This window comes from Nomascus leucogenys, chromosome 11 (genome assembly GCF_006542625.1).
Source record: "Nomascus leucogenys isolate Asia chromosome 11, Asia_NLE_v1, whole genome shotgun sequence".
NCBI lineage: Eukaryota > Metazoa > Chordata > Mammalia > Primates > Hylobatidae > Nomascus > Nomascus leucogenys.
Genome location: NC_044391.1, coordinates 65969352 through 66257709, shown reverse-complemented (window position 1 = coordinate 66257709; position 288358 = coordinate 65969352). Strand labels below are relative to the sequence as shown.

The 288358-nt window shown below is 39.8% G+C and overlaps 1 protein-coding gene and 1 pseudogene across 1 annotated transcript; both read right to left on the bottom strand.

Annotated features, from left to right (window-relative positions):
• Positions 1–36303: 36303 nt before the first annotated feature.
• On the bottom strand, positions 36304–36944 carry LOC100599491 (annotated as a pseudogene).
• An 18556-nt stretch (positions 36945–55500) lies between these two features.
• ANO6 (anoctamin 6) lies at positions 55501–269861 on the bottom strand. Its single transcript, XM_003252262.4, has 20 exons — positions 269496–269861; positions 182745–182824; positions 152649–152777; positions 136598–136663; positions 135068–135355; positions 134752–134865; positions 132609–132724; positions 125969–126103; positions 114129–114234; positions 109856–109916; positions 99654–99796; positions 97463–97540; positions 85694–85919; positions 84486–84655; positions 84191–84288; positions 78232–78362; positions 70870–71075; positions 66495–66697; positions 64725–64830; positions 55501–58689 (listed from the first exon to the last, which is right to left on the bottom strand). Exons 1-20 carry the CDS (start codon positions 269563–269565, stop codon positions 58483–58485), a joined length of 2733 nt encoding a protein of 910 aa, XP_003252310.2. The 5' UTR covers positions 269566–269861; the 3' UTR covers positions 55501–58482.
• Between the last annotated feature and the right edge of the window lie 18497 nt (positions 269862–288358).

Here is a 288358-nt window from a genome sequence, read left to right as displayed (position 1 = left end):
TCACCAAAAGGATGACCCAAGCCATTTCCTGAGGGATCCACTCCCATGATCCAAACACCTCCCACCAGGCCCCACCTCCAACATTGGGGATTACATTTCAACATGAGATTTGGGTGGGGACAAATATCCAATCTATATCACATAGCCATGTTCATTGATTTACATACTGTCTGTGGCTGAGAATTGAGTAGCTGCAACAGAGGCTGTAGCATCTACAAAGCCTAAAATATTTACTATCTGGCCCTTTACAGAAAAATTTTGCCATCTTCTGATTAAGAAGAAAAGTTACCACCTCTAGATATAGAAAAGAAATCTAGGCCAGGCGCGGTGGCTCATGCCTGTAATCCCAGCACTTTGGGAGGCGAAGGTGGGCAGATCATGAGGTCAGGAGATCAAGACCATCCTGGCTAACAACATGAAATCCCATCTCTACTAAAAATACCAAAAAAAAAAAAAAAAAAAATTAGCCAGGTGTGGCGGCAGGCACCTGTAGTCCCAGCTACTCGGGAGGCTGAGGCAGGAGAATGGCGTGAACCTGGGAGGTGGAGCTTGCAGTGAGCCGAGATCCCGCCACTGCACTCCAGCCTGGGCAACAGAGTGAGACTCCATCTCAAAAAAAAAAAAAAAAGAAAAGAAATCTATAACTGCATTAATATTCTGCAGTAACAAAACTGGGATTGCATGTCACCTATCAATCTACTAATGTGTAGGGGAATTGACACCATTACACAGCACAGTGGTGATCAAACATTTTTAGCAGTAGTAGCCTTTTTTCAAAGAATTTTACTATTTTATCCATCCAGTATGAATTATATATATATGTAAAATATATGTACACACATATTCTGGACTGGTTTCTAAGGTCCCTTTGGGGATCTCTAAAGTCCTGTGGCTGTGGGATTGTCTCTGCAGTCTCAGTCCCTTACAGTCTATGTTTTTAGTTAGAAGTACTCTGTCATTGCAAGGAGGAGCACTACAGGGCCCAGCAGGTTCATTGTTCCCACTCCATAAATGGCACTGATTATCTCCACAAACCAATAACATCCAGGTCAATCTTGACAACTATTCTTCTCCTTTATCCTCACATTCATTTCGCCACCAAGCTCCATTAGTTTTGTCTCCTAAGTATCCCACCTAAGTGTCCTTATCTTTCTCTTCCCAGTGCTACCTCCCTGCCCAGTGTTCCTAGCACCTGGACTCTTGGAAAAGCCTTTCAGTGATATCATTAGTCACTCTTGATCCTCCTGAAACACTGTTTGTAAAGCAACCAGAGTAGGCCTTTTAAAAAGGTCTGCTGTGAGATTCCCTGATTCCAAACTCTGAGTGTCTTCCCAATGACTGTCTCTTCAGGCCCATCTTTTATGTCTGTCTCTGCCAGCCCCAACCATGCGGGGCTCCTTTCAGTTCTACCTCAGGGACTTTATGCATGCTATTCCTTCCCTTCACACCCTACTTGCCTATTTCCTTTTTATTCTTTAGGTCTTGGTTTCCATTTATGAGATGAAATACTGAGTACATATTGTGTTCCAGGTACGCATTAAGAGCTCAGAATACAGATATGGAGAAGACAGACATAGTCCTGTCCCATGAACCTTATGATCTAATAGGGAATACAGGCATTAAACAAATAATCCTCAACTAAGGAATTAATAAGCATTGTGATAAGTACTAGGAAGCTGAAATACAGGGAGATTTCAGAGAGTGAAACAGGGTAATGACCTAATCTTGGGGGCATAGGGAATCCTCTGTGGAAGCGATGTTTAAGCTGAACTATTAGAATTCCAAGCCAAGGGTAAACTATGCACAAAGGTCCTGAGGATGGAAAAATGGAAAGAAGCCCAGCTCTAGAGTATGAAGAGTGAGAGAGATAATGGTTTATAATAAGCTGAAGACCAAAGGAGGGCCCAGATCACATGCCCTGTTAAACATTTTGGCCATTGAGAATTTAGGCTTAAGTGTCCCTTCCTCCAGGAAGCCTTTCTTTACTGTCCTAACTAGAAGAGGCAAGCAGGCCCATCCCCAGTTCTGCCATCGCACACATATCGTTCCATTGTCTCTCCTCCTCTGCTGGCCTTATTGCCTTGTCTGTTTTCCCCTAGTCCAAGAGCTCCATGAGAGTAAGAACTTGTCTGTCCCCTTCCTTGCTGTTTCCTCCGTGCCTAGCACAGTGCCTGGAATATGATAGGAACTCAATAAATATGTGTTAAATTAATGAATGAACCTTCTTTTCTGTCCAATGATGGACTCTTCTTGTGCTCCGCAGAAGGGGCCTTATTCATGGATTCTTCTTCTCAGTTGTTGCCATAGCCTCCCTGCTACTCTCCTGACTTTCCATTCTCCTGTCTCTCAGTCCATCCTCCTCCCCACTGCCTGAACTACTATCTTAAAGTAAACTTAGAATTATATCTTTTTAAAAAATCTTTGTATCCTCAAATATCATTGCTCTTCAGTGCCCAAAGAATAAAATACAAATTCCTCTGCTGCCAAGCCTGGACTTCTTCCCTAGCATGAATTGGACCTGGCCTATCTTTCTAGCCTCATCTGCTCCTCATTTCACATATCCTGAGCTCCAGTCATAGTAGACTTCCCACAGATCTTCAAATGCACCCCACTCTTGTTATTGTGCCAACTGATAATGCACTTCTTGCTCTTCTCTGCTTGTCAACTTCTGGCTCATTCTGTGTCCCCCATCTGAGTCCCAGAATTCTGTTCTTTATTCTGTTTCCATCACCCTGTGGTTCTCAAAGTGTGAGAGAAAACTTGTTAGATGTGGGGATTCTCACCCCCACAGACTTGCTCAAAAACTCTGGGGCTGGGGTGATCTGTGGTTGAACAAGCCTTCTAGGTGGTTCTAGTGCACATTAAAGTTTGAAAGTCACTGCCATACCTTATTGCTGTATTTTTTGTTTAGGATTTTAGACCACATTAAGTACTAGTGTTACAGGATCTCTAGGGTGTCGATGTTTCTGGCCAGAGACCTCTGTGGCTGTGGCGCCTTTGCCCGAGTTCTTGTCCTGTGTCCAGGAAGAATGAGGTACACAGACAAGTGAAGGGTGAAGAAGAGTTTTATTTAGTGTTAGAGCAGCTCAGAGGAGTGGGTAGCTCCTCTCTATAGGCAGGTCGTCCCCTTGAGTGTTCAGCTCTCAGCAGAGAGGAGACCCTGGAGAGGGTGGCTCCTCTCCGCAGGCAAGTCATTCGGATGTCTCTGCAGGTCTCTGAAGCTCTCCGCTGCAGTTGCTGCTCTCAGTGGAGATGGTACTCCTCTCTGCAGCTGGTCGTCTCCTTGTCTTTCTGTCCCTTGCTCTCTTCATCCTCTCTCTGGCCATCCTCTGTTCTGCTCTGCTTGAGCCCAGGGTTTTGGTGGACCTCAGAGGGGAGGAAGTGCGTGCCAATTGGTCCATGGGCAGCCATGGGCGGGAAAGAAGAGGCATCATGAGTCCTCACTCTGGTCTGCAGGATTGGTAGCCCAGCCCCCTACCTTCAGGCCCTCCCTGGCCCAGAGGTGGGGCCTTACTGTGGACCTTCCCCCTTCCGCCCAGGAATCAATCTGCCTCCCATTGCCATTCATGGCCCCTGGATTTGGTCCCAACACCTACTCGGAGGTTGGAGCAGGTGCCAGGAGCAGAGAAAGGCCAGGCAGTGGGAACAGACACCCCCGAGCATGCACGGATGCAGGGGTCCTTCCTGGGGCCCCCAGGGGTGCAGACTGCAGAGACGCCTGGGTCCTGTGCCTAGGAGGGCAGCCGCAGCCGTACCGGGGAAGGCAGATCCTGCTTGCTCCCGGCCCTCCCCCAAGAGCACAGGAAGGCTCAGACCCACAGCTGTAGTTTGGGCGGCTGTAGCCCCGCTGAGGAAGGCCAGGCTCCTGCCTGCTCCATAGAGCAGGAGGCCTGGGTCTGTAGTCGCAGTTTGGGCAGCTTCAGCGGCACCCAGTGAGCTCCCACTCCAGCTCAGAAGGGGCGGGGCTCCCATAGGCTCCATGGAGTGTGCAGCCGGAGCTGTGCCTCCCTGCTGTAGCCAGCGTGATCCAGCAGCCACTGCAATCACTAGATAGTTGTTTACTTGTCAGTATCTTTTATTTAGAATGTAAGTAGCCTGAAGGCAAGAGCCAGATCTTATCTGTTTTGTTTTGACCACAGTGCAATAAAGTGACACAACGATAGACTGGATTAAGAAAATGTGGCACATATACACCATGGAATACTATGCAGCCATAAAAAATGATGAGTTCGTGTCCTTTGTAGGGACATGGATGAAACTGGAAAACATCATTCTCAGTAAACTATCGCAAGGACAAAAAACCAAACACCGCATGTTCTCACTCATAGGTGGAATTGAACAATGAAATCATGGACACAGGAAGGTGAACATCACACTCGGGACTGTTGTGGGTTGGGGAGGGGGAGGGACAGCATTAGGAGATACACCTAATGCTAAATGACGAGTTAATGGGTGCAGGAAATCAACATGGCACATGGATACATATGTAACAAACCTGCACATTGTGCACATGTACCTAAAACCTAAAGTATAATAAAAAAAAAAAAAAAAAAAAAAAAAAATAAAAAAATAAAAAAAATAAAAAAAAAAATAAAATAAAGTGACACACTAGTCCGAGCTGGGTGGCTGATGCCACCCTTTCTATTTCTAACATAATTTAACGTTCCTTCCTCTCCAGTAAATTTCTTTTCTTTGGAAAAGAAGAGATATGATGTGATATATCAATACAGTAATTAATTCACCTGCAACATGATCGGCAATGAATTCTGGACTCGAATCTTAAGAACCTGAGAAGATGTGTGCTGGGCCAGACTGAATCGTGGAATTGCTTGCCCAGCTGGACTTCGGATTGATGACAGTGCTTTTTGGACTTTAATGTAGATATAAATCACCTGGGGATCTGTTTAAACTAGTTTCCTGGCCCAGCAGGGCTGTGAAGGGGCCTGAGAGTCTGCATTTCTCACAAGCTCCCAAGTGCTGCTCATACTGCTGGTCTGATTGGGCCCAGAGGACGTTTTATAAATGACTTATCTTCTTGCAAACTAATGTTGCAGCTTCTTCTGGCACAGGGAGAGTTAGTGTGTGGTACTACTTCTTTTTTGTATTTGTATTCATGCCTGGATCAGAGGTCCTAGCCAATAGTTCTCAGTCCTGGGCACACATCTGAATCACCTGTAGGTGCTCTAAAGAAACAACACTTGCCTGGGCTTGGCTCTCTGAAAGTTGGGTTTAATGAACCACTGCCGTAGGCAATAAAGTAAAACAGGTGCAGAAATTGCTGTTATATTCTACACAGCCGATCTATGACAAGGGTGAAATTTATCATCTAAATGATAAGATGATGAAATGCATATGAAGAAGGACTTAACATTAAGATGATTAAAAGGAAAAACAAAAAGCAAATCTTGATTTTGATATAAAATATGACGAACTGCCTTCTCAAGATGGAAATCAAAGAGTAGGCTTGCTCTGAATGCACCTTTCTCTGGAAACACTCGTGTGTCTAAGTAAGTTGTTACTCGGAAGGAGAGTAGAAACTCGTGCCTACTTACCTGGATGATTAGGTTGGCTATCTTTATTCCTGCAGTAACAGCACATTTTCCAAAATTAAGCCATAGTTGATTGGATTATTATTCCAATTTTTTATTCTCTCCTGTGTTATAGAATTACAGGACAACCATGTCCTTGCAAAGTGACTTTGCAGTGCCTCCCAGAAGACGGGAAGAGTAGGTTTCCTTATCTGACTGATGTTGGGCTGAGCCAATGGAATATCATAAGCAGAGACTTTAAATGTTCTTGAGGGGTTTTGTTTGGTTTCTAGTACTGTTGCTGTTTCACAATAAAAGTATACCCAGGGTAGCAGAGGTTCTGATTCAGAAGATCTGGGGTGCCGCTCAGGTATCTGCACTTGTTAAATATTTAACACAGGTAATTCACTGACCTCTTCGTTTAAAGGACTAGAAAGTAAAACAGATAACATAGATGCATTTTGTCCAATACTTTTATGTTCTCTTAATCAACTAAACATCTAGAATACATCATCTTATCTGATCATTACTATGATGGAGTTGACACCATTTAATTGTGGAATGACATCGTGCTTAGTTTTTCATAAAGTCAAAGTATTCCATTGAAAGATTTTTTTATTTTGAGAATGTAATATTTTCTTTTGCTTTTTTGTTGTTTGAATTGGTGTTTCTTTCATGGAATGGTGGTGATAGTTGGTTAGCTATTTTTTTTAACTTGGGAAAATTAAAAGTTGGAAATCTTATGTCTGTTTCCAATTTTGGTGGGGTGTAGGAGTTAAGTGCAGAATTTTTATAGTATAAGAACCCAAAAGCTAGGGAACCACCTTTACAATCTATTAACTTCATTCAGTGTGGATCAGTCAAACATAGAAGAAGATTAGCTGATGATTAAACTAACTTGCATGTAAGGATCTTTCCTAGTGTCTGGTAGCATAAGCAAGATATGCCTGAAAGGAAATCCATACTAATTAGGGCCTATATGTTAGGACCATATTTTCCTATCAATTTTTGCTGTGAACTACATCTTAAGTCAGTGAAATTTCTCTGCAGAAAAGAAAGACGGAGAAATAGATTTTAGCTAAGCAAATGTAGCGTTTACATTAGATTCCACCTAATTACATAAAAATGTCAAAAACATTCTTCGTAATAGTGTTATGAGATGTTTGAAAGTAATAAGCTGTTAATTCCTTTTTCTGGGATTTCTAGCTGACTTAAAACAATGATAATATCACTGATATATTTTCGATGTTAAAAAAAGATTGGCAACATCTTCACAAATATGCAGTACTGCAAAATGGAGACAAATTATACCAGTTGGCCATGAATAGGTTGTCCTGTTTATTGTTTGGAGGGGCATTAACTCTCTCAAACCCATGAGGCAGCTGTGGTGTGGCAGAAAGGGCATCACACAGGGCCCAGTCCTGGCTTTGTCTCTGGCCACCTGTGTGACCTTGGACAAGTTGTTTAATGTTTCTGGGCCTCAGTTTATCAATAAAAGGAAGGGTTTAGATTAGGTGGGTTTTCAATATTTTACCAGATCAGAAATTCTGTAATTATTTTTACATTCATATAAAAACATCTTCAGATAAAGAGGGAAAAAAATAAGGTGAGTTTGGCTGAGTTATTGTTCACCACTTCCTCGGTAAGAGAGTGCATTTGGGATGATGGAACATAGCCACAGGAGGGTTAATTTACTTGCCCCAGATCATACATTTATTTAGTGTAAATATATTTATTTAGTGTAAGGACTTATTGAAATTATTTTTACCCTTTTCACATGGATTATGACATGCAGGAGAATTTTTTTGACTTACAATTAAAATGAACTCTATCTAAACACTAAGTGCCCTGACTTTAAAAAGTATTTAAATCCTCCCTTTAAAAGATAAACAAAAACCAATAAGTTGGGAAGCTGCACCCCTTGTGTCTTCTCCATTGCTACTCTACATGCACTTGAGTGTATGTGGGAGTGAGTAGAAAAGGCACATCATCTTTTCTCCCATCACTTTTTACTCACATTCATTATAATATAGGAATTCTCTCAGACCTATACAGCATTGCCCACATGAAACCTTGCTATTCTCAGTTTTCAGATCAGGAGAATGAAGTACAGAAGTGTTAATTAACGTTCTCAAGGACACACAGAAAATTACAATTAAGGCCAGGATTAGACTCTAGGCTTCCTGACTTTCACGCCTTTCTTTCATTAGGCTGTTTTTCTTTCATGGTGTCAGTTTAGATTACCCATTCTTTTGAAGGACTTGGGGACTCTTAGGAAATGCGTCATTAATAATCCCAGTATCTCTGGACGTGGGCACAGGTGGCATTCCCAGGTAACAGATGACGGGTTTTGAGCAGGATGTTGGGGAGGTTAAGGCACAAATTAATAGGACAATAAAGGAAGGTGTGAGGGCAGCCTGGGCTGTTACCAACAATCTGGCCAGCACTTTAGCACTGGGATTCCCTTTTCCCGCTGAGCTGCCTACTCCAGATGACCACCAAGCATTTGTTTTAAATCTAGTGCTGTCCCTGGGACTAATATTCAAGGGCATAAAGAACTTGTGGCTTCTGTTTTGATTTTTTTTTTTTTTTTTTTTTTTTTTTTGCTTAGAAACAGCAGATTTGAGTGTAGTTTGTAAGAGTTTCATTGAACGGTACTGCACAAATAGTATTTAAACGTTTCCCCAACCCTAATTAGAATATTGTTTTATTACACTGCACATTTCCTAAATCTCACACAAATTAAATGTATATTGTACTTCATTATTACCAACAAAAACTATCTGTGCCCAAGATTTATGATTATGTACTGCAGTGGTTGACGACTGTATCAGCATTTCAATTGCAAAGACAGTTCAGAAGTTGAGAGCTTATCTTGAAAATTAATTGCATCTGAAAACCTGGCGCAGCCTGTTCTTACACAGACCAGCCTGGGTCCCCCTTGTGGCTCCCGGCTCCTTTTTCTGGAACAGTTGCCAGGAGAGTGGAGTGAGGAGTGGAAGTAAGTAAAAGGAGGTAAGTAAAAGGAGGGTGGATGGGGGAGAGTGGAATGCCATCCTTTTCTCAGAGCCTTTCCACCAATCATTGGAATCTATCTGAAGATTTCTCTCTGCCTAATGAATACGGTGAGTGGACGGAGGCTTGGTTCCCAGCACTCCCTTAGCAAGCCAGCCAGGTGCTGGCTGCTGTCAAAACTGGCATCCTTTTTCTTTTGTTTTTTATTTTTTAAAGCAAAGATTTTTAGCATTTGGTTTGTTTTTAGTTGATCTCAGCTGTGGAGTCTCAAGATATGCAGGTATTTGTTGGCTTAGAAGTAGATGGATGACCCTTGAAGGTAACTGGACTTTTTCTTGCCAGCTTGTCCGCTCAACTTTCCAAAGGAAAGTCGGGGAACATTAATTGACAACTACTCTGGCTAGCGGCCTGACAACTCAGGTAGGTGACATTTCTGCTTTGTGAGTTTTTATTGAACTCTGCCCAGGAGCATGAAAGAGCAGATTTGAGTGTAGTTTGTAAGAGTTTCATTGAACGGTACTGCACTTTCTTTTCCAAAGATAAAAACCAAGAGAGTTTACCTTTTTTATTTTAATTTTTATTTTACTAGGAAGGTCTTGGTAATAGACTAGGAACCCTTTTGGCTTATTCTGAACATTAAAAAGCAAAGAATATTGAACGAAAAACCTTAGGTTATATGAAACCGCTCAAAAGAATTACTTTGAAAATAGCCCTGTTGAATTCAGGGCTATTTTTGCTTGCAAATAGCAGAAACCAACACACACCTCCTTAAGTAAATGGAACCTAAGAGCTGGTACATAATGTGAGTTTGCGATTGTAAACTGAGAAGTCTTCAGGAACCAAGATTCCTGTTCTTTTCATCTCTGTCATCCACACTTGGCTTCGTCTCTGTCTCTCCACAGCGTATTTCGTTTCTACATCATTTAGGGCACCTGCTTTACCCTCTGCTTTCTCACTGTGGCCTGGTCCTCTCTGCCCGCCCATTCATCCACACAGTCTCCAAACAATCCCAGCCTTGAGAGTCTAAATGGCTTCCCAGTTCCAGTGACCACTACCAACTACTGCAGTTTTATGGTCTCAGTTTGAATTAATAACAGAGACTCTCATTGACTCAGCTTGGGTCATATTTCCAGCCCGTGTCAAATCAGTTTTGATGGCTGTGGTAGCACCAGGACTACTAGATACATTACTCATTTTTGCAGAGTCTGTGACAGTGGCATTGCCAAAGAAGAGAGTGTTGGCTGGGCACCAAGGCATCCATCCCAATTGTGATGCAGTAGGACCCAAGGCTTTACAATATATGTATGTGTATATATGTGTTTATATACATGGAAATGGCTTAATGACAAGCATTATCATTGGTGAAAGACGGCTGATGTAAAATAGTTTAATTCAATGGTTCTTAAGCATTAGAAGATATAAATATCCGTGGAAAGCCTATTAAAAATGCAGACGCCAGGTCTCCCGTCAGGGATCCTGATTGAGTAGTATGGCATACAGGAATCTGTACTTCTTAATAAGCCCTTCAGGTGAATCTGAAGAAAATGGTCTACCTACCGCCTTTTGAGAAGCACAGGTTTCTCAGCTATTCTTAATGTGCATTCAGGTATAATAAGTGACCAGTGGTGAAGAATTTCTTTAATGATACTTATGGTAGCCAACAAGGACTTCTGACTCCCCCAGAGTGCTGGAACAGGTTAGGAAGCAACAACGAACTGCTTCCTACATCTAAGCTTCGACTGGGATTTAGTGATATGCATGTATAAACAGTTCAGGAGCCTATTCAGAGAACCCCCAAGTGTTTTTGTTTCACTAGATCTAGTTCCTGTCTGAAAAATAAAAGGTAAGTTAATTATGAAATAACACGGTCGTACTAATAATGCCATAGCAGTCAGCACTACAGTGAAACATGCCAGAATTGATTACATTAGCTTGCCTGGGAGGAGTGATACTAAACTGTCAGGAGTGACATGAAAGAAGTTTCTGTGCTATTAGTCCCACCTCATAGGAGCATTATTATAGAAGATAATTTAATTTCTTTCATCTTTGTTTCCAGGGTTTCGTACCTTGCTGGAAATGCTAATTTTAAAGAGCACAGATTTGTAGTTTTTCATCTCTAAAGTTAAAAATATATTCCACATTTGCAAGCTTGCTGTTTCATGTGTGTTTCAGAATAGTTTCAGGTTTGCTGTTGGGGCAAACCTGAAACTATTCTGCTGTTCACAGAGCTCAGGGTTCAGCATGTTTTATTGGGTGGAAAAAACAAAGCAGTTGAGGAAGAATGAAATTAAAAAGAAATTAAAGGCCGTGCACCATGGCTTATGCCTGTAATCACAGCCCTTTGGGAGGCTGAGGTGGGCGAATCACTTGAGGTCAGGAGTTCGAGACCAGCCTGGCCAACATGGTGAAACCCAGTCTCTACTAACAATACAAAACTTTGGCCAGGCGTGGTGGCATATGCCTGTAATCCCAGCTACTCAGGAGGCTGAGGCACAAGAATCCCTTGAACCCAGGAGGCAGAGGCTACAGTGAGCCAAGATTGTGCCACTTCAGACTCCATCTCAAAAAAAAAAATTAAGATATGAGGTTTGTACAGCCTGTACATCATCTTCTTTCCACATGAAGCACAGAGGGTGGTTTTCCAGGCACACACAGGCTCATGGCACCTGTGTTCATTTAAATGATTACACATTCAACCAAATTTGAATGTGTGATGTGCAATCATTTGAATCGCTCATTATACATTAAAATAAACTAACACAAACACAACTCGTTCTCTGCTGCTTTTGAGAAACTAAGTAAATTAAATGAAATGAAGGTGATGCTAGGCTGCAAGATTTGACACACAAAAGAATCAGAAAATTATGTCTGACCATGATCAAATAACTTTCAGCCCTGGTGTGCAATTAGAAAAGCAGCAAAAGGAAGGACAGTATCTACTCCCTGCCTTGGACCACCATGCCTGAGACACCCAGACCACTTATTTCACACTGGGCTTTGGGTGCTAGCCAAGGGATCATGTAGTATAAAGGGAAAGAGGAGAGAAAAACAATTAAAAAGGCAAGTGAAAGGAGAGAATGTAGTCCTCAGGGAAGTGCTTACATTTCCCCCAGTTCTCCCATTATGATTGCCTATAGTCACTCTCTGCTCCTTTTAAAAAAAAATTTTATGGCCAATGTTTGAGCCACTTGAGTGGGCTCTGATCACTCAATCCACTACAAGTGTTTTCACAGTTTAATCATCTTGCTAAATCCAAATGTCCTGTCTTTGTTGACCTGTCAGCATTTGAAGTGGTTGACCTCCCCACTCCTTCCGAAAACACCTTCTTCTCTTGGCTTCCAAGATAACACAGTCTTCTAGCTTTCCTCCTTCTTTTCTCATAACCATTCCTTCTGAGCCTCCTCCTCTCCCTCCTCCCCTGGTCAATATCTAATGATTGGCAAATGTTAGAGCTTGGTTTTGGATGGGCTGCTTTTCTTTCAGTGATCACATCTAGGCTTACACGTGCATACAGATGAATCAAAATGTACATGTCTAGGTCTAAAAGCATCCCTGAACTCCACATTTATATATTTAATGCTTACTTAATGTCCTCATCTGGGAGTCCTACAAAGATCTGAAACTTAAATTTTGTTTTTAACTTTTGTGGGTACATAGTAGGTGTATATATTTATGGGGTACATGAGACGTTTTGATACTAGCATTCAATGTGAAATAAGCACATCATGGAGAATGGGGTATCCATCCTCTCAAGCACTTATCTTTTGAGTTAAAAGCAATCCAATTACACTCTTTATGTTATTTAAAAATGTACAGTTATTTACTGCAATGTAACTCTGTTGTGCCGTCAGATGGTAGGTCTTATTTTTTTGTATCCATTAACCATCCCCATCTTCCCTCTTCTCTAATCCCCCACTACCCTTCCCCTAGTAACCATCCTTCTACTCTTTATGTCCGTGAATTCAATTGTCTTTATTTTTAGATCCCACAAATAAATGAGAACCTGCAATGTTTGTCTTCCTGTACCTGGCTTATTTCACTTAACCTAATAATCTTCAGTTCCATCCATGTTGTTGCAAATGACTGGATCTCATTTATTTTTATGGCTGAAGGGTACTCCATGTACCTCCATTCATCTGTTGATGGACACAGGTTGCTTCCAAATCTTAGCTATTGTAAACAGTGCTGCAACAAACATAGGAGTGCAGATATCTCTTCCGTATGCTGATTTCCTTTCTTTTGGGTATAGACCCAGCAGTGGGATTGCTGGATCATATGGTAGCTCAATTTTTAGTTTTCTGAGGAAACTCCAAACTGTTCTCTGTAGTGTTTCTACTAATTTACATTCTCACCAGCAGCATAAAAAGTTCCCTTTTCTTCACATCCTCTCCAGCATTTGTTATTGCCTGCCTTTTGAATATAAGCCATTTTAACTGGGGTTAGATGATGTCTCACTGCAGTTTTGATTTGCATTTCTCTGAAGAGAGATCTGAAATTTAACATGGTGAAAACATAACTCTGAACTCTTAGTTTTTTTTTTTAACACTGACCTCTTCTACTTAATATCATCTCCATCTGACTGGTTGCTCAGGCAAACAAAAAAAAAGTAAGTTATTCTCACTCCCCATCTTTTTCTTGATTCACCCTGCATCCACTTCACTGGCAAGTCCACTCAAGACTGCTATGTCCCAAATGCTTCCTAAATCTATCAGGTACCAACCACCACTATTCCTCTCCTTGATTAGTTTGATAACAGGCTTCTCTGCATTTCAGTAGTCAGAATGTTCTTTTCCCCCCATTTTCTCTTTCCTTACTAATATCACCCCTGTGAATCTACCATCATATTTTTTCTGGCTAGTACAGTTGTCTCTTAACTGATCTCCTAACTCACCAACCTAAGGTGTTCTCTAAGAATACAAATCAGATTTGACACTTCTTGTAGGAAATTCCTATTACATTTAGAATAAAATTCAAAATTATGACCTACAAAGCCTTAAAAAACTTATTCCTAATTTCCATGACTACATTTCTATAGTTCCTAATCTCACAGAATGTTCTTTTAAAAACTTAAATCAGATTTTGTTGTTCCTCAGATTAAAAACTGCCAAAGTCTCGTAATCCTTACCACACTGTACAATGTAATGTCTGTTAGGAAAGTTTTCTGGCTCCAAGTAATGGAAAAACTGACTAATGATGCCTTGAACAAAGAGGGATTTATTTTTCTCACAGAACAAGAAATCCTGAGTAAGCAATTAGTAGTATTGGTGCAGCTGTTTCATGATTCCATGAAGTACTCAGATCCTTTCTTTTTTCTCTCAGCACATTTGCATTTCACCTTACGTTTGTTGCCTCATGGGCCCAGGATGGTTCTTAAAGCTCCAGACATCACATCTACATCATCTGTGTTTAAGATAAGAAAAAGGTGGAGGAGATAAGAGCTGTACCAGCAAACTCATTTCTGTTCTAGGCCTTTTTCATTTATCATTTCTTTCAGCTGGAATGTGTTTTCCCCAGATTTTCTTATGATTTTCTTCTTGTAACTATTTTGGTCATAGCACAAATGTCATCTCAAAGAAATGAGTTACTAATCCAAAGTAGCACCTCCTTGTTCCACGTCACTATCTGTTTTCTGTTTTGGGTTGTTTTTCTTACAGAAATCTATATATTAGTTTGCTAGGGCAGTTGTAACAAAGTATCACAGACTGAGTGGCTGAAACAATTGAAATTTTATTGTTTCACAGTTCTGGAGCCTAGAAGTCTGAGATCAAGATGTTGGCAGGGTTGGTACCTTATGAGGGCTGTGAAGGAAATATCTGTTCCAGGCCTCTCTCTTTGGCTTGTAGATGGCTGTTTCCTTCTTCTGTAAGTTTATCTTCCCTTTGTTGAGTTTCTGTGTCCGAATTCCTTCCTCTTATAATAATACCAGTCTTATTAGACTCCACCTAGTGACCTCATTTTAACTCGATGTCCTCTCTGAAGACCCTACATCCAAATAAGCTCCCAATCTGAGGTATTGTGGTTAGCATTTCCAAAAGTGAACTTAGGGGGACGGTACAATTCAACTTGTAACAAATACAGCAAATATGTGCTGAATGAATGCATGAATTTTAATCATAGCCACCATTTACTGAGTATCTCCTTTAATTCTCACAATGACCTAATGAAGTAGGTACTGTATTTCCTTTTACAAATGAAGAAACCTTAGCCAGAGATAACAGTGAGTAGTATAGAGAGAGAGCAGGGGGGTAGCATACTGCAGGCTTGAAGATTGTAAACGTGGGATGTCTCCAGCAAAATGGTGAAGAAAATGTCCTTTTAGACATCTTCATTATCTTTGATTGGTCATACTGAATCATGACGAGACAGGAAGACTAAAATAGAGAGTTTTGACAGGGGTTGGCAAACTCTTTTCTGTAAAGGGCCAGATGGTACATATTTTAGGCATCGAAGTCATGTGGTCTGCCATGGCTACTCAACTCTGCCACTGTAGTGTAGCAGTAGCCATAGATAATAATGACTGGCTGTGTTCCAATAAAACTTAAAGCCATACCTCAGATATATTGCAGGTTTGGTTTCAGACAGCCACAATAAACAAATATTGCAAACAAGCAAGTTACACACACTTTTGGGTTCCCAGTGCATATAAAGTTATGTTTATACTATACTATAATCTACTAATTGTGCAATAGCATTATGTCTAAAAATTGTACAAACCTTAAATAAAAAATACTTTACTGCTAAATATTGCTAACAATCATCTGTGTCTTCAACAAGTCATAATCTTTTTGCTGGCGGAGGGTCTCGCCTCAATATAGAGGGCTGCTGAGTGACCAGGGTGGTAGTTGCTGAAGGTTGGGGTAGTTGTGGCAAGTTCTTAGAATGAGACAACAATGAACTTTGTTGCCATCAATGGATTCTTTCTTTCATGAAAGATTTCTCTGTAGCATGCAATACTGTTTTATAGCATTTTACCCACAGTAGAACTTCTTTGCAAATTGGGGTCAATCCTCTCAAATGCTGCTGCTGCTTTATTAACTAACTTGTGTAATAGTCTATATTATTTGTTGTCATTTCAACAATGCTCACAGCATCTTCATCAGGAGTAGATTCCATCCCAAGAAACACTTTCTTTGCAGATCCATAAGAAGCAACTTCTCATTCCTTCAAGTTTGATCGTGAGACTAGAGCAATTCAGTCACATCTTTAGGCTCCAATTCAAATTCTAGTTCCTTTGCTATTTCTACCATGTCTACGATTACCTCCTTCACTGAGATCTTGAATCCCTCAAAGTCATCCATAAGAGTTGGAATCAACTTCTTCCAAACTTCTTTACTTCTCTCACTCTTCACAGAATTGAAGAGATTTAGGGCCTTGCTCTGGATTAGGCTTTGTCTTAAGGAAATGTTGTAACTAGTTTGGTCTTCTTTTGACACCATTAAGATTTCTCCGTATCAGCAATAAGACTGTTTAGCTTTCTTATTATTCATGTGTTTGCTGGAGTAGCACTTTTAATCTCCTTCCAGAACTTTTTCTTTGCATCTACAACTTGGCTGTTTGGCACAAGAGGCCTAGCTTTTGTCGTATCTTGGCTCTTGATATGCCTTCTTCACTAAGCTCATTTGTAACTTTTGATTTTAAGTGTGAGATGTGTGACTATCATTCATTTGAATATGTAGAGGCCACTGTAGGGTTGTTAATTGGCCTAACTTTAATATTTTTGTAATTCAGGAAATGGGCCCAAAAAGAGGGAGAGAGATGGGGGAACAGCCAGTCAGTGGAGCAATCACAAGACACACTTATGATGAAGATTGCCGTCTTCTATGGGTGTGGCATGTAGTGACCCCAAAATAATAACATCAAATTATCAAATAGTAGCATCAGCAATCACTGATCTTTGATCACTGAATGAAAAAGTTTGAAATATTGTGAAGATTACCAAAATGTGACACACACAAAGTAAACACATGCTTTTGGAAAAATGGAAAAATGGCTCCAACAAGACTTGCTCAATGCAGGCTTGCCATAAATTTGTAAAAAATGCAATGTCTGTAAAGTGCAATAAAGTGTGTCCTGTATTTCCAAAAGTTGGTGGCTAGCTGGATTTGGTTTATGGGATGCAGTTTTCTGAAGCCTGAAAAGTCCTATGGACATTTTCACTTTGATATTCTTTCCTTTTGTTTTCCTAAAAGTAAATTTATTTTGTTGATTTAGAAAAGTCGTGCTGACCTGCTGTCTTTTTGATGGGCAGTGTTTGCTTCTCTGTTTTGGATAAGGCTGTGCTAAACTCAAAGATTAATAGAGATGGTTAGGATATCCACAGATATCCTCCAGAATGTTCTGTCCTCTGGGAAATTCTGCTTTGTCACCCAGTGTTAAAGGGGGAGCTCATTTCTTCAGTGACAAAGGGAGAAGAGCCGCAGGGGTAGAGGAGAGATCAATGGGACAGGAGTGCACAACCTGTCAATCCTGAATTTCTTTCCCGGCTCAGGGATGGACAGACATGTGGCTTTGGTGCCAGTTATTCCAATTCTCTGTGACTTGTTTTCTTCCTGATGATGTAGAAAAACACATTTTATTTAAGGACATAATCCACCTTATAGGTAATCTAGATAAAAATACTTGCTAAATAAGCCAGGAAAAAGTGGCCTAATTTAGGAGTGCTAAAGAATTCACTCTTGTTGCCTGAACATTTATATTTTCAACTTGTGGGTCCCTTTGCTCTTAGCCTTTGATGAGTTTCTTGTATTTCTTCCTGATTACAGCCCTTAAGGACTCATTCTGATTTTTTTTCCCTTCTCACTATTTTCCTGCCCCACTGTAGTCTGGGGGTTCTTCTTTCTTCAAGTCTGGACTCAGAATGAGATGGAGCTTCCCATCAGCCCCACCCTCACCCCTTAGGCAGTGTCCTAATGAGCCCACATTCGACTCTTCTTAGGTAGTTTACTACCAGAGCAACCTGGGAACAAAGAAGGGATAACAGAAGTGAACATGGGAGTTTTATGACTGATAAAGATTTTATCATAGTGGAAACTGGTTTGATAACTCCTCTGTGTCTTCACTTGCTAAGTAAGAAAACTTTTTTTAATTACAAGAGTAAGAAATGGACCTCCGTTTTTGGTACTATGGTAGACTAGCTATCCTGAAAAGCCACCTAATACAAAACTCCTAGGAATGCTAGGTAAAATACAACAAACATCCTTTAAACACGTAGTTGAAATTGTAGGACTATAAGAAATCTCCAGGGGATCAAAACAAAGAAGGAGCTGGAAACCTGTGTAGCAATTTCATCCTGAAGCACTGGCTTCTGAGCGACGTTGGTCAGTTTTAATAACCAAGTGGGCTCCCTTGCAATGGCTGAACAGAAGGAAAGAGATGGGGCTTTAGATCCACTCAGGGTAGAAGGTTGGTTCTCTAAAGCCAGGACCTCAAGGGATACATCTTAAATAAAAGTATGCAGTAGAAAAAAATGCAGCAGTCTGCAAAGGGAAATAACAAAGACACTTGTCTATCATGGCCCAAGCTCTAGGTTGGGGGGAGGGGGAAAAAGTCTTCTCTGATGTAATCAGGGCCTTCCCATACATGGGTTTGGGATTGGATTTACACTACCTGAATCTCTAGGAAATCCTAGTTGGGGAATAAGACTGGTTCTTTTTTGGAGGACCCCCAGGGTACCAGGCAAAAGCAAATACATATCCTCCATGGAGGCTTGTCCCCACACTCAGTCTTTGCAGCATTCTTATAGGTTAAATCCCAAATATGACTTCCGAGTCCCAAATTTCAAAACACACAGGACATGAACCATTTTGTGTAAAAATGTTAGCAGAAACAAGCAAAATCAAAATTAGATCCCCCAATACCTGATATTGGAGTTATTAGATACAGAATATAACCATCATTAGTGATATAGTGTGTTGTTAGTAATTCATATGATAGAAGATTCAGTTAATTAGGAAGAGGTAATTCTAAACTCATGTACCTAATATGCTAGGTCAAAAGTAAAAAGCGAAATTCTATAAAATTCAGGTAGGAATTGTAAAACCCACCACCAAAGTGAAAGAAGTCTTTCACACAAATCTCTTGTTAGATCCCATACACCCAAAATTAGTAAGATCATGAGTTAAACAGCAAAATAAGTAAGATTGAGCTGTTGCACATATGTAGAAGCCTGTACCCAGCAATTAGGGAAATACATTAATTTTTATTGTGGTAAAATATACACATAAGGCTGGGCGCGGTGGCTCACGCCTGTAATCCCAGCACGTTGGGAGGCCAAGACGGGCTGATCACGAGGTCAGGAGATCGAGACCATCCTGGCTAACACGATGAAACCCCGTCTTTACTAAAAATACAAAAAAATTAGCCGGTCATGGTGGCGGGCACCTGTAGTCCCAGCTACTTGGGAGGCTGAGGCAGGAGAATGGCGTAAACCCGGGAGGCGGAGCTTGCAGTGAGCCGAGATCGCGCCACTGCACTCCAGTCGGGGCTACTGAGCAAGACTCCATCTCAAAAAAAAAAAGTGTCCTTTGGTGTACAGAAGTTTTAAATTTTGATGTAATCCATTTAGTCTTTTTTCTTTTGTTGTCTGTGCCTTTTGGTGTCATATTTAAGAAATCATTGTCAGATTCAATGTCATGAGACTTTTTTCCTATGTTTTCTTCTGAGAGTTTATAGTTTTAGCTCTTACACTTAAGTCTTTGATCCATTGTGAGTTAATTTTTGTGTAGGCTGTTATGTAAGGATCCAACTTCATTCTTTTCTTGTAGGTACTCAGTTTTCAAAATACCGTTTGTTGAAAAGACTGTCTTTTCCCCCCATTGAATCGGGAATTGACACCCTTGCTGAAAATCATTTGACCATACATAAGAAGGTTTATTTCTGGCTCTTTCTATTCCATTGGTCTATATGTCTATTTTGATTAATTACTGTAAGCTTGTGGTATTTTGAAATCAGGAAGTGTGAGACCTCCAACTTTGTTCTTTTTCAAGGCTGTCTTGGTTATTTGTGGTCCACTGAAGTTTTATATGAATTTTAGGATGGATTTTTCTATGTCTGCAAAAATTGTTGGGATTTTAATAGAAGTTGCATTGAATTTGTAGGTTTCTTTAGGTGATATTGACATCTTTACAAAATTAAGTCTTCCACTCCATGAGCGTGAGATGTCTTTCCACTTATTGGTGTCTTTTTTAGTTCAGCAACATTTTATAGTTTTTCAGTGTACAGTATTTTGCCTGCTTCATTAAATTTATTCCTAGGTATTTTATTCTTTTTAATGTTAATGTAAGTGGAACTGTTTTCTTAATTCTGTTTTAGATTTTTCTTTGTTCGTGTGTAGAAATACAACTGATTTTTGTGTTTTGATTTTGCATCTGCAACTTTGCTGAATTCATTTATTGGTTCTAACAGCTTTTGGGGGTGTATGTGGAATCCTTAGGGTTTTTTACATATAAGATCATATTGTCTGTGAACAGAGATAATTTGACTTCCTCATTTCCAACTTGGATGCCCTTTCTTTTTTTTTCCTAATTGCTTTCCCTAGGACTTCTAGTATTACCTTGACTACATGGCAAAGTGAGCGTCCTTCTCTTGTTCCTGAACTTTGAGGAAAAGCTTTTAATCTTTTACCATAGACTATGATGCAGCTGTAGGCTTTCAATATATGACCTTAATTATGCTGAGGTAGCTTCCTTCTATTCCTAGTTTGTTGAGTATTTACATAATGAAACAGTATTGAATTTTGTCAAATGCTTTTTCTATATCAATTGAGATGATCATGTGGTTGGTCTGTTTTTCTCACCTTTGTTCTCTTAATGTGTTGCATTATATTCATGGATTTTCATACGGTAAGATATCCTTTGCATTCCAGGAACAAATCCCACTTGATCATGATGTACAGTCCTTGTAATGTGCTGCTGAATTCTGTTTGTTAGTATTTTGAGGATTTTTGCATCAATATTAATTAATTAATTAGCTCTCTTGTCGTGCCTTTGGATTTTGTATTAGGTTGATATTGGGCTCATAGAATGAGTTTGGAAGTGTTCCCTCCTCTTTAATTTTTGGAAGAGTTTGAGGAAGATTGGCATTAGTTTTTCTTTCGATGTATTGTAGAATTAACCAGTAAAATTTCCTGGTCCTGGGCTTTTCCTTTTTTTTTTTTTTTTATTATTATCCTTTAGGTTTTAGGGTACATGTGCACAATGTGCAGGTTTGTTACATATGTATCCATGTGCCATGTTGATTTCCTGCACCCATTAACTCGTCATTTAGCATTAGGTATATCTCCTAATGCTGTCCCTCCCACCTCCCCCAACCCCACAACAGTCCCCGGAGTGTGATGTTCCCCTTCCTGTGTCTATGTGTTCTCATTGTTCAATTCCCACCTATGAGTGAGAACATGTGGTGTTTGGTTTTTTGTCCTTGTGATAGTTTACTGAGAATGATGTTTTCCAGTTTCATCCATGTCTCTACAAAGAACATGAACTCATCATTTTTTATGGCTGCATAGTATTCCATGGTGTATGTGTGCCACATTTTCTTAATCCAGTCTATCGTTGTTGGACATTTGGGTTGGTTCCAAGTCTTTCCTATTGTGAATAGTGCCGCAATAAACATACGTGTGCATGTGTCTTTATAGCAGCATGATTTATAGTCCTTTGGGTATATACCCAGTAATGGGATGGCTGGGTCAAATGGTATTTCTACTTCAAGATCCCTGAGGAATCGCCACACTGAATTCCACAATGGTTGAACTAGTTTACAGTCCCACCAACAGTGTAAAAGTGTTCCTATTTCTCCGCATCCTCTCCAGCACCTGTTGTTTCCTGATTTTTTAATGATGGCCATTCTAACTGGTGTGAGATGGTATCTCACTGTGGTTTTGATTTGCATTTCTCTGATGGCCAGTGATGGTGAGCATTTCTTCATGTGTTTTTTGGCTGCATAAATATCTTCTTTTGAGAAGTGTCTGTTCATATCCTTTGCCCACTTTTTGATGGGATTGTTTGTTTTTTTCTTGTAAATTTGTTTGAGTTCATGGTAGATTCTGGATATTAGCCCTTTGTCAGATGAGTAGGTTGCAAAAATTTTCTCCCATTCTGTAGGTTGCCTGTTCACTCTGATGGTAGTTTCTTTTGCTGTGCAGAAGCTCTTTAGTTTCATTAGATCCCATTTGTCAATTTTGGCTTTTGTTGCCATTGCTTTTGGTGTTTTAGACATGAAGTCCTTGCCCACGCCTATGTCCTGAATGGTATTGCCTAGGTTTTCTTGTAGGATTTTAATGGTTTTAGGTCTAACATTTAAGTCTTTAATCCATCTTGAATTAATTTTTGTATAAGGTGTAAGGAAGGGATCCAGTTTCAGCTTTCTACATATGGCTAGCCAGTTTTCCCAGCACCATTTATTAAATAGGGAATCCTTTCCCCATTTCTTGTTTTTGTCAGGTTTGTCAAAGATCAGATAGTTGTAGATATGCGGCATCATTTCTGAGGGCTCTGTTGTGTTCCATTGATCTATGTCTCTGTTGTGGTACCAGTACCATGCTGTTTTGGTTACTGTAGCCTTGTAGTATAGTTTGAAGTCAGGTAGCATGATGCCTCCAGCTTTGTTCTTTTGGCTTAGGATTGACTTGGCGATGCGGGCTCTTTTTTGGTTCCATATGAACTTTAAAGTAGTTTTTTCCAATTCTGTGAAGAAAGTCATTGGTAGCTTGATGGGAATGGCATTGAATCTATAAATTACCTTGGGCAGTATGGCCATTTTCATGATATTGATTCTTCCAACCCATGAGCATGGAATGTTCTTCCATTTGTTTGTATCCTCTTTTATTTCATTGAGCAGTGGTTTGTAGTTCTCCTTGAAGAGGTCCTTCACATCCCTTGTAAGTTGGATTCCTAGGTATTTTATTCTCTTTGAAGCAATTGTGAATGGGAGTTCACTCATGATTTGGCTCTCTGTTTGTCTGTGATTGGTGTGCAAGAATGCTTGTGATTTTTGTACATTGATTTTGTATCCTGAGACTTTGCTGAAGTTGCTAATCAGCTTAAGGAGATTTTGGTCTGAGACAATGGGGTTTTCTAGATATACAATCATGTCATCTGCAAACAGGGACAATTTGACTTCCTCTTTTCCTAATTGAATACCCTTTATTTCCTTCTCCTGCCTGATTGCTCTGGCCAGAACTTCCAGCACTATGTTGAATAGGAGTGGTGAGAGAGGGCATCCCTGTCTTGTGCCAGTTTTCAGAGGGAATGCTTCCAGTTTTTGCCCATTCAATATGATATTGGCTGTGGGTTTGTCGTAGATAGCTCTTATTATTTTGAGATACGTCCCATCAATACCTAATTTATTGAGAGTTTTTAGCATGAAGGGTTGTTGAATTTTGTCAAAGGCCTTTTCTGCATCTATTGAGATAATCATGTGGTTTTTGTCTTTGGTTCTGTTTATATGCTGGATTACATTTATTGATTTGGGTATGTTGAACCAGCCTTGCATCCCAGGGATGAAGCCCACTTGATTATGGTGGATAAGCTTTTTGATGTGCTGCTGGATTCGGTTTGCCAGTATTTTATTGAGGATTTTTGCATCAATGTTCATCAAGGATATTGGTCTGAAATTCTCTTTTTTGGTTGTGTCTCTGCCAGGCTTTGGTATCAGGACGATGCTGGCTTCATAAAATGTGTTAGGGAGGATTCCCTCTTTTTCTATTGATTGGAATAGTTTCAGAAGGAATGGTACCAGTTCCTCCTTGTACCTCTGGTAGAATTCAGCTGTGAATCCATCAGGTCCTGAACTCTTTTTGGTTGGTAAGCTATTGATTATTGCCACAATTTCAGAACCTGTTATTGGTCTATTCAGAGATTCAACTTCTTCCTGATTTAGTCTTGGGAGGGTGTATTTGTTGAGGAATTTATCCATTTCTTCTAGATTTTCTAGTTTATTTGCATAGAGGTGTTTGTAGTATTCTCTGATGGTAGATTGTATTTCTGTGGGATCAGTGGTGATATCCCCTTTTTCATTTTTTATTGCGTCTATTTGATTCTTCTCTCTTTTCTTCTTTATTAGTCTTGCTAGCGGTCTATCAATTTTGTTGATCTTTTCAAAAAGACAGCTCCTGGATTCATTAATTTTTTGAAGGGTTTTTTGTGTCTCTATTTCCTTCAGTTCTGTTCGGATTTTAGTTATTTCTAGCCTTCTGCTAGCTTTTGAATGTGTTTGCTCTTGCTTTTCTAGTTCTTTTAATTGTGATGTTAGGGTGTCAATTTTGGATCTTTCCTGCTTTCTCTTGTGGGCATTTAGTGCTATAAATTTCCCTCTACACACTGCTTTGAACGTGTCCCAGAGATTCTGATATGTTGTGTCTTTGTTCTCGTTGGTTTCAAAGAACATCTTTATTTCTGCCTTCATTTCATTATGTACCCAATAGTCATTCAGGAGCAGGTTGTTCAGTTTCCATGTAGTTGAGGGGTTTTGAGTGAGTTTCTTAATCCTGAGTTCTAGTTTGATTGCATTGTGGTCTGAGAGACAGTTTGTTATAATTTCTGTTGTTTTACATTTGCTGAGGAGCGCTTTACTTCCAACGATGTGGTCAATTTTGGAATAGGTGTGGTGTGGTGCTGAAAAAAATGTATATTCTGTTGATTTGGGGTGGAGAGTTCTGTAGATGTCTATTAGGTCCACTTTGTGTAGAGTTGAGTTCAATTCCTGGATATCCTTGTTAACTTTCTGTCTCGTTGATCTGTCTAATGTTGACAGTGGGGTGTTAAAATCTCCCATTACTATTGTGTGGGAGTTTAAGTCCCTTTGTAGGTCACTCAGGACTTGCTTTATGAATCTGGGTGCTCCTGTGTTGGGTGCATATATATTTAGGATAGTTAGCTCTTCTTGTTGAATTGATCCCTTTACCATTATGAAATGGCCTTCTTTGTCTCTTTTGATCTTTGTTGGTTTAAAGTCTATTTTGTCAGAGAGTAGGATTGCAACCCCTGCCTTTTTTTGTTTTCCATTTGCTTGGTAGATCTTCCTCCATCCCTTTATTTTGAGTCTATGTGTGTCTTTGCACGTGAGATGGGTTTCCTGAATACAGCACACTGATGGGTCCTGACTCCTTATCCAGTTTGCCAGTCTGTGTCTTTTAATTGGAGCATTTAGCCCATTTACATTTAACGTTAATATTGTTATGTGTGAATCTGATCCTGTCATTATGATGTTAGTTGGTTATTTTGCTCGTTAGTTGATGCAGTTTCTTCCTAGCCTTGATGGTCTTTACAATTTGGCATGTTTTTGCAGGGGCTGGTACCGGTTGTTCCTTTCCATGTTTAGTACTTCCTTCAGGAGCTCTTTTAGGGCAGGCCTGGTGGTGACAAAATCACTCAGCGTTTGCTTTTCTGTGAAGTATTTTATTTCTCCTTCACTTATGAAGCTTAGTTTGGCTGGATATGAAATTCTGGGTTGAAAATTCTTTTCTTTAAGAATGTTGAATCTCGGCCCCCACTCTCTTCTGGCTTGTAGAGTTTCTGCCGAGAGATCAGCTGTTAGTCTGATGGGCTTCCCTTTGTGGGTAAACTGACCTTTCTCTCTGGCTGCCTTTAACATTTTTTCCTTCATTTCAACTTTGGTGAATCTGACAATTATGTGTCTTGGAGTTGCTCTTCTCGAGGAGTATCTTTGTGGCGTTCTCTGTATTTCCTGAATCTGAATGTTGGCCTGCCTTGCTAGATTGGGGAAGTTCTCCTGGATAATATCTTGCAGAGTGTTTTCCAACTTGGTTCCATTCTCCCCGTCATTTTCAGGTACACCAATCAGACGTAGGTTTGGTCTTTTCACATAGTCCCAAATTTCTTGGAGGCTTTGTTCATTTCTTTTTATTCTTTTTTCTCTAAACTTCCCTTCTCGCTTCATTTCATTCATTTCATCTTCCATCAGCGATACCCTTTCTTCCAGTTGATCGCATCTGCTACTGAGGCTTCTGCAATCTTCTAGTAGTTCTCAAAACTTGGCTTTCAGCTCCATCAGCTCCTTTAAGCCCTTCTCTCCATTGGTTATTCTAGTTATCCATTCTTCTAATTTTTTTCCAAAGTTTTTAAGTTCTTTGCTATTGTTTTGAATTTCCTCCCGTACCTCAGAGTAGTTTGATCGTCTGAAGCCTTCTTCTCTCAACTTGTCAAAGTCATTCTCCATCCAGCTTTGTTCCGTTGCTGGTGAGGAACTGCGTTCCTTTGGAGGAGGAGAGGTGCTCTGCTTTTTAGAGTTTCCAGTTTTTCTGCTCTGTTTTTTCCCCATCTTTGTGGTTTTATCTACTTTTGGTCTTTGATGATGGTGATGTACAGATGGGTTTTTGGTGTGGATGTCCTTTCTGTTTGTTAGTTTTCCTTCTACCAGACAGGACCCTCAGCTGCAGGTCTGTTGGAGTTTACTAGAGGTCCACTGCAGACCCTGTTTGGCTGGGTGTCAGCAGCAGTGGCTGCAGAACAGCGGATTTTCGTGAGACCACAAATTCAGCTGTCTGATAGTTCCTCTGGAAGTTTTGTCTCAGAGGAGTACCCGGCCGAGTGAGGCGTCTGTCTGTCCCTACTGGGGGGGTGCCTCCCAGTTAGGCTGCTCAGGGGTGAGGGACCCACTTTAGGAGGCAGTCTGTCTGTTCTCAGATGTCCAGCTGCGTGCTGGGAGAACCACTACTCTCTTCAAAGCTGTGGGTCAGACAGGGACATTTAATTCTGAGGAGGTTCCTTTTGACTTTTTGTTTGTCTGTGCCCTGCCCCCAGAGGTGGAGCCTACAGAGGCAGGCAGGCCTCCTTGAGCTGTGGTGGGCTCCACCCAGTTTGAGCTTCCTGGCTGCTTTGTTCACCTAAGCAAGCCTGGGCAATGGCGGGCGCCCCTCCCCCAGCCTCACTGCGGCCTTGCAGCTTGATCTCAGACTGCTGTGCTAGCAATCAGCGAGACTCCCTGGGCATAGGACCCTCCGAGCCAGGTGCGGGACACAATCTCCTAGTGTGCCGTTTTCCAGGCCCGTTGGAAAAGCGCAGTATTAGGGTGGGACTGACCTGATATTCCAGGTGCCGTCTGTTACCCCTTTCTTTGACTAGGAAAGGGAACTCCCTGACCCCTTGCACTTCCCAAGTGAGGCAATGCCTCACCCTGCTTCGGCTCGCATACAGTGCACTTCACCAACTGTCCTGCACCCACTGTTTGGCACTCCCTAGTGAGATGAAACTGGTACCTCTAGCAGAAATGCAGAAATCACCCGTCTTCTGTGTCGCTCAGGCTGGGAGCTGGAGACCGGAGCTGTTCCTATTCGGCCATCTTGGCTCCACCCCGGTCCTGGGCTTTTCTTAGACGAGAGGTTTTTCATTACTGAGTCAGTCTCCTTATTAATTATGGATATGTTAATATTTTCTATTTCTTCACAATTCAGTCTTGTTAGGTTGTGTGTTTCTAAAATTTGTCCAATTCATCTATGATATTCAATCTGTTGTTCATAGTACTCATAATCTTTTTATTCTGTCTGTAAAAATTGGTAGGAATGTCCTCCTTTTCATTTCTGATTTTACTTATTTGAGTCTTTATTATTTCTTCTGCTAGCTTTGGGTTTAGTTTGGTCTTTTTTCTGGTTCCTCATTAAGGCATAAATTTAGGTTGTTCATTTAAATCTTTTTTTCCTATGTGAGATGATTTGATAGTAAACATGAATTTGTCAGAGTTCAATATAATTAGAAAATCTTTGTCTTCTTATTTGAAACCTTTTTTATTTAAAAAAATTTTAGTTAACACAATAATTGTACAATTTATGAGATACAAAGTGATATTTTGATACATGTATACAGTGTGTAATCAAATCAGGGTAATTAGCATATCCATTACTTCAAACATTTATGTTTACTGTTTTATACTTTCTAATTCTCTGTCACAATTCTCTATCTTGTTATTTTTTAAAACATTAATTGCAGTTGTTTCAGGGTCTATATCTGTTAATTTCATTATTTAGGTCTCCTCTAAGTCTGTTTCTATTGTCTTTTTTGGTTGGAATTTGGTCAATTCTTATCTTTTTTTTAATTTAACTCTTATGTTTAAAAAGTTATTTCAGTAGTTTTGGGGGAACAGGTGGTATTTGGATACCTGGATAAATTCTTTATTGGTGATTTCCGAGGTTTTGATGCACCAATCACCCAAGCAGTGTGCATTGTACCCAATGTGTAGTCTTTGCATCCTCATAGCTTAGCTCCTGCTTATAAGTGAGAATATACAATATTTGGTTTTCCATTCCTGAGTTAATCAACTTAGAATAATGGGCTCCAACTCCATGCAGGTTGCTGTAAATGCCATTATTTTGTCCTTTTATGGCTGAGTATTACTCTGTGGTGTATATATACCATGTTTTCTTTATCCACTCACTGATCGATGGGCACTTAGGCTGGTTCCATGTTTTGGAAATTGCAAATAGTATTGCTCTAAACATGCGTGTGCAAGTGTCTTTTTCATATGACTCCTTTTCCTCTGGGGTATACCCAGTGGTGGGATTGCCAGATCAAATGGTTCTTCTACTTTTAGTTCTTTAAGGGGTCTCCATACTATGTTCCATAGTGGTTGTACTAGTTTATGTTTCCACCAGCAGTTTAAAAGTGTTCGCTTTTCACCAAATCTCTGCCAAAATCTATTATTTTTTAATTTTTAAATTATGGCCGTTCTTGCAGGAGTAAGGTGGTACTGCATCGTGGTTTAGGTTTGCATTTCACTGATAATTAGTGATGCTGAGCATTTTTTCTTATGTTTGTTGACCACTTTTATATCTTCTTTTGAGAATTGTCTATTCATCTCTTCATCCCACTTTTTGATGGGATTTTTTTTTTTTCTGATTTGAGTTCCTCGTAGATTCTGGATATTGGTCCTTTGTTGGATGCACAGTTTGTGAATATTTTCTCCTACTCAGCAGGTTGTCTGTTTGCTGCTTATTTCTTTTGCTGTGCAGAATCTTTTTAGTTTAATTAAGTCCCATCTGTTTGTCTTTGTTTTTGTTCCATTTGCTTTTGGGTTCTTGGTCATGAAGTCTTTGTCCAAGCCAATGTCTAGAAGAGTTTTTCTGATGTTATCTTCTAGAATTTTTATGATTGCAGGTCTTAGATTTAAGTCTTTGATCCGTCTTGAGTTGATTTTTGTATAAGGTGAGAGATGGGATCCAGTTTCATTTTTCTATATGTGGCTTCCTAATTATCCCAGCACCATTTGTTGAATAGTATGTCCTTTCCCCCACTTTATGTTTTTGTTTGGTTTGTTGAAGATCAGCTGATTGTAAGTATTTGACTTTGTTTCTGGGTTCTCTATTCTGTTCCATTGGTTTATGTGCCTATTCTTATACCAGTACCATACTGTTTTGGTGTTTTCCATTTCATTTCTAATTGAACTTATTTGGTTTTTCTCACTTAGTTTGTTGGTTAATCTCACTAATGGCCTATCAATTTTATTTATCTTTTCAAAGAACCAGCTTCTTGTTTCATCTATCTTTTGTATTTTTCTGTTTGTTTCAATTTCATTTAATTCTGCTCTGATCTTGGTTATTTCTTTTCTTCTCTTGGTTTGGGTTTCATTTGTGCTTGTTTCTCTAGTTCTTTGAGGTGTGACCTTAGATTGTGCTCGCTCTTTCAGACTTTTTGATGTAGGCATTTAAGGCTGTGAACTTTCCTCTTAGCGCCACTTTGGCTGTACCTCAGAGGTTTTGATAGGTCACTATTATTGCTCAGTTCAAAGAATGTTTTAATTTCCATCTTGACTGTATTGTTGACCCAAAGATCATTCAGGAGCACATTATTTAATTTCCATATATTTGTATAGTTTTGAGGGTACCTTTGGAGTTAATTTGAAATTTTATTTCATTGTGGTCTGAGAAAGTACTTGATGTAATTTTTTTTCACTTTAACTTTTTATTTATTTTATTTTATTATTATTATACTTTAGGTTTTAGGGTACATGTGCACAATGTGCAGGTTTGTTACATATGTATACGTGTGCCATGTTGGTGTGCTGCACCCATTAACTCGTCATTTAGCATTACGTATATCTCCTAATGCTGTCCCTCCCTGCTCCCCCAGACCCCACAACAGTCTCCAGAGTGTGATGTTCCCCTTCCTGTGTCCATGTGTTCTCATTGTTCAATTCCCACCTATGAGTGAGAACATGTGGTGTTTGGTTTTTTGTCCTTGTGATAGTTTACTGAGAATGATGATTTCCAGTTTCATCCATGTCCCTACAAAGGACATGAACTCATCATTTTTTATGGCTGCATAGTATCCCATGGTGTATATGTGCCACATTTTCTTAATCCAGTCTATCATTGTTGGACATTTGGGTTGGTTCCAAGTCTTTCCTATTGTGAATAGTGCCGCAATAAACATACGTGTTCATGTGTCTTTATAGCAGCATGATTTATAGTCCTTTGGGTATATACCCAGTAATGGGATGGCTGGGTCAAATGGTATTTCTAGTTCTAGATCCCTGAGGAATCGTCACACTGACTTCCACAATGGTTGAACTAGTTTACAGTCCCACCAACAGTGTAAAAGTGTTCCTATTTCTCCACATCCTCTCCAGCACCTGTTGTTTCCTGACTTTTTAATGATTGCCATTCTAACTGGTGTGAGATGTTATCTCAGTGTGGTTTTGATTTACATTTCTCTGATGGCCAATGATGATGAGCATTTTTTCATGTGTTTTTTGGATGCATAAATGTCTTCTTTTGAGAAGTGTCTGTTCATATCCTTCACCCACTTTTTGATGGGGTTGTTTGTTTTTTTCTTGTAAATTTGTTTGAGTTCATTGTAGAGTCTGGATATTAGCCCTTTGTCAGATGAGTAGGTTGCGAAAGTTTTCTCCCATTTTGTAGGTTGCCTGTTCACTATGGTGGTAGTTTCTTTTGCTGTGCAGAAGCTCTCTAGTTTAATTAGATCCCATTTGTCAATTTTAGCTTTTGTTGGCATTGCTTTTGGTGTTTCAGACATGAAGTCCTTGCCCATGCCTATGTCCTGAATGGTAATGCCTAGGTTTTCTTCTAGGGTTTTTATGGTTTTAGGTCTAACATTTAAGTCTTTAATCCATCTTGAATTAATTTTTGTATAAGGTGTAAGGAAGGGATCCAGTTTCAGCTTTCTACATATGCCTAGCCAGTTTTCCCAGCACCATTTATTAAATAGGGAATCCTTTTCCCATTGCTTGTTTTTGTCAGGTTTGTCAAAGATCAGACAGTTGTAGATATGCGGCATTATTTCTGAGGGCTCTGTTCTGTTCAATTGATCTATATCTCTGTTTTGGTACCAGTACCATGCTATTTTGGTTACTGTAGCCTTGTAGTATAGTTTGAAGTCAGGTAGCATGATGCCTCCAGCTTTGTTCTTTTGGCTTAGGATTGACTTGGCGATGCGGGCTCTTTTTTGGTTCCATATGAACTTTAAAGTAGTTTTTTCCAATTCTGTGAGAAAAGTCATTGGTAGCTTGATGGGGATGGCATTGAATCTATAAATTACCTTGGACAGTATAGCCATTTTCACGATATTGATTCTTCCAACCCATGAGCATGGAATGTTCTTCCATTTGTTTGTATCCTCTTTTATTTCATTGAGCAGTGGTTTGTAGTTCTCCTTGAAGAGGCCCTTCACGTCCCTTGTAAGTTGGATTCCTAGGTATTTTATTCTCTTTGAAGCAATTGTGAATGGGAGTTCACTCATGATTTGGCTTTCTGTTTGTCTGTGATTGGTGTGCAAGAATGCTTGTGATTTTTGTACATTGATTTTGTATCCTGAGACCTTGCTGAAGTTGCTAATCAGCTTAAGGAGATTTTGGGCTGAGACAATGGGGTTTTCTAGATATATAATCATGTCATCTGCAAACAGGGACAATTTGACTTCCTCTTTTCCTAATTGAATATCCTTTGTTTCCTTCTCCTGCCTAATTGCCCTGGCTAGAAGTTCCAACACTGTGTTGAATAGGAGTGGTGAGAGAGGGCATCCCTGTCTTGTGCCAGTTTTCAAAGGGAATGCTTCTAGTTTTTGCCCATTCAGTATGATATTGGCTGTGGGTTTGTCATAGATAGCTCTTATTATTTTGAGATGCGTCCCATGAATACCTAATTTATTGAGAGTTTTTAGCATGAAGGGTTGTTGAATTTTGTCAAAGGCCTTTTCTGCATCTATTGAGATAATCATGTGGTTTTTGTTTTTGGTTCTGTTTATATGCTGGATTACATTTATTGATTTGAGTATGTTGAACCAGCCTTGCATCCCAGGGATGAAGCCCACTTGATCATGGTGGATAAGCTTTTTGATGTGCTGTTGGATTTGGTTTGCCAGTATTTTATTGAGGATTTTTGCATCAATGTTCATCAAGGATATTGGTCTAAAATTCTCTTTTTTGGTTGTGTCTCTGCCCAGCTTTGGTATGAGGATGATGCTGGCCTCATAAAATGAGTTAGGGAGGATTCCCTCTTTTTCTATTGATTGGAATAGTTTCAGAAGGAATGGTACCAGCTCCTCCTTGTACCTCTGGTAGAATTCGGCTGTGAAACCATCAGGTCCTGGACTCTTTTTGGTTGGTAAGCTATTGATTATTGCCACAATTTCAGAGCCTGTTATTAGTCTGTTCAGAGATTCAACTTCTTCCTGATTTAGTCTTGGGAGGTTGTATGTATCGAGGAATTTATCCATTTCTTCTAGATTTTCTAGTTTATTTGCGTAGACGTGTTTGTAGTATTCTCTGATGGTAGTTTGTATTTCTGTGGGATCGGTGGTGGTATCCCCTTTATCATTTTTTATTGCGTCTATTTGATTCTTCTCTCTTTTCTTCTTTATTAGTCTTGCTAGCGGTCTATCAATTTTGTTGATCTTTTCAAAAAACCAGCTCCTGGATTCATTCATTTTCTGAAGGGTTTTTTGGGTCTCTATTTCCTTCAGTTCTGCTCTGATTTTAGTTATTTCTAGCCTTCTGCTAGCTTTTGAATGTGTTTGCTCTTGCTTTTCTAGTTCTTTTAATTGTGAGGTTAGGGTGTCAATTTTGGATCTTTCCTGCTTTCTCTTGTGGGCATTTAGTGCTATAAATTTCCCTCTACACACTGCTTTGAACGTGTCCCAGAGATTCTGGTATGTTGTGTCTTTTTTCTCGTTGGTTTCAAAGAACATCTTTATTTCTGCCTTCGTTTTGTTATGTACCCAGTAGTCATTCAGGAGCAGGTTGTTCAGTTTCCATGTAGTTGAGAGGTTTTGAGTGAGTTTCTTAATCCTGAGTTCTAGTTTGATTGCATTGTGGTCTGAGAGACAGTTTGTTATAATTTCTGTTGTTTTACATTTGCTGAGGAGAGCTTTACTTCCAACTATGTGGTCAATTTTGGAATAGGTGTGGTGTGGTGCTGAAAAAAATGTGTATTCTGTTGATTTGGGGGGAGAGTTCTGTAGATGTCTATTAGGTCCACTTGGTGCAGAGCTGAGTTCCATTCCTGGATATCCTTGTTAACTTTCTGTCTCGTTGATCTGTCTAACGTTGACAGTGGGGTGTTAAAGTCTCCTATTATTATTGTGTGGGAGTTTAAGTCTCTTTGTAGGTCACTCAGGACTTGCTTTATGAATCTGGGTGCTCCTGTATTGGGTGCATATATATTTAGGATAGTTATCTCTTCTTGTTGAATTGATCCCTTTACCATTATGTAATGGCCTTCTTTGTCTCTTTTGATCTTGTTGGTTTAAAGTCTATTTTATCAGCGACTAGGATTGCAACCCCTGCCTTTTTTTGTTTTCCATTTGCTTGGTAGATCTTCCTCCATAAATTTATTGAGATTTGTTTTGAGATGTAAGAATAACGACTCCTGCATACTTTTGGTTTCCATTTGCATGGAATATCTTTTTCCACTCATTTACTTTAAGTTTATTTGAGTCCTTACATGTTAGATGAGTCTACTGAAGACAGCAGATACTTGGTTGGTGGATTTTTACCCATTCTGCCATTCTGTAATTTTTAAGTGGAGCATTTAAGCCATTTACATCATGCCAATTGTTGCCTGAAAACCTTGTGTTTTTTTTATTGTGTTATTGTTTTATAGGCTCTGTGAGATTTATGCTTTAAAGAGGTTGTATATTGGTGTATTTCAAGGTTTTGTTTCAAGATTTGTATCTCCTTTTAGTATTTCTTGTAGTGCTCACTTGGTAGCAGTGAATTCTGTCAGCATTTGTTTGTCTGAAAAAGACTTTATCTCCCCTTCATTGATGAAGCTTAGTTTTGCTGGATATAAAATTTTGGGCTGATAATTATTTTGTTTAAAGAGGCTAAAGGTAGGACTCTTTGAAGTTGTTGGGTTTCTGCTGAGAAATCTGCTGTTTATCTGATAGGTTTTCCTGTATATGTTACCTGGTTGCTTTTGCCTCACAGCTCTTAAGATCCTTTCCTTTTTATTGACTTTAGGTAATCTGATGACTATGTGCCTAGGTGATGATCTTTTCACAATGAATTTCCCGGGTGTTCATTGAACCTCTTGTATTTAGATGTCTAGATCTGTAGCAAGGCCAGAGAAGTTTTCCTCGATTATTACCTTAAATAATTTTTCCAAACTTTTAGATTTCTCTCCTTCCTCACAAACAGCAATTAATCTTATGTTTAGTTGTTTAACGTAATCCCAAATTTCTTGGAGGCTTTGTTCATTAAAAAAATTTTTTTTCTTTCTTTTTGTCAGATTGGGTCAATTCAAAAGCCTTGTCTTCAAGTTCTGGAGTTCTTTCTTCCACTTGTTCTAGTCTATTGTTGAAATTTTCCAGTGTATTTTGTATTTCTCTGTGTGTCTTTCATTTCCAGAAATTGTGATTGTTTTTTCTTTATGACATCTATTTCTCTGGAGACTGTTTTATTCATATCCTGTATTTGTTTAAAAAAAATTGTTTAAGTTGGTTTTCACAATTCTCTGGTACCTCCTTGAGTAGCTTAGTAATCAACCTTTTGAATTCTTTATCTGGCAATTAAGATTTATTCTTGGTTTGGATTCATTGCTGGAGAACTAGTGTGATCTTTTGGGGGTGTTCTAGAAACTTGTTTTGTCATACTACCAGAATTACTTTTATGGTTCCTTGTCATTTGGGTAGACTGTGTCAGTGGAAATATCTAGAACTCAAGGGCTGCTGTTCAGATTCTTTTGTCCCATGGGGTGATCCCTTGATGTGGTGCTCTCTGCCTTCCCCTAGGGATGGGCTTCCTGAGAGCCAGACTGCAGTGATTGTTATTGCTCTTCTGAGTCTAGCAACCCAGTGGGGCTACTGGGCTCTGGGTTGGGGCTGGGGCATGTCTGCAGAGAATCTTGTGATGTGATCTGTCTTCAGGTCTCTTAGCCATGGATACTAGCACCTGTTCTGGTGGAGGTGGCAGGGGAGTGAAGTGTGAAGTGGATTATGTGAGTCCTTGTTTGTAGTTTTGTTTTGTGCACTGGTTTTCTTACATGCTGGTTATGCTGGCAGTGACATAATTACATGGACAGACTCAGGTCCTCTGGCTAGCCAAGATGTTGCAGGCAGTGGAATTAGCTGTTGTTTTCTCCTTCTTTGGAGCATCATTGTTCTGTTACGAGTTGCTGTAATGGCTTGAGTTGGTTGGCCTCCAGTCAGGAGGTGGTGCTTTCAAGAGAGTACCCACTGCAGTAGTAGAAGCTGGATATAAGTTTGCCCTCAGTTGTCCAGGATAAGTATTCAGGTTTGTCAGGCAATGGGAGGGGCCATAGAGCTCCCAAGAGTTTGTCTTTTGTCTTTGGCTACCAGGGCAAAGAGAAAAACCATCAGGTGGAAGCAGGGTTAGGTGATTCTGAGCTCAGACTCTCCTTGGGCGGGGGTTGCTGCAGTCATTGTGTGGGATGGAAGGGTAGTTCTCGGCCAATGGAGTTATGTTCCAAGGGGGATTACAGCTGCCCTTCCTGCATCATGCAGGTTGCCAGGGAAGTGAGGGAAAGCCGGCAGGGACAGGCCTGACCCAGCTCCCACACAGCCAGCAAGGCCACTCTTACTCCCACTGTGCCCTGCCAACAGTGCTGAGTTTATATCCAGGCAGCTGGTGGATAGGGCTGAGATCTTGCCCCAGGCTACAAGCCTCTCAACTGAGAAAGCAAGCAGGCCATTCAGACCATGACCCTCCCTGCCTGCCTGCACCATCAGCTGCAGCTTCTGTGCTTGTACCTGCACTTGATTCATCCCCTGGATTCTGCTCAGGAAAATTAGTGCTCAGTTGAAATTATTATGAAGTCCAGCTAGAAGCTTCTTTCACCATGTAGCCTCTCCCTAATTTTGCTGGCTACCTTCCCCGAGGATCCCCGTGATGTAAAGTCAGGGATGGCTTCCTTGGGCTCAAGCTGGGGACTGGGAGTGCCTATAGAGCTCTTCCCACTGCTTCTTGTACCTTTATATTTCACTGGGTTCCCTAAATCTATTTCAGCCCTAGGTAGGTTAAATCCTTTTCCGTTGATCTGGATTTTCTGGTTCCCCAGTGGGGATGTGTGTTTGGAGGCAGACTTATCCCCTCTCACACTTTGAGAACTCAGTTTTTCAGCTGTCACAGTGGCATGCCACTTTTTTCAATGGGTCTATTTGAAGCCTTTTAAACAATAATTCTTACACTGACCACAAAACTTGTCATGTGGCAGACTCTTTCTAGAAGAAACTAGAATGTCATCCTGTGTGCAGTTTCCTGCACTAGTCCCAACCACATGAGCCCAGCTAGGAGCTCTGTGTGTCCATCTACTTTTCTGCAGACCACTGTGGCTGCCCTGTTACAGGTCTTCTCTGCTATTTCCAGCTTGTCTTCATTGAAAGCCCGAGATTTTGGGTCTCTTTTCTTTTTCCTTTCAATGTTGTCCTTATTTTTCTCTTTGCTTCCTTCTCCTTTGCCAAGGAACTCCTGTCCCTCCAGAGTTGCATCAGCACACTTGTCTTGACTGACAAAAGAGTTCTTGATCTCCCAGGCATATTTTCCATCATGAAGCATGAAGATAGTATGGTCTGATCCCACAATGAACCTCTGGACATTTCATTAGCATTGAAAAGACTGCCCTGACAGAGGCTCATGATTTCCTCTCTTTCTCAGTGGGGCTTCCTGATACAGTGACAAACATATAAGAATCTTCCCTTTTTTCATCATTTTCAATGTGCTTTCAGGCTCGCCCAGGTCGATATATAAGAAGTTGACAGGTATTGAGGGTCTCTTGTGCTCCGGAAGATCTTTTTTTATGTCATCATCCTTCTCCCACTCTACCAGAAGACATGCCATATCTATATCATTGTAATCATGAATATCTTCCTTCTTCTGAGGAAGTGAGAGAACCTTACTGGGTGTTCTGGCTGGGCCCTTGGCTGCACAAGCCCCAGGTAGCTGCTGCTGCAGCAGCAGGCCAGAGGCATGAATCAGGACCATTTCCATGCACACCTAGCTGAAGGTTGCCATTTTCTCTTTCTTCATTTTGAGTATACATGTTTGTTTGCATCTACAAATTTCCCTATTAACACTGCTTTTGCTGCATCCCACAGATTTTGGTATGTTTTCATTTTCATTTGTCTCAGGATATTTTCTAATTTCTCCTTTATTTTTTGACCCAATGGTTGTATAAGAAAGTATTGTTTAGTTTCTACATATTTGTAAATTTTCCCATTTTTTTTCTGCTATTGATTTCTGGTTTCATTCCATAGTGGTTGGAAGAGATAACTTGTATGATTTCAGTCTTTTTAAATTATTTCATGCCCTAACATGTAGTTTTTTCTGGATAATGTTCCAAATATACTTGAGAAAAAATGTGGTTTTTTTGCTTTGTTGGATGAAATATTCTATGTATGTCTGATAGGTCCAATTGGTCTTTAATGTTGTTCAAGACCTCTGTGTCCTTATATTCTGTCTTATATGCTGTCTATCATTAATAGCTGTTCTATCATTAATAAAAGCTGGGGTATTAAAGTGTCTTACTATAATTATAGATCTTTTTCTCCTTTTTAATTCTGTCAATGTTTGCTTAATATATTTAAGACCTCTGAAGTTTGCTATATATGTTTATAATTGTTATATCTTCTAGATGAATCAACCCTTTTATCATTACATAATATCAACATTTGTGTCTTGTAACAGTTTTTGACTTAAAGCCTATTTTGTCTCATATTAGTTTAGCCATCCTTGCTTTCTTTGGTTATTATTTTTATAGTATACCTTTTTCCATCTTTCACTTTCAACCGAAGCATGTCCTTAGATCTAAAGTGAGTCTCTTGTAGACAGCATATAGTAGCATCATGTTTTAAAAAATTTAATTGGCCAATTTATGTCTTTTGGTTGGGAAGTTTAACCTATTTACATTTAAAGTTATTACTGATAGGGCAAGACTCACTATTGGTATTTTGTTATTTTCTTTCTGTGAGTATTATAGTTTTTGTCCCTCATTCCTTCCTTTTTGCCTTCCTTTATGTTTAATTATTTTTGTAGTGACATGTTTTTGATTACCTTCTCATTTTCCTTTGCATATATTCTATAGATATTTTCTTTCTGGTAACAATGGGGATTTCCTAAAATATTGTAAAATTATAACAATGTGTTTTAAACTGATACCAACTTAAGTTTCATATAAAAATATTACTCTTCTAGAGCTATGCCCCCTTTCTATTATTAACATAACACATTACATTTTAATATATTGTGCAACTTTTTTTTTTTTTTTTTTTGAGATAGAGTCTCTCTCTCCTGCCCAGGCTGGATTGGAGGGGTGAGATCTTGGCTCAGTGCAACCTCCACCTCCCAGGCTCAAGCAATCCTCCCACCTCAGCCTCTGCATCTAGCTGAGGATGATGATGATGATGATGATTATTATTATTATTATTATTATTATTATTTTATTTAGAGACAGGGTTTCACCGCGTTGCCCAGGCTGGTCTCAAACTCCTGGATGCAAGTGATCCACCTGCCTTGGCTTCCCACAGTGCTGGGATTACAGGTGTGAGCCACTGTGCCCAGACCTAATGTGTAGCATTAATATTGATTTATTTTTTATGCTTTTGCTTTTATATCCTGTAAAGGAAGAAAAAGTGAAATTATAAACCAAAATTATAATAGTGGTTTTGGTATTTGTTCATGTGTTTACCAAGGAACTTTATATTTGTATGCAGTTTTGATTACTGTCTAGTATGCCTCTATTTAAACTTGAATAAATCACTGTAGCATTTCTTGTAGGGCAGGTCTGGTGGAAATAAATTTCTTTATTTGCTTTTCTGGAAATTTCTTAATTTCTCTCATATTTTTGGAAGAATAGTTTTGTCAGATATAGAATTATTGGTGAAGTTCTGTTCTCTTTCAACACTTTATCATCCTACTGTCTTTTGGCTTGCATGGTTTCTGCTGAGAAATCTGATAATCTTAATGAGGATCCCTTGTATGTGACAATTTGCTTTTTTCTTGCTACTTTCAAGAATCTCTTTAAAAAATTTTCTTTTAAAATTTTTGTGGGTACATAGTAGGTGTGTATATATATATAATATATATATGGGATATATGGGATATTTTGGGACATTTTGATACAGGTATACAGTGTATGATAATCACATCAGGGCAAAAGGGGAATCTGTAACTTCAAGCATTTATCCTTTGTGTTACAGTCAAATTATACTCTTTTAGTTATTTTTAAATGTACAATTATTGACTATAGCCACCCTATTGTGCTATCAAATACTAGGTCTTATTCATTCTAAGTACTTTTTGTACCCATTAACCATCCCCACTTCTGCCCCAATTCCCTACCTCCCTTCCCAGCTTCTGGTAGTCATCCTTCAAGAATCTGTCTTTGTCTTTTGATAGCTTGATTGTAATGTGTCTCCGTGTTGTTTTCTTTGGCCTTATTCTACTTGGAGCTTGTTCAGCTTCTTGTATTTGTATATCTATGTATTTCCTCAAATTTGGGAAGCTTTTGGCCATTATTTCTTCAAATAAACTCTCTACCCCTTTCTTTCTATTCTCCTGAGATTCCTTCAATGTATATTTTGGTTGGCTTGATGGTATCCCATAGTCCCTTAGGTTCCATTCACTTTCTTCTTTTTTCTTTTGCTACCCAGGCTTGATAATTTCCAATAACCTGTCTTCAGGTTTGCTGATTCTTTCTTCTTCCTGTTTTTATCTGCTGATGAAGACTTCTAATATATTTTCTCAATTCAGTGTTGGTTTTGCAGTTCCAGAATTTGGTTATTAAAAAAATTTCTATTTGAACTTATTTGTGACAGTTGATTTAAAGTCTTTGTCTAGTAAGTCCAAAGCCTGTATTTGTTTTTTTTATTTTTTATTTTTTAATTTTTTTTATTATTATACTTTAGGTTTTGGGGTACATGTGCACAATGTGCAGGTTTCTTCCATATGTATCCATGTGCCAAGTTGTTTTACTGCACCCATTAACTCGTCATTTAGCATTAGGTATATCTCCTAATGCTGTCCCTTCCCCCTCCCGCCACCCCACAACAGTCCCCAGAGTGTGATGTTCCCCTTCCTGTGTCCATGAGTTCTCATTGTTCAATTCCCACCTATGAGTGAGAACATGCGGTGTTTGGTTTTTTGTCCTTGCAATAGTTTACTGAGAATGATGTTTCCCAGTTTCATCCATGTCCCTACAAAGGACATGAACTCATCAATTTTTATGGCTGCATACTATTCCATGGTGTATATGTGCTACATTTTCTTAATCTAGTCTATCATTGTTGGACATTTGGGTTGGTTCCAAGTCTTTGCTATTGTGAATAGTGCCGCAATAGACATATGTGTGCATGTGTCTTTATAGCAGCATGATTTATAGTCCTTTGGGTATATACCCAGTAATGGGATGGCTGGGTCAAATGGTATTTCTAGTTCGAGATCCCTGAGGAATCGCCACACTGAATTCCACAATGGTTGAACTAGTTTACACTCCCACCAACAGTGTAAAAGTGTTCCTATTTCTCCACATCCTCTCCAGCACCTGTTGTTTCCTGTTTTTTTAATGATGGCCATTCTAACTGGTGTGAGATGGTATCTCATCATGGTTTTGATTTGCATTTCTCTGATGGCCAGTGATGATGAGCATTTTTTCATGTGTCTGTTGGCTGCATAAATGTCTTCTTTTCAGAAGTGTCTGTTCATGTCCTTTGCCCACTTTTTGATGGGCTTGTTTGTTTTGTTCTTGTAAATTTGTTTGAGTTCATTGTAGATTCTGGATATTAGCCCTTTGTCAGATGAGTAGGTTGCAAAAATTTTCTCCCATTCTGTAGGTTGCCTGTTCACTCTGATGGTAGTTTGTTTTGCTGTGCAGAAGCTCTTTAGTTTCATTAGATCCCATTTGTCAATCTTGGCTTTTGTTGCCATTGCTTTTGGTGTTTTAGACATGAAGTCCTTGCCCACGCCTATGTCCTGAATGGTATTGCCTAGGTTTTCTTGTAGGGTTTTAATGGTTTTAGGTCTAACATTTAACTCTTTAATCCATCTTGAATTAATTTTTGTATAAGGTGTAAGGAAGGGATCCAGTTTCAGCTTTCTACATATGGCTAGCCAGTTTTCCCAGCACCATTTATTAAACAGGAAATCCTTTCCCTATTTCTTGTTTTTGTCAGGTTTGTCAAAGATCAGATAGTTGTAGATATGTGGCATTATTTCTGAGGGCTCTGTTCTGTTCCATTGATCTATGTCTCTGTTTTGGTACCAGTACCATGCTCTTTTGGTTACTGTAGCCTTGTAGTATAGTTTGAAGTCAGGTAGTGTGATGCCTCCAGCTTTGTTCTTTTGGCTTAGGATTGACTCAGCGATGCGGGCTCTTTTTTGGTTCCATATGAACTTTAAAGTACTTTCTTCTAATTCTGTGAAGAAAGTCATTGGTAGCTTGATGGGGATGGCATTGAATCTATAAATTACCTTGGGCAGTATGGCCGTTTTCACGATATTGATTCTTCCAACCCATGAGCATGGAATGTTCTTCCATTTGTTTGTATCCTCTTTTATTTCATTGAGCAGTGGTTTGTAGTTCTCCTTGAAGAGGTCCTTCACATCCCTTATAAGTTGGATTCCTAGGTATTTTATTCTCTTTGAAGCAATTGTGAATGGGAGTTCACTCATGATATGGCTTTCTGTTTGTCTGTGATTGGTGTACAAGAATGCTTGTGATTTTTGTACATTGATTTTGTATCCTGAGACTTTGCTGAAGTTGCTAATCAGCTTAAGGAGATTTTGGGCTGAGACAGTGGGGTTTTCTAGATATACAATCATGTCATCTGCAAACAGGGAAAATTTGACTTCCTCTTTTCCTAATTGAATACCCTTTATTTCCTTCTCCTGCCTGATTGCCCTAGTCAGAACTCCCAGCACTATGTTGAACAGGAGTGGTGAGAGAGGGCATCCCTGTCTTGTGCCAGTTTCCAAAGGGAATGCTTCTAGTTTTTGCCCATTCAATATGATATTGGCTGTGGGTTTGTCATAGATAGCTCTTATTATTTTGAGATGCATCCCATGAATACCTAATTTATTGAGAGTTTTTAGCATGAAGGGTTGTTGAATTTTGTCAAAGGCCTTTTCTGCATCTATTGAGATAATCATGTGGATTTTGTCTTTGGTTCTGTTTATATGCTGGATTGCATTTATTGATTTGCATATGTTGAACCAGCCTTGCATCCCAGGGATGAAGCCCACTCGATCATGGTGTATAAGCTTTTTGATGTGCTGCTGGATTCAGTTTGCCAGTATTTTATTGAGGATTTTTGCATCAATGTTCATCAAGGATATTGGTCTGAAATTCTCTTTTTTGGTTATGTCTCTGCCAGGCTTTGGTATCAGGACGATGCTGGCCTCATAAAATGTGTTAGGGAGGATTCCCTCTTTTTCTATCAATTGGAATCATTTCAGAAGGAATGGTACCAGTTCCCCTTATACCTCTGGTAGAATTCGGCTGTGAATCCATCAGGTCCTGGACTCTTTTTGGTTGGTAGGCTATTGATTATTGCCACAATTTCACAGCCTGTTATTGGTCTATTCAGAGATTCAACTTCTTCCTGGTTTAGTCTTGGGAGGGTGTATGTGTCGAGGAATTTATCCATTTCTTCTAGATTTTCTAGTTTATTTGCATAGAGGTGTTTGTATTATTCTCTGATGGTAGATTGTATTTCTGTAGGATCGGTAGTGATATCCCCTTTTTCATTTTTATTGCATCTATTTGATTCTTCTCTCTTTTCTTCTTTATTAGTCTTGCTAGCGGTCTATCAATTTTGTTGATCTTTTCAAAAAACCAGCTCCTGGATTCATTAAGTTTTTGAAGGGTTTTTTGTGTCTCTATTTCCTTCAGTTCTGCTCTGATTTTAGTTATTTCTAGCCTTCTGCTAGCTTTTGAATGTGTTTGCTCTTGCTTTACTAGTTCTTTTAATTGTGAGGTTAGGGTGTCAATTTTGGATCTTTCCTGCTTTCTCTTGTGAGCATTTAGTGCTATAAATTTCCCTCTACACACTGCTTTGAACGTGTCCCAGAGATTCTGGTATGTTGTGTCTTTTTTCTCGTTGGTTTCAAAGAACATCTTTATTTCTGCCTTCATTTCATTATGTACCCAGTAGTCATTCAGGAGCAGGTTGTTCAGTTTCCATGTAGTTGAGAGGTTTTGAGTGAGTTTCTTAATCCTGAGTTCTAGTTTGATTGCATTGTGGTCTGAGAGACAGTTTGTTATAATTTCTGTTGTTTTACATTTGCTGAGGAGAGCTTTACTTCCAACGATGTGGTCAATTTTGGAATAGGTGTGGTGTGGTGCTGAAAAAAATGTATATTCTGTTGATTTGGGGTGGAGAGTTCTGTAGATGTCTCTTAGGTCCACTTTGTGCAGAGCTGAGTTCAATTCCTGGATATCCTTGTTAACTTTCTGTCTCGTTGATCTGTCTAATGTTGACAGTGGGGTGTTAAAGTCTCCCATTATTATTGTGTGGGAGTTTAAGTCTCTTTGTAGGTCACTCAGGACTTGCTTTATGAATCTGGGTGCTCCTGTATTGGGTGCATATATATTTAGGATAGTTATCTCTTCTTGTTGAATTGATCCCTTTACCATTATGTAATGGCCATCTTTGTGTCTTTTGATCTTTGTTGGTTTAAAGTCTATTTTATCAGAGACTAGGATTGCAACTCCTGCCTTTTTTTGTTTTCCATTTGCTTGATAGATCTTTCTCCATCCCTTTATTTTGAGTCTATGTGTGTTTCTGCACATAAGATGGGTTTCCTGAATACAGCACACTGATGGGTCTTGATTTGCCAGTCTGTGTCTTTTAATTGGAGGATTTATCCCATTTACATTTAAAGTTAATATTGTTATGTGTAATTTGATCTTGTCATTATGATGTTAGTTGGTTATTTTGCTCATTAGTTGATGCAGTTTCTTCCTCGCCTCGAGGGTCTTTACAATTTGGCATGTTTTTGCAGGGGCTGGTACCGGTTGTTCCTTTCTATGTTTAGTGCTTCCTTCAGGAGCTCTTTTAGGGCAGGCCTGGTGGTGACAAAATCACTCAGCATTTGCTTGTCTGTAAAGGATTTTATTTCTCCTTCACTTATGAAGCTTAGTGTGGCTGGATATGAAATTCTGGGTTGAAAATTCTTTTCTTTAAGAATGTTGAATCTCGGCCCCCACTCTCTTCTGGCTTGTAGATTTTCTGCCGAGAGATCAGCTGTTAGTCTGATGGGCTTCCCTTTGTGGGTAAACCGACCTTTCTCTCTGGCTGCCCTTAACATTTTTTCCTTCATTTCAACTTTGGTGAATCAGACAATTATGTGTCTTGGAGTTGCTCTTCTCGAGGAGTATCTTTGTGGCATTCTCTGTATTTCCTGAATCTGAATGTTGGCCTGCCTTGCTAGATTGGGGAAGTTCTCCTGGATAATATCTTGCAGAGTGTTTTCCAACTTGGTTCCATTCTCCCCGTCATTTTCAGGTACACCAATCAGACGTAGGTTTGGTCTTTTCACATAGTCCCAAATTTCTTGGAGGCTTTGTTCGTTTCTTTTTATTCTTTTTTCTCTAAACCTCCCTTCTTGCTTCATTTCATTCATTTCATCTTCCATCACTGATACCCTTTCTTCCAGTTGATCACATCGGCTACTGAGGCTTCTGCAATCTTCAAGTAGTTCTTGATACTTGGCTTTCAGCTCCATCAGCTCCTTTAAGCCCTTCTCTCCATTCGTTATTCTAGTTATCCATTCATCTAATTCTTTTTCAAAGTTTTTAACTTCTTTGCTATTGTTTTGAATTTCTTCCCATAGCTCAGAGTAGTTTGATCGTCTGAAGCCTTCTTCTCTCAACTCATCAAAGTCATTCTCCGCCCAGCTTTGTTCCATTGCTGGTGAGGAACTGCGTTCCTTTGGAAGAGGAGATGTGCTCTGCTTTTTAGAGTTTCCAGTTTTTCTGCTCTGTTTTTTCCCCATCTTTGTGGTTTTATCTACTTTTGGTCTTTGATGATGGTGATGTACAGATGGGTTTTTGGTGTGGATGTCCTTTCTGTTTGTTAGTTTTCCTTCTACCAGACAGGACCCTCAGCTGCAGGTCTGTTGGAGTTTGCTAGAGGTCCACTGCAGACCCTGTTTGGCTGGGTGTCAGCAGCAGTGGCTGTAGAACAGCGGATTTTCGTGAGACCACAAATTCAGCTGTCTGATAGTTCCTCTGGAAGTTTTGTCTCAGAGGAGTACCCGGCCGAGTGAGGTGTCAGTCTGTCCCTACTGGGGGATGCCTCCCAGTTTGGCTGCTCAGGGGTGGGGACCCACTTTAGGAGGCAGTCTGTCCGTTCTCAGATCTCCAGATGCGTGCTGGGAGAACCACTACTCTCTTCAAAGCTGTCAGTCAGACAGGGACATTTAAGTCTGCAGAAGTTCCTGCTGAATTTTTGTTTGTCTGTGCCCTGCCCCCAGAGGTGGAGCCTACAGAGGCAGGCAGGCCTCCTTGAGCTGTGGTGGGCTCCAGCCAGTTCGCGCTTCCTGGCTGCTTTGTTTACCTCAGCAAGCCTGGGCAATGGCAGGCGCCTCTCCCCCAGCCTCGCTGCTGCATTGGAGTTTGATCTTAGACTGCTGTGCTAGCAATCAGCGAGACTCCGTGGGCATAGGACCCTCCGAGCCAGGTGCGGGACACAATCTCCTGGTGTGCCGTTTTCCAAGGCCGTTGGAAAAGCGCAGTATCAGGGTGGGACTGACCCGATTTTCCAGGTGCCGCCTGTTACCCCTTTCTTTGACTAGGAAAGGGAACTCCCTGACCCCTTGGGCTTCCCGAGTGAGGCAATGCCTTGCCCTGCTTCGGCTCATGCACAGTGTGCTGCACTGACTGTCCTGCACCCACTGTTTGGCACTCCCTAGTGAGATGAACCCAGTACCTCAAATGGAAATGCAGAAATCACCCGTCTTCTGTGTCGCTCAGGCTGGGAGCTGTAGACCGGAGCCGTTCCCATTTGGCCATCTTGGCTGCACCCCCCAAAGCCTGTATTTCTTTAGGGTTGGTTTTGGAAATTTCTTTTCCTTTGAATGAGTCATATTTCTGTTTCTCTGTATGACTTGTGATTTTGCTTTGGTTGAAAATTGGGCATTTGAAAAACGGCCACCTTTCCTAGTCTTTGCTGACTGCCTCTGTGAGGGAGATGGTATACCTTCTCATAAGGCCAGTGTGAAGGCTTAAGTTGTTCTCAGGTCTTTTGTCAGCAAACATATTCTCTGGGTCTTTTTGTATGCTTCCCTCCCACCCCAACCTCATTCTCCTATATATACAGCTGCTTTTAAATGTCTTAATTTCCTTAAAAATCTCATCCCTGCTTCTTCTCAGGGCCTGGAACTCTTGCATTATTCTTTCGGCAATCTCTTATCTCCAGATGTTCAGGAGTCAGAAGTCCCCCTGCAGTCTTCACATGCTGTGGTACCCACCACTGCCATCAATGTTTTCCAACCTGATATCCAAATGATGCTGGCATTTCTATCTGAACTCTGGGTTAGATTATACAGAAATCATTTCCATGATCAGCCCACAGACAAGTCAGAATATTGCAAACAAGTTTCACACTTTTCCTTTCATCCTGCAAGAGGGAACCAGAAAATGGGCCACTTCCTCCTAACAATGCCATGCCAGATAGAGGGTAGGGCAAGGTTGAGCCAAAATGCCACAATATTACTGCCATTTTGAGTATGGCTTTTTTTTTTTTTTTTTTGATTGGGCATTTACTTGTTTGCTGCAGATCTTTGGTCTCCAGGGCTCCTATAAAGCTATTTTAGTCATTAGTTGTTTACTAGATATTTCCTTGGAAGAATGAGAGTCTGACCATGTACAGTGGCTGACGCCTGCAATACCAGCACTTTGGGAGGCCGAGGCAGTCAGATCATCTGAGGTCAGGAGTTGGAGAACAGCCTGGCCAACATGGTCAACAGCCTGGCCCTATCTCTACTAAAAATACAAAAAAAAAAAATTACCCAGGCATGGTGGCACATGCCTGTAATCCCAGATACTCAGGAGGCTGAGACAGGAGAATTGCTTGAACCTGGGAGGTGGAGGTTCAGTGAGCTGAGATTGTGCCACTGCACTGCAGCCTGGGAGTGAGACTATGTCTCAAAAAATAAATAAATAAATGAGAGCCTGGGACTTCCTATTCTATCATCTTGCTGATGTCCTCAAGAAATATATTCTTAAGCACATATGAAATCTTCACAAAAACAGATTATATGCCAGTTCAAAACTCAAGTCTCAATAAATGTCAAAAAATCAGTGTTACAGTATACAGAAACTTTTATTGCTTTAATGCATTTAAGGTTAGACTTGATAACATAAGGGCAGTCTTACAGATTTCAAATCATACAACAAAGCAACTTAGGTGAAAAACAAATGAGGCTCAATTCAGGAAATCAAAATCATCCTGGCTAACATGGTGAAACCCCATCTCTGCTAAAAATACAAAAAAATTAGCCGGGTGTGGTGGTGGGTGCCTGTAGTCCCAGCTACTTGGGAGGCTGAGGCAGGAGAATGGCGTGAACCCGGGAGGCGGAGCTTGCATTGAGCCGAGATCATGCCACTGCACTCCAGCCTGGGCGACAGAGTGAGACTCCGTCTCAAAAAAAAAAAAAAAAAAAAGGAAAAAGAAATTAGGCTCAATTAAATTACCTTTTAAAAATTAAAATGGCATGAAGGCACTTCAGATTGAAAAGCAAAACAAGGGAAAATCTAAAATACTTTTAATAATAGCAACAACAAAAAACTATACATATAAAAGCTTGTGGGTTGCAGCTAAAATACGATTTAGAGGAAAATTAATGGTCTTAAATGCCAATATTGGAATATTAATGAGCCAAAAAATACTACTCTATCTTGAGCACATGAAACAATGCTGGCCACATAATAGACACGCAAATATTTGTTGAATGAATTATTGAATAAATCTAACTTAAGAAATTCAATAAAGAAAAACACGGAGTTGGCCCCAAAGAAAGTAGAAGGAAAAAGAAAGCAACAGAAAAGAAAATAGATATTATTGAAATAGAAAATATATAATAGAGGGAGTCAATAAAGTCAGAAGTTAGTTGTTCCAAAAGTCTAATTTCATTGACAAACCTATAACACATACAGCAGTCAACTGGGAGGCAGAGGTTGCAGTGAGCCAAGATCATGGCACTGTCTCCCAGCCTGGGCAACAGAGCAAGATACTGTCTCAAAAAAAAAAAAAAAAAAAAAGAAGCAATTAAATCATATCTTGAATACTCTGGTAATTATTATCTTCAGGTAAGCTGAATGAAAATGAGTGTTAGTATTTACCTTTGAGAATTTGTTTAAAGGTCCAAATTCAAATGCCCTTATGTCCAGACAGACTGCCTTTTACCATTCTCCCATGGACGAGGAGTAACAGGGCATCAATATCATGATAGCCTTGTTTGATTTGCCTCCTGCTTAGGTTTGTCTCCAACTGGGCAAACCAGATGGGAATTAGTTCATGAGAACCACACCGCAGATGAGTTTGGGAGTTCGCTTGATGCAGTGTTTTGATATGGGGATTGAGAAATTCAGAGTCCCAGATCCATTTCACTGGCCTTTTGCATTGGCCTCTGTGTGACCTGTGATTAAGCACTGGCATCAGCCCACTCTAGTAGGCTATTGTAACTGCATCCTGCACTGTGACTCACTTCAGTGGTGGGCTGGTGGCTGGAGAAGTAGCAGCATCTATACTCAAGACACACAGGTGGCACTTCCTCACAGTCCTCTCAGCTCTCCATCAGGACTTCTGACCAGCCATTGTACCAAACCAAGCTTTACTCTTGATTTGGTGTCTTGAGCAAGCAACTGTCATTCTTAACATTATGCTACTTTCCTGGGTATACTTCCTACATCTTTTGATTAGAAAATCTATTATCAGGGCAGATGAGGCATTTATTCATTAATTCAACAAGTATTTATTGAACATCTCTCTTCCAGGTGTGCTATAAATACTGAATTAATACACAATCTTCCCTGTTTGAGAGGAATATCTTTAATGGAATTACTCCCTGCATATGGCTTACAGGATCAATGTGGGTCATGTTTTTGCAGTGGGCCTCTAGATGACACCAGGATTTATAGTTCTGATCACTTTTGGCACACTAGTCACACTACTACACGTTGAATATCCCTTATTTGATATCCTTGGGACCAGAAGTTTTAAAAATTACAGATTTTTTTGAATTTTGAAATATTTACATATACATGATGGGATATCTTGGGGATGGGGCCCAGGTCTAAACACAAAATTTGTATTTCACATACAACTGATACACATAGCCTGAAGGTAATTTTATTTTCTCTTGGGGATGCTGAACAAAGTGTGTATTGGGTGTCTGCATTTTGACTGTGACCTGTCACATCAAGTCAGATGTGGAATTTTCCACTCATGGCATCACATTGGCACTCAAAAAGTTTCTGATTTTGGAGCATTTCAGATTTCAGAGTTTTGGATTTGGGATGCTCAGTCTGTATTGCTGATCACATTTCCTTTTCTGGGACTCCAGGATTTCCAGGAAAAACAGCTTGGAATGAACTATATATGTGTATATATATCTTACACACACATACATACACACACACACACACACACACACACACACACACACGCAAATAGGTGCTGAATGTGGCAGGATACATAAAAGAAGCCACAGCAGGCCTTATCACACTATGTAGCCCAGGATGGACAACTAGGAAATGAGGAAGACCAAGAGCACAGTGGGCATTGGGCAGGATGAGGCAGCTTGCCTGAGCGAAAGCACCAGCGCAGACCTTGCATTAGAGACAGAGCTTTACTAGAGGTTGGCATTGACCAGAAAATGGATTTCACATGCATAGAGAGTGGAAAGACTGTGTTGGTCTTTTTTGCTACCCTCATGCTTGAAGTTTTACTAGCCAACTTAAATGTAAATGCCATGATTGGCTTTTGTCCAAATTTTTATAAAGCAGTGGTTCTCAGAATAATTTTACACTCTTAAAAGTTTTGAGGTCGGGTGTGGTGGCTCACGCCTGTAATCCTAACACTTTGGGAGGCAAGGTGGGTGGATTGCCTGAGCTCAGAAATTTGAGACCAGCCTGGGCAACACGGTAAAACCCTGTCTCTACTAAAAATACAAAAAATTAGCTGGGCATGGGGCAGTGTGCACCTGTAATCCCAGCTACTAGGGAGGCTGAGGCAGGAGAATTGCTAGAACCTGGGAGGCACAGGTTGCAGTGAGCCGAGATTGCACCACTGCACTCCAGCCTGGGCAACAGAGCAAGATGCCATCTCTTAAAAAAAAGTTTTGAGAGCCCACGAAAACCTTTGTGTGAATCATACGTATGAATATTTACTGTATTAGAAATGAAAACAGAACATTAAAAAAATTTTTAAAATAAGAATAAGCCCACTGCATGTAAAACATAAAATGCCATAATGAAAAAGAATGTACTTTTCAAAATAATCTAGTGAGAAGAGTGGCATTGTTTTTTATTTTTAATGTCTGGCTTAATAGCAAGCGGCTAGATGCTCATACCTGCTCCTGCATTCAATCTATGCCCATGTTCCACGTCATGTAGCCTCTGGAAACTCCACTCTATGCTCGTGAGAGAATGACCGTGAAAAAGGCAAATCATGTCTTTGTGTTATTAGGAAAATAGTTTTGCGTTTATGGACCTCCTGAAAAGGCCTTAGACCCTCCCAGGGGAATCTAGACCACACTTTGAGAACACTGTTCTAGAATTTCATGACTGACAAGGTGCTTTCAACATATGTCAACCCTTGTCAGTCTTTTCCACACAAGTTTCACTGAGGACAGAGGAAGGTAAAGGTATAACCCTGAGGCTTAGATGAAGCAGCTTACTGTAAGTGTGGAATTTTTTTTTTTTGGACAGAGTTTCACTCTTGTTGCCCAGGTTGGAGTGCAGTGGCGCAATCTCAGCTCACTGCAACCTCTGCCTCCCAGGTTCAAGCAATTCTGCCTCAGCCTCCCTAGTAGCTGAGATTACAGGTGCCTGCCACCACACATGGCTAATTTTTTGTATTTTTAGTAGAGACAGGGTTTCACCATGTTGGCCAGGCTGGTCGTTAGCTCCTGACCTCAGATGATCGACCAGCCTTGGCCTCCCAAAGTGCTGGGATTAGAGACATGAGCCACCATGCTCAGCTGCAATTTATTTAAAGATTGTTATTTTATATTAAACGTTCATTTGAATTTTGAACGCAATTTCAAAATATATCTGTGTTTGTTTTAATACGACCATTTCTCCTTTAATCATTGAAACATTCACCTCCACGGGGATTGCTCATGTTGATCCTGTGGTTTCTTATACACCCTGAATCCAGGGTGAGAAGCATAGACATTAGGGACTTCATAATGACGCCAAGTAGTGGAAACAAGCCCCATTGTTATGGATTAGGAAGTTAGAGCCTAGAGAGGTTCCATGCCTTTGTGGAAATAAAGATCAGCCAAAGGAGAACAAGCAAAGCCTATTTATTCAGAGCTTCCTATAGCAAGGGAGTCAGCCATTGTCACTTGTGTTTTGACAGAGACTCAAAGGCAGGTAGAGGAGTAGGAAGGCTTCAGCTATGCCCTGATTGGTGGCTGCTGGCATGGGGAAGCTGTAGGCAGCTAAGCAGAAGTGGGCATTCTATGTTGTAGTTTGGGGGCATATTTGGCTTTCTCTGGTTGGTCCTAGGGTACAAGCAGGAACTGGAATTAGGGAAGCTGTTATTCATCAAGTCCTGGTCATATTGGGCCAATTGTTACAGAGGTGTTGTTTAGCTTCCTGGTTTATCACTAGACATAGCATTCTGACCTCCTACAAGTCTGACTTGTAGGCTGGCTTCCTGGGCTGATTGTAGATAAAGGGGTTAGTTTCCTGGGCAGGTTGCTGCAGGCTGAGGGTCAGTTTTCTATTTTTATATAAGCTCTGGCCATTGTCCATTTGTATATTCAGTTTCTTAACTTGCTAAAATTTATGAAGCTGGCCAGTGGCAGATCCAGGACTTGAATCAGGGTCCTCTATTTCTAAATCTCATGTCTTTTCCCGTATCACAGGCAGGCTGCCTTGAACCCAGATAAAACAACCATCGATGCTGTCTTTGCCCCAGACCTTGCCTTCATTTTTTTTTTTTCAGTGAGTTTGTGTTGTACTCTAAATGTACTTGTCCACCCTAATTAAAACATGGTATGTTTTTGATGACACTAACTGTATTCTTAAGATACTTACATCAAAGATTAAAACCTTCAGTTTTTACCCCAAAGTTTCCTTTCCTTCTCATCATTTACAATACGCAGGGTAGGTGGGAAGGAAGGGGAGTACATTTGCCCCAGGCTCTGGTTCACAGATGACAAAGATGTGGTTTAGTTTGGGTAGCATGGCTTGGGCAAAGAGTTCCTAAGAAAATGTTTGGAGGACTGACACAAAGACGTGTTTGTAACAGACTGGCCATCCTGGCAGAAACTGGGCTGCACTGAGGGGTGGTTTGTGAGCAGGACACTGGTATGCTTTCTCTTTTACTGTTAGGTGCAGCAGCTAAAGTGGGGGAATTTATAGTAAGCAATTAGTTGCCCATGACTGGATATGTTAAGAAAGACAAGCTTTGGAAGACAATAATTTGTGGAATTATCCAAGCTGACAAACTGCCAAGGGTTGGAGCCCTGCATACAATAGGAAATCCCAAGGAAAAAGCTCTGAAGAGACATCCAGGGATCCATTCATTTTATAATAGGGAGTGCCGTAATCAAGTATTAGGAATTACACTGTTCCCGTTGAACAGGTAATAGAGCTTCAAGAGATGATGTGGAAGAATATTGTCTGGGAAAAGTTCTATTCTAGGCTTTCAGTGCAATTTCCTAGATTAAAACAAGGAAGGCAATGCAATGATTTATCCTTATGAAGGAGACTGAAGAAGAGGTCTCAAGAACGCATTAACCTGCCTCATTATTGATGAAGGGTGAGTGTTAATGTGCTGGTTCTCTCTGGGGTCCCATGAGAGCTCCTGGGGTTGTATTTGCCCCACCACCACCAATGAAAAGAGCATTTAAACAATTTCCTGGGAGCTGCTCCTTGCATATGTTTGCTTTTCAGTCTTTTGGGGAGCAATCGAAATGGAGTGTTTTTTCTTAGTTATACCCAGAGGTTTTCCACAGAGTAGAAATGAGGGACAGGGAGCCTTCTGTTAATTGTTGGAGTCTCCAGAGAGATTTCCCTTTGTTTAATTGTCTTTTACTTCCCTGGATTCTTTGCACTGCCTCCCTCCTTCCTCTTCTATCCCAGTCCTGGGAAAAAGGTTGCTGTAAGATTTTGATCTTGAAGCTAGAGCCCTGCAATGGTGAATATTGATTGTCCCAAAGGAACCAAAATACTTGAGGGTAAAATTTGATTTGATTTAAAGACAAAGTAGGGGAGAAAAAGCCCAGCGGTGGGGTCAGCCCGTGAATTTTGTTGGCGGCCAGTGCTGTCGCTTGTTCCCAGGGCTGTAGCTTGTTGTGTACCACAGAGCAGGCCTCTTACCTGCAGCTTCCTCTTAGGTGACTGACAGCGATTTATCACTCTGACTCACCTCAAGCGACAATGACAAGAGAGAAAGTAATGGCAGGGTATTTTGTAACATAAATGTGCTTATCCACCCTGAACGGTATTAGGAATCACAGTCTACTTGCTTGAGTTCCTGTGCGAAGTTCCTAGTTCTAATTAGAACTAGGTTTGATTATGGCCAAGAACAGGTGAAATTATGAGAAATGAAGGGCAGGACCGATCTCAGGGGTATCTTCCAGTTGGTAAAGTGACAAAAATCAAATCATTCCAGCATTGTAAAGGATCCCACGTGCTGAACTGTTTTCGGGAATGAGGCAAGGGGTTTAAAGGGCCACCAGCCTTATCTATGTTTTCTGCTGGGAAATGGAAATGCTGTCAAGAGCATTTCTAAAATCTTCTGTTTCATAACCAAAGGAAAACATCTCCCCAAATAAAATGAAATTGTCACAGCCACAGCAGGTTATTCTAGGATTTCCCCTTCGTTTATGCTTGAATGCTCCATGGAACCCGAAGGCTCTGGGTGGGGTCAGTTCTCCTTCTCCCCTCAGGAATGCTGCAAGGCAGTCTCCCTATTGTGAGAACTGCTATCAAACTCCTTGAATCTTACGGTGACGAGGCTCAAAGAGCACATCAGAAGAGAGAGCTTAGGAGAGAAGGCAGATGAGTCCTTACCAGGGACAAAGATCACATTCTTGCCTACAACATTCCGTTCTGAAGTTCTCCACAGTTTCCCCATTGCTTATCGATGGCAAAACTCATCGTGTTAGGTTCACAGCTTCATTCCCAGTGATCCAATCTACATTTCCCCAGGATTTATCTGTCATCATGACCAACCTCCCTCCTGACCAACCCCAGTATGATCCAAGGGCAGGAGTTTGCCAAAGTAACACACTCAAGTATTTGTTCTACTGCCCAGCAAACATCCACTGCCCTTGTATCGATAATAATGTGGAAATAAGCAAAGACCATCCACATGAGAAGGAAAGGCTATTTATTCAGAGCATGCTACAGCAAAGGGAGTCAGCCACTGTCACTCGTGTTTTGACAAAGACTCAAAGGCAGGCAGAAGAGTAGGAAGGCTTCCGCTATGGCTGATTGGAGGCCGCTGATGTGGGAAGCTATAGGTAGCTAACTAGAAGCGGGTATCCTATGTGATGATTAGCAGGGCATATTTGGCTTTCTCTGGTTGGTCCGAAGGTATAAGCAGGGGCCAAAATTAGGGAAGCTGTCAGTTATTCATCAAGTCCTGGTCATGTTGGGCCAATTGTTACAGAAGTTATTCTTTAGTTCCCTGGATTGTAACTGGAGAGAGCACGCTGACTTTCTGTTAGTATAACCTACTGCAGGCTGGCTCCCTAGGCTGACTATTGTAGATAGCAGGGGCAGGGTGTGGATAGAGTTCTGCTTTTACATATGGTCTGGCCATTGTCCATTTACATATTGCCTCTCAGTAATGAAGGGGTGACAGGGAACACAACCTAAGTGGTTCTGGGAAAGGTGTCCTATAGAGAGAAGGCAGCAAGAGAAAGACGTTTCTAGTTTTGCCAGTTACATCCTCTCGGTCACTACTGGTCATATAATGAGTATTTTAAAAAGGAAATTAATGGAATATGCTACATTGGTAAGTGCTATTGCAGATATTTTAACACATTTCATTAAACTAGTAGGTGAAACCAAACATTATTCAAAAGTCTGGTAAAAAGTGGTAAAATTTGCTAGATTGATGAAAAGGATAGGATTTAGGCTGAGTTTAATAACTAGCTTTTCCGATCTGTAACCTTAATAAATACACTGAATATAATTTTTAAAAACCAAAGCAAATCTCTGAAGTGAAGGCTGTGAAAAATCTACACAAAAGCACACATTTATCTAAGTGATACACAACCGGCCACTAGTAAATAGCAGATATATATTTGTTCTCTTCCTTAAAAACATTAAGACAATATAGAATAGACCATACTATTGTTTGTAAAAATGAATTTATTTAAATGCTCATAATTATAAAATATTAAAATGCACAGAAATGAACATTAATTACAAACTTTACATCTTATGCCACAATGTATGAAAAGCATCATGAACAGTTCTACTTCAGTTAAGCTGCTCATACATTTTTACCCTCTCAAACATAATATGAACATAAAATGGTACAAGAAGTGTTTCAACAACAGAGTACATTCTGACCCCCATTGTGAATTAATGTTTTATGAAATTCAAGACACACATGCAATAAAAAAGGGAAGACTTCGGTGACAGTTTATAAAATGGCCTTGTTTAGTTTTAAAATAAAAATGATAGCTTTCCCTTTCTAATGATATATAGCTAAATTATCTGAGGGATGTTTAATGAAAAATCCCCTGAGTATTTGGTCTAATGTTTCAATATGCTAAAATTCACAGGCATTACAGAAGGATATATAAAGCTCAGTTTCTCTAGTGGTTAACACTGGACAGGCTGAGGGCTAGATTCTCCCTCTTCACAGGTCCACTGCAACACCCATCAGTTTCCCCAGGGCTGCTGCCTCTGAAGCCACTTACAGATGCAGCCACCATTGTCTGCAGACACAGCTCCATGCTTTTCTTCATCACTGCAAGTCAGCCCTGGACTCATTAACACTGTGGATGGCATGGGGAAATGACCCTGCATCTCCACCACAACTTTGCTCTTTTGGGCATCTTAACAGTGTCAGATATTACATTTGGTGCCTTTAAATATGTAGAGGGCTTTTTTTTTTTCCCTCCTGTCCTCAGCAGCACATTTAATCTATGAAGAGGATTTTCTCTGCTGGGGCTATGAAAACAAATGCACATTTCTTTTAAGTTCTATCATACATAGAGGAGATAAGGTAAAAACATTTCCTTTTCTATGCTGACATACATGGTGAGTAATTGCCAAATTTAAACACTAGGAGATAGTCACACACTTCAGAGAAGAGGTAATAGAGAGGAAGTGACACTCGCTTCCAGAAGCAGTATCTCAGGAGTGAAGAGAGGAAAAGTGGCACTCCCATCTTGGCTGCGAATGAGAGAGTTTCCTTCAGTGGGAAGAAATTCATTTCTCCATCCCAGTGCAGTCAGACCTCATGTGGCCTGTCTTGAACTCTGACTGCATCATTAACATGATCAAGAGAGACAGTGAAATGGGGTCCCCGATCCACTGGGACAATTCAAAAGCCTAGAATACTGCTTTGATGGATCCTACATAAATACGTGAAAATCACTCATGGCAGGCATTTGAAATCATGACCTAGAGTTAAGCTACTTTATTGTAAAAAGCCTCTAAAATCTGAGCTTTCCTTGGCTGCTGGGATTCTGATAGGCTGGCTCCTCTGGCATTTAACAGCATCCCAGTGAGGCCCATGCAGCATGAGCATGATGCAAATCACCTCCCTCTCATGCACCCAGCACTGATCTGTTACCAGTAGGGGTGAGAGGGCCTAGCTCCCTGTCTTTTCCAGAGCGCCCAGGAGGCCTGACACTTACAAGGCAATAAAGTGAAGTAGACTGCTAGGCTGAGCAAAAGTGAGAGGGCAAGACGTGCGTGGCAGGACAGGAGTGCAGCAGGAAGTAATCTCCAGATAATGGTAGGGTTTGTGACCAAACCCTTTTCCTTTATTACTCTTAACTGCCTGATTGCTCTAGAGGAGGCTAAAAAATCAAATCTAATCTAGAGTCTCTTTACTTGATTATGAATAAGCTGGGTATACTCCTGTCTCTAGTACAATCGGACAGTTACATCAAATTACTGGGCCCAGAGTAACAGGATGGAGGATGCAAGGAAGCCACATTCTTTATGGCAGAGACTTTGGTGTGTTGATCACTTTGGCATACAGAAATAAGCCAAGTCCTGCAGACTCCTTGACAAAAGGCACTCCCTACCCAATGACCACAATGAGGGCACTTGCTGTTTCCGCCCATGCACACAGTCGTGCCCCAGTGGCTGTGTAGTGAGCCATTCACAAAGGCAGCTGGTGATGTGTAATACTGCACCTTCTGTATCTAATGAATAAAAGTCAACTGGTAGAAAATTGAGGGGCTTATCTTTTCCAGACAATTATGTTGATAAAAATGTAATTTTAATCATGTGATATCACTGTTTTCCAAGAAACTGCACATCTTTAGAAAAGATAAATTAATTATCCAGATCAACATGAGTTAAAATGCTGTTTGAAGCTGTAACTTTCCCTACTTTTGTCATTTTATTCCCTTGAGATCTGCAAAGCAGTCAACATTGATTAGGCACGGAACATCCTAGGAGTGCTCCTGGAAGATAAAAAGTGTCACTGTGGATTAGGACAAATATGCTTCAAAACCTTGCTATCTTCATTCCAACCTACTAAGAGTATTTTTTTGAGATGGAAAGACATGCTCAAATGAAGACTGAAACTATTTCCTCTGGTTAACTGAGGTTTCCTTTCTGGAGGTATTGAAAATACACCTAAATATTGTGAATCCTTGAGTCTAGTTAGCTATTTTTAATCACATGAAAGCTATTAAATCTATAATGATGGTACTGTAAGGAAAAGATGACCCTGGAACAGATCTAGCAAAGTGAAGAAATAAAACATGGCTTAAAAATAAAGAGATCATTCGCCTGAGAATAGACAGAAATGAAAGTAATCAAACAGAAAAAGAGAATCCATTCTACTTTAGAAGGGGTGGTTTTTCAGCACACTGAGGGACTTTTTCTGTACAATTCCAATTTATCAGAAAAAGGTAACATTTAGGTTTTCCGGGTGATAAGTTTTATGCCCTTCATGATCTAAGTTTTACATTTTCCAGTTTCTGCATCGCTAGCTGAAACCGAAAAATAATACATGTGGAAATGGCAATAGTTAAGACTCATATTTGCCAAAGTGATTTAACTTACACATTCTCATTAGTGATTCCTAATATATTTTGACAGAGCTAAATTCCTTAAAGTGCTTCTCAGAACATAAAGCTCTTATTCTGATTTTGGTCGTAAATTGTTATCTACTGCTTCTATCATCCGCTCAGCTATCACCCCCATATTTTTCGTCATATCTTTGAGGTGATTCTCATGAAGCAGCTTTTGGGTTAGGTATTTTTCTCTCTGGATCTTGCTCTTCGTGCGTTTTGATACATCGGGAATTGCATATGAAATGAAAAATTTCACAGAGTAGATGACGTGCTGGGGAAGAGAAGAAGAAAAATGTCACTCACAAAGAAATGGAGAAGGACACCGAGTTCCTTTCATTCTTGCTTGTCATTATGGCAGTTTATCTGGACAAGGCAGTGGACATTTTACACACATATCCAACCGCTAATGCCATTGTGTCTAATCAACAGTGTGGCTCTGTCTAGCAGTTACTGTTACTTTATACATTTAAATAATACTATGTGATATGTAGAAAAGTATATATACACACATATAATGGTTATAAAGGATAAAGAAAAAATGAATACCTCAAAAAACCTGCATTAAACTTAAAAACTAGGCTGCTGACAATGCTGTTGTATTTTGTGTCTCTTTTTCTAATGGCCCTACACTTCTCCTAAAGTCAGTGCTATCATATCTGTACAAGTGTATGTGTATCATTCTCACTTATTTTTTAAAGTTTGACAAAATATGTATATATACCCCAAAAATATAGTCTTGCTTGACTTCACCTTTATGATACTGCATGCAGTCTTTTGAAATTGCTCTCTTTGTTCTGGATCAGGTTCTCACTCTGTCACGCAGGCTGGAGTGCAGTGGCATGATCATAGCTCACTGAAGCCTCCTACTCCTGGGCTCAAGTGATCCAGAAGCATGCCACCATGCCTGGCTACTTTTAAAATTTCTTTGTAGAAACGGTCTCGCTATGTTGCCCAGGCTGGTCCCAAACTCCTGTCCTCAAGCAACCCTCCCAACTTGGCCTTCCAAAGCGCTAGGATTATAGGTGTGAGCCACCACGCCAGGCCGCCTTTTGTTCAAAACTATTTCCTAAGATTCATCAATGTTATTCTATAAAACTAGTCCACTAATTTTCACTGCTGTTTAATATTCTTCTGTGTGACTACACTATAATTTATTTGTTCCCCTATGAACAGGCATTGAGGTTGTTTCCAGTTTTTGTTTTAGGAAAAATGCTGTTGTGAACATTATTGTGCTTGAATCCTAGAGCATCATCTGCAAGTTTTTCAAGAGTGTGGACCTAGGAGTGGGACTGCTGAGACTCTATGTCATATGAATGTTCCATTTTATAAGATGATACCAAAACATTTTCCAAAGCAGGTATACCAACTTACACTCCCACAGCAGCGATAGTTTCAGTTGCTCTACATCCTTGTCAGCACTTGGTGTCATCAAACTTTTTTTTTTTTTTTTTTGAGACAGAGTCTTGAATGCAGTGGTGCGATCTTGGCCCACTGCAACCTCCGTCTCCCGGGTTCAAGCGATTCTCCTGCCTCAGCCACCTGAGTAGCTAGATTACAGGTACCTGCCACCACACCCAGCTAATTTTGGGTTTTGCCATGTTGCCCAGGCTGGATCAGGCTTTTTTCTTTTTTTTTAAACCAACTTAGTGATTATGAAATGGACTTTCCCTTTGGTCTTACTCTGCATTTTCCTGATTACCAATGAGGTTAAACACCTTTTCATTTTTTAATTTATCAATCAAAAATCTCTGACCTAGCAAGGGGAGAGAGATAATATAAGCATAATTAAAAACAAATTATTCATGGTGTTAAAAAGTGATGAGTACTTTGAAGAGATTCTTCTGTAGATTAGTCTGGATATGCCTAAGTGAGCAAACACTTTAAGGAGGTGAGGGAACAAGCCCTGCAGATATCAGAAGGAAAGACATTCTAGGTAAAGGGAATAGCCAGCGCAGAGCTGGTTTCAGAGTGCATTCAAGAAAAGGCGAGGATGGTGCGGAGCAGGTGACGAGAAGAGAAGTGATGTCTGAGGGGCACTGGGGTGTGGCTGGATCCATGAGGCCTTGTGTGCCACTGTGAGGACTCTGGCTCTGCCTCTGAGGGAGGGAGGAAGAGCATGCCCAGCTAGCAGACTCTGGCCCTAATCCAGGCAAAAAATGATAGTGGCTCTGACCTGGTGGTAGCAGCACAATTGGTCTGAAGTGCTCATTGATATATTTTCAAAGGAAAAGCCAACCAGATTGGATATGGCATTAGGGTTCCAAGGACTCTGGCCTGAGCAGTGTTGAGACGGAGTTGCCATAATCAAGAGGGAAATACCGTGGATGGGAGAGATTTGGGGCTGGGTTGGGAGGAGAACATTTGGAGTGAATGGAGGAAAATATAGGCATGTGTGGCAGCAGATGTGAGACATCTGTTAGGGATCCAAGCAGAAAGGTCAGGTAGGCCGCTGGATTCATGGGTGGAGTTCAGGAGAGGGGTGCTCTGCAAACAGCCATTTTAAGGTCCTTGTAGTATACAAGATGGTATTTAGAGCCAAAAGACTCCAGGAGATCATCAAGAGACCAAGGAGAGAGAAAAGATGACAACCAAGGGATGAGTCCCAGGATCACTAAGAGAATAAGGGACTGGCATATAACCTGAGGTGGAATGGCCAGGGGCGCAGGAGGAAAGCGTACTTTCCTAGGAGCCCAGTGAAGAGGAGTTTCCAGGGGCAAGTGATGAGGAAAATCTGATGTCAGATTTTCAGCAAAAATTTGACTCAGATTTTTGCTGAGTCAACTGTTGCTAAGTCAGGTGAGGGGAGGGTGGGGGAAGTGATGGCTGCTGCAAACTTTGGCAAGAGCAGCTTCAGTGAAGTGGAGGGGGTGAAAGCAGGATAGAAAGATGGAGGAATCGAGGACAGCATGTACTGGCAACTCATTCAACGGTGCTGGCCACAAACAGGAAAAGAGACATGAAGCAGGACTGGTGAGGTAAGGATGGAGAGAATTTTGAGATGCGAGAGATATTAGTGTGTTTAGTGATAATGGAAATTATATAGTAAAGCGACAAAGGTTGATGCTATAAAAGAGTTCTTTCATCTGTTTCTGAGGTAGGGAATATTTATAGATATGTGGAATTTCTGTGTTATGCCACCCTTGCATTTCCAGGTTAAAGCCTGGTGGCGTGATGTTATCTTTTTAAAATCTATTGCTAGATTCAGATTTGTACATTTTCTAAAATTTTGTGTAAAGATACACAACATGATGTTGTAAGACACATGTATGTAGTGAGCCCTCAATATCATTGACAGGTTCTTGGAAACTGCAACTCCAGGTCCTTGGATAACGTCATTTCCTTCAATGTTGTTTCGTTACAGCATTGATTAGAAAAAACACTGGTTTTGTTAGATGTTGTTATCTTAAAGTCATGGTTTCCAAGAGCCTAATGAGGATGTTAAGTGAGGACTTACTCTATAGTGGAACAAATTAACATGTCCACCATCTCACTTTACACATCTTAGAAAGATCTTTGCATCTAGGTAATGAATAGGGTTAGCTTTATTTTCCTTTCTCTCTTCTTGTCTGATTTTAGGATTTAGGCTACTCTTAGCCTCGCCAAATGAATTGGAGAGTATTTCCTCTTTCTGATCTCTGAAGGCATTTGTATAGGATTGAAATGATCTGTTTTACAAAGCTTGGTATCACTCTCCAATAAAAACTACATGGTCTGGTGTTTTCATTGTAGAAAGATTTCAAACTTCTGCTGTAATTTAAGGTTTATAGCTACCTTCTTTAGCATTCTAGAGATAGACTACTCTCTTCTGGCTTCTGTTGTTACTGTTAAAAAGCCTACTCCCATTCTCGCTTTAGTTTTCTGTTAGTCATCAGTTTTTTTCCTCTGGTTACTTTCAAGGTCTTATTTTTGGTGTGCTGCGTTTTCCTTGCAATATGTGTGAGTGGATTTCTTTATTCTGCTTGATACATGTCATGCTTTCTGATCTGTGAATTCTTTCATCTCTTTTATCCATTTTCAGCTTCTTTCATTTAAGTATTTCTCATTCTTCCATATCACTTAACATCTTTTTCGTATTTTCTATTTTCTTATCTCCCTGTGATACATCAGGAGTAATTTTTTCACACCTATCTTCCAATTCACAAATTCTCTCTTCAGATTTGCCTAAACTTCTGTTTAATCCATGTTTTTTTTTTCATTTCACCAATGATTTTATTTTAATTTCTAGAAGTTCCATTTAGTTTTTTCAAAATTGCCTTATAATTTTTAGCTTCTTGCTTTTCAAATTCTACCCAAAATTCTTTAAATATTTTCACATACAGTTAATTTATATTCCTTATCTGACAGTTCAAACAAACCCTTGAGGTTACTGAGGGTCCAAATCAGTTGTTTCCTGCTGAATCTCACACATTTTTTTTTAAATCACCTCTTGTTATTGACCATCTTTGATTGTGTGCTCATATTTGATTAGCTTGATCTGAGAAAAACCTGGGGACACTTTTCTCCAGAGAAGATACACACTTCTTTCTACTGAGACAAATGCAGCCCTGTTTTAGGTCTCTGGCTTATCCAGGTATCTCAAGCTCAGTTTTTCCACCTCCCTTCTGACCCAAGGCGTGGTCTCCTTGAGCTCCGAGATGGAGGCACTGATGGGTACCAGCTTGCTCTCCGAGCCCTCCAGCACTACAGGGGTACTTATTGCTCACTGCCCTATTAAAGCCCATCACCTAGCCCGGGCTCAGTGGCTCATGCCTATAATCCCAGCACTTTGGGAGGCTGAGGAGGGCGGATCACTTGAGGTCAGGAGTTCGAGACCAGCCTGGCCAATATGGTGAAAACCCATCTCTACTAAAAATATAAAATTAGCCAGGTGTGGTAGCATGCACCTGTAGTCCCAGGTACTTGGGAGGCTGAGGCAGGAGAATCGGCTGAACCCGGAGCGCAGAGGTTGCAGTGAGCTAAGACCATGCCACCGCACTCCAGCCTGGGCAACAGAGTGAGACTCCGTCTCTAAAAACAAAACAAAAAAAAACAAAAAAACCCGTCACCTAGTTTTCCCTCTCTCTGTAGATTCTCTTCCCTTCCAGTGGGCTCAGAAATGCAAAGGAATTATCAAGCTGGCTCTAGAAGTTTTGCAGTGGGGATGGTCCACTGCATATGTAAGGACAACATATAGTCTACCACAATATCAAAAGCAGAAGGCCAATCACTTCATCAACTACATGTTTGAATAGAAACTTGTGACTCTTGCTGATCTATCAGATACTGTACTTCAGAAAGTCACCTACGATGAACCAAACATGAGTTACTTGTCTTCCCTGTTTAATGTTTGGTAGCTAAATTAAAAAAAAAAAAAAAAAAAAAAAACTAGTTAAGTACCAAAACTCCAGGTAGTCTACCCCACTTCTTCTCCTCTGCTGATTGGTTTTATTCAGAGCAAATGAAATCCACCTGCCTTAGCCCCTCTTGCTGCTAGGAAAACCACATGCTATAGTTCTGGTCAATGAGATGTAGGTGGAAGTCCACTGTAGGGGCTTCTGGCAAAGCATTCTTTCCTGACAAAAAGGACTGGATGTGGTTAGCATCGCCCTTCTTCCTGCTTTGCATGTAATTTTTTATCTGGAATTTCAGCAGCCATAAGCGGACACATATATGAGAGCAAACCCAAGAATTGGATATACTGCTTCCATCAGTGAACTGGTATTGACTGATTCAGGAGCAACCACGTACTTCTGTGAACTCTATTATGTGGGTTGTGGGGAGGTAAGCCACCATAGACTGCGTTTTGTGTTTCTTGCAACTTAATACAATCCTATCTACCATACCAATTAAGCGACCTCTGATACTTTGTAATTTGACAGTAGTTAACTCATTCTGCATAGGAAGCATAGTTGGCTAGATCAATTACAAATTTATAGTTGCCTTAGTCATTTTGCAGAGATGGTCAATTTCAAACTCTCCCAGCAATAACAGTTTCTCGCAGGCAGAGATCACATCATCGTACTCATCTTGCATAAGCCCTTTCATAGCCCAACATGCTGCCTAGTGCCCTAAATTTTTAAAAGTTAGTAATGAATGAAATTGAATCCCCTTTGCGCATAACATGCTTTTAAACTTTAAAAGCAGATAATGCTCTCGTTAATGAAGTTGTTTGAGTATTTTCAGGTCAAAACTGATTAACATTTCCTAAAATATTAGCAAGTGATAAGAAGAAGGTATCATACATGTTAAGTATGGAGTTGGCAACACTTAATGGAAGGTCTGCAAATACACATCCTTATAAACTGTTTGAAAGCATACTTTTCCTACCTCCATGACAATGATAAAAGCCAGCTTGGCTGCAATCACGTGCCAATAGTAGATGTTGTGTTTATACTCCTGGGGGTGTCCAGGTGGGTATCGGAAATCACGATACCTGAAAACAAAATGGAGACATATTGGGAGACAAATCTTTTTGACTGAATACTGTAAACAAAGGCCCCACTTAAAAAGAGGTCATGGCCGGGTGCAGTGGCTCATGCCTGTAATCCTATCACTTTGGGAGGCCGAGGCATGTGGATCACTTGAGGACAGGAGTGCGAGACCAGCCTGGCCAATATGGCAAAACCCAGTCTCTACTAAAAATACAAAAATTAGCCAGGCGTGGTAGCACGTGCTTGTAATCCCAGCTATTCGGGTGGCTGAGGCATGAGAATTGCTTGAACCCAAGAGGTGGAGGTTGCAGGGAGCTGATATGGTATCACTGCACTCCTGTCTGGGCAACAGAGCAGGACTCTGTCTCAAAAAATAATAAAAAAATAGAAGTCATATTTGATTCAATGCTCTCTTAAACTGGACATCACATACATTTTCTCTTAAAGCTCAATTTGGTAACAAAGCCCCAAAATAACTATAGTAGTACCTCATTTAATATTTAATCAGAGAATGATGGTAATAACACGGTCCATCTTTGTAGAAAAGAATCCATCTTTATAAAAGAACTAAAGTTTTAAATTTGTTCTCCCAACATTTATCCCTGTTTTCTCAAAACAATCCCTGTTTTGGGGATCATGTTTATAAATTTATATAATGGTATCATCAGGGTTCACTCAGCTATGGGACTCTCTCTCCTCATAGAGTACTATCTGCTTGTTATAATTTTTTACCTAATTCTTTGTTGTCAGATATCAAGTGTTAACTGCTGTTAGTGTATCTTCCTCAGGTAGGACATCTCTAATTTTATGCCTTTAAGCTATTAAACCTAGAAGAGTTTAATTTCTGATTAGAATTGTGGAAAGTAAGAATAAGCAGATTTGATATAGAATTATAAAGAGGCTCCACTAGGTGTAACACAAACATTTATTTTGGGCTTATTTCTGGTTTCCTGGTTGCATTATTGAGAATTTGAGTTAGTGATGGCTTTGAGGAGTTGGACTAAATAAACTTTAAAGCCTCCTGTTTTAGGTTAAACTCTATGGTCCAGGAAAAAAGGTCGATGACCGACAGTTCACAAACTTTATCAATTGGTAATTTACCTGGTACCTACTGCCCACTGTTGAACTCACCAGCCATTAAAATTGATGCAGAGAACTCTGGAATACTTTTAGATAATACTGTTCAGCTGAGTATTTACATCTGTTATCTTTGTATGTCCCTGTTATGTGAGGTGCTAGTTTGCCATCATTCAATATCTTCAGATTGTGCTTGAAGAATAGTCTTAACAACTGAATTATCTTGGTTCTTGGACCTTTTGAAGTTTCTCTATTTCTATGACTTTTCTTTGGAATCAATCTCTCTGTAATCGTTTGAAACTCTCAACTTAAAATCTTTATGGTTTGGTCTGAAAGTTTTACCCCTAGTCTTCATTAACTTTTTAATAAATATACATATATATACATTTTCTGAGTTTCGCTCAAGAGAAAGCTATGGGGAAAAACTGTCTCTAGCAGCTTGATTTAAATGACACCAAAGCACCTGGCTGATTCTGAAGTTATAAAGAAATAAAAATTAAATAATTAAAAAAATGACACCAAACGGAATTAAGTCACAAGAAAAACCCTTTTAAAGATGAAGTGCATAAACAAGTAAAGCAGAACTTGCCTGCATGTGGTATGGTTACCCAGGTCAGAGTATGGGTTTCCCTTGCTTTTGTTTTTGAAGTCTGCGACTTTGAAGATGGAGAGAGTGTTGTTGATGTACCCTTCCATGGTGTAAGAAGTGTGGTCCCCGTAGGGAGGGACGGAAAAGGACCAGTAGTACACTAGGCGGGGGATCATGTCCGATGTGAAAGCAATGATCATGGCCTATTTTGGGAGAAAAACAACGAAGCGAAAATGAAGTTATAGTTTTTTGTTTTTGAGACGGAGTCTTGCTCTTGTTGCCCAGGCTGGAGTGCAATGGCACGATCTCGGCTCACTGCAACCTCCGCCTCCTGGGTTCAAGCAATTCTCCCGCCTCAGCCTCCTGAGTAGCTGGGATTACAGGCACGCGCCACCACGCCTGGCTAATTTTTGTACTTTTAGTAGAGACGGCGTTTTGTCATGTTGGCCAGGCTGGTCTTGAACTCCTAGCCTCAGGTGATCTGCCCACCTCAGCCTCTCAAAGTGCTGGGATTACAGGCGTGAGCCACTGTACCTGGCCGAAGTTATAGTTTTTATAGGTCAGGTTAACAAGTACGCCAGAACTACTATTTTCATCATGTCGATTTTTTTTAAAGATTCAGAAATCTTAATTCTTTCTTAACTGCAAAATATATGCAGATAGTGAGATAGGATCTTGCTCTGTTGCCCAGGCTGGAGTGCACTGGCATGATCACAGCTCACGGTAACCTCGAACTCCCTGGTTCAAGTGATCCTCCTGAGTAGCTAGAATTACAGGTGCACTCCACCGTGCCTGGCTAATCTTTAAACATTTTTTGTAGAGATAGGGTCTTCTTACTATGTTGTCTGGCTTAGTCTGGAACTCCTGGCCTCAAGCAATCCTCTCAGCCTCTCCAAGTGCTGGGATTATAGGTATGAACCACTGACCTCAGCCTAGAAGACTTGCACATGTAATCAGAGTCAACATTATGAAAATAATTCAGTTTTATATAATTGATTTAGCACTTCTCATAAACACAGAATGTAAACTGCATGTTTTCCTTGATCTAAATTTAAATAATGACCTCTAAGTTCACTTTTTTCCTGTATAGTATTTTCCTGTATAGTATTATGACTTGTTTACACAAGTCAAACCATGACCTGATTTGTTTTAAACTCTCAGTACATGGTTATGTTTGTTGCTTCATTAGAGTGCGAGCATTTATTAATTTTAACAAAATTTGGGTAGGAGAATTATATTGGGGTTGTCCCATTCATAGTCAAACAATCATGTCTGTTTAGTTTGATCTAGTATCTAAGTAAGTCTCTAAACTTCAAAAAGATTAAGTGGATGAAGTTATGAAAATTATAAATTAAACAACAACATACAGAAAATTTAGTATGTTCCTAGATAAAAGGAGTAAATATGGGCCAATCATAAACCTGTGTGTCAGAGAGATAGATACCTATTAGGAGGTAAAGCTATTATGAATTACATGAATTTTCTCTAAAAGTCTTTAATTTGGGCTTTAAACTCTCTCCAGTGTGTAAAACTGGTTGGAAGGAAGGAGAAAGGATTTTTACTTTAAACCAAATTCTATGTGAATAAAACAGCTAAATGGTTGTCATTGAGGAAGCAGAAAAGCAGACATGTTTTTGGCTTAACATGATTTTTAATAGTATTCATGTGAACATATGGTTTAGACACAGTGAGACCACAAACCAAATCTCAGGCAAAGCAAGAAAAAACAATTAAGGGGCTTTTCTATTACAAAATTTCCCTCACTAGAACTAGCTTTGTCATTTCCTCTGATGTGAAAAATGTATATATATATATGAGTGTGTTTCTGCCTGTCAGTACTGGGGAGCCACTTTCCCTCAGATTTCAATAGATTAAATTTTGCTATTATCATTTAATTCAGCTATATCTTTTTATAGAATCACTGGCAGATGTGTGCATCAGGAAGCTACAAAAAATTCCAACAAGGAAGATAATTCTATTGTCTTCTGACAAGATACTTTTCTTCCTGAATTGAGCTGCTCTGAGAGACATGCTGCAAGAGTACAAATAAATGTAGTGTGCTTCATTTCCCATGCTGTTCTGCACAGTTTTCCATTTATATAAAAATAAATTAAAATTGGTCTTCAATAACAGATGCTCTGGCAAGATACAACAATGTCATTTCGGCTTATTTATTGAACCAGCAGCTTTAAAATGAATGATTTTATACCAAATTCCTGCTTGATGCCCACTCTCATCCTGGTGGTTATTCTCTTTTTGTAGACAGTAGGTTGTGAGATACACACTGGGTGTTTGAGGGAATAAGACACACATTTAATGCTTGCACAAGCACACATATAAACATAGATGCCTATGTATGTGGATGTATAACTGCCATCTTGGAAGTATAACAAATCCTAATATGGAAAAAGGGATTGCCCATAGTTTAATCAATGTCACAAATCTCATAAGCAGTTTTCCTAGGTTAAGTGATAAGGAAAAGCCATTCTTGGATAAGAACCAATAGCACCAATTAGCCGGCGTGAATGTCTGTACACATACACACACTGAGTCGCCTTGGAAACAGCCAATCCTCCATCTGTGCTCATGGAGTAGAGCCATGGCATGGATGCTGGGAAAAGGTACCTAATACAATCAACCCAGAATGCTTGAGGAAGAGGGGGAGTTTGAGTCAAATGAATTTTCTGGTTAGTTAAAGGTCAAATAAAAACCCTTTTAGTTTCAAACTTTGTTGCTGAAAATTTTCTTAAAGCACACAAGTCAAGTCCCCGTTCTTGCCCAGCTTACTGTACTAGAGCATATTGACAGACAGATTGACAGATTCATTGTTTTATGACTGAGGAACTTGAAAGGCCTCACTGCCATTCTTCTACACAGCAGTCTTCGTTTTGCAGCACAGTAGATGTTGAAGGTGTGGGGTACCTGGGTGAAAGGAAACTGACATACCCTAGTAGTTGGTTTTTGTGTGTGATTTGCAACTTTCTCCAAATAGTACAGATAGCATACAATTCAGATAAATGTAAGGTTCTGGGGTAGGGATGACAGCTAGGTTCCAGATAACTTGTTTTATTGTATAAAACTGTAACCATCGTCCAGACAGTAGCTGCTTTTGGAATTCCTGTGCCTCCAATTGGGGTACCTGTCAGAGTCCTCACAGAGTCACTGTTAATAACAATGATGAGTAATGAAGATGATAAAATAACAGCAGCTAACATTCAATAGAAATGAGGCTTCATGCATTAACTCAATGAATTCTCTAACATTGTGGTTGGTATGTACTGTTCTTATGATATGTGGTAGGGAATTAATAATTTTACAAATAGTAAAATGGGGCTCTGGAGTGGTAAGGCCTGGCTCAAGATCATGCAGCTCAGAGCTACAGTGCTGGGAACTGGAGCTTGGGTCTACCTGACTCTAGAGCCTACAGTGCTCAGTAACTTCCCTCATCCAGAGCCTAACCTACAGGCACTGCCAACTTCTGTTGTTTTGGCTGGGGACTCAGGGAAGATGTGGCTTAAGAGGACAAAACTGGGGAATCACTTTGTTAGGGAGGTTCACCTGGGAGTGCGACTGTCAGTGAAATATGGGAGGAAATGGCCCTAGTTTTGGGATACTTCTTGGGAAGGTGGTCCTCTAATGGGCTGGCATGAAAATTGCATTGCCTGAGAACTTCCTGTGTACCTGTACATAAAAATGACACTGTTCAGATGGTGCATAATCAAGGAATACAGGCTGTAAACAACTGAGTTCTGTCCCCTCACAGCTGGGATACATACAGGGCATGAGGCTGCTTCAGCCAATGATCACAGCATGGTGAGCAAAGACCTAAGGGTGGGGTGGGAAGGGTGATGAAACCCATTCACCTTCCTCCTTTAAGAACTGCTGCTCTGGAGTCAAGGAAGGTAATTAGGAGTGCACAAAGTGTTTATACTTCACCATCAGAGTTAATATTTTAGGTTGATGCTTTGGAATGTGTAGTAAAACACGGTAGAATGATCTTATTTTAGGGCCCTCAAACTCGAAATGAACAGATTTCTATCCACATTATAAAAAAGCATTTTCTGATACTCCTTTTATAGTTATATGAAGATCAAAAGTGTTAGTACTTCTTATCATTACCATATTTCATACTGAATAAAAACTTTAGCAAATGAGCAATAACAGTACCTGTGTAGGAGGTCTTGACAGTTAAAAATAATTATATACAAAATGAAAATACATTTAACAAGTGCTTATATATAGCAACTATATTGTTTATATGGATGAGACTTAGCATCTTCCTCTCATTTAAAAAAACACTAAACATTTGATTCCTTAGGTAGAAAATCTAACGCATCTTCAAGGTCTTTACCCTGTAAAGCTTAGGTCTACTCACATTGGTCACCACAGCCAGAATTGCTATTCCTTGCATGATGGGCTGCCATGCTCCAATGTCTTGGGCTTTCTCTGGTACCAGGCGTCTAAACTGGGTGGTCAGTTTCCATGCGTCCACTCTTATTTCCAATATATTGTTCACGAGAGCCAACAGAGGGGCCAGTGGAAAAGAGGCCACAAATAAGGTGACGAACCCAAACTGAATAACTGTCAATGGAATGGACACACATCATGGAGTGGTGGTGGATGGAAGGACAACATATTTTCCTTTACTCTTGAAAGGGAAAGGCAAACAAACTAAATCCCAGAGAGAAAACACATCTGTGGTAAATAATAATTTAGTGTTCAACAGTGAAAGGATTCAAACAAAACACAAAGATAAAATCTCTGGAAAGAAGATTAATTATAGCCTGTTTCCTTCACATGTATATACTTAATAGGAACAATATATTTAGACATCTTTAGTCAACCAGAATTATTCACTGGCAATAAACTTGAGACATCATAAGCATATTATTCATTCTCAGTGTTGAAATACAATGTTGGAAGATGATTTGTGGTTTAGGATTTTTTTTTTTAAGAAAAAAGAAATATTGTGGCATTATCTAACAAGTTAAAGAGAAAAAGAAATGGACCCATGGGAAGGCTATGCTTAGAGAACGTTGGAAGAAATATGCTGAGAACAAGCAAATGAGTGAGCTCCCCTGAGTCTGCAAATGCAACTGCAGTGCATTCAGAGAACCTGACAGTATTAGAAATCACAGAAATATATGTGACAAAAGTGTCTTAATAAGTTATAATATCCTTCCTTAAGAATCTTGAAGTTAGTTGCAGTCCTTGTGTTCATAATAAGTCAAAATTTGGTGGCTTAGAAGGTCTTTTCTCCTTGTTTGTAATTGACATGGCCTTATTTAAAAAGGCGGCAGCGGAGATTTTGGGGTAAGTGATACCATGGAGAGGAAGAAGAAAGAAAATATCCTCAAGCTTTAGACCCTGCCCTCCTAACTGGCAGACCTTCAGAGGAAACATATACAGATGTGTAACTAAGACTGTGGATGGGAGGAAAACATAGAGTCCCATTAGGCCTTGTGCTCAGACAAGGGGCAGAGACGACTCTGTCAGGAAGGTCGACCTTCCTGTGGAGGGTGTGGCAGGGCAAGCAGAGCTGGCATTTGCTTCTGGTCAGAGAGGCAAAGGACATGTTGCAGAAGAGCAGACAGGGCTAGAAGGATCCAGTAAGTCCCACAGGCCAGGCAGGAGCACTCATGCAGAGAAGTAAGCCAGGCAAGGACCAGAGTTGGTGATGCTATAGAGTCATGAGCAGCAGCAATAAGCAGTGATAAACATCCCTGTCTATGACTCACCCAACCCTAAATAACTCATCAGCCCCCAGGGCATGCAAGTAATAGCCATGTGTGGAGTCAGCCAGTCAACTGTGGTAAACTAGCAAGTGTGTGTGTCCTACGGAAAGGGACAGCTCATAGTTGCCATGTTGGAATGAGGGCTCCACATTGTCAGATCTCCTGATTGTTCAAGAGAAGCCAGAGATTAGGATTATGTTATCAGTAAACCTAGTTTAAAAATCCAAAAGAGAAAAGGTACCATTTATAATGACAACAAAAACATAGACTGTTTAGAAATAAATTAATGACAAAAGTAAGACTACTATGATAATTAAGAAAAAACAAAAATGATGAATGAATGAGTGGTAGGATGTGCCAAACTCTTGCTTGGGCAAACTTGAATTCTGGAACATATTAAATTTTTTTCCACAAAATAATTTAGAATAATAATGTAAATTCTGTTAATAATCCCAAATGGATTTAAGAAAAAAAGCTGACAGGTCAGCCAGGCATGGCAGCTAATCTCTGTAATCCCAGCACTTTGGGAGGCTGAGGTGGGAGGATTATTTGAGCCCAGGAGTTTGAGACCAGCCTAGGCAACATACCCTGTCTCTACAAAAAATACAAAAATTAGCTGGGCATGGTGGTACGAGCCTGTAGTCTCAGCTACCCAGGAGGCTGAGGTGGGAGGATTACTTTAGATGAGGCGGCAGAGGTTGCAGTGAGCTGGGATTGTGCCACTGCACTCCAGCCTGGCCAACAGGGCGAGACCCTGTCTTTCAAAGAAAGAAAAGAAAAAAAGCTGAAAAGTGATACTAAAGTTCTTCAAGAAATATAAACAGGTAAAATGATGAACAGGGATGTTTGCATAGACAGTATTGGGAACATTCTGAAGAAATAAAATGGGATAGCTCTGGGAGATATTAAAGTGTATTATAATGCTATGGTAATTGAAACAGTTTAGAACTAGTACATGAATAGATAGTATGAATTTGCAAATATTCATGGGTTTGTATATATTATAAAGTGATACTTTGAAGCAGTGGATGCAAGTATTGGCACAGCTAGCTAAGTCATTGGAAAAATTGGTATGGGGCCATCGCTTTTGACACCAAAATAAATTCCAGATGGATTAAAAATATTAAAAATGAAACACCAGAAAAAGCCCATATAATGTGTTCTGATATTCAAGTGAGAAAACCTTTATAAGCAACTTTTGAAACCAAGAATAACAACAACAAAAAGTCAACGCAAAACACCCACTGTGAAAAAAAAAAACCCTTGCCTGCAACTTTTTCATAATCCTATACTGCTCTCTAATGCTTTCTCTGCTTGCTTCTACATGTTACAGTTGAGTTTTCACAAGTGGTAGAGTAACTAGTCCCTAAGCCCCGCATCCTGCTGAGACCCTCAAACTGCACTGGACCTACTCTTGCTAACTTTGCCGGTGGCTGCATGTTCATAAGCTGATGTTCCTTTTCAGTCCTGATTTTTGTGATTTCTTGTGACATGGCCATAAGAAATGTATGGCCAAGATTTATGTGACATGGCCAAACAGTCCCCCTGCTGTGGAATATTTGTTTCCCCTTGATTTTTTACTTAATTTTAAAAAGTCAAAATATATACTGAAAAACAAAAAAAAACTAAAAAAGCCCTACCTAGCTATAGCACTGCTTCCACTTCCCACCCCAGGTCTAGCAATTAGGACTGTGTAGGTGCTGGCTCTTCCTTTCTTCCCCCTCTGTATTTTCCATCATGCCCCTTTTCCATCATGTCCAAATTCCTCTGAAGCAACGTTATCATCTGTCAAGCCTTCCCTGTGTTGACACAACTCTGCTAGATTTCTTCCCACTGTTCTGCTCTTCTTTTTCTTTGTGAGCCTCCCCTCTTCACTCTTCAAATGTCCCTTTCCCCCAGGGCCTCATCATCAATTCTCTGTCCATCTCTCTTGATATTCCTGCTAGGCATGCCTGATTCACCCTCATTGCCTCACCGATGGCTCCTCTGAGTTCCTGACTGTTGTGTCCAACTTTCTAATGGACATTGCCTTTCAGATGTTTTCATGCTAAAAATATCCAACGCTGAGCCATTTCCTAGAGAACAGCTCCTCTCCTTATGTTCTGCCCTGCATATACGGTCTCCTGGGTTATCTTAATTTTATTCCTCATCTGCTACGCAATTCACCCCTTTAACACTTACCAAATCCATCTCCCTCTCTCTACTCCTATGCCCACTATTTAGGCACCTGTCACTTGTTGTCTGGGTTACCTGCTGTAGCCTCCTAAATCATCTCCCTCCCACCACGAGTCTCATCCAAAATATTATCTTCCATTCTGCTGCGTGATTGATCTTATTCCACATAAATGTTATGCAGTTATCTTGTTTACAAATATTCCAGTGGATCCTAATTTCTTTAAGAATAAAGTTCAAGTCCCCTGGCTAAGCACACTAGACCCATCATGATATGGCCCCTGCCTACCTGATATTCCCACCTGTGAATCCCTTGTTCACTTGCCATTCTTTGACCAAGCTGTTGTACTTTTAAATATGTCCACCTCTCCACACAAAATGTCCATTCTCTTCACCATACTTTAGATAACTAACTTCCATTCACCCTTCAAAATCCAGTTCAAATATCACCTGCTCAAGGAAGTCTGATTAGCATTCTCCTTAACCATGCACCAAGCGCTGAGCTCCATGAGGGGAGGGACCAAGTGCCCTGGTACCTTCAGCAACTGAGAGTGTTTGGCACAGCAAGTGCTTAATAAATGTTTAATGGATGAATGAGTGAATGAATGAATGAACAAATGAAGAGAATGGAGGCCTGCAAATCCTCCCAATTACCTAGTTGCCCTTTTGGAAAGCTCATCCTGCAAAGGTCAGGAGACTTCATGGCAGGTGATGGGCTCGAACCAAGTAGAGATGAGAGCATGAAGGGAAGAAGGCCTGAGTCCTGGAGAGTGCAGCGGAGGCATCGGTGGGTTCAGCATAGGAGGAAGAAAAAGAAAGGGGTACAAGGAGCTGCTGAAGAACAGCTGATATTCATTACATGGAGAAAATCATATATGAAGGTCATTGTTTTAGCAGATTTTTAAAAATTAACTTGGAGACAGATGAAAGTGAGATCAAGGAACCATGGCAAGGGTGGAAGAGGCAGTGCCAGAGACAAACAGGGCCCACTCATCACTTCAGTGCACTCCGTTTATGGCACCTGCCCACCAGGAAGGCCTCATCAAATTCTCAGGACACCTGTGTCTGCAGTACATTACTGAGTACAAAACAGTACTTATGGCTTCCAGGTTTGAATACAGACAACTACATTTATGTTCTGTGTCTGCGTACTTGGAGTCAGGAACACTCTTAGAGAAGCAATTTGGGTTAACAGCTCAGAGTTACTCCAATAATCTCAAAGGATGGTGGGAAATTCACTAAATAAAAAACGTTTCACTCAAACAGGTCATACAGAACTTGGTGAGAAGTGGGTGAGGGATGTTAATGTGAAATCAACTAACAGTTATATATGTGTGTTGGAGCTCCAAGTTCAAGTTGCTTAAATGTTTATGAGTACAAGGTTCCAGGCACTGGCGCTCTAGCAGAGGACGTGGTAGCTGCCTCCATCAGGCTCGGTGCAATGGGGAGAGAGGCAGGCACAAAGCGTATACCACCACGGCAGGTAGCAGGTGCTGCTAACGCCTAGAAGAAAAGAGCAGCAAAGCTGTCTGAAAAGTTCAGGGGCCCAGCTGAGGCTCAGCAGGACTTGTCAGGTAGGAAAGAAGGAAAGAGAGTTGAGGCTGGGTGCAAGGCCAAGCAAGGGTGGAGGCTCCAGGCTTGCTTTCTGGAAGATGTTTCCCTTAAGCAGTAAGAGCCACAACTTAAAAGGTAGATGGTGGTGTTGTTAAGGAATATGGGGAAATGGGAAGGAGGGGACTGTGTGGTGGTGAGACCAATACCAAAGGCACTCAATGTTTATTTTTAGGGAAATGAAAACAATTCAAAAGGCACTTGGAAATTATGTCTCTCACAGACTAGAAGGACAAAACACAGATTTCACTCTCCTGTTGCCCACACAGTGACAGACTGCCCACTCCCAGAAATTCAGAAATCAAGTTTTCTAAGTCATTAGATACCATTTAGATAACAGGAAAACAACCTAATAAACCTAAAAATCTGTCTATAACAGCTGTTATTCTATACTTTCTTGTAGGGCAGGATGAGGCAGAATTATTTGGTTGACAACTATTTTAAAGAGCCTATGAAACTCTAAAAGTTCTATCAACTTCTCCCCAAAGCACAAGACCATATAACCTTCCCTTCTGATGTCATTTATTTGACTAATCAACTACAGAAAAAGAACTTTTTAAAAATAATAAATGACATTCTGCCCCAGGATTTTTTTAAATGCTGCTAATAGTTCCAATAAGAAATATTTACAATTATGACTCATTTTTGAACAACAGGTAATTGTCTTACAGTCCTTCTGAAAATCAGCAGAATAATAACTAAGGACAGCTTCTATACATGTACTGCAGCTACACCCTTAATAAAACCTGGTCACAAAACATAACAAAGCAAAAATGAAATTCAAATCAGGCTCCGGGCTGCTGCAAAGTACTGTTGACTAAAGAAGCCACAAGATGAACCTTTTACTCACTGAAGGAAGCAAATGTGTTTCTATGTATAATGTATATTTTTAAAAGCAATTATTTTATATATAGAATGTGATTTAATAAAAACCACCTTCTAATGCAGACTTGTAAACAGGAACCACAAAGGGGTGTCTTTGCCAACATGCAAAGCCCTATGTATAAACGCAAAGCCTGTCAACAAAAATGATGTGTTTCTTTTTCTGTTCTCCTAAGCTTAAAAAACTGTAATTCAATGCAATGGTTAGCTGAAAGGGCACAGATCAAAAACATGTAAATTGTTAGCCATCTATTAGATACAAGCGTGTCATGCATAATACAAAAGGTGGTGTTTCCTATGGAAATCTATTTTAAGATGCTTCCGTTTAAAGGCAACCGAGAGGTCAAAATCAAGTTCTACTGAAAAGAATTAAGAGTCCAAGCAAATAATATAAAAATGGACCAAGGCATTTAGGAAAGAGAGGAGGACCTGTGCTAAACCTTAATTCCAGACCAGCACAATGGTTCCAAATTCAGGCCAGTTATGAGCCATGAAGTCACTCAAGGAACCAGGCAGAAACAACTGGCCAAAAGAAATACATAGGCTGTCAAAGGCAGGCATGAGATGTGAAAGTGGGCATCCTGGGACCATTCCTGCCACGAAGCTGCATGCTCCTGCAGGCTTGCTTAACTGACTCAGTTCAGAAGTGTATCGGTCAACAGCTGTGCCTGCATGGACTCCAGGCCAAGCTGAATCACATCTAATTATAGTTGCTGAGTTCATTCTCAGACAACATGATTAGAATGCTTTAAGAATTCGTGGTAAAGATGGCCGGGCCCAGTGGCTCATGCGTGTAATCCCAGCACTTTGGAAGGCTGAGGTGGGTGGATCATTTGAGCCCAGGAGTTTGAGACTAGCCTGGCCAACATGGTGAAACCCCGTCGGTACTAGAAGTCCAAAAATTAGCTGGGTGTGGTGGTGCATGCCTGTAATCCCGGCTACTCAGGAGGCTGAGGCAGGAGAACTGCTTGAACCTGGGTGGTGGAGGTTGCAGTGAGCCATGATTGTACCACCGCACTCCAGCCTGGGCTATAGAGAGAGACTCTGCCTCAAAAGAAACAAACAAAAAGAATTAATGGTAAAGATGTACCTCAGTGAATATTCCATTTCATTGCTCAGTAATAAATTTCTAGCTTTTTACAACATAAATATTGACAAAGACACACGTGACCACCTTATCTGAAAGCCGGATTGCATAATTTTATCTAGTGGAGAAAAACATACTCTTCTTCATTTCAATATGCTAAATGTTAATATGGCTCAATAACAGATGCTTTTGGGATCCACAACATACTCTAACATGTTTTATATCACTAAAAACTTCACTAACAACTTACTCATTTCAAGATATTCGTAAAATAATCCCAGTTTGCCCATAGGCTGCAGATGGTAGTCCTGTTCCCATCGTGGGGTTATCTTTTCTGATCCAGAAACTCTGTGAAATCGCCCAATTAGATTCATGATCCAGCTGCCAAGAAGAACAATTTATAAATTAGAACGAATATTATCAGGCCAAGGTCATAAAAATATTTTGCTGCTATCTCAAAGCTGCACAAGTAATCTTCCCAATAAACGATTTTTTTGTTTGTATGCTGAATTTGTTTTTATTTCTGCCTCCTTATTCCAAAATATTTTGAAAAATAGGACTACATACCAGGGTTTATCAAAGCTGCAGCTGCTACTATTCTTTTCTCCTTTTTTCCTATGGGCGGCTTAATTTTTAAAAGGCAGGTTCCTTTATTTAACTTCAGCTGTTTGTTTTTTCATTTCCCCCTTATCATTCAAAATAGTCTTGCCAGTATGAAAATCAACAGAGAAAACAAGATACAGTATGTGAGCTGGTGGTAAGTGCTGTGGAGAAAACTAAGTAGGGCAGGGAGTGCTTGCATTTGTGTCTAGGGAGTGGCCAGTGAAGGCCTCCTTCAGAATGATGTTGAATAAGGATGTGAAGGAGACAAAGGAGCGGGAAGCCTGGGGGAAGAAGTCCCAGGCAGAGGGAACGGTGATGACAGAGACCCTGAGGCAGGAGCAGGCCTCCATGGTTCACAGACAGCACGCAGGATAGGGGATAAGAGACACTGTCAGGATCTGGGCGTTTTTTTCCTCTGAGGGAAGTGAGGAGCCATTGGAGGGCACCGAGTAGGAAAGTGACATAATCTGACTTTGGATAAAATAGGTCCAATTCCTATTTTAAGCTGAATCATTTAAGGACCAGAGGAGTGAAACGCCTCCTCCAGGTCATAGTGCAGAGCAAGGAGAAAGCAGCCTGGACTGCATCCCAGCGCTCTGTCCACCCCTGGATACTGCCCCGCTGAGCTACCCACTGTCTCTTTTTTATGTCATGTTTTTTTCCCTCTCTCAAAAGCCTTGTGGCTAAGTGCTTCCCCCCTTTTTATGGCAATCTGTCTGGAAAAGAAATCTGAGTTGGCAGTAAAATGAGGTGTGCACCTGTGGCATAGAGAACTGTTGTCCCCTCAAGCAACTGCCAGCTTGTGGTTTACCTGTGGTGTCATCAGAAGAGGCATAACAACAACTCCAAATACAGATCTAACATCTGGATACACTGGCTGATTAAACATGTGGGTGTGGACTTCAAATTCTGACAATGAGAAGGCACCGCATGATGGTTGAGGACAGTTACTGCAAGAAAACCAGGCAGACCCTCATCCTCTCCATCACATGTGCACACGTGCACACCCAGCCAGCATAAGACAGGCAGTACAAACGGCTCACTCTGCTGGGTTTCCCACTGCTATTGATCTCAGGGCTCACTTTTCACTGACTGCTACTGAAGCTTTACTCAGGGGAAATTATCTCTACTACAGGAGATGTCTCTGACCTCACAATCTTTCTCCACTTCTTTCTTTTCGATGATGTTAGAGAGGCAGCAGGAGGCTGTAGAAAGTGGACGGGATATGAGTTCAGACACCCCTGAATCTGAATCCACACTCTATTTCTTAGATGGTTAACTTTGGTAAAAAAAAAAATAAAACGGGGTGATAAAACCTACATTGCCCAGGGCTGCTGTCAGGATTAAATGATTCAAAATAGGTAACAGATGTAGTACGTTTCCTAACACATCAAAACCTGCTGTATGGGATTTTCTGTCGAGCAATACAGGCTGCACTGGCTGAGGCCAAGTGTAAATATGGCCTATATTACGTAGACTCTTGGCTCAGTTATCCAGGCCACCTGGATCAGTGGTTCCCACTTCAGCACATACCAGCACGACGTGGAATGCTTGTGAGTAGTGCAGCTTCCTATGCTCCCAACCAAAAGGTCTGAGATAAGCTCCAGAATCTGCAGTTTTGCAGTCATTCCAGGGGGGGATGTGACTCAGGTAGCACCAAGGACCACACACCTCCATCACCCTTCATGACACCTAACTCTAAGGTCACTGGGTGTGGTTTCTATTGGTTTATCCTTTGCTCTGCCTCCCACACTTCTAGCCTCGGCCTCTTGCTGAATCCTTTCCATGCTCTCAAAGAAGCAGGTCTTTTTCTATCTGGGCTCTAAATCACATCAAAATTCAGATTCAGGACGAAACTTCTGTCCTGGCAACTACTTGTGTCATCTGGCACTTCCTTCTCATATCAAGTCATCTTAGAAGTCTTTCTTACTAGCTTTCATTTCTGAGTTACAGATGCTGAGCCTCTTGTTTGGTTTTCCTGAGTTGAACCACTCATGTTTGGGGTTTTCCATTGGTCTGTGTTTCTAGTGCAGGGACCTCAATCTTGACTTCACATGAGAATCACCCACAAAACTTTTAGAAAAATATACACACCAGATAGGTTTTCCCTGGCCAAGGCTAGAAGCAGGGGTTACAAAATAATTTCCATAGGAATTTATCATGTGTATTGTCATAGCCACATCATAAAGTTAGGCTTTACTACGTCCTTATTTTGTACAAAACATGGTGAGAAGCACTTTACATCTCACTTCCTCTTCACCTCCATTATCACATTTAATCCACATACTGGAGATGATCACCATTTCTGTTTAGGACATTCTACAGTATTCCCACTTGCTAATTTTGAAATACAAGCATCCTTCACTATCTGAATCTATTTTATGTATCAGTTTACTGTTTCTGAACCTAGAGAGTAAGTGTGGATAGTGAGGGATACCTATATTTAGGACTCTGATTGCCTATAGCTCATCTTCTCTCCAAATCCTATCCTGAGAAGGGACATTTTCTCCTAAAACAGTTCTTTTTTCTTATTATATAAATAAGTATACTTATTTATATAAGAAGAGGCATTTATGTTACAATATACATGTATAAATGTACATAAAGGAAAATTATAGCTATCTACTATTTAAATACCAAACAAATGATGCTACAGGCATTTTGGATCCTTAATTCTATTATCTCTGACATTTTATTATAAAAATTTCTCCAGAGTGAGTTATTTAACACAGGAATTATACTAGCCTTTTATGAAGAACAGAATAAAATCCCCAGGAATACCTTAAATATCAAAACACTAAGGTAGAGCTGGGAAGGCCAGAGGGCTCTGAGCTTGCTCTCTGGGTCTCACTGACAACTCCGTAATTTACTGATGTGATGTATCTGATGCATATAAGGCACTTATTCATTCACTCAGCTGCTTCATACTGAGTCCCTGTCATATGCCAGGTACTGGGGAGGCCCCAAAAGGAACCTAGATCCCTGAGCCAGATATGCTCCTTTCCTTGTTGCAAGAATCCTAGTCAAGGGGTATGGGCCCAAACGCAGGAGAGGAAGGAAGGAAGAGGAGGGTACATGTGTGGTGAAATACATTTCTCCATGTTTCTCTTGACATACTTACACGATGTGAAAACAATTGCTGACTTATAAGGCTTTTCTCTATGTATTTTTGGGGGGTGGGTATAGTTTTGGATAGAAAGGATAACTGATATATCTTTTTTTTTTTTCGAGACGGAGTTTTGCTCTTGTTGCCTAGGCTGGAGTGCAACGGTGTGATCTCGGCTCACTGCAACCTCTGCCTCCAGGTTCAAGAGATTCTCCTGCCTCAGCCTCCTGAGTAGCTGGGATTATAGGCATGCACCAAATGTCTGGCTAATTTTGTATTTTCAGTAGAGACGGGGTTTCTCCATGTTGGTGTCAGGCTGGTCTCGAACTCCTGACCTCAGGTGATCCAACCACCTTGGCCTCCCAAAGTGCTGGGATTACAGGTGTGAACCATGGCACCTGGCTGATATATCTTTGATAAATTAGGACTTTGTATAAAAAAGGTAAGAAAACTGGCACCTATACAAAGAGAAGCAGCACCAGGCACTCTCTAATTTGGCTAACACTCAGCATTCCAGTTTTCAAACAGGAAAACATAGGGGGAGAAATTTGAAGGCAAAGTTCATATCACTGTAATTTTCAACAATGAGCTTACTTGAAGTGAAAGTATAAACCACGGATAGTATAATTCATCCTTTAAAATATTTCATGTGAACAAATCTCATTTCATATGAATTTCTCAATTCCAGTTTAGGAAATAGCTGCTAAAAACCAATGTTACCGAAACATAGTGTTAAATAATTAACCTACTTTTTTCAGAAAACCCTTTTTAATCTCAGAATGGATTAAGACTTTCATCAATTTTATATATTTGTTTTCATTTAGAAACACAGTACTATTTATGCATGACCTACTTTTACTTATCTGGAAAAATCTGAATATGAGCTCAATGAAAGTGAGGGTTGTTTTCTGCAGAGTAGGATAAAAAAAAAAAAAAGAATTTCACAGCTAAAGCCAGAATTCCTTCCTGGGTGGGGGGAAGAGGAAGGAGAGAGATCTTTGTTTAGAGAAAGACCCTGACAGTTTCCATTGAAGATGGAGAATAAGACCTGTTAAAGAAATCTGGAAGGAGGCACTGAAACCCAGGGTGAGTTAACTGCTCAATAAAGAGAATGAACAGAAACTTGGTGACTGGGGAGAAAAAAGCCAAGAGTAGAAGAAAGGAGAAAGAAGTTGTATGAGATGGAGGGAAGAGGGCAACATGGCAGGAGGCGAGAGCCTGTAAAGAAGGGTGATAAATTTTAAAAAATTCCCAGCTATATAGTGAGATAAAAGACTTTTTATAAAGGTGGAAGTTTTTCATTTCTAAACAAAAGAAGGGAAGACATGGTGGGGGAGATGAGAGGAGGGGGACAGGGGGAAGAAGACAGAAGGCAGGAGAGGTGACTAGAGAAGATAGTCAAAAACATGAAACTTTGCTGGCTTTAAGATGGAGAAGAGGTTACAAGGCAGGGAGCATAGATGGTGGCCTCCAGAAGCTAGGAAAGGCAAAGAGATTCACCCCAGAGCCCTTGGAAAGGAACACAGCCCCATTAACACCTTGATTTTAGTCCAGTGAGACTTCTGACCCCCGGGACCATAAAATATTACATGTTGTTTTTATCCCATTAATATTGGGGTAATTTGTTATAGCAGCAATAGAAAACCAAAACAAAAAGCTCCCTGAAATTTGCAGAAATTGCAGATGGTGTTGGACTTTACACTTTGGTAGGGGAGGGGGCCTAAGTGAAAACTGCAAAGGGCAATGAAATCTTAGTTAACATTTAAAGTACAACTATTCTGTTGTTCTCATTTTTTAGGAAAACAACAGTAAGTCAAAACCTTTGTGGTTATTATTTTAGACAATTATTTCTTAAAACATTATATATCCTAGTGCCTTAGGATCATGAAAGAAACTCTATTCTTAAAAGTTTGTACTCATGGGATCCTGGATTTGAATCCTACAGTAGCCTCTTAATGCTAATGTGAAACTGGGTAAATCATTTAACCTCTTTAAACCACAGATCTTCATTAGTAAAAAGGAGATAAAAATAAGGATAGTTTGGTAGATTAAATGATATATATATATATATATATCACTTAATATAGTGACTGGAATTCATACTGACTTTTAAATGCATAATATATAGGAAGGAGAGGGGAAGGATATGAGGATATGAGAAATTGTGGAAATACACAGTTCACAGCTCTAACCAGTGCTATCACTCAAAGGGCTGTGATTAGTCAGTCACCAACAATAGCCCAGGAGGTATAAACTCTAGCAGATGGGGATTTACATTAAATATAATGAAGGTTTTAAAATACAATTATTAGATCCTGGATACATTTCCATTGTTGGTTGGACTATGTTGTCTGGAGACCTCTAATGACAATAGATTCTGATCCACTTAGAGGTGGACATGCAGCTATGTGGCTACGTGGCTATGTAGGCAAATGATTTGCGTGGGTGGGCTGTTCTATTCCTTGTCCTTTTACCCATGGCTATACAATTTAACACTCACGGCAATAATACTTCTTGTATGTTATTCCAGATTGCTTTTCCTCCCATGATTATTGTCAGTTGAGTTGTCAGTTCAAGAAGACAGCCACCTGGGTCACACTAGAAGGTTAAAAAGAAAATACTATTTAAATATTCAATGGATCTAACTTGAAATATAGGCATTCTATTTTTCTGATATTTGTTCTGTTTAGGCTAAAAAGTAAATCTAAGGAATTTACAATAAAGAACTATTCATTTTGGCAACTGAGAGAAAACTCAGCTTAAATTGGCAAGATAATACAATTATATATTCATACCTCTTCATTTCTGTATTTTCCCAACCAATAAACTGGGTCTCCTGGATAGCCTACAAATTTGCCCTTAAAGAATGCTATGTAGAAGCATGAAGAGTAGTAGTTGACAAATTGGAATAAGAACATCTTCATGGTGAGGCTGTTCTCATAATCAGTCTGGGTCCTTGGGAGTTCTGTAGTTAAAAGAAGGGGAAATAGGATTTTAAAATTGTGAACAGCTTTGAGACTCTAATAAAAAATACTGATACATGAGTTAACACGTAAAAAAAATACAATTCACACTGTTTCCATTTAAGCTGTTTTGAATTCCTTAATATAGCCACTGTGTTAATTCCAAGTTTGCATACTGTTATGAGTTCTCCCTCACCGTAGGAATACAATAGCCCACATGTTCCCCCTGCCCCACAAAAAAATCAACTGTTCCTTAAAATTTACAAGTCCAGTGTTATCAGATAAGAACTGCCATGGGTATAAGTGACAGAAAATTATTTTTGAACTGCCTGCTAAATGATATGCTCTTGTTTTCCTGAATTGCAATAAGGTGGGTCTGTTGAAGAAAACAAGCAAACCAAGGTACAACTTGCTAGACGCATTTGGGAAAGACAAAACAGGTCATCCTCCTAGTGTGGAGTTTGAATCAGTTTGATCATTTTAGATGACCACTGGGCAGGCCATTCAGAGAATGACTCAGACGTATGCAGTGTAGGAAGCACTTAACTTGGCCACTAAGCAGCTGCCTGGGATACAAGCCAGAGAGAAGAAACACATTAAAAAATCAAGGGCTGATGAGAATTATATTAATATGAACAGCACAGCACAGGGAAGACACGTAGCAGTGTGATAGCTTGTCCTCTCAGCAACGGAGGAACATATTTGCCACCGGAACCATGACCCTATTCCACTTATTTGCAATAAAGAGACTATTGACTTTCAACAATAGAGTACATGATCTAATGTAATTGAAAACATTATTCAGCACTGATCTGTTTACAGAGAGCTTGGACATTATGATTGTCTTTGCTTTGTTCCTTTTACTAATGCAAAGCTGTAGATAATTTATTTCCATACATGCTAGAGAAAATATGTTTACACTTGAAAATTTCTAAAAATTGTAACCTACTGGAGTTGAAAAGCCTAAACGATAACAGTCTCTATTTTTGGCAGGTTCTAAAAATATGTCAGAAGTTACTTAAGCTATAGTAGGACCTTACCGAAGTTAGTAATCATAATTGCCACTTTTTCATATATGGTGTTCAGAATCATGATAATTATAAAGCTGATGATGGAGGCCGTGATGGACGTGGCTGTCTGTGGAGTCAGGTACTTCTGGATTGGGTCTGTTCCATTAATGTTCTTGGGAAGTTTTGCAGAAAATACAATGAACACCGAGAGCCTATAGACAATGATCCCAATAACTGAAGCAATGATCAATAGGATCTGAAAGCACAATAAACACAGTAGCATGAGACTCACCAATAACTGCACTTGTACTATTAAAAACTGAACTCACACTTAAGAAGGTTTGTGTGTAAGTGATGTAAATCTCACATAAGTGATACCGGGGCCGGGGGGGTGGTGTGGTAGAAAGTCTGGCATGTTAAATTTTTTAAAAAGAAAAAGGAATGATGGAAGTGAAAAGAAGGCACATCCACATATGTAAAACGTTAACAACAGGAGAAACTGGGTGCAGGGGGTGGTGGGAGGGAACTGGAAACTATTTTATGTGCAATTTTTTTGTAAAACTAAAATTGCTCTAAAAAAAGTCTGTTTAAAAAAGAGTATCTTCAGACAGCATAAAAATGGAACAACTAGTAGCATACTCTGGTAGAAGGAAAAAAATGAGTGTAGAACCAAAGAAAACATCCCTTCTACAATTACTAAATTATGTAAGTTGTGAGTTAATGCTTTTTGCTCACTCATACTCCATTAGGGAGCTACATTTCCTTGCAACAGAAAAGCTATCACCAATTGAAGTGTCAGCAGCTGCTAGCTTTTGTCTTAATCACTGTAGCAGGGGAGAGTCTGAGAACTGCCAGTGAAACTGGCACAGAGGTGCCCTGAGCTAACTGTTGGTACTGGCAGCAGGTCTCTGCTGATAAAAGCTTCACACACTTTTCACACTCAGATCTTATGACCTTAAACTGGCAGTCATTTGTACTTGTATTTCCACAAGATTCACGCCACTAGTCCACTGTATTTTTGACTGCATAATCCCCAGTAAGAGAGATTTTCACTTTCTCAGTAAGCAGATTTCTCACCACTCAATGACGCACATTAAAGGCCCCATGAATTTTCCTTACTTGATACACAGTACTAGACACTGTTGGAGAGGCATCTTTAAACTGTTTCCCCTACATCTACTTTCTCCAGAACCATGCACTCAAGATGTGTGACTACTTGTGATGACAGAAAAGTTTCAGAGAAGGGAAACTGAGGACCAAGCAAACCATATCTCGTTGTTGATAGTAACAGAGGCCAGTTGTCACCTGTGGAGAGCAGTACAGGGAGTGATTACAGGATGGTCCTGGGGCTAGATTCCTCTATTTCAGTACTAGCTCCACTGGGGCTTCAATATCTTCTCCTGTGTATTAGGAATACTATGGCACCTAACCTATGGAATTGTTGAGGATTCAATGAGTTACTTCAGGTAAAAACAATATTAAGCTCAGGTACATGAAAAGCACTACGTAAGTATTAGCTACGATTATAGCAACCAAAGTTAAGTGTTAAAAAAGATATTTTTCTTGCTCTTTAAGAAATCTGCTTGTAGAGAAGGCATTACATTTCTCCTGTGATCTATTTCCTTTCACAGTTAAGTCTCAGCACTTGTGAGATGAGTAAGATTTGCGTGTGTGTATATGTAAAAATTAGATAAGGCTGAGAAAAATTAAAAAGATGAATCAAGTCATCCTCTCTTAGCACAATACATACAGGGTGTTTATTATGTATTTTTAAAAATTATCTCCATAATATTTATTATTAATGATAAAGATAACATTAAGTGCTTTCTGTTCACGTTAGCACATGTATATTTGTTTAATCTCATACCAGGCTTGTGAGGAAGGTAGTATAATATTATCTCTCTTTTACTGATGAGAAAAGAGAGGCTCAAAGACATTAAGCAATATGTCCAAGATTAGATAACTAGTAAATAAAAGAATTGGAGGCTGGGCGCGGTGGCTCACGCTTGTAATCCCAGCACTTTGGGAGGCCGAGGTGGGCGGATCACGAGGTCAGGAGATCGAGACCACGGCGAAACCCCGTCTCTTCTAAAAATACAAAAAAATTAGCCGGGCGTGGTGGCGGGCGCCTGTAGTCCCAGCTACTCGGAGAGGCTGAGGCAGGAGAATGGTGTGAACCCGGGAGGCAGAGCTTGCAGTGAGCCGAGATTGCGCCACTGCACTCCAGCCTGGGCAACAGAGCGAGACTCCGTCTCAAAAAAAAAAAAAAGAATTGGGATCTCTTAAGATTCTGAAGACACACTCACCTCTCCATGGCACTGCCTCCCACGTGGTTTATGAAATGAATTCTAATTCATCCCAGAGCTTTTACAAACTTGTCAAGTTCCCATATTTCTTTGGGGTGCTTCCCATACTTCAATATTTCTTCATAGGGGCAGGAAGCTTTTCATTCTTTTTCCTCAAGTTTATAACTTATTTCTGATTCTAACATTAATACCTTTCTGATCATAACTTTAGTATATGGTCACTGTGGACAATCTGAAAGTACCTTGTAGAACACTGATTGCTTTTGCTAGCCTGGGTCTGTTCTCCATCCTAGAAGAGAACCCAGATTTTGCTTCAGGGGAAATAACTCCTCTGTTTTTAGCCCTGGGGTTTAGGTGGGATTGCCCTAATGTGCTCCAGAGGTACAACCTGATTGGTTTGAGACAAACATGTAACATCCTACTGGACTCAGCAACTGATCCAGGGATTGACACATAACTCAGTAACAGCCACTGAGAAGTGAGGAGACATCTGTTAGTGCCCATGGGAAACAGAAGCTTCACCTATCAATAGAGAAAGCCACTAAAAAAAAGACCTCGGCTGGGCGCGGTGGCTCACACCTGTAATCCCAGCACTTTGAGGGGCTGCGGCAGGCAGATCACAAGGTCAGGAGTTCCAGACCAGCCTGGCCAACATGGTGAAACCCCGACTGTACTAAAAATACAAAAATTAGCTGGGCGTGGTGGCAGGTGCCTGTAATCCCAGCTACTCGGGAGGCTGAGGCAGGAGAATCGCTTGAATGCGGGAGGTGGAGGTTGCAGTGAGCTGAGACCACGGCATTGCACTCCAGCCTGGGCGACAGAACGAGAACCCGTCTCCAAAAAACAAACAAACAAACAAACACCAAAAAATCTCTCTTTGCTTGGAAGATGTGACATCTGAAATGCTGCAGCCATTCTGCTACCACAAGGAAGTGTCCAGACCCACCATGCCCAGGAGGCCAGCTGACACAGGATGAAGGGAACAAAACACAGCCCTTGATAATATCTGGTCTGCAGTATCTAGCTTTGACTGGAGCCATACCTCAGGCCTGGAATTTTCAGTTTTAGAGAATAGGTGGAAAGAATAAATCCCACCTCCCCCTCTTTTGCTGTTGTTTAAACCAACTGAAGACTGATTTTCTGCCAACCATAAATCAAAGATTTCTAACAAAAATAACATTAAATAGGAAAAAATTTATCTACTATCTACATGTGGGCACAATTCCTTCAGGATTATGTATGCATTGTATGCATATTTAAAACCACTTTACATATTTTATCCTTCCCTTAAGCCTATCTATAAACCATAAGCATTTTTTTTATGCCTTAAAAAATTTTCATGACCATACTTTCTCATGGCCGCACAACATTCCACTGTTTGAAGGGTGAGAAGTAGAATATTTTGGTTGATATGTTTATGTATATATGTGTGTATATAAATATATACATAAATGTTGTGATAAATATGTGAAAAAATCTTACTTTTACTGACCATTTTCAAATATGTCCTGATTGAAAGTCCTAAGAGCTAAATTAGTGGATTAAAAAGCATATGAATATTTTTGAGACTTGAAACACAATTGATAAGCTGTCTTCTAGGAAGCTGGAGCAGTGCAGAATTACAATAGTCTTGTATCGGAGTAGTTGACTGTTGTACTTCATCCTCACAGACACTGAGTCTTATCATTCAAGAGGTGAAAAATCGTATCTCATTTTAATGTGAATGGATTTAATCACTATTGAGATTTGGCATTTTGTAATGCTTATTGGTCATATTTTTTTCCTTTGTAATTGCACATTTATGTTCTGTCTCTTTAGCCACTGAGATCTTTGGTGTTATCTTCTAGATGATCTGGACTCTACGTACTAAAGGTATTGACCTCTTGTTTGCCCTATTGTTAACAAATATACCTTCTGGTATTTTGTTTACATTTAGGATAATTTTGATGTATGGAAATATTTAAATGTTTTCCTCTGAAACGTTTTCTATTGCCAGTAAGTTTAGAAAATCTTTTTACATCTAAAGATCATATATTCATCAAATTTATTTGTAGTTTTTTTTTTTGTACTTTAAGTTCTGGGGTACATGTGCACAACGTGCAGGTTTGACACATAGGTATACATGTGCCATGTTGGTTTGCTGCACCCATCAACTCATCATTCACATTAGGTATTTCTCCTAATGCTATGCATCCCCTAGCCCCCCACCACCCAACAGGCCCCAGTGTGTGATGTTCCCCACGGTGTCCAAGTGATCTCATTGTTCAATTCCCACCTATGAGTGAGAACATGCGGTGTTTGGTTTTCTGTTCCTGTGTTAGTTTGCTGTTAATGATGGTTTCCTGCTTCATCCATGTCCCTGCAACGGACATGAACTCATCCTTTTTTATGGCTGCATAGTATTCCATGGTGTATATGTGCCATGTTTTCTTAATCCAGTCTATCATTGATGGACATTTGGGTTGGTTCCAAGTCTTTGCTATTGTGAATAGTGCTGCAATAAACATATGTGTGCATGTTTCTTTATAGTAGCATGATTTATAATCCTTTGGATATATACCCAGTAATGGGATTGCTGGGTCAAATGGTATTTCTAGTTCTACATCCTTGAGGAATCTCCACACAGTCTTCCACAATGGTTGAACCAATTTACACTCCCAACAGTGTAAAAGCATTCCTATTTCTCCACATCCTATCCAGCACCTGTTGTTTCCTGACTTTTTAATGACCACCATTCTAACTGGTGTGAGATGGTATCTCATTGTGGTTTTGATTTGCATTTCTCTGATGACCAATGATGATGAGCATTTTTTCATGTGTCTGTTGGCTGCATAGATGTCTTCTTTTGAAAAGTGTCTGTTCATATGCTTTGCCCACTTTTTGATGGGGTTGTTTTCTTGTAAATTTGTTTGAGTTCTTTGTAGATTCTGGATATTAGCCCTTTGTCAGATGGGTAGATTGCAAAAATTCTCTCCCATTCTGTAGGTTGCCTGTTCACTCTGATGGTAGTTTCTTTTGCTGTGCAGAAGCTCTTTAGTTTAATTAGATCCCATTTGTCTATTTTGGCTTTTGTTGCTATTGCTTTTGGTGTTTTAGTCAGGAAGTCCTTGCCCATGCCTATGTCCTGAATGGTATTGCCTAGGTTTTCTATGGCTTTAGGTCTAACATTTAAGTCTTTAATCCATCTTGAATTAATTTTTGTACAAGGTGTAAGGAAGGGTCCAGTTTCAGCTTTCTACATATGGCTAGCCAGTTTTCCCAGCACCATTTATTAAATAGTGAATCCTTTCCCCATTTCTTGTTTTTGTCAGGTTTGTCAAAGATCAAATGGTTGTAGATGTGTGGTGTTATTTCAGAGGCCTCTGTTCTGTTCCATTGGTCTATGTATCTGTTTTGGTACCAGTACCATGCTGTTTTGGTTACTGTAGCCTTGTAGTATAGTTTGAAGTCAGGTAGCGTGATGCTTCCAGCTTTGTTCTTTTTGCTTAGGATTGTCTTGGCAATGCAGGCTTTTTGGTTCCATATGAACTTTAGTTTTTTCCAATTCTGTGAAGAAAGTCATTGGTAGTTTGATGGGGATGGCATTGAATCTATAAATTACTTTGGGCAGTATGGCCATTTTCACGATATTGATTCTTCCCATCCATGAGCATGGAATATTCTTCCATTTGTTTGTGTTCTCTTTTATTTCATTGAGCAGTGGTTTGTAGTTCTCCTTGAAGAAGTCTTTCACATCCCTTTTAATTTGGATTCCTGGGTATTTTATTCTGTTTGTAGCAATTGTGAATGGGAGTTCACTCATGATTTGGCTCTTCGTTTGTCTCTTAATGGTGTATAGGAATGCTTGTGATTTTTGCACATTGATTTTGTATCCTGATACTTTGTTGAAGTTGCTTATTAGCTTAAGGAGATTTGGGGCTGAGACGATGGGGTTTTCTAAATATACAATCATGTTGTCTGCAAACAGGGACAAGTTGACTTCCTCATTTTCTAATTGAATACCCTTTATTTCTTTCTCTTGCCTGACTGCCCTGGCCAGAACTTCCAACACTATGTTGAATGGGAGTGGAGAGAGAGGGCATCCTTGTCTTGTGCCAGTTTTCAAAGGGAATGCTTCCAGTTTTTGCGCATTCACTATTATATTGGCTGTGGGTTTGTCATAAATAGCTATTATTTTGAAATATGTTCCATCAATACCTAGTTTATTGAGAGTTTTTAGCAGGAAGGGCTATTGAATTTTGTCAAAGGCCATTTCTGCATCTATTGAGATAATCATGTGGTTTTTGTCACTGGTTCTGTTTATGTGATGGATTATGTTTATTGCTTTGCATATGCTGAACCAGCCTTGCATCCCAGGGATGAAGCCCACTTGATCATGTTGGATAAGCTTTTTGATGTGCTGCTGGATTTGGTTTGACAGTATTTTATCGAGGATTTTCACATTGATGTTCATTAGGGATACTGGCCTAAAATTCTTTTTTTGTTGTGTCTCTGCCAGGCTTTGGTATCAGGATGATGTTGGCCTCATAAAATGAGTTGGGGGGGGTTCCTCTTTTTCTATTGATTGGAATAGTGTCAGAAGGAATGGTAGCAGCTCCTCTTTGTACCTCTGGTAGAATTTGGCTGTGAATCCTTCTGGTCCTGGACTTTTTTTGGTTGGTGGGCTATTAATTATTGCCTCAATTTCAGAGCCTGTTATTGATCTATTCAGAGATTCAACTTCTTCCTGGTTTAGTCATGACAGAGTGTATGTGTCCAGGAATTTATCCATTTCTTCTAGATTTTCCAGTTTATTTGCATAAAGGTATTGTCTGATGGTAGTTTGTATTTCTATGGGATTGGTGGTGATATCCCCTTTATCATTTTTTATTGCATCTACTTGATTCTTCTCTCTTTTCTTCTTTATTAGTCTTGCTAGCCGTCTACTAGTTTTGTTGATCTTTTCAAAAAACCAGCTCCTGGATTCACTGATTTTTTGAAGGGTTTTTTGTGTCTCTATCTCTTTCAATTATGCTCTTAGTTATTTCTTGCCTTCTGCTAGCTTTTGAATGTGTTTGCTCTTGCTTCTCTAGTTTTTAATTGTGATGTTAGGCTGTCGATTTTAGATTGTTCCTGCTTTCCTTTGTGGGCATTTAGTGCTATAAATTTCCCTCTACACACTGCTTTAAATGTGTCTCAGAGATTCTGGTATGTTGCGTCTTTGTTCTCATTGGTTTCAAAGAACATCTTTATTTCTGCCTTCATTTCGTTATGTACCTAGTAGTCATTCAGGAGCAGGTTGTTCAGTTTCCATGTAGTTGTGCGGTTTTGAATGAGTTTCTTAATCCTGAGTTCTAGTTTGATTGCACTGTGGTCTGAGAGACAGTTTGTTGTGATTTCTGTTCTTTTACATTTGCTGAGGAGTGCTTTACTTCCAATTATGTGGTCAATTTTAGAGTAAGTGTGATGTGGTGCTGAGAAGAATGTATATTCTGTTGATTTGGGGTGGAGAGTTCTGTAGATGTCTATTAGGTCTGCTTATTGCAGATTAGAGTTCAGGTCCTGGATATCCTTGTTAACCTTCTGTCTCGTTGATCTAATATTGACAGTGGGGTGTTAAAGTCTCCCATTATTATTGTGTGGGAGTCTAAGTCTCTTTGCAGGTCTCTAAGGACTTGCTTTATGAATCTGGGTGCTCCTGTATTGGGTGCATGTGTATTTAGGATTCTTAGCTCTTCTTGTTGAATTGATCCCTTTACCATTATATAATGGCCTATTTTGTCTCTCTTTTGATCTTTGTTGGTTTAAAGTCTGCTTTATGAGAGACTAGGATTGCAACCCCTGATTTTTTTTGCTTTCCATTTGCTTGGTAGATCTTCCTCCATCCCTTTATTTTGAGCCTCTATGTGTCTCTGCATGTGAGATGGGTCTCCTGAATTCAGCACACTGATGGGTCCTGACTCTTTATCCAATTTGCCAGTCTGTGTCTTTTAATTGGGGCATTCAGCCCATTTACATTTAAGGTTAATATTGTTATGTGTGAATTTGATCCTGTCATTATGATGTTCGCTGCTTATTCTGCCCGTTAATTAAGGCAGTTTCTTCATAGCATCGACAGTCTTTACAATTTGGCATGTTTTTGCTGGGGCTGGTATCAGTTGTTCCTTTCCATGTTTAGTGCTTGTTTCAGGAGCTCTTGTAAGGCAGGCCTGGTGGTGACAAAATCTCTCAGCATTTGCTTGTCTATAAGGGATTTTATTTCTCCTTCACTTATGAAGCTTAGTTTGGCTGTATATGAAATTCTGAGTTGAAAATTCTTTTCTTTAAGAATGTTGAATATTGGCCTCCATTCTTTTCTGGCTTGTAGGGTTTCTGCCAAGAGATGCGCTGTTAGTCTGATGGTCTTCCCTTTGTGGGTAACTCGGCCTTTCTCTCTGGCTGCCCTTAACACTTTTTCCTTCGTTTCAACCTTGGTGAATCTGACAATTATGTGTCTTGGGGCTGCTCTTCTCAAGGAGTGTCTTTGTGGTGTTCTCTGTATTTCCTGAATTTGAATGTTGGCCTGCCTTGCTAGGTTGGGGAAGTTCTCCTGGATAATATCCTGCAGAGTGTTTTCCAACTTGGTTCCATTCTCCCTGTCACTGTCAGATACACCAATCAAACATAGATTTGGTCTTTTCACATAATCCCATATTTCTTGGACGCTTTGTTCGTTTCTTTTTACTTTTTTCTCTAACCTTGTCTTCTCTCTTTATTTCATTAATTTGATCTTCAATCACTGATACCCTTTCTTCCACTTGATCGAATCGGCGATTGAAGCTTGTGCATGCATCACAAAGTTCCCGTGCCACGGTTTTCAGCTCCATCAGGTCATTTAAGATCTTCTCTACACTGTTTATTCTAGTTAGCCATTCATTTAACCTTTTTTCAAGGTTTTTAGCTTCCTTGTGATGGGTTACAACATTATCTTTTAGCTCAGAGAAGTTTGTTATTACCGACCTTCTGAAGCCTACTTCCGTCAACTCGTCATTCTCTGTCCAGCTTTGTTCCGTTGCTGGCGAGGAGCTGTGATCCTCTGGAGGGGAAGAGACGCTCTGATTTTTAGAATTTTCAGCTTTTCTGCTGGTTTCTCCCCATCTTTGTGGTTTTATCTACCTTTGGTCTTTGATGTTGGTGACCTACAGATGGGGTTTTGGTGTAGATGACCTTTTTGTTGATGTTGATGCTATTCCTTTCTGTCTGTTTGTTTTCCTTCTAACAGTCAAGTCCCTCAGCTGCAGGTCTGTTGGAGTTCCACTCCAGACCTTGTTTGCCTGGGTATCACCAGCGGAGGCTGAAGAACAGCAAATATTGCTGCTTGATCCTTCCTCTGGAAGCTTCGTCCCAGAGAGGCAACACCCTATATGAGGTGTCTGTTGGCCCCCACTGGTAGGTGTCTCCCAGTTAGGCTACATGGGGGTCAGGGACCCATTTGAGAAGGCAGTCTGTCCGTTCTCAGAGCTCAAACGCTGTGCTGGGAGAACCACTGCTCTCTTAAGAGTTGTCAGACAGGGACATTTAAGTCTGCAGAAGTTTCTGCTGCCTTTTGTTCAGCTATGCCCTGCCCACAGAGGTGGAGTCTAGATGCATTAGGCCTTGTTGAGCTGCGGTGGGCTCTGCCCAGTTTGAGCTTCCTGACTGCTTTGTTTACCTATTCAAGCCTCAGCAATGGTGGACGCCCTTCCCATAGCCAGGCTGCCACCTTACAGATCGATCCCAGACTGCTGCACTAGCAGTGAGCAAGGCTCCTTGGGCATTGGACCCATTGAGCCAGGCATGGTAGAGAATCACTTTGTCTGCTGGTTGCTAAGACCTTGGGAAAAGTGCAGTATTTGGGCAGGGGGTGTCCCGTTCTTCCAGATAGTCTGTCACGGCTTCCCTTGGCTAGGAAAGGGAAATCCCCCGACCCCTTGTGCTTCCCGGGTGAGGCAGTTCCCTGCCCTGCTTCAGCTCGCCCTCTGTGGGCTGCACCCACTGTCCAGCCAATCCCAATGAGATGAACCAGGTACCTCAGTTGGAAATGCAGAAGTCACTTGTCTTCTGTGTCGATCATGCTAGGAGCTGCAGACCAGAGCTGTTCCTATTCGGCCATCTTGGCAACTCCCTTTTTAACATTTTTTTTTGAGATGGAGTCTCACTCTGTCACCCAGGCTGGAGTGCAGTGGTGCAATCTTGGCTCCCTGCAACCTCTACCTCCTGGACTCAAGCAATTCGCCTGCCTCAGTCTCCCAAGTAGCTGAGATCACAGGTGCACACCTGGATAATTTTTGTATTTTTAGTAAAGACAGGGTTTCGCCATGATAGCCAGGCTGATCTTGAACTCCTAACCTCAGGTGATCTGCTGCCTTGGCCTCCCAAAGTGCTGGGATTACAGGCGTGAGCCACCATGCCTGGCCTTTATTTTTTTTTAATTTGAAATTTATTATAGTATATGGTTTAAAGTAAGACTTCAACGTTTATTGTCCCCCCAAATAGCTAACAAGTATTCCATTACTATTTATTGAATAATCTCCACTTGTCTGATGGATTTATAATGCCTCTTTTCTGACATATTACATTTTTATTGCTATCAGGGGCTATTTCTAGGCTTCATGTGCTATTCTTGAATCTGGCTGTTCTTGAGCCATTAAAACTCACACTAAATTATTACATCACTAATATGATTCCATCAATAAGCCCAAAATTAACTTAGTAAGTACTGATATTTTACAGAAAATGTGTTTCTATCTACAATCATTCATTTAATCATTCATTCAGATCCTTTACAACTTTGAATAGTTTTTATGTTTTCTTTGATAGTTCCTATTATCTTTTTGTTAAGGGTATTCCTAGACATTTTATTTATTTATTTTTTGAGATGGAGTCTTGCTCTGTCACCCAGTCGAGTGCAGTGGTGTGATTTTCACTCACTGCAACCTCCGTCTCCTGGGTTCAAGTGATTCTCGTGCCTCAGCCTCCCGAGTAGCTGGGACTACAGGTGTGTGACACCATGCCTGGCTAATTTTTGTATTTTCAGTAGTGACGGGGTTTCATCATGTTGGCCAGGCTGGTCTTGACTCCTGACCTCAGGTGAGTCGCTCACCTCAGCCTCCCAAGCTGCTTGGATTATAGGCATGAGCCACCGCCCCCGGCCAACATTTTATTTTGATTGTTGCTGCTGGAAAATTTTAGAATTCTTAATGCCTTCCATTTGGTCTTCACCAGAAACTGGAAAATCCTGAATCACTGATTTAAACAGATGAGGTGAAAAGAACTAGAAGAACCACTGTGAACAGATAAGGTATCTTGAACCTTGGGAGTTGCTCTATGTGGTGGCTAAAATAGTTCTCTGGAAATATCTGTCTGTCTCTCTGAGACCATATAGTTTCCAGGCTCAGCATTTAGTTTCCTCAACATTTAAAATTAGATATTAAAAAAATCTGTTACATAATAGAAACATTTTTAATCATTCAAAACATTTTTGTGATAGAATTACCCAGAAAAAGACAGCACTGGCACAGAGGGTTATCCGTATACATTTTCCCCAGGCAGTAAAGGGAATGCGTTCTTCTTCCTAATTACAAAAACAAAAAAGTTTAGTCAATCAAGGGATTACTGTAATAAAATTATTTTTCTCCTGACTGGCCAATAAATCTTAGACTTAATTTTAAAAAATTAGTTTGCAAGCATAGTCTCCTTACTCATAATTGCAATTTTTTGTTAACAATTTCAAAGTCACACATCACAAAACACGTGCAGTATTCATTTTAATAAGTTTTTGGAAAATGCAAGCATGAATAAACTGTTTATCGGCCACGACCCGAGCTCAGGAATCTGGGTGTCTGATGGTGCCAAGCTGCAAAGCTATAGTTCTGGGCTTGTCTTAGGTTTTAGAAATCACTGTGATGATAGCGCAGAGCCCAGGCAGGACAAAAAGTTTCCTAGATGTCTGCAAATACTAGGTATCCACTATATGTTTCTTTGTTGGGCTTTATATATTAACTTTGAATAAATTTCTAAAGGATTTCCATTTTATAGTTCATAAAAATATATTTAAATTCTTAAGAGTAGAAATCAACCCTCTACATGATTTACCTGTATTGTAAGAGCAGCCTAATAACAGCTGCAAATACTTACAGAGTATTTAACTCTGTGCCAGGCACCATTCTAAGTAGCTTCTATACATTAACTCAATCCTTAGCTGCAATCATGAGGAAACAACTGTATTATTTCCATTTTATAGATGAGGTCACTGAGGCACTGGGAAGTTAACTAATTTGTCCAAGATCATCCAACTAGTAAGTTGCCGTGTTCAGACATGAACTCTGGCATCAGAGACCACCATCCCACTATAGGCCTCTCTAAACAAAGGGAGGGTATGTGGGCAACAAAAGTGAAACGAGGAATCACCATAAACAAAAAGGAAGCTTCACTTGCAATGTTTTAACAAGCAACATTTCAAGGGAAATTTAACTTATAAGCTGGCAATTTTAACTATAAAATTGGCAGGTTTAAATGACCAAATTGTCTTTTTTTTCAGTATTTTTCCCATGTTGCTGGTATTATAAGATTTTTTAGTGCTCAACGACTTCATAAACATCTAATTTTGTTTAAGTTTCGGCTTTCATTTCTGGATATACAATCTTTCAACATATGCTTTGACCCTGTCCTCTCTAGTAAACAGCAGGAACTATTCATAATGGGGATTATTTGAAGCTTTTACATTGTGAAAGACAGATGTCACTTTCTACTGGTAATTGAACCTCGTTTTTTCCCATTTGTAAAAGGAAGAGGTTGAACTGTTCCCTCTGGTTCCTTTTAGTGCCAACATTTTGTAAATCTGTGATTCAATTTATAAAACCTATAGTTGGGAACATTTTCAGACATTCTTGGTAAAAGCATTTTCTTTCCAAGAGCTATTCGTATTCAGAACCTACTGTTCTTATGCTGATGACTGCAAGTACAATCAGCTCAAAGTTTTCTGTGTTGATGGAAAGATGCAAGAATGCAGATGATTTAAAAATCATCTTTCAGGGACTTTGGAATATTTATACAGACAGAATATAGTTTTTTATTTTTGGAGCAGTGGTAGCAAGCAGCAAATCTACCTTTCCAATGACATAAAATACCTAGCACAGTACCTAACAGAGTTGGACCTCAAAAAATACTTTCCTTCTTCCTGCATCCTTTCTCCAACTTTAGGATAAAGGCCACACCACTTTCTGCACATCCCGACCAGAGAGTGGGGCAGTGACTGAGGCTTACTGCAAGATAAAGGGGCAGCTGGTCTAGGAAGAATAAGGGGCTGGAATAATGAAAGTATATGTGAAAAATTGAGAATCAACTATAACAACCAGTGCCTCTTTCCTTATATCTCTATGTCACAGTAAAAATTATTTTTTTTTGTATTTTTACTGTTTTTATGAAAGAAGGGACCCCATTTATCTCCTGAGTCTACTGTTCTAAGCAATGCTTCTTCACTTTGGCTGCACATCAGAATCACCAAAGGAGCTTTAAAAAACCCCTGTGCTCAGAATACCCCCAGGTTACTAAGTACCAGAGTATGTAGTGATGGAACTCAGGTATCAATATTTTTTAAGCTCCCCCAAGTGATTCTAATGTGCAGCCAAGGAGGAGAACCACAGCAGTAAGTAGATTAAACTGCACCTAAATACGACCCTGCTTACCTGAGTAATCTCATTTATCACTATGTGAGTACATCGTGCTTCATATTCTGGTCGGGCTTGTTCTTCCTGCTGTAACTCAACAGTATCCCATTCATACTCAAGTTCTGCCTGGCGTCGCTTCCAAAACTCCAAAAACAAGGTAACTAACAGAGAGACAGAACAGCTTGTGTGGATTTTCAATGATGACTGATGTTTCAGAAATCCATACTGAATAATATTAATTATCCATTGTACTGGCCTGTTTTCACACTGCTATAAAGAACTACCTGGACTGGGTAATTTATAAAGGAAAGAGGTTTAATTGACTCACAGTTCTGCATGGCTGGGGAGGCCTCAGGAAACTTAAAATCATGGTGTAAGGCGAAGGGAAAGCAAAACATGTCTTACATGGCAATAGGAGAGAGAGAGCAAGGAGGAAAGTGCCACAGCTTTAAACCATCAGATCTCATGAGAACTCACTCACTATCATGAGAACAGGATGGGGGAAATCCACCCCCATGATCCAATCACCTCCCACCAGGCCCCTCCCCTGACACGTGGGGATTATAGTTCGACATGAGATTTGGGTGGGGACACAGAGCCAAACCATATCATCCATAATACTTTTGTATATGGCAAATCAAATCTAAATTATAGGAGATACTACTATTTAAAAGGGAAAAACATGATTTTAAAGAAAATGTTGGTAATTTACAACATTATGAAACAGACTATAGATTCTGGGAAAGGCAATGTGATGGTCAGAAGACATGTGAGTATGTCTGACACTGAAGCGTATGTTCCAGCACCTTATTGCCAACTAAAACACAAATAATAATCACAGTTCCAAAGGAGCTCATGGTCCACCCTTCATCTGCTTTTCCACGCACCCTCATTCTTGTACTCTCCTTTCCTTCCTAAGGGCCTACAGGAGAAGAGGAATACTTTAGGATGTCCCAAATAAATTAATATTCATTCATACGGAAAACTGGTATTTTTCTCAATCTTATATAAAGTATGACTAAAATAATTTTTTAGGAATCATTTTTCAGAATTTTTAACTTTAAATACTAAATAAAAACATTAAATGTTAATTGAAAATATGCAGTTTCAGGGTAAATACCCTATGCCCTTCTTCTAATCAGACTGCGAACCCTAAGTCCTTCCTATAAAGAAATTCTGTAATCACCACTCTTCTATTTACAAACATTCTTTCAGTGTCTACTATCAGCCGGGAATAAAGAGAAAACAAGACACAGTCCCTGCTTCAAGGAGCTCCTAGGCATATGGGAATTATACTGTCCTTGAAGTGACAGGTATAGTTGATTATTAAGAGGGCTATGATAAAGGTAAGCACAGGTTGCTCTGGGCACATAGAACCAGAACATTTAACTGGGTGTTTCGGGGAAGGCCATCCCAGAGGAGGGGACCACTGTGATGAGTCTTGAGATGCCTTGGAGCTGATCAGGTGAAGGTGGTGGTGGGTGGAACACTAAGGCCACCTGCTCCCAGGGAGCTGCACATGCAAAGGCACGGAGGCCAGAGGGCCAGGTACTTTCCCAAAACTGCAAATAATCTGGTAGTAAGCGAAAGGTGTGATGGAGGTGGGGCAGCCAGGTAAGAGCTCTGCAGGGGCACATCACAAAGGGTTTTCTGTGCTTTGAAAGGAGTTTAGAGAGTTTAACGTACAGATGGAGGAGACTTTGAAGGTAGTCTAGAGTGAGACTAGGGGCAGGGAGACCTGCTGGCAGGTACATGATGCAGCAGGATCCTTGAGGGACGTTGAGCAGGCAGACGGATGGATGCAGGTATGACAGATGGATGTAGGTATGACAGAAGGATGCTAGACAGGTTTCTGGCTCAGGCAATATCCTAACTTCTAGTGGCATGCCTTGGAAATAGGAAGTGTGTTAAGAAGGTCAAGTGTGCAAGAGGAGACAACTGGTTTGGTTATGATCAGATGAAATGTATGTGGACTACTCAAGAAGAAATGTCCAGTAGAGAGGCAAAAGTCTACAACGTAGGAGGAAGATCTGGATTGAGCTGGATTTTCATTGTTTTAAGTGGCAACTGGGGCCATGAGAGAATAAGATCATTAAATGAGGCAGGGTAGTAATCACACTCTGGCTGCACGTAAGAAGGACCAGGGAGCTTTTACAAAATACTGAGCCCAGGTACCACCCTGTAAATTATGATTTTTGGTCTGGAATGGGGCCTGAGCATAGTTGTTTTGTTTTTGTTGTGTTGTGTTTTTAAGGTTTAATACGCAGTCAGGGTGGTGGAGACTCACTGAAGTAGAGAGTGAAGAGAGCCAGAATGAAATCCTGCAGACCCTGCAGCAGGCAGCCTGAAATGCAGGAGGCAGTCTTGGGATGCACCTGTAAGGAGCAAGAATCCAACACTCCCCAGTGGCAAAGACAACTGAACATGTTTAAAAGCACTCACTTCCTACCAGTGTTTTGACTACTACTTTTCCAGTAAGTTAGAGTAGAAATAACCTGGATGTTGGAATCAGGATCAAATTGTTGAGTGTTTTATACAGAGGGTGATGGCTACTGAGAAACAACCCAGACATTTGTGCTTCTGTACCTGCCCAAGGGGAAATGAAATGAGTATTGGCTTCTTTGTCAATGGGATGGAAATCTAGAGGGCACCATGTCCTTTTGTGGACTGACATGTGACTGGCTGGTCTTGCTGCCCAGCTGAGCCATGCTGGTCTCAGGTGGCAGATACTCCCCAAAGAGACCCTGTTGGGAGGAATGAGCCACTCATGAGCCAACCCTCCCTAGGCTGCATATGAAGCAGCATAACATACACCACCCACTTACCAAAGCCCCCTAAGGTTCTGCATCTCCTTGATAAACTCCCATACATCTCCATCAACAGAGGACCCTACATTTTAATCTACGAAGAATCCTACTGCCAGTATTACATATGCCCCTGAAGCTTCCTCAGCTCTGTCTCCCACTCTATAATTATGAAATCATTCCAGCGGTCATGTGCATTCTCTCAGAAAGGGCCCATTTTATTCCCTTTGTCAACCCTTCTTCTGCCCTTCAAAATATTAATACATAGCACTCATGCATCCCGACCTATATCTGCTTCAAGGTCTACTGTCCATCATAACCACTGGAATGTCACCTTCACATGCGCAGGGATTTGGTTTTGTTCATAGCACAGAAGCACTAGGACATAGTAGGCACATAACAAATGAATGCACTGAATGAACAAACTGAAGGAAACCACCCAGAAACTGAAGGATTCCCCACCACCTGGGGAATAATCCACTCAGAGGTCCCAGCTGACTCCAACTGCTCACCTCTACACATAACCACCCACTCTCCTTACTTCCTGCTATGCTAGTCTACTTGGGCCTTCAGTACCTCCTGTACAGATGTACCTTGATTTATCGTGCTTTACAGATAGTGTTTTTATCTTCTTACAAATTGATGGTTTGTGGCAACCCCACGTTGAGCCTCTATCAATGCCATTTTTCCAACAACATGTACCTACTTTGTGTCACATTTTAGTAATTCTCACATTTCAAATTTTTCATTATTATCGTATCTTTTATAGTGGTCTGTGATAAGTGATCTTTGATGTTACTATTGTAATTGTTTTGGGGCAACATGAAGTGCACCTATATAAGATAGCAAAATTAACAAATGTGTGTGTTCTGACCATTCCACTGACTGGCTGCTCCCCCATCTCTCTGCCTCTCTTCTGGCCTCTCTATTCTTTGAGATGCAACAGTAGTGAAATTAGGCCAACTAATAACCCTACAATGGCTTCAAGGTGTTCAAGTGAAAGCAAGACTCACACATCTCTCACTTTAAATGAAAACTAGAAATTATTAAGTTTAGTGAGGAAGGCATATCGAAAGCTAGGCCTCTTGTGCCAGTTTGCCAAGCTGTGACTGCAAAGGAAAAGTTCTTGAAGGATATGAAAAGTACTACTCCAGTGAACACACAAATGATAAAAAAGTGAAACAACCTTATTGCTGATACGGAGAAAGTTTTAATGATCTGGACAGAAGACCAAACCAGCCACAATATTCCCTTAGACCAAAGCCTAATTCAGAGCCAGGCCGGAACCCTCTTTCATTCTATGAAGGCTGAGAGAGGTGAGGAAGCTGCAGAAGAAAAGTTTAAGCTAGCAGAGGTTGGTTCATGAGATTTAAGGAAAGAAATCATCTCCATAGCATAGAAGTGCAAGGTGAAGTAGCAAGTGCTTACTGGCAGCAAGTTATCCAGAAGATCTAGCTAAGATCATTGATGAAGGTAGCTACACAACAGACTTTCAAGGTAGATGAAATGCCTCCCATTGGAAGAAGATGTCATCTGGGACTTTCACAGCTAGAGAGGAGAAGTCAACACCTGGCTTCAGAACTTCTAAGGACAGGCTCACTCTCTTTTTAGGGGCTAATGCAGCTGGTGACCACACATTGAAGCCAGTGCTCATAGATCATTCCAAAAACCCTAGCGCCTTTAAGAATTATGTGAAATCTACTCTGCCTGTACTCTAAATGGAACAATAGAGCCTAGATGACAAGCACATCTGTTTATAACATGGTGTGTTGAATTATTTTAAGCCCATTGTTCATAAAAAATTACTCTTTTAAAAAAATTACGGCTCATTGGCAATGCGTCCATTCACCCAAGAACTCTGATGGAGATGTACAGAGATTAATATTTTCATGGCTATGAACACAACATCCATTGTGTAGCCCACAGATCAAGGAGTCATTTCAACTCTTACATTTTATTACTTAAGAAATACATTTAGTAAGGCTACAGCTGCCATAGACAGTAATTATTTGGCTAGATATTGGCAAAATAAACAGAAATCTTCTGGAAAAGATTCACCATTCTAGATGCCATTAAGAGCATTAACAATTCATGGGAGGAGGTGAAGATCTCAACATTAACAGGAGTTTAGAAGAAGTTGATTCTAACCCTCATGGATGACTTTGAGAAGTTCAAGACTTCAGTGGAGGAAGTCACTGCAGATGTGGTAGAAAGGGCAAGAGGAACTAGAAGTGGAGCCTGAAGATGTGACTGAACTGCTGTAGTCTCATGATCAAACTTGAAGGAATGAGAAGTTGCTTTCTATGGATCTGTAAAGAAAGTGGTTTCTTGAGATGGAATCTACTCCTGGTGAAGATGCTGTCATTATTGAAATAACAACAAAGGATTTAGAATATTACACAAACTTAGCTGATAAAGCTGTAGCAGGGTTTGAGAGGATTGACTCCAATTTTCAAAGAAGTTCTACTATGGGTAAAATGCTACCACACAGTATCACATGCTAGAGCACTCTTTTGTGAAAAAAGAGTCCACTGATGTGGCAAACTTCATTGTTGTCTTATTTTAAGAAATGTGCATAACTACCTAAACCTTCAGCAACCATCCTCCTACCTAATCAGTCAGCAGCCATCAACACCGAGGCAAGACCCTCTCCCAGCAAAAAGATGAACACTCTCCAAAGGCTCAGGTGATTGGCAGCATTTGTCGTAATAAAGTATTTTTTAATTAAGGTATGTACATTTTTTGACAATGCTATGCACACTCACTAGACTATAGTATAGTATAACCATAACTTTTATATGCACTGAGAAACCAAAAATTTGTGTGGCTCCCTTTACTGTGATATTCGCTTTCTTGTGGTGGTCTGGAACCTTACCCACAGTATCTCTGAGGTATTCCTGTACCTAGCAAGAGGCCAGGGTAACCCCAGACGGAGAATATACCATGAAGCATTGACAGTTTACTGGTGAGATCAAGCTTTAGCACCTTGACTGTGGGGAGGAGTCCAGGGTCAACATGCTGAAGGAATTATCACGTGTACTCTTCTACCTCACAGACTGCAAACATACTCTAACAGCATAACCATTTTTTAAAGGATGTTGTGACTAAGCACATTAAAATCTTGTTGCACTTTGACACCGGCATAAATGAAAAAACTGGTACTTATAAGCCTGTTAAAATTAGGCTGGAAGACTGGTGGTTTCTTATTTTTGCGATAGAAAGAAGGGTCTGCACCTGCGTCACATGAGGTGGAACCAAGGAGACAAAACTGACATTTTCTAACCCATTCTCATTTTTTTTCACAGCACCAAACAAAATAATGCAATTATGTCAGTAAAAACCAAATTATTTCTGCATCTTTCTCAAAGCTTGCTGCAACTTCATTAATATACACTGTATTTTGTCATCAATCTAAAGACTGATAATAGCCAAATTATTGGCAGAACTCTTATTCTCTGCTTGTCACTTTCTGTCTATGGGGCTTTAGGTAATTGGCTTAATCTCCCTGAGTGTCATCTTCTTCATCTTTAAAATCGGAGTGTGATAGCCACTCATTTACTCAGTACCTATCTAGTATCTATCTCAGTATCTATAAAGTATCAACAGGAGATAATTCATGATAATATTCTTAACTTTTCTCACAAAGAGCAACATAAGCAGCTCTAGTCGGTGCTATAAGGGAAGAACGGTGGATGTCCTCTTCCCTCCTCCCTGAATTTGAACATACTGGGTAAAATGCTTCTGTTTACGAAATTCTGAACTATAGGAAGCAGTTCTGCCTGGGAAATGATAGGATTGCAATGCAAGCAAGACATAGCCTGGTGTTAGCAAATCCTCAGCCTTGAAGGAAAACCCCTGGGAGCTGCAGCAACGGGTGAGTGTTTTAGTTCCTTATTTCACTCAGCCACAGATTCCGCAGGGTCTATGGAAGGCACTGCTAACCTAGTAGTCACCCAGTGTTTCAGAGTACTCCTGGGCCACGTCAGTGCTGACTCACAATGCTGTGTGTCCCAGATTGAGGGCACCAGGTCCTGGGGTGACAGTGCATGATCACAGACAGGAATTTCTGTTCTGTATCTTTTGCTCTCTCCCCCTGCAATAAGACAACTGATAGCACTCCAGCAGGGAGAAACACACTTCTGTTCTCTGGCAATCCAGAGGTGCTAGCTGATTAGACACAGTTAAAACTCTTACATCAACATATAATAAGAAAAGAGAAAGGTTGTCTGGAACTTGGGGATCAATAACAGCTCTTCCTCTTAATCAGGATATTATTATATCTAAACAAAATATGCATCAGATGAAGAAGATGCCCATATACATACAAAGGTTTCATAGCAGTAAAGTGTTAATGGTGTTATATCCTGCATTGTCTAAGGACAAGACACACTCTGAGAGATGGGAATGTTCTGGTTGCTGTAAGAGTTTGCTGCTGAAGGTCTAGGATGTTTTAACAGGCCTTGAAACCATTTAGGCCTCGTAACCCACAGAGGCAGAGAAGTTAGATGAACTTCCTCAGCCTTTATTGCAACTTTTTTTTTTTTTTTTTTTTTTTTTTAAGATGGAGTCTTACTCTGTTGCTCAGGCTGGAGTGCAGTAGTGTGATCTCGGCTCACTGCAAACTCTCCCTCCTGGATTCAAGCAATTCTTGTGCCTCAGTCTCCAGCTGGGATTACAGGTGTGCACCATCACACCTGGCTAATTTTTGTATTTTAGTAGAGGCGAGGTTTCCCCATGTTGGCCAGGCTGGTCTCAAACTCCTGACCTCAGAGATCCACCTGCCTCAGCCTCCCACAGTGCTGGGATTGCAGGCGTGAGCCACCACACCCAGCCGTTTATTCCAACTTTCTAATTCAAGGGCTAGAAACTCTCTTGCAGCTAGGGTTCCAGATCTGATTTTTTAAAATGCCTGTCAGAAGCATCTGTATGTCACTTAAGTCAGAAACTGGGCTGAATGGAGTCAGGGTGGTGGTAGCAGGAGCTGCATTATTTTGCTGGTGTGGACCCAGCAGAAGCAGCACAGGTCTGAAAGTAACAGTCACAGCAGCTGTTTTCTGATCCCCAAGTGCAGCTAGTTAGGCTTCCTGATTCCCCAGGTCCTTAGCCAGATGACTGGTGGTTTTCTGGAAATAAGTAGGCCTAGTTTAGAAGTCACCCCTCCAAGGTGAAAATTAAACATTGCAGTCATGCAGCCAAGAGTCTGATCCAGGGAGAATCAGGTGTAAGTAGGAAAGATGCAACAAGGAAGGGAGTGGGCAGAATGTGTTTAGAACCTTTACTTCAACCATGAGTTGGTGTTCAGGACTCTATGAATCAGTATGAGCAGGTGGGCTGCCTTGTCCTAAAAGGATGGACATTTTTAAGTTAAATATATGATTTATATTATATTCATTACAAAAGGTTTTCTACTCTCAACTTTCATAATTTCTAGGGAGCAGAAAAGTAAGTGCCATATGCATCTGGGCACAAAAAAGATGCTGCAGGAACATAATGGTGGTGATATGAATAACTTCACATAAGGCTGTAGCCTGTTTGGTTCTGCAATTTCAGACTTTCTGTAAAGTGGTTTACAGCAGTAGTTCTCAAAGCAGAAGTAACAAGGAAAGCCACACAAAGCACTTAAAGTTTATCATACATATCCTTAAAAATATACATACGATGCTATAGGCAGTGCTGAAATACTTTCTGCATTCTAAAATCATATAAAATAAAATCAGCAGCTAATGTGTAAGTCAGTTCTATAACCATGGTGTAGTTAATGATCAGAGAAGGGAAGGTTAGCTAGGAAATTTGAGGCTTGTCTTTCTAGTGTCAAAATTAACATTTTTTGCTTCATTTCAAATGTCTTCTTTAATTGGGGCTATCAGCATCCATTAGTTTATGCAGTTTAGTAGATGTGTTAGAATGTTATACATTATGATTCAACGCTGAGAGTACAGTTAATAGTTAAAATGCTGACCCATATGTTCAGCACCTAAGCTCTTACTGGACAGAAGTGGGGGAGGGGGGGACAGAGAAAGGTGTATTACAACGGAGGAGCACAGAGGATCTTAATACATATATTCAATCTTTATTCTTCTATGTGTCAAATATTAGCCAGAGTTTGGTCTCCAGCCAAAACATGCTAAATGGCTGAATGCCAATGTAACTGGGATGTTTGGCCACCTTACAGTGCACTTTATCCGTGGAGCGGCAACAAATATCTCTAAAAAGTGAGCAAAATAATTGGATTGTCTGTTCTGTGATCCATTTGGTAATTCTTCATAGGCACAATCACTACCAAACAGAAATACTGCTGAGGACACTGTAAATAACTGATTCTGTGAGTTACATATGTTGACGTGTTGTCCTTTAAAGAATAAGAAACTTGGTTCAGTTTTTTCCTCTGCCTTCCTATAACCTGAATTCTGTTGTTCCTCATACTTACATAATGAAATTGCAAATGCATCTAATTTTGAAAATGTAAATTTTTCTTCTATGTTAGAACATTCAGATCAATTAAACATTTAAAGTTGCATTTAAAGAAAATGATAATTGCCTCATTGTATTAATGATTCTATCCCAAAGTAAATAATATACAGTGTTAAAGTTCCCATATGGGAATTAGATCCTGTAGAATTATATCTGTTCTAGTTAGTAAGTCGAGTTTGTTGTTATTATACGAGTAGCAGATACTCATTAAATATCCGCTCACAAAGAAGTGTATGAGGAAGAAAGCTCACCCATAATCACCGTGTTGCTGCTTCCTCCTGACCTCCACCCCCATAAAAGTTAGGTTGTATCACACTGTGGGGGCTGTTGCAATAATGGCTTCCAACAAATCATGCCTCCTACATTCAAGCCACTGGGTAGTACACTCCCACCACCCCACATTGATGCTGGTTTGGCCATATGACTTACTTTGGCTGATGGGACATTAGCTAACTTGATGTAACAATAGGCTTAAAAATGCATATGCACCGAAGCTTGTCCTCTCTTCTCTTTGGAACCCCGAAACCAAGAATCCTGGGCTAGCCTACTTGAAGATGAGACACCATGTGGAGCAGAGAAGCCTTCCCAGCCGAGCCCCACAGACCAAACCAGATTTCTAGTTGCAAGATCATCTATCCCCAGTGGAGCTGCCAGCTTACTAGAGAGTCAGCTGAGCCAATCCATGCCTGAAGAACCTCTCAGCTGACCCAGAGAATGATGAGAAATAATAAATATGAGAAATAAAGTTTGTTGTTTTAAGCCACTATATTTTGATGCAGATTTTAATATAGTAAAAGCTAACTGATACAATGTCCTCAGTTATAAATGGAATTCTAGGAGAGTTGAAGCCTGGGCAACACAAGATCCTAGAAGTGGGTTATTTTGATAGCCTACATAAAGCTGTATAATACTATCAAATTGAGTGCATTAAAAAAAAAAACTTACCCCATACTCCCATAAATACTGCAAAGACCAGGGTTCCAAAACTGTCAAAGATGCACAATTTCTGGAAAATATAGATGACATATAAATGAGTCATATCCTCCACTTATTAGGATTCAGTAAATATGAAATGCTTTGTCTATTCTACAGTCTTGAAGTTCTTTTCAAAGGTGATGCCTAGTTTAACAATCATCTATGATCATACACCATTCAATGTATCTACTACATACTTATAGATAAAATTTGATTCTTTTAAAAACAGTCTTTGCTGTATTAACCAGTGTATTTTCCAGTGAAACTTTGCATATCCCAATAAGGAAATAGGTATAGTTCCTAGAATTCCACTGAGTTTAAAGCCTCCATTGGGCTTGAATAACAGCCTCTTATGAGCTGTCATAATGGATTTGAGGAAGCAGTATGGCTCTACGAATACAATGATCCCTAAGCAACTTTTAGATTTATGATTCACATTTTATCATCATCCCACCCTGGTCAGAGGGTAAGTTTCAGAATTCCTGTTTTTCCTGTTAAGAGACGTACAAAGCTGAGGTTTATCTTGAAGTGGCTCTCCTCCAGGAGAGCTCTGTTTTCTTAAACCCAATGATGGCTTTTCTACCATCACTGACAGATGCTTCTATTGGAATAAAGGATGCACAGGTGCTTTTGCCAACATTACAATGAATACAATGATCATGAATGATAAATAACATATCTGGCCAAATAAGGCTTTATTCACTAGTTCTGCGAACTTTTATCCCTTTGCTAGTATATAAGCAGCCTATCTCCCTCTATGAGTTCCTGGAAAATATTTTAATTCGTTACTAATTTTTCATTAGTGAGCATTTTTACATTTCCTAAAAAAATACTATAAAGATAATGGAAAAAGTGACAAGCATATCTACTTTATGACAGATAATATAAAAGGACAGGGACTGGGTAGAAAAGCTATAGGTAAAAAAAAAAAAAACCTTTTCAAATGTTAAAAGAAAATTCAAAGCTGCTTCGAAGTAGAAAAGTCTACTTTGCTTTAGGTGATTTTTTGGGTTGCTCTTTATACTCATGTAAAGTGGATAAACCTTCATCTATGTAAAAACATTAGTTATTTTCATAAAAGAATAGCGACATTCTCATCCATCTGATTTTCAAGGCCCCCTCAATCATCCACATTGATTGTGATGAGAAAGCAAGCATAATCCTAAATTGTCTGTCATCCAATTATTCTTCTAAAACACCTCAAGGAAGACAGAATAAATGCATGCCTGCTCTGGGGAACAATCCTTTCCACCTACTCCTCTTATCCAGGGATTCCATAAGACCACATATTTCAAATCTTTTACCTTTGACTCTTATGGAACCGTCTTCTCCAAATTAACTTTTAATATTATGCCTTATCCTTTATTGTAAAATTATACGAAAGGTCCCATAAAAACAGTTCTGCATGCTGTAATACTATTATTGAAGATTCTGTCCAATGCCACTTCCATTTTAGGAATCAATGCAATCTTCTAAGTATTTGACAACACTCTACTTGCCTTGACGCTTCTGCCCACCTCTCCAAAAAGAAAATCCCACCTGTGAATTCTTAGCTCTACTCTTTTGAGAAAACGTCAATGGAAACACATCTGTCAGCACTAGAGGGAAAAATGGGAGCATTACGAAAGAGCAAGTGTACTGCCAATGTCAAGATCACTCCAGCTGCCTTGCTCAAGGTGACGGACAGGCCTAGCACTCTTATGAGAGGGAGTTAGGCCTGGATGAAGTTCGTATTCTTGCCACATGTGTGAGAATCCTGGACCCTTGAGAAAGAAATAGATGGCTGACTTCTTTGCTCTGTGTTCCATGAACTATGTGGAAGCAGGAAGTAAGGGGAAAAGGAAGCAAGGAGCTTACTTGGTAAGAAGCCTAGCTTAGCTTGCTAGGCAGGATAGCATAGAGAGGGCAAGACAGCTGTGTTAAGAGCGGTTTGAATCAGCATACTGCTTTAGTCACATAGAGCAGGAAAGAAAACAAAGAGCTGCATATGTAGGCATGATGATTTTAAGCAGAGAAACCAACTAGAATTTTGGGGGAAAAAATGACAATTTGTTATGCTTTCTTCCTGGAAAGAAGCAAAGTCAAAATTTTATAACTAAATACGTTTTTATGAACAAAATATTAGAACTTACCATGCTTCCCTTTTATCCTGCCAGCTAGAAAGCTAAGAATCTTATTCAATAATCACAGAAACAGTATGAATCCCTGTTATTTGCATAATTGTCTCCTAATTTCATATTTCTATTTTTAATTTGCTAAAAGGTAAGCATATCTGTAAATTAGTACTCTTTCCAAAAGAAAGATGTATAAATGAATACATAAATAAATGTACGAAGGAAAAAATAATTCACAAACAGAAAAGCCAGAAAAAGTGCTTTTTCTTTTTCAAACTTTTTTTTTTTCCATTTAGTCCTCTTACGCATACTCTTTTATGTTTCCTTCTTTTTGAAAATCATCCCAACAAGACTCAAGGGATTCTTCAGGAAACTGGAATAGAATTAAAGATTCAATTTTTTACTTTTTCAAAACAAAAAAATGCACACAGGGGTATATTTGAAAGTCATGGGCTTAAGGAGGGTAGGTGGAGCAGAAGAAAGAAGAAGAGGTGGGTGTGAGGAGTGTGAAGGAGAGAACTTCTTAAGGAAAATGAAACTTCCACTTGCATCTTTGTAGATGACAATCTGCCTCTGGTGTTACTGTTGGCATCTGCCTTAAAGCCAGTGCTTCAGGATACAGCTAACTAGTGCCCTTTAGCCTCTGAGTCAGCATCACTGGAAGCAGCTTCCCTCTTACTAGCTTCAAGTCTTTTACTCTATGTGATCTACAACAGATATTTATAGTCTAGAGTTTGTGTTGGTTTGGGAGAGGGGGCTTAATTTCTAAATTAAGTGTAAAAATCCATCTGTTGACAACACCCTGCAATCAGCTTAACTAAGTAGTGAAACAATTTCTCAAACAGAGCTGGATCTGAGTAAAGTGCCTGCAATGTCAGCTGGCAAAGAATATGGTAATGACGAGAAATGCAGATTTCTTATAAATTTCTGACTTTGCCAGTTACTAGGTGGGTGACTTTGGGCAGGTTATTTGATCTCCCAGATCGCCAGTATTTTACGCTGTAAAAATGGAGATAATACCTGTTCTGCCTATCTCATAGGGTTGTTGTATATGTCAAAAGTGGTAAGTATAAGAACTATGCAAAGTATGATATAGAAAGCGGCATCAGTATAACAGCAATACATTCCATTAAAATCTGACTTACATGGAGTAGGCCACAATGTTCTAGGGACACTAATGATTCCTAAACTCTCATGGTGGAACAAGGGGATAGAGAGAAGATCATCGGAGGAAAGCGTGGGTCAGGATTGTAAGGAAAATGCTCTGAAGTAAGCTGACCATCTTTCTATCTGTCCAGAGTTTCCAGCCTGCTTTCAGTAAGCTCCCTCCATTCTTCATGCTCGTCCTAAACCTCCCAAATTTTAAGAAGTCATAAAGCTCAGGACCATTTGCATGTATAAGGAGAGCTAGATGTGTTTTCTGGCAATGTTTTAAGACAAATACCTTTTTCATCACATATGAAACCCTTCTCATGCATAGTTACACAGACAGTCTAAATCTGACCATCAGGGTCTTTACAATCTAAGCATAGTTTTGGCACATGTTGAAAGGGGGAAAACAGAAGTACAGATTTCAGGTTTCCACTTACTTGAATTAAGGAAAATACTTACACAGGTTGAGTATCCCAAATCCAAAGTTTTTTGAGTACTGACATAATGTTCAGAGGAAATGCTCAAGGCAGCATTTCAGATTTTGGATTTTTGGATTAGGGATGCTCAACCCGTAAGTCTAAGGCAAATATTCCAAAATCCAAAATTCAAAATACCTTGGATCTCAAGCATTTCAGATAATGAATACTCAACCTGTAGTGAATCTATTAAAAAGTATGTATAAGATAAAATGGGTTTGAGATTTCTGCTTTGGTTACTTGAAATACTCAAATAGTTTAGATTCCACTATTATCTCACTGACACTCTATGAGATTTTATCTAAGGTCTTAAATCACAATTTTATTATTTGTAAAAGAGGAATAAAGCATTGTATATTAATGTCCAGAATGTTTGAAAGGTTAGTTGAAAAATATCTGAATTCCTCAGAGGAAAAAAGATACAATACTATGTTTTATCTAAATCAGCATTAGAAAAAAAATCTTTCATTAGGTATAAATATTGGGAATAGCAAAAATTACCTTTGAGGACTCGCAAGTAATATTGAGTTTCCAGAATGGACAAAGCCTATCACACTGAGGACACATTATGATCTTGCCACCAATATCAGGACGACAAACTTCTTTGCTAAAAAGAGAGAAATAAAACTTAATTTTAAAAAATTTAATCAATTTAAAGCAGCATGGTAAAATCTAATATCTATTCACAATAAGAAACAAAACTAAACCGATCTTGTAAAACTAGAAACAGACGTGAACTTCATTAACCTGATAAAGGTTTGTTACATAAAACTCATTAAAAATCATACTGAAAGTATTTCCTTTAGGTCAGGAATAAAGCAAAAGATTCTGCTATCACTGTTTCTTTTCAGCTGGAGGTCTCTGCCAGCATTGTATGTCAAGTAAAACAGGCCACAAGGATAGGCCAGGAAGAAAGAGAACTGTTATTACTAACAGATTACATGATTATCTATATAAATGACCTAATAGACCCTAAAGATAAATTATTAGAATTAATAAGTTGAGTAAAGGCCAGGTGCAGTGGCTCATGCCTGTAATCCCAGCACTTTGGGAGGCCGAGGTGGGTGAATCACCTGAGGTCATGAGTTCACCTGGCCAACATGGCAAAACCCTGTCTCTACTAAAAATACAAAAATTAGCAGAGCATGGTGGTGCATGCCTGTAATCCCACTTACTCAAGAGGCTGAGGCAGGAGAATTGCTTGAACCCAGGAGGTTGAGGTTGCAGTGAACTGAGATCATGCCACTGCACTCCAGCCTGGGTGACAGAGTGAGACTCTGTCTTAAAAAACAAAACAAACCAAAAATAAGTTGAGTAAAGTTTGCTGGATGCAAAATCAATAGCAAAATACACTCAGGGACACAAAAAGGAATTATGTCCCCATACACCTGTAATCATTAGGAAATAATTCTTTAAACATTTCAATAGTGTAAAAAATATAAAGTGTTCAGGAATAAATCTAATTCAAAATATGTTAAGATTTATAGGGAGAAAATAGAATTTTTCTGAAATGCAGTAAAGAAGGCCTACGCTATCATATTCACAATTTGTAATAATCAATATTTAAAGATATTAGTTATCTCCCATTTAAGCTATAAATTTAGTGGAAAAGCAAAGGCTCAGAACAGTCAAAATACTTCTGAAGACAAAGGCATTATGGGAGAGGTTAAGAAAAACTGACCAACAGAAGAAAATAAAGAGGTCAGAAACAGACCTCTTGCCTATATAAAAACTGATTTATACCAGAGCTGGCCAAGCAAATTAGTAAAGTGAGAACTGACATTTCAGTAAAACAGATCTGGTACAACAGGATATCCATATGAACAAACATAAAATTGAACCCGTAATCATATTCTATATACATCAATTCCAGGTAGAAAATGAGAATGCCAACGTACCAACTTACTAGAAAAAAAAATGCAGATAACCTCAGAGTAAGGAGATGTATAAACAAGAAACCCAAAAGCATAAACCACAAAGAAAAATATTGATACATTCAAGATATTTTAAAAGAATGTCATTAAAAAATAACATTAAAGGGAGAAAAATATAAGCCACAAATTGGTAAAAGTTTTGCAGACATAAAAATGACAGGATTATTTGTCAGAGTATTTAAAGGACTCCTACAAATTAAAACAAAAAAAAAAAACCTCCAAGTAACATTGCATGCTGCTCCCTCTAGGAGAAGCCATTCAGATAGGCTAGGCTTGTATGTAACTAGGACTGGAGCTGTGCAGTTAGGTGGTCTTACAAATAACTAAGGAAAAACAAATAGGAATGGGAAGCTTTCCTAGAATAGCTGAGTAAAGATCTTGGAAAACCCTCTCCCTCCATAAAAGCAATGAGAACACTGGCAAAAATTGTCAAAATCAGCCTTTGCAGAATTCTGGAAATTAACCAAGTGCTTGATGTCATCTGAGGAGCATTTATTTGAAGAAAACTGGCTAAATCTCTATAAGAATGATGACGCCTGTTAACCTGACTGATTCCCGACCCCATCTCCCTAGCTTCGTGGTAGCCTTAAAAACCAACAGCCTTGTAACTATAGAAGCTGTGAAAAATAGCAGCCTAGCAGCCACTGAAGGGGAAGAAGTAGTCTAAAGCTACCCCAAAAACCCCATCCTCAGAGAACTCTTACTATTTGACCTGACTACCAGCTCCCCCAAAAAGCTCCATGTGCAGGATTTGTCATTCTTTTTAAACCTCATACTCAGAGCTCATACTGTGAACAGCACTATCACCAAAGTGTCTGTTGAAAGCAATTGGCAAGAATTATTTTACATTGTAGCTGCTTGAGGCAGTGATACCAGTAGAGGTTAACAAGAGGTCAACCAAAGAACTTAAAAGGAAAAATTAGGAAATGAAATGTGCACAGGGGGCTCTAAAAACCTCCAACATATTCCTGAGATTGCAGAAGGCCATGCACATGTGTAGGACAGTGCACAGGGCCAAGAAAGACATGAGAAAACCTTAATCCCTTACCTCTGGCTGACTTTGAGGTTCTGCACTGGCAGGAAGGAAAAGCTAAGGAAGAGCTGAAAACTACCTGCTGGAGCGTTGAACACATTTCTTCAATACCCACTCACACACAGCCATGAGATGAGGCAAAGGCAGAGAAATGAAAATTACTGGTACTTGGCATTTAATGCAGTCACCAGCTAATCCAATCATTAGCTAACAACAAAACTTATTGAACATAGACTTCAGTGGTCACACATGACAAAGACAAGTAGTTCAGGAAAGTAAACAAAGGGAAGCAGCAGTAGCAGTGATAATAATAAACAGAAGCAACAACAAACCCTGAAGAGGGAAAATATCTGATTTCCAGATTTGCTACATTATAATACTTAAAATGCCCAGTTCTCAATGTAAAATTACAAGATACACCAAGAAATGGAAAAGTACGGTCCTAACACAGAGAGGAAAAAGCAGTTGGTAAAACTGTCCCTGAGGACACCCAGATATTGCATTTATTAGACGAAGACTTTTTATATTTAGCAGTTATACATATTTGGAGAACTAAAGGAAATCTTGCCTAAAGAATTAAAGGAAGCACGACAAAGAGAATATCAATAGAGATAGGAATTATTAAAAAGAACTAATTAGCAAAGTACAATAACTAAAATAAAAAAATCATTAGAAGGGCTCCTCAGCAGACATGAAATAGCAGAAGAATCAGCAAACTGAAAGCTAGGTCTATTAAAATTATCCAGTCTGAGAAATGGAACAAAAAAGGAATGAGGACAAAGGAACACAGTCTCAGAAATTAGTGGGATACCATCAAATATACCAATACATACATTATAGAAGTCCCAGAGGAAAAAGGAGAGAAACAGAAATAATATTTGAAGAATCAATACCTGAAAACTTCCTACATTTAATGAAAACACTATTGTGCACATCCAGGAAACTCAACAAATTCCATGTAGGATAAACTCAAAGAGATCTAAACCTAGGAGTATCATATTCAAAGTGTCTAAAGACAAAGCCAAAGGAATCATGGCAAAGAATGACGACAGCAGGAAGAGAAAAGTGATTCATCACATATAAAGGGTCCTCAGTAAGATTAGCAGCTAACTTTTCATAAAAACCATGGAGGCCAGAGGCAGTGGGATGATATTTCAAAGTGCTGAAAGAAAGACTGTCAACCAAGTATTCTATATCCAGCAAACCCATCCTTCAAAAATGGAGAAATTAAGACATTCCCAGATAAATAAAATCTGAAAGAATCTGTTGTTGGCAGAGACCTGCTGTATTAGTCTGTTTTCACACTGCTGATAAAGACATATCTGAGACTAGTTCATTTATAAAGAAAAAGAGGTTTAACGGACTCACAGTTCCACGTGGCTGGGAAGGCCTCACAATCATGGCAGAAGGCAAAAGGCATGTCTTATATGGAGGCAGGCAAGAAAGAATGAGAGTCAAGTGAAACACGTTTCCCCTTATAAAACCATCAGATCTTGTGAGACTTATTCACTACCATGAGAACAATATGGGGAAAACCACCTGCATGATTCAATTATTTCCCACCAGGTACCTCCTACAACATGTGGTAATTACGGGAGCTACAATTCGAGATGAGATTTGGGTGAGGACGCAGCCAAATCATATCACCTGCCCTACCAGAAACACAGACTGAACATTTTTTTTTTGAGACAGAGTCTCGCTCTGTTGTCCAGGCTGGAGTGCAGTGGCATGACTTCGACTCACTGCAACCTCCGCCTCCCGGGTTCAAGCGATTCTCCTGCCTCAGCCTCCCAAGTAGCTGGGACCACAGGTGCATGTCACCACGCCTGGCTAAGTTTTTGTATTTTTAGTAGAGATGGGGTTTCACTGTGTTAGGATGGTCTCAAACTCCTGACCTCGTGATCTGCCAGCCTCAACCTCCCAAAGTTGTGGGATTACAGGCATGAGCCACCGCACTCAGCCCAGATTGAACACCTTTAATTCAAAAATCTGAATCTGAAATGCTCCAAAATCTAAAACTTTTCAAGTGCTGACATAATATTCAAGGAAAATGCTCAGTGGAGCATTTTGGATTTGGGATACTCAAACGGTAAGCATAATGCAAATTTTCCAAAATCTGAAAAAAAATCTGAAATCTGAAACGCTTCTGGTCCCAAGCATTGTGGACAAGAAACACTTAACCTATACTAAGAGAGTCCTTCAGGCTTAAATAGACACATGACAGTAACTCAAATCCACCTACAGAAGTAAAAAGCAGTAATAAATCTAACTACATATATAAATATGAAAAGTAGTATATTTTTGTATGTCACTATTTTCTTCTATCTTATTTAAAAGACACAAAGCAACAATTATGAAACCGTTGGTGAGCTTATAATGCCTTAAGTTGTAATTTACATGATGATAATACCACAAAGGAGTAGAGAAGGAATAGGTCTGTACCAAAGTAAAGTTTTTGTGTACTATTTGAAATTAAAATTGCCATTAATTCAAACTATATTATTTTAAATTAAGTTGTTAATTATAATCCCCAGGGAAGCCACTAAAAAAAGATAAAGAAACAATAATGGAATTAAAATAGCATACTAGAAATAACACACAAAAAAAGTAGTAATGAAGGAACAGAAAAACAAGAGACAAAAAGACACATGGAAAACAAATAGCAAAATGGCAGGTGTAACTCCTACTTCATGAGTAATTACATTAACTATAAATGAACTAAATATTAAAATCAAAAGGCAACAAGTGGAAATAAATGAAATACAGGACAGAAAAGTAACAAAAAAAATCAACTAAACAAAGTTGGTTCTTTGAAAAGATAACAAAATTGGCAAACTTAGCTAGGCTGATCAAGAAAAAAAGAAAGAAGACTCAAAGGGTTAAAATCAGAAATGAAAGGGGAAACATTATCGTTACTCTTACAAAAATAAAAAGGATTATAAGGGGATATGATGCATAATTATAAGCCAACTAATTAGACAACTTAGATAAAATGGATGAATTCCGAGAAAAATATGAACTACTTAAAGTAACTCAAGCAAAAATAGAAAACTTGAATAGACCTATTTTTAACAAATAAAGAAACGGGACTAACAGAAAAAAAAAATTCCTGCAAAGAAAAGCCCAGTCTCAGATGGCTTCACTGATGAATTCCACCTACCATTTAAAGAAGAATTAACACCAATGTTTCATAAACTCTTTTAAAAACAAAGAAGAGGGAACACTTCTCAACTCATTCTATGTGACTGGTATTATGCTGATACCAAAACCAAAGACAACATAAGAAAACTAGAGACCTAGTATCTCTTGCAAACACAGATGGAAAAATCTTCAATAAAATACTAGAAAACCAAATCCTGCCATATAAAATAAGTACCACATACTATGACCAAGTGGGATCTATCCAGGAATGCAAGGATGATTCAAAGTACAAAAGTCATCAATTCTTGTAATATACCATATTAATATAATAATGAACAAAAACTACACACAAGATAATGTCAATAGACACAGAAAGAGCATCTGGCAAAATCCAACACCACTCCATGATTAAAAACACTCATAAACTAGGAATAGAACTTTCCCAATCTGATAAAGAGTATCAATGAAAAAACCCACAGCTAGTATCATACTTAATGGTGAAAGACTGAATGCTTTCCCCCTAAGATCATTATATTGGAGGTTCTAGTCAGGACAACTAGGTAAGAAAAAATAAAGGCCTCCAAATTGGAAAGGAAGAAGTAAAACTACTTCTGTTCACAGACAGCATGACATCGTATATAAAAATCCTAAGGAATCCACCCAAAATACTATTAGAGCAAATAAGCCAGTTTAGCAAGGTTGCAGCACACACACAAAAATCAATATACAAAAAAGCAATTACATTTCTATACACTACAATAGGTAATCCAAAAATTAAATTAAGGAAACAATTTATAATAGCATCAAAAGAACAATGTACTTAGAATAAATTTAAGAGAAAAAACAAGCATGAGACTTTTACACTGAAACTGTAAAATATTGTTAATAGAAATGAAAGACCTAAATAAATGAAAAGACATCCTGTGTTCAGGGATTAAAAGACTTAATATTGTTAAGATGGCAATACTCTCCAAACTGACCTATGGAATCAACATTATTCTTATCAAAATCCTAGAAACAGATAAGCTGATCCTAAAATTCACATGGAAATGCAAAAGACCCAGAATAGCCAAAACAATCTTGAAAAAGAAAAACGAAAATTTGAAGTTTCCAATTTCAAAACTGACTATAAAGTTACAGTGATCAACAAAGTGTGGTACTTGCATAAAATGCAGACATGTAGATCAATGGAAAACAACTGAGTCTATAAAAAAACTCTTAAATTTTTGGCCAACTGCTTTTCAACAACGGTGCCAAGATAATTAAACAGAGAACAGTCTTTTCAAAAACGGTGCTGGTATACCCGGATATACACGTGGAAAATGATAGAGTAGGACCCTTTCTCATGCCATTTACAAAAATTAACTCAAAATAAATCATAGACCTACATCCATAAAAGTCTTAGAAGATAAATGTTAAAAAAAACTTCATGACTTTGGATTACGAATGGTTTCTAAGAAATGACACCAAAAGCACAAATAACAGAATAAAAGGTAAACTGGAGATCATCAAAATTAAAAATAATTTTGTTTCAAAGGATACTATTAAGAAAGTGAAAACATAATCCATAGAATGGGAGAAAATATTTTCAATGTATCAGCTATAGTTTGAATGTGTCTCTTCCAATTTAGGTATTGCCAGCGTGGTAATATTAAGAGGTGGAGACTTTAACAAGTGATTAGGCCATGAGGGCTCATCCTTCATGAATGGGATTAGGTGCCCTTATAAAAGGAGCTGATGAAGGGAGTTCTCCCCACTTGCCCTTATGCCTTCTGTTATGTGAAGACGCAGCATTCCTCTCCTTCAGAGGATGCAGCCCTCACCAGACACCAAATGCCAGCAAATTGATCTTGGAATTTCCAGCCTCTGTAACTATGAAAAGTAAATTTCTATTCTTTACAAATTACCTGGTCTGTGGTACTGTGTTATAGCGGCACAAACAGACTAAGACAATATCCAATAAGAGACTTCTATCCCAAATATATAAAAAATGCCTACAACTCAACAATAAAAAGACAACACAACTAAAACAGGCAAAGAATTTGAACAAATTTTTCTCCAAAGAAGCTATACAAATGACAAACACGTGAGAAGATGCTCACCATCAGTAGACACTAGAGAAAACAAAGTCAAAACTGCAATGACATTCCACTTCATACCAACTAGAATGGCAATTTTTTTTTAAGTGCTGATGAGGATGTGAAGACATTATTGTCCTCATACATTGCAGGTGGAATATGCAGTCACTTTGGAAAATATTATGGCAGTTCCTCAAAATGTTAAACCTACAGTTACTGTATATCCCAGCAATTCCATTCTTTGTTGTATTCTCCAGAGATGTGAAACCATGTGTCCACACAAACACTTGTTCATGAATGTTCATAGAAGAATTATTCGTAACAGCCAAAAAGTAGAAACAACTCAAATGTCCATCAATTAATGAATAAACAATGCAGTTTATACACACATAATGGAATATTATTTGGCCACAAAAGTGAATCAAGTACTGATACATGCTACAACATGGATGAACCTTGAAAATAGTAGGTGAAATGAAAGAAGACAGTCACAAAAGGCTTTATAATGTATAGTTCCACTTTTATGAAATGTCCAGAACAGGCAAATCCATAGAAACAGGAAGTAGATTGTTGGTTGCCAGGGGCCAAGGGAAAGGGGGATTACGGAGTGAGTGCTAATGGGCACTGGTTTCTTTTGAGGGCAATAAAAATGTTCTAGAATTAGATGGTGGTGATCACAACTTGGTGAATGCACTTAAAACACCTGAATTGTTTACACATTTTTAGTATTTTCAATTTTATTACATACTGAGTAGATTCACAAGAATAGAAAACATTTAAAATATTTAAATACTTTTATGAAATGTCCAGAATAGGTAAATCCCTAGAAACAGAAAGCAAATAGATTAGTGGTTGCCAGGGGCTAAGAGAAAGGGGTACACCTAAATTGTGCACTTTAAAAAAGGTCATTTTATGGTATATAAATAATGTCTCTATATAACTGTTATTTTTAAAAGGGGGCATAAGGGCCGGGCACAGTGGCTCACGCCTGTAATCCCAGTACTTTGGGAGGCCGAGGCGGGTGGATCATCTGAGGTCAGGAGTTTGAGAACAGCCTGGCCAACATGGTGAAACCCCGTCTCTACTAAAAATACAAAAATTAGCCAGGTGTGGTGGCGCAGCCTGTAATCCCAGCTACTTAGGAGGCTGAGGCAGGAGACTCGCTTGGACCCGGGAGGCGGAAGTTGCAGTGAGCTGAGATGACGCCACTGCACGCCAGCCTGGGCGACAGAGCAAGACTGCTTGCCCGCAACCAAGAAAAAGGAGGGACATAAGCTTTAAACAGGTATTTGATAGAAACTATAAAAGTAACTGAAAATATTTATAATTTAGATATTTTAAAGATATCTCATAATTAAATAATTAAAGCCAAATAGTTTTGAGCACAGGCAGTATATCCCCAAGAACTTCCCTCCATTTTCTGCAAATTAATCTATGTGAAATACTAGGAAATATGTGGTGTAACTATCATGGTGATTTTGTAAAATAAGTTATAACAAGAACAACCCATGAGGACCTTATAAAAATGCAACTTTAGCACTTTGAAATGTATTTTTGAGATTTTTTTTTTTTTAACTAGAACAATGTACAAACCAACAGAGAAGCTGAAGACAAATTTAGAGAAAAGGTAACAACATTCAGCCTTTGGCCCAAAACTCTTTTTCAGTGAGGAGGGAAGAGCACTTCAAAAGCCATCTGCAGCTCTCAAGCTAAGAAGCCATAATGGGTACAACATGCTCAGAATCCTCTGTTAAATCGAAGGGTAATTATATCTATCCATCAGGGCTGCCATGTAAGCAACTACCTCAGGAGCAGGCTGACATGCTTCAGCCTTAAAAAATTTGGTTATCAGCTCATTGCTGGTGCCCAGAAATTTTGATCTGGCTGGCACACCTGGATAGCGGCCAGATATCAAGAGAAAATGCCTGGTTCCGTGCTACATCCCTGCTGGAAGTTGAGACCACCAAAAGCAGAGGTCTAATAATACCATTCAAAATAGTGATGGTGAAATTTAGAGTGCTTTGGCACCCACATATGTCCCTTTAGACAGTGCAGCTGGTTTTTGAATTTCAACCTCAGCACAAACTAATTTTTCATTACATTTTTTTTAAACATTTGTATCAACTATTTTTTAATGTAAAAACTATTGAGTTTTTAAACAAGCACTTTTAGTAGTAAGAAATCATTTCTAAAAAGAGCCCGCATCGCCAAGTCAATCCTAAGCCAAAAGAACAAAGCTGGAGGCATCACGCTACCTGACTTTAAACTATACTACAAGGCTACAGTAACCAAAACAGCATGGTACTGGTACCACAACAGAGACATAGATCAATGGAACAGAACAGAGCCCTCAGAAATGATGCCGCATAGCTACAACTATCTGATCTTTGACAAACCTGACAAAAACAAGAAATGGGGAAAGGATTCCCTATTTAATAAATGGTGCTGGGAAAACTGGCTAGCCATATGTAGAAAGCTGAAACTGGATCCCTTCCTTACACCTTATACAAAAATTAATTCAAGATGGATTAAAGACTTATATGTTAGACCTAAAACCATTAAAATCCTACAAGAAAACCTAGGCAATACCATTCAGGACATAGGCGTGGGCAAGGACTTCATGTCTAAAACACCAAAAGCAATGGCAACAAAAGCCAAAATGACAAATGGGATCTCATTAAACTAAAGAGCTTCTGCACAGCAAAAGAAACTATCATCAGAATGAACAGGCAACCTACAGAATGGGAGAAAATTTTTGCAACCTACTCATCTGACAAAGGGCTAATATCCAGAATCTATAATGAACTCAAACAAATTTACAAGAAAAAAACAAACAACCCCATCAAAAAGTGGGCAGAGGACATGAACAGACACTTCTCAAAAGAAGACATTTATGCAGCCAGAAAACACATGAAGAAATGCTCATCATCACTGGCCATCAGAGAAATGCAAATCAAAACCACAGTGAGATACCATCTCACACCAGTTAGAATGGCCATCATTAAAAAAGCAGGAAACAACAGGTGCTGGAGAGGATGTGGAGAAATAGGAACACTTTTACACTGTTGGTGGGACTGTAAACTAGTTCAACCATTGTGGAAGTCAATGTGGCGATTCCTCAGGGATCTAGAACTAGAAATACCATTTGACCCAGCCATCCCATTACTGGGTATATACCCAAAGGACTATAAATCATGCTGCTATAAAGACACATGCACACGTATGTTTATTGCGGCACTATTCACAATAGCAAAGAGTTGGAACCAACCCAAATGTCCAACAACGATAGACTGGATTAAGAAAATGTGGCACATATACACCATGGAATACTATGCAGCCATAAAAAATGATGAGTTCGTGTCCTTTGTAGGGACATGGATGAAACTGGAAAACATCATTCTCAGTAAACTATTGCAAGGACAAAAAACCAAACACCGCATGTTCTCTCTCATAGGTGGGAATTGAACAATGAGAACTCATGGACACAGGAAGGGGAACATCACACTCCGGGGACTGTTGTGGGGTGGGGGGAGGGGGGAGGGACAGCATTAGGAGATACACCTAATGCTAAATGACGAGTTAATGGGTGCAGGAAATCAACATGGCACATGGATACATATGTAACAAACCTGCACATTGTGCACATGTACCCTAAAACCCTAAAGTATAATAAAAAAAATAAAAATAAAAAAAAAGAAAAAGAAAAAAAAAAAAAAAAAGAAATCATTTCTAAAAGTAAAACAAAATAAAACAAAAAACAAAACCCCTCATAATTTTCCCAGTGGAACCCTGAAGAAATCAGAGCTGCTTTTGGCTCACATCTGCAGGGCTGAGTGTACATTCCTCTAGGGGCCAAAAGTTCAAGGGCAATCCTCCCGCCTCCAGTCCTCCTTTCTTTTTCAAACAAAATATTGTCTTAAGATATTGGAGTGTTTCCTAAGGGTAATATTCATGTCAGAAACTGGGTTGGATTATCTAAGAAAAAAATTTTTCCATTTCACTTAGTTATTATGCTCAGAACAAAAGGGATATATCATCCCAAGCAATGAATGTTCTGCAATCAGTCTTGTCTTACCAAAACAGTTTAAGACCATGAAAATAATTTTATGTCTAATAAACTTTTCAGCATGGCAACAAGGAATAAACAGAGGTTACCTCCATGTACAGTTATCTTGATTAAGATATCCATAGAGAAAGCAAGCCACTCCTACAACTGCAGCCAGGAGAAGCATCTGAGTGTAATAGCCCAGCCAAGCAAAGTAGATTCCAATCTTCTCTCCATAATATTTCCTGAAGAAAGACAGAAATTATTTTTAGAAGATGCAAATATTTACTCCATAGCTTCATCCTAATATTAATTTCTGATTTTAAATAAAGGAGGCTTTAAGCTTAAACCTGACTCGATTCACCCTTAAAACATTCATTTTCACAGCAGACCCTGAATTCTACTATGAAACAAAAAGTATATTACACATTATAGAAGAACTGATCACTATCGCTGGTTTGCCTGGTGAAAGTACATTAAAATATGGCAAGGGAGAGAAAAATGCTGATTATGGAATAAATACAGAGTATTACTATCATTCTTTGTAAAGACCAGCACTATTTTACACATTCTCCAAAAGACTGTTCTTTATATGCATGAGACAAATGAACATGAACAATCTGCTCAGTTATTTGCTTTTACTTAACTACAGAAGTTCCTTGGAGAAAATGTAACGTTAAGTCACAAATACAGTTAAGCCTTAACACAGGTTTGAACTGCACAGATCCACTTAAATGTGGATTTTTTTTCAATAAAAGATAAACCTAGTGTGCCTGCCTCTCCTGCCTCCCCTTCCACTTCCTCCACCTCTTCACCCCTGAGACAGCAAGAATAACCCTCCTCTTTTTCCTCCTCCTCAGCCTACTCAATGTGAAGACAAGGATGAAGACCTTTATGATGATCCATTTCCATTTAGTGAATGGTAAATATACTTTCTCATGATTTCTTAATAACATTCTTTTCTCTAGCTTAACTTTATTGTAAGAATATAGTATATAATACATATAACACTCAAAGTATGTGTTAATTGACTGTTCAATGTTATTGGTAAGACTTCCAGTCAACAGCAGACCATTAAAAGTTTAAAGGGAGTCAAAATTTATATGCAGGTTTTCGACTGCATGTGTGTGCGGGTGTCACTGCCCTACCCCTGTGTTGTTCAAGGGGCAACTGTAATAATAAGAAAAAAAATACTAATCTGTAGTGGAATATCTCTCTGACCAAAATTTTTGCAAAACTCATGTGAGAATGAAAGAGGGAAGGATGCATATGATTGAGGAATCCATCACCCTGTATTCCTTATATCTAGCTCTTCTATTTTTTCCCTAAGTTTTAAAAACTGGTTAATGGTATACTCTGGGGTAAAACTGAAGAAGCCAGGTAGGCAAGATTAAAGAGTGCAGGCTGACCAAGAAGCAGTGCCAGAATTGTTCCTGAAAGGAAGGTCAAGTACAGTTAGGCAGAAAGAGAGTTTAGGAATGAAGAGACGGTTCAGGTGACTGCTGCTGTTGCTGATATTCCCCAAGAATGACTCATTTCTGCCTTCATCTTGATCTGTACAACAAGGAGATTTACTTAACTCTGAGGCCTACGTGAGACATCAGGCTCAGTATGGAGCTGGGCTGAACTCCTCGGTCTTAGCCTCGTGGGGACTCAGCTCTGAGCAAAACCTGGAGTCCTGGGAGACTTCAGACAGGAACATCCCTGGGCTGGACAAGCACTCACAGGGAAGGTCTGAGACCAGTTCCATGGGTCACAGGCCTGGGTGTAGGTCACATCCACAGGGAAAAAGGAAGAGCTGACACAGACCTGAGGGTGGAACTGGGAGATGGGAGGAACACAGTGTGCTGATTTTCACGTGACTGGAGCTTTGCTCTCTGGCTCATGGAAGGCAGGCAAATGGCAGGCTCAGGATACAGCCTGGGAGAGAAGTCTGGCCATGGGTTTGAGACGCCTTGGCCTCTTTTTGGTTATGCTTTCTGTAATAAGTTTTCATCAGCCATCCATCCTGGAAATGCCATATTTAAATTGGAAAGAATCTTAGAAGTTGCCTGGTCCAACCTCCCAATAATAAAAAAAATGCTGTAAAGAGCTGGTCAGGCAGTCTCTGCTTGGTTATTTACTGTGACAAGGAGTTCAATACTTTCTAAGGCATCCCTGTTACATTGTAGACAAGGCCAGAAAGATTTTTCAAACCTTAAAAGGAAATCTATCTCTTAGTTCTTGCTGAAAAGCTAGAAATAATGAGGATTCCTTCAAATGCAGTATTTTCTAATCATTGTCCCTCTCTGCCAAACAACTCCCAACTCTTAAAATCAATTTAACAAAATTCAGCTTTGATTTTTTAAATCAAAGTTACAAGTATACAGTCATTAAATAGTCTAATAGCTCTAAAAGGCTGGTTATAAAAAGGAGCAGACCCTACCCCTTCCCCTATTTCCTGCTGTCCAGAAGCAGTCACTTTAAACTTTTATAGTTGATGCTTAGAATATTTACTTCCCTATCTCTAAATAACATGCAAGAAGTGCTGCTTATTGATTTTTCAGTTTTATGCATCACCTATTGACTTTCTATTCTGGAAGATGTGGATTAAACTCTCTTTCAACCCCTTGCCTCATCGAAACATTCAACATCTCTATTCCTGCCATCCTGACATAGTTACATTATAATTTTTGGTTAGATTAATATTCTTGCTTTACATTATTATGATTCTGTAAACACTATTCACAGCTGAATCAAGTCACTGCTATAATTACTTTTTCCTCCCTGCTCAATATCTTGTTCTCCCTAGAGTTAATAATTGTCTTGATGGTTCATTGCTTAGTTTTCTGTGTACTTATCAGCAATTCAACCCCAGACTCTCCCCTAATGTGTAACTTTCTCAGTAGGCTCAAACACACGAGATTGTCTGTCAGTTTCAACTCCTTGAATAAATGCCCTCAGACCTCCTCCAACCTTGACTGATGACTCTTCAAGCCCCACCACAGAACTCTGTCACCTGGGATCTCTCTGTCCCTCTCTCGTGCTGGCATTTCCTGCATTTCCTGTTTACTAACTCTTAGGTCTTCCTTCTTGGTGGAGCACCTCCTCCATTACCTTGCATATCTAAACTGTGAAAATTCCTCATACTTAAGTTTGAGCATACATAGAGTTATATATATATGGTCAAACTTTCCTTAGACATGTGAAGTTACTGCAGTCTTTTAGTGTGTAGTGTCATTGAGAAGCACAATGCTATTGAGTCTTGATCCTTTGTATGATTTTCTTTTCATTTTGCTTTCCAAAGGATAGCAGGATCTTCTCTTTGTCCCCAGCATTCTGAGCTGTCGTGTTGGATTGACTCAGTGGCTCTATTTTCATCCTCTAGGCTGGGTACTCCGCAGGGTCTTTCCACCTAGAGACTCGTGATATTCAGATCTTCAGATACTTCTCTGGAAGCACTTCTCAGATTTCTTCCCTACATTTTTTCTCCTCTGGTTTCTCACACTCCTATTATTTATACATTGTACCGCCTGGACTGATCTAATTTTTTATCTTTTCCCCCTTTTCTATCCCTTTACAAGTTTTGCTCTATGCTCTGCCTAATTTCAACTTCATTTTTCTAATGCCTTCTATTGGCGTTTCTCTGTCTAATCACATTTTCAGTTTCCAAGAGCTAGATTTTATTCTCACAACAATCCTTTTTTATAGGCTCTGCCCTTGTCTTGTGAATACCCTATTTTCTTTTATTACTCTGGGGGTAAAAACAGGATTTTGGAGGGAAACTTTTCTTTTTTACCTGTGCAAAGTCTGGTTCCCCTAGGTTGCTGTTTCCAGTTTGGTTTGCTTTTTGGGAACCAAATGGAATGAGCCCATTTTCCCTTCAGTAATCCCTGGGAACCACAGATGAGGTTTAATAGCCTGAATGCTCAAGGGGTTACTAGTGGGAAGCAATGAAGGGAAAGAACATGTGGACCAGGGACAGGGGAAAGTAAATGCATTTCCCCTAGCAAAATATATTTAAAATAGTTGGGAAATTTTCTTTACTAAAGCAAAAAAAATAAAAAATAAAAAATAGAGCACATAAAAAATGATTAAGAACCCATCACTCTGTTATCAGATGCTACTGGTTTAACATAAAAGGAAATTAATAAAATGGAAACTTCGCATGAATGTCAACCTCAAATATTTACATACGTACAAATATCTTTTAAAATCTTATTTTACAGGGTAAACAGAGTTAATGAAAGTGCCTCTTCATGACTGTAATCTCGGTGATAAAAATGAATGACAAGGGAATCTGAGTATGACCACATAAAATAATGAAATCTCTTATGAAATAATGAATCTAAGCAATGATCGTTGATAGCTGCTATCATCACAAAGAGACAACTGAACATTATATACCTTCTGATATAAGTACTCAACTCCACGTATCACGTATTCTTGTATAAAATCTAACCTCAATCAGATTAAGCTTCTAGATGAGGATCCAATTACTTAGCTAATGCAAATACACAAATTACTTAGTTATAGCAAATACAGAGGAACATGTTCAACACCACCACAGGAGAGAATGAAATTAGCAAAATAGGGAATGGAAGGCATTCTTTCAACAAAGGCAAGGAAAATAAGAAATAAACAGTGAAACTGAGACCAGAAGAAATTTGAGAGATTGTATTAACTGCAACCTCTTGACCATATTTGGATCCTGCTTTGAACTAAAAAACCATTAAGTTTTTTTTTTTTTTGGACAATAAGGGAAATCTGAATCCTGATTATCTGATGATATTAAATAATTTTTTTTTTTTTTTTTTTGGAGACAGGGTCTTACTCTGTTGCCCTAGAGTGCAGTGGCACAATCATAGCTCACTGCAGCCTCAAACTCCTGGACTCGAGCAATTCTCCCGTCTCAGTCTCCTGAGTAGCTGGGACTACAGGTGTGAGAGCCATCATGCCTGGCTTTTTTTTTTTTTTTTTTTTTTTTTAAGACCGGATCTCACTATGTTGCTCAGTCTGGCCTCAAACTCCTGGCCTCAAGCAATCCTCCTGCCTTGGCTTCCTAAAGTGCTGGGATTACAGGAATGAGTCACCTCACCCAGCCTTCCTTTTCAAAAGGGGATATTCTGGTTATGTTTAAAAGACACCTTATTTAGAAACAGAAGCTAATGAAATGACGTGACATTTGGAATTTGCTTCAAAATGATCCAGTGGAGTGGGGAGGGAAAGAAGTGGGAGTAAAAGTAAAACAAGATTAGCTATGAGTTTATAATTTTTGAAGCTGGGTGACAGATGAATGCAGGCTACGATACTCTATTTCTGTATATATTTGAAATTTCCCATGGTAAATGTAAAACAAAACAAATATTCATTTGTTTAAAACTCTCACTTTTAAGGTCTAGTAATTTTCTCAAGTAGGTGGCAAGTGCATGGGGCGTTGAGACACCATAAAAAAACAGGTACGTGGCTCCGGGCAGACAAAGTTAACTCTCCTCTCCTCTTCACTCTCCATATCCAATCCATAAACAAGTCCTGTCGACTTGACTCCCCAAACACATCCCAAATCTGCTCCCACAGTCTCCTGCCTGGCTCAAACAGCCTCCTACCTAGTGGTCTCCCTGCTCCCTGTACCCCTTATAATCTATTCTCCACATTACCTTTGCAAAATGTGAATAGGATACAATCACTTAAACATTTAAAATATTACAACTGCTTCTCACTGCAATTGAAGTCTAAACTCTTTTTGGTGGTTCCGCTACTCCTCTAACTTCATGTCTTATTCTGTTTCTCACTAGCACTGGTCTTTGATGTTTCCTCAAACTTGCCAAATGTGTGTGCATCTCAGGGCCACTGTACAAACTGCCCCTATTCCTAGAAGGACTTCTCCCAAGTCCTCAAAGTACTGGCTCCTCTTCACTATCCGGTCTCAGCTTAAATGTCACCTCCTCAAAGATAACTCCCTCAACTCACTTCCCACTCTGCCCTCCCATCCTATTGCTCTGTTATTTTCTTCACTTCTATTAGAAATTCTGTTTATTTATTTTCATGTTTTATTGGCTTGTTTGGGTGTTCTTGGTCTATCTCCCACAAGCCAGTATCCTCAGCCCTGCCCAAACAATGTAATCTCCTGGAGGAAAACCAACAGGGTACCTTGGGAAGAAAACCTCTTGAGCTAGTCGTTGTATCTTGTGAGATACAACGAAATAGAACCTAGAGGCAGACACAAGAAAAGAGTAAAAATGTATATGTCTTACCATACAATAGAAGCTACATCTAACATTTACTTCTGTGCAATACAGAATTTGGTGGGTCTGCATCCCAGTTCCTGGGCGGGGGGTAACCTCTAAACCCTTGAAACTTCCTGAGAGATAGGAGTGCCTTTTTATTCACAGTGGGACCCTAGGACTATGCCTGATAGTTTATGCCAGTGAAGTGGCTCATGGTGGGCCTCTAGAGAGTTTGTGCTAATGAGATGACTGAGGGTGGAGGCTGGCCATGCCAGAAAGATCAACCATGTGATTGGAGAACTGGAGCTTTGAGCCACATATTACTGGCCATCTTCCAGGGGGAGGATGATACTGGAGATGGGTAATGATTCAATTAATCATGCCCACATAATTAAGCCTCAATAAAAACCCTGGCCAATGAAGCTCAGCACTCTGGGTCAGCTCCCTTCACTGGCAAGAGTTTTGATGAGTACTGTCACATTCAGATGCTGTGGGGGTAACACCCTGAGTGCCTCCCCCTGGAGTACTCCCTACAACCCCTCACCTGATAAGATCCAAGGGCTGCTTTTTGTATATGCTTCGAGGATGAGCCCATTCTCTGTACAGAAGGTACCGTTCATTAGGGCATCTGGGATCCTCTGACTGATGGCGGAATTTGCACTGTGACACAGAAGGGAACATGTAAGCACCATAATCATCATGTTTTCACAAATCTGCTTCTTAAATGTGATACAAATACTTGATAGCCAATTGTGAACAAGGGGTCCTCACCTTCTGGAAGGGGTGGAAATACCATCTAATTTTTAGTGATTCTTAACCAGGCATGGTACTACTCTCCTTGGGGGTCATTTATGAATGTGGGCAGGGATGAACGATTGGGTGTTACAATCCTGGGGAGCACTGCAGGGACTCTGTGAGAGCCCCAGAGATGCTTAAAATGCTTTAAGTGGGGCAGTCCTACACAATGAAAAATTGGGCCACCCAAGTACCCAAATCACCACACCAGAGGAACACGTGATAACCCACCCCTCTCCTTGGACAATGGGGAAACCAGGGCCTTGGCTGGTTAGCAGCAGGGTCAATTCTAAAACCTAGGCTTCTTTGCCCCCAGTTCAGCAGTTATTCTGTGATAACATACAGAAAACAAACAACAAAGCTTGGTATCATGTTATACACTTAGCTAATTCAAGAAACAAAACTTCCTGCTTAAATCCAGTTGCCTTTTTTTCTGACTCATTTTTCTTCTTCTGGCCCTAGAACCAGATTACCACCTAGCCAAATCAGGGCACAGGCCCTGACCTTCACACACCTTCCTCTCAAATACCAAATGGGACCATTTGTTAGCCTGAATACAGGCCCACTGCAATTAGAAGAGGCTTCAGTGGAAAAGACCTGGCCAACAGCAAATGTCAACTGTTAGAGAACCTTGGCATCCCAAATTAACATTCGTGACAGCTATTTGCAAGTGGCCTCAAAATTCATGTCCTGTTATTCGCAATTAGCTAAACTCAGTGGGGCACAAAAGTAAAACACATGGACTGTCAGGCTGGATGGCTACATTGGGTCTCTTAGGATCAGTATTTACTTCACCCAGCTCCTTGTTCTCTACTTTTCCATGTGTATCAAGCTGCTGTTTAGTGTCCTAGTTTTATTATGTTATTTAGTACATTTCAATATTGTCTCTATCCACAAATACATGTACTATACAGTAGAAATTACCAATCTCAGTCTTTGCTTTCTTTGGTCTTACAGAGTCAGATAAATTGATAGTGAATATAACAAAGTAATAATGCAATATAATATAGTATTTAATTTATTTCAATGACAGAGTTTAAACAGCTTTAGTTATAATGTCCCTGCATTTACAGTGGTCACATTTTAAAAATTTCATTTCACGAGAGATGTTCTCGGCTAGAGAAGTACTCTTGAATTTGAGGGGTTGCTGTAGTCTCAGAATGTAGTCCTTAAAAAAATGTCAACCATTTGGGGTACTGCCATTGTCACAACAACCCTGACAGATGCCTTTTTAAAAGCCCAGGGATATTCCAGGGGACAGTTTGAAAATCGTATTCCAAATGAGGAAGAAAAGTCTATGTTACAGAAAATGATAAATGAGAAGGTCTAACATGTATTTTGCTGACAAAGAACTAACCTTTTTTGATTGATAATAACATCTGTTAGTAATTATGAAAATAGCTAACACTTATAATAGTATTTATTATATGCCAGGGACTAACATTTGGATTAATTTAACGGATTAATTTAATCCTCTTAACAACTCTAGGAGGTAGGTAATAATTTATCCCCAGCTTATTGATGAGGAAATGGAGGAAGAAAGGCTAAATGACTTTCACAAGGTCATCCAGGTAGAAAGTGGCAGGGCAGGCATTTTGGTCTCAGAAATGCTAACACAGATTAACTGCTAATCTATACTGCTTTACACATTAACTGTGAGAGAGGTACTGTCCATTCATTCATTCGCCCCTTTAAAACTGAGTATCTTTATACCTGGGATCCATCTGTGAACAAAAGACCTAGTTCTTACCCTAAATGAGCTTGTAATCTTGCAGTATGTTCCCTTCATTTTACTGAGGAAGAAACTTACAATCAGGAAAGTTAGCCCTTTGCTATTGTCAACACCAGAGTATACAGAAGGCCTTTTCATTCATTTTTGCCTTTTAACTTACATCATGGAGTGGGAAAGCTGCCTTGTAGATCCCAGAGTTTACAAGTCTGTTGATCCCAAACTTGCTAACATTGTTCATCACTTGATACTTGACCCGAGAAAGGATGAAGTAAACCTAAAAAGATTCCAAAATAGAGTATGCGGTTTATATAGTGTAACTAACCAATCCAATCATTGTTTACTACTGTAACACGAATCTGCTGGCGTATTTCTTTTCTTTTTGTGCAGTTTTTAAAAATAAAACCAAACCAACCAAACCACAACACAGCAGGTTCCAAATTACCCCAAGACAGCAACTAAATTTGGTTTAGACTTACGATGCGGCTTCTGGTGGCTGGATTGAAGAAAGCATCTCTATCAACAATGTAAAAATCATTCATCCGGTTCTTCTCAAATGGGGCAGTGAAAAACTCTTGCTCTGGCTTGATGATGCTTTCATCTACACTGAGGACTTTGGTAAACCAGTTGAGTGTACCAAAGGCTGAGGACCGGTTTTTCAGATCATTGGGTTTCAGAGGCAATTTGATGTGCATTATCTCAGCATACGTACATAACACCTCCCATGGTGCGTGTACTTTTACAAATACAAGCTTGTCATCCGATACCTATATTAGAAAAATAAAAACACAGAACAAGAAACCAACTCTTTTCACAATTTTAAAACACATAGATTTTTCTTATGTTGTTGGTAGCTTTAAAAAAAAATACAGAGAACACCACTAAAAGTGAAGGTAACAATAAAAACAGATTTGCAAAACATTATAAATTTTTGCCTTAAAGACAATTTCTTGGTTTGAATCATTAAGGAGGTAATTCAAATCATCATAGTTCATAAAACTATGAATTTATAAAATGAAGAAAACCAAACTTATTTGTCTATCACTCTACTCTAATTATTGACTTAAAGTAAAAACACTAGAATACTCATTGCAGTGCTATCATAATGAAAAATTTTTAATTGTCTAAGCCTCAAATGAACTGTTTGTCTATCTGTTCGATATCATATTATGTGGCTGTTAAAAATGTCAAAGAATTATATTTATTAACATAAATCCATTTGCTAGGCTGGGCGCAGTGGCTCACGCTTGTAATCCCAGCACTTTGGGAGGCCGAGGCGAGCGGATCACGAGGTCAGGAGATCGAGACCACGGTGAAACCCCGTCTCTACTAAAAATACAAAAAATTAGCCGGGCGTGGTGGCGGGCACCTGTAGTCCCAGCTACTCAGAGAGGCTGAGGCAGGAGAATGGCGTGAACCCGGAAGGCGGAGCTTGCAGTGAGCCGAGATTGTGCCACTGCACTCCAGCCTGGGCGACAGAGCAAGACTCCATCTCAAAAAAAAAAAAAAAAAAAAAAAAAAATCCATTTGCTATATATTAAAGGGAAAAAGCAAATTATAAAACTGTGAAGTGGTAATTTTCTCCTTTTTGAAAGATAAAAAATGTGTACATATATATTTTTGAGGAAAACAGCTCAGAAGGACTGCAAAATTATTTATGGATAATTAAGATACAGATTATTTTCCTTATTCTTATGTTTTCTAATTTTTTACCATAAACTATTTTTTGTATAACAAAAAACCTTTTAGAAGTTTCTTAAAGGAAGAAAATAATCATTCATACGTGCATTCATTGTAAAATTCGTTGGCTATTAAAAAAGATCTGCTAGTTTTGATCAGAAAAAAAGAATACATTCTACACAATGCAGATTTTGATTGACTCCTCTCCCAGTCTATGACTAAGATGTGGCCAGGGCTGTGTGTTTCCAATGTCACCCAAGTATTCCAAGTGGCACGAAGCTGCCCAAGAACAGTGGTCAGCCAAGGGCTGAAAACGGACCAGTACTTACTGATCTTGTTGCTTCTAACTGCAGGCCATGACAGATAAGGTTAGATTCATATGCTTGTCTTTTCCTCTGTCAAAAGAAATCGGAATATATGTTAGACCTTTAGTTTACCAAAGGCAGAAAAAGGCATTTTTTAAAACAATATTAATAACAAAACGAAGCTAGCGTGGACCTGAAAAAGAAATGCATCAGCTCCAAATGGAATAGAAGAAATGAAGCAGCTCTTGCTGCTGGTGACGTGTAAGTGTTGGATCCCCAAGAGAATGCCGTGGAGGATACTTCGATGCCCTGGCACCCTGGAAGGCCCTTGGCTGTCCTGGTGTGGTTTCAGTCATCTGAGGTAAATAACAATATCCTGCTTTGACACAATCCCACATACTTTTTGGCTCACAAAAGCATACAAATTGAGCTTTCTGAGTCCTATTCACTGATATGAGTTTTCAGAGTTGAGGATCTCAGATTTTAAAAATTTGGTTTCCATACCAGACATTCAAATGGTTCAATTACTGGATGTGAATGCATCATCCCTGCATATCTTGACCAAATTCAATAAAACAACACAGGCAATTTTGGCAAAATTCAGAGAATTTTTTTCTCCTTGCAAGACTGAGATGTTTGTGAAGTTATATATGTCTAAATCCATAAAAACAGTGAACTAAATTGATATCTATATTACATGGCCATTTCAAAAGATACAGAATATGCTACACTTATGGATATTAAATTCTAGATGCCTAGGCTTTTGCCAAGCTGTGCCCAAAGTTGTAAGGGAAGCATGCAAAGATGGAGACTTGTTTGACCTTTTTAAAAGAATGCTTTTCATGACAAAACAGTTTATACTGCTTTGTGAAATGAAGAAAATGAGTAGACACAGAGGTTAAGAACACAAGCTCTGCTATGGTTTAAATATGTCCCCCCAAAATCATGTTAGAAACTGAATCCCCAATGCAACAGTGTTGAGAGGTGGGGCCTACTGAAGGGTGATCAGGCCACAAGGGCAGACTTAACAAATTAATGACATTATCACAGGAGGGAGTTCATTAGCATGGAATGAGCTCCTTATAAAAGTTTGGCCCCCTTTTGTTTCTAACCCCCCGCCCCATTTTTGTTTCTCCCCACCACCTCTCTCTCCCCCACCATGGGGGTGACACAAGAAAGTCCTCACCAGATGCCAGCCCCCTTGATCTCAGACTTCCCAGCCTACAAAACTGTGAGCCAATCAATTTCTGTTCTTTATAAATTAGTCTGTGGAATTCTGTTACAGCAGCACAAAATGGACTAAAATGAGCTCTGTAACCACACTTCCTGGGTTCAAAATCTGAATTTATTATTCATCAACTCTATGACCCATGACAAGAAAATTAAACTCTCCATGCCTCCCTCATTTTCTTCATCTGTAGAACTAAGAAAACCCACCTGTTTCCTTTTTAGGGTCTTGTGAAGATATGATTTAAACTACATAAAGCACATGAAGTAGAATTTTCATTTCCAATACTGACAAAAGGTAACTTGGAGCAAGTCTTACACTGAAGACAGCTGAAAAAGCTGGGTAGAATATTTAGCACAGCAGTTAACAAGATAGAGAGGAACTGCTAGGTCCAGGTCAGGATCATCTAGTAGGTCTGGCAGTCAGGCACTTTACCCAGGGAGCAGTACTCATGATCTGCTCACTCTAAAGGGACAGAGTGGGGATGAGCTGCTGTGCTATGCACAGGGCCTAGAACATAAAAAACATCCCATAAACTAGAAGTAGGTGAAGCTGCAGGAAAAAGACCAAAGGTCAAAAAGTAAAAGAATATACTTGGTATTTGGCTAAATTTGAGTCCAAGTGGAATCCCTGATGTATTATGCTGAAGTATCAGAAAAAGGATACTGCTTATCTTTAATAAATGGTTGTACAGTACTTAAAACATGCCAGACACTGTTCTAAGAGCTGTACAGATATAGTACATTTAACTATTTGCTGCAATTTGAACATACAATAGAGTAGCAGAGGAAACCAGCAAGTGGTATAACTTCCCTAAACACAAGCAAATGGCCTAGAAATGGGAGACCTTTTCGTGGTCTCCCATGAAATTCAGCTACTGGCACTTGAGCTAGGCCCTGCCAACCAGACTACCTGGCTCCAGGCTCCAAATTGAATGCTAGTGATGCAAAGAAGCCAGCCAAGCAGAATACATTCTGGGGTGGCTGAGAGAGCAAATGCCAGTTCCAGAGATGGTAGAGGTTATGGCAGGAGCTGTCCATAGCCACTGCTAGTCAGTGGTGCCAGCGGTGCTGGCAGCAGCCCTGTGCTCAGGACAGCAACTGTGCTTTTTCTCCTGCAGCAGGATTTAAGGTACTGCTTCTGGCTGCCTATCTCTAAGCTTATTTATCTAACCCTTCAGTTAGAAATGCCTAGAAATGCCCCATTCAGATAGGGGTAAGGAGAGTTTGAGGTATAGCTTTCCTACTCTACTTCCCAAAAGTGACTGTTCCCTCTGGGTGTCCCCTTCCCCACCATCTCCGCAATTCATCCTGAGAAATTCTTCAGCACTTTCCACCCCTGACCCACCATATTCCCAACTTGAACTTGAAAGTTGACTCAGATTCATTCTATTTCTTATCTAAGCAGTACTTCTTCCCTCTAAATCCTAATCCTCACATTTTGATTCTTACATAGGAGCCCAGTCCTTATTTCTGATTGATTACCTCTTTATTATTGGGTAAAGCATTTTGATCCCACAGACAGCGTTCATCAGTATATGCCCGACATGGTTTCGATTTGTGTCTTTGCCCAAATGTCATGTCGAACTGTAATCTCCAATGTTAGGGGAGGGGCCTGATGGGGGGGTGATTGAATCATGGGGGCAGATGTCCCCCCTTGCTGTTCCCGTGATAGTGAGTTCTCACGAGATCTGGCTGTTTAAAAGTGTGTAGCATCTCCCCTTTGCTCTTGTCCTTCCGCTCCAGACATGTAAGATGTGCCTTCTTCCTCTGCCACGATTGGAAGTTTCCTGAGGCCTCCTGTACAGCCTGCAGAACTGTGAACCAATTAAACCTCTTTTCTTTATAAATTACCCGGTCTTGGGTAGTTCTTTATAGCAATGTGAAAACTAATACAATGCCTAACACATATTTGTTGAAAGAATATACTCAACAAGCATTAGTTCATTTACAAACATTTCTTGAGTGCCTTTTATTTTGCAGGCATCCTGCAAAGTACTGGAGACTGAAAGAATTTAAAATAGTCTGCTACAGAGGAATTATAGAGAAACTTAGCGTCCACTGACCTAAGACTTTCTCCTGATACAGAATGACTGAAACGTTTATTCATGTGCTTCCTGGCACTGTAATGGACATCTGTCATTCTTTATGGCCACCCATTTTTAACTCCTACCAGAGCCCACATCCACTATAGCAGATAAAAACACAGACACTCCTTTTGGTGGTCTCCCATGAAATTCAGCTACTGGCACTTGAGCTAGGCCCTGCCAACCAGACTACCTGGCTCCAGGCTCCAAATTGAATGCTAGTGATGCAAAGAAGCCAGGCCAAGCAGAATACATTCTGGGGTGGCTGAGAGAGCAAATGCCAGTTCCAGAGATGGTAGAGGTTATGGCAGGAGCTGTCCATAGCCACTGCTAGTCAGTGGTGCCAGCGGTGCTGGCAGCAGCCCTGTGCTCAGGACAGCAACTGTGCTTTTTCTCCTGCAGCAGGATTTAAGGTACTGCTTCTGGCTGCCTATCTCTAAGCTTATTTATCTAACCCTTCAGGAGAATTTGTGAGTTCTCTAACGTTTCTCTGATAAACTCCTGATCTGCTTAAATTACAGCTCATTTCTGATACTGGTAAGTAAGAATCCTGACTAACAGAGTGGTTGCAAACTAGGGAAAACGTGTTAGCCCAAAACCGAAAACATGGTACAGTATAGGGAGGGAGTATTCTGAAAGGACCAGACACTGTGACATTCTTTCCTTCAGGGGAGATGACTCACCCTGAGGCTGTACAAAGGGCAACCCAGATGGTCTCACTAGCAGGTCATAGCAGGATCCATGCCTGTGTCTTTGGTATCCTCTAAAATTCAGTCATGAATTTCAGTTAGCATGTGAAAGCTCAGGCCCAAGAATTTTAGCTCTTGGAGACAAATGTCTTCATTAGAAGAGTAGGAGAATGAGTCAGAAGAGGGTCTTCTCCAGTGGCTTGATGGGTGTTTTAACAATAAGTGCTGGTAGGGAGAAAAATCATGTAACTCTGTTCAATGGCCTTATTACAAATTCATGGTTCCCATCACAGTTGGGCTGTCTCCTTCCTGGCCCCTAGCTATCCACTAGGGAGCTGTTCCAAACTTTTAAGGTGCTCCTTACGCTCATTACCTAACTTCCAGCCCAGCATGCTCTGCAGGTGACCTCACCTCCCTCCTTACAGAGAAAAGGGCAGCCACTCACTGGAAACTCCTGCCAGTCTTTCTTTCTACCTATCAATAGCTAGGCACCACCTCTCTTCTTGGTGTCAGAAGCCCATCCTTTCATCTCTCTTCTTGAGCTTACTTTGGCAATGCCTCTCATTTTTTCTCTTCATTGCTTTTACTCCTCTGCCAAAAAACACCTTAAATGTTTCCCAATCTTAAGAATATTAAATCCTCCCACGGCCCTGCCTACTGTTCAATTACTGCCCTTACTTCAGAGGTGTCTTTTAATCTTGATATCATTAACACTTAAAACAAGCCTATAACAGAGTAAGCATGCAATAAATGTCTGATGAATGAATAAACTGAGTGAATGGTGGATCGATGACTGCCTGTTAAGCCAGAATGAACTAAGGAGTGTAAATGGCTGCAGTGCAGCAACTGGGCTCCTTTGTTCTGAGCCTCCCAAATTTTCCATGTACTTTTACCTATGGGTATTACAGGACATGGTGTAGAAAGAGAGATGCAGTTTAATTCTGAAGTACACCAGCACCAGATAGAGAGCACAGGGGTATCCACAGCATGAAGTGATTCCTGGATGCTTCAGAATTTGAATTACCAGATGACAAAAGGAATGAGGCTTAGACAGACCCCAGAATGAGCCAGCCCCACATGAGGGCAGTTCTGTCAAATATACCAAACAGAAAATATTTCTGTCTTGGTTGTATCAGCTGTATCAGCTATGAATGCAACATGCTGAATAGTGCAAGTCAGACATGTACCTTCTTGATGGAGTTTCTAAACTGAGGCTACAACTCATCACCTTCAAGGGACTCTCTCTTCTCGGATTTTGTTCTAACAAACAGCCCCTGTAGCTCTTGCAGTTTTGGTTTTCCTGTTACTCCTGGGCATAGTGGTTAGATTCAGAGTCAAAATCCTGACTCTGCCATTTACTAGCTCTGTGATGTCTGGGCAAATAATCATCAGCAGTTTCATCTAAAAAATAGTGGGAAAAAACAGCTTCATTTTGGGAAAAAACAGCTTCATTTTGGGATGATTTCAAGGATTAAGCATGATCATGGGCATAAAGCACTCAGCATGATGCTTGGCATACAATAAGCGCTGTAGATATGTCAGCCATCACCATTACCTTCTCTCTGCCTTTCAACATGCTCGACTTCCCTTATTCCTTAAAAAAAAGAAATTATCTCTATTCTGCAGGGCTTAGAGGCTCATCTCTGTTTTAAATACAAAATATCTGACAAAACAGGCAACCCCACTCACTCTGCCTCTACACCATGCACCTAATGACCCTTCGTCCCTGCAGTGGGACACCAGTACACTATTTTACAGGAACTCTATGAGAGTCCCGTAGACTCCCCCTTCTTGACTCTTCTACACCACTTGGCTATCCTGATCTTCAGGCTACCTTCTTTGATATCTGATGGATATCTATCTTTCTCTTCTCTGAAAGATGTGAACATATCTTTTTATCTCTTCTCTTTTGCCTCATGTCTATTATAAGGTAGGTCACTGGTGAGAATGTATAGCACATATGAGTATCACAGATGCAGAAAACTCTAGAAATACTTCTCTTCAATCCTATTTTAAGAGCTTGATAATATTCTCTTAGAGAGACCTACCATTATTTATTTAACCAATTTCAAATGGTTGGATATTTAAGTGGTTTCTACCTTTTTGCTATTATGAAAAATCTTCGTGCATCCATTATTATTTCCTCAGGATAAGGTCCTAAAAGTAAAATTGTTAAAGAGTGTATTCAATTTTAAGTTATTTAATATGTATTGCTGTACTGCTCTCCAGAAAGGTTATGCTAATTTATTCTATTTTAGTTCTTCACAAAGAACTCCTGAGATATTTACCCGATTTCTCTCAGGATAACTGGTAGACCTTGGAGTTGGTTTATAATGCCCTCCATTTTACCACCAACTATAAATACTTAAACAGTTGAATCAAGGATAGGACATTTTTATTTGCTTAAACACATTAATATATCACCTTGGTGTTACTTTAATAAGACAGTTCTTTTTATTTTCCTTTGGCATGGCAATTCACAAATAACTAGTGGAATATTTAAAAAATTTATCAAACCAGTTTTCTTGGTTTTTCAGGTAGCTAAAGTAAATTAGCATATGTGCTATATTTGTCAAACAGGCACATATCAGGAAAGGACTGCTTACTTAAGAAAAGATTGCTTAAGTCTCTTTAATATGAAATCATCTTTACTTCACTGTAGAATTTACACTTGGATAAGTAACAGTGTTCTTGACATTTAAAAAATTAGGGTAGAGCTGTCTTCCATGTTAAAAATGAAAGATAATTAATATTGCATATTGGCTGACATAGCCATTGCTCAATAAATATTTGCTGAATAAATGAATACCTGAGGCCACACAATTTTAAAGTAAAAATTATCTATGTGCCTTACTGGAAACCTTATATATAAGAACCTAAACTGATAGTCTATGATCTTTATTTGGTGGTATAAAATGTTTAAACTAGGCTCACTGACTTAAAAAAGGCTAGTCATAAATTAACCTGTGTTGTAAATGTGTATATCTCTAGGGGAGCAAATTCATTTGCAGTGCAACCACATTTTATATTTTAGCCTACTAGAATTCTAGTAAAGCCAAAGTGACTGTAATCACTGAGGACCTATGTACATCACAAAATGATGCATGTGATTCTGTTACTGATGGTGGAGAATGGTACTGGAGGTTCAAGGTGAAAAAGGACAAAAGCACCTGCCACATTCCAGAAACCAGTATCTTATTCATACCTCTTTTGAGAGGTTAATAAAGCTGTCAGGGAAATAAAGAATAAAGCAATCAAAATCACCAAGGACAGACTGGCATAATTAAGGAAGCTGTCTATCCCTTTGCACCCTAGATTACACATTACACATCTCATTTGGCTTAGTAAAGTCATTGTTGTGAAGGACTTACTTGTTAATTACACAGTAATAGTACTGATTGTAAACACAAATATCTACCATTTTCTTTCTATTACCCACCTTTTTCAGTGTAAAAAGCAGGGACTGCAATGTCTAAGTAGTAAAATTAATGAATATACTATGATAAAGTAGAAATCAGTTGGGATTAATGAAATATATGAATAGATTGATTTCAAATATTCTTATAGCTTTGTTAGGCAAAGTATTGATGGTGCTGTCATTGTATTTTCAACTTGCCAATCTTTTTTTAACCTACAAAAACGCAAGAGAAATCCATCATAGGTACTTAATTTGTGGAAAAAAAAAATTAGTCTAATCACTGTGCTATTTATTAGTTACATGTTATGTTCTCCAGAAGGTTTGGTAAGCAGAATACATTATTTAATCGGAACTTAATTTAAATTCACGTGTTGGTGATAAAAACATTTAATGTTAGTGGACTGATTTGATGAGGAATTTACTCAACTGAGTAATGTATGTTCACTAGGGGACAAAAAACAGATGAGCATTTTAAATGATAAACATAGGATGGAGTGAATATTTAGCTGAAGTTCACTTCCAAATATGACTTTTAAATCAGTATCACAAAAGAAAGAAACACTCATTCTGAGTAACACAGAAAACAAATTTTCAGAGAAGAAAAAATTAACACCCATAATTCACTGCCAAGATAACTATTCTATTAGTTAAGTGTACAATAAAGTTTTTCAGTAAAGTGTTTTCCAAACTTATCTGCTTAAAGGAACAACTTTGGAGAGCTTATTTAAAATGTAGATTCTTGAGCCTCTCTCCTGGAGCTACTGACTCAGCATGTATGGGATGGGGCCTGGACCATCTATTTTTAACAAGCAACCCAGGTGACTTCTCATAGGACAAGTTTAGGAAATCCTATTTTCTAGGACACACCTTTTTCTGTGCATATATGCATGCACAGGTGCACACAAGCAGCTATTCTTTTGTGACGATTTATCCCTGTCAAGCCTGTTTTATGAGAGAATTTGGTATAGCTGATTTTTGCCAATCCTGCTGTACCCCTTTACAGATGATCTTTTGAAAAGGTAACACATTTGCCCTGCTGGTACCAGGTAAATGACAGCCTCTTCATTCAACCTACAGCCAGACCTCAGGAGGAGCAATCAGAAAAAAGGTTTTCTCTTCTCCATGTCTTTGTGAACATGTTGCTAATTCCCTCAGCAGGATAAAATAGAATGATCAGGTCTTACTTTTCAGAATTTCATTGTCCTCTCTGTTTTTAAGGTTTCAGCCCAGAGATACTTCCCATTTTGGAAATAAGAAGCAAGAATTGGATTCATTGCTCTTGGTGATAATACTCAAAAATAAAACCAAATGTGCTTATACCAGCAACACATTTCACAGCTGTAATTTGAAACTGCTGATTCTAATTTAATTTATTCCTTTTCACCTACAATCTTAGTATAAACAAGTAGACTGTAAAGCAAGGGAAAAGATAAAAATATAAAGACCTCCCCGCTTTAGTCTAAAATATTTAGGAGCTAAAGATAGATCTGACTTCACTCCCTAAAACAAAAGACAGAACACCTGCCAAAAGTTAGCTGGGAAGTAAAACCACCCAACACTGGCTGCCATATCTCTTACTGAGCCTATCCTAACATGAGGCTCAAGTTTCCAATTCATGAACTACCTGTTGCAAACGTCATTCCCAGGCAAACTTTCCACACTGTTCTGATTCCTCATAGTGCCTCCCCACCTTCTGCTATCCCTTTATTTCTTCAATTTGAAGAAGATAAGCCAATTTTTAGTCTATGCAATCATGCCTTCCTCTTCATGAGGATTCATGAGACAAATTTTTCTCAGGAGGATCTTTCATACCAGAACACTATGTTGCTTTGGAACAACCAGTTTTGTTTTTATTGTGTTGAAACTTAAATAAATTATGTTATCAATAAAATCCTCTTATATTCTTTGGCAACTAAGAAGTTGAGAGGCAAATTTGCAGCTGATCTCTAACTTCTGAACAAGACCTTATGGTTGATAAGAAATCATTTTATTACTCTGACACATGGCTTCATTTTATTTTTCTGGCTTTTATATTTCTTTTACCCTGATTTAGTCTTTAATTACTTTCATTCTTGATATATTTCCATAGGTGACCTTAAATACTTTTTTTCCCACTTCCCTCCTAACATTTATATTTATTTTAATTGATAAATAAAAATGTTATGTATAACATGTTGTTTTAAAATATGCATATATAATGGAAGCCAAAATCAAGCTGATTAACATATGCATTTACACGTCACAAACTTTTGTGGTAAAAAACACTTAAAATCTACTCCTTAACAGTTTTCAAGAAGATATTATCAAATAGTCAGCTGTACAATAGTTCTCCTAATCTTATCCCTCCTATCTAACTAAAATTTTGTATCCTTTGACCAACACCTCCCCAGCATCCTCTCACCTCCAGCCCCTGCTAATCACTATTCTACTATCTACTTCTATGAATTCAACTTTTTACACTCAATATGTAAGCATCGAATACTATTTAATAAATTATAAATTCATTCATGCATTGCTTAACAACAGGGATACATTCTGAGAATGTGATTTCACCTTTGTGTGAACACCATAGAGTGTACATATGAACATACACAAACCTAGAAGGTGTAGCCTACCATACACCTAGGGTATATGGAATGGCCTGCCACTCTTCGGCTACAATCCTGCACTGCATGCGACTGAGCTGAATACCACAGGCAGCTGTAACACCATGGTAAGCATTAGTGTATCTTAATATAGAAAAGCTACAGTAAAAATACTGTATAAACATTTTAAAGATGGTATACCAGTTTAGGGCACTTATCATGGATGGAGCTTGCAGGCCTGGAAGTTGCTGTGGGTGAGTCAGCAAGTGAGTGGTGACTGAACCTGAAGGCTTAAGACATTATGTGCACTACTGTAGACTTTATAACACTGCTCACTTAGCTTAAAACACAAACACACACTACAGCTGTACAAAAATTCTTTCTTTATATCCTTATTCTATTGCAAATATTTTTCTATCTTTAATTTTTAACTTTTTAAACTTTTTTGTTGAAAACGAAGACACAAATACACACATTAGCCAGGCTTACACAGGGTCAGGATCATCAGTATCACTGTCTTCCACCTCCATATCTTGTCTCACTGGAAGGTCTTCAGGGGCAATAACAGAAATAGAGCTGTCATCTCCTGTGATAACAGTGCCTTCTTTTGGAATACCTCCTGAAGTACCTGCCTGAGGCTGTTTTACAGTTAACTTCCTTTTTTAATTTATTTTTTATAAGTAGGAATATACTCTAAAATAATGATAAAAAGTATACTTTTAAAATACATTACAGTAAACACATAAACCAGTAACATAGTCATTTATTACCATTAACAAGTATTCTGTACTATACATGATTGTATGTGCTATATTTTTATATGACTAGCAGCCCAGTCCAATAGATTTATTTATACCAGCATGACCACAGACATGTGAGTAATGCATTGCACTACCATGTTAAGACAGCTATGATGTCACTAGGCAACAGGAATTTTTCAGCTGTGTTACAATCTTAAGAGACATCATGGTATATGTGGTACACTGTTGACTGAAACATCATTAAGCAACTTGTGACCACACATAAATAATTTAATGTAGTATTCACATAAATAAGTAGGGTGCTAATAACTATAAAAAGTACACACTGCATATTAAAGCTAATAAATGAATGCTTTGAGTTACACTATACTATCAGTTATAATATTATCTCATTAGGCAAAAATAACCAAATACTTAATATGCATAAGACTTAATGAGGAACCGAGCCATATGATCACTTCAATAGATACAAGAAAAAGCATTTGATAAGCTTTAAAACCCAGTTATTATAAAAATGCTTAGCAATCTAGGACTAAAAGGGAACTCCTTTAACTTTTTAAAAGAAATCTATCAAAAATGTATGGCAAGTGTAATATTTAATCGTGAAATTTTAGAAACATTCCCATTAAAATCAGGAACAATAGTGACTACTATGTGTATTGGTTTTGTTCAAGAGGTCATAGCCATTGCACTCAGACAAGAAAAAGAAAGTATAAATATGGCAAAGAAAGAACAAAATTGTCATCATTTGTAGACAATATGGTCTTCATTTGAGAAAATTAGTAGTATTAAAAACTACTAAAACTAAAAAGAGCTTATCAAGGTTCTTAGCGCTTACAGAAATCAATAGACTTCTTTTACACACAGTAAATCATAACTGCATTTAAAATGCCTCTGACAATAGTAACAAAAATTTTCAATAATTGGAAAAAGTTAATAAAAATGTACAAGATCTTCATGGACACTACGGGTTGAATACCTCTTATCCAAAATGCTTGGAACTAGAAGTATTTCTAATTTTGGACTTTTTAAGGAATTAGAATATTTACATTATACTTACCAGCTGAGCATCCCACATGTGAAAATCCAAAATGATCCACTAAGCATTTCTTTTGAACGTCAAGTCAGCACTCAAAAAGTTTTGCGTTTTGGTGCATTTTGGATTTGGGATGCTTAACCTGTATTATAAAGCTTTACTTAAAGGATAGTAGATCTCAATAAAAGGAGTGATACATCATGTTCATCATAGTAAAACTTTTTGGTAAGTTTTTAAACATTTCCCAAGAGATCTCATCCAGACTCTAGGAAAACCGTTCTGGTCTCATGATGATTAATCCCAAACAATGGATAACAGTTTTTAGAAGCTCACAGGCTCTATAACCAGTTAGTTGTCTCACAGTATTTGAAAGTTTGAATTAAATTATAATTAGATAAATTTAACTTTGATCACTAATTAAAAAAAAATTCTCTATCCTACAGTCTCCACTGGCCAGATCCTTTTGCCACACACTAAAGAATTCTTAAGGTCAGATATGAAATACAAATATATACTTCCATATATAAACTTTTCAACTTCAAGGACATACATTTTCCATTAACTTTTACGAATGGATAACTGATTTTTTTAAGGTAAATAAATAAATCATATTCAGGATTGTTCCCACTGTTTTTGTACTACCTAGACCTCTTCCCCGTCTTCACCCTCATCTGAATTGTACCATTACTTGGTCACTAACACATCGGTTTGAAGGCAAGCGTCAGAGAAAACAAAATTCAAAAGATCAGTTCTGCCAATTGTTAGCAGTTCTGGAAGAAAGCAGCAATTACTAACAAAACTGAGCAAGAGGAGTTGGAGAAATATATGGGAATTTGTTTTATGTAAAACATCTTTGCTCTTTACAATATGGATCAAACATATTTAGATATATTTAATCATCTACTGTGCCAGATACTGCTGGCTGCCTACAGAACAGCCATTCTCCCCTCTTTATTACTAGGAAAAGCCTGCTTGTTCTTTAGGTATTCTATGATCAGGTGATTCAAGAGATGAAAGACCAATCTTGTTTAGTCTATGCTAATGACAATAATTCCATTCATGTTGCCAGTAGTTGATTTAGGAAGAGACTTGTAACAGACAATGAACTGTGAAAGGAAATCTGCAAAGAGCCCTTCTAGAGGAGCTTTCTTCCCTCTTAAAAAACAGCCCTGAGAAAGGGCATTCCTTCTCTCTGCCTCTGGCTACCTGGAGTTGCAGCAGCCATCTTAAATCAAGGGAAGACAATTTAAGAGCCAACATACTGAGGATGGCAGAGCAGGAGGATGGAATGACTTCATTAAGCCAATAAACTAATCCAGAAATGGCTGTATCTCCAGACTACTTAAATGAGAAAATAATTATTTCCTTTTAGCATTTAAGCCATTTTGAGTCTGGTTTTCCTGTTATTTGTGATTTAAAACATTCAAACATTCTGTGCCAAGCCCAGTACGGACTAAACAAGTGTTTGTTGCTGAAGCAACTTATAATCATCCTTATGTAAAATCTAAATGTAAATGGTTTATGCTTTTTAAAGCAGGGTGTTGTGTTTCTTAAGTGTTTTTGGTAATATGAATGGCCCAAGTTACATGATATTTGGAGGTTTGGCTAGAAAATTATTTTCTTTTTGCTCAAAGGATGATACATCCTTTGAAATACTCTATGTTTTTGGTGTTTGTAGCCCTGTCACTTCTATCTTTCTCCAGCCCTACAAAGTGTTTAACAATATCCTTTAGATAAACTCTGGTGGAGTCAACCTTGGGGTTGCTTTAGGAAATCAGTATGGTTTACACGTAAGTTTTTTTCTTTCAAAGAAAACAGGATTTTTAATTGCCTTTCCTTGGTATTGTCCTAAATCCTCAATAAGGCCTGACAAGGAGTACAACGGAACTCACAAATGTTTTTCCAAAGAAGAAAAACGTGATTCCAAAGTTAAGCTTTGAATTTCGGTGAAGTATACATAAATTAAGTAATATGTGCAAATACAGTCTGAAAACACTTCAAAGCACAGCTTATAAAAACAAACATCAAGGTATATCAATCCATGAGTTCAAGGATTGCCAAAATTAATGATGATTTTTTTCCTCCTGATTTATGAGAGCTACCTTGGGACCTATGTTTCTGTCTGAAGCAAATGCAGAACTGATTAATAATGTAAGCAGCTCTAGGGCCCTTCACCATGGCAGTAAAGCTCTTGTCTAAAACCAGAACTGTTTCTTTTACACTTTAATGGATTAGATCTGTTTAACTTACTTTATATATTGCTCAATCCAGATCCATTGGCATATGGATGCTTAATGAATATTTGATGATGGTGACTATGACTGCATAGAATGTATCTTAGTGTCTACAGGAAAATGAAAGTACCCTAAGCTGTTTTACTTTAGTGATAAAATTGTATAATAACAGGAAAATCATGCCTTTTCATATCAGGGCATTATTTTAAGAAAATCCCAAATGGGAAGATATAAGAATTAAAATTTATGATCTAATAATGCTAAAAAATTATGTAACATCTATATATGTTATTTTATTTAATCTTAACCATAATTATATAGCCTAAGTATTTAGGATCCAATTTCCCTGAATCTAAGATGCCATTGATTGTATGGTGAGCCAATATTTTATGTATTAATAAGAAAAAATTCAACAATGAAATTATGATACAGCATTTGTAAGATCCAACTGATTTTAGAGATGTCGAATGTAAAAAAGAAAAAAATATTTGATTTGAAAATTTGCCTAAGTCACATAGCTACCCATCCAGAAACGATACTTTCCACTCTTCTGAGTTCTGACCAGTAGCATATGAGCACAACTGATGTAGTTACTTTGAGGCCAAAGTGGTAAAGAAGCATGAGTACTTTCTTCATCTTATCTACCATTTATCTATGTTGGTATTCAGGATGACCCGGGAGTCTACCTGTGGAATATGGCAGAGCTTCTGTCAGGCTTGGGTTTCTTGATAACTGCAAAGGACAGAGGCCCAACCCCAAACTATGTGCCAAACAGGGATGCTACATTTGACCTTGACGTGAACAATAAACACTCTGTTTTTGTGTTAAGTCCCTGTCATCTGGGAGCTTGTTTGTTACAACTAGAATTACTCCAATAGAGTGGCAGAATTAGAACTTGAAGGTCAGTTTCCAAAGTCTGGGCTCATTCTATTCCACCATGCAAATATAAAATGCCAAACTTAACCCCCTCTGAAACAAACAGATGAATAAAACAGTACTGATTACTTCATTTTTTAAAAGGTTTTATCACTTGATTTGAAAGAATGGGCAAAAATCAATAGATTTAAAGTTGGCATATTTCAAGAAGACAGTCTAGACAGGGACAATTAAAGTTTTGTGTGTGTGTGTGTGTGCGTGTGTGTGTGTGTCAGAGAGAGAGAGGGAGAGAGAGCACATATATGTGAAATGGGGAAGAAAAAAAGGATGAGGAATGACTTCTAAAGTAGGTGAAAGTAACACCATATGCACTCTTTTTTGGTCTGTTTTAGTTTAATGCAGTTTGGGTACAGGTAAAAACGTTCCAGGGAGTTGTTTATAACCCTGCCCTACTGTTTTAATATCCTGAGAAAAAGATGGCCCTTTACCTTAAAAAGCTTGGTGCAAAGGAAAGGGAGAAGAGAGCAGCTTGACTGGCAATGCAATGAATGAAAGGGAGGAAAGGGAGGGAAGGGAGGTAACAGAGAAAAATGTGAGGTCAAGAGCACAGTTTCCATATTCAAGACAGTTTGAACCATGGCTTCACCACTTGCCAGACTAGATTCCATGACCTTGTATACTCATCTAACCTAAGGGTCATCTCTATCATCCATAAAATGGTGTGATTATAGAACCCACTTCATGCTGTATGAAAGGAGAACATGTATGCAAATGTATGTACAATACCTGAGTGAGCACACATTGAAAGCTAGTTGTTATTACACTTGTCATTATTAATCATTAGCTTCCTATGCCACCTAATTGAACAGCCAGGCATGCTTAAGGTAAATCTCTTCTGTACAATACAAAGTCCAATTCCTTGAAAGAAAGTCTGCTTTCAGCTGTGAAACCAAATGAGGTTAAGAGCCTGAGGAAGTTTCTGATTCATATTTAAAAAACGTTTTGTTAATGTGCTTTGAGAGAACATGAGCAGAGAAAATATGAAATTGTTTTGTGTATGATATTTCAACACCAGTTTCACTTTATTACTTATACAAAATAGCAGTTTTTTCATGTTACAATATAAGAAATAAAAAGAAAGGAAAATAGCATTAAAACTTACCCTTTGTTTTTCATTTGTACCCTTTTTATTGGTCTCTTTTCTGCTTTCATCCTCATATACTAGAACAAAGTCAATTCTTCGCTGGCCATCATTAAAAAAGAGGGAGTCAGGTTTTCCATTAAATTCTGCCTGTGTAAAACAGAAAAACAAATTGTAATATATAATTTTTTGAAAAAGTGCTGACTTATAAGTGTTAATTTTCAAGCTTTAATAGGTTTATTGTGAAAGAGAAATACATCCACTACTAGTTAGCTTACCAAACAGTCATGGCCACTCTGACTGACATGGCAAACATGGTCTATTCTTGGTGAAAGGAAGTATTTGAATTGAACAGTACAGCATTATCCTATAAACTCATGAGAACATATCAATATTACATATGTAACACAATCATCCCAGAATTATTTCCACCTCAAGCAGCAAAGGCATATCAAGGTTGAAAACGAACATAGTAAACAAAACTGCTTATTTAAGGGAGTGAAGTTTATTTAACAAGAAAAATCTAAGACAAAACACTGTTGATGAAAATCTCTTCCTTCTTATGTCTTATTTTCTAACCTTTTACCATTTTTCATGACTTCTTTTTGGACCTACCTCACCGCTTTATAGCAGATATCATGGGATAACGTCAAACAAATGCCAAAAGATACTCCCATATAAACAAAAGCTGCACTAGTCATCGGTGTTTGTCCCCTAATCTACAAATGATGTCCCTCATTCCCAGCAAACAAATTTTAAAAAACCAAAAGAACCAGCAACAACAAAATATAGAAGCCTTTAGTTTAGAGCTTAAAATCCTTATGGTTTAAAAGGAAATGACGGCAGAACAGAGACCAAATACAAAAATACCTGTTAGCATATGGAGTTGGATAGAATTGTTCTAATTTACGCTGAGGAATGATTTGAATTTGTGTTCTCACACAGCTTGTCAGAATGCTCATGTTAATTTTGTTAAGAATCGACTGCTTTTTAAGTAAGTGATATTGAAAAGTTTTCTATGATTCATTAAAAACTGATAAGGAGATTTCATTTTGCAATCATTTGGTGTATAACTTGTACATTGTGTTCATTAAATGTGATTAATTCTCCTCTTCATTCAGTATCAATTAGCATAGAAGCTACGCAATTTTACCAAACACCACTTTCTCCTTTTCTTCACACTTTTGAGAACATGTATTTTTTGATACTTACATGAAATGTGATATTTATCATTCCTTTCCCCTTTTCCACTGTGGAACACATGAAGGTTTATTACCAGTATTTGAAGTTTCTAATTGGCAGGTTTTTTCACCAGCAGAATGAATGCTGCTGATGTAACCCATCTCAATGCACCTTCATCCAGTGCATTTAACCAGGAATTCTATGCACAAACAGCGTGACTGCCGTGAGACCTTTCCTATCCAGGACAATAAAGGGCTAGGAAAACAAAGACACATCCATGTCTTAGGCTGATACCACTATCCAATCTTATATTTGCAATTGCAGTTATTTCAAATCAATAAACTTTAAGAGTATTTAAAACTATATGAAAATGCTGAGCCATGTCTTTTTTATTTCAGCCACAGAGTCCTTTCGGTCCATTCAATTTCTCTTATTTTCAATGAGGACTATACTATGGGTGACCAGTGCTATTGCTAGAGGAAAATTGTGCATGGAGAAAAATATATATATATAATTTCTCAGAAGAACAAAGGGGAAGTGGGGTCCAGTGGAATATAGTCAGGAAAACCTGGTCATCACTGCAAACATCTGAAAAATGTACAAAAAGCCACTTGTTCTCTGTAGCCCACATTCTGTTGCCTTTGATGGAGTCCAGCAGGAGCTCACTGAAGTTAAGTTCTGAAGAATTAGGCCTGGAATGAGAAACACATCTGTACATGGCTCTAGGCACTCCTCCCTTGCACAGTGGCACAGGTTGGCAGTTAGCTCCCAGATAATCTGGTCTGCATGCAAACCTCCCATGTGTGATGCAAGACCATGGCCCTTTATTTGGAGGAAAACCTCACTGACTTGGCAACATTTGCCTGAGTGTAATAAGTAGGTCAAACTCCAATATGGTACTATTAGAATGCAATACTAGAGAAAAGAGTGCCAGTCTCTACTGCTGTAAAATCCAGGTTTCCTATCTCTTGGCAGAAGACATTCTACCACATAACGGGGAAAAAGGGAGAAACTAATATCACTAGCCTGGAAAGAATATGTAACAAATAAGGGAACTGGTCTAAATAAAAACAGATAGTTAAAATGCTGAAGTTAAATTATTTGTCCAAGATCTGAATAAAGATAAAAATAAAGATAGTTAAAAATGCTGAAGTTAAATTATTTGTCCAAGATCTGAATAAAAGCAGTCAGATTAGGATCTTTGCTCAAATTCTTGTTTATGTGTAAGGGTGTTTGAAACTTGCCTTGGACAGCAAGTGAGATTGACTTACTGTATTGGAATTCCCAAATAGCCTATTCCTCCCCTGATACGGTTGCCATTTACTAAGAGATTGGAGAGTATTCCACGCTCATTTGGGTTAATGGTCTCTCAACCTTTATGCCTAGCAGGATGCAAGAAAGGTTTACTGTCTAACAATAAAGTTGAGGAATTACACTACGAAAAGTAAATATCAAAACATTCACATAATTTGAAGTGTAACTGATGTGCAAATATGGAAAAAACATGTGGCTCTCTACAATTTTTAAGACAAGAAAAAGTAGTTAATTCCAAGAAGAACACAAAGGGAAAAAAACTGTAATAATAGACAACTACTAAAGTAAAAATATGGGATCTTCTATTTTTCAGTAAATTGTGAATCCAGGTACATGGCAAGTTCTAGGGAAACAAAAGATTAGAAGCAAAAGCCTTTATGTGAATATTTAGATTTCACAAAATATGAAACATAACAAAATTTAACTTACATGCCATGCAGTTATGAATGACACATATTCCTATGTGTTTTTTCCTAACTGTAGCAGAGTTCGGGCATCAGAGTCAAGGCATGAGTAATAAGTAGAACGTTTTTTCCCCCCAACAAAATGGTGCAAAAATATTGCAGAGATAGAAGACACTAGGTCAAATTTTTTTCATTTTTATCAAAATGCAAACTACAGAGTTCAGGAAAAACAGTAATAATTGAGCCGAAAAAGTGCCAAGAACTGCAGGTATGGAAGGCTGACTTCCGAAGGTGGAAAGACAAGTACTGTGGAAGCTGGGGTGGGGAGGAAAGGAAGTAACATATTAGTAACTCTGGACACACAGGGGAGCCACACAGGAAGTCAGCTCAGTAAATGGTGTGTGCTGTAGGGAGTAAATGAGCTTGTTTTTGACCAGACCAGGCATTCAGGAATGTGCTGACAGCAAAGAAGCACAGTGGAAAAGGAGCCCATTCAAGGAGGAAAATGCATCCTGAAGCTTGGACTCCAAGTCTGTTTTAGAGTCAAACGTGTCAGGATGTTCCAAGAACATCCCTTGGTTGTGACTCTGTGATGATCAAGGTGTACTCAGGAATGGCCCAGAATGATTTTTGTACAAATCACACTGTCTGCTTCCTGCCCTGTTAAACCACACTGTCAGCTTCTGAAGGTTAGTGGCCAGGTCTTGCTTGTTCACCTTGAGTTCTCTGCTGATAACTCAAGGGCTCAGGTTTATTTTTTTCTTAGAATAAAATTTTCTTTTCTGATAAAATATATACTCAACACAAAAAAATTCTGAAGATACAAAAAAGTATACAGAAAAAAATAAAAGTCATATGTAATCCCATCTCCTAGACAGGAGCTAAGTTTCTTAAAATTTTGGAGTACATCCTTTCAGGTTTAGATGGACATACATGCATGCAAGAGCACACAAACACACTAACCAAAATGATACCATATTATACATACTGTTTTATAAACATCTATTATAGACACGTGCTTGTTTTATAGAAAGCTTTACAACATGTGTAATAGCTGCAATATAATTTAGTAAAACAGTTCCTCCACTGATGAGCACAGAAGCAGTTTCCAATTTTCTGCCTTTATAAACACTGCTGCAATGAGCATCTTTGTACATATGTATCTGTGCACATGTTCAATTACTAAATTCCAGAAGCAGATTTTAAGTGGCACAGCCTTTTTAAAAGCTTTTGATACATAGGTTGCAAAACTGTCATCCAAAATATTTATAAAATCAACATATCCACCAGAGGGTATGAGTGCTTTGCTCCACCCTCATTTGACTTCAGTGTTTTCTACTTTTCCCAATATGATAGTCAAAATATGTACTTTGTTTTTTTCATGTACACCTTTTAACTAGAGAGCTCTAACTTTGCTATGGATACTGCCCAAATGAAATACTCTTTTTTTTTGTGGAGTGCTTATTACTATCTTTCACTTAATTGAACAATCTTATTATTTAAACACTTTTCAGTAGATTGTCTTGGGTCTTCTTACTGATGAAATCCTGAAAACCACACAGGTAACTGAGTAAGTAGAGTAAAGGGCAATACTGACTAGGCCTATATGATTCCATGTGGTTCAGTCTGGGACTTCTGTCTGCTAAGAGAAGTCTGCTAAGTAGGGGAGGGCACCAAATATCTCTTCAAAGGTAAGCACTCAACCTGAGTTATGGAGAGACTGGTTATGAGAGGTTCCTATGCATCCCTTGATGGTGTTTGCACCAAGCAATCCAAACAAAGAAATGGTGTGATTTACAGCCACTGTGAAGGCTGGTATCCATTTGAACAGGTGGCTGAATAAGACAGCTTCAGAAGGGGCAGCAGCTGCTGGGAGTCGATGGTGTCCCAGCACAATCTGGGGTTGTGGTCATGAAAAAGAAAATAGGGAATGATGTATACAGTGACCTTAAAAGAGTTCATTTTTACTAAATTAGTCCCGAAAGGAAAAGGGAGAAATATTTCAGGGCACTGTCAGGTAGCCCCGGGTTTAGCAAGGTGAACATGTTTTCTGTAATGTGGACACTCAACTGGAATGTGGCATGATAATTTTAGAAGGGCACCAACCCGTTGACCGACTTTCCATTATAATTTACATGCCGCCTGCATAACTACCAAGTTATCAATTGTGTATTTTGACTCATATATTTCTTTAGATTCAAAACATACTACTTATTTGGTATACAAATAATTTGTTGCAAGTTAAAACTGATGTAGAAATTCTAAAAAATAGTCTTGTGTTTTATATAAGTAAATGGCTATAACTAGTCCTGAACTTGCTATTTTCAGTCATTTCTCATCAAGGATAGATGTAGTTCACTTATAAATACCATTAGATTGTGCCATGAAATGCCTTGTATGCAAGGGAATGTTCACGTATCAATGGCTTCCTGATTTTACCTCTGTTTCCGTTTGCCTGTGTTAAACTCTAGAGTTCTATCATTACAATACCACATTTTAGACCCTGGTGAGGATGAAGGCGCAATGCCTTGAGCATAGTGAGTATTAAATATTTCCCTCTAGTTCATGCCAAGAAAGCAGTACTTTTAGCAAACGGAGTTCTCATAGGATTTTCAGTATTCTTTAAATTTCTGAAAAAGGGTAGAGGAAATATGAAAACAGAATTTTGAAATGACATTTAAAATAAAACTTCCTTAAATGTCATTAATTAACAAGGGTGGAAGATGCTGAGTTAGGAGCCTTCTTATGGGGTAGAGGACTCTTACTGAATCTTTTTCTTAAGCCCACAGAGTTATAATTGTAATTTTCATTAGCATGACTAAATATACATATATTTGGCTTTCCTGTTTTCCCACAGACTTCTGACCATTTTAAAAATCTCAATGTAGCCTTCCTTAAAGGTGATCTGCAGAAAAGCAGAACAATAAATAATAAATGAAAAGAAAAAAATGTGAAAATGCCTATAGTGGTTGTTTTTATACTCTCCTTTTCTAGAAGACATCATCATCCATTTGCACTGTTCTCATCTGGAAGTGGTAATGTTGGTAAAAGAAATGTAGGAGAGATCAAACTTTAAGATATTCCCAATAAAGCATTACAAAAGACAGATATAATAAAACAAGACAGGTGGTAAAAGAGGACATTCGTGAGAGTGAATGATTATCCTCCTAAAGGCTAACCTCTTAAGGTTCAAATATCCTCAAGGCATCTTGCTTTAATATCCATTATGGATTTAATATCCAGCCATGCTTACTTCAAGCTTTTTTGACCCTGTGAGCATTTTCAGTTTGTACCATCTCCTGAGGAAGAACGATCTGTAGGTTTTCCACTTAGACAAGAGAGTTGTCCTAAATTACATTTCTGAACTTTTAAAGAAATAGCTCCAATCTTATATTCTGGAATGAGTTGGAACCAAAATAATACTGCTACAACCAGATTCTTTATGATTTAGTGAACTTTCACAATATTCTATCCACAAACTTTAAGATCCTTAGTTTTATGGAACAACAAATGTAGCTTGACTTCGTAACTGTATGTTCCCCTCCACCCATCCTCTGATTCTTCTTAATTAACTATACTTCAACTATCTTTAAGCTTACCTGTGTTTGGTTCTTAGACCACAAAACTGGTCACGACTCACAAATACTGGTGGTTCCCAGTCACCAAATCGATAGCTGTGAATTGCCCATCTTTTCTAAGTCACCTGTGTCACATGTGACTGTGTCAAGTTAGTAGACACCTGTGTCAGGTTAGCAGTCCCTCAAATTTCAAGCTACAGCTATTAAGACTTAAACTGAGATGAAGAAGATAAATAAGGTGTAAGTGGGGGCATAACCAAAGTAGAAAGTCTTGGGTTCTTTACTAGGTTCTCAGATAATTCTTCTGCAGCTTCCCTTAATGTTGTAATCTGTCACTCCCATAGTGACACATGTTTGAAAGTCATCTAAGGGTTTTTCCTGGTACGATTTCTTTGGTGAACTCATCTTTTACAGTAGGTTTCCATTTCTAGTCTTAGAACTGCCCTGGGCTATTTTTAGCTTTTCAGCTACACAAGAGTGCTGTCATAATCTGTAATTCCCTAGTAAACCGGTTATATCACGTGTACCCCTGGGCCATGATCTCAGACAACTGCTCTGGAAATCAATGTTTGCAACTTCATTCAAAGCCAGAGGAAGAAAAACAAATCAGAGTACCTAGTGCCCAGCAAAGCAAAGGATTGTGACAATTCCTACCAGTTGATTCACGTTTTATATAGATATTACTTTTCTTCCTTTAACTCAAAAAGCAGTTTACAAGAATGGCGTTCTTTGTGGTGTGGAAATAGGGATGCACAGATGTTTCCAAAACACGATTTTAAAAAATGAATGTCTCATTTAAAACAGTGGTGCAGGCCAGGCGCGGTGACTCACGCCTGTAATCCCAGCACTTTGGGAGGTTGAGGCGGGCAGATCACCTGAGGTCAGGAGTTCGAGAACAGCCTCAACATGGAGAAACTCCATCTCTACTAAAAATACAAAATTAGCCAGGCATGGTTGTACATGCCTGTAATCCCAGCTACTCGGGAGGCTGAGGCAGGAGAATTGCTTGAACCTGGGAGGCGGAGGTTGCGGTGAGCCGAGATCGTGCCATTGCACTCCAGCCTGGGCAACAAGAGCAAAATTCCGTCTCAGAAAAAAAAAAAATACAAAACAACAACAACAACAACAAAAAACAGTGATGCAAAAATGTTTTCAGCTGACTATAGATAGTAAATAAATAAAACCTTACAAAACTCTCTTAAAAGAGGATATTGAACATAAGCTATTATTATTTAACAGGTAAATGAAAAGAGTCCAAAATGAGAATAAAGAACACAGACTTTGGTATCTGGCAGAGCTACTAGCTTCAAATCTTAACTGTGTCAGGTACAGCTAGCCATGTGCCTTTGTGTGTATATTGTATCTCTTTAAAACTAAATTGACTCATTTGTAAAAGGGAAAATCATAGAAAGGCAGGGTTATTGTGAAGATTAAGTGAGATGATGCATGCAAGGCAACGGCACAAAACTTGGAATATAGTAAAAGCTCAATAAATGTGAGCTTTCACAATGGTATTCTCTACCTTAACAGGTAACAGTTCTTTATTCATTACTACCTGTGTTGGGTGCATTCACATAGCTTATAATCATCAGGAACTTCCACCTGCATCTTGCTTCTTCTCTCTATTGTTACTCAGATTATCAGGGATTACTTCTTTTAGCTATCAATTTACCTGTCTTTAATAGGTGTTGTGTTACCCTATTACCTGCTGCTTCTAACATGCTTTGAATTGGGCAACCAGATTAACTGAATTTGTTGAAATTCTCTCAAATTAAGAAGTAGTGCTTTGGTTTTGGACATCAGAGGCTTTTAGTCTTTCTTCAGGTTCTGAGTAAAGTATGATAAAGAGGAGGGCCTTATTCCACGTAAGAATAAAATATGTTAAGAGCGATTAAATTGTATTCTCCCCTTCTCCTAGCCTCTTTCAAAATAAGACGGAAGACATCTGGCGTCAAGAAGAATAAATACAATACCATTAAAGAATTATAAACAGAACCAGAGCCAGAGAAGGCAGGAGAAAGAAAATGTACTAACCACTGAGAGAATTGTAGTTGTTGTGATCTTAACATGAAAACTGGCACAAAGCCTTTTGGCAGCAGGGCAAAAGGAAAATATGTTCAATGATATAGTCCTGCTATCGGAAAAAATGGAAGCATTCTGATTTTTTGGGAGGATAAAGTCTTACGTGGGACCATATATAAAAGCCCCCAATTTTTTTTACATTTCCCTAATAGACAATGTCCTTGGCAAGCAATTGGGGCTATGCAATAAAAAATACAGGGGACCTTTGACTTTTTCATCTTTAGTTCTCATATTGCCTCTACCTCTGAGGCAATTAGTTTAGCTTTCAATCTGTTCCATCTATTGCCATCGTTCTATAGTCTGTGCTCTTGACCCCTACTAATGCGGTTACAATTAACACCCCATTGGTCTCCTTGCATCCGGTTCTCCTGTTCACCAATTTACCTTTTACACTGCCACCAGAAGGATGTTCTAAACCAATATGCTCAGCAAGTCACAGAAGGGGTCAAAAACCATTAGTTACTCCCAGCAACCTCTAGAGGAAGTCCAAACTTTTCAGTTGCCTTATAATCTGATTATATGCCACATTTTATAAACTATTACTCCCCATTCCCAACCTTCCAACCCAACTATCTTTCTCATTAGTCTTTTGACTATGTCATGGTCCTTCCTCTCTCTACTCCTTTGCTTCTACGGTTTCTCTGTCCTGAAATCCCCTCCCGCTCTCCTAACCACCTACTCCTTACCACCTATCCAAATCTTAACTGTCCTTTAAGGTCCAGCTCAGTTCTTCCTTGGAAGCCTTCCTACCAACTTGAGTTCATGTTTTTCTCTCTTCTCATACCACCCTCTGTGCCAATGGATGTGTGCTCCACAGACCTCTGGGGAACCTGCAAGGTCAAAACCATTTTTATAATAATACTAGATGTTATTTGCCTTTCTAACTCCATTACCATCTGCAATGATGCTGCAAAAGTCATGGTGGGTAAAACTGCCAGCACCTTAGCACAATCCCACATTGGCACCAGCCTGGACTACCAGGCATTCTTCACCACCACATGCTCACAGTGAAAAAAAAAAACAAGTTGTCACTTCCCTTAAGAATGTTCTTGATGGCACAGTAATAAGTACTAACTTTACTAAATCTTGAGCGTTGAGTACACATCTTTTTAATATTCTGTGGGGAGAAATGGAAGTACCCATTCAGCACTTCTGTTGCACACAGAAGTATGATGATTGTCTCAAGCGAAAGGGATTGCAGGATTTTTGAGTTGTGCATTAAAACTGCCTTTTTTTTTTCACAGAATACCATTTTTACTTGACAGATGACTGACACAAAATTTGGTTACACAGACAAGTATTTAGCAGATACTTTCTTGAAAATGAACAACACGCAACTGTCATTTCAAGGAAAACAACTGACAACATTTCCTGTTAGTGACAAAATATAAGTTTTCAACCAAATATTAGAATTTAGGACAATTAAATTCACCACTGTGAATCTGACAGCTTCCTAATAGTCAATGACTTTTCTGTTGAGACTGAAGGTAATGTTAACAAACGTGATTTTTTTTTCATATCATATAATGAAATGAGTAAACATTTGTAACATCTACTTACCTTAGTGAATCGATACCTTCCAACTGACCTAAGCATGGTGGCAAAAATCATGCTTGGGTAAAGGTCCTTTCAAAACGCAAGGCAGGTAGTGAAAATTTATTAATATAGTTTCAACATTCCACATTGCAACCAAGCTTTATAAACTACCATTTGTTGAGTTTGATTGAGCAATCCAAGAAGAACATCCACAAGTATCTGAAAAGGCTTTAAAATACACTTCCTTTTACTGATTACCTGTCTATGTAAGACTGAATCACCTTCATGTACTTCAACCAAAACAATATATTGCAACTTTGAAGTGCAGAAGCAGATATAAGAATCCAGCTGTCTTTCACAGACTGCCAAATTGGATAAAGAGTTAAGACCCATCAGTGTGCTGTATTCAGGAAACCCATCTCACGTGCAGAGACACACATAGGCTCAAAATAAAGGGATGGAGGAAGATCTACCAAGTAAATGGAAAACAAAAAAAGACAGGGGTTGCAATCCTAGTCTCTGATAAAACAGAGTTTAAACCAACAAAGATCAAAAGAGACAAAGAAGGCCATTACATAATGGTAAAGGGATTAATTCAACAAGAAGACCTAACTATCCTAAATATATATGCACCAAATACAGGAGCACCCAGATTCATAAAGCAAGTCCTTAGAGACGTACAAAGAGACTTAGACCCCCACACAATAATAGTGGGAGACTTTAACACCCCACTGTCAACATTAGACAGATCAACGAGACAGAAAGTTAACAAGGATACCCAGGAATTGAATTCAGCTCCACACCAAGCGGACCTAATAGACATCAACAGAACTCTCCACCCCAAATCAACAGAATATACATTCTTCTCAACACCACACTGCACCTATTCCAAAAGTGACCACATAGTTGGAAGTAAAGCTCTCCTCAGCAAATGTAAAACAGAAATTATAACAAACTGTCTCTCAGACCACAGTGCATCAAACTAGAACTCAGGATTAAGAAACTCACTCGAAACCACTCAACTACATGGAAACTGAACAACCTGCTCCTGAATGACTACTGGGTACATAATGAAATGAACGCAGAAATAAAGATGTTCTTTGAAACCAATGAGAACAAAGACACAACATACCAGAATCTCTGGGACACAGTTAAAGCAGTGTGTAGAGGGAAATTTATAGCACTAAATGCCCACAAGAGAAAGCAGGAAAGATCTAAAACTGACACCCTAACATCACAATTAAAAGAACTAGAGAAGCAAGAGCAAACACATTCAAAGGCTGGCAGAAGGCAAGAAATAACTAAGATCAGAGCAGAACTGAAGGAGATAGAAACACAAAAAACCCTTCAAAAAATCAATGAATCCAGGAGCTGGTTTTTTGAAAAGATCAACAAAATTGATAGACCACTAGCAAGACTATAAAGAAGAAAAGGAAGAAGAATCAAATAGATGAAATAAAAAACAATAAAGGGGATACCACCACTGATCCCACAGAAATACAAACTACCATCAGAGAATACTATAAACACCTCTATGCAAATAAACTAGAAAATCTAGAAGAAATGGATAAATTCCTGGACACATACTCCCTCCCAAGACTAAACCAGGAAGAAGTTGAATCTCTGAATAGACCAATAACAGGCTCTGAAATTGAGGCAATAATTAATAGCTTACCAACCAAAAAGAGTCCAGGACCAGACAGATTCACAGCCGAATTCTACCAGAGGTACAAGGAGGAGCTGGTACCATTCCTTCTGAAACTATTCCAATCAATAGAAAAAGAGGGAATCCTCCCTAACTCATTTTATGAGGCCAATACCAAAGCCTGGCAGAGACACAACACAAAAAGAGAATTTTAGACCAATATCCCTGAGGAACATCAATGCAAAAATCCTCAATAAAATACTGGCAAACCGAATCCAGCAGCACATCAAAAAGCTTATCCACCATGATCAAGTGGGCTTCATCCCTGGGATGCAAGGCTGGTTCAACATATGCAAATCAATAAACGTAATCCAGCATATAAACAGAACCAAAGACAAAACCACATGATTATTTCAATAGATGCAGAAAAGGCCTTTGACAAAATTCAACAGCCCTTCATGCGAAAAACTCTCAATAAACTAGGTATTGATGGAATGTATCTCAAAATCATAAGAGCTATTTATGACAAACCCACAGCCAATATCATACTGAATGGGCAAAAACGGGAAGCATTCCCTTTGAAAACTGGCACAAGACAGGGATGCCCTCTCTCACCACTCCTATTCAACATAATGCTGGAAGTTCTGGCCAGGGCAATCAGGCAGGAGAAGGAAATAAAGGGTATTCAATTAGGAAAAGAGGAAGTCAAATTGTCCCTGTTTGCAGATGACATGATTGCATATCTAGAAAACCCCATTGTCTCAGCCCAAAATCTCCTTAAGCTGATCAGCAACTTCAGCAAAGTCTCAGGATACAAAATCAATGTGTGAAAAACACAAGCATTCTTATACACCAATAACAGACAAACAGCCAAATCATGAGTGAACTCCCATTCACAATTGCTTCAAAGAGAATAAAATACCTAGGAATCAAACTTACAAGGGATGTGAAGGACCTCCTCAAGGAGAACTACAAACCACTGCTCAATGAAATAAAAGAGGACACAAACAAATGGAAGAACATTCCATGCTCACGGATAGAAAGAATCAATGTCGTGAAAATGGCCATACTGCCCAAGGTAATTTATAGATTCAATGCCATCCCCATCAAGCTACCAATGACTTCCTTCACAGAATTGGAAAAAACTACTTTAAAGTTCATATGGAACCAAAAAAGAACCTGCATTGCCAAGTCAATCCTAAGCCAAAAGAACAAAGCTAGAGGCATCATGCTACCTGCCTTCAAACTATACTACAAGGCTACAGTAACCAAAATAGCATGGTACTGGTACCAAAACAGAGATATAGATCAATGGAACAGAATAGAGCCCTCAGAAATAATACCACACATCTACAACTATCTGATCTTCGACAAACCTGACAAAAACAAGCAATGGGGAAAGGATTCCCTATTTAACAAATGATGCTGGGAAAACTGGCTAGCCATATGTAGAAAGCTGAAACTGGATCCCTTCCTTACACCTTATACAAAAATTAATTCAAGATGGACTAAAGAGTTAAATGTTAGACCTAAAACCATAAAAACCCTAGAAGAAAACCTAGGCAATACCATTCAGGACATAGACATGGGCAAGGACTTCCTGACTAAAACACCAAAAGCAATGGCAACAAAAGCCAAAATTGACAAATGGGATCTAATTAAACTAAAGAGCTACTGCACAGCAAAACAAACTACCATCAGAGTGAACAGGCAACCTACAAAATGAGAGAAAATTTTTGCAATCTACCCATCTGACAAAGGGCTAATATCTAGAATCTGCAAAGAACTCAAACAAATTTCCAAGAAAAAAACAACCCCATCAAAAAGTGGGTGAAGGATATGAACAGACACTTCTCAAAAGAAGACATTTATGCAGCCAAAAAACACATGAAAATGCCCATCATCACTGGCCATCAGAGAAATACAAATCAAAACCACAATGAGATACCATCTCACACCAGTTAGAATGGCCATCATTAAAAAGTCAGGAAACAACAGGTGCTGGAGAGGATGTGGAGAAATAGGAACACTTCTACACTGTTGGTGGGACTGTAAACTAGTTCAACCATTGTGGAAGTCAGTGTGGCGATTCCTCAGGGATCTAGAACTAGAAATACCATTTGACCCAGCCATCCCATTACTGGGTATATACCCAAAGGACTATAAATCATGCTGCTATAAAGACACATGCACACGTATGTTTATTGTGGCACTACGCACAATAGCAAAGACTTGGAACTAACCTAAATGTCCAACAGTGATAGACTGTCTTAAGAAAATGTAGCACATATACACCATGGAATACTATGCAGCCATAGAAAATGATGAGTTAATGTCCTTTGTAGGGACATGGTTGAAGCTGGAAATCATCATTCTCAGCAAACTATCGCAAGGACAAAAAACCAAACACCGCATGTTCTCACTCATAGGTGGGAATTGAACAATGAGAACACTTGGACACAGGAAGGGGAACATCACACAGCGGGGCCTGTTGTGGGGTGGGGGGAATGGGGAGGGATAGCATTAGGAGATACACCTAATGTAAATGACGAGTTAATGGGTGCAGCACACCAACATGGCACATGTATACATGTGTAACAAACCTGCACGTTGTGCACATGTACCCTAGAACTTAAAGTATAATAAAAATATATATATTTTAAAAAAAAGAATCCAGCTGTCTTTTCTTAAAGAGATCTGCAAAATGTATAAAAAATGATACCCTTCTTACTGTTTTAGAAGACAGTTATTCTACATATTTATATTAATGTGTATTGGTTATATTTACATGAATACATATTTTTTAAATTTCTCAGTTTTAAGTTCTAATACAGTAGATATCAACAGATATATCCACATTAAAAAGGAAACTCTTTGAGGTCGATACTTTTCTATTTAGAGTGTGAAGTGTAAGAATATTAAAAATTTAGAACTGCTTTTTTATACCATTTTGGCTCTTAATTTTACATCATATGTTACAATAGTATAATATAATACAAATATATGTCATGTATTTTTATGTACATATAGTATCATCTTAATTGGAATATAACACTGAAGGAAAAAATACTTACTTTTAACCTGTAACACCTAAGAAAGTCAGCCAACAGATTATTGAATTGACTTGAGGTAACATGTCAAAGTATTTAATATAGCCATTTTATTCAAGTTTTATAATTAGGTGGCAATAGACTAAGTCTTTTCCAGAAAATTCAAGACTCCATTCCATCCAAATGCAGTTGTCAGTTTCCATATTCTATTAACATTTTAAATTGTATTCTATTGAAGAAAAGTATTTCCCTCCTATCTTTGCACATGCAGTTCCCTCTTCCTAGAATCTCCTTTGCTCCCTTTCCTCTTCATGGAGATTTTCCCTGGTCCCGCACTAGCTTAGGTTTACTCCTTATATGCTCACAGCACACCTTATACTTCTCCTTAAATGTCACTTCTCACGACTTTAATTGTTATTTGTGTAATTATTTGATTAATGTCTGTCTTTCTCATTGGAATATATGCCTCAAAGAGATATAGACTGTGCCATCTTTTTAGTGATATTTCCCAACAATACCTGCTCAACAGGGCTACGCAAACATTAAATGGATAAATATTATTAAATAAATTAACTGAAATTAATTAACCCTTTATCCTGTGACATTCTGTAAAGTGGCAGATAAATTAACAGGAAAATTCCATTACACATCACAGAAGAAATAAATAAATCTGATTTTTATTTTTAAAGGAATTATTTAGAGAACAGCTCAGTGTGTGGCAAAAGTGGTAATGGGAAGACTATGAGTCCAGGGAAGAAAGGTGGAGCCTACCTGAGGAGGTTAGCAATGGAGATGAGAAGTAAGGGACAGATTGAAGCTGTAATTTATACTTAGAATCAGCAGGCCCTGGTAATTAACTGGATGGGGGTGAGACAGCCTCAGTTACCAAAAGGGTGTCAAAGAGCCTGAGTTTTCTGGCTTGAGCAGCTGAGAGGACGATGTTTACATTTATCAACATTCAGAGAACTGGAAGAGAAAAAAGATTAGGAGGAAAAGACTAAGTCCCTGAGTTTTCTATGTGGCAGTATCAGCATGCGGGGCTGAGAGGAAAGATTTAAGAAAAGGATAAACTTGGGAGTTGTCAACATAGAGCTCATCATGGAAGCTGAGGAAGTGAGTGTGAGGAGGAGAGAGAATGAGTGAGAAAAGATGAGTGGGGCTCGGCTCTGAGGAATCTAACGGATAGGAAGTGCTTGGGTGACGCAGGGCAGGAAGCGAAACAGTAGAGAAGTGGCCAGAAAGACAGAGAAATGGTCAATGTAAGATTATCTTTGATTCGCTTCTCCCTCACCCTCAGCTCCCCTTTCCATATTCCTTGCTTCTGCCCAGTCCCCACTGGGACTATTGTGGTCATCTCCTAACTGGACTGTCTGCACGTTACTTCTCCCCCAGTTCACCATGCATCCTCCCACCAGAATACTCCCTCTACAGTGGTGCTTTCCCACACAGTAGCCATGAGCCACACACGGCTATTGAAATTACATGAATAAGAATTAATTAAAAATTCAGTTCTTTGGCCTCAATAGCTGCATCACAAGTTGTCTCCATACCCACGTGTGGTCAGTGGCTATCGTGTTGTTAGCACAGGGACAGAACATTCCCACCATGAGAAAAAGTTCTATTGGAGAGCACTGCTACAGCGTTGCTTTCTCTCCTCTGCTCAAAAGCCCAAACTCTTTAGTCCAACATTTCTAAATTCCACATTATCTTTCCAACATCCTCTCCTCTCACTTCCCAAGATCAACTCTAGGCTCAATGCAAACTGGGCACACCCACTCATTTCCACCTTCACTGATATGTTCATGTAATGCTATTCGGGCACCCTCCTGTAATACATCCACTGTGATAGTTATGTATCAGCTTGGCTAGGCTATGGTACTCATTTATTATGCAGTCAAACACTAATCGAGGTGTTGCTGTAAAGGTATTTTGTAGATGTGGTTAACATCCACAATCAGGTGACTTTCAAGTAAAGGAGATTATTCTCCATTTCTGTGTGGGCGTTCTCCAGAGGTCAGTCAAAAGACCTGGTAAAATCCTGATTGATATAGATTCTGGCACAGATTTCAGTACCTACCAAAATGTAGTCTTCAAGGTTGAGCTACATACCATTTCCTTCAAAAATACAAACCTGATTTTATACGTATATCCACACATGTGTACATATACATATATATGTATGTGTGTATATATATGTATATATATTTGGTAGACATATATGTATATGTACACATATATGTGTATATATGTGTGTGTGTATATATGTGTATGTGTGTGTATATATACATATAATTTTTTTTTTTGTAGAGATAAGGTCTCATTATGTTGCCCAGGCTGGTTTTGAACTCCTGAGCTCAAGCAATTCTCTTGTCTTGGCCTCCGAAAATGCTGGGATTATAGACATCCAGCCCAAACCTGATTTTTCTAAGGTAATGATTCTTAAACCTGGGTGTACATTATAGTCATCTTTTTTTTTTTTTGAGACGGACTCTCGCTTTGTGGCCCAGGCTGGAGTGGAGCGGTATAATCTCGGCTCACTGCAAGCTCCGCCTCCCGGGTTCACGCCATTCTCCTGCCTCAGCCTCTCCGAGTAGCTGGGACTACAAACGCCCGCCACCACGCCCAGCTAATTTTTTTTGTATTTTTAGTAGAGACGGGGTTTCACCGTGGTCTCGATCTCCTGACCTCGTGATCCGCCCGCCTCGGCCTCCCAAAGTGCTGGGATTACAAGCGTGAGCCACCGTGCCCAGCCTATAGTCATCTTTTAAATGTTACATAAACACACTTAGGTTCTACTAAGACCAAGATAAGCGCATGAAAGTGGAGCTTGGGCCTTCATATTTCAAAAGCACACTCTAGGTAATTCTGATGCACAGCCAGGGCTGAGAACTACAACCCTAACTGAACTCCTCTAGCACTTCCTAAGTGCCTAACAGAACTCATCAAACAGTACACACTGCCTTATAGTCTTTCATTCAATCAACCAACCAACCAGCGTCAACTGCACGACTAACATTGCCAGACAATAAGACAATGCAGGAGACTGAGGTGAACAGTATGCCGACTCTTGGCCCTGTGGGTAAATGTTGAGATACACTGCTTTGTATTTCTCTAAGCATATTGATTAATATATACTTAATGAAAATTTTATTCCAAAATTTAGTGAAGCTAATAGTGGCTTATTCAAAATAGTACATAACTTAAATAGCCTATTTCTAGTTCACTGAAAATTATAGTAGCACATGTAAGTGCTCAGCATATTTGTTTATTGATAGGTTGTGCTGTTGGTATTTTATAATGTTGCTGGGTATGATTAATTCTCAATCTGTTGATAATTTGGTAGGTACTTAAGTGTCTGTAACTGTACTTCCTCAGGTGCACAAGTCATCAAGACTCTTGCCTGCTCTTCTAAGAACAACATAACTAATTCCTGATACCAACACACTCTGGTTTCGTTTGAAAGGGAATGATACGGGGTATGGCAGGGCTGAGTAATGTAGGGCTGTGGCCATTTCAATCCTAGCTAGCCCTTTCCCTGTAATGTGCTTAGCCAACTACAAGCATCCATAAATGTTAAATAAGACTATTTGCTGTATTATTATGATCATCATTTTAAGATAGCTAAAATGTTTCTCAGTCACCATGCAGTCACTGAACAACACCCCAGTGAGGATATCTACTGCTGATTTTTCTGCTTTTTATATATGAAGAAACTGAGGTTCTAAAAGGAAAAGCGACTTGTCCACAGAGGCCTGAGAGCAGGGTTGCATGGAAAAATAGGGCTTCTAATTCCCTGGAGTCCATCTTATGTTCAACTTCCTAGGGCAACCTTTAGAATGGCTTTCACCTACAAAAAAGGAAAATTAAAAATAAGTAAAAACACTTCCAAAGTCTCAGAAGTACCTCATCTAATTCACCTCTTTTTAATCTTCTTCCTTCATATTTCACAGATAGTATATTTGCTTTTTAAAAACACTTAAGGTAGACGAAAGTACATGAAATGGTAGTGATACCATTAGCATCATTGAATGATCTGTCATAATTTTCATTATTTGTTTTTATTTTAAGGAAGTCAGGAAAAAATCTACAATTTTTTCCACACATCCTGCTAAAATCAAAACACACAAATTTGCAATCAAATTTTATTCCAGCTACAAGTATGGTCTTGACTTGATATATTACAATACATGCTAACATCATAAAGATCCATATTATTGGTTTGCCCATTATAATTAATGAAGATGCTGTTTGGTAGTTACTATAATCTGTCAGGTCACATTACTCTACATTTCAAAGAGTGACTTGGGAGAAGGAGCTATAAATGCTTTTTCTTTTTGAAGGAGCCATTAAGAGTTTTCTGGATAAAAGCATATTTATAGTTTCTTACCAGAGACATACTTGAGGAACACATTTGAGACTTATAGTAAAGATGCACTTTTTATTATTATTTGTTAAAATAAGGAAAACTATAGTTAACTAACGGGACCTCAGATTTCAAATCATCTTTCCAAAGCCCTTCAGCCTTCCAAATTAATTAAGAGTTCAAAATACGGGAGGGATGGCAGAAGCTGAAATCCCACTGGTCTCTCCCTTTCAATTTTCTGGGAATCTTGTGAATTCACATTGTGTGTACATTCCCACCAAGTTCTTTCTTTCTCTTTAAATTTTTATTACAACATTTTACATCCATGCTGCTTTTTAGGTCATGACATGATGAGGTTATTTGTCAGCAAACTCTCAACTTAACTCAATTATTTTGCTTCTGTGGCTTTCCTGGCCATTATTGTGATTATGCTTCTAGATGACTTATAATCAAATGAGTTCCATGGTAAATACTGATACCACATCTTTGTTCAGAATGTCCAGGGCTCCCTGCTTTCCTCACCCATGTTTTTGTCAAATTAATTTTGACATTCCCCAGATAACAGATAGCTTGCTGAATTTCAAATGTGATACTTTGTGGGTTGGGAATTCACAAGACATTTTACAGCTAAGGATTTCTGGAAATAGTGGAATAAAACCAGGTAGAATGAACACTGTTATATGCAGAAAGGGTTTTAATCAATTACATCATTTGGCTGCTAATAATATGTTAAATGAGGAAAAAACATAAAACGGAGCAATGCAAATACATCAATGAACTGCATAAAACTCAATGGGGTGAGATGGCACAGAAACCTCCTTTTCCCTCATTCCCCACTTTCTATCAGTTACCAAGTTAATCAACTGGAAATTGCCAATTGCCATGTCCCACTGACATGGTCTGGTTCAGTCATTCATTATCTCCATGCTAGATTGTTATCCATTTCATCTGTAGTTTATCTCCTCCAAGGTGTGAGGTATTTTAATTATGAGAATGTCTTCCTACTGAAATGAAATCTAGTTGCTCATACATACCTTCTATTCATGGGTCTTAATGCTACATTTTGCAATGCCATCCACCAATTACTCTTGACAAATATTTAAATCTTGCTGTCATGTTCTTGCCTAAATATCGGGATCTTCCACCATGCTGATCATTCCCTCTCAATATGCTCCCCTTTTAAAGTCAGCACTCAGAATGAGAAGCAGCTTTACCAATACTGAGCAGGAAAAGCCTAGTATTTCCTTTATTCTGGACACAGGTACAAATGCGACCTAGATTTTCATTAACCTTTTGACATTGTTATCACATGCTCAATTCACATGGAGCTTCATTAACCAAATACCTAGCCATTTCATGTGATCCATCATTACTCTCTGCTCTTAGGCTCTTTACTTAAACAGCTGATATTTATGAATTAGGGGCAGGAATTTAATTCATATTGATTTTTGTCTCCTCTAGAAATTGATTTTCATCCATTATTCCAGTTTTAAGAACAACTGCCCAGATAAGCATGCTGTCACCAGGCACACATTTCTTCATTTTGTATTTAAATACATTTTTTTCCACACATCTTGCTAAAATCAAAACACACAAAAATGTCTGTGGCTCTCTCCTATTCTGTCAGTCTAATAACCTCCATTGAAAAAAAGTAATGTATTCAGTTTGGGATGACTTATTTTATTGAACTCATCATGTTGGCTCCTAATGACCTTTTTTTTTTTGAGACAGAGTCTTGCTGTCGCCCAGGCTGGAGTGCAGTGGCGTGATCTCGGCTCACTGCAGGCTCCGCCCCCTGGGGTTCATGCCATTCTCCTGCCTCAGCCTCCCGAGTAGCTGGGACTACAGGCGCCCGCCACCTCGCTTGGCTAATTTTTTGTATTTTTTAGTAGAGATGGGGTTTCACTGTGTTAGCCAGGATGGTCTCGATCTCCTGACCTTGTGATCCACCCGCCTCGGCCTCCCAAAGTGCTGGGATTACAGGCATGAGCCACCGCACCTGGCCAACCTTTTTTCTAATATTCACAAACCATCTGCTTAAACATCTCATTCTGGAATATGGAGATTAGTGCTCCAGCTCCAGTGTCTCCATTTATGAGAATTTAGCCTATGCCCATCTTCTACCCTAACTTCACCCCTTTTTGAGAACTGTCACATTTGCCCCACTAGGTTCTGGCAGCTGTCCCAGTCCCTGTATCACCTTCAGATGACCGGCTGCACTTCCCAAAGCAAATCTACAAGCTCTTTTAATACCCTGGCTAACTCATTTGGAACAATTATACTCCTTTCTAAAATATTCTTGGGCAGCATGAGCTTCTGTAGACTTCACCAGACCTCTAACCATTATCAATCTAAAGTTCACTGTCATTAGCAGAAAAGACAAAAGTAACATAGAAGCTACTAAGCTGTTTTCTCATTCATCTCATACAGTTGAACTGACTTCTTTAAACTGTGGGCAGACCACAGCTTCTTCATCATCTCACATAACTCAAAAATCAATCAATCTCTCTGATCATGCTAAGCATTTTTTCACCAGCCTTGACTCACTTACTCAGGACTTTCATTTTACACTCACATTTTTAGGCTAAGAATGGAAAAAATAAAAGATTAGTGTGTTCAAGAGGATTATTAGTGCAGAATGATCATTTATTAGCCTTCTGAGTTAAATTGGCTTTAGCAGGTCTTGTCTGGCTGGGCCCAGCAACTTAATCACCATTTATGACTGTTTCTCTGGGAAAATAACATTCTGTATTCCAAAGAAGTGACTCAGAAAAAAATTTCTAAATGACATCTTCGCATGTTGAACTGCTTCACTTTTGCTCATACTCCCCAATCCTAACAAATCCATGAATTTAGCTCTTGAATCAGCCACATACAGCAAATATTCCTCCATATTCAGACAAAAATGCACATTCCATCACCTTCTGTTCTTGAATACACAAAAAGCTTTCAACCTTGAGATGCCATGTAAATTCCTACCACAGCAAATGGGCCAATTTAGCAATTCTTACTAGCCAGTTTATCTCTGATCTCATTTCCCTACCACAACAAATGGGCCAACTTAGCAATTCTTACTAGCCAGTTTATCTCTGATCTCATTTCCCCCTTTTCAGAGTCCTTTTGCCAAATTAATGTTCCTTTGTTTGGTTTTCTTTTTTGGTTGAGTTTCTTTTCTTTTTTAGTTTGGCAAGCTTAGGGCCAAAGACACAAGGCAAAGTCATCATATTTCTTTGTAAGCCCAAGTGAAAAAAGGCTTAACTGAGAGGGTACTGCCTTATTCTCAGACTTTCTGATCCTGAAGATCTGGGAGTCTGTGGGCAGACCTTGAGACTTTAGTTGGGTTTCTGGGATTAGCCAGAAAGGTCTTGGATTGACCATAAAATAGACCAAAATATTTTTCAATAGCCCTAACACCAATTCAGTTGCTTCAGAAATAACCAAAACAAAGTCTGTACTACTCAGGAAAAAAAAAAAAAGGGTGAAAATAGATCCTTGAACCCACTTTGAGACAAAACCTGCAAGCAAAAATTTGTAGACCTGTGGGCAGCTGGCTCTGATTCTCTCATACCTTTCACACCTCAGGGCAAAGAAGTAAGATCAATGTTCTTTTCCCAAGTGCCACTTCCAGGCCATTACTCCTCAATGTTCTTGGAAGAAAATTCATTTCAGGTCCAAGTGAATAGAATACAACCTCAAAGCTTCCTGAAGTCAATCATTTCCAAATTCCCAGCTGCTGCTCCTGGTTTGCTGAAATTCTGATTCTGGGCTCACATGTTCCTCTCCACACTGTGTGTCCTTCATCAGACCAGGACCTATGCATCCAGAGACACGACATGACCGATGCACTCTGGCCCCTTAGTAGGCTCACTTCTTACTGCCAATCACCTTCTCCCTTTCATGCACTAATGCCACAGTCCCACCCCGGCCCTTGCCATCCTGAAAAATTCAAGAAGCATTTATTTAAGAAATATTCAAAAAGAACTTATTTAAGAATCCCTCTTTCTGACCACAACTACATTACCTACTCATTACACAAGACCCCAGGGGCTCCTCCACTTTTTCTAATCAATCTGCCAACCCTCTTCTTTCTTCCCTTCCTTCCGTCTTTAGGGCCACATTCCAGAGCACACTGTTTCAGTAACATCTTGCCAATATTGTACTCTCCATAATGTCCATCTACAAAGCCCCAGTGCTGGCTGAAGGCTGCAATCTGCTTTCTCGCTGTCTGAATGACGTTGGAGAAAGCCACAGAGCAGGGCAGTGTGGTAGGACTATAAATTCAGAATCATCAGCCCCACACAGGCCCTGGCCACAGACCAGAAATCCTAGAACTTTTTCCAGGTTGCTCCAGTTAGCCTACTCTCTCTCTCCAAATTGGTTAAATCAAACTCTGCCTATTCTACACTTGCTCCCCCAAGCTGGACTTGAATGGGAAAAACACACAACCACCCAACCTTGATCATGACCACTACCCTTGAGTAGGCTCTCATGGCTGCCAGCAATGACATTCCATTTCCCCAGTGCATTCACTTTCCCACTCTTCCAGATAAGCGTCTCACCCCTTTCTCCTCTCTTCAGATTCCGTTTCCCTCCTCAATCTTAGCTAATGTCTTGCTTTCCATTTCACTGGTGAATGAAAACCAATCAAGAAGAAGCTTCCAAAATCTCCTACTATCAAATCTACTGAACTAATTTCACCTGTGTCCCAATATGCTGGCTTCCCTCTTACTTCTAAGAGGGAACAGTCCCTACAGTTATGGCCAATCCCTCCACTTATAGATGGGATTCCCTTCTTGCCCTCTCAGGGACATTATTCCAGTAATCCTTCCCTCTCACTCTTGCATCATCAGATTTTCTCTCCCTACTGAACTGCTCCCACTACCTGACAAACAGTAATTCCTGCCATCTTAAAACTCTCTTCACGGTAATCACCCTTCCAGGTACTACCCCCTTTCTCTGTGTTCTTGCTTGGCAAAAAAAAAATTATACACACACACACACACACACACACACACGAAAGTGTTACCTAAATTCTCTGTATCCAGTTCCTCTTCTCCCATTCTGTTTTGAATCCTTTCTAATAAGGTTTGGATTCTATCACTCAACCCAAACCCCTCCTTGTCATAGTCTTTTCCCTACTGTTAAATACAATGGTCAATTCTCCATCATCATCAGAATTTGGTCATTCCTTCCTACTTTATACTTTCTTCACTTGGCTTCCAAGACTCTTCACTTTCCTCCCACCTCACTGGCTCCTCCTGGCTCAGCCTGTCCTGCTGATTTTTCCTCATCTCTGTGACCTGTAAACACTGGTGCCCCCGGGCTCAGTCCAGCATCTCCTCTCTATTCTATCTCACTCCTTTCCTCGCTGCTCTCATTTAGTCCTATGGCTTTAAACATCACCTGTGTGCTGACAACTCTCAGATTGGGGGTTGGGCTCCCCTCTTTAACTCTTACTCCAGGTTCATATATCCCACTGCATACTGACATCTCCACTGGAATGTCTCAAACTTTACATATCCAAAACAGAATTTTGATTTTTCTCCTGCATATCCTCTCCCTAAACTGCTCCTTTCACAATCTTCAGGGTCAAAAACTTGGAGTCATTCCTTGACTGCTCTTTCTTGCACAGCTCACATTTGATCTGTCAACAAATTCTATTGCTTCTACCCTCAGAATGTATTCAGAATTTGAGTATGTCTCTCTACCACCATAACTAACACTCAGGACCAACCCACTACCATCTCTCACTTGGATTCCTGAGAAAGTCTAATAGGTCTCTCTGCCCCTGCTCTGCTCCTTCATAATCTATTCTCAGGACAACCCAAGGGATCCTATGAAAACAGGTCAATTCAGGTTGCTCTTCTGCTCAAAATCTGCCAGTTTACCCTCCAAAGGCTCACCACCCCCCCAAATGACTTCCCAACTCAGAGTAAAACCAAAGTCTTTACAATGGCCTATGAAGTCCTCATATCTATTATTCTCTTGATCTTTCATTCTACTCCAGCCACAGTGGTCTTCCATTTCCTTAAATGTATCTAACAAACTCTCCTACCTTGAAACCTCTGTTTATGCTACTCCTTCTGCTGGGAATGCTCTTCCTCCAGATTTCCAAAGAGCTTGCTCCAGCAGCACGTTGGGGTTTTTTCACTTGGCAACTTCTCAGTGAGATATTCCCTAAATACCCTATTTAAAACTGTCACCACCCCCCGCCATATACACACAAATAATCCCTACTTTTTCTCTAAAGGATTATCGGACATTTATTTTGTGTTTTATGTCTCCCCCATCAAAATGTTAGCTTCACAAGTGCAGGGATTTTTTTTTCTGTTTCTTCACCTAAAATAGTAGATATCGAATGAATATTTTAGTAAATTAATATTTTAACTCTTCCTTGGGATCACATGTGTTTTCATATGGTTGAAGATAATCAAAAATTGAATTTCAGGGAATCAAAAGCATTTTTCTATAAAGTAGTATCTTCCTTCAAAAAGGGAGTCAGTTACACAAAATCTCAAAGGGGGATAATTACTCTTCAGACTTCCTTCTCTCTGTGTATCTATGACGTTTAATTAATGGGACACATATTTGTTCCCCTTTAATCTTCATCTTCCTGAGTCTATTTTTCTATTTAGGCTTTCTAAATCCTATGGTTTCTCATCATTTTCCCTGATTTATCCTATTATAAACCTAATACTCTTTTGCCATCCCGAATTCTTTCTTATTATTTATTCCAAATTTCATAGAGACTAAGCAATGAAAAACATCCTCGGTTGGCATGAGACCAGAGGCAGTAAGAATCTTCCAGCTTCTCAAAAGTCAGTAGGGTTATATATAAACCTCAAGTTCTAGAAAGGCTGGAAAATGGAGGTATTACTAGTCAGTCTCAGATCATAAAACATAATTCCTTGGCCTTCTCTTTCTTTGTGTTTTCATGTTAACCACAGCCTGATTTCTACCCATGGCAGTATCTTCCAGCTTGCTGCAAGCAGATTCAGCACTGCTAGATCAGAATCCTTTCCCACACCCCATCCCTCAGCCCATGTGTACTCAGGCAACTGGCCCATCTGAGTTCCTGGGTCAATGTCAACAGTCAGGGTTTCTAGAAATAGCCTTGACCATTACTGCTCCCCCTGCATCTCCAGTTATTTTTTTTCAACTCCTTGGGGTTTGAATCAACCTGGGGTCTAATGGGCCTGCCATGACTGCCCCGTAGATCTCCTCTGCTCTTAACCAGACCTGGGATTGGGCAAACTAAGGGGAGTGTGGGATATCCTGCATGCAACCACATTGCGGAACAATGTTTATCTGCTCCGTCACCATGTGGATGCCTCCCCATCCTCAGTCTGAATCACATGGCCTATTTCTGCAGTCTCTACTGTTAAGACTGAACTCTACAAGGTTATCTGAGTCTCTGGTCCTCAGTTCCCAGCCTCACTTTAACTGATTCCCTTCCCCAGAGTCATCATGCACCTACTCTATTTTCATCCATGTCCCCAAATGATAGTCACCATTCACATAGTTCCAGAACATCTTGCTATACCACCATTTTCCTGACTACATCCTCCTTGAACTAACTGCTTTCAAAGTAACAATGGATTAGTTATGCTTATCAATATATTGAACAAATAATGTCAGAGACAATTAACAATGTTGGAGAAAACAAAACAGTGTGGGAAAATGTTCATGATAAAATGTTAATGAAACAAGTTATAAAACAGATTTCATTGTGCTTAAACAAAAAACTGAACCAGGATTGAGACAGTTTCCCACCACAGCAAGATCATCAAGTTACTTTCTAATGCCAGTATTTGCCGGGTCCCTTTCACCTGGACTTTTACCCACACACCCACCTTACTTTGGAGTGTGTCTATGTCACAGTTTCTAGTTCCAACACATTCCCAGCTCCTAAGCTTTGGGGTAGCAAGAACACATGCACCTTATGTTCACATCTCTGTTCACCACTTACCATTTTTGCATAGTTTAGCTAAACTTACTTGCCTCAGTCTGCAAAGTGGGGCAGGAGCTGAAGAAGAGCAACACAGATATGCAGGTGACAGGTAATCAATGGACAAACTCCGCAGCAAGCAAGAGAAGAAGCCACTGGGGATGCCGCCAACAGCAAGGTAGGCTGTGGTCTCCAGGCCACGTGGGAGGTTCACAGCAGCATTTATTTCACTGTGATTTACACACACCATACAGCAGTGCTGGCTTTACCTAACTAGTCACATTAGAGACACCTGAGCTGTGAAGGAAAACTTGAATATGTGCTTATGATGCCAGGGGCCAAAACTATTCAACTAGCAATGTTCTCTTAGGCCTCATTTCAAAGGAAAGAAAAACAGAAATTCTGAAGGAAATGAACTAATAATGATAAGCATTTTAGTCTCCCTGTTAGCCAAACTCTATAAATACACCCCATTGTATAAAAACACTAGGCTCTTGATCCTTCTAAAATCTGAACTATTTGAGGATAAGGCCCGAGTAAACATGAACTAGGCTTTGCTTTATTTCAGTTCAACTCCGCAAACTGCAGTTGGACCTTCCAAAATGCCAGATGGAGAAAAATAGAATATTAATTTTTCAGCTCCTTTTATTCCTCTTTTCAGTCTTCTTTTTTCAATTTTGCTTTGCCTTTGGGTTCTTTCTGCTCCCAGGTTTGTACTGTGACACCCATTTCTGATTTTAAAATGTGGCTTGAATCAACTTACCTGATTTTGTCCTGGCATTTGCCTGCCTATACAACGGGAGCCACCCATTTTCACTGATGCTGTAAGCTTCTGCCTACAAAAAGAGCTGACCTTATACATAATGCTTGATTCCCCTGGGCACCCTATTCTCAAGGCACCACTTCTACACCTTCTGTTTGTTTACCATGGAGACAGCAGTTTATGTTTATTGTGGAACTGGGAGTACACTGGCTAAGCTGATGCTAAGAAGAAAACACAGCAATTTATATGTTACGCAAAGAAGTGGCCTTAATGAGCATCAGATGTGTGAAAATCCATGCAGCACAAGAAAATCCCGGATTCTCTCCTGAACATGAACCCGGAACTGGAGAAAGATAATAGCCAGGATATAGAAATCTGATATCAGCCACATATACAGGGATATTGTGATTAACAGTTTTCAATGCCATCAGTGCAGTCGAACAATATGACTCTCAATAATTCTGTAAGCATGAGACTGAAAAATAAAAAAGTGGGGATTTAGCCCAAGAATATCCTTCCAGCTTGGGTGTTCTCAGATTCACTGTGAAAACAAGTCTTTCAATAAGGTAAATGTATTCTGTGAGCCCGGAGTTCCACCCCTGGTCATTCTAGCTTAGACTAGCTGTCTTCTTCCACTTTGAAAAGGAAAATGTGGTACTCAAGAAAATGCTGAAGGTGGAGGAAGATTATCGGCGTATCTGCCTTATCTGTGGCAACAACACTGCCGAGACTTGCCAGTCTGCAACATCGCAATACACTCAAGGCTGTTCTTGAGGAAAATACTTTTATTTTCACATAGGGAATTGGTGCGAACTATGTATAGGTTTACCAGGTGCACCAACACCTTGTTGCACACAGTTCTTTTTAGATTAGATATGTTGCTTTAAAAGTATCAACAAAAGGAGCCAAAAATAAAACAACAAGAAAAGAGGCAGCTTCATGAGTGTCTACCAGTATCATACTCAAATGTGAAATATCTCTGTCAATTCTGCTTTCGGTCTCTAACTGTGAAAGTTAGAAAAACCACAAAATTGCTCTGCTACTTTAAGATGCAGTAATATTGGTGGGCATTCACAATTTCCCTTTACCAGAAATCTTATTGAATGTAATAGGGAAGTCATTGAATACTACGTCTTTCTATTATGTCCAGGTGATTTTCACAGTAGGCAATCTGCTAGTACACCACAGGAGTCCCACACTTTGAAATAAAATGGCATTGTGGATACAGTTTTATGTGCCATCCCTTTTCAGTCCAGAACACTCTCTAGTTTCTTTACTCTTGGTTGAATTGACTAGGCAATCCATAAAGAGTGAGCAAGAACAGAAAAAGCACATAATGAGGTTTTTTTGGTCTTTACCAATAATACAATTGTGCTCTGCCAATTACTGGAGTGGTGATTGTACATCACACTTTGAAAATAAATTTAAAAAGATTTCTGCATTCCTAAAGTGGTAGGCCATTTGCAACAGGGACAAAAATCAGGAAATGTAAGTGGATCCTGGCATGTTTTTCCTACACATCTGGTGCAATAATATGGTACATGAGACACAGAAACACTTGTTCCCATCCCCCCTCCAAATAAGCCTAATGTAAAAATCTGTTTAGTAAGGATATTTTGCACAAGGCATCCTATGTGCTTAATTTTCTTTAAACAAGGCATTAATAAAATCACAGTAGCTTCTAATAAGATTTTTAATTCCTTAAGGGTAGGAACCATGGCTAATTTTTAATGAGTCCAATTTAGTGGGAGCATTTAGCTCCCTTCCTGGTAGAAACAACCAACAGAATATTCCTAGCCCTACAAGATACCTGTAGGTTGTATCACTGAAAGCTCCAGAATGAAAGGGAAAGTAGACTATGTTCACTACCAGTGACTGGCACTGGTCAATATACCTGCATATGCTTAAAGACTGCTTTCCAGAGTTACTAACAACAGATACTGATAGCAATGGTATCAATGAATGGAACAGGAGTTTCAGAAACAAGATGCTATTTTATTACAAAATGAACTCCCATTTGCAATTACATGAACAATATGAAGAACAAACCTATAGACCATGATGCTGAGACAATCAAGTTCAGCAACCTATTCCCGAGAGACACCAGAGCTCTGAACGCACAGTCCCTGCAATAAGATCTATGTAGCATTACAGCCACTGAAGGAATGAATTCATAAAAAAACTTTCTTCTCATTTTGTGAAAAATCTCTTAGCTAAAGAATACAAATTTAAGATAAAGGAATAGTACTCACAAACTCTGGGGTTCGAAAATCATGCTGACTTTCCAGTGATCCCAAATCGGGTACAATCGTCTGTCCAAGGTTTTCCAACACTAAAAACAAATGAATGAATACATAAACGAATGAAGCATGAACCTGCACTGGCTCACATAGTTCTTTACTTTTAAATCAGCAGGACCGGGTTATTAGCATTGGTAGCGCATTGACAGGCTTATATTATTTAACCCTTTCAGCTATCAGAGATATTCAAAAATCTGTAGCAGCTGTTTCATCTATTGGATCTACCAGACGATGCCAGGGTTGTAGAACACTAGGTCTTAAAATTCTCTAGGCAAGGTCTACCACTGAAAATCATTTAGCTGGTATACAGCAACCAAATGTTACAAAAGTCTAACTAAGGAACACTTTACTGATGTTCTTTTTTCTATTACATGTCAGGGTACTGCTGTGGAGTCCCTTTGTGGGTTGCAATCTTTTCTTTTCTTTTTTTTTGAGACAAGGTCTCACTCTGTCACCCAGGCTGGAGTACAGTGGCACGATCACAGCTCACTGCAGCCTCAACCTCCTGGGCTCAAGTGATCCTCCCACTTCAGTCTCCCAAGTAGCTGAGACCACAGGTGTGTATTACCATGCCTGACTAATTAAAAAACATTAAAAAACTTTTTTTTTCCTTTGTAGAGACGGGGGTATCCCTATGTCGCCCAGGCTAATCAGTCTCGAACTCCTAGCCTCAAGCGATCCTCCTGTCTCAGCCTCCCAAAGTGCTAAGATTACAGGAGTGAGCTGCCATGCCTGGCTATTTTAAATCTGATAGAAATATAATGGGAGCCAGATAGAATTTACTAGTAGAGACGCTTAAAAAAAGAAACTGGTGAAATTAATTTTAATAACATAATTTATTTAACCCATACTACCCTAATTATCATTTGAACATGTAATCAGTGTAAAAAACTATTTATGAAATATTTTACCTCTTTTGTATTAAGTCTTAGAAATCCAGTGTATATTTTATACTCACAGCACATCTCAGTTCAGACTAGCCACATTTCAAAAGCTCAATAGCCATTTGTGACTAGTGGCTACCATATTGGACAAGTACCGTGTTAGAGGGATAGAGAAACCCAATCAAGAAGGTAGATCATTCTGTAAGACGCTGTAGTTTCATCTTGTCAACAAGTTACTGACATGAATAAAATGAATTGTTCCAAGTTAACAAAACAATCATTTGCAGCATGTGGTTCTGGACTGGATCCTGGTTTAAACAAATGAGATGCAAAGAACTTTTTTATTTTTAACTTGGAAAAATTTGAATAGAATTTTTGCTATGTAAGAAAATGTTCTGAATAAATGTAAAGAGATATTCTTAAATATTTAAGTAAGCTTAAAGATTTAATGTTTAAGTTTAAATAACTATTCTCATTTATCAATAGGTCCAGCTTCTTTAACAAGTCAATGACATTAAAAAGGGAGATAAGATTTAAAGAGCCCTAAAGGACATAACCACTAGCAATATAGGGTCCTCAACTGGATCCTAATTTGGACAAACCAGTTATAAAGGACTTATTTTTCAAAACTGGAGAGTTTGAGCATGGAATAAGCATAAAACTATAAAAAATTACTTTTGGCTGGGCATGATAACTCACACTTGTAATCCTAGCACTTTGGAGGCCAAGGCAGGAGGAGTGCTCAAGCCCAGGAGTTTGAGACCAGCCTGGGCAACATGGTGAGACATCTTTACTACAACCTTTTTTAATTAGCCAGGTGTGATGGTGTGCACCTGTAGACCCAGCTACTCAGAAGGTTGAGGTGGGAAGATTGCTTGAGCCTGGGAGGTTGAGGCCACAGTGAGCCGTGATCAGGCAGCTGCACTCTAGCCTGGGTGACAGAGCAAGATTCTGTCTCAAAAAGAAAAAATAAATAATGCTTTAATTTTATTGTGTATGATTTATCTCGGCTTTGTACTGACTTTTAAAAATGCATACTATGTTTTCCCTTAATCCATTAAAAGCTTTTATAGAAGAGAAGGCTGAGTTCCTATTGATCTAGAAACATTCAGTGACCCAAAAGAAGAAAACTCAACATACATATAGGGCAGAATCATAAGAGATCTCTACGTGATTGTTTACAAAACCAAAATATCAGCCAATAACTTAGCCAATTCAGTTACCAAATACTTAGGCTTGGCACCTCACCAAGAAATCTCGTAATATTTGAATTTTTTTTTTTTTTTTTTTTTGAGATGGAGTCTTCCTCGATTGCCCAGGCTGGAGTGCAGTGGCGCAATCTGGGCTCACTGCAAACTCCGCCTCCTGGGTTCAAGCGATTCTCCTGCCTCAGCCTCCCAAGTAGCTGGGACTACAGGCACGCCACCACACCTGGCTAGTTTTTTTTGTATATTTAGTAGAGAAGGGGTTTCACCATACTGGCCAGGCTGGTCTCGAACTCCTGACCTCATGATCTGCCTGCCTCGGCCTCCCAAAGTGCTGGGATTACAGATGTGAGTCACTGCTCCCAGCCTGGATTCAATTTTAGGTTCACACAGAATGTGAGGAAAACATACCTCACATCTTTGTATACTTATGAATTGAAAAGAAATGCCAGTAGAAATGACAGTACAATCAAGTGATTCTAACTCTTCTGAAAAACTGAGTTCATTAGAGGACACCCTATGTGTGAACCAAAGCAGAAACAGAAAACAGATGAGATGAGGAAAGGCTTGAAGAGCTGCAACATTGCCGAAATTAAGGTGCTTGCCTCTGAGAACTCCTGGAGGGCTATAGTAATCACCACACAGTCAGTTACACTGAGAGAGTTGTAACATACTAAACTGGTTATTCCAGTACAACAGTTGTCCAAGATAATTACACTCCTACAGACCATCTTTAAAACTTGCTAAAATATGCTTATATGCTAGGCTATGATAAGTGTGTTCTAAGTTGGTGCTGGGCAGCTTGCTTTACATTTGGAAGAAAAGACCTAATCTTTTTATAGTATTAAGACAGATGTTAAAGAAATTTTATCTATGGTATTTATGATATTTTGGTTTTTGGCAGAACCAGCAAACAAGGAAATATAATACTGTGGGTTTTTTTTTTTTTTTACACCAGTATTATAAATCCGATGGAGTGACTTGGCATCTTATCTAGATTCCTAGATGATTAGATGCCCAATTTATCTGTTATCTAAGGTCAACAGACAGAGCTGCTAAAGTTGATTTTTTTTCTTTTTTCTAAAGGAAAGGACAAGCTTAAGAAAGTATGTATTTTGCCTAAAGACAGGACAAACAAGATTACCCAGATGTTCTATCCAATAAACGGTATCTATGTAGCTTGAATGGATTTGTGAAACAAATTAGAACTATTTATAGTTTTAGTTATTCTGCTGGTAATGGAAACTAATAGATTCACTGGTTAATGTCAACACAAAGAAATAACTGTAAATCTGAGTGAATAAAAACAGAAATGGCTTTATTGAAACATCTTCTAGGTAGAACAAAGCCACAGCTGTTGCTCTCATCACCTGATAGAGTGCTGGGAAGCAAATGATTTATGAGGCCAATATGATAATTATACTCCCACTACTGAGGGGCTCTAGTTACTGTTTGATATTCTCATTTATGGTAATCTAACACAACTGAAAAAGTTCATTTCTCAGCAAAAATAAAATAGTCGAAATCAAGGTGACTCTGAAGGTTTGTATTAAAATGAGCAGAATCAGGACAAAATTCTAAAAAGGCAAATATGTTAATTTCATTTCTTTCCTTATATAAATCATGTTTTTCTTAACGTAATATGTTGAAATGTATTTTTAGTACTGTCACTATGCCTCAGCCTTATACAGCAAAAGTACTATCTTCAGCGGCATCATGTTTAGTTCATTTAATTTCAGCACTTGGAACAACAGTATTTGAGACCTCTACATTACCTGTTCATCAAAAGGCTGACTAGAAAACAAAAAATAGTTATTCTAATATGATGACAGAAACCTTGGTCTTGATATGTCAGTGGGATTTTGCATGGACGCACAATGAAAGTGCAGTTCAAAATCAGGTTCAACAAACATCAAAATCTACTTTATATTTTGCACACTGTGTTGTAAGGCCCTAGGGAAGCCAAGAAGAACCAGACAAGGTTCTGTTTTCTTGAAGAAAGAAACCCGAGACATAATTAATGTTAATTTTAGTGTCATTTCTAAGTGCCACACTAGACAGATTTATGGAGTACTGTAAGAATACTATCAATTGGATTACTATAGGTAAACATTGAATAATTGATGATTTGGGTCAAAAGAAACCCACTAAATAGCTACCTTTCCTAAATTCAATAGAATTAATTATATAACACTTAAGTGAAAAATAAAAGAGCATACTTTAAAAATTTTTATCAATGCAACTAGTATAGTGAACTTGAAGCAATAAAGTCCTTGGTGGTACCACTTCTGACTTATTTGATAGTCCAAAATTAACGGCCCAAAAGAATTTTCTATAGGCTCAGTCATATGAATAGCACAACACTGGAAGCCTCAGCAGAAAGCTGCAGTTTACATGATTTCTTGTCTACCAATTAGAAATGGAGTAACTAACATCCACTGTCCCAGTTGTAAAATAAAGAGAAAATCTATACAGCAAAGTTGTTTGAGACGTATATAAACTGGCCAATAAAAAGAGCCATTGTCTGCAAGTTTATAACTTAGACAATCTATTATCTATGAGAAAACACGAAATGATCTCAGGAAACTCTTGGTTAAAACCCCAAATACCTAATATGTAGTGCCCTAGGAATAAAGATAATCAGAGTTAGGCATCCACAATTTATCCAACTTAGCACTAGCATGGCAGGTGGTTGGGTCCAATGACTCATCTGTTATGGGGATTGGTTGCCATTAAAATTATCAGAGAGATAGTGAATATATAGAGAGCAAGTAAAAGTATACCAAGGCCTGGCACAAAGGGCACTGGGTACAGACTGAGGGGATTGATTGGGTTCAAGTTCTGATTCTGTAATTTCTTAGCTGCATGATCCTTGGCAATGATTATTCTCAAGTTTATTTATCTAAAGCTAGTGATAACATTACTTTCCCTGGTTATCTCACAAAGTTGGGCAAAGATATAAATGACAATTCACAAGCATGTTGTAAAAAAAAATAAAGCACTATATAAATTAAGTTCATGTAATAGACTCAATGATATGAAGACACGTAAACAGAAATGTACCTACTATTTTGTGCCTGGTACTTCTAAATGTCTTATCTTATTTAATCCTATTTTTGTCCCTGTTTTCACAGATGAAGAATAATTAAGGTTATTGGCTGCATGAAGTTAACCAAGCAAAGTGACACAATGGGAATCTAAACCTGATTCCAAAATCGCACATCTTTTAAAATACATTAATTTGTCTCCTGAGCTGCTGTGAATAATCCAAAGAACTCCTGATGTTAGATATAAGTTTATAAGAAATTAAAATAGTATTGTATGTATAAATTTTAAAAATCAGCAAATAACTGCTTCAATATAGCCACATAGAGATATAACAGACTAATACAATTTGGAAAAAAAAAAAAAAAGAAAAAAACAATGTAGTGAAATTTACATAGCATTCACAATTAGAACTAACGGGAAAGCTCCACAGGGTAAACAGATACAGTACTCTGGCAAGTGGCTAAAGACATTTGTGTGCCAGGGATTGAGCTAGATGATATAAGTACAGATATCAAGATAAGGAGGGTACAGAATCTAACCTCAGGAATTCTGTGATCTAGTCAACGTACACAACTAAAGAAATGTCAAAGGAATGGCCCGTATCATTGCAAATGAGGATATGTTCATATATCCAGATTGGGCAGGATATCTAGAGATCTGCCACGCTGTCTTGTACCTGAAACTCTTCTTTCCATTCTGAAAACTGGATCTCAGCATACATCTAATATTTGACCTGAATGCCAGCACTCACCAGTCATTATTCTAAAAGCAACCACATGGGTGGATCACCTGACACCAGGAGTTCGAGACCAGCCTGGGCAATGTAGTGAAACCCTGTCTCTACTAAAAATACAAAAATTAGCTGGGCGTGGTGGCGCATGCCTGTAGTCCCAGCTACTCAGGAGGCTGAGGCACAAGAATCACTTGAACCAGGAGGCTGAGGTTGCAGTGAGCTGAGACCGCACTACTGCACTCCAGCCTCCTGAGTGACAGACTCTGTTTCAAAAATAAAAATAAAAACAAAAAAATAAAAAAAGCGCCTGTAATCACAGCACTTTGGGAGACCAGGTGGACGGGTCACTTGAGGTAAGGAATTCGAGACCAGCCTGGCTAAAGTGGTGAAACCCCGTTTCTACTAAAAATAAAAAAATTAGCCGGCCATGGTGGTACATGCCTGTAATGCCAGCTACTCTGGAGGCTGAGGCAGGAGAATTGCTTAACCCAGGAAGCAGAGGTTTCAGTGAGCCGAAATTGGGCCCCTGCACCCCTGTACTCCAGCCTGGGCAACCGAGTAAGACTCTATCTCAAAAACAAAACAAAATAAATAAAAGAGAGTAAAAGCAACCACATACAGGGCTCACCATTTCCCGTCACTTCATGCTTTCCAGATTGCTGGGCCTGCCCAGTCTCACTCTCCACATCACTTCAGCTGAGTCTATCCCTGCCCCCCTGCTCCTGCATCATTCTCTGGTAGTCATAATTGTTCTAAGGGGTTCCAATATCTCTTTCTCTGGTCTCAGTTTAACAGGATCTGCTATATTTTGGTGAACAATGAGGTGAGAGAAATTCTACTTCCTATATTAGCAGGAGGTTGTAGGCTTGCAGAGTATAGGCCTTGTGATATTACAACAAGATTTTAAAACAGAGCCACTCGGTCATTATTAATGCAAAGAATGTTAGTAATAAAACATAAAATACAAAGACAGAAGCATCACTTTGAAGAGCATGATGGCTATGTATTGCTACATAGGACAATGGACTTGAATCATAAGAGCGCTACATGGTTTAGCTCTGAGGCTCAGGCACATCACTTAATGCTAAGTCTGTTTCCTCATCAATAAAATGCAGATTATAATGCCTACATCAGAAGGTTACTGTGGAGAATAAGCTAACTGACATATATATGAAACTGACTTGAAGACTCTTAAGTACTATATAAATACTGGCTGTCATTATTTTTCACTTCAATTTTTAATACATTTTATCATCCTTTGCCTCATTAGGCACCAAATTTTCCTTCTGACTTCTATCTTGACAATCCCTGTCCTTCAATCCCTTTTTAAATATTAAAATAAATTTAAGTATAGAAAGGGATAACATTAATTCAGCAAACATTTTTGAATAACTACAATGTTCTGGGCAATGTTGGTTACTTGTTTCTAATGAAAAGAACTGTCAATCAGGAAATGTCTGAATCTGGATGGATCAGTCTCTTACCCCAGTTTGTTACTGGCAAGTAAACTCAATGACTTAATATTTACATTAACAAAAAAGTGGCAGTCTCTTTTAATCATTTCTAGAATGCAAATTCCAAATTCGAATTGATAGTTTTCATTACAGTTCTCTGTCTTTCCCATTTTTCTTAAGACAGGAGCTTTCCCTCCCTCCCTGCACCTGGCCCCCTTCTCAACAGAGGTATTTCTACAGTTATTACCACTTCAGCTACTGCTTCTGAAAAAAAGAAGGGGAAAAAAAAAGTCATACATGAAGATGTAAACTTTGTCAGGCTAAGAACATTTTTTACTCATGGCCAGGGTCCAGTACTATACATTTGGCAATTCAGAAAATTAATAAATATTCTCTCTGCATTCCAGTAAAAACGGCTTTTCCTCAAAGGTTCCCCTTTGCTGTGCTACCCTTCTTGAATAATGTATTATCATTAGTTCAATTCCCCAATCCAAAAGCGGGAGCCATTCGTAACCTTTCTCTTTCCTTCACTATCAATATTTTGGTAAGTCACTAAATTATATCCTCCTTATTTTCAACCTCATCTTAACTATCTTCTACCTATCTGGAATGCACACTCCCATATCCCCTGTGTTACTCTTTCTTCAAATTTTTATTTAAGTGTCACTGCTTATGTGCCAGGTTAAGTTACTTGCCTCCACTTCATGCTCCTATAGCACTAATTTGGATGTCTAGTAAAACCTGCCACATTATTATAGGTGAAGCCAAAAACTCAATCACTGCATTATCGGCTATTAAAATACAGTATTTTGGCCAGGCGCAGCGGCTCACGCCTGTAATCCCAGCACTTTGGGAGGTCGAGATGGGTGAATCATGAGGTCAGGAGATCGAGACCATCCTGGCTAACAAGGTGAAACCCCGTCTCTACGAAAAATATATAAAAAAAAAAAAATTAGCCAGGCATGGTGGCGGGCACCTATAGTCCCAGCTACTCGGGAGGCTGAGGCAGGAGAATGGCGTGAACCTGGGAGGCAGAGCTTGCAGTGAGCTGAGATCGTGCCACTGCACTCCAGCCTGGCTACAGAGCGAGACTCTGTCTCAAAAAAATAAAATAAAATAAAATAAAATAAAATACAGTATTTTTTTCAGTTGGACACCCAGTTATAGGAAAAAGGTTCTTTTTCTTTTTAAAAAGAGTGATTTTTATAAGCAAAATTTACAGCTCACATTGAACAGAATTCAAAATTATCATATGATTACTTTTTGACAACTGCCCACCACTATGGAAGATAAAATCTGGGGAAAAGATAGGTGTTGATCATTCTTATCACAAGAAAACTATGTGGTCATTGTTTTTCTTCTCCACTAGTCCATGAGCTCCTAGAGGGCAAGCCATTGTCTTATTCAACTCTATATTCCGAGAACTTGAAACAATACCTTGCATGTTATAGATGCTCAATAAATGAGAAAATGAATGATGAAATTAATTATAAATTTGTCACTCCAGTACAGTTACTAGTGCTCTTCAATTCCTCAAAATGTAATTGCTTGGATAATAAGAGAGTGCTTCTATTTCCAGAACCATATTGCATTGCACCATACTGTGACACACACACAAAGCAGACTAATAATACAGTGTCCCTTCAAGACCAAATACTCATCAAATATTTGGACAATATTTATAAAAAAGGAGTCTCCCCTGCACTCTGCCCACTGCTCATTGTTCCAGCAACTCACCAAATAGGAACATGTTCTTACCAGCAGCACAAAACATTCCACAGCAGAACAAAAGGGGGAAAGGACAATTCGGGGAGTCCTTGACGCTTCTCACCCTACCTCTACCTTAAGTGACAACTCCGAAGATTTCTATCATCCACAAACAGCAATATTTCTGAGAAGAGTTTCAGCAAGCACAATTTCTCCACCTTGTAACATTTCCATGTTTGGTGTTGTTTCAGCTCTGCTTATGAAGTCTTCCCCTATTCCCACAAGCCTCCTCTGCCCCAACAGTTCGGCTCTAAAAATACATCTAGAAGTTAAACATGCGTCCTTTGGAAGAGCTGGAAACAACTATCACATTATTGATTCTCACACACAACTGGATTACCTAATGCTTTTATAGAAAAACTCAATGTACACTGCAAACCTATCAGATTCACCATGAATTCATTAGTTCTCTTACCATCTTAAAAAATATTTATTGCAGTAACATAATATATAAGCATAAAGTTTGCCACTTTAGCCATTTTAAATATATAATTCAGTGGCAATAATTACATTCACAACGTTGCACAGCCGTCACCACTATTTCCAAAATGTTTCTGATCACCCCAGAAACTCTAACCATTAAGCATGAATTCTCCATTTCCCCTTCCCCTTTTCCCCAGTCCCTAGTTATCTCTAATCTTTTTTCTATCTCTATGAATTTGCCTATTTAATATATTTCACATAAATAGAGTTATACAATATTTGTCCTGTTTCTGGCTTATTTCACCTAATATAATGTTTTCAAGGTATATCCAAGTTGTAGCATATATCAGAACTTTGTTCCTTTTTATGACAGAGTAATATTTCATTGTACAGATATACTACACTGTGTTTACCCCATCCATCTGTGGATGGACACGGGTGTTTCCACCTTTTGGCTATTGTGAATAATGCTGCGATGGGCACTGTTATACAAGTATCTGAGTCCCTGTTTTCAATTCTTTTGGGTGTATATCTAGGATTTGGAACTGTGGATCATATGATACTTATGTTTGCTTTTTAAGGAATTGCCAAATTGTTTTCACAATGCCTGCACCATTTTACAGTCCCATCAGCAATGTATGAGGGTTCTAATTTCTCTACATACTCACCAACACTTATTATTTTGTGTGTTATTTGATTAAAAAAAAAAATAGTAGCCATCCCAGTAGGTGTAAAGTGGTATTGTGGTTTTGCTTTTCACTTCCCTAATGGCGAATGATGTTGAGCATTCCCTCATATGCCATTAGATATCTGTACATATTATTTTGGAAAAACGTCAAAAATGCTCAAGTCCTTTGCCCATTTTCCAAGTCTGTCTTTTGGTTGTTTTCAGGAGTTACTTATATATTCTGGATATTAAAGACTTATCAGATACATGATTTCCAAATATTTCTCCCATTCTGTAAGCTGCCTTCACTTTCTTAATATCCCTTGATGCACAAAAATTTTTAATTTTGTCAAGTCCCGTTATCTATTTTTAATTTTTTTGGTGTTTATGTTTTTGATGTTATATCTAAGAATCTACTGCCAAATCCAAGGTCATAAAGATTTTCCTTTATGTGGTTTTTTTTTTTTTTTGAGACGGGGTTTTGCTCTTGTTGCCCAGGCTGGAGTGCAATGGCGCGATCTCAGCTCACTGCAACCTCCGCCTCCCGGATTCAAGCAATTTTCCTGCCTCAACCTCCTGAGTAGCTGGGATTACAGGCATGCACCACCATGCCCGGCTATCCCTTATGTTTTCTTCATGAATTTAGCTCTTGCATGTGGGTTAATCCATTTTGAGTTAATTTTTGTCTGTGATGTGAGGTGGGATTGAACGTTGTTCTTTTCGCATGTGGAAATCCAGTTGCTGCAGCACCATTTGTTGAAGAGACTCTTCTTTCCTCATTGAGTGTATCTGGCATCCTTTTCAAAAACCAGTCAGGCCATAGACATGTGGGTTTATTTCTGGACTCTTGATTCTATTCCATTGGTCTATATATCTATCTGTACCCAAGACCACACTATTTTGATTACTGTAGCTTTGTCATTAAGTTTTGAAATCAGAACGCATGAATCCTCTGACTTTATTCTTTTTCAGAATTGTTTTGGACCACTTGCAATCTCATATGAAATCGTGGATCTGCTTTTTCATTTCTGCAACTTTTAGCATTTAATAAACAGACTTTTTAAAAACTTAGATTTACCATTAAAAATAGATACCTGAAGAGTAATGTTATTTAATTTTGCCAATTTGGTATTTTAAAAGCCTGGCTTAGACAGCTGATATTCTATAAAGGACAAACAGTATTAATTGTAGAAATATGTTCCAATAACATCCCGGAACACTGCTACTATTGCTTCACAGTCTAACTGGTTCAGGTCTCCTAAGACCCTCAGGGCTCACAGTTCAACATTATCCTGGGTTTGCAACTGGTTGTGGCTTAGCTGAAACTTGGTTCTAGTCACTGACCTGTCAGTTCCCAGATTACAGTGATTGCACATGGCCTGGGGATGAAAGAAGACACCACTTTAAATTCCTATTGTCTTTCAGCTCAAAGCACATTTAAGTCATAACTTCGTGCTTAACTTATCAGAGACGGCCTGATTTAAAAACCAGTTTTTGCTGCCTAGAGGGAATGAGAACATAAAAATGAAAGGAAAAAAAAAAACCACTATAGGTTCACATAACCTTATGCAAAACCTGTGATGCCAAAACCTAGTGTTTCAGAATTCAGAATTTTTCAGAATAAAAAAAAAAAATTTTACATGTATATATTGTCTCCATTACTAATGCATCCCCAGTGAAGTCTGGAACAGCACACCTTACCCAAACGCATTCATATTTTGCAGCCAGATAATATAAATATTCATTTGAGGGGGAGGATACTGAAAAATGTAAATAGTCTTGTGTTGGTTGAGGTCAGATATCTACATCAAATGAGTTCAGCTCTGTCAGGTTTTATAACCAAATGAATTACCAAAAAAATCTTTTTCAGCACTTTATGGATGTTTGAATTCTAAGGAATTGTGAACCTGTAACAACTAAGAATATATTCAGCACCCAATAACAGATTACACAAAACCTCAGTATAGCTGCTTGTTATATACACACAGAGCAAAAGGTTGGCCAATTACCTTCAAATGACAAACTAATTGACTGGAAAAGGGAAAGACCCCATAGGGTCTCATTTGCTCTAATCATCTCACAAATTGAGTATTTACCAAATTAGTATTTTCCCCAGTGATCAGCTACAAATAAACTCTAACCCAGAAAGTAAATCCTAAATTTGGATAAAAGGAAAATCAGAATTGATATACCACTTTTAACTATCCAAATGAACAGAAAATAGTCATTAATATCTAATATTAGCAAAGATGCTAGGAATAAACACACACTGGCAGTGTGGGGTGGTATAAGCTTTTTGGGTAGCTATTTGGTGAATATAGCAAAAGCTTTAAAATTATTCATACCTGGCTGGGCACAGCGGCTCACACCTGTAATCCCAGTACTTTGGGAGGCTGAGGTGGGTGGATAACCTGAGGTCAAGATCAGCCTGACCAACATGGTGAAACCCCGTCTCTACTGAAAAAATACAAAAATTAGCCAGGTGTAGTGGTGGGCACCTGTAATCCGAGCTACTCAGGAAGGTGAGGCAGGAGAATAGCTTGAACCTGGGAGGTGGAGGTTGCAGTGAGCTGAGATTGCACCACTGCACTCTAGCCTGGGAGAGAGAGCAAGACCTCGTTCCAAAAAAAAAGGTAATAATAAAATAATTCATACCCTTTGATCTTATAATTCTACTAGGAAATACTTGATTGCTTAAATCAATTAGGATACAGCTATATGATTGTATATAATGCAATTATTTAAAATAATTTATAGAAGACTATTCATGACAGAAAATTTCAGCAATATATCTCTATGTGAAAAAGTAAATTATAAAATGTTATATATTACTGGCTAACACGGTGAAACCCCGTCTCTACTAAAAAAAAAATACAATTAGCCGGGTGTGGTGGTGGGCACCTGTAGTCCCAGCTACTTGGGAGGCTGAGGCAGGACGATGGCTTGAACCCAGGAGGTGGAGCTTGCCGTGAGCTGCGATAGCGCCACTGCACTCCAGCCTGGGCAACAGAGGGAGACTCCGTCAAACAAAACAAAACAAACAGGGCCAGGCGCAGTGGCTCACGCTTGTAATCCCAGCACTTTGGGAGGCCCAGGCGGGCGGATCACGAGGTCAGGAGATCGAGACCTCGGTGAAATCCCGTCTCTACTAAAAATACAAAAAATTAGCCAGGCGTGGTGGCGGGCGCCTGTAGTCCCAGCTACTCGGAGAGGCTGAGGCAGGAGAATGGCGTGAACCCGGGAGGCGGAGCTTGCAGTGAGCCGAGATTGCGCCACTGCACTCCAGCCTGGGCGACAGAGCGAGACTCCGTCTCAAAACAAACAAAACAGTTATATATTATAATATATACCCGAAAGAATTAAAAGTAGGAGCTCAAACAAATATTTGGACATCCATGTTCACAGCAACATTTACAATAGCAATTCAAGTGTCCACTGACTGATGAATGGGTAATAAAACATATAATGGAGTATTATTCAGTTTTAAAAAGGAAGAAAATTCAACAAATGCTACAACATAGATTAATCTTGAGGACATCAGGCTAAGTAACATAAACCAGTCACAAAAGGACAAAGAATGTAGGATTCCACATATATGAAGTACTTAGAATAGTCATATTCACAGAGGCAGAAAGTAGAATGGAGGTTGCCAGGAGAAGGGGGAATGGGGAGATATTGCTTAATTGGTAGTTTCAGTAACAACCTTTTTCAAGACGAAAATGATTCTGGAGATGTATGGTGGTGATGGTTGCACAACAATGTGAATATACTTAATGCTTTTAAGTGCCGAACTATACACTTAATGGTTAAAATGGTAAGTTTTAGATTATGTGCATTGCACCACCACACACAAAAAAGTGTAGCTTTAAAAAAATAATCCTTTAGCTGTTGTAGGCTAGGCTGTACCAGGCAGTAGGTGCTTTCTAACACCTAGATGGGTGAGCAGGAATGAGATCTGCTACATGCTCTGCTGTCCTTAGGGAGAGCTCTTGTGAGGCTTCAGTCCATAATGACCATCTGGGTGGAGGGGACTCTCATGGTGCTGGGGCTTTTACCATCTTACCTCTACTTTAACTCTCCCCCTTGCGATGAGCCATTTTCCAATAAACTGAAGGGTATATAATTTTAAAAACTGTTATGTATTATATGATCTAAGACTTGTATGGGGGTAAAAAAAAAAAACGTAAGCAAAAGGATAAGGAGTAGTGGGATGTCAGGTGATCTTTATTATCTTAATACTTGATGTTTTCCAAATTTTCCACAATGAACAAAAGACCAACACATCAAGAAGCATACCAGTTTTGTCATATCTACCCTCCACTATGTCTTCCCCTCAAAGAGGTTTGCTATACCTTGCCTTTCCCACTTCAGTAAATGCCCCAAAATTCACCAAATTAACCAGACCAAAATTACTGATGTCATCCCTGACTCCTTTTCCTTATTCTCCCACATCCAATTTCTCAGAAAATCCTGTCCGCCAAATTTTCAAAACCTACCCAGAAGCCAGCTACTTTTCACCATTCCCACAGGGCTTCTATGAATAATACAGCTCACGCTTAAGAGCGTGCAATAGATTCCAGTGTCTATTCTATAGCTAAGTCCTTTTCATATATGAACGCATTTCATTCTCACAACAGTTCTGCAAGGTAAGAAAAGTACAACAGTTACCTTCATATCACTGATGGAGAGGCATGGAGAAGTCAGCTATTTTGCATAAGATCATACAGCTAATGCGCAGTGGAACCAAAATTTGAACCCCGGAGCTCACAGGTTATGCTTTTAACGACTATATTACACTGCCCCCTCGGCCTTAGGTAGCGTTCTCTCTCACATTATTCAGCTGTCTGTTCAATATCTCTGTCTCAGACAGGTTGTCCCTGAAATCCTAATTTAAGCAGCCCTGGAGAAGGGCCACCATTCTGTTACCTTGCCCTGCTGTACTTTCCTTTAGCACTTAATTAGTAATTACACATAAAGTATGTAAGTTCCGTAAGAGTAGAGATCGCACCTTGTTCATGGCTGAATCCCAACCACCTAGGATAGTTCCTGGGCCATGTTAGGTGATCCATCATTAATCTGTTGAATGACTGACCAAATGAATGCATAACTAATATAAGGCTGGCTGCTGGAGTAAGACAGACCTGAATGCAAATCCCAGAACTTCCACTTCCTAACCACGGGAGCTTAGATCATTCAACCTTCCTATCCCCCTCAGTGTCTGCACCTGGAAAATGGGACTAGTATTTACCCCTCAGGGTTGTCTTGAGGATAAAATGAATTATGGCATGTGAAGTGTTTAGCCTGGTTACTTACACATAGTAAATACCTGACAAACATTAGCTACTTGTGCTACTTGTATTGCAAATGTGAGGGGAAAAAGTGTTATGCTTAAGCCTGCCTGAAGTTCTTTTCATTTTTTATTTTTTTATTTTTATTTTTTATTATTATACTTTAGGTTTTAGGGCACATGTGCACAATGTGCAGGTTTGTTACATATGTATCCATGCGCCATGTTGTTTTGCTGCACCCATTAACTCGTCATTTAGCATTAGGTATATCTCCTAATGCTGTCCCTCCCCCCTCCCCCCACCCCAAAACAGTCCCCGGAGTGTGATGTTCCCCTTCCTGTGTCCATGAGTTCTCATTGTTCAATTCCCACCTATGAGTGAGAACATGCGGTGTTTGGTTTTTTGTCCTTGCGATAGTTTACTGAGAATGATGTTTTCCAGTTTCATCCATGTCCCTACAAAGGATATGAACTCATCATTTTTTATGGCTGTACAGTATTCCATGGTGTATATGTGCCACATTTTCTTAATCCAGTCTATCCTTGTTGGACATTTGAGTTGGTTCCAACTCTTTGCTATTGTGAATAGTGCTACAATAAACATACGTGTGCATGTGTCTTTATAGCAGCATGATTTATAGTCCTTTGGGTATATACCCAGTAATGGGATGGCTGGGTCAAATGGTATTTCTAGTTCTAGATCCCTGAGGAATTGCCACACTGACTTCCACAATGGTTGAACTAGTTTACGTCCCACCAACAGTGTAAAAGTGTTCCTATTTCTCCACATCCTCTCCAGCACCTGTTGTTTCCTGACTTTTTAATGATGGCCATTCTAACTGGTGTGAGATGGTATCTCACTGTGGTTTTGATTTGCATTTCTCTGATGGCCAGTGATGATGAGCATTTTTTCATGTGTTTTTTGGCTGCATAAATGTCTTCTTTTGAGAAGTGTCCGTTCATGTCCTTCGCCCACTTTTTGATGGGGTTGTTTTTTTCTTGTAAATTTGTTTGAGTTCAATGTAGATTCTGGATATTAGCCTTTTGTCAGATGAGTAGGTTGCAAAAATTTTCTCCCATTCTGTAGGTTGCCTGTTCACTCTGATGGTGGTTTGTTTTGCTGTGCAGAAGCTCTTTAGTTTAATTAGATCCCATTTGTCAATTTTGGCTTTTGTTGCCATTGCTTTTGGTGTTTTAGACATGAAGTCCTTGCCCACGCCTATGTCCTGAATGGTATTGCCTAGGTTTTCTTGTAGGATTTTAATGGTTTTAGGTCTAACATTTAAGTCTTTAATCCATCTTGAATTAATTTTTGTATAAGGTGTAAGGAAGGGATCCAGTTTCAGCTTTCTACATATGGCTAGCCAGTTTTCCCAGCACCATTTATTAAATAGGGAATCCTTTCCCCATTTCTTGTTTTTTTCAGGTTTGTCAAAGTTCTTTTCATTTTTAAAAGAGGGGTATACAGCTTTAGGAAGATAGCTGTTGAGAAATAAAGTTGCTGATGATAGTTCATTAAATGTTAGGTCACACTGAAGATAAGGAAAACCGTATGTAAATTTGGTCTAATACTGAAAGTGGGGAGAACTCAAAACACATTAGCTCTATCTAAATTCCATTTTTATGCATTCTTTGTTGTATTTCTAAATCATACCCCCTACTTAAATCTTGAATGTATGGATATTTTTTAAGTCATCTGTTAAATAATGGACTGAAACAATAAAAATTCCTTCTGGATGGATGTTTTATTAGTTCAGGGTATTTTTTTAGGCCAAATACAACTGAATGCCTTTACGGTTGAGATTATTTAAATTCATATTCAAGTCCCAGTCACCTATAGTCCCAGCTACTCAGGAGTCTAAGACAGGAGGATTGCTTGAGCCCAGGAGTGCAAGTCCAGCCTAGGCAACACGAGGAGATCTCTCTTTAAAAAATTATAAATAATTCATATCCAGCCACTGCCCATCGTGCTGCTGCTGCTGCTGCTCCGAGGTAAAACAGTGGAAGGAGTCAAGTGCAACTCTATCAGTAGAAGCCTTATTCATGTTCAACCTTCCACAGCCCAGTAGCCTCGGGTAACTTTTCAGAAGCAGGATATCCAGATCAGGCCCCAGCCATTCTCTTACTGCTGAAGGGGTAGCAACTGTGATGGCTATCTTAACTAAGGACTTCACCAAGTGCTCTGAATAAGGCAGCTATCTGAGGGAAACTCAGACCTCCGGTGGGGAGGAGTCTCAGCAAGAAGCATCTGGCCTTGTGCCACAGGGTGCTGATCTCTTTCAGCCAGAATACTCACCACAACCTCCTCTCCAGACCGTCCCAGTGATGCAGGTGCCCCACACAATTACTTGGTAGTCTTTTTTTTCTTTTTTTTTTTTTTTTTTGAGACGGAATCTTGTTCTGTCGCCGGGCTGGAGTGCAGTGGCGCGATCTCGGCTCACTGCAACCTGTGCCTCCAGGGTTCAAGCGATTCTCCTGCCTCAGTCTCCTGAGTAGCTGGGACTACAGGTGCGTAGGACAACGCCTGGCTAATTTTTTGTATTTTAGTAGAGACAAGGTTTCACCGTGTTGGTGATCTCCCGACCTGTGATTCGCCTGCCTCAGCCTCCCAAAGTGCTGGGATTACAGGCGTGAGCCACCGCGCCCGGCCTCAGTAGCCTTTTTACTGCAGCATTTCTCAACTCTGAATATATAACTTTTATAAGGGGCTTGAATCTATGCTGTTTTCTCCACAAATAATCAACTCCTCATGTCTCTTCTTTCATTATACTTTGATAGTTGATTCTGTAACCTGAAATTATATTAAGGTGCTAGTTGGTAACTACTTCCTACTACTCTCCCCAGTAGATGGGGTGGGGCGTGGTGATGGATGGCAGGCAGGAACACTGCCTTCAAATTGGGAAGCTCTTTATTTAATAGGTCTGTGAAGGCCATTTCTTCTAGAATCCCAACCCAGACTTCAATCATGTGATTATATTCTCCAGGTGGCCAGGCATAGCTAAGGAAATTTAAGCATTTTTACTCCAGAAAATATCACAATTTAGTTCTTTAGTTGAGATCTTACAAAATAAACAGATTATCTGAATACAGCTAAATCATCTTAGAGATTCAAGCTACTTAAAATTTCTTAAATATGCACTTAACATGTTAATTACAGAAATAACAGAAATGACATATAACTCAGATTGCCCCTCCCTAAGGAGTAATAATCCCGAGGCTTGTTCCAGGATTAAATGTCTTAAATTACTGGTCCTTTGTGGTTTCATCTGAGGCCTACTTTTGTCCTTGTCCTTTCCTTTTATGCGCCAAATTTATACAGGCATCAGACTTTCACACATAATAACTGTCATTTACTTAGCATGCAGGATGAGCTAAGCATTACAGTAGGTCTTAGATACATGAAAACAGTCACTAAGGTATTTTACATGTGAAGGCTTTAGGTAAATAAAACATACCTGTGACCATCTGGGGAGAAGAGATGCCTGCGCAGGGCTGGGGGAGCCCAAGAAGAGACTCCTAAAGCAGTCTGGCTGGGAGTTGGAGGAGGCAGCCCCTGTTGGGCATCAGCAAACAACATCCCTTTTAAAATAAAGGCCTTAGCAGCAGCCTCAGAAGCAAAAGTTTTTCCGACCTTCTCCTGCCCGCCTGTCTCTCAATCCCATTCTCCCTGAGGCTGGCCACAGAAACTAGAAGATGAGTCTAGAAGCCAGAATTCCTTTTGAGGGATTTTTTACAAAATTATACAGAAAGGTAGAGATAAAGAAATTCTGGCCATAAGATTCTGGCCATAAAGTACTTACCTGATCTACATCGTTTGACTGTAGGTTAAAATCCACATTCCAGAGAGTCTTACCCAGAAGGAAGGAATGCTGCTTAGAGAGGTCAAGAAGTGTCTGGACAGACAGGCCTTGCTGGGTTTCCCCACTCTGTCTATTCGCATTAGATCAGACCCTTTTTCCCAATTGTGTTTCTGCATGGCTGTCTATACTTTCTTGAATCTAAGCATAAAAATGGACAATTTCCCCTGTATCTTTGGGTCTTCATTCTGAAGGTTTCCATATCATCTAAAACTATGATCAAATAAATTTGTATGCCTTTTATCCTATTAATCTGCCTCTTGTCAGTGATTTTCAGCAAACCTTCAGAAAGCAAAGGGGAAGTTTTCCTTTGGCCTTGACACCCCTAAACCATGTCCTGATGGATGCATAAGAGGAAGTGAGAGACAATCTAAGAGGTTGTTGTGACAGGAAAACCCAGGGTGGAATAACAGTGATGGTGGTAGTGGGGATAAACAGAAATACATGGATTCTGGTGACATTAAGGTATTAGAATCAACAGGCCCTGCAGGCTGATAGGAAAGGAAGATGAGAAATGCTTAGACTACGAGTCCTGTCTGACTTTACCAACTGGGTTCACTAAGTAAGAAGGGCCTTTTAAATCTAACTTTTCCTTCACCAGTTTCAGTAGGAAATCTTAGCTCCCATTATGTAGACAGAGTAGAAAAAATAGATGCTATTACATGGAAACATTAAATTATATAACTGAATCAACCAAATTATATTTATTCCTTCAACCAATAAATGTTTGTGGCACTCTTGCTAAACGTAAGCACTGGGCAAGCTCTGGAAATACAGCAGTAACTGAGGACTTTGCCCTTCCCCACCCTGTCCCATCTACCCACTCCTCCTCATGGGAGAGGTGGCATATCCCTTCTGATCATAGCCCAAAGCCTCCTCCTATGCCGTGGCTCCCATTCCCACAGGACTTCTTGTGACTTCAACCTATGCTTCATTTTCACCTTTGTCAACATTTTTCATGCTCAGATTTATTCCATCTTAAAAAAGTAAAAAGCCTCTCCTTAGGAAATGTATCACTATCAAATGTTAAATGTGCATACACTTCGACCTCACAAATTCTACTTAATTCCTGTACACATTTGGAAAGATATAAATATGCATAAGTACGTTAAGATGTTGAGTGTAACATTATGAGAGACACCAAAATTTCTAAGTAAAACTAAAATATCTAGACAACACTACAGCACAATAGAATAATAGTATGCATCTACTTTAGGGAGTAACATGTCTATAATGTACAGAACGAAAACACAAACTTTGGCCGACTACATAGCAATAAAGCCAATTTTTGTAATGTAAGTGTGTATGAGAGAGCTAGCAATAGCACATGTACAGAAAAATCTTGAAGGATACACCTCAGACTATTAACAGTGGCTATATATGAGAGAATGCAATTATGGAGATGATTCTCAGTTATACTTTTTAATGTTTAGAACTTTTACAACAACTCATTGTAAAATAAATTGCTTTGTAATCAGAATAAAACAATAAAGATAAAAGGTTATCAAAAAAGTTAAAACAACTTTAATCAGCCTTTCTACTGCACCTATTGCATTATAACATAGTTCTTACTACTACTGATAAGGTCAAAGTACGCTGGCACTCCTCTACCATGGACTCAGCCTCCATCAGTCACCAGCCGGCTCCAAGGTCCATAGTGACTTGCATGCTGCTAAACCTAATGCTCATTTTACATTTTTGCCTTACTTGACATCTCAATGAGCTTTGACATGGCTGGCAATGACTTCTTTTGAAGACTCTCTCCTCTTGGTTTCATTCTCTTAGAGGGTCTTCCATTTCTCTGATTTCCTCCACTGGTGCCTCCTCCTTGACTGCGCCTTGACTTCTGAAAATATTCAGGGCTCCATCCAAGCCCTGCCCCTCTTTAATCTGTCTGCTGGCAACTGTTAACACAGGTAGACTAAAGGTTCCAAATGCATTGCTCTATTTCAGCCATCTCTTCTGAGCCACAGATTCACATATCCAACTGCCTATGCAACATCTTTCCTTGGAAATGTCCCAGGCATCTCAGACTCAGTATCAACACAGGACTTATGCTTCCCTCTCAACCACAAACACACTCAAAGATGTTCTTCAATATTTCTTGTCTGCATAAATGGTAACCTCACTTATTTGGCTCGTCAAGCCAGAAACCTGGTTGTCATCCTTGACTAGCCTCCCTTCCGCATCCCCCACAGCCAAACATTCACTCTCCTATGGTGCTGAAGAGTTCTTGACTGTCTTCCTCTCTTCATCTCATCCTGCCAAGCCCCTCGCATCTGTTATTGGGACTATTGCACCAACCTCCTGACCGCCCACCTGCCAGCAACTTTCATCCCCTTTTAATCACTTATCTTTTCAGTAGCCAAAGCAATCTTTGAAAATAAAATTCTGACCCAGTACTTTTCTGCTTTAAATACTTTGATAGCTTCCCATTAGGAAACCACTTTCAAATTTAAGATAACAAACAGATGTTATTTCTGTAATGGGGAATGATATGGTTTGGCTGTTTGTCTCCTTCAAATCTCATGTTGAAATGTAATCCCGAATACTGGATGCAGCATCTAGTGGGAGATAACGGATCATGGGGGTAGATGTCTCATGAATGGCTGAGCACCATCCCCATGCTTATGAGTTCTTGCTCAGTTCACATGAGATCTGGCTGTTTTAAAAGAGTGTGGTATGCTCCTCTCTCTCTTGCTCCTGCTCTCGCTATGGGACACACTGCCTCCCCTTCGCCTTCCGCCATGATTGTAAGCTCCCTGAGGCCCTCCTAGAAGCAGATGCCAACAGTGCATTTCCTGTATAGCCTGCAGAACTGTGAGCCAAAATAAACTTATTTTCTTTATAAATTACCCAGTCATAGGTATTCCTTTACAGCAACACAAGAATGGAATAACGTGGGAAAAAATAAGACCAATGATTTTTAAAGAAGCCTGGTTAAAAAGAGACTACAAGCATCATGAGGACAGAAGCTGTATCTATTTAGTTTGCTGTAGAACCTCAGTAGTTAGCCAGAATCTTTGCACACAGTTGACCCTAATACATATTTACTAAATGAATAAATAACGTAGGGTTGAGGAAGGTATATTTTTGTTCATTGTTTGTGCCTTGTTTTATAAGATGAAACTTGTATTCATATTACCTATTCACATACACACACATACACATACACACACGTTGACAGAAAACAGTGAAAGACAAACACAGGAGGACCACTGATGGAGACAGGCATAGGTGAAGGCATTAACATTTATCAGAAAGATGACAGATGGGAGAAGCAAAGATGAATGTAAACATGCATTTATATATGCATTATATATAAAATATACATATATTATCTCTCTCTCTCTCTCTCTCTATATATATATATATATATATAACACATATATGATACAATTTACATGCACACAATGTATACACATTTTTGGAGAAAGGGAGATAAAAGAAGTTGAGGCAGTGTAGCCCCTGCAGGTTTCCTTTCCTTTCTAAGAAAATGATCTACTGAGAGGCCACCAAGGGGGTGTGGAATAGAGGAAGGCAGTGAGAGTTTGAAACAGTTTCTGTGATTGATAGGAGAGCATCCGCTGACTCGGTGTGCCAGGCTCAGTTTCCATTCTGCTGGGTTTTTCTTCTGAGCTCTGTAAATATTCAAGACTCCAATGTTCTTTTTGGCTTCCTGTCCCAAGGCAATGGTTTCCCAGAATCAGTGCAAGAATCAAATGTTTAACAATAACCAGGGGAACTATGCAAAATGATTCCTACACCTTGCCTGATGGAGATTCTGCGATAGTAATTGGTGAGGGGTTGGGTCCCATGTACATGGCAATTTGTGAAGCACTGCCCTTTGGTCTGTAGGCCACAGGGTCACTGACCTCACAACCACATTTTCTCCTCAGTCATTGTACTGACCACAGCTGAACACACTGGGTTAGTGATCAAACTCGTCACTCAAAGTCACGGTGACATGCCATGTTCACTTTGTCTTTCCATCCAGCTGAGAAGCAGCAACTTAGAAAAGAGAAAAAAATATACAGAGATGGGCGTATTATCTTTTCAAACATGGCTTTGATGGGAAGGACACATTTCCTGATGGGTGCTCCCAAGATGGCCATCCCTGCCAGAGGGCAAAAGGGGAAAAAATAGACCTCTTTCTCTATTATCTTTCCTGTTCTTCTGTTCAAAACTAACATTTTATCTGGCTATTGAGAACACGAATCCAAGTGTGCTTTGGAGCTGAACTGTTATCAGCTGAAAATAGCCCAGAGGAAAAAAAATCCACATTTTTTAACCTTTTAACAGCTCTTTTTCATGAAATGTGGGTTGCAATTTTACTTGACTTTGAAAATGTCAGAATTACTGAGACTGACTAAAAAATACAAGGGAAAACTTAACTTCACATTTCTTCAATTGGCTGCCACAACTCTGTTTCCTATTCCGGTGTTCAGTTACATACAATTATCTCAACTTCTTGGAAATAAATCTATGGGTAAAAAGAGATCTTAAAATCATTTTTCAATTCCCTAGTCTTATAGAATGGAAACAATGACAAGGCAGGATGCCCAGGATTAAAGAGTTTGTAGCAAATCTGGGAGCGGAACCCAAGTGTCCTAAACACTGACCCAGGGGCTTTCCACGTACTCACCCCACAATGTAACAAAAGAATTACGGTGAAATGGGGACTCACAGATCACACAGAAATTTGTTTCACAGGTGTGATCAAATGCCTTGTAAACAATTAAAAACTCATGTCGGTCAAAAATTAGAAGGGACAAGACTTTCCAGACACTAAGAGGGCATCAAACAGAGAAACAGCAAAGCAACCTGGTGAAGAGGGAAAAATCACATGAAAAAGACGCTTAAAACAACAAAAAACTCTTGCATCATCAGAGATTGAGAAAAGTGCATCCATGAAATAAGGACAAGATGTTACCAAAGGGAGAGAGGGAGAAAGAGAGAAATAGTCAAAGAATAAAAACACAGCTTTTGGAAATTAAAATGATTGAAAACTCAACAGAAGGCTTGAAAGATAAAATCCAGGAAATGTTCAATAAAGTTAAGCAAAAAGAGGTGAAAAATAGGAAACATGGAAAATTGGAGAACCAATTCAGGATAGCCAATATCCAAATAACAGACGTATTCATGGATTAGAGAAAATGGAAGGCAAGTAACTGTCAAAGAAATTTCCCCAAATTGAAAAGGATTAGGAATTAAAGAACACCTTTCTCCCACGACTGAAAACAAACTGAAGGATACTTTTCTCCTTTAAAAAATGGAGTTGGGGGTTGGGCACGGTGGCTCACACCTGTAATCCCAGCACTCTGGGGGCTAAGGTGGGAAGATCACTTAAGGCCTAGAGTTCCAGACCAGCCTGAGCAACACAGAGAGACCCTGTCTCTACAAAAAAATTTAAAAAGTAGCCAGGTGTGGTGCATGCATATAGTCTTAGCTATGAGGTGGAGGGTGGTTTGAGGGGGGAGGATAGCTTGAGCCAGGAGTTTGAGGGTGGAATGAGCTATGATTGTGTCACCTACTCCAGCCTGGGCAACAGAGCAAGACTCTATCTCTAAAAAATACATATAATAATTTTTTTAATTTAAAAAAAATGAATTGGGTGGGGCTTGCCATAGTGAAAGGGTCTCCTGAGTTTCCACCATACTAATCATTACGGAATTTCTAAATACTGTGTTCAAAGAAAAAAGTCCACAAAATTCCAGAGCGGAAAAGTTTTTCATACAAAGGATCATAAGTCAGAATGGCAGGAACTTTTCAAGAGCAACTCTTCAAAGTAGAAGGCTTCAAAATTCTGAGAGCAGATAATTTCTGCCTTTGAATTATATACTTAGTCAAGCGGTCAACTGAAAGCCAGAGAAAAATACAAGCATTGTCAGACCCGCAAGTTTAAAAAAAAATTACCTGCCTTTAACCTTTTCTACATAAGACACTGGGAAATATGCTCCACCAAAATAAAATAGTAAACCAACAAAAAATAAGACATAAATGTAGGGCTCCAATACAAGTCCTCAGGATGGTGGTGAAAAGGAATCCCTCACTCAGCCAAGGTCTAAAGACCAACCTGGGCAGGGTGGAGGAGATCAGAAGGCTGTGGGAGGAATCTCCCCCAAAGGTTGAATTTGACAGGATTCCATGCATGGCTGATTACACTGAGAGGAGATTTACAATTGGGTAAAAGTGTGAGGTTGAATTATTCATAACTATATGGAAAACTAATAAAATCAGTATCTGCTGTACAGTCTCCAGAGGAAAAGTAATCAAACTATATTATATAGCTCATCTGTGGAAAGTATTACATAGTTATAATAAACACTGCATATTGATCTTACCAAAATTATAACACAATTACAATTGAGGGAATGGGGTTGGGAAAGTTTGTGAGAGAAGGGAAGGGGGCTGGAGTAGGTGAAAAAGAGCTAAATACTTCTGCATCAGTAGATAGTGCCTAAAACTGAAAAATAGATAAATTATAATTTAAGTATGTTAACCAGAGATATAGAGGTAATTACTAAAAGAATCAGCTACAGTTAAAAATCCTGGCCTCTGGGGAACAGCGAACAGAAAAGGAGATGCAGCTGGTTTTCATAACAAAATCTACAACATTATTTAATTTTTGAGTTATATAAACATTCTAACTAATTACGTAAAACTTTGACTAAAATAAAAACTTTTCATTCCCCCGCCTTAAAAAAGGCGGGGAGCTCTTGGCATGAACACATATAAACGTAAGAATCACTGTTCTGGCACCTACTATATGCCAGGCACGTGCTAGACGCAGAAGATAAAACAGAAAATGTCCCTTTTTAGGAAGCTTATATTCCACAATAAAAACTAAATATAAGTACTTTTAAAATAACTGACTCTGGAGATATGAAGGAAATAAACAAGTTGATATAGCAGAGATTAAGAGATGGAAGTAATTCGGGTAGGGTGGGTCAGAGGAGCCTCCCTGAGGGGTGATATTTGAGACGTGAAGTATGAGGAGTTGGCTAAGCAGGGCTAAAAAAAAGAGCATGCAAGGAAAAAGAAAAAACAAGACAATGGTTCTGAAGCAGAAAGTATCTTGGTGTGCTCAAAGATATGATCAAAGATCAGTGTGACTGCGGGGCGGTGAAGACATGAGAGGCTGGGGAACAAGCGAGGTAAACACTGACAGGTAAACAATGGGATGGCACCACAGCATCACAGAGCATACTTCTGTGGCAGGAGTGGAAACAACAGACCCAGTCATCAGACTAATGTTGAAGTCCAGGTGACGAAGTTGGCCTAAGATGATAGTAGCGGAGACAGAGAAGATACTCAAAATCATTTTGAAGGTAGAAGTACTGGGGGGAGAGGAAAGACAATAGAAGATAAACCAAGGATGAAATACAGGTTTCTGACTTTGTAAAATTGGAAGGATGGTGGTACCACTTACTGAGATGGCGAAGACACAGAGTGTAGAGGCAGGATGGGGTAGATGGGACATGGAAGCAAATCAAGAGTTCCTCCCTGAACATGAGACATCCATCCAGGAGTGCTGTCAAGGAGGGAGGAGGGTACGGCATCTAGAACTCAGAAGAGCTCAGTGTTGGAGATACATACCTTGGAGAGTCAGCAAATTAATGGTATTTAAAGCCCCTGAAACAGATGAGCATGTAGACAGAAGAGGTATGGCTTCAACCATAGCATGAAGAATTCTCAACATTCCCAGGAGGCCAAGTAATGAAGGAAATGCCAGTAAAGGATCAAGAAATGGCCGGTAGGGAAGGGGGAAGGCCCAGTTAGAAGGTAATTTCAACAAGACAATAGAAAACTGCTTAAAGCCGCTCAGAGATCCAGTAAGATAGAAACGTATCCATCGGAAGCAGCAACACACAGATCTTGAATGACTCTGCCATAATCAATTTCAGAAGAGTGATGGGAAAAGACACCACACTGTAACAGATTGAAAAATAAATGAGTAATGAAGAAGCTGTAGTACATGTAGGCAATATTTTAGAAGTTTTGCTTTAAAAGGAGACAGAGAGGCCGGGCATGGTGGCTCATGCCTGTAATCCCAGCACTTTGGGAGGTCGAGGAGTGTGGATCATGAGGTCAGGAGTTCGAGACCAGCCTGGCCAATGTGGTGAAACCCCATCTCTACTAAAAATACAAAAATTAGCCAGGCATGGGGGCAGGCACCTGTAATCCCAGCTACTCGGGGGGCTGAGGCAGGGAATTGCTTGAACCCAGGAGACAGAGGTTGCAGTGAGCCGAGATGGTGCCACTGCACTCCAGCCTGGGCGACAGAGCAAGACTCCATCTCAAAAAATGAAAATAAAATAAATAAATAAAAGGAGACACAGAAACAGGGTAAGAGATGGAGATGGATCTAAGGGTCTAGCGAAAGGTGTTTGATTCTTCAGTATGTTTAACACAGGGATTCCAGAGCATTAATTTACTAACTCCTTTAGTCGTACAACTTATCGAGCACCAGGATCAATGTCCTTACAGAGCTTACAATCTACTGGGATAGAGACAACAAACAAATATACATATACTAATTTCAGGTGGAGATAAATGTTTTGAAGACAAAGCAGGTCAAAAGGATACAGAATAACAGTGACATTTTAGATAGATAAGTCAGGGGTGACAGCTCTGAGTAGGTGACATTCAAGTGAGAACTGAATGAAGTGCAGCAGCAAGCATCCTAGATGCGACAGGAGTTGGGAGGTGAGAGAGGGTGGAGAGGATGATGAGGACAGTGGCCAGGCAAGGGGTGACATGTCAAGGGACAGGTGTGGCTAGAGCACAGTTAAGAGACAGGCAGAGCAGGAAGAGAAGAGGATGGAGAGGTAGCAGAGGCCTTACAGTACATGGCCAAGAGTTTGAATTTTATACTGTTTGTAGAGAAGCCACTACAGACAGTATAAAGGTGTAAAAGAGAAGGATCACTGTGACTGTTCTGTGAACTCAGATCAAGAGGTGCATGAATGGTGGCAGGAAGCGACTACAGGAGTCCTTGCAAAACTTAGTAGTGGCCTGGGCTCAGATTTAGGTGTGGGCGCAGGGGATGATGGGTGCTTGAATTTGAGAATACGAGGTGTCACAGAAAGGCAGAAATCAAGGATGACTTCAGCTTTGGGGCCTGAGTGACTAGGTAGTATCACTGCAGAGGTTAAAACAATGGAGGAAGTATAGGCTCACGAAAAAAATCAAGAATTTGGTTTTGGAAATGTTAAGTTCAACTCATCTACTAAACAACTAAGTGAAGAAGTAAAGCAGACAGCTGTAAAGCAAGGGAGAGATGGGGAGTGGACATAGGTATGTGGAAGTCATCCACATACAGATGGCATTCAGGGCCTTGCAAATGAATGAGATCACCTAAGCAGTGGAGATGGGGAATAGGGTCAGGGCACTAAGCCCTGGGTGCTCCAAAGTTTAGGGGCCAGAAGAAGAGAAGAATCCAGCAGGAGAGATTGGAAAAGAACAAGTGAGCAGTGAGCAGAATCAAGATAAAGTAGCATCATGAAGCCAAGTAAAAAAAGAATTTCAGGAAGCAGGGAGTGGTCAGCTGTGCCCCGTGCTGCTGAGATAAGCATGAGCTCCAAGAGAAAGTTCTGGGAGGCTCTGTGACTCATGATGAATGAACAATCCTCTGTAATAACATTCCTTACCCATAAGTGTATTCACACCACTTAGTAACCCTCAGTTCATTTAGAACACTATGCCTCTGTTTCCAAGGAAGCCTCACCCCATGGCAAGCCTCCTTCAGGATTCTCCCAGGAAGCAACAGAAGAGATCCCTGTGCCTGTGAAATAGAAATGGCTCTAATGGGGAGGCGTAAATAGGAAGCAGACCAATGCTCACAGCAAAGAACCCAATTTGTTGGGGCAGAACAGAACCATTCTACAAATTCCTACATTTTTCTAACTCACAGCATGTGAGAGGAAAATCAACAGCAATCAAGTTTTATCATTCCCATTTTACTGATGAGGAAACTAAGGCACAAAGAGGTTAAGTGACTTGCCCAAAATCACACAGCTAGCAGGTAGGAAAGCCAAGATTCTCAAACCTAGGTATCAAAGGAAAAGTGCAAATTATCAACTATTTTGCTTGGCTGCCTTCCCCAAATCAAATGTGTAGTTTCTGGGAGTCAGGTCACAAAGTTCTATCTGACACTATATGACTTTTGATCAAAATTGGACATCCTGTCTTCCATTTTAAAATATTTAATTGACGAAGATTGAATATATTTAAGGTGTACAATGTGATTTGATATACATTGTGTAACAATTACCACAATCAAATTAACACACCCCATCACCATTCATACTGTACATTAGATCCCCAGAACTTAGTCATCTTTAACTTAAACTCTGTACCCTTTGACCAACATCTCTTATGTCTCCTAACCCCCCAGCAATCACTGTTCTCTGGTTTTATGACTGTTTTAGATTTCACATGTAAGTGAGGTCAAACAGTATTTGTCTTTCTGTGTCTGGCTTATTTTACTTAGCATAACATCCCCCAGGTTCATCCATGTTGTCACAAATGGCAGGATTTCCTTCTTTTTTATGGCTGAATAACATTCTGCTGTATACATGCACCAAAATTTCTTTATCCATTCATCCATCAATGGATACTTAGGTTGTTTCCATATCTTGGCTACTGTGAATAATGCTGCAATGAACATAAAAGTGTGAATGTCTCTTCAAGACACTAAGATCATTCCCTTTGGGTATATACTCAGAAGTGGGACTGCAGGATCATGTGGTAGTTCTATTTTTGATTTTTTTTGTTTTTAGAATCTTCTTACTGTTTTCCATAATGGCTATGCAATTTATATTCCCAACGGTTTATAAGGATTCCCTTTTTTCCATACCACTGCCAACACTTTTTCTCATCAACTTATTGGTGTTTATTAAGAACTCTAAGGGAAGCTAAAGCCAGCACTCTTCCACCAGCATGGTAAACGCTCATAGTTAATAACGTCTCTTCTGGAGAATTCTCTCCTCTTACGACATGAGAGGCCATATTCAGTTTAAAAACACAAGGACATCAGACATACTTGGATTTAAATTTTGGCTCCTCTCTCTAGTGAACAGGTAAATGTAAAAATCTGGTCAGAATAAATCCTAATTTGCAGAGTAGTTATAAAAGTCTGATGACAGGACACAGATGAAAACACTGAAAATGGAGTCTTACATATTTAAAAAACCCTTTTTTCTCTCCTGCCCCTTCTCTTCACTTCCACAATGCACTGTTGAGCCTCTGAAGTTAGTGTGATAGAAGCTGGTTACTCATTAGTAGTTTCTGTTAAATTTTTCACCTACATAGCAGCAAAAAAAAAGAAAAGAAAAAAAACCCGAAAAGGTGGTTCTTCAAATCTTCATGTTTTATCTTCACAAAAAATTTGCATCTTTAAACAATAAGTTATTTAATATAAAAATGTTTTATATTTACTTCCAACTAAATTGATTTGCTTTATCTTGAAAGTTTCAGGAATATTTGTTTTAAGAAGATTTTCCATGATATATGGTGACTTTACTTCCACACTGCCACATTACCATTTGCTCTCCAATATGAAGGTTCTTAAAAATAATGCATGAAAGTATGAAGACTTAGGATTTCAAAGAGGTTCTTCACATTTCAATTACTATTCTGTCCTGTTTGCACCATCTTAACATCTTGGGGTCTACTCTACAACGAGGCCCAGTTTGCAGTTTTAGTTCCAAAAAATTTTAACTATGTATTTTCCACCCAAGAAAATTATTACTTTCCAGCATCTCAACAGTGAGCTTCCTGGCCACTTGTAGGCTAAGCAGATACTAGCTGTGATCTTACTTTTAGAGAAAAGTCTCTGGTACACCTACAAGGGTAAATGTAAACAGTGCAAATCTGAAAATATTTTTCCAGTAAAAATAGAACATTGGCCAAGGATGATCCTAAGTACACTGCAATGACAGAAGATAGAGTTTTTAAAAATCCTTTGAAAAGACAAAACATATTAATCCAAAGAAGCCAAAAGATTTAATTCAGCTATACTAACAGAATGTGGCTGCTTTAAAATATTATAGATTGGTGCAAAAGTAATTGTACTTTTTGCTATTAAAAGTAATGACAATTACCTTTAACTTTTGCACCAAATAATCAGTCCTTAAAATGTATTTTTATAAAATAGCATCATTTACTTTTGCAGCAAATAATAATTCAGTCCTTAAAATGTATTTTTATAAAATAGCATCATTTACTTCAGACAACTTTTTGTTGTTAGGTAATGCCACATACTCCCTTTTATTATGCCATACACATTTGTATGTTATTTGAAGGTCCCTGGATGTTGTACATAGCTTGACTAACATGTAAGGTCACTGAAATCTTGTTTTCATTATTTTGTCATCAAAATATCCTTGCCAAACATTTTTTGCTAAAACTCTGTCTCCTGGAGGGCAGGGTGGGAAGTCCTTCTTGCTTTTAAGATCCTGGCCCACAGTACAGTGAGCCATAGACAGGTAAGAAATAACTTTTGCGGCCGGGCATGGTGGCCCACACCTGTAATCCCCACACTTTGGGAGGCCGAGGCGGGTGGATCAGTGGAGGTCAGGAGTTCGAGACCAACCTGGCCAACATAGCAAAACCCCGTCTCTACTAAAAATACAAAAATTAGCTGGGTGTGGTGGCATGCACCTGTAATTCCAGCTACTTTGGAAGCAGAGGTTGCAGTGAGCTGAGATCGCACCACTGCACTCCAGCATGGGTGATGGAGTGAGACTGTCTCAAAAAAAGTAACTTTTGCTTTCTGAAGTTCTTTTCTGAAGCATGCATATAGGAATGGATTATTTTCAGCAATCCATGTGGACTGAGGAATAAAAAGTTACAGAACTTCAATTCAACAAATATTATCTGAAACCCCACTACTGTTACAGAAATAACAGGAAAGACAAGCCTGTTCTCCCGGAACTGACAGTCACAGGGGAAAAGGAAGGAAGGATGCTGTTCAAATACAAAGGAAAGGGATCTTACCCAGGCTGGATGGGAGGTGAGTATGAGGAGTCAGAAAAGGCCTCCTGGAGGCGGGAACATCACCTGAAGGACGAGGAGGCATCAATAAATACAATAGGCCAAAATAAGGGATGGTGTTAGGCTGCAGATAGAGCAGGAGGCGGCATCAGACCTGCCTCTGTAACAACAAGGACCTGACCTTGTACAAGTCATTTGACCTTTTTTGCTCTCATTTTCCTTATCTATAACATGGGATGGCTAGGATGTCAGTCAACCTTAACTCTTGCTGTGCATCAAAATCACCTGAGCACCTTCTAAAAAGAATGGCTCCTTCCTCTGAAAGGTCGTTTCAGGTGGTGGGGCATCAGTGTTTCTTTCATGAGCTCTCCAGATGATGCTAATCTGCAGCCAGGGCTGAGAACCACTGGATGAGATGAGCTCTCAAGGCCCTGACATCTTAGGTCTGTGGTTCACTATCCCTGGTGCACAATACCATCTTCTGGGAGCTTTTAGGAATCCCAGTGGAGGCTGCATTCCAGATAATTAAACCAGATCTCTGGAGGTGGCCTCAGGCATCAGTAATTTCAAAGTTCCCAGAATGATGCCAAGCTACAACCAAGGTTGACAACCACTGTTCTAGGACCTCTTAATACTTCAGTTCCCTATTATGGTCAATGAAGGATGGGAAAATTAAAAAGAAAACTACATTGAATTAAAAAGAAAACTAAATGCCAAAGGCCACCGAAGGATCTTAAACGGGACTGTACCACACATGGATGTGTGCATCATTCATGCTGATGCATGACCGGTGGGAAATGCCCAATCCAAAATGCTCTCAGGTCTAAATTTAAGATTCAATGGAATAGTTCTATAAAATGGCTCCATGGTGTGTTCTCTGTAATACTTAGTTAGAAATTGATTTGCATGGTTGACTGTAATATGAACATTACATTCCCTATCCCCGAGGTTACTTAAATCCACTTATTAGGCAATGGTGAACTAAACAAACAGTAATTAGAAACACTCCAGACTACCTTTTAAATCTGTTGCTAAATTATGTTTTTCCTGCACCAAAGCCCATACACACAGCATGTCCACAAGCATCACAAAATCAAAGCCTCAGAAATATTTACACTAATAAGGGCATAAGCTACCTCTGGGCCTTCACACTGGATTCTGCAGGGAAGTAAGGGCTGCCTTAGAAGAAGACTATTCATTACTGTTATTTCTCACATCCGGGTAAATAAAGCACTGCCCGCATGTGGTTAGAAATCCCAGGTGAAAATGAACTCTCCAGGGGTCTGGAAATGAAGAATACCTCTGATAGACTGTCTCATTTCCTGAAATGAGTCAGAAATGAAAGTAATTCTTCAGAAAAGAACATCTGCACTATGGCACAGCTTGTAAAATAATGCCAGATGATACCTGTGGCTAAGAAGCTGGCCCCAGAGAAGAAGGGAGGGCCTGGGAACAGCACCAGAGCCTCTGCATTGCACTTAATCTCAGGGCTGCTGCTGTTAGCTTGGAGGGTCTGCAAATCCAATGAGCGGCCAGGCGTCCTGGTCTCCACCATAAATCTTGATTAGCAGTGAGACTGCTCACATTCCATTAGAAAGCTGGCCCCTTGCCAATGGGTGGAAGCAGCCAGAAAGGATGCATGTGCCGTCCTGAGCACGGAAATAGCAATTCTCACAAGAAAAATTGTTTTCCTTAAGTAAAAATCGTCTATGCCCGTTAATGATTCAAACAGACCTTTCTTCCTGGGGAGGACTATGACCTAATGCTGCCAAGGAAAGCCCTTTCCCTTCCTATTATGCAGGAAGAAGAGGTATTGGCATGTGGTCAGGTACTGGAGGACAGCAAAGGATGAAATGCCTTTCACAACTCTTGTAAAGACCAATAAACAGGAAGGTGAGAAACAAAGATGGTTTTCACCAAGATCAGAGGCCAGTTATTCTTCTTAGGTAGCTCTTCATTATTTTTTTCATCCTGGTTAAGTATGTATGTATTTATTTTATTTATTTAATTTTTGAGACAGGGTCTCATTCTGTCACCCAGACTGGAGTGCAGTGGTGCAATTTCAGCTCACTGCAACCTCCACCTACCAGGTCCAAGCAATTCTCCTGCCTCAGGCTCTCGAGTACCTGGGATTACAGGCATGTACCACCACACCTGGCGAATTTTTGTATTTTTGTAGAGACAGGGTTTCACCATGTTGGCCAGGCTGGTCTTGGACTCCTAACCTCAAGTGATCTGCCTGCCTTGGCCTCCCAAAGTGCTGGGATTACAGGCATGAGTCACTGTGCCCAGACCTGGGTTTTTAAAAGGAATCCAGTGCTACCGTTTGTAATGGAGTGGGGGAACTGGAAACAATCTACATGCCTGTTAATAGATGATTAGGTAAATTATAGTACATACACAATGGAATACTATGTAGTTATTTAAAAGCCTAATCTGTGTGCAGATAGAGATATCTGTACTCTCTATGACACATTAATACATTAAAAAGTGCACCTGGCCTTTTTAAACATTTGTGTAAATATTTTTAAAGAAGTTTCCTAAAATAGGAGAGGGTTGGGAGAGAGTGTTATTTTTCCTTTATACCCTTCAATACAGTTTTGACTTATCTTTTCATATATCTGTACTCTTCCCCTTTTAATAATAGGCACTAAATAAGTCGAGGGCTATTTCTGGTTTCTTCTTTATGCTAGCTTCTTCATACATAATTTACAACAAGTAAGTGCTATTTTTTTGAGTTGGGAGTCTTGCTCTGTTGCCCAGACTGGAGTGCAGTGGCATGATCTCAGCTCACTGTAACCTCCATCTCCGTGGTTCAAGCGATTCTCCTGCCCCAGCCTCCCGAGTAGCTGGGATTACAGGTGACCGCCACCACACCTGGCTGATTTTTATATTTTTAGTACAGACAGGGTTTCACCACATTGGCCAGGCTGGTCTCGAATTCCTGACCCTCAAGTGATCCGCCCGCCTCGGCCTCCCAAAGTGCTGGGATTATAGGCGTGAGCCATCCTGCCTGGCTAGTAAGTGCTATTTTAAATAGATGTTACGGAATCGTAACTCCCCAAAAATCAGATGTCAAAGCCCTAACCCAAAGGACCTCAAAATGTGACTGGATTTGGAAAAGACAGGGTCTTTAAAAGAGGTGATTAAGTTGAAAATGAGAGTGTGAGAGTGTGCCCTAATTCAATCAGACTGGTGTCCTTAAAAGAAGAAGAAATTTGGACACAGAAAGATAGCAGAGTGCATGCACGCAGAGGAAAGACCATGTGAGGACACAGAAAAGGTGGTCGTTGGCAAGCCTCAGGAGAAACCAAATGTATTGACACCTTGACCTTGGACTTCCTAGCCTCCAGAACTGTGAGAAAATAAGTGTGTGTTGTTTAACAACCCAGTCTAAAGTATTCTGTCATGGCAGCCCCAGCAAACTAATATAACAGATAGATGGATGATTCAATTCAAATAGCACAACATGGATACAGTCGCCCACAAGAGTCTTCAACAGGTGAAAGGCCCACTATGTCCACCGTGATGCTGATGGCCTCATCTGCCTTGTGAAGAAACAGGAGTTTCTGACTGAATCATGTTCACCCTGTTAAGTGGCTCAAGCTGGGACTTGAATGGGTTTTCCACTTCATCATTTTTAACAAACCCCATAACTCAAAGAACTAGAGCGATATTACACACACACACACACACACACACACACACACACACACACACGTTTTTTGAGACAGGGTCTTTCTCTGTCACCCAGGCTGGAGTGCAGTGGCACAATCTTGGCTCACGGCAACCTCCACCTCCTGGGCTCAAGCCATCCTCCTGCCTCAGCCTTTCAGGTAGCTCGAACTACAAGTGCATGCTACCATGCTCAGCTAATTTTTTAACGCTTTTGTAGAGATGAGGTCTCACTATATTACCAGGCTAAGCCTCACATATTTTATTAGTGACTTTTAAAAGCTTGGCTTATAGTCAAAAGGCTGATAACTAAAAAGAGGTAAAGTGTCACAGTAATATTAATTCAATTTTTTAAAAAAAGACTTGGCACCAATGTTTAAAACAAGTATGGAAAAACAAATGATATGCCATATTTATGTGCCAACCTAATCTTTTATACTTTAATACATATGGTCTCAGACCACAATGCAATATATTTTTAAAAGTATGGTAGTCCAGGGCTAAAATTTCTTTATAAAATCTTATAGATTTTCACAAATGTATTAATCTTTTTAAAAACTGGAGTTTAGAGATCAATGACATAGAACCACGGACTTTGCCTATAGAATCTTTAAGCTATAAAGGCTTAACCTATAAACCTATAGTCTTTAACTTGCAAAGATTTGCAAGTGGGTTAAGATGCAGACACCTGAAAAGATCACAACCCAAAGATAAATATGTGGTACAGTCAGTTCAGGCTACAGACATTCAGAGGAAGGTGGAATCACTTTTGCCTTGAATGGCCAGGGGAAGTTTCACCAAGGATATAGGGTCTAAGCCAATCTGGGATTAGAAATAAAAGCTAAGGAGAAGTGATTTATGTTCAGGTCTGCCTTATCCTTGAGTATACTGTTCTGAAGGCAAGAACTGTGTCCCTAAGATCCTAACAGTGCCTGGCGAATAGTAGGCATCTGCCAGCTGGGGCAGGGAAACAGGTGAACACATAGCATGCTCATGTTAGGGTAGGTCTATACTGCAGGATTTTTGTAAGGAAGTTGCAGGACATAAGATTTAAAAAGTTGGAGCCAACCTGTAGGTACACTGAGGTTTGCGCTTTATCCCTACCAGTGTAGTGTCTATGAAGGTGTTTCTGAAGGAGAAAAGCACATGATGGGGCCAGCAGTGATGTGCAGAATGGACTGGAGGTGGTAGAGAAATGACAAGAATCGGGAAGGTTAACTGGATGATCAGCTGCATAAAGTCTCAGCTTCCTAATCTGTAAAATGGGCATCATACTACCTCTGTTCATAGGGCTGCTGTGAATATTAAACAGAATAAGGATGGTAAGGTACATAACACGAGGTGTGACAGTAAGCACTCAAGACATAATTGCTATCATTATCATTTATTATTATTCCACACTGTAAGATATAGAAGAAAATGGGCAAGAACAAATGTGAGGTGTGGAGCCAGGGTATATAGGTCACTTCAGGGTCTCCTGAAGACCCTTACACAAAATGGTAAGGCCATCTGTCTTTTTGGAAATGGAGTGGGCTATATTTATTCCTTAGTTCTCCATAACTTTGTATTTCAATACAGTAGATCCAACACGGGAGGAACAGATGTCTGAAATGATCTTTAAAATCGAGACTACAAAATCAACTTTACATTGCTTTTATATAAAAGTCACTATACAGATTAATGCCAATCAGTTTTGAAACACAAAATTAATGGACTGAGCTATAAATCCAGGAAAACCATTTTCATAATGAAAATGCCAATGCCTTAATTTAAGAATGGAATTGCCAACATAAAAGACTTACAGTCAATGAGGAATTGCTCCTTTCACTCACAAATGAAAGAGCTTGATAACTCTGAATTGTTTCTGAAACTCTGATGATCAGAAATTGTTGAGAATATAAGCTACAGGATTTTTCCAACTGCACAATTACCACTTGATATTGGAGCTCACAGCCTCAGACCAAATTTGGTGTGTTGGCTTTGTACATTCCTTTCTCTAATTCTTATTATCAGGGACCCAAGGTCTTATATTTAGTGTCATGATACAGATACGAAGTTCAACTGAAGATAATAGCACTTTGTCTAATACAAAACAATGCTAACTTTTTTTGTAAATTTGATCTTAGAAGGGACATTTACTGTACTACAAAAAATTTTTTGTATTTACATAAATATGTATGTATCCACAGTCAGGTTTCACCAACTAACCATTGGTAAAATTAATGTTTTAGATGTCTGTGCTATTCCTACTCTCAATACTAATCATCTATTTTAAAACTTTACTCTTTGGTCCATGACAGGTTGCCACACTTACTGTATCAATGGTGGGTGTATTACTTCTTAAAATTAGTAAAAGCCAAAAAATTATCCAAAGGGACTAAATAAGACATAACTACTTTTACCAGAGTCAACAGAAACTTTCCAAGAAACAAAGAGGCCAAGATGAAGACAACAGTCAGCTGTCAAACCAATTAGTAGGCCAAGGACAGAGTAGGATAAGGAATACAAACTCATCAGCATAATTTCCGGTTGACAGGCATTAGCCAAGACATATATGTATTCAACACTCGAATAACACATCTTAGAAGGAAAGAGTAGAGCACAAAATCAGGAATCAAGATGTGGGAAGAAGAAAAAATTCCTTTAAGGAGAGAATAAGGCCTGAAGACAACATGCAGCAGGTAATGGGGCGACCAGCAGCTAAATCAAGAGATATGAGCTGTAACCCCTCATTACACCCACCAAACTGGTTTCCTTGGTTTCTTTCCGAATGTTCCTTAACTTTTCTAAGTCTTAGAATCTTTAGGTTTAGTTTGAACAGGGAAGATGATATGATATCCAAAGGTCTCCTCCAGCTCTGATAATAGACTGGGAGTTTGTTTAGATGATGAACAGATACGTTTAAAGGGGAAAAAATAGGTTACTTTTATTTCAGTGACTTCAAGTTCACAAGAATGAAATTTCACAGAAGGGAGCCAAGCTGTCAGCATGCACAGTGAACACAGCCCTAAAGCATTTGTCAAACCAGGGCCTCTGAAATGAGTACAAACACCTGGATGGTGTGCATGTTACCTGCCACATAACCTCAGCCTCAGCCACCATCCCTTTGCCTCTGACCCTCCTTGGCTCTTCTCAGTTGGATCACTCACTTCTCAGCCCCCATTCTTCATGTAATCCTGCCAGAGGCAAGTTGTACACACATCTATAAAAAGTTAGAAGAGGTTTAAGGTGAAATAGGAAATGGAAATCCTTGGTGCAGCTCCTGACCTTGAGAATAGCACAGTAGGTAACAATTACTAGTGTTCTAAAAGGACATTTTAGGCCAGGCAGGGCAGCTCACGGATGTGATTCCAGCATTTTAGAAGGCCAAGGTGAGAAGAATGCTTGAGGCCAGGAGTTTAAGACCAACCCAGGCAACAAAATGAGATCCCATCTCTCCAAGAAAAAAAAAATAAAAAAAATAAATAAATAAATAAATAAATAAATAAATAAAGGCCAGGCGAGGCATGATGGTTGTAGTCCCAGCTATTCAGGAGGCTGAGGTGAGAGAATCACTTGAGCCCAGGAATTCAAAGTTGCAGTGATCGCACCACTGTACTCCAGCCTGGGTGACAGAGCGAGACTCTGTCTCTCAAAAATAAAAAATAGAACATCTTGTACTGGCCCCTGTTAGAATGAGTGCCCCAGTAATTTCACTTCTCAAGAACTTCACAAAATAATGTGAAATATAGACAAATATTTATACCTACAAATCTCTCAATATTATTTGTAACAGCAAAAAAATCTGATGCACGCTAGATATGCAACAATCAAGGAATGATTATGCAAATAATACCTCAAGTTAAGTTCCCCTCCTACATGATCCCATAGACCATGTGCTCGCCCCTCTGTAGGACTCAACCTGCCACTTCCTCCAACAGGTGCTGAAGGACAAAAGCCATGTTTTGTTCACTACTTTCGCCACGAAGTGTAGTTTATAATAAGCACAAACTAAATACCTGTTGAATGTCTTCTGGAAAACGCCTATAAGTAAATTTTATGTGATGGAATGTTATTCAGCCATTAAACGTGGTTTGCGAAGCCTTCTTAAACATAGGGAGTGCTGATGATGAAAAGCTCTGGAAAGCCAGGCGCGTTGGCTCACGCCTGTAATCCCAGCACTTTGGGAGGCCAAGGTGGGCAGATGACCTGAGGTTGGGAGTTCGAGACCACCCTGGCCAACATGGAGAAACCCCGCCTCTACTAAAAATACAAAATTAGCCAGGTGTGGTGGCACATGCCTGTAATCCCAGCTGTTCGGGAGGCTGAGGCAGGAGAATTGCTTGAAGCCAGGAGGTGGAGGTTACGGTGAGCCAGAGATCCTGCCATTACACTCCAGCCTGGGCAACAAGAGTGAAACTCCGTCTCAAAAAAAAAAAAAAAAAGAAAGAAAAGCTCTGGAAATCGATAGCGGTGTTGATTGCACAACACTGAATATACTTAATGCCACTGAATTGCACATTTAAAAATGGTTAAAATGGTTAATTTTATGTTATGTATACTTTACCCCAATAAAAGAGATAAACACAGAGAGTGCTTATGAGGCAAGTTACGTGAAAAGGCAGTCTACCATAGGTCTAAACCATATAAAACTACATTTGCATTTTTTAAAAAGGTGGGAAAGCAGCATATTAAAATATTCATGGTGGTTTGTCTTTGAGGGGTAGTGTTGGGGTGATTTTTGTTTTACTTGCAGTTTTCTGTATTTCCCAAAATTTCTACAATGGCTCACATATAATATGTATAATCAGAAAAAGACATCAAGCAGTAGGGATAGAAAGGTTTCCTTATCAGCAGGTTAAACGTGGATCAAAATCATTTAGCTTGCTATGATCCTTGATGTGTTATACTTGTATACTGCGTATCATTTGTGTTTGCCTTCACTGTATAGTCCATAAAACATGCCATTTAAGTGAAAATTGTACCTTTTAAAATTGAAATGTATTATTTAGCTTTTGCTCTGCCAGAAAGCATGCCTTTCAGATGTGATGCACCATAAGTATGCTTTGCTCAGGCTGAGAAGCAGCAACTGATGGTTGTTTTAGACATACAAGTGACCAACTGGATCAAATGCACAGTTGTTCTCAGAGGTGAAAGACTTTCAGAACCTGTGATGAGCCAGTCTGCAACACTTCAAAGAGACTAAGACATCCAAATGGCCTCAATAAACACTAAACTTGACACATTTACAAATAAATTAGAAGCAAGTCCTTTGGAGTTACACAAACTCAGGACTGAAGTAACAGAGCCAGGACTGCCACTTATCATGCATACCACTGTGAGTGTTCCTGGCCTCAGTTGTCCCACAAATAAATGGGGATAAAAATGCTTCCCTCTTGGGTAAACAAGATGATGTTTGCAAATCAGAGCTGGAGGAAACCCTGAGTGTGCTAACAGCAGTTGTCCAATCAATATCATTAATTTCCTTCCTTTCCCCTCTTTAGATCAGTGTCCAATCCAGGATAGCTAGTGAAATGCTAAAAATGGCCCTCTACCTAGAACTAATAAAGTTAACATCATAGGAGAATGGGAAGATGTTCTGAATCCTTTTCGAGTTTCACTCCTCAGAAGCCCTCATAAGATGCAAACCAATTTTCCTATTCTTTGTTCCTCAATAACTGGAAAATATTCTCTGTGTCCTTCACATATCTGGAATCCTCATATCACCCTTAGGTTTCTTCTTCAAATCTTTCATTCACACCTGGCAGGGTGGCTCGTGCCTGTAATCGTAACATTTTGGGAGGCCAAATCTGGGGAATCACTTAAGGCCAGGATTTCAAGACCAGGCTGGGCAACACAGCAAGACCCCCATATCTCTACCAAAGAAAAAAAGCCAGTTGTGGTGGCACATGCTTGCAGTCCTAGTTACTCAAGAAGCAGAGGCAAGAGGATTGCTTGAGCCCAAGACTTTGAGGCTGTGGTGAGCCAAGATGGCGCCACTGCACTCCAGCCTGGGTGACAGAGCAAGAAACCTTGTCTCTTAAAAAAAAAAACAAAAAAAATAAAAATAAAAATAAACTAAAAACTAAATACAAATGACAAAATCTTTCATTCCTTTAAACATATCAGTGGTTCCTCTCAATCCTCTCTGCAAGCTCTCCCTACATTCTGTTAACTGGATGGCCTCTGAATCCCTCTGAGCAGGACTTGTCATAGCATAAGACTAGCACCTAATTCATGCATCCCAGAGAGCTCTGAAAAATACAACAAATTATTATGCTTTGGAAGGTTACTTGATTCTGACTGATGAGGGTGTGCAGTGCCCCTGAAACAAATCCAAGTGTGACCCACAGTGCCCTCCAATTTGCTGCCATAACCTTTGTCCTTTGCTTTGCCTTGCAATTGCCAACATTGTTCAGCAAGCTGATCGAGTCTGAGATTGCATCAGATTCAACACTGCACCAAATCCCTCCCTTCAAAAGAGCAGCCCCTATCTTTGCAAAAGATCTGCCTGCTTCCTTCCTTGATTAGCTCTTTTGAGTGCCTCACTGGGCAAAGGAGGAAAGAAGCTGACAAAGCAAGGATAATGGAAATCTTCAGCTGTTTAAGGTTACCTTTGTGCAGGCTGAACTGTATAAACTGACTTCACTACTTTGGGCTACAAAACTCAAGCTTTTTCTTTCAGTAAACATGTACTGAGCCCAGCGCTAAGTGCTCGGCATTCAAAAATCAGCCATTTTTTCCTTATGGAAGAAAAGAATATCAACAATTCTGCCACAGTGCAATATGTTCTAGAACAAAAGTATATACAAGGTTATTACAGCTGCACAGAGGGCAAAGAAGGACACTGAATCTGCCTGGGCAGGATTCGAGGAGTTGGATAATTCATACATCTCTTTACTCGCTATGGAGGAATGAATGAGCTGACCTACAGTGCCTGTGGGAGGCTAGTGTTGTTGCAGCCTTTTAATGCAGTCTATTTAATGCCATTGCCACTGAATTGCCTTGGATGCTGTACGTGCTTTCCTGTTCTCCTCACATATTTCTCTCTTACTTTATTTTCAGAATAGAACAGATGGTGTTTCCATTCTCTCTCCAGTCTTTCAACCCCATCATGTTTCCTGCCCTGGAGAGTTGCTTTGACTATCAGAGAAGGAATACTATAATGGCTTAGTTGGAGCAAATAAAGAGGCAGGAATAAGCCTGTTTGCTGAAAGGAGCTGGAAAAGCATGTGCAGAGCCATTATCAGAAGTACCCATTGCAACCAGGCCCTCCGTGGCTCCAGCAGGTGAGTACCTGCCCTGTGAATGCCCAGGGGCATCCCTGCCAATTGCGGCTGGAGATATTTGTCTTCACATCAGTTGCTATCCTCTACATCTCACCTCATCCATTTCTAGGGTGTATTGTTAAAATCGTGGTTCTTAACCTTTTATAGTTCATGAAATCCTCTGGGAAATCTAGTGAAATCCAATGACTCACTCCCCTGAAAAATTTTCAAAAACACATAAATGCAAAATATTATTACATACAACTTCTAGGGATATGCAAACCCCCAAACCCTATACACAGAAACCAGGAAAAAGCATACTGTTTAGTTCAAAATCCTTGAGCTTGTACTATGTGCCAAGCACCATGGGGACACCACCTCAAACTTAATGCTTCACCATTCTGAATGCTGCACTGTCCTCCAACATCCTGCTTTTGTTCCATGTAAAGCTTCTGCCTGGAACACTTGTCCCCATGTTCTCTGCCCAGGAAACATCTATTCAGTCGTTTAAGCATCACCTCTTATATGAAAATAATGGAAACTTTATGAACCCATCACCCTAATCCACCCCTACCCCAAGAAGGGCCAATTACTCCCCTCTTCCTGTCCCACCATTTTCTGAAGATACTTGAATCAGAGATCCTACAATATTTATTACTTTCATGTAGTCACATCCCTTTCTCTATCAGACTGTCAGCAACCTGAGGGCATGGACTGTAACTTAATCATCTTTTATTTCCAGCTCGTGGTATAAAGTCTCTATTCTGGAGGAAAACATTCCTTTGGGGGAAACAAACACACAATCAGTTAATTTTAATACAAGTGTCCTAATGCTCAAACCTGATGAGTGATTTTTAAGCAAAATCTTAGGGGAAGAGTGGCAATAAACTAGATAAAATTGGTGTGGGAGGGGGACATTATTGGCAGGGGGACAGCAAGGCATGCAGCAGAATCACAGTGTACAGGGAAGGCAGTAATTCAGGATTCGTGGTGACTAAATAGGGAGGCAGAAAGCACGTGTAAGAGGTGAGGAGAGAGAAGTAAAGAGGAGTATGAGGATAGAGGGCACCAAATGAGGTAGGGAGCTTGGACACATCCCAGAGGTGGAAATCACTGAAAGATTTTTTCTCCCTTTTCTACTTAGAAAAGTAACGTGATTATTATAAAAAATGGAGAAAAGGCAAGAAGACGACAAACTTGTAACTCCATCATATAGAGGCAACATTATTACTATTCTCTCATCCTTATGTGTTATGTTAATATGTATGCATGTGTATGTAACTGTGGTTTGTATTTTACTTCGATTTTGCTAAAATTAAGTATCTACTAGTAGCAGGCACTATACTGAATACACTACATGCGTTAGCCTCAAAATAATTCTTAGTAATTCACAATTATTCATTGTAATCCATCTTAAGGAGGACAAAGTTGGGGGAAGGGTGTCCAACACCACATGACTGATTAATATGTATTTAATAGCAGAGCTGAGAGATTCCAAACCAAGTTTTCTTCAAATACTTCATTTTTTTTCTTTATTCTCATGTGTTTAACTTACAAGTGAATTACTTTTTCCAATTTTCTCAGAAAAATCCCTTTGGGAATTTGATAAGCATTGTGATAAACCTAAAAATAAACCTGGAAAAAAAACCGAACCCATTACTATATTGTTTTCCCATATAGAGAGCATATAAAACTCCTGGCATTCATTTCAATCTTTTTATAATCTTCGCAAAGTTTGCAGTTTTCTTCATTGAAGACTTGTAAGTTTAGGAGGGTGGCATGTTCAGATATATGCCTTGGACAGATAAATCTGGCAACAGTATGAAGGAAGACAGATTTGAGGAGACAAGATTGGAAGGCTGAAACACAAACTAAGGGAGATGGCCACAGTCCAGGTGCGACACAAGAGCCTAGAACCAAGGCAGTGATGTGTGGTGGGGAGGGCAGGGAACTGCCTCAGGAAACATGGAAGGCAGAATTTAAAGGACGTGGAGCAAAAAGATGAAGCAGAGTGGTAGAGGAAAGAGGGGAAGTCAGGGAGAGTGGGTGAACTGGGGATGCCATTCACAGAGAGCACACAGAAGGGATGCAATTTGTGGTGTGGGGGAGGAAATAACAAGTTCAACTGTGAACTAAATCACCGAAACCATCCCAAGTGCCTACTCCATGCTGAGTGCCTTGCTGAGTGCTGAAGAGTCTGTGGCACATCAGACTGGGGTGGCCCCAGGACGGACAGACTGGGGTTAACAATGAGCAAGGAGACTAGGCTGGGCAGAGGGGTACACCCTGGTGGAGATGGCCCCGGACGGGGCTCTGAAGCTCTAGGAACAGATCTGAAACTGAAAATGTGAATGAGACTGCCCTCAGAAAACATGCAAGAAATGTGAGAACAGAAGCCCACCAAGGTTAGAGCTTGAATTAAAACAGTGTTTTAAGTTGAACAGAGGAAGCAGGCACGCCAAGAGAGCAATAGAAGTTATAATAACCCAATCCTAACTAAGCCCATACTGCCCCTGGACTTCATGGAAAGAATGATTTTTTTTTTTAAATTCAAAGGTCACTCAGTTGATTTTAAACATTAAACAAAATCACATAAAAATCCATGATGAGGGCAAGAATTTGCATCTCCTGGCTGCCTCTCAGAGCTTTATCCACCAGCCATATGGAATTGATGATTAATATTCAGTAGAAAGTGAATGTATAATCGTGCCTGCCATTCAAATGTGAAAAGAAATGTTTTCTGCTCAGTACACCCAATAATACATTAATATATCTTCAGTTTAAAATACATTTATGAATAATTTTATACATTTTATAAATTTCCTGGCAAGGATGATAATAGAACAACCTATTTTCACTGCTACATGAAACAAAAAAGAGGAATGAAAGGTTCAGTTAATCAAGGAATTTAATATGCTTATAATGAATATCAAACAGTCATTACTTGGGCTATACAAAGGGTGGCTGAGGTCACAATATGATTATAATAGCAAGAGTTTGTATCCATATATATTCTCTGTCAGTTACTTAAATTTGCATAAGAAGTTTCCTCTATGAATTTTTTTTACCACATTAGAAAGCTAGAAATCAAATTTGCTTGTTCTGATTTATATATGAGCAGCAATAATAAGATTTTGTAATGATTAACAGTAGTAACAATCAAATAAATGGAAAACACTAACCTTTCCAAGGTACCAACGCAATGACAAACAGACGGATATGAAAATAAATTACCTGCACTGCCATACGTAAATGTGGTTTAGAACACCAGGAAAGCACCAGAATCTGAAATGATTACTGTGATTGTGTTTGATGAGGCCAGGAACAAAAAATACTGTGAATTCTTCATCTTTTGTCATCTTTGTCAACAGTGTGCACCCATGTGTTGTATATACACATGTGCATGTTCAATTTTATGGCATCCTGATCATAAAAAGAGATGCAGTCACTTCAAGATCATAGGGAGAGGCTGGGTGCGGTGGATCACGCCTATAATCCCAGCACCTTGGGAGGCCAAGGCGGGCGGATCACCTGAGGTCAGGAGTTTGAGATGAGCCTGGCCACCATGGCAAAACCCTGTCTCTACTAAAAATACAAAAATTAGGTGGGGGTGGTGGTGCATACCTGTAATCCCAGCTACTGGCGAGGGAGGCTCAGGCAGAATTGCTTGAACCCAGGAGGCAGAGGTTGCAGTGAGCCGAGATCCTGCCACTACACTCTGGCCTGTGCAAATGGGCGAGATTCAGTCGCAAAAAAAAAAAAAAGTCCCAGGGAGAAACCTGGGGCCAGATGGAGATGGAGATGTACGATCCATCCAGGAGGAGCTCATGGAGTCACAGTTTCCCCTCTTAACAACCACTGCCACTAAAATATGTATTCTACGGTTGTTGCATTAATTCTAGTATAATCTACTAGTTGTAACTCCCAGGGTTCTCAGTGAGCAAAAAGTTTTGTTTAAAAGTGGCTTTGGGATGATTCTTGGTAAATTAAGAATCCTATGATTCTACGATGCTTCCTTTAGGAATAATATCCAAGGAGTAATGCCCACTACAACCTCCTTCAGCAACATTCCTGTTTTTTTTTTTTTTGAGATGGAGTCTCACTCTGTCGCTAGGCTGGAGTGCAGTGACACAATCTCAGCTCACTGCCACGTCTGCCTCCCGGGTTCAAGCAAGTCTCCTGCCTCAGCCACTCGAGTAGCTGGGACTACAGGTGCACGCCACCATGGCCAGCTAATTTTTGTTGTATTTTTAGTAGCGACGGGGTTTCACCATGTTGGCCAGGATGACATTCCTGCTTTTATTGAAGAAAAAAATTCCAAGGCAGAGGGAGAATGCTCTAATGATGACTAATCTCTAAGTATTTAAAGGTGACCAAGATTAAGGGCCTCAAACATGTCAAACACTTGACAAATGTCAGCATAATAAAAGGGGAGATTATAAATGAATGATAACAAGATGCTACAAAATTAAGAACATTCCAGTAAACAGAAATAAAGTTGTGTTCAGTTTGATAATCTAGACATGCAAAAATTATGGTAACTTAACTTTTTTAGCATTTATAATGTAAGAGATATATATGGAAAGTTTAAGTTAAAAACTAGATTATTCTCAATCATAAAATATGAGTTAAAATTTTGAATCAAAGCTTGATGAGGGTTATTTAAAAATGTGATTTTTTTCTTGTTTTGAGAGTCAAATAAAAGTATACAATTAAACAACAGAGCCAGGAAACTGCTCTTTTATTCATTCACGTATGTTGAGTCTGTTTATGGAACTTAGCCATAATTCATATTTCTACTTCATTTTTTAACAAACTAGGTATAATCTTACATATTTGTAATTCTGGGAAATTTTCAGAATCCATTTAATCGTAAGTATCCATCGAATGAAAAAGTTTACTGTCACTATTTTGTGTTCACTCCAAAGCGTGATAAACATTTGATTAGCCAAATTTTTAAAAATCCAACCAAATTACCAAAACTAAACTGTACTTAACTGATTTTCCAAACAAACTTAAAATGTAACAAAGAGTTGGTCCTCTAAGTACAAGTGATTGTTAGTATCTATGAAGCCTTCAACAAACCATCCAGTGCTCTGCAGTCCTGTCTTCTGGGAGACAGAAAACAGGACTTTGTTTCTGTTCTGAAAAATTACCGTCACTGGACCAAAGTCATGGATCTGGCAGATACTGCCTCCCCAGGCAACGATGATCCACAACATCCCCATCCTCCTCTCTCCCTATTCCTTGGCCCACCTTCAGGAGGTATGGACAACTGGGTCACAAAGTTGGGCTTCAGAATCCTGGAGTAAGCTTCCCCTGGCCCTGCAACTCAATTCATAATCTTTCTCTACTGCCTTCTCTCTGTGCCATCCAGCGTCCACCAACCTCCTCATTCGTAAGAATGGCAAACTTTTTTTTTGAGACGGAGTCTCGCTCTGTTGCTAGGCTGGAGTGCAGTGGCACAATCTCGGCTCACTGCAACCTCCGCCTCCCAGGTTCAAGCGATTCTTCTGCCTCAGCCTCTCGAGTAGCTGGGACTACAGACGCACGCCACCACACCCAGCTAATTTTCACATTTTTAATAGAGACGGGGTTTCACCATGTTGGCCAGGATGGTCTTGATCTCTTGAACTCGTGATCCGCCCACCTTGGCCTCCCAAAGTGCTGGGATTATAGGCATGAGCCACCACACTTAGTGGAGAACTTTCTTGATGAATGGTGGATTATTACATGGAGAGTTCTAAGGAGCTTTTGCAAACCTAAAGTATAAACCAAACACTTCTAGCCTCGTTATAGGGGTTATTAATACACAATCATGACATCAGCAAGCTGGGAAGAATCCTGGATGTAACCTAAGCCTAAACTCCTCATTTTACAGATAGTGAACTATGATACTGGTGATCGTCTACAACCAAAATAATAACCGACTCAAAGTAACCTGCACATTCATGTAACATCAGTGGAACAACTCAATTACACATTTTCATGTTTTGAGGCCTTAAATCCTTGTTGTAAGAGGTTGTTCATTTGAACCCAGGTTCTTAATGTTTGCATGTATCTTCTAATTTACAGTCATGTGCAGATTTAGAGATATTTAAAAATTTCAAATCCTGTACTTCTTCCATAGACCCTGAATTCACATTTCATTGTTATTAATGGTATCAACATGCCTTTCATAAACTATTTAAAACAATGAATAACTTTATACAGTTAAGAATTCTGAATTCTATTTTCTCTTCTCTGCAACTGGATCAGTGGCAGGGGGCTTGGAGAGAGATGAGAAAAACAAGCTCTGGACTCCCACAGACTTCAGACATTATTAGGTGCTGTCATTTTCTCTGTATATTCTCATTTTCTTCCAGTGGCAATGTAATACTTATGCAATTAAACAATATGATATTAAATAGCTTGAATTACAGAATGTTCCCTGCTCCCTGCAATGATCATGATATACGTCTCACTATTAACAAATTTCTCAGGAGAACAAGGGTGGACAGTTTAAAAAGTAGACATGATAAGCTTTTAATAAAACGATGTTATACCAGTATCTACAGAGAGTAAGCAAGAAAAATTCAGTGATGATTTTTCTCCCCAAGGAAGTCTCAAAAGAAAGATATCCACATCCAGGTAAGTCAGGAACCATGACAATTCCCTGTTGTGTGAAGGTTTCCACAAATCTTTAAAGCTGACTTAAAGAGATTAATATAAGATTACATCCTTACCATAATTTGTCCCTTGGAGCCAATATTTACATTTTGACTTAAAATATGTTGATGACCAAAACCATTATATACAAAACGTAAAGAAATGAAATACAAGAATTAAAATAAATGCTGTTCTCCCTAATACCTTCATGTTGTTAGCTTTGAGCCTTAGAAAAATGTGAGAACTGTTTTGGCTCAGTAGAAGGGTGCTCTGCTCCAACAATACAATGCTTTACAGACCCCGGGTAACAAAACTCCTTCACAGGGGTGAAATGAGTATTTAATGAGAACACTGATTGTCAGCCAAATTTTAGCATGTGCCCTAAGAAACAACGGAGATACATCATCTCTTACAAACAGCTGATAAAAACAGTAGTTAACAACAACAACAACAAAAACCACTTAGACTTTAAAAAAAATGATTATGCTTCTTTGGAGATGCAGATATATTTGTATTTGGAGTTTTCTGGCCACTCTCCTGTCATATTTGCTTAAATAATTTCTTTCGACCCTTTATGCCACCACCTGTTAGGATAAATATAGGTCTCCAGGAGAAAAGCTTCAAAGTATCTCACTTTATGGAAACACAAAAGCATCAAATCAGGCAGTTTGGTTGTTTAATCATAAATTGCTATTTTCCAACTGCTAAATTTTTTTGTGTGTGTGATGGTGTGTTCTGCCAGGTGAAACTAGCACTATCACGAGCTTCTTTATGTCAAATAACTATTGGAAATGAAAAGGCTGAAAAACATCCTGTGCCCTTCATTCTATGTTAAAACTCATGGAAGATGTTCTCAAACTCTACTTTTCAAGATCACAGTATTCTTTACATTAAATAACAATAATAAAGCCTAAGAAGTGATTGAGGGGCCACGAGGTGTTAGTTGAACAAGCAAAATGTCTGTTTGCAAATACTATGTCGGAGAATGAACAGGTAAGAAGGAATAGAGCATAGGGTGTTATTTTTGATCATCAATATTCTCTCAGAGGGCAGAAGTCTGTCTTTTCAACTTGTTAAGGGTTCGAGAAGGCTAAGTTTAAAACAGTAAGTTTACCACAATTGAACAAATCTACCACACACAGTGAATGGGACTATATCAACTTTAAAACATAGCCTTTAAAACTCCTCTCATTAGATGATGGAGGCTACGGCCCCCTCCCCGCTGAATCTAGGCAGCCTTTTGACTGCCTCCTCCAAGGGTGCATGATGAGAAAGGTACTTATGACTTAGAAGGCTAAGTCTTTGAAGACCACGCATCTTCTGTCTTCTCCACTGGAACACTAGTCTCTGGGCCCTGTAGTAAGTCCCACTATGGGGGCTGCCATGATGGAGGGATCACAAGTAGGCACTCCAATGTACAGCCCCATCTGAACCCAGCCTTCCAAATCCTCACCAAGGTCAGAGAAACATGCCTGATGCCATCTTGAATCAGACTGTTTGCCAGCTAAACACCACTCAGCTGAGCCCTGGCTGAATCTCTGTGCAAAAACTATGAGATATAACAAAATGGTTGTTGCCTTAATTCACTAAGCTCTAGTATAGTTTGCCATGCAGCAACAGAGAATCAAGAATTTGGAAGAGACTTTGAAGATCTGCTAGTCCCACTGTTTGCTTCTAAGGAAACTAAGATCCAGACCGGTTAAGTGTATATCCAAGGACACTAGCTAGTAATCAGGTTAAAACTAGAATCCAAGTCTCTAGGGTCCCAGCTCTGTTCTTTCAAAGAGCTCATCTTGGTTTCCTCATATCTCACCTCCACTTTCACTATTTTGGGTTTTTTTGTGGGTTTTTTCCTTTTTTTTTGAGACAGGGTCTCACTCTGTTGCCCAGATTGAAGCACTATCAGGGCTGACTGTGGCCTCGACCTTCTGGGCTCAAGAGATCCTCCCACCTCAGCCTCCCAAAGTTCTGAGATTATAGGCATGAGCCATCATGCCCAGCCTATTTTGTTATTATGTGAACTCAGAAAGTACCAGGGCCAGAAGTGGTGACACATGCCTGTAGTTCCAGCCACTCAGGAGGCCAAGGATTGCTTGATCCCAGGAGTCTGACAACAGTCTAGACAACATAGTGAGACACTGTCTTTTTTTTTTTAAGTAACCAGAGCATGTCCACAAAGGCTGTACTGTATCTCCTCCGTTTTTAAAAGTTAAGGCTGGGCACAGTGGCTCATGCCTGCAATCCCAGTGCTTTCAGAGGCAGAAGTGGGAGGATCACTTGAGGTCAGAAATTTGAGACCAGCCTAGGCAACACAGCAAGACGACCCCTCGACAAAAAAAAAAAAAAAAAAATTAATTAGCTGGGCATGGTGGCATACACCTATACTACTAGCTACTCAAGAGGCTGAGGCAAGAGGAATGCTTGAGCCCAGGAGTTCGAGGCTGCAGTGAGCTGTAATCGTGCCACTGTACTCCAGCCTGGGTGACAGAGCTAGACCCCATCTCGATAAATAATAAAGTTAAGAATAATTCTGACATATTTTCTTCTGTCTTTATCTTCAACATTTTCTTTAGATGAAATTGGGAAAGAATTACTATTTGGACAGCATGGAATAAAACTTCTGATCCAAGTTTGTTTCAGCAATGCAGACATTAGTATTAGCCTCAAAAACCTGCCTGAAATTTCACCTCTTCATTCCCATTTCATGTGAAACATCTCCAGGTAAACATTGCTCTTACTTTTTTAGTACTTATACAGTCAATGTTTTGCTCCAACTAGTTAAGACAACTTATGACCATTTATTATCTCTAGTAACACAGTTCTTGGTTTTATTTCTTTAGTTAGCTGACATAAGGCAACACTGAGCTTCCCAAGGTTAGCCTTTTGTGTGAACAGTTTACAGGAAACATTTCAGGTGATCTTTAGGCTCCATATGAACCTGAAATTGAGATTAATGATCTGCTCAGTAAGAAGCATTCTCATTAAGCACATTAGTCTTTTGGATACTGTGTTCATTAAACTGTTAATGAATAAAGAAAAGACAATTTCAAAGACAAGTTCTGGCAGTTGTTTTAAAAGGAAAAGTACACAAAGTATTGGCATACACAGGGACTAGCACATCGTAAGTAACTAGAGGTCACAGGCTCATAAATGGTTGAATGATCTTTGCGGATTCATCAGTGTCTACCATTTTCATCCAGAAGACGCTTTTCTCTAAATTTACATGAAATATTAAAGATTTTTGAAAATCAGGTCTACTATCTGATGGCTCTCTCCTCACTTAATAAACCTGTATCCTCCATCTCCTATCCTGAACATAAGAGATCCCTCAAATGCCTTAAAATGGGAACACCTTGCCCCACCAATGAATTATTTATCAGTAAAACACTAATTTTCAAATGCATGACAGCATCTTCCAGAATCAGAAGAATTCTATTACACCAAAAGGATTTTTTGAATTTATAAACCTTTATAAACTTTCAGAATATTTAATATACGAAATTTTAAAAGGCAGAAATCTAAATAAATATCTCAGAATTGCTCAAGATGAAATGCTAATCACAACCTTAAAAATATTTGCAAACATTTCATGAACATCATACAATTAGGTAAATTTCCTGTGTAACATACTATTTCCTAGATAATAGTTTTTATGGTCATGCATTTTGTGATTCTGTTTCTTTCATATGGAAGCTGCAGTTTCAGTTCAAACTAAGTTGCTGTATTTATATGGCATTCTAGGCCCAGGATATTACAGCAGCTGGGATAATGCTCTCCATCAGCTTGTAATTTAAGATCTTTCAAAGCAACTTAACATTTGTGTTATTTCATCCTCACAAAAAGTCCTATGTGGTGCCACCAATACATATTATGATGATTTTAAGACAACCTGAGGACCAGAGAGGCTGAGTAACATGCTACACCACCAGACTACACCATCCTGACTCAGGAAGCAGCTTCCATTTCCACAGCAGATTCATCAAAAAAATAAAGTACTATAAATGGGAGTCTTACTTTTGGCTAAGGCTGGCCAAATGGGCCCAGACCAGGTATCTCTGAATTGGAGAATTCTAAGACTGACTAAGTGAGGACCCACATCTACTATTTAGTAGCACAACCCTTTGTTAAAATGATTCTGCTTCCATATTCCTTCAGGCCAGTTGACTCCAAATTCCTGTTTTTGTTTTTTTCTAAAAAGTCTACTTTTTGTGCCAGGCGTGGAGGCTCACACCAGTAATCCCAGCACTTTGGGAAGCTGAGGCAGGCGGGTCACAAGACCAGCCTGACCAACATGGTGAAACCCCGTCTCTACTACAAATACAAAAATTAACCGGGCGTGGTGGCATGCACCTGTAATCCTAGCTACTCAGGAGGCTGAGGCAGGAGAACTGCTTGAACCTGGGAGGTGGAGGTTGCAATGAACCGAGATCGTGCCACTCCACTCCAGCCTGGGCAACAGAGCGCAACTCTGTCACACACACACAAAACAACAACAACAACAACGACAAAGTCTACTTTTTATAAAATATATTTTCTTTACTACCTCATCTGTTGTCCTTATGCACACAGAAGAAAATTCAGCTGTGCTGCTTGGCAGAAAGCTTAACTGAGTAGTGGGGCAGGGTAATGGAAGTACAGGCTGACTCTGCACATCAGGTTCCTTATCCATAAAGTGGGTGTTTTTATATGACTCTTGTAAGAATCAAGTGAGACACAAGTGCTTTGTTAACTGTAAAGTGTTACAGCTACACAAAATGAAGCTGTTACTGTTACACATGCATGTCAGGAAAAGAAATTAACTTTATAGTACTATTTATGAAAATTTTTCCTTCCATTAACTCATTGTCATATCCAAGTCAGTCTTCTGTGGTGATATTAGCAGGATTTTCAAGTGAATGAAACAAAACTCATAGAAATGAGACAATATAGATTATAAAATTCATAATCTCCCAATACATTAGCAAATCGAATATTTACACTATTCATATTGTATCTGTTCATGCTTATATCTGTAACTAGATGCTATGAACTGAACTTTGTCCTCCCAAATGTATATGTTGAAGCTCTAACCCCCAGTACAATGGTATGGAGAGATGGGGCCTTTGGAAGGTCATTGGGATTAGATGAGGTCATGACGGTGGGGCCCTCACGAGGGGATCAGTTCCCTCATAAGAGACAGGGGAGTTCACACAGTCATGCACGCAGTCTCTCTCTCCGTCATGTGGAAACAGAGAGAGACAGTGGTCATCTGCAAGCCAGGAAGAGTGCCCTCACCATAAACTGACCACAGTGGCACTCTAATCCCAGACTCCCAGACTCCCAGCCTCCAGAACCAAGAGAAAATTTCTGTTTAAGCCGTAGAGACTGTGGTACATTGTTATGGCAGACCTAGCCGACTAAGACAGTAGACTGACCAGGAACCACCTCAGCGATTCAGCCTAAGTTCCAATCCTGCCATAACCATCTGATTGCTACATAACATTAGGCAAATTACTTAACTTTTCTGATCCTTAATCTTAGCATCCAAAAATGCGTAATATGGTAGCACCTACCTAATAGCATTACTATGACTATTAAATGTGTTAGTACACATATTTATAATTATGCCTGGCACTTAATATATGTTGCTCTCTTTATGCACCTTCTTAGTTTTTAACAGGCACAGAGTAGACAATAAATTCTGAAGTGATGAATTTCATTAGAAAGTAGGATGGAACTGCCAGGCATGGTGGCTCACGCCTGTAATCCCAGCACTTTTGGGAGGCCGAGGTGGGCAGATCACTTGAAGTCAGGAGTTCGAGACCAGCCTGGCCAACATGGTGAAACCCCATCTCTACTAAAAACACAAAAATTAGCCAGTCGTGGTGGCGAACGTCTGTAGTCCCAGCTACTCGGGAGGGTGAGGCAGGAGAATCACCCAGGAGGCGGAGGGTGCAGTGAGCCGAGATCACGCCACGGCACTCCAGCCTGGGCGACAGAGCGAAACTCTGTCTCAAAAAAAAACATAAAAACAATGAGCTGCGCGTGGTGGCACACAACTGTAATCCCAGCTACTCGGGAGGCTGAGGTATGGTAAATCGCTTGAACCCAGGAGGCGGAGGTTGCAGTGAGCCGAGACAGCGCCACTGCGCTCCAACCTGGGTAACACAGTGAGACCCTGTCTCAAAAAAATAAAAATAAATAAATAAATAAATAAATAAAGTAGGATGGAACCAGCCCATGTGAAGTCATCTGGTCTACTCCCACTGGAAGCAGGGACACATCTAAATGATCAGACACTGATCACTCCTTGTTTACTTGTAAACATTTTCAGGGAAACAAGTCTACATTCGGACCACATTAAGTGTTTAACAATCTATACCATTAGGTTAGTTATAGGAATGAATTCCCTAAATCTGACAGGATTCTCTCTACATCTACCTCCACAGCTGGTGTCCCTATATTATCATAGGCTGCTGGTAAACTTTCTCTTTCAAAGCCCAGCAACTTCAGCTCCGTTGCTCTTTCCTCGCAGTTAGCAATGTTTACTCTAATTTGAATGCTCAAATGTAGAAATATTTCCAGCACTCTATTGACCTAGGTTAAAAAAATCCTGAAGAACTCAAAAAGGATTATACTGGGAAGTGCAAGAAAACCAAAAACCACAAAATAAACTTTCACCAAGTTTCAGTCTTTACTCATTGGCTCCAAACTCTGGCTGATGAATGATTCTAATCAGAACTATTTGTCGTAGAAGGTAAATGAATATATTCATTTTTATTCATTCCTATTATAATATTATGAAAAGTGAGCCCCAGTATAAACTGAATAAAGTCACCAGAGGAATAAAATCAATTAAAGACATACTATGTACTTACACTCAGGCAGACTTGGCAATTCAGTGCTTTAAGCTAATTTCTCTCCTGATATTTTCAGAATCTAATTCGGTAACACAAGTAATGCTTATTAGTAATATTAATGTACCATATACTATCTCCATCAACTTAATAATGTTCTTGGGGTTTTTTTTTTTTTTTTTTGATTAAAATGTCAATCTAACATGTGGAATCCTACCCAAGAGAATCTACGCAAAATTACAATGAACAGATTCATTCTATAGACATAGTAATTAGCCATGGGACCACTCATGAATGCCTGTAATTAAGTTATTTTACACATTACAATAATTTTACTTGAAATCATAAGATTTGCATTAACTACTATAAACAGCTACTAGCACCACACACTGTACCAAGCCCTTTATGTGCATTATTGCGGTTCAACTTTACAATGAGAAAAACAAAGGCTCAGAAAAGCTTCAACAATTAAGGTTGTACAACCAGTAAGTTGTGGAGCAATGATTTTAATTCAGGCATTCTAATATCAGAAAATAAGCCTTTTCTACTGCTTTGTACTGGACATAGATGGAAAAAAAATGCCCGTAAAACAGTGAAAAAGCAGATTTAGGCAAGCAAATACATTTTCTACAAAGAGCCATGGACACTACTAACCCAAGGAAAGGAGACAGTCTATTGAGGGTCTCCCCCTCCCCTCAAAAAAATCAGTTTTTTAAGACAGAAAAATAGAAAATGTCTTAGGCCTCCAATTTTTATATTAATTATTAATACTAAAAATTATATTTTAGTACACAGAAATGGCAGATGATTTCCCACTACATTTAATACTTTAGAAGAAAATAATACAAAAATTTAAAAGAAATGTACCCATTTCCCATTTTCACTTACGTGGCTTACAGAACTCCACTACCAGCCAGTGCTGATCAGCGTACTAGGGAACTTCAGTCCACAAATGTGGTTTCAGGAACTGGCACATACATAATTTCATCAGAGCCATTTGCTGAGGTTTCTAGGGAAGAGAAGCTATCAGAACTTTTTCTTCCTGGGGGCCGGAGAGGGCAGTTCTTAGCTGAGAAACTACCACTGCCACTCTACTGCAGGAAGAGAGCTGAAGTTAAGGGGTCCCTTCCATGGTGCCTGAGAGCAATACTGGCTCTTGAAGCTAGGGATACCACGGAACCTTTTTGTCGCTGCATTAATTAATTGTTCAGGCCATTTGATGTAAGCTCTCTATCCCTGCTATGACCAAAGATTCCTAATAGGAAGTCAAAAGTCAAGAAATGTTTAAACATGCACACATTCTCTATTCCTTCTTTTGTCTTGCCACCAGTACCCAAGGGAAGCCACTGTAGTGCACCCATTTTAAAGCAGGCAAACCTTATGAAACCTCAGTATGGGAACCGATGATGACAGCACAGGAAAACTGAGACTTTCAGTTTCAAAAGGCAGCAGTGTCAGCCAAGATTTCTGCGGCACCATGCAGTTAACAAATCTTGACTCAAGAGTTCTGTACCATAATTATCCCAGTTTTACGGAACTGACAATCCAGTCCCCTTTTGGATCAAGGATTCCCTTAAGAATCTAATGAAAACTATAGATTCCTCTCACCAGAGACCTGCAAGTACGTAAATAAACACATTTTCCATATAGTTGAGGGGATTCAACGACACCCCTCCTCCAGGCCCACCCATGCAGATCCATAGACCCCCAAATTAAGAAGCCCTATTTAGTAACCACTGCTTGGGCAGTAAGAAAAACAGTAATGGGACAACAACCATCTACCTGTTCGGTTTCTCAAAAAGGTTATCCACTATGCCTGAGACTTCTACAAGTCTCCTCAAAGATACCTAACAGATACTCTCCTTTAAAAAGCCTGATTCCCAAACTGTGAAAACTTTCACTTATTCATCTTCTTTTGGTTACAATAAAAATAAGGCGACAATCACAAGAACATGAACAGAAACTTTCATATTCTGTCACCAGAAGTCAAATATGATTTTAGATTATTACTATATTTTCTTGTTCAACAATTCAAGTTATTGGGAAAAACTCTGTATAGCATTTATATTTATTTGTGATTTCTATAAAACAAGGCAAACAGCCCTTAGTATAGTTTCCCTTTGTACACTGTTACCATGAGAAAATGAGTTTCAATTCATTTTCTCAAACAGCATAGTATCAGGCAAGTTGCTATAAATGAGAGGCAATCTATACTATGCCTGAATCTCTGTTAATTTGCAGTAATTAATTACACTAAAAATTTATTCAGGCTGGGCACAGTGGCTCACGCCTGTAATCCCTGCACTTTGGGAGGCTGAGGCAGGCAGATCACCTGAGGTCAGGAGTTCAAAACCAGCCAGGCCAATATGGCAAAACCCCGTCTCTAAAAAAAATACAAAAATTAGCCAGGCATGGTAGCAGGTGACTGTAATCCCAGCTACTCGGGAGGCTGGGGCAGAAGAATCACTTGAACCCAGGAGGCGGAGGTTGCAGCAAGCCAAGATCATGCCACTGCACTCTAGCCTAGGCAATAAAAGCAAAATTCCATCTCAAAAAATTAAAAAAAAATTATTCATAAAACATCTCTCAGAAGACAAACAGGTAAAATCAATCACTGCTTTATATACCTGGAAAGATATGCAGAAAAATTAAATGCTTTACTCCAGGTTATCATGGGTGGACAATACTAAGAAAGTGGTACTTTTAGAAGTTTAGAATGCATGGCCAAGGTGGCTCCTAAGTAAGTTCATTTGGACTTCAAAAAGCTATTAAACAACTTATTACAATTACTTTTTTAAGAGAGGGTCTCACTCTGGAGACCATGCTGGAGTGCCTGGTCATGCCAGTCATGGCTCACTGAAGCCTCAACCTCCAAGGCTCAAATGCTCCTCCTGCCTCGCCTGAGTGGCTGAGACTACAGGTGCATGCCACCACACCTGGCTAATTTATTTATATTTTTAGTAGAGATGGGGTCTCGCTACATTGCCTAGGCTGGTCTTGAACTTGTTTAGCCTCAAGCACTCCTCCCATTTCAGTATCCCAAAGTGCTTGGATTACAGGTTTGAGCCACTGTGCGTGGCCACAATTATTTATTATCCAAATAATCTCTCATTACTTATAGAAAATAAAGTAACAAGTGCACAGGGTTACAGCAGAAATTGATAGATTTTCTATACATGTTTGCAAAATATTAATTATTGTATACTTTTCTATTCTAGTTGCAGATTAAAAGTCAGTAGTCATAATCACCTTTTTTACCCAAAGGTATGTGGAAAAATTGTAAGCTTTTCTATTTTATTTACTAAAAAAAAAAAAAAAAAAAGAAAAAACCACTCAGAGGGGAACTTTTCTCAATCCATTTTGAAATTTATATGTGAGAGTAAATAAAAATTAACAACTGACAGATTCTGTTCCAAGATGGCCAAATAGGAATAGCTCTGGTATGCAGCTCCCAGTGTGATCGATGCAGAAGACGGGTGATATCTGAATTTCCAACTGAGGTACCTGGTTCATCTCACTGGAACTGGTTGGACAGTGGGTGCAGCCCACAGAGGGTGAGCCAAAGCAGGGCAGGGCGTCGCCTCACCCCGGAAGCACAAGGGGTCGGGGGATTTCACTTTCCTAGTCGAGGGAAGCCACAACAGCCTGTACCTGGAAAAACGGGACACTCCAGCTAACTACTGTGCCTTTCCCATGGTCTTAGCAACTGGCAGACCAGGAGATTCTCTCCCATCCCTGGCTTGGTGGGTCCCACGCCCACAGAGCCTTGCTCACTGCTAGTGCAGCAGTCTGAGATCGACCTGCGAGGCTGCAGCCTGGTAGGGGAAGGGGTGTCTGCCATTGCTGAGGCTTGAGTAGGTAAACAAAGTGACCAGGAAGCTCAAATTGGGCGGGGCCCACCACAGCACAGCACAGCAAAGCCTACTGCCTCTATAGACTCCACCTCGGTGGGCAGGGCATAGCTGAACAAAAGGCAGCAGAAACTTCTGCAGACTTAAACATCCCTGTCTGACAACTCAGAAGAGAGTAGTGGTTCTCCCAGCACGGTGTCTGAGCTCTGAGAACGGACAGACTGCCTCCACAAGTGGGTCACTGACCCCCGTGTAGCCTAACTGGGAGATGCTTCCCAGTAGGGGCAGACAGACACCTCATACAGGTGGGTGCCCCTCTGGCACGAAGCTTCCAGAGAAAAGATCAGGCAGCAACATTTGCTGTTCTGCAATATTTGCAGAACATCAACATCAACAAAAAGGACATCCACACCAAAACCCCATCTGTAGGTCACCAAAATCAAAGACCAAAGGTAGCTAAAACCACAAAGATGGGAAGAAACCAGAGCAGAAAAGCTGAAAATTCTAAAAACCAGAGCGCCTCTTCTCCTCCAAAAGATCGTAGCTCCTCACCAGCAAAGGAACAAAGCTGGACGGAGAATGACTTGGACGAGTTGACAGAAGTAGGCTTCAGAAGGTCGGTAATAACAAACTTCTCTGAGCTAAAAGATTATGTTCTAACCCAACCAAGGAAACTAAAAACCTTGAAAAAAGGTTAGACGAATGGCTAACTAGAATAAACGGTGTAGAGAAGACCTTAAATGACCTGATGAAGCTGAAAACCATGGTATGAGAACTTCGTGACGCATGCAGAAGCTTCGATAGCTGATTTAATCAAGTGGAATAAACGGTATCAGTGATTGAAGATCAAATGAATGAAATAAAGCAAGAAGACAAGATTAGAGAAAAAAGAAGAAAAAGAAACTAACAAAACCTCCAAGAAATATGGGACTATGTGAAAAGACCAAATCTATGTTTGATTGGTGTACCTGAAAGTGACAGGGAGAATGGAACCAAGTTGGAAAACACTCTGCAGGATATTATCCAGGAGAACTTCCCCAACCTAGCAAGGCAGGCCAGCATTCAAATTCAGGAAATACAGAGAACACCACAAAGATACTCCTCAAGAAGAGCAACCTCAAGACATGTAACTGTCAGATTCACCAAGGTTGAAATGAAGGAAAAAATGTTAAGCACAGCCAGAGAGAAAGGTCAGGTTACCCACAAAGGGAAGCCCATCAGACAAACAGCACATCTCTCAGCAGAAACCCTACAGCCAGAAAAAAGTGGGGGCCAATATTCAACATTTTTTTAAAGAAAAGAATTTTCAGCCCAGAATCTTATATCCAGCCAAACTAAGCTTCATAAGTGAAGGAGAAATAAAATCCTTTACAGACAAGCAAATGTTGAGAGATTTTGTCACCACCAGGCCTGCCTTACAAGCGCTCCTGAAACAAGCACTAAACAAGGAAAGGAACATCCGGTACCAGCCCCAGCAAAAACATGCCAAATTGTAAAGACCATTGATGCTATGAAGAAAGTGCCTCAATTAACAGGCAAAATAACCAGCGAAGATCATCATGATGGGATCAAATTTACACACAACAATATTAACCTTAAATGTAAACGGGCTAAATGCCCCAGTTAAAAGACACAGACTGGCAAATTGGATAGTCAAGATCCATTAGTGTGCTGAATTCAGGAGACCCATCTCATGTGCAGAGACACACGTAGGCTCAAAATAAAGGATGGAGGAAGATCTACCAAGCAAATAGAAAAAAAAAAAAATCAGGGGTTGCAATCCTAGTCTCTGATAAAACAGACATTAAACGAACAAAGATCAAAAGAGACAAAAGAAGGCCATTACATAATGGTAAAGGGATCAATTCAACAAGAAGAACTAACTCTCTTAAATATATACGCACCCAATGCAGCAGCACACAGATTCATAAAGCAAGTCCTTAGAGACCTACAAAGAGACTTAGACTCCCACACAATAATAATAGGAGACTTTAACACCCCACTGTCAATATTAGATCAACGAGAACGAAGGTTAACAAGGATATCCAGGACTTGAACTCAGCTCTGCACCAAGCAGACCTAATAGACATCTACAGAATTCTCCATCCCAAATCAACAGAATATACATTCTTCTCAGCACCTTATAGCACTTATTCTAAAACTGACCACATAATTAGAAGTAAAGCACTCCTCAGCAAATGTAAAAGAACAGAAGTCACAACAAACTGTCTCTCAGACCATAGTGCAATCAAATTAGAACTCAGGATTAAGAAACTCACTCAAAACCACACAACTACATGGAAACTGAACAACCTGCTCCTGAATGACTACTGGGTACATAACTAAATGAAGGCAGAAATAAAAGAACAAAGACACAACGTACCAGAATCTCTGGGACACATTTAAAGCAGTGTGCAGAGGGAAATTTATAGCATTAAATGCCCACAAGAGAAAGCAGGAAAGATCTAAAATCGACACCCTAACATCTCAATTAAAAGAACTAGAGAAGCAAGAGCAAACACATTCAAAAGCTAGCAGAAGACAAGAAATAACTAAGATCAGAGCAGAACTGAAGGAGACAGAAACACAAAAAACCCTTCAAAAACAAACAAAAAAAATCAATGAATCCAGGAGCTGGTTTTTTGAAAAGATCAACAAAAGTGATAGACCATTAGCAAGACTAATAAAGAAGAAAAGGGAGAAGAATCAAATAGACGCAATAAAAAATGATAAAGTGGATATCACCACCAATCCAACAGGAATACAAACTACCATCAGAGAATACTACAAACACGTCTACATGAATAAACTAGAAAATCTAGAAGAAATGGATAAATTCCTGGACACATACAACCTCCCAAGACTAAACCAGGAAGAAGTTGAATCTCTGCATAGACCAAGAATAGGCTCTGAAATTGAGGCAATAATTTATAGCTACCAACCAAAAAAAGTCCAGGACCAGATGGATTCACAGCCAAATTCTACCAGAAGTATAAAGAGGAGCTGATACCATTCCTTCTCAAACTATTCCAATCAATAGAAAAAGAGGGAATCCTCCCTAACTCATTTTATGAGGCCAGCATCATCCTGATACCAAAGCCTGGCAGACATACAAGAAAGAAAGAGAATTTTAGACCAATATCCCTGATGAACACTGATACAAAAATCCTCAATAAAATACTGGCAAACCGAATCCAGCAGCACATCAAAAAGCTTATCCAACACGATCAAGTCGGCTTCATCCCTGGGATGCAAGGCTGGCTTAACATACACAAATCAATAAACGTAATCCATCACATAAACAGAACCAATGACAAAAACCACATGATTATCTCAATAGATGCAGAAAAGGCCTTCGACAAAATTCAACAGCCCTTCATGCTAAAAACTCTCAATAAACTAGGTATTGATGGAACATATCTCAAAATAATAAGAGCTATTTATGACAAACCCACAGCCAATACCATGCTGAATAGGCAAAAACTGGAAGCATTCCCTTTGAAAACCAGCACAAGACTAGGATGCCCTCTCTCACCACTCCTATTTAACACAGTGTTGGAAGTTCTGGCAATCAGGCAAGAGAAAAGAATAAAGAGTATTAAATTAGGAAATGAGGAAGTCAAACTGTCCCTGTTTGTAGATGACATGATTGTATATTTAGAAAACCCCACCATCAGCCAAGCACAGTGGCTCCCACCACTAATCCCAGCACTTTGGGAGGCTGAGGCATGCAGATCACCTGAGGTTGGGAGTTCAAGACCAGCCTGGCCAATATGGTGAAACCCCATCTCTACTAAAAATAGAAAAATTAGCCGGTCATGCTGGCAGGTGCCTGTAATCCCAGCTACTTGGGAAACTGAGGCAGGAGAATCACTTGAACCTGGGAGGTGGAGCTTGCAGTGAGCCAAGATTGTGCCACTGCACTCCAGCCTGGGCGACAGAGTGAGACTCTGTCTCAAAAAAAAAAAAAAAAAAAAAAACAACCCCCATCTCAGCAAAGTCTCAGGATACAAAATCAATGTGCAAAAATCACAAGCATTCCTATACACTAATATCAGAAAGAGAGCCAAATCATGAGTGAACTCCCATTCACAACTGCTACAAAGAGAATAAAATACCTAGGAATCCAGCTTACAAGAGATGTGAAGGACCTCTTCAAGGAGAACTACAAATCACTGCTCAAGGAAATAAGAGGACACAAACAAATGGAAGAACATTCCATGCTCATGGATAGGAAGAATCAATATTGTGAAAATGGCCATACTGCCCAAGGTAATTTATAGATTCAATGCCATCCCCATCAAGCTACCAATGACTTTCTTCACAGAATTGGAAAAAACTACTTTAAAGTTCATATAGAACCAAAAAAAAGCCCACATTGCCAAGACAATCCTAAGCCAAAAGAACAAAGCTGGAGGCATCATGCTACCTGACTTCAAACTGTACTACAAGGCTACAGTAACCAAAACAGCATGGTACTGGTACCAAAACAGATATATAGACCAATGGAACAGAACAGAGGCCTCCGAAATAACACCACACATCTACAACCATCTGATCTTTGACAAATTTGACAAAAACAAGAAATGGGGAAAGGATTCCCTATTTAATAAATGGTGCTGGGAAAACTGGCTAGCCATATGTAGAAAGCTGAAACTGGATCCCTTCCTTACACCTCATACAAAAATTAATTCAAGATGGATTAAAGACTTAAGTTAGACCTAAAACCATAAAAACCCTAGAAGAAAACCTAGGCAATACCATTCAGGACATAGGCATGGGCAAGGACTTCATGACTAAAACACCAAAAGCAATGGCAACAAAAGCCAAAATTGACAAATGGGATCTAACTAAACTAAAGAGCTTCTGCACAGCAAAAGAAACTACCATCAGAGTGAACAGACAACCTACAGAATGGGAGAAAATTTTTGCAATCTGCCCATCTGACAAAGGGCTAATATCCAGAATCTACAAAGAACTCAAATTTGCAAGAAAAAAACAAATGACCCCATCAAAAAGTGGGCAAAGGATATGAACAGACACTTCTCAAAAGAAGACATTTATGCAGCCAACAGAAACATGAAAAAATGTTCATCATCCCCGGTCATCAGAGAAATGCAAATCAAAACCACAATGAGATACCATCTCACGCCAGTTAGAATGGCGATCATTAAAAAGTCAGGAAACAACAGATGCTGGAGAGGATGTGGAGAAATAGGAATACTTTTACACTGTTCGTGGGAGTGAAAATTAGTTCAACCATTGTGGAAGACAGTGTGGCGATTCCTCAAGGATCTAGAACTAGAAATACCATTTGACCCAGCAATCCCATTACTGGGTATATACCCAAAGGATTATAAATCATTCTACTATGAAGACACATGCACATGTATGTTTATTGTGGCACTATTCACAATAGCAAAGACTTGGGACCAACCCAAATGTCCCTCAATGATAGACCGGATTAAGAAAATGTGGCACATATACACTGTGGAATACTATGCAACCATAAAAAAGGATGAGTTCATGTCCTTTGCAGGGACATGGATGAAGCTGGAAACCATCATTCTCAGCAAACTATCACAAGGACAGAAAACCAAACACATGTTCTCATTCATAGTTAGGAATTGAACAATGAGAACACTTGGACACAGGGTAGGGAACAGCACACACCAGGGCCTATCAGAGGGTGGGGGGCTGCGGGAGGGATAGCATCAGGAGAAATATCTTATGTAAATGACGAGTTGATGGGTGCAGCAAACCAACATGGTATATGTATATCTATGTAACAAACCTACACATTGTGCACATGTACCCTAGAACTTAAAAAATAATAACAACAATTAACAACTGACAGTGGCACATACAGCAGCTCTACCATTAATTTGACAATAAACTCTACAGGTTACCTCTTCACAGAATTTATCACTTTTTTAAAATTAAATTTGAGCCAGATGTCTTCTAAATTCTGTCATATCACAACAGGATTAGGGCTATTTTGCCTATGCATGCACCTGTAACTAATTTCCCTCTCCTGAGGCAGACAGAACCCTTCTCCCCTTCATATGTAGCCTCTTTCACTTCCAAGGACAGTCAGCCTGATCTAGCCAGGATCCCGGAAGGGGCACTGGAGGCTGCCTGGAAGAACCTGCCCCAAGGGTGGATTAAATACCTCGGAACAAACCCAGCTCACAGCTGGAGGAAGGCCACCTGGGATGAAGCAGTCACCCAGAAATGTATAGACAGGCAGGCATGCTAGTTCAGGAATGCCGTCAGTGTGAGGGAGGGAAGGAAAAAGCTACGAGTGGTTCTCAACTTTTTGGAGTCCTGGTATACTTCCAAATACTGGAATTTTTGACTAGGGGACTTTTCTTGAAGCTGTTTTTGCACAAGACTGAGAAAATATCCATTTTCCATACTGAAGAATGAGGAGAATGCTCAAGAGCCACAGGTGCTAGAGTTAAAAGGTGGCATACCACCAAGCCTCCTTGCTAGTTCTGCTCAGATATCATGCCACTCAACTAGGTCATTCCTCAGCCCTGAGAAGCTGCTTTTGAATAGAATTGTTGACTGCCAGGCCTGGATTTCTATTATGCCCAGGAGGCGGTTTTCCCACATTGCAGTAAACATTTGATCTTTCTTATGTGCCAGGCTGAAGTTAAGCCTCCCATCTCTTATTGCAGGAAACTGTACCCCACTCTTATTCACAGCCCTACTTAGAACAGACAGCACAATATGACTAAGGAAGTCTTGTGAAAATACAACAGTTTGATCACAATTTAGGGCTAAGATTTAAGATACCACCAGTACGACAGCTAAAGAAGGGAACAGAAAAGTACAGCTCCTGTTACTAGATCTGCAGGCACAGACAGGCCACAACCAGAGTCTGCTACAGGAAGGAGTAGACGTAGCACCACATTGGAGAGGACTTTATTTCCAGGGCAAGAGGGTGATTAGGAAACACTGACAACAGCAACACAGAATCCAAAGAACTAAAGAGACTGAGGTCCTAGGCATGTTTCTGAGAAAGGAGTTTGAACAACTGAGAAGGAAAAGGACAAGCCAAATTATTAGAACTGAAAGGTTACTGCTGGACTGCTAGTAAATGCTGAATTGTTTCATCTTGCCTGCCTGGAGTCAGAATTGGTTCCAGAGACTGGAATGTGGCTAAGCTAGGAAGTGGGAATCAAGAGCCCAGGGATGGGGGTGGGGGGTTCTGTCAAGGCTGGAATTCAGGGAAAGCCTAAAGCCTGTTTTAACTCAGGCAGGAAAGATGACTAAGAGTGGAAACCGGGCTCGAGAAATCATGAGTCATTCTTAAAAGAAACCAACATCAGTGTCAGTAACTTCCCTGGGAACTTGGAAAAGGGGCCTGAACAAATATTTTGGACTCTAATATCTGCACCAACACTGAACTGCTCCTTCATTTGGATAAGTCACTCTAACTTTTCCGTTCTCAGAGCAATTTCAGTTACCAAACGAGACTAACAATATCTGTTTGCAATGTTTCTACCAGTAAAAAAACATCAGTAGGAAAAAAGGTGACCTTCTGGAGAAATAAATTATTACACATGAACTCCTTATACACAGGGAGAGTCTGCAAACAGTTCCCTCCGAACCAGTGTCACACTCACCAGTAAACTCATCCGTGGAATTATCCTCAGAATGAATGTGCAGTTCAGTTTCACAATCACAGCAGGACAATTAAAATCTGAATTTCTATAAAATGAGATAGGAGTGAATTTTCCTCACACATTCTCTTCCAACTTAAGAACACATTTGCTAATTTCCTGTAATAGGCAAGGCATTATGTGAGCTGCTTAAAGAGATTACGAAAATAACTAAGACCAAAAGCTACTTGACTTTAAAATAAAAAACAGAATTAGAAGGTTAAGGATTGTTAGTCTGCCACCTATCAGAAACGAATACTTCAAGATTTAATTCAAAATACTTTTTCCAGATATTCTTATAGTTCCAATACACTGGATTACTACTGATACCCATAACATGGATGAATCCCAAGAAATATTGTGCTAAGTGAAGCCAGGCACAAAAAACTACATTTTACATGATTTCTTTAGACCGAAGCTCAAGAATGGGCAAAATCAATTTATGGAGGAAGTCTTTAAGTGCTTGCAGGACCACGTGGAGGGAGGTTGACATGAAAGGGGTACAAGGGTGCTGGAAATGTCCTCCATCTCGTTTTGGATGGTGGCTATACAACTGTCATAACTTAAACAGTTAACGGTACATTTTACTATATGTAAAAATATGCTTTTACAATTTTAACCAAAAATATCACTGGACTAAATAAGCAGTACTAGGAATAGAGGGTTCAGACAAGAGCAGGGGCAAAAGATAATGTTAGTATTTCTTATACTTGATCTCAATGGCATTTATAAAGAAAATATTCCCAATTTGAAAGGAATTACAGGTATTAGATATAACAATAATACAGGTATATTACCTGCTAGATTTCAACCACGTATGAAAGATCCTTACATAGAAAAATAAGTCACAGGACTGTTTAACAGCAAATTAAAACAGAATTTGCATCCATTTCTTTTTGCCCTATGAACTGAAAACAAAGCAAGCTTTAATTTGCATCTTCCATATCATTCTATTACTAGGGTGCTTTGGCTATTCAAAGGGGAGGAAATCCCCAGTGTGATTCTCTAATATTAGGATTTTTCATGGGTAACAAATATTGAGAGAAGCATATCAGAGTCATCAGTAGGTATTTTCCACCCTCACAGATTGTGATTCACGCCTTAGGTGCTTGGTTGTGACAGCCGAAGTCAGGTTAAACTCTTCCTCCAGACAGGAATGAGTCACATCCCTCAGCCAGTAGAGTAGAAGTCTGGAGAGCCATTTCTGGCTGAGAATCTACAGGTCCCTTGGCTTCTAGCTCCCTGCCTCTCCCTTCCTCAAGAGGAAAAGATGAAGTGCAGGGAACAGATGTACCTGCTCCCTCTCTTCCTCCTTTGAAAACTTCGGGAAGCTATACAGAATTGCTGTGGTCCAAGCTCTCCATGGCCTCTCCCTTAGCACAAGAAAGGAAGATAATTATGCTAAACTGAAATGCAAAGAAAGAATGAAGAGAACTGGGGTGACTGACCAAGTTTTGTTGCCTTCCAACCCAGGGCTATTATTTCAGCAAGGAACAAAGGGGCACGGAACCACTAGCAATAGTACTACTTTGCAAGGTACATTAACAGCTGTAGAAATCATTATAAACAAAACCTCTGCATGGTGAATTCCCTGAGTACGACTGGACTTGTGAGCCTGAAAGCATTTGTGGTGTTTTACACAGTAATCTAATGTACATCTCGAGCCTTCTCATAGACCTGTTTTGTAAAGAGTTGATAATCTAAGGCCATGTTATTTTTAGAATTATAAAAATAACAGGTGCACTTGTCAGCCATCTCCCAGTGAGAGCCCATCCCCTTGAACTAGTTTTGTATGTGCCCAAGTTCTGTTCTCAGCTATCCTGGTTCAGTCTCTTTTTTCACAATCTTTAAATATAATCTGCTGTTATTCTGTTGGTATGTCTGTCTTCCCTGCTAGGCTGCCTACTTTGAGAACAGGGGCCACTTCAGTCTTCTTTGTTGCTCAATTTCTAGTACCTGGCACAATACCTGACACACAGAAGGTGCTGAACAGATATCAGGTAAATGAATGCATTTCTGTGTATATTTTTAGTTTTTATCACTTATTAGAATATAAGCTGTATTAAAGATGGGATCCTATCTGCTTCCTTATCTCTACACCTTAAATATACCGCACATATTTACTGAATAAAGATTGTGAGACAAGATAAATCCAGTGCTCTAAGCTAAATGAAAGCTCTATGCACATGACTTTTTCAAAAAGTAGTGGGCTTGATTTATGAAGATAACTCATTGCTAGCCAATTCCAGTCAGCTTTCAGAGGATTTTTTTCTTTGCCAAATAATTTAGTAAAGATGGTGACTGAACTCTTCAAAATAACTGTTTTGAAGTATAAAACAGGCCACTAGCCACAGTAAAGGCAACTGTAACTCTCAGGAAAACCATGATTACCCATGGCTCAAAAGCCTTTTGCTGTGTTTGCTTACCCTTAAGCAGATAAAAGGCCTGTTTGGAAATGTTCATGTCTCCTCTATGATTTGTAGGCTGTGATATGCCCGTAATAGAAGAATGTACCCAGTGGGCACTAAGTACTATTTAAATTTAAATGGAGGCAGAAAATATGAGATGGTCTGGCAATCTTCCGAATAGAGTACAGCCTGAAATCCAGTGGACAATGAGAACTGCAATTCTAAATGCAGTAAGAGAAAGATGGAATTTTGGCTTTCATAGAAAAAGTAACTCCTATGAAAGGCTTAAATATAAAGCGAATAATCTTAAACTCTACTTCATTTGGGGATAAAAACAGCCTTCTTCCTTTCATTTTGCTCTCACCTACCCAAATGAAATGGAATGTCTAAACTTTTCTTAGGTCTGATAATGCTGAAGGGGGCCTGCCAGTGTTTAAGTTCTAACATTTGGTTATAGGTTGAGTCACCCCCAACTTTCAAGCATACAAAATGGCAAGCATTAATTCACGTACCTATTTTGCAAATTAGATAGAGATTATTTCATTTTTTATATCAGTAAATTTGAAATGACTCAAACTACCAGGGTAATAACTTGTGTGTTCATTTTGCCTGGTACTATATTCATCTCTTTTAACAAGTTATATTTGACATCAAACTTTAACAATACTCAATAAATAGAAATTCCAGTTTTGTAGGAAAATTAAATATTTTAGAATTTTTCCTTCTTTTTTGAGACAGAATCTTGTTTTGTGGCCCAGGCTGGAGTGCAGTGGTGTGATGTTGGTTCACTGCAATCTCCGCCTCCTGGGCTCAAGCAGTCCTCCCTCCTCAACCTCCTGAGTAGCTGGGACTACAGGCATGCACTACCACTCTTCACTAATTTTTGTATTTTTGTAGAGACAGGGTTTTGTCATGTTGCCCAGGCTGGTCTTGAACTCCTGGGGAACTACAGGTGTAAGCTGCCACACCCTGCCTAAAATTTTTCCTTTAAAAATAACCACTGAAATAAGTAAAAACTACAAATATTCCTTTATTAAAAATTCACATGATCAATATCAAGAATACTACTTTTTAGACCTTAATACAAGACACTTTAAAATCTTAAATTTGCTAAATTAAGAAATGCTTTTATTCCATAGATATTTTCTTTAGTAGAAAGACTATCAAAATGTCATCTGATATTCTATTATGAACCTTACCTTTCATACTAAAATTATATATTCAAAGTGATGATACAATTCTGTTGTGAAATGCATCTACTGGAAAATGCAATTTTATTTAAATGACCTCACTTATATTTCTCCATTTAGTTGTTTTACAATGACTATGCAAGGAACCATCCCGTGTATATTTTACATATATTAATTATATATTTTGTATATATAATTTATATTTTGTATATATGTTAAATATTTTATATATATTATTATAATAGTCCAAGTAGAGAAATAAATTATTACACATGAACTCCTTATACACAGGGAGAGTCTGCAAACAGTTCCCTCCGAACCAGTGTCACACTCACCAGTAAACTCATCAGTGGAATAATCCTCAGAATGAATATGCAGTTCAGTTTCACAATTAGAGAAGGACAATTAAAATCTGAATTTCTATAAAATGAGATAGGAGTGAATTTTCCTCACACATTCTCTTCCAACTTAAGAACACATTTGCTAATTTCCTGTAATAGGCAAGGCATTATGTGAGCTGCTTAAAGAGATTACCCCTTCTGTATTATCCCTACATTTTTCTGATATGGAAACCAAGGCCCCAAAGTTATAAGAAGCTGCTCAAGACCAGGTTCTTTTCAGTCATATCACATAGCTCTTCAACAATCAGTATTTACCCATTGATTCAACAAAAACTTACTGATTGCCTACTATGCATCAGGCACTATGCTGCTCACTGAGCTGAAAGTTTTCCTCAAGATACTCCCAGTTTAATGGAAAAGACAAAAAGTGACAATGAGCTGTATGAGTGGAAGGAACAGCCTTGGGGGAAAGGCAAAATCTCTAATAAAAAACAAAAGAGGTAAGACTGGGTTAAGACTTAGGTAAAAGCAGCTACCCATAATATTAATAACGTTACCTTATAATTATTGGAAGGCTTTTAGTGTATCGGGCACCACCATCCTGCAAAGTGAGATTTTTAAATGGCATTTTTCATTTGATACAACCATTTCATATGAAGTAGGTTCTAATATTCGTTCCATCTTACAGAGGAGGGGGAAGTTGTATTAATCGTTCAGGGTCACATGGCTGATGAATGTCTAGGCCAGAATTTGAGAACTCACATCTGTCTAAAACCAAAGCTTAAGTAGTGGTGGGTCTCCATCTCTGTGCAGAGCCAGGCTAAGCTGTCTGATGAAAATAATGAGACAGAGGTAGAATTAGAAAAAAACTAAAAATAAAAAAAACTGAGGAGATTGATAAGCAGCCCAAGAATAAGAAAAGAGGCTGACATGGGAACATTAAAAGGATCACAGGCAGCATGGCGGCCCATTTCTTCCTCACCATAGCTCGCCACAGTACAACAGGGTGCCTGTCCACACCCTTGGCCAAATTAAGGTGAGGCTTTTTTTTTTTTTTTTTTTTTTTTTTTGAGACGGAGTCTTGCTTTGTCTCCCAGGCTGGAGTGCAGTGGTGCGATCTCTGCTCACTGCAAGCTCCGTCTCTCGGGTTCACGCAATTCTCCTGCCTCAGCCTCCCCAGTAGCTGGGACTACATGCGCCTGCCACCACGCCCGGCTAATTTTTTTGTATTTTTTAGTAGAGATGGGGTTTCACTGCGTTAGCCAGGATGGTCTCGATCTCCTGACCTTGTGATCCGCCCACCTCGGCCTCCCAAAGTGCTGGGATTACAGGCATGAGCCACCGCGCCGGGCCAAGGTGAGGCTATCTATATCTGTTAACAGATGGCAGAAATAATCTTTCACCACAGAGAAGAGTATCCTTTTCTTTTAATCTCCATAATAAGTGCTTATAATCTAATTCAGATTTTCAGCTTCAAATCCCGGACCCTGAGAAAAGATCATCTTCACCTCATCTCTAATATCCATACTTAGCTGGGAGCTTGGAAGGTGGATCTGCTCCAGTACATGGCCTGGTCTCTCCTTCTCCCCTCCAGACCCAAGTGGCTATAGATTACCACAGCATTACTATAGTCCTGAGACTGTGCAGGGATATCAGGGTGGATGAGAAGGTCCTCTCTCAGAGACCCAAGATAATCTCCAATTTTAGAAGATTCTTAGAGAAATGAGGGGCAGAAACTGATGCTGCCTGCATACACAACGGTTGAAAACTGGCAAGGTGGAATGTGAGTGGGAAGGATGAAGAGGTCAAACAGGTTTTAAACATGAGGTCAAGATCCTTCCCCCCAGGTGCTACCTGACTGCCCTGCCTCCACCAAACACTGCCCTCCCACTAGCTAACAGTGAGCTCTGAAAGATTCCTCCATATTTCCACGTCTCCAGTCCTAAGAACAGAATCATGTAGAACCCTAACCACTGAGAATCTCACCATTAATCTTCCCTCCTCTGTTCTCCTGTGATATTCTAAAGACTAGAACTGTAATAAAAGCTAGTAACTTCTTAAATGTTTCCTTTCATGCTTTTTGTGCATACAACTATACAATAACACAAAGAAGCATGCATACTTTAATTAGAACTGCTTGGGCAGGTGCAGTGGCTCACACCTATAATCTCAGCACTTTGAGAGGCTGAGGTGGGAGGACTGCTTGAGCCCAAGAGTTTGGGACCAGCTGGGCAACACAGTGAGACCAATCTCTAACAAAAAAAAAAAAAAAAAAAAAAAAAAAAAGGAGGGCCTGGTGCATGCCTGTGGTCCCAGATATTCAGAAGATTGAGGTAAGAGGATCACTTGAGTCTAGGAGTCAATGCTACAGTGAGCCATGATTGCGCCACTGCACTTCAGCCCCGGCAACAGAAAGAGACTCTGTCAAAACAAAACAAAACAAAACAAAACAAAAAAACCCTAGGAGAATAGGATAGGCCACAGGGACCACTGACGGAACTATAATCCCTACATTCATGGGCCATTTATTGGGAGCCACTGTGTGTCAGCCCCTAAAATCTTTTGCTAAGATTCCCTGAAAGAGAGTCCCCCTGAAATAGGTTTCTTGGCATCAGGAGAATATTGTCGGTCTGCCCAAAGATCTGCAAGATAGGAAAAACCGCACACAATAATTATCTCTGCTCTTTGCAGAAACCACATGCAATTCTTCAACCACCTTTATCTTTAAACGCATGTGTCTGCAGCACAGCCACTGTCATTACCCTTAATCTGACACTTACACTTGTTGAGCAGTTCCTACAGGCATAATACCACTATTGAGCAGTTCCTATATGCATAACATGATAGAGAGCAACAAAAATGGACAGCAATGTTTGAGGGGAAAAGACTTAGTGATCAAAAGTTAAAAGTGGCAGTTTCCGAGACAGTTTTAGCTAAAATAAATAAATAAATAAATAAAAAATAAAAAAAAAGAGTATTATGAGGGTGATAATGTAACCGCCCCTCATAAGTGTCTAAGTGAAAAAGGCCCCTGCCCAGTACTGTGCATACCACCTTGCATCCTCCCAGCAACCACACAGGACTGAAGAAACAGGCTCAGAGAGGCTGAGAAGCTTGTGTCGTTCAATCAATCCTAGGGGACATGGCACAGTGACCATAAACTGAGGTCATCTGACTGTAAGATTTTCCTCTTCACTCCTTACCACTCTACATCAACAGCAGCCAATTACCTATGTAAGTTCATCTTTCCTCCTTTTACTTTTCTTTCTTCTTAAGCAGCATCTAAGATCAGTAAACGGTTTCTTTACTATGGGTATCACTTTGGGAGGCCAAGGCGGGTGAATCACTTGAGGTCAGGAGTTCAAGACCAGCCTGGCCAACATGGTGAAGCCTTGCCTCTACCAAAAATATAAAAAATTAGCTGCGCATGGTGGCGTGCACCTGTCATCCCAGTTACTTGGGAGACTGAGGGAGGAGAACAGCTTGAACCCAGGAGGCAGAGGTTTCAGTGAGCTGAGATCGTGCCACTGCACTCCAGCCTGGGCAAAAGAGCAAGACTCCATCTTCAAAAAAAAAGAAAGAAAATGATGATTTTTGTTAATTTTTTTAAAGAAAGAATATCTTATGTTTTATGCAATTTAGGCATTCATGGCTTGTTTAATAGGAAGAAACAATGCAATTGTTTCAAATCATAATATAAATTACAATAAAAATTTTTAAACAATGTTAAGGATCTTATTGAGTTTCATATGCAGAGAAAATGTATTATCTTTCTTTAGAATTTAGTGGGAAATATATTTTTCTTAAAAATTTAGTACAAATCAGAAAAAAAGCATGTATAAGACTGCCTATGTGACACCACAAGAGAACTTTAGCCATAATTTGTTTGTGCAAAGCCAAAGATTATTTTTCAAACATCTAGATAGAATGTCTAGAGAAATCATGAAAAATTCAATTACATAAACAAAATCTTCGTTTAGATAAAACAAGCTTTATAAACAAGCCTGTAATTTGCATAATTGTACTCTGTAAAAGAACATCTATTTGCGTGGCTTTGACCTAAGGCTAAAGTTCTGCCAAAGTTATAATAAATATTAGAAAAGAGAACTTTAAGTGCCAATGTCCCCTTTTTTTTTTCAATTTCAAATATTTGTACTTTAAAATAGTGTGGGAAATAGTTGAATTCCAATGTACTATTATGAAAGCATTAAATACAAAAGCAACATTTGGACTTCACAAAAGAATACATTTTCTTTCATTTGTATTTCTGGCTGATGAATAACTTACTGCAGCAAGATCTTCCAATTAGTATTCAAACATGTAGCCAGGGCAATAATAATTACCATGGCAGAGAAAGTTGCCTATTAACCCTTCAACTTGTCTTCTATGCAAGCATTCCATCTGATGTGTTTTGGCTGAACAGTATTTGAATTGCTCTTTGGTCCATGTCCAAAATATTCTATTGCTGACATACTCATCTACCAGTATTCTTCAAACTGCTTTTTGGGATGGATGCTAATTAATTTTAGTTGCAATGCCCAAAATACAAAACTAAAGAAAGAGAAAAAAAAAAGGTCATAAGACAATCATTTGGCTGAATAAAATTCCTTCAATCTGTATCTTTACATATGATTTACCAGTCGAGTAGTACATTTCGTTGGCTAAAGGTAATTGGAAATATTTTCTGTTCTAAAATTGACCACTCTTGCACAGACCCAGCCCTGAATTCATTATAATCAGGCAGCTTAAATCATACGGCATGCAAAGCTTCCATTAAAATCTAAAAATGTCTCACGCCTGTAATCCCAGCACTTTGGAAGGCCGAGGTGGGCGCATCATGAAGTCAGGAGATCGAGACCATCCTGGCTAACATGGTGAAATCCCGTCTCTACTAAAAATACAAAAAAATTAGCCAGGCATGGTTGGGAGACGCCTGTAGTCCCAGCTACTTGGGAGGCTGAGGCAGGAGAATGGCGTGAACCTGGGAGGCGGAGCTTGCAGTGAGCCGAGATCACGCCACAGCACTCTAGCCTGGGCAACACAGTAAGACTCCATTTCAAAAAAAAAAAAAAAATCTAAAAGTGTCCCAAAACGTGTTTTGTTGAACATCTACTATGTGAAAAACATTAGGATATTCAGGCTGTGAGATACAAAGATGAATACGAAATCTTCTCCCCCTTCAAGACGAGTGTTTTTGGTTAAGATGTACAGCTAAAATAAAAAATACATACCAAGTAAAGTATAACAGAAGAAAACCTAAAGGATTAGAGTGAAAACTTATTAAAATACAATCATTTTAATCATTTCCTACAGATATCACTAAGAGATCAACATCATCCTTTAAAGCCAAATCACGAGTTTTTGTTTGTTTGTTTGTTTTTTGAGACAGGGTCGCTGTTGCCCAGGCTGGAGTGCGGTGGCACAATGACAGCTCACTGCAGCCTTGGCCTCCTGGGTTCAAATGAATCTTCCACCTCAGCCTCCAAAGCAGCTGGCACCACAGGCGTGTGCCATGCCCAGCTGATTTCTGCAGTTTTTGTATAGATTGGGTCTTGGTATGTTTCCCAGGCTGGTTTCAAACTCTTTGGCTCAAGCAATCTTCCCACCTTGGCCTCCCAAAGTGCTGAGATAACAGGCATGAGCCATCATGTCCGGCCATTTATTTCCGGTATTCTTAATCCTTTATAATCTCCCTTCAAGAATATCAGAATTCAAATCCCATATAACTGATGGAAATTTTCATAGAAGCATTTGGTCTAAATTTCTAGGTTTCTAAAATAAAAAATAATAAATGTAGAGCAATCAACATATGTGACTGCTGCAATCCCTTGAGAAAAGAGGAGTGTGTGTATACAGCTAAAATACAAATTAAGTAAGAGTAACTCTTATTCTTTTAGAGCTGTGTTTGTCTCAGATCCAAATAAAGTATTTTAAGAGGATACTGGAGGACCTTTTGGAAAGCTATTATTTGACTTGAAAGAATGTGCAAGATAAATCATGTCTGTGGATTTGAAACGGAAAATAACAAAAGGTTTATAAAAAGAAGCAAGACTATTCTAAAAGAGAGTTTGAGGATAGTTTGCTTTGTTTTTTAGCTGTCATCTCCTTGGTAGAGGGTGTGCATACAGACACACACACACACGTATACATATTTATACATGTATATATTTATGATATGTATATAACATGATCCCCTTGCCACAGTGAATAAGGCCAGGGTGTATCAAGATTTAATTTCTGAAAAATCATCGTGCCTTTAGAAACACTCAGGATGCTCTGCTGTCCTAGCCCCATGCCCTCACCTGTCTTCTCATCCCAACAGGGCTGGCTCAGGTGCTGCCCCAGTAGAGCTGTGCTGGATTCCCCTAGGCAAGGTCACATGCTTTCTCCTTGGTATCACCACTGAACCTGGTACAGATCTTGATTACAGTATTAATCACAAGTTACTGAAATTATCTGTTTCCTTCCTAGATAGTGAGGTACTGGAGAACAGTGAACCTGGAACCTAGTAGAGTGCCTGATAAAATACATACACTCAGCATTTTTAGAACAGATAACTGGGGGTATCTCAAAGTGCCACAGAAGAAGAAAATTCTACTAGGGCCATAAAACCACTAGGCATTATGTTAATCAAGTTATCTTAGAAGAATGAATCATCCATTCTTTCCACAATTACTTGCTTGGCTCCTACCAAGGTGCCATGAGGGACACAGCTTAAAACAAAAAGCACACAAGGTGCCAGCCTTCAGGGAGCTTACATTTTAGAGGAGAATGAGGAAAAGAGACAACTCTCAAAAATTATAGCAATGGAATATGTACAATGTTTAAGATACTTTGCATGATCTCCAGAAGACTTAAATAACCTAGGCCAGTCACCAAGAAATGTACACTCTAGTTGGGGGAATGATAAACGCAAAGATAATGAATAAGACAAAATACAGGATGAATGCTAACTGCATAGAACAAAAAAATAAGTGAGAATTCATTGTGAGCACTTTGGGCTAGGAGGATCATTAACAACTTTCTGGGTTTGTGACAGACTTGGGAGGAGAGGGAGCCTGTGAGCAGAAAAACACAAAGTGTTTTTTCCATTCTCTTACTCAACAATCAACACAGAAGACTTCAGTGACCAAATGTGCAAGGATTTCTCCCCAGCAACAAGCAAGCAATCAATTCTGCAGTGGATACCAGCTGGGTATCCTCCAAGTGAATTCTGACACTATGTGGAGATGGTGTCAGATCCCACAGTTAAGGATTCAGTCCCACAAAACTGCCCCCCACTACTTCTGATGCCAATCACAAGCCCCAGGTCATTTTACCTGTGCTTCTGATGAACTGTTTATAAACTGGGGTTCCCATGACACGCTCTTTGGGTTCCAATAATTTGCTGGAGTGGCTTGGGGAACTCAGGGAAACACTTCCGTTTACCAGTTTATTATAAAAGATAAAGATGAAGAGATGCATAGAGTGAGATACGGGGGAAAGGGCACTGAGTTTTCACGCCCTCCCAGGGCAAGCATACCTTCAGGTACCTCCACTGTTCAGCTATCCAGAAATTCCCTGAACCAGTCCTCTTGGACCTTTATGGAGACTTCATTGGATAGTCATGATTGAACCATGTTGAAAAGTGATTGGACAAAAAGCATACGATTTAATACTAATAGACTGAATGGGGAAACCCAGCAAGGCCTGTCTGATCAGATTTTTCTGGCATCTCTGTGCAGCATTCCTTCCTCCAGGGTAGGGGGCAGGATCCCTTCTGAAATGGGGGTCTTATGGCCTACATTCAGACAAGGTAGATGGGAGAATTTCTTTATGGGCAGTTCTCACACAGAAAGATGGGGAAAGATTATAGTTTTAGTTTCTAAAATTGGAGAGACAAAGGTAAAAATAGGGCAGGTCAAAGATGGAGATTGTTTTCTAAGGCCTGCTTCTGAGGCCTAAAGCACCCCAACATTGTAGCAAGAGTTATGGGAGTTATAAGCCAGGAACCACAGACAAAAACATATGTGTCATAATATCACAGGGAACCACTGAGAAAAAGAGAAGATGGGACTGAAATTACTAAGAATGGGAATGGTCTGGCCAGGCATGGTGGCTCAAGCCTGCTCAGCACTTTGGGAGGTCGAGGCAGGTGGATCACCTGAAATCAGGAGTTCGAAACCAGCCTAGCCAACATGGCAAAACCCCATTTCTACTAAAAATACAAAAATTAGCTGGGCGCGGTGGTGGGCACCTGTAATCCCAGCTACTTAGGAGGCTGATGCAGGAGAATCACTTGAACCTGGGAGGCGGAGGTTGCTGAGATTGGGCCATTGCACTCCAGCCTGGGCAACAGAGCAAGACTCCGTTTCAAAAAAAAAAAAAAAAAAAAAAAAAAAGGTGGGGAGGGGGGGCCCAGGCACGGTGGCTCATGCCTGTAATTCCAGCACTTTGGGAGGCCGAGACTGGCGGATCACGAGGTCAGAAGATGAGACCATCCTGGTTAACACGGTGAAACCCTGTCTCTATTAAAAATACAAAAAAATTAGCTGGGTGTGGTGGTGGGGGCCTGTAGTCCCAGCTACTCGGGAGGCTGAGGTGGGAGAATGGAGTGAATCCAGGAGGCGGAGCTTGCAGTGAGCTGAGATCACGCCACTGCACTCCAGCCTGGGCGACAGAGCAAGACTCCGTCTCAAAAAAAAAAAAAAAAAAAGGAGGTGGGGAGGGGGAATGGTCTGAGCCAATGGTCAGAGGGGAAAATTAAAAGACTAGTTGGAACAACAGAAAATTCTCTCCTCCTGCCACCATCATCCTGGGCTCCCCTCTGCTTGCCGGAAACAATCAGCAGCTGAGAACCCACAGATGCCGCCTCTTTCATAAAGCTCTCAGACCCATTCTTCTCTATTCCCATGACCACTGCAGGCATTTCTAACCCCAACTACTGGAAAGGCATAGCTCTACTGTCTCCTTTCCCAAACCATTTTAGAACATGCTACCATGGAGATCTTTCCAAAAGCAAATCCAATCCTATCAATCTTCTCATTAACATCCTTCAGGAGCTCCAAATCACATACAGAGTGAAACCCAAAATCCTTAAAGTGTATGGAGGATCCTTCATGGCATAGCCCCTCCCCGCCTTCCCTTGCAGGCAACTATTTGGAACTCCAGACTCTCCTCCAGCCATCTCTGCACTACATTTGCCTAGTCTTTCAGCATCTGACCCAAAAATCTCTTCTATGAAGCTCTCTCCCAGTCTCTCCCTTCAGTTTTGTATGTGCCTTTTATTGCACATTTCTGTCTGATGATGCAGAGAAAACCAAACTCAGGTTCTCCTTCTGTATTCTCAATACAATCAACACAGAATACGTTTATCACCAGATGTGGGAAGAGTTCTCCCCACATGACAAGCAAGTAGTCTTTCAGCAATGAACACCAGCTGGGCGTCCTCTAAATCAAGTCAATTCGGATACTATCCACCTGCAGTAAGCCTCAGAGCTCAGATTGAGGGCTCAGTACTACAAGACTGCCCCCCGACTTCCGACACCAATCACAGGCCCCAGGTTGTTTTGCCTGGGTTTCTGACCCACCGGCTACAAATTGAGGTTCTCGCAACACCCTCTTTGGGTTCATTAATTTGCCAGGGCAGCGCACAGAATTTTTGGGTTCTTAAGGAGGTGTTATTACATAGGCATGATTAATTAAATCATTAGCCACTGGTGATCAACTTAAGCTTCAGCCTGGCTCTTACCCCTCTTCAGTTTGGGAGATGGGGCTGGAAGTCCAACCCTTTAATCCTGCCTTGGTCTTGCCAGTGACCAGCCCCCATCAGGAAGCTGCCTAGGGGCTGCCAGCCATCTGTCAACTTATTAGCATACAAAAAGACACTTATCACTTTGAAAATCCCAAAAGTTTTAGGAGTTGCATGCCAAGACACTGGAAGAATGCCTTCTATATTTCACAATATCACAGTCTGGTTCTAAGGAACTTTTCTCCTGGAAGACACAGGTATGTCTTACTCATTTTTAGTCTCCCAACACCTGGCCCAGCACCTAATCCTGAAACTAGCACAGAAGGATTGCTCAATCAACGTTTATGAAGGAAGACTGGGGCCAGTATCAGATTTACAGGTGATTAAACCTGAAGTAGGTAATAAGGAAAGAGGTGGGTGTGGGAAGATAAGTCTATGTAAAAATGTGACAGTTGAAAAGGGAGCCAATAGCTGGATTATTATCTCTCAAAGGTAATGGACCATGTCCTCTGTCTACCCCTCAATGACATGACCATTAGTGATGGGGATCAGACAGTAAACTACCATAAACAGACTAGGAACTCAAAGCAACCAACCAACCATCCACAAACAAAACCTCGTTATCTGAACAGTCTGAATAGTTCCCGATAGTCTTTTTTGGAACCACTTTTCCTCCTTCAGCAAAGCTTGACCACAGAGAACAGAATTGAAGAAACAAAATAAAGCAGCATACTAATCTAATTTCTGCATTCTGGCTATAAAAGCTGTTCCTATAGCATTCTACACGAACAAGAAGAGATGCTGAATTTAATCCTCTGATGAGCAGGTGAAAAGCAGCCAAGGATGCTCTTTTGCACACTTGGCAGGGTAGCACACAACCTAACTCCCAGGGGCTTGCAACAATATGTGATCTCCACCAGCACAACAGGGGCTTCAAACCACAAATCTCCCACCACTACTGCCTGGACGTGGCTTCAGTGGTCGGTTGTTGGCACTGCTTTAGAAATAAGTGGCCTATTGCAAAAATGCTCTAATGCCAACAGGTTGCCACAAAAGCACGCCTTTGGAAATAATTTCTGCTGGCTGTAACTTAAGCAAACAAGGAAAAGACACCCATAGTGAGATATACTATCCTTGATTCTCCAGATCAGTTCATTCTAAACTAGGAGGCAACACTGACAAAGTACTGAACAGCCAGGCATGGTGGCTCACACCTGTAATCTCAGCACTTTGGGAGGCTGAGGTAGGATAATCACTTAAGCTCGGCAGTTTGAAACCAGTCTGGGCAACAGTGAGACCTTGTCTCTACTAAAAGAGAAAAAAAAATTAGCCAGGCGTGGTGTCACATGGCCTGTGGTCCCAGCTACTCCAGAGGCTAAGGTTGGAGAATTGCTTGAGGCTGGGAAGTCAAGGCTGCAGTGAGCCATGACTGCGCCACTGCACTCCAGCCTGACAGAGGGAGACCCTGTTTCTAAATGAATAAATAAAGTACAGTGTTGGCCGGGCGCGGTGGCTCACGCTTGTAATCCCAGCACTTTGGGAGGCCGAGGCGGGCGGATCACGAGGTCAGGAGATCGAGACCACGGTGAAACCCCGTCTCTACTAAAAATACAAAAAAAAAAAAAAATTAGCCGGGCGCAGTGGCGGGCGCCTGTAGTCCCAGCTACTCGGAGAGGCTGAGGCAGGAGAATGGCGTGAACCCGGGAGGCGGAGCTTGCAGTGAGCCGAGATCGCGCCACTGCACTCCAGCCTGGGTGACAGAGCAAGACTCCATCTTAAAAAAATAAAAAATAAAAAATAAAAAATAAAGTACAGTGTTTCAAAAGCAAGCAGGAACCCACTGTTTAAAAGGCTCTAAATCCCAGCTACAAGAGGGCACATTTCCATATACATACATGAAGCATCTCTATGATATAATCAGGGACCCCATCCAGTTAGAAAGTTTTTTTTTTTTTTTGGGGGGGGGGTCTCTCGCAAATTAGGCCATTATAATGCCCGATGGTATACCCAGGAACTCGTGTCAAAATAATTCTAAGGCTGGGTACAGTGGCTCATGCCTGTAATCCCAGAGCTTTGGGAAGCCAAGGCAGCAGAATGGCTAGAGGCCAGGAGTTCAAGGTTGCAGTGAACTATGATCTTGCCACTGCATTCTAGCCTAAGTGACAGAGCAAGACCTTGTCTCTAAAAATAATTCTCCCACTCTGAATTATAAAGGTAATATTAATAGCGGGATTTCATAGAAATCTTCCGTACCCAAGTGGGTTTCAAACTATTATACAACTACTGACAGTGACAATCAAGTACTAGGAGAAATATTAGTCAACAGCGTAAATACAGACGTGCATTGCAAAACTAAAGGCAGAGGTTAAAATTATCTTCATTTCACCAGTCTCCTCTTCCACAGTTGGAAATAATAATTATTTTGTAAAAGGCTTTGCACCACTATCAGCCTACTCCTGGTAATCTTTAAAAAGGCTTATTCTTTTGTAAAGGCATAAACTTAACATTGGCATATTTAAATATTTTCTGATATAAAATCACTACAACCCATAATAAATTTGTACTTCCAAAAAAACAACCAACTAGGTGGACACGGTGGTGCCTAAAGTCCCAGCTACTTGGGAGGCTTCAGTGGGAGGATCGCTTGAGCCCCGTAGGTGGAAGCTGTAATGGGCCATGATCACATCACTGCACTCTAGCCTGAATGACAGAGCGAGACCCTATCTCAAAAAAAAAAAAAAAAAAAAGAAAGAAAGAAAGAAAGAAACAGAGATCACATTCATAGATACTGGGTGTTAGAACATCAGCATATCTTTTCACTCACTGAGGAAAAAAAAAAAATTGCCAAGACCTGTTTAAATGGTACCTGTTGCTTGACATAAAACATGTTGAGATGACCCCTATAGTAGAGGCCCCAGGGCCCCCACAGGAATAGTGGGAAATGCCCCACTAATATTAACACTAAAGTATTAATATTAGTAGTTTCTAGAGGGTGGGAAGGAGTAGAGATATTTAACTGTTTCTTAAATATATCTAGACTGTTTGACTGGACAAAACTGGCATGAATGACATGTCATTAAAAATAAAACGAGCTTATTGCCACACACTTAAGATGAATTTATACGATGCCTCAATAGGTAAACAGGCTAGACCAAATTACTTTCTCAACTGAGATCTACTGCTGGCACAGTAAAACAAATAAAGCTCAGAGCCTCTTGCTTACTTCAGTTTCCATTTGAGCTTCTGCCCTTATTTACTTACAATACTCATTATAAAGAGTGCAGCTCACCATAAAAGACAATACTTTCCTGGGAAACAGACTGTGCCAATTTTATTGTAACTTTTTAAATTTCGCTCCTATATTTTTATGTAACCATCAGGTACTACTTAATCTTGCTAAACAGTAGTAACAGCCAGAGTGACCCAGTGGTAAGGGTATTAATCTTCACTGGTTTTACAAGTCAGAAAACCTGGGTTTGAAAGTGTGAGAAGCTGGGCAGACCAACCTGTGCGCTTCAGTTTTCTCTCCTATAAAAACTACTACCATTTGCTCCCTCCTTAAGGATGAATAACTAGTAAATTGTTCTTAAATGAATGAATGAAATGTGAAACTAAATCATGGGAGTGTAATCTCTATTCGATTTGTCCCTGGACAACCAAGAAGTTACCAAATTTTTTTGATCGAAATATTCCGTGCCCAAAATGTAACAAAAACCACACCCAACTCCTAAAATTAAGTTACTTTTAAAGTTATTAGATAACAACAGGACTTTAGAACATCAGCAGGATGTTCTGTTTTAAAATTGATTTGGCATCCAGGAGACAAAGCCGAGTCGCCACAACAGACTGGTTTGGTAATTTAATTAGAGTCTTCTGGAGGGACCCATTATATCATCATCCCCCGACAGTGTTCTCTTTAGGGACCTGATTTTCTCTCTAGTCCTCCCATTCCTTTCCCCTTCCTCACCTCCTCTCACTCCTTTTGTTTGCCCTTATTTTCTTTTTTTGCTCTTCAAACAGCTCTCCCTACATTCAGCTTGTCACTGCCATGCATTTTTAACTCTAACTAGAAATGGGTCACCCCAGGTTTGCTCCCCAAGCCCCAGGGCCCCTCAGGACGAGTGAAAAAGGCCCTGCGGTCCACCCTGCCTGGGGGGGGTCCACCCTGCCTTGGGGGGGTCCACCCTGCCTGGGGGTGTCCTCCTCCGATCACAGCTCTGGCGGGCTCCGCAGATGGGAAAGGGTTTCCAGCGCGCGCCTAGCGGCCACAAATCACTTCCCGGGGCCGCCCCGCCAGGCCTCAACCCTCCCAGAGCCGTCGGTCGGCTTTTACTTTAACGAGGATTCAGGTGGGTCACACCCTATCCTCCAAATGCGGGCCTGCTCCCCGGACCCCGCCCAGGGGCTCGCCCCAGTGCCGAGGCTCCTCGGCGACCCTAGCACTGTGGGAGGCGGGGAAGTGACCCCAAAGTTGCTTCTGAGTGGAGACTTCCGCACGCAAAGGCGTCCCCGCGGCTGCCAGACTTTTCAGGGGCAGCATCCCCCGCCCGTCCGGAGCCTGTCCTCGGGGCCACCACGCGCCCCGCGCCTCCGCCCCGCCGGGGCCGCACCGGGGCCTCAGTCTGCAAGCAGCCGGGGACAGCGGGCTTCCTCCCCTGCCCGGAGCGGCCGAGCGTCCCGGCCAACCTCCCCCGCGGAGAGCACAGCACCCCCGCGCAGTCCCCGAACTTCTTCCCGCGTCGGCTCGGGCTCTCGGGTGGAGACGCGGGGACCCCTCACTCACCGATATCCCCATCGTCGTCGTCGTCCTCCTCCTCCATTTGTAGCAAAACATTCCTGCTCATCTTTTTCATGTTTCCCTCAGAAGGCGGCTCCGAACTTGGCGCGAAGTTGGGGGGTCCCGGGTTCCGGAACGGCGCGGCTCTCCCAGGGGCCGGATCGGGGACCGCGGGGCGCGTGTCGCCTGGGCTCAGGGGCCGCTGTGCCCAGCCAGAGCCGGGAAAAGCCGAGCCGAGGCACCCACCGACTGGAGCCCAGAGCCGGAGGAAGCCTCTTGCCTGCCGAGCGGAGCCCGGAGACTGAGCATGCCCAGTGCGGCCGCCGCGGCTCGCTGCGGAATGATTGAACTTCCCCGGTTTTATGAGGCGCGCAGAAGGAAGTCGGAAGGCGAGACTGGAGAGGGAGTAGTGCGGTCCTGCGCGCGGGGGAGCTAGCTGGAAGGCGAGGCGGGAACACGTGAGTGCGGGAGTGGACTGGGTTCCCTAAGCGCTGATCCCAAACAGGGCAGCTTTTCGTTCCAAGGTAGTCTGTGGACACACACTGCGGCTTGCTTTGTTTTAACGTCTGATACTGGAGAGGAGGGAAATGCTGCTACAGCACAACTGCAGAACCCTGGAAGGCGAACTCGTTTGAATGGCTTTTAAAGGAGACGTGGAGCTAATAATGGGGGGATCTTAAATTACTCTAGCTCCGAAGTGGGAAAGTGGAATCTGTACGGGTAGGGTAAGATTACGGTGGAGTGGGGGTGGGAGGAGAGGCGAAACTCAGAATAAGCAAAAGAAAGAAGGGGCGGGACGGACAGGAGTGGGGGTGGAGAGAATTTTCTAAATATACGCGTGCACAAAGGCAGGAGGATTTCCGCATACATTGAGGTCGCGGAGAGTGGAGAAGCGCCCCCTACCCCGCCCGCACGAGCACACAGGGAGTGGTCGGAAGATAATCGCTGAAGCGTCCAGCCTATTTGTACAATTGAAACTAGTCCTCTGTGTCAAAGAGGGAGAAGAAGCCAAAGACCACTAGAGTTAGATGTAAACTCTTCTAAAGCAATGTGGAAAGCTATAATAAGAGAAAAGAAAGTCGTGAAATAAAATTAAGGCAGAGAGTTTTTATTTTTATTTTTAATGCTTTCCTGGAAACCAAAGGGACCGACAGGACAAATACAAAGGGGTTTAGTACTTTAAAGACCCTTGGAGTTGTTGGAACGGCAGGTTTTGGGGATCGCGTGTCTACAAAACTTTTTTCAAAAAAGCTGATACATTCAGGTTGTTCAATGTTGACTTCTCAAAAGGGCTAGAAGGTATATTTGAAATCTTGGTTATATGTGTTATTGTCTACTCATTGAAATTTTTTATATTTTTTCCACTGAAGTGCTAGGGTTATCACAATAACGCTAAATCTACTCTGCATGTTTTTCCTTCCACATGCTTTTTTTGAGACGGTCTCTCTCTGTTGCCGAGGTGGGAGTTCAGTAACTAGAACTATAAGCGGAGCACACCACCATGTGGGGCTTATTCTTAAATTTTTTGTAGAGATGGGTGTCTCACTATGTTGCCCAGGCTGGTTTCGAACTCCCGGTCTCCAGCAATCCTTGCACCTCAGTTTCCTAACTTCTTTTTAATGTTCTCTCTGAAAGAAAGAAAACATTGGGACCAATCTTAAGTGGGAAAATAGCCATGAATATATACATGAAAAGACATGAAATTACTTTCAAGAAAATGTCTGGGAAACACTATACTTGCTTCTTGAGGTATTTTTTTTGAATAAACAGAATTATTTTTAGTATAAAGAGACAACAATACAGTACTCTGAAGATAGGAGAAAAAAATGATGGGAGAAGAAAGATGAGAAGAGATTGTTTCCTTTCACTGAACACTCTCCCCTAAGCTTGTGAAACTCACTTTTAAAAGTAGAAACTTCAAAAGTGTTTTGGTTACATGATCAATTTTTACAATTTTCTTTTAACAAATTTTTGTGTAGTACTTTTTATATGCTAGGAAAAGTTTTACATGTTTTATAAGCATCCAGTCATTCAACCCTCGTAACAACCCTAGAAAGTGTTATCATTTTTCTTCAGGTGTGAGGCAACTTGAGCAACTTGTCCAAAATCACACAGGGAATAAATAGCAGAGCCAGGATTGAAACCTGAACAGCTTGTTTTAGAATCAGCGCTCATAGCCACTTCATAAACCACCTCCAGAGACATGTCCCAATCCATTTTTTTTCAGATCACTTTTTCCCCCACCAATTCTAAATTCAAAGTCTCATCAACTCCCTGCCATAGTTCTTTCACCAAATGTTCTCTCTCTTTTTTTTTTTTTTTTTTTTTTTTGAGACAGAGCCACGCTCTGTGACCCAGGCTGGAGTGCAGTGGCTCGATCTCGGCTCACTGCAAGCTCCGCCTCCCAGGTTCACACCATTCTCCTGCCTCAGCCTCCCGAGTAGTTGGGACTACAGGCGCCCGCCACTGCGCCCGGCTAATTTTTTGTATTTTTAGTAGAGACGGGGTTTCGCTGTGTTAGCCAGGATGGTCTAGATCTCCCGACCTCGTGATCCGCCCGCCTCGGCCTCCCAAAGTGGTGGGATTACAGGCGTGAGCCACCGCGCCCGGCCTTGTTCTCATTTTTATGGACTAAGACTTTGGTCAAAGTTACTTTGTAATTAGAAAATTATCGTAGTTGACTTTGCAACAAGTTTTAATTAGTCATTTAGAATTCTTCACAGATTTTTAAGAGTTTACATTTTTCTTCCTTGATAAATGTTGCAGCGAGACATTGTTGGCCTTATATGTAAAGGTAACTGTTGCTAGAAGGGAACTGAATTGTTTACTTAGTTAGCTGTGAGTCTATTATTAGTAAATTCCACTCTTTCCTCTAATCTATTTTATTTCCTACCGCTTCTCTTGTGCATTTTTTTTCAATTGAGCAATATATGCCTCAAAAATAATAGGCCTGTGTCAGAACCACACATTTACCCCTGAAGAATTATCATCCATACAATAATAATTTGTGAAATAAAATATTCTTAATATATAGCCAGGTTATTTGTATTTGCAAAGCTTTTTCAAGTCAGGGATCACAGAACAATTATTTTCTCATTCATTCATCTGATTAACTACAACTTTTGGCCCCCAGGATATTCTTTCTCTGCCCATCCCGTAAAAGTTGTTGCTTTTCTAGCTTCGGGCCTTGGGTCTCTTTTCTTCTCATCTTTCCCTATAGAACTCATTCAGTCCTATAACTTTACTATCTAGTCCAGGCAGGGTCAGCTTCATGGGCATTCAAACAGTGTATTCACACAGAGCCCTACATTCTTATGGGCCTAACACTTGGGATTTAAATGTTCTGTGGTTAATGGCCATCAATGATAGACTAAATAAAGAAAATGTGGTACATATACACCATACTATGCAGCCACAAAAAGGAATGAGATCATGTCCTTTGCAGGGACATGGATGGAGCTGGAAGCCATTGTCCTCAGCAAACTAACACAGGAACAGAAAAACCAAACACTGCATGTTCTCACTCATAAGTGGGAGCTGAACAAAGAGAACACATGGACACAGGGAGGGGAAAACACACACTGTCTGGGGGCTGGGGTGGGGGGAGGGAGAGCATCAGGATAAATAGCTAATGCATGTGGGGCTTAATACCTAGGTGATGAGTTGGTAGGTGCAGCAAACTACCATGGCACACGTTTACCTATGTAACAAACCTGCTCATCCTGCACATGTATCCCAGAACTTAAAATAATTTTTTAAAAAAGGTTCTGTGGTTGCCATCCTGAAATTCTTTTCTTTTCTTCTTCTACTTTTATTTTAGGTTCTGGGGGTACATGTGCAGTTTTGTTATGGGTAAATTGTATGCTGCTGAGGTTTGGTGTGTGAATGATCCTGTCACCCAGGTATTGAGCATAGTACCCAATAGATAGCTTTCCAACCCACCCCCACTCCCACTCTCCCCCCTTAAGCAGTTTCCAGTGTCTATTGTCTCCATCTTTGTATCCATGTGTATTAAATGTTTAGCTCCTACTTATAAGTGGGAATGTGCAGTATTTGGTTTTTCTGTCCCTGCATTAATCTACTTAGGATAATGGCCTCCAGCTGCATCCATGTTGCTGCAAAGGACATGATTTGGTTATTTTCTATGGCTGCATGGTATTTCATGGTATACATACACACACATATATATATATATACACACTACATTTTCTTTATCTAGTCCACCATTGATGAGTGTCTTGGTTGATTCCATGTCTTTGCTGTTGTGAATAGTGTTGTGGTGAACTTACCAGTGCGTGTTCATCTTTTTAGTAGAACGATTTATTTTTCTTTGGGTATATACCCAGTAGTGGAATTGCTGGGTTGAATGGTGGTTTTGAGTTCTTTGAAAAATCCCCAAACTGCTTTCCATAGTGGCTGAACTAATTTACATTACCACCAGCAGTGTATAAGCATTACCTTTTCTCCACCATCTCAAGAGCATCTGTTGTTTTTGACTTTTTAGTAATGTCCATTCTGACTGGTATGAGATGGTATCTCATTGCAATTTTGATTTGCATTTCTCTAATGATTAGTGATGATGAGCATTTTTTTCATATATTTGTTGGCCACGTGTATATCTTCTTTTGAGAAGTGTCCATTGATTTCCTTTTCCCATGTTTTAATGGGATTGTTTCTTTTTTGTTTGTGGAATTAAGTTCCTTACAGATTCTAGATGTTAGACCTTTGTCTGATGCATAGTTTGTAAATATTTTCTCCCATTCTGTAAATTGTCTATATACTCTGTTGGTAGTTTCTTTTGCCGTGCCAAAGCTCTTTAGTAGGTCCCACTTGTCAATTTTTGCTTTTGTTCCCATCGTTTTCTGGGACTTAGAAATAAATACTTTGTCAAGACTAATGTCCAGTATGGTACTTTCTAGGTTTTCTTCTAGGGTTTTTATTGTTTTAGGTCTTTACATTTAAGCCTTGAATCCATCTTGAGTTAACATTTTTATGTGGCGAAAGGAAATGATCCAGTTTCAACTTTCCGCATATGACTAGCCAGTTATCCCAGCACCATTTATTGAACAGGGAGTCCTTTCCTCATTGTTTGTCATTATTCACTTTTTAAAGATCAGGCGATTGTAGATATGTGGCTTCATTTTTGGGTTCTGTATCCTATTCCATTGGTCTATATGTCTGTTTGTGTACACATCATGCTCTTTTGGTTACTATAGCCCTTGGTTTGAAGTCAGGCAGTGTGATGTTCTTTGTTCTTTGTTCCAGCTTTGTTATTTTATTTTATTTTATTTTATTTTATTTTATTTTATTTTATTTATTTGAGACGGAGTCTCGCTCTGTTGCCCAGGCTGGAATGCAGTGACCTGATCTCGGCTCACTGCAACCTCCACCTCCTGGGTTCAAGCCATTCTCCTGCCTCAGCCTTCCAAGTAGCTGGGACTACAGGTGTGCGCCACAACGCCCAGCTAATTTTTATATTTTTAGTAGAGACGGTATTTCACCACGTTGGCCAGGCTGGTCTCCAGCTTCTGGCCTCAAGTGATCCACCTGCCTCAGCCTCCCAAAGTGGTGGGATTACAGGTGTGAGCCACTACACCCAGCCCAGCTTTGTTATTTTTGCTTCGGATTGCTTTGGTGATTCGGGCTCTTTTTGGTTTCATATGACTTTTGGAATACTTTTTTCTAATTCTGTGAAAAATAGCTGATAAATTGACAGGAATAGGATTTAGTCTATAAATTGCTTTGGGCAGTATGGCCATTTTAACAATATTGAGTATTTCTATCCATTAGCATGGAATGCTTTTCCCTTAGTGTGCGTCATCTCTGATTTCTTGCTGCAGTGTTTTGTAATTCTCATTGCAGAGATCTTTCACCTCCTTGGTAAGCTCTGTTCTTTGGTATTGTATCCTTTTTTTTTAGTACTTACTGTAAACGGGATTCCTTTCTCTCTTTTTTGTTCTTTTTCTTTTTTTCTTTCTTTCTTTTTTTGTTTTTTTTTTTTTTTGAGATGGGGTCTCACTCTGTCATCTAGGCTGGAGTGCAGTGGCAAAATCACAGCTCACTGTAGCCTTGACCTCCCAGGCTCAAGCTTTCCTCCTGTCTCAGCCTCCTGAGTAGCCGGGACTACAGACACATGTCACCATGCCTTGGTGATATTTGTTTTATTTTTTATAAAGAGGGTCTGCCTGTGTTGCCCAGGCTGGTCTTGAACTCCTGGGCTCAAGAGATCCTCCTGCCTCAGCCTCCCAAAATGCTGGGATTACAGGCTTGAGTCATGTGCCCAGCTGGGATTGTGTTCTTGATTCGGCTCTCAGGTTGGCTGTTATTAGTGTATAGAAATGCTGCTGATTTTTGTACATTGATTTTGTATCCTGAAACTTTTCTAAAGTCATTTATCATCAGTTCTAGGATCCTTCTGGCAGAGTCTATGGGGTTTCCTAGGTGTAGGATCGATCATCTGCAAAGAGAAATAGTTTCATTCTCTCTCTTCCTATTTAGATGCCTTTTATTTCTTTCTCTTGCCTCATTGCTCTGGCCAGAACTTTCAGTACTATGTTGAATAGAAGCAGTAAGAGTGGGCATCTTTGTCTTGTTCCAATTCTCAATAGAATGCATCCAGCTTTTTGCCTGTTTGGTACAATGTTGGCAGTGAGTTTGTCATATATAGCTCTTATTATTTTGAGATATATTCTTTTGATATGTAATTTGTTGAGGGTTTTTAATATGAAGCGATGTTGAATTTTATTGGAAGCCTTTTCTGCATGTATTGAGATGATCATGTGGTTTTTGTTTTTAGTTCTGTTTGTGTGGTGAATCGCATTTATTGATTTGTGTTTGTTGAACCACCCTTGCATCCCAGGAGTAAAGCCAACTTGATGATGGTAAATTAACTTTAATGTGCTACTGGATTCAGGGATGACTGGTTTTTAAGATTTGCTTGTCAGAGAGTTCACTCTCATGGTGCTTCTTAGCAGGAGCCTCTGTTTCTTCCTGCGAAGGCCTCTCCACAGGCTGCTTGAGTGTCCTCATGGCATGGTGCAATGCAGCAGAGTAGATGAGATGGAAGCCAGAATGTCCTTTATGACCTTGCCTTGTAAGTCACAAATTGTCTTTTCTGCTGTTGGTTATATGTGTCAGTCTGCTGTATAAACTGTAGGAGGGGCTGATGCAAGAGCATGAATACTAGAGGTGGGCACCACTGGGAGCATCTTGGAGGCTGGCTGCCACACATTTCCACTATCTGTGTTCTGACTCATACTGCCATCATTCTTCATTCTCCATTCATTATTCATTCAACAAATGTTGGCCAGGCAATAATCCCAGCACTTTGGGAGGCCAAGGTGGGTGGCTTGCCTGAGCTTAGGAGTTCAAGACCAGCCTGGCAACATGGTGGACTCTGTCTCTACTAAAAATACAAAAATTAGCTGGGTGTGGTAGTGTGCGCCTGTAATCCCAGATACTCAGGAGGCTGAGGCAGGAGAATCACTTAAACCAGGGAGGTGGAGGTTACAATGAGCCAGGATCACACCACTGGACTCCAGCCTGGGTGACAGAGTGAGACTCTGCCTCCAAAAAACAAACAACAAAAAACCCTCAAATATTTACTGAGAACTATATGCTGGCCACTTTCATGGATGTTGGGAATTCGGTAGTTAAAATGAAAACAGACCACTTTGCTGCCCTCATGACCTTCCATTCTAGTGAATAGAGACAAGTAAATAAGTATATGTCAGGAGATGACAGGTACTAGTGAGAAAAAATGAAGCAGGGCCAGAATGATAGAGAATGATGACTGAGGAAGGACCTTGTGTGGGGTGGTCAGGGAAAGCCTCTGATAAGCTGACATTTTAGCAGAGATCTGAAAGAAGTAAGGGAACAAGACATGTAAGTACCCACGGGAATAGGGTTTTAAAAAGAGAGAAATACAAAGGCCAGAGCCTTGAGGACACTCATGCTTAGTGTCTTCAAGAAGAGCAGAGAGGCCATGGTGACTGTGGTATAGTGTCTTAGTTCACTGTGCTGCTATAACAGAATACCACAGACTGGATAATTTATGGTAAACAAATGTATTAACTAATATTTCTGGAGGTTGCAAAGTCCAAGATCAAGGGACTCACATCTGGAGAGGGCCTTCTTGCTGCCATCCCATGGTGGAAGGTGAAGGTCAAAATAAGGTAAAGCTTGACATGGTATTGAACTCATCCTTTTATAATAAACTCACTCTCGGCCAGGCGCGGTGGCTCATGCCGCCTGGGAGGCCGAGTCAGGTGAATCACAAGGTCAGGAGTTCAAGAACAGCCCAGCCAAAATAATGAAACCCCATCACTACTAAAAATACAAAAAATTAGCTGGGTGAGGTGGCAGGCGCCTGTAATCTCACCTATTTGGGAGGCTGAGGCAGGAGAATCACTTGAACTTGGAGGGTGGAGGTTGTAGTGAGCTGAGATCGCGCCACTGCACTCCAGCCTGGGTGATAGAGTGAGACTCTGTCTGAAAAATAAAATAAAATAATAATAATAATAATAAACTCATCCTCAAGATAATGGCGTTAATCCATTAATGAGGGTGGTGCCCATGACTCAGACACCTCTCATTAAGGTCCTGACACTACTGCACTGTGGACCAAGATTTCAACATATGACTTTGGAGGACACATTCAAACCATTGTGCATGCTGGTGGAGGAGGAGAGTGGTAGGAGATGGGGTCAAGGTTGGTGAGAAAGAGGGAGTGCTACAAATCACTTTGGGCCATGTGGGGCAACAGAAGGACGGATGCTTCTAAATCACATGGAAATCATATCTGAAATAAGCAGGTGGCATTATTTAACTTATATTTTAAAAGGATCTTTCTGACTGCTTTATGAAAAATGGACTGTAGAATAGCAAATGTAGTCACAGGGAGACCAGTTGGGAAACTACTTGTATAATACAGTGAAGAGATTGGCTGGGCGCAGTGGCTTACGCCTGTAATCCCAACACTTTAGGAGGCCAAGGTGGGCAGATCACCTGAGGTCAGGAGTTTGAGACCAGCCTGGCCAACCTGGCGAAACCCCGTCTCTGTTAAAAATACAAAAATTAGCCGGGTATGGTGGTGCATGCCTGTAATCCTAGCTACTCGGGAGGCTGAGACAGGAGAATGCCTTGAACCTGGGAGGCAGAGATTGCAGTGAGCTGAGATCATGCCGTTGCACTCCAGCCTGGGCAACAGAGCAAGACTCTGTCTCAAAAAAAAAAATACATATATATATGTGTATATATACACACACACATATATAGTCTATTCAGAAATATATCCAGAATATATATATAGTCTATTCAGAAATATATCCAGAATATATATATGTATAGTCTATTCAGAATATATATATATATATATATAGAGAGAGAGAGAGAGAGTGAATACATATGTGGTCTATTCAGAACATATATATATATCCAGAATATATATATGTATATAGTGAAGAGATGATTGCAGTGAACTGGGTGGTAATGGTGGATGTGGATTATGTGTTTTTGAGGTAGATCTGAAAAGAGTTTCTGATGTAGTGAATTTGGTTATGGAGGAAAAAAAGTCAAGGATGACTCTAAGGTTTTAACTTGAGTGATGAGAACGGAGTTGCTGTGTCTGAGATGTGAAAGACTACAGGAAAGCAAGGGGGTGAGGAAGTAGTGTATTTTTTTGGACCTGTAAGTTTGAATGTAATATTAGACATCTATGTGGAGATGTCCAGTAGGCATGAATCTGGAGTTTGGAGGAGAGCTTTGAACTAGAGATATAAACTTAGGACTGAATAAGATCACTTAGAAAATGAGTTTCTACAAAGGGATGATGTCTGAGGATTGAGGATTGAGCCCTAGGACACTTTTCTTCAACATATGCATGGGAAAAATGAGAAATAATCAGCAAAGGAGACTAAACAGGAGTGGGCAGTCAGCAATGGGGAACAACAGGAAAGGGTGAGGTTGTAGAAGCCAAGTTAAATTTTTTTTCACAAAAGGAGGAAATGATCTCCTGTGCCAAATGAATCTAATTGGGTGGCTTTGTAAAAACTAGCTATTTAGCAATTTTTCTGTAGCTAGAACAGTTTTCTTTTTTTTTTTTTTTTTTTTTTTTTTTTGAGACAGAGTCTCGCTCTTGTTGCCCAGGCTGGAGTGCAGTGGCACGATCTCAGCTCACTGCAACCTCTGCCTCCCGGGTTCAAGCGATTCTCATGCCTCAGCCTCCCGAGTAGCTGGGATTACAGGTGCATGCCACCACACCTGGCTAACTTTTGTATTTTTAGTAGAGACGGGGTTTCACCATGTTGATCAGGCTGGTCTCGAACTCATGACCTTAGGCGATCCACCTGCCTTGGCCTCCCCAAAGAGCTGGGATCACAGGTGTGAGCCCCTACACCTGGCTAGAACAGTTTCATTTGAGATAGAAGAGAATCAGCCATTGGATTTTGTGATGGGGATTTATTGGTGACCACAATAGTTTCAGAGGAGGGAACGAAAGTCTAGAATGCCTTCACAGGAGAATGAAAGAAGAGGAAGTGGTCGTAGTGACTATAGACAACTCTTCGATGCCACCTGGAACTCCTTGAGACCCATGAATGCTAGACTTCTCTCCATCTCCACTTGAATGCTAATAGGCAACTAAAATTTAACAGATTGAAAATTGACCTCCTGATTTTCCTCCCAGACCCTGGGCTACCCATAACCTCCATCTCAGATAATCAAAACTCCATCCTTCTAATTGCTCAGGCCCAAAACTCTGGAGTCAGCATTAACTCCTCTATTTCTTGTACACCCCATATCCAATCTATCAGCAAAGCCTTTTTAGTCTATTCAGAAATATATCCAGAATTAGATCACTGTGCCCAACCTTCACTACCAATGTCTCATCTGTGACATCATCCTCTGTCACTTGAATTATATTCCTATCTGGTTTCCCTGCTTCCACCTCTGGCCCCTACAGTCCACCCACGACATAGCAGCCAAAGTAATGCTTTTATTTTGTTTGTTTTTTGGCAAAGTAATGCTTTTAAACCATAAGGCAGATCATATCTCTCTTCTCTAACTACCAACAGCGCCCCATTCTAGCTAAAGTCTTCACAAAGCCATCCTATTTAAATTGCAAAATCTCCAGAGTTACTCTGTATGGTTGTGCAAGATGTTTATTCTGCAAAATGCCTGGTCCAGGGGGATCAAATGAGGGCTAGCTCAGGCTTTGCTTGCCAAGCCATGTTGCTTGGTATAAGGCTCTGTCTGTATAAATTTCCCAAACAGATTGTCAGCAACCCTGGACACCTCTACATCTGTACTCCTTATCCCTCTTACTTTGCTTTCTTTTTTCCTTACCTCATAGCCCCCTTTTACATACTATAGAATTTGGTTCCTTATTCTGTTTCTTGTCTGTCTTCACCAACTAAAAGATAAGCTCCATGAGAGCAGTGCTTTTGTCTTTTATTCATTACCATGTCTCCAGCATCTAAAACAGTGCCTGGCACATAGTAGATACTCAATAAATATTTGAATTGAGTTTTTCTGTAGAGTAGTAGAGAAATGCAGTGGTAGATAGAAAAATAAATGGGGGTCAAGAGAGGGAAAGATTTCTAATGCGGGAGAGAGAAGGAGACGTTGCTGTTCTGATGTCCTTGGGTAAGTGAACATGATGAATTCCAGCACACCCTGGAGATGTGGGCTATGAAAATCAGGCTAAAACTTCCATCACAAGAACCACAGGGAAGGTAGAACATATGGATACAGATGTAGGTATATTTATTTTGAAAGCTTTAAAACATATAGAAAAGTTGAAAGAATAGTATAACAGATACCTGTACATCTATCACTAAGCTTCAACAATTGTGAATATTTTCCTATATTTGATTTATCTGTTTGTCTCTCTGTGTATATTTTACTGAACTATGTCAATGTTGCAGACATCATAATACTTCATCCCTACATAAATAATATATTCATACAGAGGATATTTAACAATATTTCCCTCAAATCGACTAATATCAATTCATATTCGATTCTCCCCAACTGTCTTAGTCTTGCATGGCTAAGTTCTTCATACAAGCACCCAATCACATTTCACACACTGCAATTGGTTATGCTTCTGAACTTTGTTCCCCGTGACTTTGACTTTTTCAAGAGAACAAGATAGCTGTGGGTGATATTTTTCCTCTAATGGTATTGTGCAATGTCCAGTATTTTCTGTAACCTGGGCATTAGGCAAAGGCTTAATTAGATTCAAGTAAAACATTTTTGGCAAGAGACTGTCACAGAAGATGCTGTGTACTTCATGTTTTATTATGTAAGAGGGGTACACTGGCCGGTTGTCCCACCATCATTGGTGCTCAGCTTGATCACTAGGTTATATGGGGAATGCCAGATCTTTCCATTGGGTTGAGACTCCAATCTGGGCAGTCTGACTCCAGGGTCTGTGCCTCTAACCACTTTGCTATATTGCCTCTCTGTGTAAGAGCACAGGGGTCAAGAACCAAGAGCACACATACAAACCACGAGGCTAGGATTCAAATGTGGAACCTTCCCCCTGACAAAAAAGCTAATTTTTCCTCTTACTACCTAAAAATGTCTTATCAGTTTAGGGTCTTAAGGAAGGATTTTTGGTACTTGCTGTACCTTCCCAGTGAAAGCAAACACCTTCTTCTAAAATTCTGTATTTATTGGGAAGGAGAAAAATACATTTATCAGCTAAAGAGCTGGGTATCAAATACCAGGGACTGGGCTGATTTGCTCCAGTAAAGAGAGAACTCAGATTGCAGCTGATTTTTGTTTCTATTTTGATTCATTATCATTCCCCAAGATCCATCTAACAATGAGTAAATGAAATGGGAAAGTGGGCTTTGATGTGGGCATTAATCTCTGATTCTATGATAACCTGGGTTCTGAGGGGAGAGGGTTCTAATGTTGGGAAAGCAGAGACTTGAGATTAGAGTTCTTTTTTTGAAGGAGGTGGGGAATTAGGCCAGATGACCTATAGCCCTGCTCAAAAGTGAACTAATACAGATAATTTTTGGTTAGCAAATTTTCTGAGTTAAGTGTTCTTGTTTTTGTTTTGTTAGGGAAGATTGGCAAACAAATCCGCTTGAAGATTTTAGAAAAAAAAAAAGTGAATAAAGTGCCCTTTCCCATGGCATTCTCCTGAGTCTGGATGTGTACCTTCTTGCTGTGGTACAAGGATCATTGAAACAATTGGGATTAGAGCTACCCACATTGCTGGATTAGATTAGAACCACAGCATGAGGGCAACTGGGTTAGTGGGCAGGATAATTTTCTTAAAAAAACGAAACTTGATTCTTTGGGCTTGTGAAGTTGAGTAGAGGTCACAGCTTTGCCCGTAGCTTGTCCTCAATTGCTATGCAGGATGGAAAACATCAAAGACCCACAAAATATCCACGTGCTCATTTCAATGTTACGGAATCTGAGTCATTGCTGGGGTTGGGGGTGGGAGGTGAGGACAGGTGGAGAGGGGGTTTATAACACAACCTCAAAGTTATTTTGATTTTAATTCCATTTTTAAAATATATGATACTTTAAAAAGCAAGATATCAGGGAAAATATGACATGAGAATCTCACACTCACAAAAAGATTAGAAATAACCCCTGCAGGCCGGGCGCGGTGGCTCATGCCTGTAATCCCAGCACTTTGGGAGGTCGAGGTGGGCAGATCACGAGGTCAAGAGATTGAGACCATCCTGGCCAACATGGTGAAACCCCATCTCTACTAAAAATACAAAAAAAATTAGCTGGGCATGGTGGCACATGCCTGTAGTCCAAGCTACTCAGGAGGCTGAGGCAGGAGATTGCTTGAACCTGGGAGGCGGAGGTTGCAGTGAGCCGAGATCGTGCCACTGCAACTCCAGCCTGCCTGGTGACAGAACGAGACTCCGTCTCAAAAAAAAAAAAAAAAAAGAAATAACCCCTGCAATGATTAGAGCAGTGGTTTCAACATGTGGGCAAACCACATCATGGCCGGATTCCCCATGGCACTTTACTGACTTGCCATATAGTCTTCGTTTTCACTAGTATTTAATTCACATATCTCCTTTTCTAGAGCATCACTAGGTATTTTTTGTACTTTACAAAGGAGCATATTTTCATGACCATATTTAACTCAGAATTACCTAAGCCCTCTTGGCACATTTTATCTCATTTACTGAGATTGTATGGCCTGCAAATCTGAAAATATCTACTATCTGACTCTTTCCAGAAAAAGTTTGCCAACCGCTGGGTTATACTGTACCTTCCCTTGGCTTAATTTTTACAAGATATATTATACATTGGAGATGGAGCTGTTTCAGCTTGTAAACAATATGCGAAATTAATACTTATAAAGAATCACTTTATGTGTTGATTTTTGCTCATTATTTTCAGAAATTACATATTTTTTCCCTATAGATTATCATGGAAGAAGTCACAAAAGACTTCATAGACTTAGCAGGCAAGTCAAAGTGAGGGCTGTTTTGGACAAGAATTAAATGTCTTTTTTGGTGGAATCAGGAAAGTGAACAAAATCATGCTCAAGAATGGAGATGTGGGTCAACATTTACTTTTTCTTCCCAAAGTGTCTGTAGGGTCCCTCAATATCTGGGAGCAAATGGGCCAAATACTTGGGTGTCTCTGCTTCTTTGGTGGCCTTGGGCACCCCTCAAGTTTGTTCTCAGCCACCTGGGCGGTGTGCATTCAGGAGGATCTTGTCACCTTTCCTTGACTCACTTCCTGGTGTAGTCTCCGGTCAGTGATGCCAATTTGCCTCCCTCCATGTGCTGTATTGGGCCAGCCCTCCTTCCGTGTGTTCCATTCTCTGTATCTTCCACAAACTTGTTTTCCTCCATGACAGTCTTACTTGGAACCTGCTGCTGCAGTTCTGGGCTGCAGTCTTTAGGAGCTTTGAGACTCTTCATAGTGGACACATCTAGCTCTCTGCCTTGGGGTTTTATTGGGGGCAGTAACTCCATGCAGACATCTCTGATTTGTTTTCATTGACACCCCTGTTTATGAATACACAAGGGCATGGGATCAAAATTGCAGGTGATGCCCTCATTGCTGACCAGCATGGAGAGCCCTGGCAGTCCTGGTGGAGGCAGTCATGCAGGACAAGGATGGTTGGCTGTGGTGGGTGTCCAGCTGTGCAAGTGCAGGCTGAGGCCCCTGGTACTCAGCTGCCCAGCCCCACGCCACATCCCGGTCCCTGAGCACCACCTTCCTTGGCAAAGTTGATGCCCTTGTTGGCCTGGGTCCCCATTCCACACAGCTGTGTGGGTCGGCATCTGCGAGACAGGAGACTGCGAGTAGACTGCGAGCACCTAGCTGAGAGCAGACTTAGCTGCAAACAGGAAGCTTTTTTTTTTTCTTTTTAGATTGTGGTAAAAAAATAATAACATAAATTTACTATCTTAACCATTTCTGAATGGTTCAGTAATGTCACATATATTCACATTATTATGCAACAGATCTCTTGAACTTTTTCATCTTGCAAAACTGAAGCTATGTACCCATTGAACAACTCCCCATTCCCTCCTCCCCCAACTTCCATTCTGCTTTCTGTTCCTATGAGTTTTGCCTACTTTAGGTAGCTCATCTAAGTGGAATCATACATATTAGTCTTTTTGCGACTGGCTTATTTCACTTAGCATAATGTCCTCAAGGTCCAGAAGCTATCTTTTAGGAATTTCTGTTCTCTCAGTAGAACGGAAAATAAAGTCATTAGCAGGAGTGAGCACATGGAAGAAGGTTTAAGTAGAAAGATGTGAAATATCTGTCTAGGACCGCTGGAAAGCAAATGGACTAGGGAAATAGCCAAGAATCGCACCAAAATGTAAAGTGAAACCTGTCAGTGTAGTCACATATTTTTTTCCAGACACATTCTGAACTTGTCAAGTAGGTAGACAGTTGTATATAACTAAGGTTGAGTTTGGCCAGGAGAGTTCAACAGAGGGAAAGCGTGGGAGGAAGTTGAAGGCATAAGCATGGGAATGCTTTTGGTGATGTATTATGGGATCCAAAAGTAGAAAAGTGAGAATACAAGTGAAAAAGACCCGTAAATTGCATACTCTGGTGGTGTGGAACTATTGGAATTGCTGGAGTTATTTCTCACCTGGATTACTGCTAAAACCTCTTTAGTAGTTTTCTTTCCCTTTCCAGTACATTCTCCCTGCTATGGTCAGAATGATCCTCCTGACACGAAATTGTTGGAATCGCTTCTTTTAAAGTCTCCCAAGAGCTTCCATTGCACAGTAGTGACCAAACCTTCTCGTGACTTGAGCACCTGTCTATATCTCAAGCTTTATTCTCAACCCTTCTTCAGCATCTTTAATACTTCCAGCATCTTTAGTTATTTAACAGCTTCTTCCCCATCACACCTCCAAGACTTTTCGTGTGCTTTTATATCTGCTTGGACGAATTATCTTCATCTTCAAACTTGACTTTTACTTATCTATTAGGTCTTAGCTTATAAATTTTGCTTCATCCTGGAAGCTTTCCTCATTCTTCCCCAGTCTATACTGAATACCCCAATACATACTTGCAGCACATCCTGTATTTTTCCATGCTAATATTTAATACACTTTAGCGGTAATGCCTACTTACTTACATTTTAATTCTCTGTATTTTCTGTTGAGGAAAGTGACCCTGTTTGAATTTCTCGCCCAATATATGAAGCACTTGAGAGTTTTCAGTGTTTGGTTTGGTTTTGTTTTCTGAGACAGGTCTTGCTGTGTCACCCAGGCTAGAGTGTAATGGTGCAATCATAGTTCGCTGTAGCGCTGAACTCCTCCCAAGTAGCTAAGACTATAGGCATGAGCCAACATGCCTGGCTAATGTTTTTGTTTGTTTGTTTGTTTGTTTGTTTTTGTAGAGATAGGGTCTTGTGAAGTTGCCCAGGCTGGTCTTGAACTCCTGGCCTCAAGTGATCCTCCTGTCTTGACCTCCCAAAGCACTGGGATTATAGGCATGAGCCACCACACCCAGCCTGGTGGTGTTTTTGTTTGTTTGTTTGTTTGTTTTTGTTTTTAATATTAAAATCCTGGCAAATAGGTTTTTATTTTAAAATCCTGGCAAATAGATTTGCCTGGCAAATAGGCAAATCACTTTTAAAAGTGATCCTGTTTCCTCTTTGAAACCCTTCTCCTCTGAGCTTCCAGAGCATCTCACTTATCTGATTTCCTCCATACTCAATGGCCAGTTCTTCTCTACAGATCTCTAGCCCTCTATTCTATCTCTTTGCTATTATTTATTTATTATATTATACATCCCAAAGTGCTGGAATTACAGGTGTGAGCCACTGGGCCCAGCCTCTATTTTCTTTATGTTTGAAATTTTACAAAATAAAGAGGGGAAACAAATTCTCCAGTGTCTCTTTCTCTTCATCTTTTGTTCCCTTCTGTTCCCTTATTTTTTTCTTAAAAAAAAAAAAAAAATTCATTGGCCTTCTTCCTTTGAGACAGCCATGTCTGGCAGGGCCTGAAGAGCTGGGACCAAGAGGGCAGTCAGAGCTGAGGAAGTGGCTGTGGCTGAGGATGAGATGGAGCCAGCTTCCAAGGTTGAGGAAGCAGTGGTAAGGTTAGAAGATTAATTACAGAGAGGAGTTATGAGCAAGTACATAAATAAGCTGCAAATATGGGAAGGCAGAAGGCCAGAATGAATTTTGTGCTTTTGATTGGAACTGGAGATATTAGGGTGAAGTCATGGTACTTTAAAATATATACCTAGCTAGATAGATATAGAGATAGATGTACATATGTTTGTGCATTATATGTTTTATATATATATGTTATTTATATCTGTGCATTTCCTACTTCAGTCCAATGAGAAGGTGTAATGGAAGTAAAAACCTTGTAGCTATGACTATGTTTAGCACCCAGATCTTGGTTCCTAAATACCATTTGTCACTAAAAGGAACAGGGTTCCTGGGAGAAATGGCTGGTTCCAGGACTGGGCAGAAAATGCACAAGAGGAGCCTGCAACATTTTCATAGGCCAGACAATAAGGAAGAGCTTAAAAAATGATGAAGATGGGAGGCTGAGGCAGGAGGATCACCTGAGGCCAGGAGTTTTAGACTAGCATGGATAACAGAGCAAGATGCCCCATCTCTACAAAAGATAAACAATAAATAAATTAGCTGGGTATGGTGGCATATACCTGTAGTCCTAGCTACTTGGGAGGCTGAGGCAGGAGGATTGCTTGAGTATAATATAGTAGAAGCCCATGAGTCCACACAGATATAAATGGATGAATGATGAATAGGGAAAAAGAGAAAAGTCTTTATTGCATTAGAATGCTAGTAATAAATATCACCACTTGGCAACTGTCATGATAATGATGGATTCAGACACAGAACACCAATGGATGCTAAAACAAGTAGGTGAAGGTTTACTGAGGAATGGGACATTTATATAGTGTCAAAGCTTTTCCCCCACAAAATAATGCATTACAAAGGTAAAAATAATAACTTTATAGTGGAAGAATCTGAGAAACAACAAATCCGATATTAGTCAAAGTAACATCACTAAAAATGAGACAAAGTAACATCACATACTGCCTGATATGTCATACTGAGAAGAATACAGCATAACTTCTGTCAAATTCCTATTATAAAGGCATAACCTGAATCCATTCATAAGGAAACAGAGAAACCCAAACTGGGGGGCCTTGTACAAAATAATTAGCCTGCTTTCTTGAAAAAAAAAAAAAGTCTAGGTTGCAGAAGACAGGGAAAGACTGAGAAATTATTCCAGACTGAAGTAGATTAAAGAGATATGACAATTAAATGCAACCCATGATTCTAGATTGGATCCTGGACAAAAAGGAGAAAAAAAACTTCCTATCAGGACATTATTAAGATAATTGTAGAAGTT

What these genes read in the sequence shown, in the direction of transcription:
- ANO6 (XM_003252262.4), bottom strand. Translation starts at nt 269,565, where the DNA reads ATGAAAAAGATGAGCAGGAATGTTTTGCTACAAATGGAGGAGGAGGAC. An exon ending in CGACGACGATGGGGATATCG is followed by an intron (nt 182,825 to 269,495) that starts GTGAGTGAGGGG and finishes ATTTGTTTTTAG; the next exon opens with TGTTGGAAAACCTTGGACAG. An exon ending in TTACGAATATCTTGAAATGA is followed by an intron (nt 71,076 to 78,231) that starts GTAAGTTGTTAG and finishes TTCCATTGACAG; the next exon opens with TTATTCAGTTTGGGTTCGTC.